The sequence below is a fragment of the Eleginops maclovinus genome, chromosome 11, assembly GCF_036324505.1.
Source record: "Eleginops maclovinus isolate JMC-PN-2008 ecotype Puerto Natales chromosome 11, JC_Emac_rtc_rv5, whole genome shotgun sequence".
Taxonomy (NCBI): domain Eukaryota; kingdom Metazoa; phylum Chordata; class Actinopteri; order Perciformes; family Eleginopidae; genus Eleginops; species Eleginops maclovinus.
In genome coordinates, this window is record NC_086359.1 from 22,980,218 (window position 1) to 23,258,636 (window position 278,419).

The 278,419-nt window shown below is 41.4% G+C and overlaps 13 protein-coding genes, 2 long non-coding RNA genes and 10 other non-coding genes across 38 annotated transcripts; 8 read left to right on the forward strand and 17 right to left on the reverse strand.

The window, feature by feature from the left end:
* Positions 1–2,122: 2,122 nt before the first annotated feature.
* Positions 2,123–13,383, reverse strand: dgat2 (diacylglycerol O-acyltransferase 2). 3 transcript variants are annotated; one of them, XM_063896235.1, is made up of 8 exons: positions 13,091–13,383; positions 11,209–11,337; positions 10,851–10,958; positions 10,296–10,366; positions 6,862–7,066; positions 5,896–6,070; positions 3,809–4,011; positions 2,123–3,594 (listed from the first exon to the last, which is right to left on the reverse strand). In XM_063896235.1, the coding sequence occupies exons 1-8, from the start codon at positions 13,203–13,205 to the stop codon at positions 3,440–3,442; spliced, it is 1,161 nt and encodes a 386-aa protein (XP_063752305.1). In that variant the 5' UTR covers positions 13,206–13,383; the 3' UTR covers positions 2,123–3,439. The 3 variants fall into 3 exon arrangements, with proteins under 3 accessions (XP_063752305.1, XP_063752304.1, XP_063752306.1); XM_063896234.1 differs by having other exon boundaries at positions 12,998–13,383; XM_063896236.1 differs by lacking the exon at positions 13,091–13,383 and adding an exon at positions 11,614–12,057.
* A 6,914-nt stretch (positions 13,384–20,297) lies between these two features.
* mogat2 (monoacylglycerol O-acyltransferase 2) lies at positions 20,298–30,145 on the reverse strand. The gene is made up of 6 exons (XM_063896149.1): positions 29,890–30,145; positions 29,237–29,415; positions 22,932–23,136; positions 22,235–22,409; positions 21,770–21,969; positions 20,298–21,452 (listed from the first exon to the last, which is right to left on the reverse strand). Exons 1-6 carry the CDS (start codon positions 29,990–29,992, stop codon positions 21,298–21,300), a joined length of 1,017 nt encoding a protein of 338 aa, XP_063752219.1. The 5' UTR covers positions 29,993–30,145; the 3' UTR covers positions 20,298–21,297.
* A 2,562-nt stretch (positions 30,146–32,707) lies between these two features.
* Positions 32,708–54,652, forward strand: map6a (microtubule-associated protein 6a). Of its 4 annotated transcripts, XM_063894464.1 has the most exons (5): positions 32,708–33,750; positions 48,210–48,429; positions 49,294–49,499; positions 52,175–52,285; positions 54,244–54,652. In XM_063894464.1, the coding sequence occupies exons 1-5, from the start codon at positions 32,996–32,998 to the stop codon at positions 54,389–54,391; spliced, it is 1,440 nt and encodes a 479-aa protein (XP_063750534.1). In that variant the 5' UTR covers positions 32,708–32,995; the 3' UTR covers positions 54,392–54,652. The 4 variants fall into 4 exon arrangements, with proteins under 4 accessions (XP_063750534.1, XP_063750535.1, XP_063750536.1 ...); XM_063894465.1 differs by lacking the exon at positions 52,175–52,285; XM_063894466.1 differs by lacking the exon at positions 52,175–52,285 and having other exon boundaries at positions 49,294–49,462.
* A 4,411-nt stretch (positions 54,653–59,063) lies between these two features.
* On the reverse strand, positions 59,064–77,294 carry umodl1 (uromodulin-like 1). 4 transcript variants are annotated; one of them, XM_063895298.1, is made up of 19 exons: positions 77,019–77,291; positions 76,752–76,925; positions 75,109–75,345; positions 74,638–74,880; positions 74,252–74,410; positions 73,486–73,613; positions 72,898–73,081; positions 71,998–72,138; positions 70,386–70,637; positions 68,064–68,318; positions 67,299–67,411; positions 66,948–67,167; positions 66,323–66,460; positions 65,179–66,224; positions 64,340–64,500; positions 63,626–63,865; positions 60,596–60,752; positions 60,419–60,503; positions 59,064–59,804 (listed from the first exon to the last, which is right to left on the reverse strand). In XM_063895298.1, the coding sequence occupies exons 3-19, from the start codon at positions 75,182–75,184 to the stop codon at positions 59,617–59,619; spliced, it is 3,786 nt and encodes a 1,261-aa protein (XP_063751368.1). In that variant the 5' UTR covers positions 75,185–75,345; positions 76,752–76,925; positions 77,019–77,291; the 3' UTR covers positions 59,064–59,616. The 4 variants fall into 4 exon arrangements, 3 of the variants coding, with proteins under 3 accessions (XP_063751368.1, XP_063751367.1, XP_063751366.1); XM_063895297.1 differs by having other exon boundaries at positions 75,109–76,925; XM_063895296.1 differs by having other exon boundaries at positions 75,109–77,291.
* Positions 76,884–84,117, forward strand: zbtb21 (zinc finger and BTB domain containing 21). The gene is made up of 2 exons (XM_063895299.1): positions 76,884–76,990; positions 79,203–84,117. Exon 2 carries the CDS (start codon positions 79,205–79,207, stop codon positions 82,259–82,261), a length of 3,057 nt encoding a protein of 1,018 aa, XP_063751369.1. The 5' UTR covers positions 76,884–76,990; positions 79,203–79,204; the 3' UTR covers positions 82,262–84,117.
* An 855-nt stretch (positions 84,118–84,972) lies between these two features.
* On the reverse strand, positions 84,973–86,543 carry atg101 (autophagy related 101). Its single transcript, XM_063895024.1, has 2 exons — positions 85,885–86,543; positions 84,973–85,793 (listed from the first exon to the last, which is right to left on the reverse strand). The coding sequence occupies exons 1-2, from the start codon at positions 86,134–86,136 to the stop codon at positions 85,389–85,391; spliced, it is 657 nt and encodes a 218-aa protein (XP_063751094.1). The 5' UTR covers positions 86,137–86,543; the 3' UTR covers positions 84,973–85,388.
* A 19-nt stretch (positions 86,544–86,562) lies between these two features.
* On the forward strand, positions 86,563–106,844 carry LOC134871977 (C2 domain-containing protein 2). The gene is made up of 13 exons (XM_063895023.1): positions 86,563–87,517; positions 87,959–88,054; positions 90,606–90,725; positions 93,812–93,913; positions 94,344–94,460; positions 96,439–96,547; positions 99,054–99,162; positions 99,275–99,339; positions 99,425–99,540; positions 99,648–99,816; positions 101,511–101,752; positions 102,831–103,098; positions 104,732–106,844. Exons 1-13 carry the CDS (start codon positions 87,236–87,238, stop codon positions 104,947–104,949), a joined length of 2,013 nt encoding a protein of 670 aa, XP_063751093.1. The 5' UTR covers positions 86,563–87,235; the 3' UTR covers positions 104,950–106,844.
* An 855-nt stretch (positions 106,845–107,699) lies between these two features.
* Positions 107,700–138,235, forward strand: prdm15 (PR domain containing 15). 2 transcript variants are annotated; one of them, XM_063896206.1, is made up of 25 exons: positions 107,700–107,798; positions 108,372–108,411; positions 108,494–108,587; positions 109,219–109,372; positions 110,632–110,784; positions 110,923–111,028; positions 112,098–112,154; positions 112,376–112,585; positions 113,733–113,891; positions 113,983–114,077; positions 114,498–114,585; positions 114,697–114,864; positions 116,459–116,553; positions 116,845–116,976; positions 118,528–118,668; positions 118,869–119,032; positions 119,634–119,713; positions 120,048–120,167; positions 120,261–120,392; positions 121,642–121,725; positions 127,584–127,759; positions 127,859–127,936; positions 131,303–131,362; positions 133,158–133,361; positions 137,269–138,235. In XM_063896206.1, the coding sequence occupies exons 1-25, from the start codon at positions 107,700–107,702 to the stop codon at positions 137,791–137,793; spliced, it is 3,414 nt and encodes a 1,137-aa protein (XP_063752276.1). In that variant the 3' UTR covers positions 137,794–138,235. The 2 variants fall into 2 exon arrangements, with proteins under 2 accessions (XP_063752276.1, XP_063752277.1); XM_063896207.1 differs by lacking the exon at positions 131,303–131,362.
* A 934-nt stretch (positions 138,236–139,169) lies between these two features.
* trnav-uac (transfer RNA valine (anticodon UAC)) lies at positions 139,170–139,242 on the reverse strand. The gene has a single exon. It is a non-coding gene; the product is annotated as a tRNA-Val (tRNA).
* Positions 139,243–139,703: 461 nt separating this feature from the next.
* Positions 139,704–139,776, reverse strand: trnal-uaa (transfer RNA leucine (anticodon UAA)). The gene has a single exon. It is a non-coding gene; the product is annotated as a tRNA-Leu (tRNA).
* Positions 139,777–140,197: 421 nt separating this feature from the next.
* trnav-uac (transfer RNA valine (anticodon UAC)) lies at positions 140,198–140,270 on the reverse strand. Its single transcript has one exon. It is a non-coding gene; the product is annotated as a tRNA-Val (tRNA).
* A 101-nt stretch (positions 140,271–140,371) lies between these two features.
* Positions 140,372–140,444, reverse strand: trnav-uac (transfer RNA valine (anticodon UAC)). The gene has a single exon. It is a non-coding gene; the product is annotated as a tRNA-Val (tRNA).
* An 8,552-nt stretch (positions 140,445–148,996) lies between these two features.
* Positions 148,997–149,069, reverse strand: trnal-uaa (transfer RNA leucine (anticodon UAA)). The gene has a single exon. It is a non-coding gene; the product is annotated as a tRNA-Leu (tRNA).
* Positions 149,070–150,024: 955 nt separating this feature from the next.
* LOC134872512 (uncharacterized) lies at positions 150,025–151,938 on the reverse strand. The gene is made up of 2 exons (XR_010166809.1): positions 151,729–151,938; positions 150,025–151,124 (listed from the first exon to the last, which is right to left on the reverse strand). It is a non-coding gene; the product is annotated as an uncharacterized LOC134872512 (long non-coding RNA).
* A 635-nt stretch (positions 151,939–152,573) lies between these two features.
* trnav-uac (transfer RNA valine (anticodon UAC)) lies at positions 152,574–152,646 on the reverse strand. The gene has a single exon. It is a non-coding gene; the product is annotated as a tRNA-Val (tRNA).
* Positions 152,647–152,747: 101 nt separating this feature from the next.
* On the reverse strand, positions 152,748–152,820 carry trnav-uac (transfer RNA valine (anticodon UAC)). The gene has a single exon. It is a non-coding gene; the product is annotated as a tRNA-Val (tRNA).
* A 462-nt stretch (positions 152,821–153,282) lies between these two features.
* trnav-uac (transfer RNA valine (anticodon UAC)) lies at positions 153,283–153,355 on the reverse strand. Its single transcript has one exon. It is a non-coding gene; the product is annotated as a tRNA-Val (tRNA).
* Positions 153,356–167,104: 13,749 nt separating this feature from the next.
* On the reverse strand, positions 167,105–167,177 carry trnav-uac (transfer RNA valine (anticodon UAC)). Its single transcript has one exon. It is a non-coding gene; the product is annotated as a tRNA-Val (tRNA).
* A 101-nt stretch (positions 167,178–167,278) lies between these two features.
* trnav-uac (transfer RNA valine (anticodon UAC)) lies at positions 167,279–167,351 on the reverse strand. The gene has a single exon. It is a non-coding gene; the product is annotated as a tRNA-Val (tRNA).
* Positions 167,352–168,322: 971 nt separating this feature from the next.
* Positions 168,323–169,924, reverse strand: LOC134872197 (golgin subfamily A member 6-like protein 22). Its single transcript, XM_063895375.1, has one exon. It carries the CDS (start codon positions 169,922–169,924, stop codon positions 168,323–168,325), a length of 1,602 nt encoding a protein of 533 aa, XP_063751445.1.
* An 8,477-nt stretch (positions 169,925–178,401) lies between these two features.
* Positions 178,402–187,634, forward strand: ripk4 (receptor-interacting serine-threonine kinase 4). Its single transcript, XM_063895925.1, has 8 exons — positions 178,402–178,680; positions 180,618–180,909; positions 182,036–182,184; positions 182,517–182,566; positions 183,751–183,909; positions 184,644–184,759; positions 185,375–185,615; positions 185,919–187,634. The coding sequence occupies exons 1-8, from the start codon at positions 178,499–178,501 to the stop codon at positions 187,166–187,168; spliced, it is 2,439 nt and encodes an 812-aa protein (XP_063751995.1). The 5' UTR covers positions 178,402–178,498; the 3' UTR covers positions 187,169–187,634.
* Positions 187,635–194,255: 6,621 nt separating this feature from the next.
* Positions 194,256–217,207, forward strand: c11h21orf91 (chromosome 11 C21orf91 homolog). Of its 2 annotated transcripts, none has more exons than XM_063895792.1 (5): positions 194,256–194,378; positions 197,620–197,753; positions 210,836–211,339; positions 212,661–212,723; positions 215,039–217,207. In XM_063895792.1, exons 2-5 carry the CDS (start codon positions 197,627–197,629, stop codon positions 215,209–215,211), a joined length of 867 nt encoding a protein of 288 aa, XP_063751862.1. In that variant the 5' UTR covers positions 194,256–194,378; positions 197,620–197,626; the 3' UTR covers positions 215,212–217,207. The 2 variants fall into 2 exon arrangements, with proteins under 2 accessions (XP_063751862.1, XP_063751863.1); XM_063895793.1 differs by having other exon boundaries at positions 194,280–194,378; positions 197,623–197,753.
* A 1,807-nt stretch (positions 217,208–219,014) lies between these two features.
* cfap58 (cilia and flagella associated protein 58) lies at positions 219,015–239,946 on the forward strand. Of its 2 annotated transcripts, XM_063895662.1 has the most exons (19): positions 219,015–219,081; positions 219,864–220,130; positions 220,648–220,796; positions 220,894–221,044; positions 221,387–221,581; positions 222,083–222,220; positions 222,371–222,530; positions 222,757–222,839; positions 223,038–223,229; positions 223,311–223,472; positions 234,641–234,787; positions 235,370–235,510; positions 235,594–235,817; positions 236,580–236,688; positions 236,869–236,973; positions 237,319–237,438; positions 237,877–238,001; positions 238,131–238,230; positions 239,442–239,631. In XM_063895662.1, the coding sequence occupies exons 1-19, from the start codon at positions 219,076–219,078 to the stop codon at positions 239,481–239,483; spliced, it is 2,616 nt and encodes an 871-aa protein (XP_063751732.1). In that variant the 5' UTR covers positions 219,015–219,075; the 3' UTR covers positions 239,484–239,631. The 2 variants fall into 2 exon arrangements, with proteins under 2 accessions (XP_063751732.1, XP_063751731.1); XM_063895661.1 differs by lacking the exons at positions 237,877–238,001; positions 238,131–238,230 and having other exon boundaries at positions 237,319–237,362; positions 239,470–239,946.
* A 6,144-nt stretch (positions 239,947–246,090) lies between these two features.
* Positions 246,091–258,925, forward strand: LOC134871531 (zinc finger protein 726-like). Of its 3 annotated transcripts, XM_063894250.1 has the most exons (4): positions 246,091–246,401; positions 246,859–246,919; positions 256,263–256,386; positions 257,188–258,925. In XM_063894250.1, exons 2-4 carry the CDS (start codon positions 246,912–246,914, stop codon positions 258,307–258,309), a joined length of 1,254 nt encoding a protein of 417 aa, XP_063750320.1. In that variant the 5' UTR covers positions 246,091–246,401; positions 246,859–246,911; the 3' UTR covers positions 258,310–258,925. The 3 variants fall into 3 exon arrangements, with proteins under 3 accessions (XP_063750320.1, XP_063750322.1, XP_063750321.1); XM_063894252.1 differs by lacking the exon at positions 246,859–246,919 and having other exon boundaries at positions 246,092–246,401; positions 256,266–256,386; positions 257,188–258,923; XM_063894251.1 differs by lacking the exon at positions 246,859–246,919 and having other exon boundaries at positions 246,092–246,401; positions 257,188–258,922.
* Positions 258,926–263,364: 4,439 nt separating this feature from the next.
* LOC134872445 (uncharacterized) lies at positions 263,365–264,405 on the reverse strand. Its single transcript, XR_010166799.1, has 3 exons — positions 264,154–264,405; positions 263,787–264,007; positions 263,365–263,608 (listed from the first exon to the last, which is right to left on the reverse strand). It is a non-coding gene; the product is annotated as an uncharacterized LOC134872445 (long non-coding RNA).
* Between the last annotated feature and the right edge of the window lie 14,014 nt (positions 264,406–278,419).

The following is a 278,419-nucleotide window of genomic DNA, read 5'->3' on the forward strand; positions in this document are numbered from 1 at the left end:
AAATAGTAATAGCTAATACCAGAGTTAACCAACGTGCACTAAAGTGCACTGAAAGTTTAACATTAGCAAAAGAGCCTCATCAGCAAATTGTACTTAAAGTATCAATACATTATCTCACTGCAAAAGGACCAATTCCACGAGGTTATACATTATTCAGTAACTGGATTGTTATAATTGGTGCATTTCGTATAAGCAGCAGTGTAAGGTAGACATAATTTGGAACTATAAATGCAATAGCTACACACTGTAGGAAAGTTAAATCTGTAAAAAAAAAAGTCATATTTTTTGTATGTAAAATGGTAAGATACCACCTAACTATATAAGATTAATGTTTCAGTGTAGTAAAACTATAGTAAAATAGTAATAATATTTTTGAAATCTAGTAGAGTGGAGGTATCAACTAGTATAATGTAAATGTACTTGAGTGTATTTTACTTTCCACTACTCCTGGATCCCCAACATCTACTACTCCATAGGCCATGTGAAGAATTTGTAAGCCTTGATCATCCTGGTTGCAAAATGTTAATCAACCATCAGGGGGCAGCATCAGACACATGGAAGAGGTCTGATTCTACAAGGTCATGGATTCACAAAAAGTGATCATCTCTGAAATAAGGAATGCTCAGTTCTGTGTATGAAAACAGACCCTGCAAGCTAGATCGGCTTTTTGGTGTACAATAAAGGCATATTAAAAAAACATCAATATTGCAACTATATTGACCTAACATTTTCTTATTAGTAGTGGCTAGCTTCAGCACTTAAAGTATGCTCCAATTCATTTTAAACATTGTAAAAGACAATGGGAAATATTGTATTTATTACTCTAACTGTAAAAATAAAATAAATAATAAAACGTGATGCATAGTTGTAAATTACACTTCCCATCAATTAATAAAGTAAAATTGACTCCAATTTGACCAACCACAAAATGATACTGCTGTTTACATGTTAATGCATCAATTATAAAAAAATACATTAGACAAAAATAGTATTAGTAATATTTTGAAATACAATAAAATAAAATATTTGTGGCACATTTCAGTTTCTGTTTTTAAATATAACTTCCAATGCAGGACTTTCACTGAGCCAGTCAATAAGAATGCTGTGCACTCAAACACTGTTTCTACAGAGGGGAGAAGTACTCAGATCTTGTGCTTGAGTAAAAGTAGAAGTACTCAGATCTTGTACTTGAGTAAAAGTAGAAGTACTCAGGTCTTGTACTTGAGTAAAAGTAGAAGTACTCAGATCTTGTACTTGAGTAAAAGTAGAAGTACTCGGGTCTTGTACTTGAGTAAAAGTAGAAGTACTCAGGTCTTGTACTTGAGTAAAAGTAGAAGTACTCAGATCTTGTACTTGAGTAAAAGTAGAAGTACTCAGATCTTGTACTTGAGTAAAGTAGAAGTACTCGGGTCTTGTACTTGAGTAAAAGTAGAAGTACTCAGGTCTTGTACTTGAGTAAAAGTAGAAGTACTCAGATCTTGTACTTGAGTAAAAGTAGAAGTACTCAGATCTTGTACTTGAGTAAAAGTAGAAGTACTCAGGTCTTGTACTTGAGTAAAGTAGAAGTACCAGAGTGTAGGAATACTCTGTCACAGTAAAAGTATTCAAAATGTTCCTCCAGTGAAAGTAGAAAGTACTCTCATCTAAATGTACTTAAAGTAGCGACAGTAAAAGTAGTCATTGTGTGATTGGTCCATTTCAGAATAATATCTCTGATATGTTTTATAATGATTGATCATTAAAGTGTTCTCAGAGCTGGTAAAGGTGCAGCTAGTTTGAATGGCTTTGTATACTGCAGGGTAGCTGCTGGATTTACTGCAGGTGAACTAAAGTCTGATTTAAGGGCTGATTATATTTACCATCATTAATCCAGATCTGTAAAGTAACTAAAGGGATTAAATACATGTAGTGGAGTAAAAGTACACCATTTACCTTTGAATTGAAAGTTGAGAGACATGTCTTAGCCTTATAGTTACTTAAGGTGGTGTGTGTAGAGTAAGGGCTTATATTGAGGTTCCACACTGGCTTAGATGGTCATAATAAAATAATGTGATAAATGATATGTAAATATACGAGTAATGGCTAAATGTTTCCAAAAACAAGACAGACAAACATACACATCTTCTTCTGAAAACATACAAAAGTTTAATTTAAATATCAGCAGACAAATGATGCCATTCATCATACAGACAGGCCTCTGTTTATTTTTTGCAATTTTTCCCAAACATGGATTACACTGCTCTTTATAAGAAGGCACAACAGTGAAACCAGAAGAGACTTCTCTTCAAATCACGTATCGCCCATCTTCCTGTACATCTTGTTGACACAAGCTTACTTTAATAATTCTTTTTTGATATTTTTTTTTCTCACATACTCTTATTTTACAAAAGTATTAGTGACACCCTCTAACATAACATAATACTTGTATTAAGACTCTTTTAATCCCTTTCTTTTCAATGATCACCCAGCCGCTGTACACTGAAATCATCCAACATCCAGGATTTTAACCAACAAACCCTTCCTTTGGATATGAGTATTTTGTTGCATAGACAAAATACATCCAGACCTGGACAAAAGTAGGACAAAAAATAGAAACCAAGCCAAGCATCACTTTGACTGTCTAGGAAAACCTCATATCAAAAGGCACAAAAACCTCAGAAGGTATTCAGCAATACAAAAAGTGCATCAGAAATATCCATTGAGGGACAAACACTAAAGTTTCTTCCCCCTATAGAATACAATTAATACTTAATGGCATTATACAATCACACATGTAATGTGCATTCACAATATAAATCCACCCTGCAGAACTCCTTCAATGGTGGCTCTCATACATGTGACGTACATTTCTGTGTGGGGACCACAGAGGTCTTTGGCTCAATTAAACTTTGGGCTTATGATCCCAATAATGAAGTGGTATCTTCCATTTGCATTGGTTGTGCATTTAGCATATAATAGGATCTGAAAGAGCAGAGGGAGAATTGTATGACTGAATGAGTGAAAGACAGCAAAAGCGTTGGCACTTCTCTCAAGTCCTGCGAGTGACTCTCCAGCTCCATCTCGTGGAACTCAGCCCCCTCTGCACTGATAAGACAGCCCAAACATGACGCCTTTATTGGGAATGGCAATAGGAATATTGGCATGCTTTTTGATGTGGGATTTGATGTCCAGCCAATATGCTTTAACCTGATAACAGCAGCAAAGAGGTGACTATCCTTTCAACCTGCCATTTCCTGAGAAGCAAGCATTCCTATGTGTGTGTGAAACCATGCACAGAGCAAAAGTTTCTTTAGCAAACGTGTAATTTGCAGTCCAGAGATATAAAAAAAACAAAAAACAACAGGCACCAAGATAGGATGGGGATGGGTTGGGGAAATGTGCAGGAGGGGATTGAAGGGTGCTGTCACAGTTCAGAACTTCAACATGGACCCCATTCCTTTCACTGGATATACAGAACGTCGCTCTCTTTCAGGCCAAAGCGGGTCTTGTACTTGTCAAACAGGCACTGGAGAGACTTGATGTACATTGTATGGTACAGATCAACCATCTCGTCAGTTGGATCCTCAATTTTTGGAACTGTGATTGGCTCCCCAACTACAACAGAAAAGGAGAGGATTGAAATTAGCTTATCAAAGTGCAGTTGAAATTCTCAGAAACATTTCTAACCAGAAACACAGCATCAAAGTCACACATAGCAAATATCGACTTTGTCCTGTCTGTTAATCTGTCAACTGCAATGTACACAAATAGCAGTTTGTTGACATTTTCAAAGATAATCTGATTCTCTCTAATTAGTAAACACACCTACCTATGGTGCTGATAGGCTTCCCATAAGGTACCATGCCCCAGGAGTCGCCAAAGAACAGGCCACATCCATGGAAGACGCACGGGGCAAAGCCTAGGATCTTCTGCAGCTTTCTTTGAAGATATCTCCAGCAGGTCCCCTCCTCAAAGATCACCTGCTTGTAGACATCGTTCTCTCCAAAGGAATACACTGGAACCAGGTCGGACCTGAGGAGACACAGAGGATGACTTAAACCGCTGTCCCTACATGTACACTCACAGAAGCGCTGTGGGGTTGTATATTGTAGACAACAACAAATAAAATATACATAACAACAGGGTAAAGTGGTAGAAACTTTGTAAACATAAAAAAAACAAAAAACAAAAAGGCTATTAAATAAATATTTCCCAAACTAAAACAATTTTTTAAAAGCGTAATGCAATTGTTTTTTTGACCCTTTAATTTTAACATTACTTGGTCACCTTCAACATTCTCTGCAACATTTAGCTAAGTGTATTTCATTTTATTTGACATGTACTGTATATAGTTTACCTCTCCTGCACATTGCTCTTGCAACATAATCTGCACTTTTTTATTCTACTCTGTTTTTTATTGCACTTTTGTTGTTGTTTTTTTAAATGTCTTTAATTGTTTTATGTTGCATTGTTGAAGGAGCCTGGGAATTAAGATCTTCTACACCTTAGCTGCTGTGCATATGACCATTAAGCATTTAAATCTTGAACATTCATATGCAAGTCCACCTGAAGTCTCACTTTAAAGCAAGGTTCCTCTGTGATAACCATCAGCTGGATGTTTTATTTTTAATACACATGTCTTTACATCACTGACAGGCCCACTTCAGTTGCCAGACAAGAAAAGATCATCCAAAAGGAAGTGTATTTGTTGTGGTTTTATCAGGTGATCATCATTCATTCAGTCAGTCCTGATAAAAAGTAAGTACAGTAGGCTGAGAGTGCTGTAGTTTGCAAAATCACAGACTTTTCTAGGTGAGTCTACTGTAAATTCAGAGTTATTATTGGTGAACAGCCAAAGTTTTGTTGGGTAAACAGGTACGATAAGGTTCATGTGAACGCTTGCTGTTGCCTTGAAAATAAATGTGCCTTGATCTGTAGCCATGCTTCAAATGCAACATTTGATCAGTTGCAAACATTTCAAAAGAAAACCTGCACCTAGAAAACTTTCGGAACTCTTAACTTAATTACTGCTCAATGTCAATATGTGTGGATGTGTTTCATGTACATCCTAAACTTGTTGTGGTATGACTTGAAACAAAAGTGAACTTATTCCTGTGAGCTGAGTGCACTTCAAAAAATAATTCCCTCACTGTTTCATTTGAATATTTCTTTCAATGCCTGAAAATATTAAACTAAATCAGAATTTTACAAAGACAAAGTCAAAAAATCCCCCAAAAAAACATCCTTTTGTTGAGCACATAATAGATTTGTAGCAACCAGAAAATGTCTTGTGCGATCTACTTCCGATAAGGTGCCTTTTGATACATTTGTGATAATAAAACCTTTCAAATGTATTTCTCATTCAGTTTTCAGTGCAATTCAGGTTAAGTCACCTTATTCAACAGGTTTAATCTCTGTTCTATAAGCATTGAAACCAAGGGACCTCAATTCACATCCGAGGCTTATTTCAGCTGGAATGCTAACCTAGCTGTTATGAAAAAAGTCGTGCACCATTGAATATCTTTTCTATTAAGTTCTAAGCTTCTTTGGACAAGGTTACCCCTGTGATAAGCCACAGCTATATAACAAGGCTTTTTTTTGGGGTTAATAGGATTAATAACACCTCCCTTTATAGAACAATTTGTTATAGTTATTAAGGCATGGTGGAGGTCCATGCTGGTTATGCAGTCTGACCCTTCTGAAAGGCCCGGACCAGCTCCAAGCTTTACGTTAGACAACACTGCACATTCATAACAGATTTGCAGATGGTCATTTAACCCTTCTGGGACTTTTAATCTTTTAAATTGTTCCTTCCACTGAGTCACTTCAGTCCATAGAATGCTGAACTGTTCATGTTCTGTTCAGGTTTGGTCCCGGCTGGGGTTAGTTTACTGCACGTGTGCTTGTTTGTCTCACCCTTTCTGCAGCGCCAGCCTCACAAAGCCTTTGCGGTTCTTCAGGGTGACTGAGTTAATGCCTGGTGCACACTGCAGAGACTCCGCTGCCCCTCCAACGACGATGACCACAGCGTTTCCTGTCCCGTTACGAGACAGCAGGTAGTCTATGGAGTTCTTGTTCACTGGACAGATCCCTGAGAGGGACAACAAGATGTGGAGAGATGATTAAAAGTGGTAAAGAGGCTAATACATTGACTTGTTTCGTATTCCTACGAGATCCGTTTTTAAAAAAAAGTATAAAAATGTTGTCTTTTTTGGACTTAAAGAATTCATATGTGGCAAAACCCACAAGTCTAGCACTATGGGTGTAAGGATATATCAGTATTGCTAATAAGTGTGAGAATTAAAACATTTAATGCTGATATCCCAGCACTTCTTAAATTATTCCTGTTGATTTTTTAGGTTCTCTCTTTGTCGTAGAGTATTTTGAGTGTAATTAATTTCCTCAACAATATAAATATAGCCAATAAAAAAAGAAATAAAGTCTTGAATGTCCATAAACATTGCAATACTGTTATTGTGATTTATTTTAACTTGATAATAGTCAGCTAAGCATGCTGAAAAAAAAGGGTTTAAAATCTGACTGATTGCAGCTGAAAATAACATTACTGTACCTCAACATGTCAAAAAAAAAATTCTATGAAGTCGATTCACCAAAGAAGCAATTGGAAACAACAATGTCCAATGTGCAATGACCTTCAGTAACCTCAGAGTGTACGTACAGTATCTATGGGTAAAGCTGCAGTGCAAACAGCCCTGCAGAACAGAACAGTTAACTCTCTATCAATCAGTAAAATCAGCAAATCCAAGTAAACAGAAGCTCTTTCAGCTGCGCTACAGGACAAAGGTCCGCTCTCTCCCAGATACAGCTATCAGTGTCAGACTTTAAGAAGAACACACTCCAGGGCTCCTCACTTCCTCTCACCTCCAGACATCAGGTAGTCTCGCAGCACAGGCATGCGGAAGTTTCCTGCCAGGGTGGCCAGGGAGGGCTTGATGCCCGGGAATTTCTTAGAGAAGCCCGTGGCCTCTGTCCCAAAATTGCAGAAAGCACCAAAGCAGAAAATCCCGTGGGGATGGTAGCCAAAGATGTAGTTCCGGCTGGGCAGCAGGTTGTGGGTTTTAATGAGCTGGAGGAGAAAAGCACAAAGAGGAGCAGTGTGAGGCTCGGTCCATCACTGCTGGACCGGGAACATCTGATCGCAGAGATGTCATGTTACCGGCCAATATGGCTGAAGGGACAGAAGCTGTGTGCCTTTCCAAACTAAATACTTATTAATACTTAGAGTTTGAATTACAGTATGTTCTCACATCATCTTTAGAGGTTTTGCCTGATTGGTGTTTTTCCTGGATATTTTTGTCTGTGTAGATCTCTTTGTATCATCGTTTTGACCATGTGCCATGCATATACATTTTTATTATTCATTTCATTATAGTTTATTTATTTTACTATAAATCAACACAACGTACCATTGTTTACCAAGATGTTGCTAAAACTAAGCATTAGTATTATCATTATGGATGAATCTGTTTATGTAATTCCTACCATCAATCGCTTGAACGTCATGCTATTTTCTGAGCCAAATGATGCTGATGTCTTCAATAAAATGGTTTTGTCTGATCAAAAATATTAAATTTACATTGTTTCAAAAACAGTAAAGAAGCATGTCTTTATATATCTATCTAAAAAGATTGCAAAAACGATGCAATAAACCTCTATTTGATGTATTTTTACAGTGCAAATGTTATTAGTATTATAATTGTTTATTTATTTTTTGTTAAAAATTTCCCTTTAAAAAAGAAGATAATAAGATTCTACAGGAACATAGACCTGATTAAAAATAGCATGTAAATATAACATATTAAATGATTCAAGCATGCTAGTTTACATATAAGCAGTACTACACCTTAGTATGTTGGATAAATAAATAATGAAATCAGCTCAGTGCTCCTGTCTGTTACTCTCCACACACACAGTATGTCTGGTGTTTTTAATATTGGAGTTATTTAAAATGTACACAGTACAGTAAATGCAATCTTTCATCCTACCTAATCAATAAATTGTCACCACCACTTTAGAAGAGGTGTGTAGGATGAGTTTGTTGCACGGCTTATGTTTTAGTAGATCAAGGACAGTGTTATCAGCCTGAACCAAGCCTGACTCTCCTCTGTGTGCGGGAACAGTCGTAAAACCCTGACCCATTATACACAGTCTACATACATATTGTATTGGCAGCAATAAAGTACAACTATACAGCTATATTTTAACCTCTTGTTTTCATGGTAAAGTTGACAAATTGCAGAATTCCTAGGAAACCAACTGATGTGCACTGTAGACTTGGATTCATCACAATGTGTACACACAGATGCCTTGGTAGCTAGTCAAACATAAAGGTTGCATCACACATTAGCAAAGAGATCTCATTAAAGATATGGGATTAGCATGTAACACTTCATACAGCGAGAGGAAGGAAAGAGATACAGGCGAGACCACATTAGCCGGGTAGCACTCACATATTACAGGAGAGACTCGGTTTCCTGTGTTCAGCCAGACAGTCATCACTGCTTTTAAGGCTGCTTTGGACTTTGACCACATGGCTTCCAGCTCGTATGCTTAGTAGTCATATGCTTATGATAGATTAGATCAATTGCCTTGCAATCAATTGATGCCCTGCAGATATACCCTGCTGTCCGTTTCAGCCACAGGCCAGGATTCATTCATATTAAATTCACTTGTTATTCTCTTTTGGGTAGGTCTAAGGCTACATGAAGCTTACATAAGACATATTATTATCATTATTATGAATTACTTTGGATCTTCCTAATTACTTTCTGAGTGATGACAAACACGTTTGAAGTAAGGTGAGGGTGATCATAGGTCAAACAAATGTATTTTTGTTGTTCATTTGGTGCAGTGCAATGACCACATTTGAACCTTTACTTCTTAAATATATATAAATAATTGTCTTTATTTAATTATTTTATTAGACATTTTATTTTAACTTCTTATGTATATGTTTTTGTTTTTTTTGCTTTTTATTGCACATCCTCACTTTAATATCTTTTCATGGTAGTAATATAATAATTATATATGTTTAATTATCTTTTATTATATTCTAAAATGTAGCAACTGTCACCCAATTTCTCGCCTGATAAATAAAGTATTCTGATTCTGATAATTGTTGTACTCTCATCACTTAATGCACATTTTAACTGGAAAAAAAAGAGGGATCTCATCAACTCATTGAGAAGAGTGACTATACAGAAAACAGTGTGCAAATCAAAGTGATGAACAAAGGTCACAGGTAAAGAGTAGGGCTTCAAATTCCTCCTACTTGGGTGAACTCTCTTTGTCTTTGACACTGTGCAGTAGATAAGCTCATCACAAGATGGAAAGGGCTTTTATTCTCTGAAACATAGTCAGTTGTTCCTAACACATTAAGTTACACAATGATGGAATCAAACAGGCTTTGTGAGAGCTAGTGACCCATTAGCATTCTGAGGCTCAAACCAGAGCTAATTCATCTACAGAGAGCAATAAATCAGGTTTGATGAGAATATCTTATTCACATGGATCAGCTCTGTTTTACGTGATAGCAATCGCATTTTTGAGATATATTTAGCTTAGTATCCATCAGTCCTGGGGCTGAAAAAATGTCTATCCCCCAGGAGACAATATCATAAAGTTTACAACATTTTATTGGAGAAGCTGGAACCGGAGAATAATTGGTACTTGATGTTAAATGTTAAATTAATAACCAAAGTGTGGTAATCCTCTAATCAATTAATCAGCTCTGTACAAAAGTGATGATTCAAGTAAAAATCCCATGACAACTGACTGAATCATGTGGCGCCTCTATAAACACACTCCACCCAGGACTTCTGGATCTTTTGCAACTGTTGAGTTATGCACAACCCGCATGGTCTATGTTTACGTGCGAGTGGCTGAAGATGCAGTGGGGAGGAACACCTTTGGGCAAAACAAGCTCAGCGCTGCTCCTTCGCCTATCAGGTGGGACAAAGTTTAAAACTCCCGACCAAAGTCAAACAGTCATCACAATCAACCAGGGACGAGGTACAGCGTGTAGCCGACAGCTGATACCCGATCGTCCCCTGATAAGCTTATCTACAATGATACACCTCTGCATGGCTGTCAATCGATGAACAGGTTAAATCCTACAGTACGGACTACCCTGAGCTTAAGTTAGAAAAACTTTTTGGGGGTGTGAGACCACAAATGTTTTGATGGTTCATTTCAGAACTGGTTGGACTTCCGACATCTCTTTGTACATACTGTTATCTTGAGTGTTTAAAATGATAAATTAGCAGTAGTACACCAAGAAACTGACAGTCACCTACCCTGATTGGGAAGTAGTCTCGGAAATATGTCCACACTGTCCAGTTCCTCACCCAAGAGGACCTCCTGCCACCTACAGAGAACACTACAGATTAGAAATCACTTCACTACATCAAAACTACAGCTAAAGTTCGGATTCATCTGTTATTTTTATTTTTATATTAATTATTTCATTAATAATTTAGTTAAAAAGTGAATAAAGTGACCATCAAGAGCCCATAATGTTCATAATGATACTTGTTTGGTCTACAAAAATAGTTTACATTATTTACAATAACATTTAGCTAAATGCTAACGTACAAAGTGTTATCAGTTAACTTAATCTGGCTTGTAAGCATTTTAGCATTTGCTAATTGGCACTAAACACAAAGTACAGTGTGTTCATTTGCCCTTTACACTATTTCTTTAAACAATAATCTATCCTTGCAATATTTTAACAATTATCCAAGATAAATTTCATCATTATCATCATCATCCACGGGCAACTTTTTTTTTCCTCCCATAAAATTCAAAAATCTGTGCAACAAAATTTTAGATTGACATCTTAAAAATCTTGCCTTGTTTTGGGGTGTTCCAGTCAACGATGAGCCAGGCGGTGTACAGGGCAGCAATCAGCCAGCAGTCAGTGCAGAACATGTAGATCAGCAGCAAAGTGCAGGCAGCACCTGGGGGGAGAGCAGAAAATGCAAACAAGTGTTTGAATACAAATGTAATGAAAGGCTTAACTTAAGGCTTACACATTCTGTGAAAGGCTGAAAGGGTAAACAGGAGTCAGACACAACAATCCTCCGTGTGCAGCTCAGATACATGACCTTCTTGACATGAGACTAATGAGCCTACAGCTAAACCTCCCATGTTCCTTTACTTTCCTCTGGCTTAAGTAAAATGAGCCCACACCCAAACACACTCGCTCACCCAAGGCTAAGAAGCTGAGGACCCACTGCAGCACCGAGATGACTTGCAGATGTTTTTCCATCTTGGATCTGCACGGCAAAAAAGCCACGGACAGGTCCTGCAGGGCAGAGAGGATGCTGGAGCCAGTGCCTGGAAACAAAATGAGGGAGAGTTAAACTAAGATAAGATTTACCTTTATTAATCCCTGTGGGGAAATTCAGGAGTTAAAATAAGAGTTGTATCAAAACGATCAAATATCCAATCGGGTGAGTATTAAAGACACAGTTACAGAAGCAGATGAGAAGGATACACTTTGTCACAACAGCCCTTGTAGTATTATTCCAAAACTGGACATCAAACTAAATAAAGACAATTCCTCCAACACAACCAAGCAGCTCTATATCCATATTCATTTCAACTACTCACCAGCTGTTTTCAGTCACCAACCCATGCTAGTGAGGCCATGAAGCTACAGCACATGTGTGCGAAGATGGAACAAAAAGTAAAAGACACACTAAGAACAGTTGAGGCTAGTCAAGCGCGCACACAGACAGCCAATAAGAGGAAGAGCTGCCCTCCTGGAAAACACTGTCATCTAATCCCATCTGTGCACACTGAAAATAACCCCACACTGGGCTGCTGCTGGTAATACCTGTGAACTATGATGCTATGATGGCTTAAAGGCTATAACAGCTTGAGTGTGTGCCAGTGGCTGATGGGGGGAGACCAGAGAATTGGCCAGGATACTGGTCACGGCTGGATTGGCCTACTTTCAGCATGTGCGAGTCCCGCTGTGTGCCAGATCAATGTGCTAACCAGACAGAGAGGTACACACACTGACATGTCCTGCAGATGAAGCAACAGGTGGAGCATGTGCTCTTCTGTCACAAACAGCATTTTCCTCATGCTTTGGAAATGTTGTTCCACTCGCTCAATATCACGGCCTTGATGATTCTGTACTGATACTCATCTACAGCAGCAGAGTCTGCTCATAGGAGAAGTACATATAAATCTGGTATGAAATAATACTGAAACACAAGCTATTTGTAGCTATAAATATTAAATTTAAAGTGATGATGGAGCAAATCTTTACCAGAAAAGTCTCTCAGGTTAAAACTTTACCCAAGAAATCCTTTATTCATATGTTGGACAATCACAAACAATTCTCACTTCAGCTTACATGATATCATATTTAACTGCAGAACAATTCAAAAATGAGTTGCACATCAAACTGTGCATGTTGAACTTTGTTGGAAGCAGTTTTACAACCACAGAGCACAAACCAACCTCAGTAACTAGGGGACAAATTCAGAGTCTTTACCAGAAAAGTCTTTCAAGTTCAAACTTCTCCCAAGAATCCCATAGTCATATTGACATTCACAAATAATTCTTCTTTAAACCTACATTTTATAATATTTTACTGCAGGGAAATGCAAAATGGGTTGCAAATACAACTCTGTGGTTTATTGGATTTAAAAGTAGTATCATTAGCGCAACAAAAATCAATTTCAAGCTAAGTAAACAGGGACAAAATCCAGTTTTAACCAGAAAACTCATTCAGATTAAAACCTCATCCAAGAAAAAAGAATAATATGTTGGACTATCACCAGCAATTCCTAAATCAGCCTTAGAATTTGAGATTTAAATATAACTGCAGAGAAAGAGCTAAATTGGGCTGCACATTAACTGTTTATTTTTTTTGTTTTTTTACTTTCTTGGAAGCAGCATTAACAACCACAGACATGCCTCACATGTTGTGATACTGAGGATTAATCCCTTTTAAAATCACCATGCAGTGTTTTGGTAGTACCTTTTGACATGCGGTGTGTCTCTGTACCGCCCAGGATTGTGTGTCTGCTCTCCGTAGCCTGTATTAAAGTTCTCCAGCCACAGAGCGTCTTACCTTTGAGGACGCCAGAGTAAGCAGCAAGGATGGTCTTCATAGCTGAGGCTTCAGGATGGAGGGGGGGACGCAGCAAGATACACTCAGATGTTTGCTTGCTGGCTTTCAAGATCATAAATCCAGCCTAAAGCTCCCCAGACCCGGCTGCGTACAACTGCGCCTGCCTGACCTGCAGTGCCGGCATTTAATCAGCGGGGGAGGAGCCGGGAGCCTGGAGCCGGAGTCTAGAGTGGATTAATAATATTAATGTAATGCGCCAAGACGTCTGGACTTGATGCGTGAACACGCAGTCGTGCAGGGGGGGAGCAGTGCTACTGCTGCCCCCCTCTGTCTGCATTTATTGGGGCAGTCACGTGGGTCAACTGGGCGCAACATGATTTGACAATTTGACCATTGACCCTGCCTCACCTCCTCACAGGTGGAGGTGGAAGGAGTGGGAGTTTCCCCCCAATTTTTTATTTTTTCTAAACATGCTATAAAAAGTTGTTTCCTGATTTGAATCAATACAAATACAAATACTCTCCTTTTCTATGATACTTCATTTTACAACATAAACTGTATACTCATGATGACATGGTCATTTATATTGCTACTGATGTAAGTGGTAAATGTACTGCATTTAAATAGCATGTTTCCAGTCTTTGGAACCGTAAAAGCCCTTTTAATTTTACATTTACAGTTAGTTAGCATTCACTCATTAATACACATTTATACAGAGGCTGAACAAGGTGCCACCTCAGGGAGAGCAACATTAACTAATATTCAGATAGGGGAGAAGTACTCAGATCTTGTACTTAAGTAAAAGTAAAAGCTGGTTAAGGTGAAGCTAGTTCAAATGGCTATGTATACTGCACGAGACATCATTTCACACATGGATGGGCCACTACAGAGTCCAGACCTGAACCCGATTGAGAATCTTTGGGATGTGCTGGAGAAGACTTGGCGCAGTGGTCCAAATCTCCCGTCATCAATACAAGATCTTGGCAAAAAAATAATGCAAGACAGAAATAAATGTTGTGACATTGCAGAAGCTTGTGGAAATGATGCCACAGAGAATGCGTGCCGTAATCTAAGCTAAAGGCGGTCCAACGGATATTAGAGAGTGTGACCTTTTTTTTGGCCAGGCAGTGTATTTCACATCATTAGTCCAAATCTGCAAAGTACCTACAGGTATTAAATACATTTAGTGGAGTAAAAGTACACCATTTACTTCTGAACTGTAGTGAGGTAGAAGTACAAAGTAACAAAAAATGGAAACAAGTAAATTACACGTACTTAAGTAAATGTACTTAGTTACTTTACACCACTGCAAACATTCACACAATGTTGGCCATCAGGAGCAATTAGGGGTTATGTATTTTGCCTGAGAATAAATCCACACGTTGACGTCAGGGGATGGGATGAAAACAACGACTTCAGATTGGTAATGTTCTCATTATCACTCTTTTTGTTGCGCTGCGTCTATATACAGTGGGGAGAAGAAGTATTTGATACACTGCTGATTTTGCAGGTTCTCCCACTTACAAAGCATGTAGAGGTCTGTCATTTTATCATAGGTACTCTTCAACTGTGAGAGACGGAATCTAAAACAAAAATCCAGAAAATCACATTGTATGATTTTTAAATAATTAATTTGCATTTTACTGCATGACATAATTATTTGATACATAAAAAAAACCACTTAATATTTGGTACAGAAACCTTTGTTTGCAAATACAGAGATCAGACGTTTCCTGTAGTTCTCGACCAGGTTGGCACACACTGCAGCAGGGATTTTGGCCCACCCCTCCAACCAGATCTTCTCCAGATCCTTCAGGTTTCGGGCTGTCACAGGGCAATACGGACTTTCAGCTACCTCCAAAGATTTTCTATTGGGTTCAGGTCTGGAGACTGGCTAAGCCACTCCAGGACCTTGAGATGCTTCTTACGGAGCCACTCCTTAGTTGCCCTGGCTGTGTGTTTTGGGTCGTTGTCATGCTGGAAGACCCAGCCACGACCCATCTTCAATGCTCTTACTGAGGGAAGGAGGTTGTTGGCCAAGATCTCGCGATACATGGCCCCATCCATCCTCCCCTCAATACGGTGCAGTCGTCCTGTCCCCTTTGCAGAAAAGCATCCCCAAAGAATGATGTGTCCACCTCCATGCTTTACGGTTGGGATGGTGTTCTTGGGGTTGTACTCATCGTTCTTCTTCTTCCAAACACGGCGAGTGGAGTTGAGACCAAAAATCTCCATTTTTTCATCAGACCACATGACCTTCTCCCATTCCTCCTCTGGATCATCCAGATGGTCATTGGCAAACTTCAGACGGGCCAGGACATGCGCTGGCTTGAGCAGGGGGACCTTGCGTGCGCTGCAGGATTTTAATCCATGCCGGCGTAGTGTGTTACTAATGGTTTTCTTTGAGACTGTGGTCCCAGCTCTCTCCAGGTCATTGACCAGGTTCTGCCGCGTAGTTCTGGGCTGATCCCTCACCTTTCTCATGATCATTGATGCCCCACAAGGTGAGATCTTGCATGGAGCCCCAGACCGAGGGAGATTGACCGCCATCTTGAACTTCTTCCATTTTCTAATAATTGCACCAACAGTTGTTGCCCTCTCACCAAGCTGCTTGCCTATTGTCCTGTAGCCCATCCCAGCCGTGTGCAGGTCTACAATTTTATCCCTGATGTCCTTACACAGCTCTCTGTCTCTGGTCTTGGCCATTTTGGAGAGGTTGGAGTCTGTTTGATTGAGTGTGTGGACAGGTCTCTTTTATACAGGTAACAAGTTCAAACAGGTGCAGTTAATACAGGTAATGAGTGGAGAACAGGAGGGCTTCTTAAAGAAACACTAACAGGTCTGTGAGAGCCGGAATTATTACTGGTTGGTAGGTGATCAAATAATTATGTCACGCAATAAAATGCAAATTATTTAAAAATCATACAATGTGATTTTCTGGATTTTAGTTTTAGATTCCGTCCCTCACAGTTGAAGAGTACCTATGATAAAAATTACAGACCTCTACATGCTTTGTAAGTGGGAAAACCTGCAAAATCAGCACTGTATCAAATACTTGTTCTCCCCACTGTATCGTTATTTCTATTTAAGAAATGGAATACTGCTAGAAGTGACCTATTGTTTTCCTATTGAACTCTTACACAACAATTTGCACAGCCTTAAATAATGTTGTAGAGATGTTGCACTTGTTGCACTTGTTGCACTGAACGTGACTTCAGCATGGGCAGCTGTGGGTTCAATTGTGAAATACTGAAAAGCCTGCCATCCGTTTAACCTACAAGGTACTGTAAGTCCTGCTGTCTGTGGCCTCTGACTGAGGCTGCCAGCTGGCATTGCACGGAAACTCACCCAACCAGGGACTGCTGAAGGTGGATAGAAAACTGATGTACAGCTGCTGTCAAACGGCTAAAGAGTAGGTCAAGAATTATAGAGTGATACAGGAATGAGTCCTAAAAACCAGAACTGAGTTAGCATTTCAGCACCTCTGGTTTCCTTCTCTCAAACGTTTCTTTTTTAACGTTTCAACTTGGTTAAAACAAGCTTTAAAGGTTTCATGTTTTGTTCTATGACATAAAATATGTCAGTAAATAGCACCCCATGGCGATTGCTAACAAGTGTCGAAATGAGATGACCAAACGTCATCACATGGAACCTCTGCGCGGAACATTAGCCGCCTTTAGATAGGCGAAATAATGCACAGCCATGCGAACGTGATGTAGTTTGTTTTTTGCCTGATGTCTTTCATTCATGCTTCGACATGTAAACTTTATAAACATGTGTTTACCAAAGTTTTCTTTTGCAATATTAAAGGTCACCTGTTATGCAAAATGCACTTTTTGCTGTCTTTTATACATAAATATGTGTCATAAATATTTTCAGACACTTTGTGAGTCGCCAAAGTGTCAGAAAATACAACCCTCTCTCTTTTCCTCCTTACCTACATCTTTAAAAACGGGAGAACAACGGAGCTGATCCAGATTTGCTGCGGACTTGACGTCATATTGTAATGTGGGCTGGCTTTGCTTTGAACTACGGAACCCTTGTGATGCTAACTCTGGGCTCAGCCTTCAGAAATACGTTATCACTGCACTCTGTTGTCAGTGATGGAAGAAGAACTGATAACTTTAACTTACATATGGTAAAACTACAAATACCATAAATCTATTTAACCAGCATTTAGCTAACTTTCTGCACGATGAATTGGTATTAGAAAATAGTTCTTACATGAAACTGCTCACAACATAGTCTGCACATTACTGTTTGTTATTGGGTCGATGATTCTATAAAGAGACATTGCTCTCGAGCTTTTCAATCATATTTTTTTGCTGCTTTAAGCATTACAAGTGCCATGTATTCCCATTATTAGATATGTCCACAACTAATATCTTAAGTATCTGGCAATTCTTATCACAACAACCTGTAAATAGCACAACAGGTAACGGAAAACATCTGTATTATAATTTTTTTTAATCAAAAGTAATTTGTGAAATATCGTGTCATTGTTTTAAGAAACCAGCGTGTATTTGTTGGATCAACTCATACTGAAATAGGAAAAACAGAAGTGATGCTGACTCAAACTGGGGTATCAATTTAAAACCACGATACATTCCCAGGTCACTGACATCGCCTGCTATCACCTTATCAAATTCAATATTAAACCCAGTGTTTGCTGGAGAAATATTTGCATTTTCTATCAAATAAAGTTCATCCCAAAAAGTTGAACTGATAGCACATGTCCAGTAGGACCTGAAATCATTCATACAGTCCTTGGCATGAGATAGCAAGTTGAGAAATTAACCATCTAACCATTTGGACTTCAGTTACATAATCATGCATTTTACAGTCCTCTGATATCCCTGATGCTTTCTTTTATGAAATGTCTGGTTATAATTGCTATATTGATTGTTCTTATAAAGACTCTAATATGGTCCGGATGTCATGAGTCAAAGAGTTCCATTCGCTATATATACTTTTAATGTAGTTTAGTCCAAGCACGAACATTTTTGTATTATGCAATACCTGAATAATTTCACCTGTTTACCATGTTTTCAGTGTTCCATGTTGTTGTATAATTCCTGCTGTGCATTGCATACTGTATCTGAAGAACAGATACCAAATTATCTATATGACTTTATTACCACGCAAGCTTCCTTCCTCATATCAACCCACAGTTGTAAATATGGTACATATGTATCCTTCTGAGGACTCAGGGCAGTCAGTGTTTTTGTTTTCCTTGAAGAAAAAGCCAAGATAAGATGTGACTATATTATTTTGTACCTTGAACACTGTCTTTGAAAAAGGTCGATAATGTTGTGAAGGTAACTTAACACACTCCCCTCTAAGAGGAGTCTGAGACCAAACAAAGATCAACTGTAGAGCAGTTTTCTCTGAGCAGAAGACCCCAATAGGACACAAGAATACTCTGCCTGTCATTATTACATAAAGCAGGCTCTATTAATCCCTGTGTTGTCTATAATTCCTTCTCATTATGTCCGCCATTATGATTTGTGTGTGAGTATTACATTGTTTGTGAATTCTTTTTAAGTATATCGATTGATTTTCCATCCATTTGATCATGTTATGATGACAGCTCTGCAGGATATATGAAACAAATGGGTTTGTTTGGATAACGACGTCTACCATAAATCAACCATGAAGTCAAAACAGCATGAATCCTGCAGGTAGATTAGCTTTCAATTAGTCAAACCATTGTAAGTGCTACTAATAATGCTACATACAGAAGTGAGAAGGTTTCTTTTTATTTGATTGATTAAGGTATAGTGAAAACTGATGGGTTTTATGGTTTAACCAGGTCCTGGATGTAGGGCCTAATCCAATCAGAGCACTGTAACCAAATACCCATTTCTTTAGCAGAAAGTGTGTTTACAGGTTGGTCAGTCTTGTCCTAAAATACCACCAAGTACTAACTGCCTCATCCTTTTACTGGTGAATGTTTTTTCTTCCTCAAAATGCCCTGAAGTTTCCAATTATTAGTCTCGATTGCATCACAGTAAGTATTTTTCTTTTTGTCAGCATTTTTATCAACTCAACACACACACACACACACACACACACACACACACACACACACACACACACACACACACACACACACACACACACACACACACACACACACACACACACACACACACACACACACACACACACACACACACACACACACACACACACACACACACACACACACACACACACACACACACACACACACACACACACACACACACACACTCACCCTAACCTCATCCAGACTGTGTTGAAAGTATCAGGGCATGGTCCAATCTGTCATTTCATTTGGAAATATCAGAACCCTGCCATCTAACATAAAAAGTAAGTGTCTGCCAAATGTCCCAGACAGTCTTATCGTTTGGGAACATGATCCAAAACGGGGCACTCAACTTTAATGTGGAATTTAGAACTATAAAACAATAAATGAGACACGTATTCTTGATCAGTGACCATGATGGATGTGATAATATCGCTGTGAACACCAGTCTAGTACATGCACAGCTCGATTTGCATCATGATTATAGGAATGCCCATCTTAGTCAGTGATAACCATAATTTCAAGAATTTTAAAATGTTTAATGAATCATGTTATAAAATAGATAAAGGAATAGCTCAACATTTTGGAAAATGTGCTTGCATAAGGTTGAGGCAGGAGATGTTTAGCCTAGCTTACCTTTATATTTTTTACCAGCTACTCTGAGGCTCTAACATTTCTTTAAAGCTATATAAACTCCCAAATATAAAACAACTAATGATGGTTTTACTGTGGGTTATTTGGACTTTTTCTTGCCTTTTCAGAATCCCTGCCGGGCAAGTTCTCTAACCGTTGTGTTTTTTTTTCTAAACTAATGCAGTTCATTTTCATGATGTTGTGTTGTTATTGCCTCTTGTTTAAGTAAGACAATGAACGCATCTACAGTAGCAACGGTACAGTTTATACAAAAGCTACCAAGAACATTTTAGGGCCTTAGGAAAATCAAACCCCCATTTAATGTGTATGTCTCAGGTTGGATGAAGGCTTCGGAGAGGTTCAGACTGGCCGACACACATAGAGCGTTAGCGCAGCACTGCACTCGCTCACATCTTCAGCAACACAAAGAGCAAGCCTGAAGTCCAAGGGTTGAAGAGATTATTGAAACTCATAAATATACACATATACACACACAGAGACATCTTAAAGCATGATTAAACTGTTTTATTTTAATTGGGCCACAAAATGTCATTGAATAAAACAATCAGTGATGTTTATCTGTGATGGAACTGTTACAACTCAAAGACACGTTCAATGTTTCAACGGACCACAGCTGTATTCAGTCCAAAGATATTTGGGATCTCAGGTTTATTATCAAATACTTTCTGATTTTAAATCTCAATCTGAAACCTACGTAGTAACTATAACTCAAATACAAATGTAGTACAGTCAAAAGTACAATATTTGCCACTTAAAAGTTGAGTAGACAAACATAAGTACACATAAATGTTTCAAGGGCAAAATATAACAAACTAAATATAATGAAATTCAGTTAAGAGGTGTATAAAAGGTTTTTGTTTTCCTTGTTTTTAGAACATGGATAGATACAAAATCCCCAAATTATTAATGACTGTTTCTTTAAATATTGTTGCAACCCAAATCCACACTATGACTTTGTTTAAGAAAGTCTTGCACAAAATCCAAAACCCAGACAGAACCCCCACTGGGAGGTGGTGAGGGAAACTTGTGTCACCCAAACCCTTTCCCACACTGGCCTTAAATCCTCTGAATGAACAGCCAGGTCTCAGTTATGGAGATATAATCATTTCTATTTCACGTTTCTAGACACTGAAGAAACTGAAACGTTGACATTAATTAAATGTATTATGTCGACAAATTTCACACAACTGTATTAGGTTAGTTGAAAGCAATAATATTAAGTTGAGCCTATTATTTAATCTATATAATTTCTTTCAACTAACCAACCAGTTCTGTGAAATCTGTTGACATAACACATTTAATTAAAGTCAATGTTTCAGTTATAAGGTTAGTGTCCTCCCTTATATTAACGAATACAGCAGTGTGTCTTCTTAGACCCAAAGCTGATTTATCTTTACTTTACAGGCCAATTGAGTGTAAAGTCATGTCTACCAAATCTTTACAAATAAATATACATTTAAATTCACTCCAATGTCAGTTAAGTTTAGACAAAATTCAGGTGTGTGTCCTTGTCCACGCCATAGTTTTCCTTGTGCTCGTCAAACAGCTTGCTGAGCTCGTCCATGTAAAGCTGGTGGACGGCATCGAGTTCTTCTGCAGTTGGCTTCTCGTTCCTCTGAACCTGAATTGCCCTTCCGACTGCAGGGAGGAGACAAAACACAGACCTTATCGAGAGAAAGGTAAGGAAAAAGGTTTCTCTTTCTCTGTCAGATCATTTCCATTATGTTGTAAATTATGTTGCTGTCCGTGGATAAGAAAGTGGTTGTAGATTGACAGCGTGCAATTCCCTGTTTTCTGGCTCCCACCTTCAGCATTCCTCCTCAAAATGTGGCAAAATAAGGTAAATATTGGAAAAACATATGAAACAATTACACAGAATCCATTGATTAATGTAATTAATGCAAAGCTAACTGGAACCTGCTGCATGTTCTGCACCAATCGCAAAGCCTACTCACCTACTGTATGGATGGGTCTCCTGTAGGGCATGAGACCAAAGGAGTACTGGAATATGCCACGCGCATGGAAGAGAGGAAGGGAGATACCCATGATGCTTTGCAGGCGCTCCTGTGTCCATCGAAGCCAGGTTCCTCTTTTGTTATCCACTTGATCAAACACTTCATTTTCTCCAAAGGAGAATACTGGCACCAGATGAGCTCTAAAACAATATTAATGATATGGTGCTCAAATAATTCAACACATTTTATTATCTTTTATTTGGGTTCCTCGTTCAATAACTGAATTGATTTCATAACAGTCTATGTGCTTTCCCAGGAAATTCCATGAGAAAAGCCTCTGTTTGAAGAGGCCACGCTGCAACAAACCTCAAAGGACTGGTCGGACCAAATCCTCTCACCATAAGACTTCATAGAATCAGCTCTATTAACAGAACACTTTCTCTGCCCAGGGCTCTCTGCTCTTACCCGTTCTCCATCGCCATTTTGATGAAGCCTTTCTTTTGAGCCAAGAGTACATTGTAGGTCCCAGGGTGGGCATCAAGGGCCTCTGGGGCCCCACCAACTGCTATTACCACAGCATTGCCGACTCCTCTTTTGCGGAGTGGGTAGCTGGCACTCTCTTTGTCAGAAGGAATCAGACCTACAGTACAATGATGTAACAGACAAGGAACACTGATCAAAATAAATCAGATCAAACCATGAAAGTAATAAAAATACTTGGTGTTAAGTTCTTATACTGTTTGAATACTGGTATCAACTGAATTTAAAGAGGACATATTGTGCTCATTTTTATATACATATACATATCAGTATGTAATGTCTCTCCTGGGACATGACTCCATGCTTTAATGTTCAGAAAGCTCTTTATTTTTCTCATACTGCCTGTGCTGCAGCATCTCTTTTCACCCTCTGTCTGAAACCAGAGCCCAGTCTGCTCTGATTGGTTAGCTGGCCAGGTCTGTTGTGATTGTGGTGTTTTTGAGTGCTAGCCAATAGAAGCGCAAATGTTACATAGTGATGTCATTATGACACGGAAGTTAACAAAGGGGGGGGGGGGGGGGGGGGGGGGCTTTGAAGACCATACCACAAAAGGCAATATAACACATTACAGGAGAAGGAACACCCCAAAAAGCATTATAGGACCCTTTAACACCCCCCTCACCAGCACACATGATGTAGTTCCTGAAGAATGGGGATCTGAACCAAAGGGGCAACATGAGCATGTAGCTGGTGAGGCCAGGAAACAGCTCTCTGAAGCCGGTGGCATAGGTGCAGAAGTTGGTAAAGGCCCCTGCCACCAGCACGCCATGAGGATGGAAGCCCAGGACGTAGTTTTCCCTCGGATCCAGATCAGCTGTCTTCACCAACTGGGCAAAGAAATGAGACAACATGTCTGCAGGTTAGCCATGTATATTATTTCTTTTGATCTGATTCTTCCAGAGTTGACAACGCAGTCAGCTCTTTAAGGAAGAATCAGATCATAGCAACACTGCGTTGAGTTGGCGCAACTCAACCCAAACATGTGTCTCCATTTCCCCAGTGTCCAGAGGTATTTAGGAACAGCCTGCTGTCAGACACACTTCCCCTCATACACATACTGTACCTTCAGGTGTGGAATTAACTTTAATTCAAGTAATGTATTTTATGTATCATTTTGAAGAACACACACTTTCTTGTGTATTTTTTATTTAAACCTAACTTTCTTCTAGATTTAAGAGGTAGAATCCAGTGATGTAAAATAACTAAGTACATTTACACAAAAATGTCCCAGTTTGGGATAAATGAAGTACTTCTGAAGTACTCTACTCAAGTACAGTTTTGAGGTACTTGTACTTTACTTGAGTATTTCAATGTTTTCGTACATTGTACTTTTACTCCACTACAATTCAGAGGTAAATGGTGTACTTTTACTCCACTACATGTATTTAACCCCTTTAGTTACTTTACAGATCTGGATGAATGATGGTAAATATAATCAGCCCTTAAATCAGACTTTAGTTCACCTGCAGTAAATCCAGCAGCTACCCTGCAGTATACAAAGCCATTCAAACTAGCTGCACCTTTACCAGCTCTGAGAACACTTTAATGATCAATCATTATAAAACATATCAGAGATATTATTCTGAAATGGACCAATCAAACAATGACTACTTTCACTGTCGCTACTTTAAGTACATTTAGATGAGAGTACTTTCTACTTTCACTGGAGGAACATTTAGAATACTTTTACTGTGACAGAGTATTCCTACACTCTGGTACTTCTACTTTTACTCAAGTACAAGACCTGAGTACTTCTACTTTTACTCAAGTACAAGGTTTGAGTACTTCTACTTTCACTCAAGTACAAGATCTGAGTACTTCTACTTTTACTCAAGTACAAGATCTGAGTACTTCTACTTTACTCAAGTACAAGATCTGAGTACTTCTACTTTTACTCAAGTACCAGATCTAAGTTTTTAGTTGATAGAATCTGCAGCAATGGATCAATACACCATTGGGTCAATTCACAGGGTGTACCGCAGAAACAAACATCACTAAATGATTTATTAAGCAGAGGACTGTGTAACTTTGACTCATCTCTGAGGTTCTGTTGTTCCTGCTCTGTTTGTGAATACTGGATAAACAGCAACATTATTTGCAATAGTCCACAAAAGTTGCACAATCATTAACAAATATTAAACTACAGTACTGATTTAGTATTGCAATACTTAGTGAGATCTCTATTGTTTTTGGTGTCAGTTAATCAGAGATATGATCTTTTTTGTTGCATGAATTACCTGGTGCCTACTTTACACACAATGGAACTCAGCAGCCGACAGACCAATGTTTGCACCTAACACAGAGGATGTTTTGAATGCTTTGGGCATGTTATCAATCCTTGAAATTGAGTAATATTTCCCTGCATTGTCAGAAATAGTTGTTATTGATCTTCAACTGTAAAAGATAAGATATCTGTGTATAAGATATAGCTGTAGAGCGGTGTTGCTGTGCCTCTACAGGTCCAGAGAGCGGATGGGGATAGTGAGGGTCACTATCAAGTGTCAAGAGGCATGAGCTGCGGGTTGTTTTGTAGCATTATGCACACTTTGTATCTCTATGTGATGCTCCACTGGTCACTGAAAAACTGAAACGTTGACTTTAATTAAATGTATTAAATCAACAGATTTCACATAACGGTATTAGGTTAGTTGAAAACAATAATACTAACTTTAAATAAAAAAGATATTCAAGGTTCAACTTAATATTATTGCTATCAACTAACTTGATACACTTATGTGGATTCTGTTGACATAATACATTTAGTTAAAGTCAAGGTTTCAGTTTGTCAGTGCACTAATAATCAGGAAGACATGCTATCTTCTCTGGCAGCATCACAAAAGTAATTTCATACACTTTGATTCCATTTTTAATCTTTTCGCCTGCATTCTTTTCTTTTCTATGCTTCAATTTAATTATTTAAAGAAAATCTAAATGAACTCCTACTGGTACGGTTGTGTCACACTTGTTGTAGCAGCAGATCCCTGGACATCTACAAGGCTGGTGTGTTGTTGTGTATGCGCTCTGTTTGGATTGTGGTACCTTCCCCCGGTGACCAATCACAGCGCAGCAACAAGGACATCATCTGTGCTGCTATACTCCCTGCCAAAGATTTTAATAAACCGCTAGTTTTTTGTAATATACACATTTTTAAATATGTATTGATGCAACATGTGGTACAATATGCACTTTTTGTGTTTCTATAAATATTTTCTCTCATTTTTAACTTTTTATTGTACATTACTTTTACTTCTGTCTGTTTAATGTCTGATTAAATATTGTTATTCTAATTTATTTTATTTTATTTAACCTTTTATCTGTATGATTTTACTTTAAAAAATCTAAATATTTGTATTCTATTTTATTTGTATTTTAATGCACATTTTTACTTAATGTATTATATTTTATTATTTAATTTGATTGTATATTATTTTTGCATTGCACATTTTTACTTTGACTTCTTATCTTTATATAAATATTATTCTTTTTTCTTTCGTTCATGTTTTATTGCAGATCTTTATTTAACTTCTTATGTTTGTATTCATATTCATATTTTATTTTATTCTAGACTTAAAACAGAACAGCCTCATTAGCTTTTGGTAGAGTGTGAGATGAGAACACTGATACTGCCCTGCTTGGAGGACATGTGTGTCCTTTAGTTATGAAGAGAAGTGAGCGCACATCAGCTGGTGAGCTCCCTGCCTGAGCTGATGATGCTGCTATTAGAGACGGTGGGTGAAGACACACCATCGAAACGAATGAAAGGACACTGCTTCTCTTCACCCTGACATTGACTCCTTGTTTCAGCCCTAATGGTGCGTATAGTCAGATGATACATGATCCACTTAGATCTTCGTTAGTCAGACTGTGGGCAAACCCTGGAATGTCATGACGTTTCATTCTTGGAAATAACTATAATTGTGTTTATGTTTACAAAGAGAAACATTTTGACCGATATACATCCACCCAAGGTCTTTTATAACTAACCTTGTTTTATTTACGGCATGGTAAATCATGTGAAATGATGTAATCCCCATTCTTTCTCGTCTGGAACTGTTAAATGGTCTGTACTACCATGTATTAGCTCCTTAATAGTTGTTTTATAAGACTCAAAATATCATATTTTCATGCTGCATCGATCAATTTAGAGATTTTGAGCTATTTTCTATGTCTTCATTCAGATTTTTTTCTGATTGCATTGCAGATTTCTTGTTAATTTACCAAAAGCAAAAACAACATTTGCATAACCAAGCATTTTCGAAAACGTGTTATCTGAAAGATTGTATTAAACTGGGGGAAGTTTCTTAGTGATATATACAAGGTACATATGTAACTGATACAAAGAGATGTCCAGAAAACAGTCTGTAAAAATCTTTGGCTCTATATAAACAATTGTTTCGACTGGTTTGTTCAGATTAATGCCACATTTATTTACACATTAAATAAGAAAATGTGTTTTTTTTAATTTGCCTTAATTTGACTAAACCATCATACTGTATTTTTATATAATTACTATTTTCAACCTTTTCTCTTATCTCATCAAACTGAATGATGATATTAATTTCACTCAATTTATGTTCCTGTTATTGTAGTATTATCACTTCTGTACCGGTCTTCTCCTGACTTTTATTATCATATAGAGCAGTGTTTATGGTGCTCACTGCCTTATCATACCTCGTCCCGGCTTTTATTATTACCCTTTTTTGTTTAATTGTTTTATGATTGTTCCTGATCTACCAATTGGCTTTATTATTATATTTTTTAAATGTATGTAAGATTAAGCAGCCTACAAAAAATATATTGTAATAGCAGTATTAGGAATGCTATTTATAATTGATTACAATCTTTATCATCTATAGATTAAAATGGTGTTTTACTAGCTCAGACATTGCTAGTCTTTTACTGAATGTTATTCTCTGCTGTAAAGTTATATAGGTATTAAACAGGATCTCATTAGCAAAGGTGCAATATGGACTTCTGTGTCATCATTTATGGCTTTACAGATTAATTCGCAAAACAAGGACATGACCCGCTTTATTATTAGTTACAAACAAGCCTGAAATCTGAAAATGTTCCTTTTAAAATTCATGAATAAGTTTATTTTCAAAAGCAAATTATGAATTTACTCACTTTCTTGTTTAAAAAAATGAATACTGTTAAACTAATGTAGTTGTTGTTGTTGCAGTCGGTCTTATCAGCACGGTCCAAAGTATAAGTCCTGTTAGAGGCACGCTGCGGTGGATGTTTTTACCTCAGATGTGTCTAATTCCACAGAGGACATGCTCTGCACTAATTATTCAACATTCAAAATGTACACACCCAACATCAAATACTATTGACGATTTTTAGATAGAAAACTGGGCTCTTGATCAAAAGCTAGTGATGAAATGAGCTTCAAAGCATATGTATGCACTTCTCATCAATGGCCACTAGAGGGCACAGTCAGTCAGGTGTGTCAGTCAGAGTGTTTGTAATGTGCCATTAAAACCATTGATCTGAAAGCATGCCAACTTAACTCTCCCTGTATAAAACATTCTAAACAGCCCTAAAAGTCAGTAAGCTTTTAACAAACCTGTGCATGATTGGTAATCAGTCATCTACTCTGAACATTTTTTGTCTGTGTAACCAGAAGCAAGACATTTCTTCTTCATAAAATCTTTATGTTTTTTCATTTTTAAGGCTGGCGTGGATGTTTTTTAGTACGGAAGAGAGTTCACAGTTTATAGACATGAACGTATGAAACTGATCATCCATGAGCAGCCTTCTGTACCGCAACTATTCTATTACCTAATACCTCTGGACTCTGACTCTAGTTTGCAGCAGCATCTGGCAAGCAGCCAGAGTAATTTCTAGAAGGACTATGTTTTGCAACAAAATTTAAGGAAAGGTTTGACATATTGGAAAATGCATTGCTTTTTCTGAATAATTCATGACATCCACTGTCATATCTGTGTGTCAAATATGAAGCAGGAACAATTACATGGCTACCTTAGTTTAGCATACAGACTGGAGACAGGGAGGAACAGCTAACCTGGCTCTGTCCAAAGGTGAGCAAAAGCACCGACCAGCCCAATCAAGCTTCCAAATTAGCACTTATTTTTGTTTAATCTGTTATAAAACTGAAGTGAAAACCACAACACAAAACGTTGTGGTTTTCCAAGGGGTTATGTGCTGCACTGTTTCATTCCCGTTGACCTATTATTATTTTTTTCACCCTTAAGTTAAAAGGCAATGCTTGATTACTGCATGGCAAAAACCCAGTCCCGCTCATAACCCCATTAAACTTTGAAAGCTTTTACAGAGCTACACCTGCTCCCAGACTTTATGCTAAACTAACCTAATCTAAACTAAACCAGATATTGGAGTGGTGTCCATCTACTTCTAACATCAATAGAGTGAATAAAGTATATGATTATATATGAGTATATATTTCTTTTGTATATGATAATAATCTCACTGAACATCATCTGACTGCGCGTCTGGTGCAGTGTGCACCACAGACCTGTCCTGCAGTACAGTATCTCAGAGTCCATTAGTCTAGAATTGACAGAGTCTCTGAGTAACACTAGTCAAATACACGTAGACATCACTGTGTTTAATCTGACAGCTATAATGTTTACCTGTTCTGGGGAGGCTATGTGTGCATATACAGTAGGCCACATGACTGCACAGAGCGCTGGGGCCTCCTACAGCATGTGCTGCCAAGGACAGAGATAAGGGGCCGCTGCTCACATGTAGGTGGAGATCAAAGATTAGATAAACTGGCAGAGTGAGATGTTCTGATGTCCTTATTCTCTGACCTGCAGAGGTGAGGCCCCCACAATTAACACCAACTAAAGGGCTGCTTAAAGGCAGGTATGTGCATATACAGTACACGTAGTGATTGAAAGGTAGGCCTTATGAAAGGAATTTCTTCAGGTTGTCTCTCACCTTGACGGGGAAGTAATCTCTCATGTAGTCCCAAATTTTAAGGCCACACAAGAAGGGCACCCTCTGGCCCCCACGTGCTGGGGTGTCATAGTCATAGAACCACCAGACGGCGTACAGCACACTGATCAGCCAGAAGCGAGTGAACAGCAGGAAGATGAAGAGGAAGATGCAGAGGGGTGCTGAGGAGACAGGACAGGCATGAGCAGCTGCAGTATCTTACAGTACTTTGAGTGCAGCATGATCAGGCATGACCAACGCAACATACTCTAAAGATGTTTAGCTGAAAAAAGCAAATGTCTGAATAGCTGGCTTCAGTAGGGTTCAGTTCTGCTTCTTTTTCGGCAATATTCTGATGTCCAATTTAAAAATCGCCAAGATTTCTTTTAAAGTAATCTTTTTGATGCACCATTCTATAGCAACTGCTTTATTACTAACTCAAACTAGCTCCCTCTTCTGGCCATCCAGCAGTTCATTCAAAGGTGACAACAGTTGTCTAACACTCACATTAACTAACACTTCACAGGCAGCTAGGGCAACATGTTTTAACACTTACTGTAAAGAAACAACATGTAGATGTTTGATTCACAGTTCCATACTATCAGTCTCTTTTACAGGTGTTCCCAGTGGACAGACATTTAAACATGCACACTCACCCAGGGCAATGAAGGAGAAGACCCACTGCGCCACTGCAGCCGTCTGCAGTCTCCTCTGCAGGGGGATTTCCAGGGGGGCAAAATCAATCTTCATGTTATTCATGAGAGAAGAGAAATAAAAACCGAAGCTACAGCCGGCGGCGAACAAGACGAAGAAGTGAAGGGGGTCCAAAGTCTGTCCTCCTCACCTCTCCACCATCAACTCCTATTGACAGCCTTATCTCACACACTTAAAATAGGGTTTGATTTGTCAATCCATATCTCAATCTGACTTTTGACCCTGCTGGAAACACGACCAATGAGCATAACTCAGAGGAAGAGGACAACCACAGCTCAGTGGAAGAGAGAAGAGTTAAAGGACTCTTTATCCTGCTCTTACTGATGATTTAACTCCCTCTACTGCATGTATGCAGTCAGCTGCTGACATGACTGTGGAATGTATCGATCTACTGTATATATGTTTGTGAAGGCAGTCCCATCCGGTTGAGCAATACTGTCCCAGCACCCATGCTAACAGATAGTGAGAAAGATAAGACATTACCGATCACTTAACGTCATTATGAATTAGTTGAAAATTGTAGATTTTGTAAAGCTCCAAAACTAGGCCTAAAAGCAATGTGTGTATGGTATGTGGGTGAGAGGTTATGCTGGGGCCTTTGACCCAAATCCATACCCGGATGCAACTGTTGCTTTCTGGCAAGTGACTATTCCTATTCTATGTGGATGAAGAGGAAAAAGCCTACAGGAGATGTGGAGGCGTTTATTGCGACAGTAAACATGAAGGTGATTTATACTAATCCATTACGATTTGCCCTTTGATTGCATTTTAATATGCATTCACATATGATCTACCTTGATAACCCCCAAACACTTGATCTCTGCAGTGTGTGATTCAAACAGTCAAGAACAACATTGGTTCTCATCTATTGAGCTTTATTGAAGCGTGAAGCCTGAAGGATATTATGAGACAACATACAGCCCAGCAGCAGCCTGCCCACCCGGCTGCTCTCTGACCAGAAACACAGAAATACTCACTGTCATATCACCGCAGGCTGATAATGAGACAACGGGTCCCTGGGCACAGACATGCAAAAGGCCCCAGCATCTGTAAGGTTTTTGGTTTCTTTTTTCTAGCTCATTCATGTCATGGTCATTTTGTGTGTCTTTGCAGCCATAAAGTGTCTCTCTGTGCTCAATTTATTTGACCCTTTTAACATTTATTATTTTGTGTATCTTAGTGTTATCTTTTTGGCTGTTTGTGTGAGTTCTGTCTCTTCACTGTCATGTTTCATCTTGTATTAAGTGTGTCTCTTCGTGGTCATTTGTGTTCCATTTTGTGTATCTCTGTGTTGTTTTCTTATTTTTGTGTCTTATTTTTTTTCTTTTTTGTGGTAAATTAGGTTATTTTTGGGGTCTCTTTGTGTGTCTATGTAGTCATGTTGTGTGTGTTTATGGTCACATAATGTCTCTGTGTCTATAGTGACTCACTTTTTTCGCTTTCTGATCATTTTTTGTCCTTTTTTGTTTTGTGTCTCTTTGTTGTCATTTTGTATCTCTTTGAGGTTGTTTTTCCCCTTTTCAAGCTATTTGGTGTCTTCTTGCAGTAGATCTGTGTCTCTCTGGAGCCATGTCGTGTCTCTTCCTGGTTTGGTACAACCTAACTGTCCCAGTTGACCTGTTCAGTAATTCATCCATACGTACCACCAGACAGCAGAGTAGCTTCTCTCTTCCGGCTGTATGACTCCTCAGCTCGTCCTCCATGTGTTTGTTATTGTGTAGCATTAAGATGATGTACCTCCTATATTTGGTGCAAACCTGTGTTGCAGAATGATAAAAACGATCAGTCAGTAAGTTAATGTTTCACCTGGCCAAAGGAACAAATGCATTAAACTTAAAGAACACTAATTGTTATTATTGTTTCTAAAAAAATCAGCTGTCAGACTTCATTACAAAGCCCTCTATAGATGATGTGCTTGTCTGTCAGATGTCGTAGAAATTGCAGTCCCATGTGAAACAGGCCCTCAGGGTGTGTAATGAGTCGGCATTATTCATGTGTTCTACTTGCTGCCCTAGTCTGCCAGCAATGTCTTTGTCACAAAGGCATGAGTCAGTAGATAACATTTAACAGTGTGGCCCTTTTAATGGCTTTTATTATCTTAATATACAAGATTTGACTACTATAGTTTATAATTCCATATAAAAAACTATACTTGATAATCATTTTAAGTTGAATTATAGTAAGACAAAGCGGCAACGTTTTCCTTATTACCTATTACAGATCTTATCTTTCTTTATTGTTGGTGTTATTTTGAATTTCTTCCTGAGCTATCTCATTTATTTATATTTAGATTACATCCTCATTTCTGACCACTAATTTTCCATTTCTAGTTTTTAAAATGTTAACAAATATCTACACGTTGAGAGAAACAGTAGAAAAGTGATGGCGAAACGCCGCTCCTCCTTTACCCATACAGTACGCAGTGAGCGGAAAAAAAACACCCAATTTACGTCAAGCTCACCATGTTCAGCGGCTGTACACCGGAAACGAATAGTCTAATTTCAAAATAAAAGCACAAGTCATGCCTTCACATGCAACGTGAAGAGAATGTGCATACAACATACTAACATATAGCCAATATATATTACTTTGCTATCTTGTTTTGTGTTTCTTATAATAATACAATTTAAAAAGAGCTTTATTACAGCATTTACTTAAAGGGTTAAACCGGATGTTCTTTCATATTCACGCTAATTTGACAACTGTTCCTCCTCGGCGGATCCTCCGGTTGTGTCTGTGGATGCTGAGCAGGAGGGCGGGGCTGTTTTTCGTTGCAGTCCCTTCCAGGGAGTGATGTTGCAGACAGAGAGGGACACCGACAGCAGCGGAGCACGTCAGTAGGCTACGGTTGTTTTTGTAGTAAAACAAATCTGTCTATTTTAAATGGAAAATGGATTTACTGATTAACCTAATCTAACGTCAAAGGTGTTGGTGGCCTCCCTGCAGCCTGACGTACGGACATCTTGTTTCTGTCAGCTCAGGAGACCTATTTTCTTCCTTTTGGCCCCTTTGCACAGTGCATTGTAGTGGAGCTCCGTACAGCCCACCATGGCGTGGCCCTGTATCAGCAGGGCGTGCTGCATGGCCCGCTTCTGGAACCAGCTGGATAAGGCTGACATTGCGGTGCCTTTGGTGTTCACCAAGTACACGGACGCGTCGGAGCTGCAGCACATCCAGCTGCAGCCGCCGCTGCACGCGCACCAGGCCCGTGTCACCATAGAAACGCAGCCGTGTCGCACAACACCCCGCACCAAGCCAGCCGCGCGCCCCCCACGTAGGTGCGTGTCTGAGGAGCGTGTTTGCAGCTCGGTGATGCGCGAGGACTTTAAGCACTGGAACGTGCGACCCGAACCGAGTTGTAAACCCAAGAACGAGTACCACGAGCCGGAAACACCGTTCAACAGTGTGACCCAGTACCAGAAGGACTACAAACCCTGGCCCATCCCGAAAAAGTCTGACCATCCTTGGATACCTAAGCCCGCCGCCGGGGAGCGCGCTCCGGACAGGCCCCGGCACTCCAAACATCAGGTGGAGGGGGACAGCGGGGTGGAGAAGAGCGCTTTAGCCGACCAGGTGCAGGAAAAGGACCTGCTAGAGACGAAGAAGAAGACCAGCAAACCAGAGGGGCAGAAGAAACCGGAGGGGCAAAAGAAACCGGAGGGGCAAAAGAAACCGGAGGGGCAGAAGAAATCGGAGGGGCAGAAGACAGTGGTCCTGAAGGGGGAGGGGGAGGGCCGGGGGAGGCCGGCAGATGCTGTGAACAGGCAGATCCGGGAGGAGATCACCGGGGACAGCTCCTACACGTGAGTCACTCTGTCCATGGAGGGTCACAAGGGTCAAATTATAATGTAAACATCCAGAGGTGGAAGAAGGACCTTCCACCTCTGGCAAAACTAAATAACAAAAAAACTCTTTTACGTCCTGCATTCAAAATGTTAGTGTAAGTACAAAAGTATTGGCGTCAAAATATACACACCTAAAAGTAATTCACTATAGTAAGTATTTCTACTAAAAAATAATACTTAGTACGTTGAATGCCATAACACTCCATCACTGTATAAATACTTTTAATTTGTTCTCCTAATCATCAGAACAGGTCATTATAATTGGTGGTTTAACAACTAAAATGCCTCTCTACAGGCATTACTACAGACCCATTCCATAATTAAGATAAAAACTGCAACACCCTCCACAATTGTTTGATTCATTAACACTATGTTATGTTTTAGTAATAAGGATTTTTAATGTTTAATGTTTAATTTAGGGTCTATTCATTTATAATTTCACCAAAACAGTCGTTCACAAACTAATGAAGGCTAACTATTTTTAAACTTGCACATAGGAAGTGACAGATCATTAGAAGGTAATTCAATTAAATGGAAAGGTCTGGGTGGATTAATGTTCAGGTCCTCGAGGTTAATCTCAACGCTGTTATGAAATGTTCAGAGGATGATGAGGACTGGTGGATGGATGAAGATCAAGTCATGCATGTCACTGAACGCGTGCTTCCTCAAGCTGTGATGGTTGCATTTGTGTTCAGAGAAGCCTGCTGGTTTGTCTGAGATGATGGCATATATGCGATCCATTTCTCACTTGGTTTTATATATTTTAGCTGTGATTTAGATTCAGTGCATTGCCTATGGGGTTTCAGAGTACTGACTCTTCATTGGTCTTTCCACAACAGAGTCATAATCTCCCTGTTTACATTTCTTTCTACGTAAACACACACTCCTACTGTCGTGTCACAGAGAGCGGATTGAGGTTGAGACAGAAACCCTAGCGAGCCTGGGGAGTCTTACAGCTGTTTGGTGCTGATGCTACCGTGCCTGTATTGTTGAGCAGACAGCAGGGTATAGCCAAAGGCGCCCCCCCCCCCCCCCCCACACACACACACACACATCGCATTAAATAGCTGCACCATGACAAGCAGAAGCCAGTCAGCTCATCTTCTTAGTGCCAGCGGACACTCAAAACAGGTCAGCTGTGGGTAAATATCGTATACTGTATATATAGTATGCACACAGACACACACACACACACACACACACACACACACACACACACACACACACACACACACACACACACACACACACACACACACACACACACCTTTAACACATGCATGACAAATACATTTGTGGCAAAGTATATTTGCCATTTTTTATTTAATCATTATTTCGCATAATCGCACAAGACCATCACTGCAGTTTAAAAAAAATAAATATATATATAATAATATTTTAACTGGACTGTGTTTCACGGTCCCACAAAACATCTGACAAAACTGTTTATTGTTGTTGTTTTTTACCAACAATTAAACACAATAAAGACAAGTTCAGTTCTTTTTGCTTCGGTGTATAACGGTTCATAAACATAAACAAAACAAGTTGAAGTTTTTAACTTATTTAAAAAAGAAAGCCTTTATATAATTGGGAAACAAAAATACATTTGTACAAGAATTATAATTTTACCAAAAGTAAGTCCTATACGAATATGGCCAAAACTTGTGTCGTACATCAACATTTCAGTGACAGAGCTTTGCAATTATAGGTAGCTCTTTAATAAATGTCTTACTTTAAATGTGTAAAACATACAATACACAATACATCTCCTCAAGATATCCGCCCTGGTTGTGTTATAAAATGTGTGTAAAACAAAACAAGACCAAGCATTGGCTGGTTGTCATTCTAAGATGGTTGTATCTTTAATATTAGTATTAGCCTCAAATATCTTCACTGATTTGGGCTGTTTGAACAGTAGTTATGTGTAGGTATAATTTCATTTAGCCAGTGTATACTGTATATAGTCTGTGTAGTAGGACGTGACTTTCATTAGGGAACCACATTTACTGCATCTCATTGTGCTGGTCTGCACCGGGCCGGTTACAGAACCCTGTTCTGCTCAGCCCTTTTGCTTTATCCACAGAGAGCACAAAGACTCTTTCTCTCAGTGAAGGAAACCCTAAAGGCAACTATAGCTCTTTTCTGCCAACTGTTGTTAACTGTTTCTTTTCTAGCCTGAATTGGTGCAGCATTCTAATCACAAAGCCCGATTGGCCTTCATCTTGCCACCAACTCACTGCTTTATGTTTAAAGGCCAGTTCCCGAGCTTCAGACAGCAGCTGAGCTCTTTGCTGCTGCTTTCTTTTTGCTACAGCACTGCTGTAAAGACAAAGGCTATTCTTCATCTTGTCAGCAGTATTTCTTGTTCCATTATGCGACGCCTCTAATAAAAGACAAAGACTAGATTACGTAAAGAAGTAGCACGAGAATTACAGAGGATGATGGATAACAGTGAGGCAAGTTATTCAGGTGCAGTCCAGGAAGAGGGAATGAGGCATGATTTTTGAAACCTAATTTGTGTAACGTATCACAGCTCAACACTACCGCAAACAGTAGATTCTCAGGAGCTAATTATTAGGATTTTATTCATGTTCTATAACCTTGGCACAATGAATCCTCCATCTTCCAGAAAAGCATGCTACTTCAACTCTAATAAGTTTATCTATTTTGCTAATTTAAAGAACCTACATAGAACTCTTGGTAGCAGACAGTCCACTGTAAAGAGGCCAATGGATTTTAATGGATTTAAAAAATGATCCTCTTAGAGAGCCAGCAAAGCCTCATGTTTCAAGTGACAAGCAGTGAATGCAGAAACCCGTTCTGAGAGTACAAACACAGCGGGTTGCTATCTCACACGTCCCAAACGGACTCACTTGCAGAGAAACTGTGCTTGGATTTTCTGCTCCCTGAAAATAAACCAGTTAACTTTAGTTGTGTGGGATGTCGCAGGAGTAAAGTGTCAGCAGTCATGTGCTGCATCAATTGAGAGCTCTGCCAGGTCAAGCTATTCCTCTTATGTAACCAATTTATCATGTCTGATTACAGTTAATTTACAGGAAATGTCTTCAGATTTGATTCTGGATATGAATGAATTATGTAAGATACTTTAACCCGGTTAAAAATGCAGTTCTTACTCTGACCAGCACAGACATCCTTTATGGTGGGACGCTGAGGACAAATCCCTTATGGCCAATTTTGTCCAACCACGGTTTAAAAATATAACTTAAAGATCTTCAGAAAAATATTGTGCACAAAGAAATACAATAAATGAGAACACTTTGAGAAAGGTTTAATTGCACACTACCAAGAGAAAATAAACAATCTCGGAACAGGTCACCCGTTCACACTTGGTATGTGAGAGGTGAAACTTGGAAATGTGACAGTTATTATCTGTAAACTTATAGAAAAAAGCCGGGCGGGCTGAACAGCTCACATGAAGTGCACTAGTAGTCAGAAAAAGTATTATAAGCTTAATATAATTCCCCCTTAGTCTAATGATTCTAAAATGAGCCTGACTTTTTTGACACAATTCCTTCTTCTTCTCTCTCTGTGAACATGACAAACAGCCACACTGATGAGTCTGGTTTGTGACATTGAAGAGCTAGGCGGTCTTCATGGTCTCTGGTTGTTGATAACAAGCTGTAGTACTATATTACTACCAAAAGAGCGGTGCAGTGAACTTTGTAAAGATGTTCATATTTTCCAGAGGATGATCCATACTCACTTTGTTGTTCCTCTAGCCAGCACCTTCATTAGGTTGACAGTTTTACAAGACACATTTGTAGACCAACCCGGGAGTAAGCATCGCAAGGACTCCCTCGACAAACAGCAATGGGAAGTACCCATTAGATTTGGGAATATTGCCCGAAAGATGCTTTGTGGCCAACACGCATCTTTGATACTCAACACGTTTTGTTCAGCACGATGACGTTTAGTATTCTCATTCAGACACTGTTTTCTAGACACGTCTTTTTTCTCAGGCTTCTTACCACAAACATTTTCAAAAAAACATTGACTGCGAGATGATGGAATAGGAAGTGGTAAAATGCTAAGTCTTGGACTTCCGGTAATGGTGGCTCGCTAGGAAGACGCAATAATTAGCGCTCCGCCAATTTCTGTCTTAAACAACTGTTTTACCCACGTTTTATGTCAACCCATCATATTTATTCCAAGGTAAAGACTGTGAAATGTCGACTGCAGCAGGAAAAGCAGCTAAAAAACGAGCAAAGTCACTTCAGTCTAAACTGGAAAGTTTTGGAGCATCCAAGCTACACGTGGAAGCTAAAGAAAGTTATGCTAGCGTTAGCATAGCGCCAACCATGACCTCTGTTGAGACGGGTGAGACCGGGCTGGGGGAAGCTGGCTCGGAGAAGATCCTGGTTGCCATAGGCCCTCTGAAGTTGGACCTTCCCACAAGACTTGATGGCCTTCTAACAGCAATAGAGGGAGTGAGAAAGGAAATCCGTGAATGCTCAGAACGAATTGAGAGAATCCCAGCTATCGAGGATGACGTGAGCTCCCTGCTAGCTAAAGTGAAAACGCTCGAGGCTACAAACACGAAGCTAGAGCATACAGCTGAAAACTTGGAGGCCAGATCCAGGTTACTCAATTTGAGACTTGTGAATTTGCCAGAAGACGCTGAAGGAGGGGATGCTTGTGCTTTCCTCAAAAACTGGATCCCAAACGTGTTGGATTTGGCACTGCCGCGTTCAAAGTTTATACTGGAGAGCGCACAGAATCGGCCAGAGGAGGGATGCAAAGGCCCCACCAAGAACTCTTATCATGAAATTCCTTAACTACAGGGACAGGATGGTTGTAATGAAGGCAGCCAGGGCTAAAAAACAGATCCTATACAAAGACCAGCAGGTAAGATTTTATCCACACTTGGCGGCAGGAGTGCACAAGCGGCAGAAGACGTTCGATAATGTACGTCAGAAGCTACGGAGCCTGGGGATCCGGCAAGGCATGCTATCTAATGCTAACCTACAAGGACAAGTCGCACATTTTTGAGAATCCGTCTGCTGTGGAGAATTTCATCGAGCGGATTACAAGAGAGGAGGGACTGGCTGAGTAACATAACCTGTGGCTGCGACCGGCTAAAGGGCTAATATGGACTAACTGTATGTGCAGGTATCGCAACTTATTTTCTTTAAGTATTTGCGGTTGGGCATCTTGGATATGTCTGGAGTATGAACTACTTGAAGCTTGGAACTGTTGACTGACAGGGACCAAATGTTTTGTTCATATGTTCTGGTGGTCACGAGTGTTTTCTAACAATTTACAACATTGGGGTCTGATACCACACATGAGACGCTAACTACGCTGGCCCTGACCTAGCTTTTATTTCTGGGTGGTTTTTATTTTATTTTTATGTTTACACCATACTTCTCAATTCTTGCCAACGTTGCATGGCGTATTTAAGTTACAAGCCTGAACTTGAATGAGGTTGAGTTAATAAGTACTATGGAGGTCAGCTCTTATGGGGATTGGTGATTTAAGTTAAGTTTGTCTCTGATAATTAGCTATTCAGCTACATTTGTGTTAAGCCCTGCAATGGTTGGTTAACAAAACGGGTAAGTGCCGTTTTATGACGAAGGTATGCGGAGCCTTCAGTTTAAAATTGAAGAATGAACGCATCTTTTTATTTTTGGTACTTTTATCATTTTTAATGTTGCGGCATAACATGTGTTGGCTCCTCCTGAGCTCACTGCTCATTAGATATGTATGGTGGATCTACTTTAGGTGGGATTTCTTATGATTACATGGCGGTTAGTAATGTAAAACAAAGGTTAGGATTAGAAGTATAGTCGAGCTGAAGCACGTGCTGTATGAGTACAGTGATTGTCAGCTCTAAGAGGTAGTGTCAACACGAGGAAGGGGGGCTGCCCAGTAGGGTGGATGTATTCGGAAAAGGGGTTCAAGGTTCACAGGGTTGGATGTGGTTTGGAGCATCCGTGATATGTTTCTTAATGTTTTTTAAATGTGTTTCTTATTCTTATGTACATGTGGGTAACCTAATCTGTGTCTAAGGTCATGTCGCAGGGTGCGGAGGTTAAATTTACTTCCTGGAATTGCAGAGGCTTGCAAAAACTTTAAAAAATCAAACAGGTTATGAATAGAATTAAAAGCCTGCAATCTAAAATGTTTTTTTTTGCAAGAGACACATTTACTGCCAAAGGATGATATTAGAATTAGGAGGAGGTGGACGGGATGTGTGTATTCAGCAAAGTTCTACTCAGGCTAGGGGTGTTATGACGCTAATTCACAAATCAGTACCATTTCAGGTAACAAATCTAATCAAGGACAAGGCCGGTAGATACTTAATTGTACAGGGTACTCTACTGACAGCAAACCTGAATCTAGTTAATATATATGCCCTCAATAATGATGACCCAAAGTTTTTCAGGGACCTGTTTTATACGCTTTCAACATTTACTGGTAACTGCATCATAGCAGGGGATTTTAATTGTGTATTGGATCCAACAAAGGATCGGTCAGGAGGCATAGATAGGCCTAAATCACACACCAAAAGCAGGGCAGTCTTACTTAATATTATGAAAGATTTAAATTTGAAGGACATCTGGAGAGAACTAGAGCCTGATGCTGTAGAGTATTCTTGCTATTCAGCTTCTTACCAATCATATTCCCGTATTGATTACTTTTTGATATCAGTGAATTTGGCTTCTAAAATTAAAGATGGCACCTATGATGGAATCCTTATTTCGGACCATGCACCAAATTCACTGCTTTATGTTGACTCAAGGCTGACGAGAGATTTCTAAATGGCGATTCCAACAAAAATGGTTGCAAGACTCAGATTTTGTCACGTATCTCGGCAGACAAATTGATTTATATTTTGAGACAAATACATCGGAAACATCAGCATCAATAAGATGGGAAGCTTTTAAAGCATTTATTAGAGGCCAAATTATTAACTACACAAGCTGTAAATCCAAAAAAAGCTCGTCAGAAAATGACAGTGTTGGAATCAAAAATAAAAACCCTGGAGAGTGAGGCCTTTCAGAAACCCTGCCCTAAAGTACAACAAGAACTGCTAGTACTGAGGTCACAGTATAATGAATTATCAGCTTCCAAAGCAATGGCAAGTCTACTAAGACTTAAACAAACATTTTACGATCAAGGAGAGAAGCCTGGAAAGATATTGGCATGCCGCATTAAACAATTACAAATGGAAAGATCAAATAAAGGCTGGAAGGCCTGCTCCCAGGGATAATTAAGGAAGATCAGAATGGGTTTATTAAGGGGCGCCATGGGTTTCATAACGTCAGAAGGGTACTGAACATTCTACATAGCTACATACTGCTCTCTTATCACTAGATGCAGAGAAGGCGTTTGATAGGGTCGAATGGCCATAACTTTCTGATGTCCTCGAACGCTTTGGATGTGGTCATTTTTTTAATAAATGGGTTAAATTGTTATACACTGACCCTGTTGCAGAAATACTTGCAAATAATACAACCTCGAACCCAATTAGTGAAAGATTCACAAGGGATGCCGTCAGGGGTGTCCTCTATCACCACTTTGTTTATAATGGCGATAGAACCGCTGGCCATAGCTATTCGGTCTCATCCAAAGATCTCTGGTATAACTATAGGTCAAACAGACCATCGTTTAGTTTTATATGCTGATGACGTTATCGTGTTTCTCAGGGACTTGGAGAGATCAATTCCAACATTATGAGAAGTGATAGAAACATTTGGTGAATTTTCCGGTTACAAAATTAATCATTCCAAATCTTCCATAATGTTATTAAATTCCAAAGAGAGAAGTAGTCCGACTGCACCAGTCTCCCAGTTTAAAGTTGCAGATAATTTTACATATCTGGGTATATAAATAGTGCCCAATATAACTGATGTAGTGAATTCTAATTACGATCATATTATGGAATCAATTACCTGCACGATTGATAGATGGAAGCCTATGCCGATTTCTTTGATAGGGAGAATTAATATATTAAAAATTAACATACTCCCCAAGTTGCTGTATCTATTCCAAAACATCCCCCTGCTCCTCCTCCGAACTTATTTTCAAGGTTAAGGAAATTATTTTTAAATTTTCTGTGTAAAAATATGAATAGTCCAAGTATTGGTAAATGGCTAAAAGAACTGTCTGCATGTGTCTCATTAGAGAAAATAACCTATTCAATTAAAGGAAAACAAGAACCATTTAAAAAAGTATGGGGCCCTTTCCTTAACTATCTGGAACATGCGGATCTAGAGAGCACTTTGGGTCAGCAATTTGGAGATGAGTAATGCTCCTCCGCTGGGAGAAGGATGGAGGCCTCTCATATCTGCCTACATGTTTGTATATTTCATACACAGTCTACCCACATGTTTGTGTAGTTAATTTGATTTATTTTATGTATGTGACTTTTGATGTACTTTTTTTTAATGTCTTGTGGATGTTTATGTACTGTCTTATGTATTGTCTATATATACTAAAAAACAATAAAGAAAGTGTTAAATAAAATAAAATGCTGAGTCTTTGCAGGTTTTAGGACTCTTTCCTGCACTACTCTACACTAGTTGTTTTTTTGACTTAAAAGTCTCCCCAACACCTTTCCAAATAAAGTCACTCCTGAGCTGACCTTTATTGATCACTCAAAACCTGCACTTTATGACAAACTGACTTTATCATCACTATAAATGCTCCAAACTAAATTGTTGTTGTTAAATATGTTTAAATAGAAACTAACATGACTGTAAAAACTGATAATAGAATGCTTGGAAACCAGGAGCGGGAGCCACCATTTGTGACCCAATGAGTGTCCACTGTAATGCCATAGTGTGCTGTTCCAACTCTCTGCCAGCTATGGAGAGGCTGTGAGTTAGAGATGAGTCCAACTGGTCCCGGAGGAAAGAGATAGTATTGACCAGAAGCCAGGCTGACACACTGAGAAAATCTGCTAGGGGGAGATGCTCCAGCACTGCGCGGGGGCACATTGATTCCCTGGAATAATGTGAGAGGAGCCGGCCAGCGCTTCCTCAGCCAGCTCTGTGAGGGATTAGAGCCAGAGTCACTCTGGTCACCAGAGCTGCAGTTTGTCTCAGCAGTTAGCGCACACATTTATGTATAACACCACTTCGAAGCCCAAGGCTAATATATACTTTATAGATAAAAACCGTTCTTACTGATTATAATAAAAACATATTTTTTGCCAAAATTTCAGAATGTCAATTTCCTTTTCTAAAGGAAATAACAAACATTACGAACAGAGTTAGGATGTTTTTTGTTTGTGGTTTGAATGGATGTATACATGTGTGTGGTGCACTTTATGTACTGTAAAGAGTATAATATCTAAATACTACTGCCTGGGTAGTGAACTTTGTACAGATGTTCATATATTCCAGAGGATGAACCATACTCGCTTGCCATGAAATGTGGGACATATACTGTATTCATGTCCGCATTAAGTTAACAACTGTTGTCATCTCTTATCTCTTCCTATAGTAAAATCATCTGGTCACAAATCTAATTTGTCGACAACTTCGGTTTATGTTAAACTCATTGAAAAGATAATTGCTGTGTCAGGTTGGATGCCCTCCTTAGTTCACTTCCCTGTCAGGCTCTATGAACTCTTGCACAGCCGGGTAGCGTTCTCTCAAATCACACACAGCTGCTGTGTCAACGCCCCTGTAAGCTAGCAGTAGCAAAGCATTACTTTCAGCTCAATTAACCCAATAAAATAATGGCTTCTTTTTACGAAAACAAAAGTAGTATGTGTATTAAATATAGAAAAAAACGCATACAAGTTTTATTTCTATAGTCCCGTCCTTTCAGTTACGTAGAGACAACATGTGGGAAAAATGTACAGCGTGCCACATTCAACTTTTTGAACATTATTGGTGCACTATCTGGGTACTATAAACCTATAGCACACACTCAAAACAGCAGATGTAAGTTAAGAAGCAAATTGAAACACAGCACAAGACATTCTCTCCTGCCTCAGCTGCATTGTGTTGGGTGCTAATTAGCAAATGTTAGCATCTTAATGGAGTAAATGAAATTGTGTTTTGTAGTTTTATGTGTCAAGATCAGCTTGTGCAGGTCACAGTTGGACCCCACAGTGAGAGATTTGGTGCCAGTGGTTTGTATTCTCCTGTTACTCTCCCTTGGTGAGCGGTCCAGATTGTGCCATGTGAGCAGCTCAGCGGGGCTGTACCCAGGCACACATCCACCCTATCAGCTGCCAGTGTATGGCTGTAGTGATGAGGCGTTTCTCTGCACATCCCCTACACCACAGGGAGTCAGCAGGGTCATCTGCTTTAGTTACACAGACCGAAATATTGGTCATTTTTAGAGGGTTCTGGGTCTCATGTAGCATTTCTATGTCTCTTTAGAGAGATATTTTCAAAATAAAGACTCCTTAAGCGAGGACTGTACTTTGGTGGTGATGATACTTCTCAAATATAACTTTTTCTAAGCCATAAAGAAGGACTTTCCTTAATTGAATACATTGTAGAAAACAGGTTTGAATCCATAAATCAAACGTCTCTGATGTGCAACACTCTGACTTGCTGCTGTGTACCATTCCCCGAGAACTTGAGGATTGCTTCTCAACGAAAGAAATTCATTAATGGATTGCATCGAGTGTTAACGATTCTTGGATTCATTTGATAAGTTAATTGGTAACTGGTTGATAATCAATTTAATAATTTAACTTCTTTTTTGTAAGAAACTATGGCTAGAATTTGTTGGTGTCATCTTTTCAAAACTAAGGATTTGCACCAGTGTAAATGTAAGATTATATCATTAAACCAATCTAATAAATCTACAGTAAAACATGCCTTATTCTTCAAATGTTTCCAGCTGCTCTGCAGGGTGTTGCTCGTCTTTCAATTAATTTACATTTAGTGATTCATGTGTTATGTTAACCAAGGAATGTTGAACCTGCTAGGAGCAAATATTGTACTGCAGAATAAATCTCAGACACCCTGATGAGGTTTTATAATAACTAAGAGAACCTATCTACAAAATCTTATATGAGACATGAGACAAACAACTTTTGAAAAAGTGAGACCGCTCTGCTGTGACTGTATACGTGTTGCAGTAGCTGTAAGATGACATCCTTTTGGAACACTCACTTTTAAATACTGTGAGTACCAAGTACACACTGACCTCAGAGACACAGGCGTTATTGTTACAGTCGTACTGTATGACCATGAATAACAGCAATGTTATAGTACAGGCCGGTCACACTGTGAACCTGAATGCCTCACAATCTGCCTCTTTCTCTCTCTCTCTCCCTCTCTCTCTCTCTCCTCTCTCTCTCTCTCTCTCTCTCTCTCTCTCTCTCTCTCACACACACACACACACACACACACACACACACACACACACACACACACACACACACACACACACACACACACACACACACACACACACACACACACACCAGTGTCATGTGAGTGCTTTAGACACTTGGCCCTGGACATTGTTGTGCAACCTGTCTTCACAATGTGCCTCTTGGCCCAGCAGAGCATTAAATGGACTTCAGTCCAGTTATGTAATCACTGTGTGATTTCCACCTCTGCTCTGCACCCAGCAGACATGTCCCTGTCACCAGCCGCTTGCTTTATATATTATGGTAAAATGACATTTTACGCCTCAGTTTCATTTAATGAATGAACAGCTTAAATGTTAGCGCCTTAAAGCGCAGAAAGTTTAGATTGATGGGAACCAATTATATAGTTACATGAAAATGAGATGATAAGGTTAAATCTTGATGGATCATCTGTTATAGTTTGTAAATGTCAGCAGTCTTTACTGACATACTGTTGAATCTGTTTTACAAAACTTAAGATGGAAAAAATAAAAAATAATATTCTTCAGGTTGGCATTTTCATTTGTCCCATACTTTGGCTTATGACCAAAAACCTGCCAAAGTGTAGTGTAATTTGCATCAACGCCAGATGTAGTTCTGTGTTAAGTGCTAATTAGCATCATGTTAGCATGCTCTTTTACAAGCTGTCTGAAAGGCAGAATAGGTATAACCTCTCAGTAGCATGGTATACACTGAATTAGTTGGGTAGTTTTTATTTTAAAAGTTATATTACCAGTGGCTCAACAGTGAATGAATACGACCAAGGACCCAAACCACACAACAAACCTCTTGTCCAACAAAAAAAATGATAAGTCTGAATCATAAAGCATCCTGTGGTTTATCCTCTCACTCCCACATGTTTCACACTGTGAGGCATAAATGAGACTTACTCCTCTTCTTAAAGTCACACATTACAAGAGGTTAAATCGATACAAATGTCCCTGAACATGCATCAAACAGGAACACACATGTTCTCTGAGGCTGTTCAGCTGCCAGGTATGGATGCGATGCCTCTATGATCCTGGTAATGAGGCTCTCGTACAGCAGCCTGGGCGCCACCGATGTTGCTGCAGGGAGAGTTCTCGTTGAACTTGGCTACAGCAGCTTGGCACTGAATTGTGCAGCGTTAGGGGAATTGATGTGTGTTTGACTGCACCCTGAGCCACAGGGGAGACCTGAGAGGTGTCACCTGACCTACCTGAAACACAGAGCGCTCTGTTTCCCTTTGTAACAGCACCCCCGCATCACACTGCAGGGGAAACAAGATGTTTGGATTTAGGGCACTACACGTCACAAGTTCACACGTGTGCAGAGATTGTGAACACTCGATATGCTTTTACATTAATTGAAATGTAATCCAAATAACATTACTCTTAGAAAAGTAATTGTTAATACACATTTTCCAATTATTTCATGTAAAACATGACATTGGGGCAAAAACAACACTATCATGAGAGCACATGTATTTGCTTTTAGTCTCTTAAAACATAAAATAAAATCAAAAATCCAAGGATCATACAAGTGTTAGCTTACAGTCAGATCCAGAGAGCCAGAACAGAAGCTCCTTTCTTTGATATTAGAGTGTGTAGATGTGTGTTCCCAGAACCATCACCTGATGACCTTTTTATAAAGTTCAACTTGCCCTACAAGCAGTAACATTTAAAGCAAGTTACAGCTTGGCCTGTTTTCCAAATGAAATGAATGATATTTCACAAAAGCTTTCTAGTGTGTTCTATGAAAAGAAATTCAGGATTTCTGTAAGCAGAATTACAGTTGTATTCTTCTTTTGCAACAATGATAAAAGCTATAACAAAGAGTCTATCGACAGACAGAAAAATGATCAGTTATTGTCCATTTTAAGGAATACTTCTCCAGAAAATAATCAGCATGTTATTTATTAATGAAAGTAATTGTGACTTAAAGCCCTGCAGATGAATGTAGTTTGTGCAGCTGTTGAAACATTTAGCCTGAATTGATTGGAAGATGTGTGAATACTGTACAATGCAGAGAAAAATTAAATAAATAAAAAGTGTTGGTAAGGAAGAGAGAATGATGCACATGTAAATAGCTTACATACACCTAGTCCTAAGTTGCTGGTGTCCTCTGAGCTCCCGGTCTCCATATGTCCGTACTTGTGTGCACAGTGATACAGAAGCTCCATATGAACAGTCTATTTATAGAAGACATGCTGCAGGCAGCAGCTCTGTGTGTTGCCATTCTGCTGACCTTCCTCAGAAGTGCTGTGTGAGGTTTACAGAATATCACAGCATCAAACGATTGGTGCACTCCCCCCCCCCCCCCACACACACACACACACCACCTCTGACATACCCTGCTACAGAAGTAATGCACCACCTCACATCTTCCCTACAGACAGGGATTACAAAATGAGTGTCTTTCTGTGCAATAAAATCTATTTTTAGAACTTTCTTTAGATGACCTCCTACATAAATAGAGCAACACACACACCTGAGGCAATGACGACACCCAAAATAATCGCTCATCTGCATAGGGATATTTATACCAGGGATATCAGTCACCAAACCAGTACAAAATACAACATGTTAATAATATATAAATATAAATATATATATATAATATAATAAACATCCGAAAAGTTGTAATGAGACAGCAAATAAGTATATTATATATATGTAAGTAGTGTAGCTAGAAAACATTGGATTATTTTTGAAAACAACAGAATAAGCTTGATTTGTGTTGTCAGAGTGCATTGTTCTACAGACCTGAACTATTCCCTCCTACATAAGAGATTGTTATTTTTTAGATATCAGTCACAAAACGAGAACAAAATATAGAACATATAAAATAAATGATTAGCCAGCATGAAAGTGATGGGAAATACTGTTGTTATGAAATGTTTCATACCAAATGTTTGGTTTTAAAATAAACAGAATAATAACAATTGGTGTTGAAGGAATCATTTTGGGCTAAAACTATTTAAATGAACAGTCTCAAACATGTTCTCTGGAGCATTTACAGAAATGTTTTATGCAGCCAGTCTAATCTGAACTTTCCTCACAATTTCACCTGACCAACCTTCTGCACACAGATCTGAGTACAAGGCTTACAGAGATGTGAAGCCGACGAAGATGATCCGGGCCCGGTCCCAGTACCTCCCCCCTGACGAGAAGTCCAGCCTGGAGACGAGCTACAGCGCCACCTACAAGGGCCAGGCTCCGCTGCGGCTCGACAACAAGGACAACAAGGCCCTGGACAGGAGGAGGATACGCAGTCTGTACAGCGAGCCCTACATGGACCCCATCAAACAGGTGAGAACACAACTCAAACGACTTCAGGAGCAGACATCTTTACATGCTGTTATGTGGACTACATTCACACTAACTCTCAAAAACAACAGGTATTCTGTATGGAACAATTTTGACACAAAAATATGCATAATAATTGTCTAAGGAGTAGGTAAATATGACCATGTAACACCCCTATTTAAGAAACTTCATCTACTAACAGGTGTTGACATTGTGAAGCTGAAGACAGCGCTGAAAACACGTCTGAATTAAAGTCAGCGAGTACCAATGGAGCAAACAAATACTTTAATACAGTTAAACATAGATAAACCTTCATCTCACAAGTTTTATTCTCATCAACAATTCAAGTTAAAGTTTAGGAATATTTTACAGAAAGGTATGTGTAGGTTAATGTTTGTTAACAAAATTAAAAAAGTGCTTTTTTTAAGCTGTGGATTCAACTTAAATACAGGCTTTGAATAAGATGGTATGGTGGATATAAGTGTAATTCTTTTTTCTTTATTTGAAATGTAGCACTTTGTTGTTTTGGCCCCTGTAGGTGACTGTAGGATTCCTTAAGACTGTTTATTGTTTTGTTTGTTTTGGAGCATGTTATCATGTTCAGATATTGGAGGTCTTTGACCAGGGGCGATGTGATTCAGGAGGGCTTTTCTCTTCATGGACTGCTTTTTGCCCTCCCACTTCACCTTACCCGGTCTTCTTATAACTCGTCTGTATAAATTGTCCATACTACTATTGAATTAGTTGTATAAAAATATTTTTTAAATGTATTTAAAATGTTCACCATGCTCATCTCATTGCATCACATGTTCAGAAATGACCAGCCATACCTTACAGCTCAGGAATCTCATTTCCGCTCATCCTTAGGTTGACAGGTATAGTGCTCTTCGCACTAAACCCAAAAGGCCTGGAGGGGGCCAGGCCAAGCCAGGGAAGAAAGCCAAAGATAAGCAGAGCGCCGCACTGAGGGGCTCCAAGAAGACCACTTCGGAGAGCCTGCCCGAGAGCCAGCCTGCTGCGGGGGACAAGGAGAAAAGTAAAGAGATGAACAACAAACTGGCTGAGGCAAAAGAGTAAAAATCCTTTAGCACTACTTCTCCTTTTATCTCTTATTTTTGGGGGAAACAAACATAGAGGCTGCAAAATTATTCATCTTTATTCTCCACTTTCCCTCTGTTTCCTTCCCTTTCTTTCTTCTTCTCTTCTTTGATCGATCTGTCACTCATTCTTCTTCTCTGTCCTCCTTCTCTACCTCTCGGCTAGTTGGTATGATAATAAGTGTCGGGGTTCAGACATGACATGCCATCTCTCCTCCCACCTCACGCTATGTTAAATCGCTATAGTAACGAGTGGGCGGGAGCATCTTCTTCCTCCTCTATTTGATGCCACCCTCCACCCCCACTCTGCTTGCCTCCATCTCCAGGCTGCCATGGCTACTGGCTGCCAGGCAAGGCAATGGATGGCTCTTGTTGCATGGGCCCGGCGACAAGCAACTCTGAAGGGTTGGCTCTGATCGGCTCAGCAGATTGCTTTGTCGAGTTTATCAAGGATTTTTGAGAAAAGATAATTGGGATTCAGTCTGCTAAATGAACAACAAATCTGAAAAAATCTTTGATAAATGTCCCGCTTGGTGAGTCATGAGTGTGTGATCCAGGCTCAGTGTGTACCTGCTCCGTCTCTCTGTTCATGGTACAGCTCAAATATCACAATGCTTTGTTCGATGTGTCTCATTCTGACCTGATGTAGGAACACTACGTTGTTTTCATCTGAAAATGCTATGCTATCTTATTCAGCTTTCGCTCTTTCATGTGCAGCCCATTCATACAGTTATATATTCACTCAAGGCTATTTTGTAAGAACCAATGTGCTGCCAACAACCATCTGCGTCATACTATACTGATTATGCATTTAACACCAGTAATTTGCCTAGATCTTATTAAACTAAATACTGTGATGCAGTCATTGTGACATTTAGTGACAGCATTTCCTCAGCATTCGAGAGGGATGAGTTCAGGGGAGCTGGAACATGTTGAGGGTTTCAGGGTGTTTCCTTTCTGCCTAGCACATAAAGCTGTCAGTCAAAAGCCATAACTCAATTACCACTCACATTGTCCTGTTTATTAACAACACTGATCCCTCTGCACAGCGTTGCAGCAGTTATGCAATGGCAGTAGCATGCACACACACACACACACACACACACTCACACACACCTGCTTATGGCGACAGCAGACAGGCTAATGGGACATTTCCATAACCTTTAAAGAGGGAGACGTATGGATGAAGCACAGATTGACGTTCTTAATAAATCACTGCCATTTGTTACATTTTTTTACAAGTATAATACGTTCTATCGCATTTTCTTTACAGTTAGTTATAATAAGTGATAGTGAGGATGAGTGTAACTGATTTCTTTTTGGACTGTACATAACTCTTTGTTTATGAATCCATGTTAATCCACTTGTTTGGTCCAGTTTTAGTTTAGTTTATTTAAAAGGAATATTGATTCAACACTGGATTTACTTTTGCTTTGTCGGGCAACATTATGGTGCTGTCTGTGTATCTCGTCGAACATACCAAAACAAACTGCAAAGCCTCCGTTTGTAAATTCTGGTTTATTCCAAATTACATTTTTTAGGATGCGTTAAAGACAAGGGGAACAGAAAGTAACTTGTTCTTTAACTAACATTGGTTAAAAATAACTATAACCTCTCTTGTGTTGAAATATATTTATATATAGACTGTATATTACAGCAGGGCTAGGTGTTGGCTGAGTGTACACAAAGCATTGAGTGCTTTCACAAAATCTTAGCATAGAGAGAAAGATGTGTGTTAGCTTTGGATTAGAAGAGCACTGTTAGTCTTATCATTATGCCCCCCCCCCCCCCCCACATCTCACTGTTTTCATTAGCTCTGCTTCTCAGCATCCTTCCCTCCATTCTGAGCAGAGGAATGCACCATCTCATCTCTTGTGGCGCTGGAGCCCATCACTACCATGTCCATCAGAGCCTTGGCCCCATCAGGGATGAGGGCCTGACTCATTAGCATTTTGCAGCCTTTGGTTGGGGGACGTTTATCATGTAACACACGGGAGGGGGCTTGTAGGGGGAGTACACGTAAAGTGTGATTATCAGGCAAATAAGGATAGAAAGTATGGTGAAGAAAGTTATGTCTGGGCAAAAGAAAAAAAAAATTGACTGTGACGTGCTTGTGTTTCTATCTGCTTGCTCGTATTTAATGAAACATTACAAATAAATGCAAAAAGCAGAAAAAGCATTGTATTCTCGCTTCTTTTTTCTTTGCAAATGGTGAAGGTTAGCGGTTGCAGGTTTCTGTCTCCCTCTGTCTTTGTCTTTGTGACAGACAACATTGAATAAATCCACATGGAAGAGAATCTTTGCTCTCACAACTTCTTTCTATGCTTATCCAAAAGTTGCGTCACATTCTGGCATGAGCTCTGACATCCTCCCCTGCCCTGCATGTGGTCCTCATGTGAGAATAAAGAATATATTATTTCTGCATCATGTCTCTAATATATTCTCATCCTATTTGTAGAGCAACATGCATGTCAACGGATGTTCAGAACCTTATTCCAGAATAAAATGTCATGTGTCTTATCCTCAATGTACAAATGATGCTCTTTTATGAGAACCCCCCCCCAAATGTGTGCTATGACATTACTGAGATCATTTTGTTCTTTCTCATACTTTGTGGTGTGCTAATGAGTGACATTCTGATTCATTTGAAGGGTTGTGCTAAAACAGTACCACTACATACAACTCTGCCAGCCAATCCGAGATATTGGCTGGGTGCAGACTCTAAAGCAACACCTGTGGGGCTGTGCACTCCCCGACCCAAGGTAATCAATCGAGACAACAACGAAAGGACGTAAACCCCGAGCCACAAATGCCACTCATTCCCATTCATACATGCTCATAGAGTTGTGATTTACTTTTGTTTTCTGTTGCAGTGGCACAGTTTTGTTTCATCTCTGGTCTACATAGCACTTGTATATTTCTCTTCCATATGGACCCCAGAATAGGGGCGGGGGGAATGGGGCTGCCGTCACATCCTACATGTAAGGTTCCTTAAGCTGCCTATTCTTAAGGAGGCCCCGGGTTTAGTCCAGACATCTTCAACCATTTTTAAACCTGTCAGCTGTGATGCATTCACAGTTCAAACAAAACGCATGAAACAGGAACTCTGAACAAACTGAAACATTGACTTTAATTAAATGTATTCTTTCAACAAGTTTCTAATCACTGTATGAGGTTAGTTGAAGGCAATAATGTTAAGTTGAGCCTAATATTTTTTTATTTAAACCTAATATTATTGCTTTCAACTAACCTAATACAATTATGTGAAATCTGTTGACATAATACATTTAATTAAAGTCAACCTTTCAGTTTCTTTAGTGCAGGAAGTCACTATTCCATTCACTAATGAGTAGGGCTGTACTGTAGTTACCAGCTTTGACATTTAAACTCCAAAATTTGAATTCATTGATATTTCTGCAACAAAAAAATGTGCTAAATTGATATTGTTTCATAATACCATTAGCAGAATAATAATTAAAATATGATGACAGAAATGAAGCTTCATTCATAAAACTTTATTAAAAGAATAACATTTTCGGTACAGCCCTATTTATGAGGCGGGTCGCCCCTGCAGTTACATGCACTCTGATGTAGCACTTTGCATTTTGCTTGTTGTTACTAGGTCAAACTTTCATACTATGTTTTGCATTAAAATGATTTTAATTTCTTTAATCTGTCTCCGAAGCATGCTGCCACTGTTTTCTGTTGGACCTGCAATCTAACGTTGTCTTTAATGATCTGAGGTGTTAGCTTGAATGTTAGATGCGGGGTAAGTATGAATGGAATGAGGGAAGCCGCTCTGCTTTGGAAACAAAGGAACTTGTAAGTGCATGTTAAAGATTTTCACTCTGACTTGTAATCTATTACAATTGAAATGTGGTTTGTACCTTTGCACAGTGTACTATCTCTAAATACTGTTTCACAGAACACCCAAGGACCCTCATTGCTCTATGGCGTCCTGTAGATCATACACTGAAAAAATTTAACATTGACTTTAGTTAAATGTATTATGTCACCAGCATCCATATAACTGTATTCGGTTAGTTGAAAGCAATAAGTTCAACCTAATACTTTTTTATTCAAACTTAATATTAATGCTTAAAACTAACCTGATACAGTTATCGGTAGTTTGTTAACATAATACATTTTAATTAGACAACGTGTCAATTTCTTTTCATGTATAACTGAAATGTTGACTTTAATGACATGTATTTTGTCAACAAATTTCGCATAACTGTATAAGCTTAGATGAAAGAAATATTATTAAGTTGAACTTAATATATTTTATTTAAGCTTAATATTATTGCTTTCAACTAACCTAAAAGAATTATGCAAAATTTGTTGACAAAATACATTTAATTAAAGTCAACGTTTCCGTTTTTTCAGAGTGGATTAAAACCAAAGGCTTGTAATGATCTAATCTGAAAGATGCATCATTAGAAATAGAACTAATATTACTTTCCATGTGAACTTCTGATAGTTAAGTTATATCATTTGAAAGTCACTGGGTTCTATGAAAATTGCCTTTGTGCATTTTTATATAACATTAGTGATATCAGACATACCCAGAGTGATGCAGAAGCCTGATATCTCCTCTGGAATGAGCAGTCACAGGGTGCTCAGCCCAATGACTTGTTGTGTTCCCCCTGAGAGAAATGCTTCATCCCGTGTCTTTCTGTCTCCTTCTTCCCTGGTGTCTTAACCATGTGCTGCCTCCTAGAGATGCTAAGGACGAGGTACTCCGACCCAGTCATCATCATTCCCAGGGTGCTGCTGGAGGAGAACTACCACCTCCGCTGGAAAGACCCGAGCCTCGAAGGAGCAGCGGAGTGGTACGCTTCGACCTAGATGTGAAGCAGAACGAGTAGATCTGCCTGTCAGGGAGGAGGCAGACACCTTTACAGACTGATGCTCTGTACTGTACATATCTAGTAAATGAAGTTGGAATAGGAAGAGTTAAAAACCCTCAAAATGATCCACACTTTTGAAACATGCATGTTTGTGTCGCTATTGCCTCTAAGATCACCGCTGTTTGACCCATGGCATTATTGCAAAGGTGCTACATCATTTTCATGCAATTTATTTTCAATGATTATGTCAATATCATTAGAAAATACCCCACCATAAAGTGCTTATACAACAACTACACATTAAACTGTGCTCTAAATGGATCAGTTTTAGTGTAAATAAATAATCACAACAGATTACCAAACTGTTCTCTAGTCTTTATTGGATGGTCTGCCATTTTCAAATGGGTGTGAGGTGATGTTAAGTTATTAAAAAGTTATGTTTAAGTGCAGAGGTGAAACCTTTGGGTTAAATGCATGAAAGAGGGATGATTAAATAATGACAAAATGTGGACTTGCAGGTAAAAAAAAATCGATTCCACTATTACCGACTATAGGATACCAAATTATGGTATATTTCCATCATACTTATTACTGTAAATGCTTTAAACATCATTTTCTGCATGAAAAAGTTTTGCTTGCTATTTGTTCACTTTAGTCTGCTACATGCATTGCCTATACACTCAGAATCTACTTTTTGGTGGAGTAGGACAGTTTATTCATTCTTTAAAGAACACTGTAAATTATTATTAAGAATATATCCTTAAATGTATCTTAATTAAAAGTGAATCAAAATCATTCTAAAAAGTCGTATAAGTTGTATAAATTCTATTGTAGCTCCAGAAGTTTGATAAAGCGCGTCGAAAACAGGTTGAGTCTAAAGACTACAAGTGTTGAAATATCTGATTATGCTTCAGTTTAAGGCTAGCTATAGCTACAAATCTGCTGCTAGTATCGGGTAGCATTGTGGGTAAAGTAGGTTTCAACAAGGAAAAACAATGCAAGAAAAAAGAAAATATTTATGATTCTGCGTGATTGATTTAGATCATTTTGGTTTCTTTAAATGTTGTTTAAACACAAGTAGCTGCACACAAACTGGAATAAATTGTCAATAATTCATGATATCTGAACAATGAATACGTACACATTACTGTGCCATCTTTAAGGAAGGGACCATTTTGGATCGTGTGTTATTCCATACCAAAAACCTAATGAAGCCTGAGACGCTAGAGCTTCTACATGGTAAAAGCACTCTGCTGGTTCCACCATATGTCTTCCTGCTGCAGAAAAGAACTTGTTGCCATGCACTCCTGTCTGCACCCCAAGTCAACAACAAAAAGGAAAGAGTGATGGATTACCTACTTCCCTCAAAAAAGCACATGCAGTATTTTTGGAAGTGAGTTGGCAAGCTTTTTGGTTGCGTTTTTGGGTACTATTATTTAATTTATGGCCTGCATTCCAGCATATAGAGGGAAACGGAGAATAAGAAACAAGACAGGAAACAAGGCCAACGAGCTGGCTTCACATTTCCTTGTCACTTTTAATGTTACTCCTCATTAGCCTATGGCTTTTTCTTCATTACTGCTGTGAGCTTCAGAGGAAATGTAAACGACAAATGATATGATTACACTAACATCCCCTCACAAGCACAGACCTAACACAATGTGCACAAACACCAGAGCTCAGTGTTTCAGCTTGCATTGGTGCTGAACATCTCTGGGATTAGTTCAGTTGTTCATGGAGTGACTGTCATCTTTAAAAGCACTGCGGGAGAGGAGGTCTCAGTGTCAGCAAGTCAGACAATTTGATGTTATAAACACAAATTGGTAGCCCAAATATGACTGTTCTAAGAGAGAGCACTGTTGTGTAACACTGGTGCAAAGAGAAAGCCCAGAGAAAGGTCTTTTCTAATTTGTGTAACATTAATGTGCTTTTACTGCAGCTTTTTTTGTTGTTGTGATGATCACCTAAATTGTCAGCAATCCTCACATATAGAACTTTGGATCTTACCATGGTGGAGCAGTCATATACTTAAGCAAGTGGGAATACCAATATTTATATGTATCTTAAAATATATTCCATTACAAGTGTAATACTCATTATGTGACTTAATCACAAACACACTGACCTAACAACATAAGACTATGGCAATTGTTATTGTTGGTGTGTTCATGTAAAAGAAGCACTTTTTTTATACCTGTACAGTGTATATTATTTGGTAACACTTTGTTTACAGCTCCGCTAACCTCTTGGAAAAGAAACAGATCCGATTATAAGGAAAATGGACACAATATAGGATTTCTACACTATTGTAACCTCACTAGTCCTCTAGTCATTAATCCAGATTTGAGAAAATCTTCTGGAAACCAACAACTCTTTATACTCCAAACAGGTGACATTTTTGCCAGAATAATATTAGATAACTGTACCATCACAATAAATATAGAAAATAGGAAAAAAACAATCAATAATGAGAGTGGAGAGGTCTTTAACAATGAATTAAGAGACCCTAAATCATTTACACAATACTATTTACATTATTTCATTTTCTTTTTTATTAAAGTTGTCATAAAAACAATACATCACAAAAGCATTATTTGAAGATAGTATAACAATTCATTACATTCTCATCAGATATGTTGTATGCCAAATGTTTGTTGAGTAACTATAACTGTCAAATTAATGTAGTGGAGTAAAACCAAACTGAAGAGGAGTGGAAGTACAACGTGGCTATAAATAGAAATACTGAAGTACCTCAGATTTGTGCTAGTGTTATAAAGTACTTATTTTATCGTTGAAATACATTCATTACTTGGTAAGTGTAGGGGCTGACTGAGATTTCATTACAGTCCATTACACTGGTGGCTGAGGAAGGCCTGAACTGCTGTTTATAACACAATGAGGGTGTTTAATTAGTAATGACCTGTGTAAGAGAAAGCCACACACACACACACACACACACACACACACACACACACACACACACACACACACACACACACACACACACACACACACACACACACACACACACACACACACACACACACACACACACAGACACACACACATACACACACACACACACACACACACACACACAGACACACACACACACACACACACACACACACACAGCAGGATGAATGAGTGTCTAAGAGCGCTCTGACCCGGATGAGACGGATGTGAGGAGAGGGAGGACAGAGGGAGACGTTGGACGCAGATCAGGTTTCAGCCATTTACCAAGGATGTGGCTCTGCTGCTTTCCGGAATAAAGACGGACAAAGTGGAAACAACATTTCCCACCCCTTGCCTCCCGGTCCCAAATACCATATCTATGGAAACGGAATCACTCCCTGTCACTTGTGTCATGTATTTAACAACAGTTTCCAGTAAATAATAGTATAATCGACTGGAGAAATCTAAACTCCGGCCTATTCACCCTAGGCAGCATGTACAGACATTTTAAATTCATATCTTTAAAACAATCCCACTCTGAAGCAGAAATCTCCACAATGGTACTTGAATATAGAATACCTTACAGTTCCATTCCTTCTCTGTATTCTCAATGTTTTTAGAGAGGTGTTGTACATGTATCAATCAAAGCCTTATTTAAAATTCCTTAAATCATGGAGGGATTTTTTTTCTATGAATGCAGATCAAAGCCCTTTTTTCTGATTCAAGGAGTGATACAAATATATATTTCAAAGTCCCTCTGTAAAAACCTTTCACTTTGTCAGCAAAATGAAACAAGAATTGGGAACTTGGCAAAGGTTCAGATTAGTTTTCCGATGAAAATACAAAACAAGTTACTGCCTTATTTGCCACATTTAAACTGAACATTTCGCCAAATGTGTGAAACATAAATGTGGTAATGATCCATAAGGGAGGCAGTGTGAACATACTTCCCCTTCGACCCGTAGTGTCTTCTCTAAAGGAGGTAGCAGAATGATGCATCATCTTCTGAATGCAGGGACTGAATTACAGGCTATCTCATTCCATGCTTTTAAACTGAAATGATTCCCCACTCTTTGATCGCTGTGGCCCCCGCTCCCTCCATCCCTTCGCTGGTCTGTTGCCATGGAGACGGGTTACCAGGTCTCAGACAGTGAAGCTGAATGGGTTAATTAGGAGGCGGGGCATCTGCAGCTCCCCAGATGGTTCAGGCCTCCTTCACCAGCAGGTCTCCAGGGACCCCTCTCAGAGAGAAAGCCTCTCCTGTTTAACATTCAGATCCTCACTGCTGATCCAGGAGCTGCCCTTCTGACCCTGGAGTCAACAATGTGGGGAAAGCTCGATCCTCCTCTTCAGATGTGTGCAACTGAGAAAAGCTTACTTAAGATTTTATTCTGAAGCCCTGATCTGATTAAGAGAGGAAAATGACACACTCCACCCCTCCCAACCTGTCAGAACAGATGATAAATGTGCTGCTTTGGCAGCAACTGTTTCATGTCATTTCAAACCTGCACCGTGTGTGCTTGTTATCTTTGTGCAGTCAGGAAGCCATCTTACCTTGTTTTTCTACAGCTAAAGAACTGTGACACAGCACCCCCTAGTGCTCGCTTTCATACAGGACATGTTTATTGTTACACCACAAGAGGAGAACAAATAATAATAAATATTTCATTCACAAAAAGTACAAACACATAGTTTAGAAAAACAGCAGCTGAAATAAATAAAGAGATAACTGTGCTTCATCAGTATTGCAGATGATATATTTTAAGCATATTTGAATTCACTTATACAAAGATTTGCAATGCCATCTACAAAGCTGACATTACAAGCGTTAATGTGAGCCATACAGTGAAAGGTGTATTTGCAATATTCAGAATTTCTGAGTTTAATCATGTCTCATGCTTCTGGAACATATTTGTCTCGACTGAATGCGAAATGCAGCTTACATCTTTAAAAAATTCACTTTTAGCAATAAAGATGTGCAACCTATTTATTCTATACTGTTAATATACATAAATATATTATAATCTCCATATATGACATTACTACACATGCAACTACTTTAAATATTTTAAATATATATAGACTGGGGGTGAAATATATATAAAACTCATTTGTGCTTAATTTATTTTTAATGTGCAAAGATTTGCAATGCTTGATGAGAACTAATGTGGTGCAACAGGGCCACCCGGTGGCCGCTGCACTCTAATGGCCTACCAAACATGTCTGCTGCTGCAGGACAGTTTATGTTTTCTAATGCGGTGGTTTCAGTGGTTGGTGCTGCTGCACGACTAAGTGTTAAAGACCAGGTAGGTGAAGTTCTCCTGCTTGGGTTTGGCGCTGAAGTTATAGTGTCCAATGCGGTTCCTCTGGTAGTAGAACAGGCAAACGAAACCAATGATGAAGAAGAGCGACACGCCAATTCCCAGACAGGCGAGCCCAACTAAATGAAGAGTGTCAGATCCCTCCTCGAGGGACCCTGGAAGAAAATGTGCAGCATTAGAAATCATTAAACATACAGTGGAAGGAAAAACAAGTTGGAAGAAAAATATCTATTTTACTATGTGACTTTTCTACAGCTCTTATAACAGCAGCATTTCACATGAAGATAACTGACAACTTCAGGGCTTTAAATGTGTGTTTTCCATCGAGCTTAAACTTAAACTTGCCAGTGCCATAACTCAGTTTTAATGGATTTTGCAGAGCTAAGAGATAGCTTTATAAAACGAGTCCACGTGTAATGAAGCCCGATGGTCTGTCAGCTGCTTGTTTCCTATAATAAACCATGAATGAACCATAGGGTTAAGGATTAGCATAGACATTGACATGAAAATAAAGATTAACAACGTTTGCATCAAACCTGCATTGCTGCGAGGGGTTAACAAGCAAAAGCGGGGTCAGGGGTCATTGAGACGCAGAGGCCACCTTTGAAACTGGTCAGCCGGGCAGTAACAGAGTACAATCTGTAGTGTCAGTTTTATTCGCTAGATGGAATTAAAACCCATTCTATCTCAAGTGTAACAGAGACATGCAGCTGAACATATTTATTTTCTAACAGAACCATCATTGTTCGTTCTGTGTTAGATCACTGACCTTCATCTAACCTCCACAGAGGCCCAGAAGAACCGAGTGATGTTCCAATTGTGTTTGAAGACCGAGCGCTTCTTTGTTGACAGTCCTGCAGGACAACAGGAGCAGCAATCACACTTTGTTATTCTAGAATCATCCACTGTGTAGAAGCTGCAAAGCTGTATCTGAGCATGAACTCACAGGCACACAAGAATTGGATTCAGCCTCCACACAGATCTGGACCTGACAGTGCAGATAGATCACATCCAGGTTGATGAAGGAGAAGATCTGCACGGACACTCTTGATGTGCTGGAGTTCCCGTTCACCAACACCGTGGTGTATGTGTTCATGGAACAGCTGCAGAAACAGAGACAAGGAACTGAAACAATCTTTTGTGTTTGTTTTATTCTGAGTCTGAAATACAATCTAAACAGATTATTAAATGACAATCCCAGACACTTTCTGACTAAGCTGCTGTGACCTGATGCGATGAGAAGACCAGGTGACTCTTTGGGACCATGTTGGCCAATTTACTGAGTCATTGTTGTCACTAAATAATACGTCTTTCAGGGTCTTTCAGAAAGATAGTGGCACACATTTCAGTGTCATTTGGGAGTTTTTGTTGTAAAGATGTGTCTGGAACCTGCGTCTTTGACTGCTGATGTTTGTTTGCTTAAGTTGTTTTGTGTAGTTTTCTTTTAAACAGAGCCGACCAGAAGTAGCACAAATGATTTCCCTGTTTTCTGTACAATGACCTTGAAGCATTCAATTACTTTTTGTATTTTTCTTTAACTGTTGCAATTTAATTCAATTTAATTTGAATTTTAGGGAAACAGATGTCTCCATCCTCATCACTGACGCAGCGTTTCTGTGAGCACAAGTTGATCTGTGGGTTCAAACTGATTGGGAATAACTACATTACAGCGGGTGTGGGGATACTCACAAGCCCCCGGTTGAGTGCCGCTTTGTTGGAGTTTACCCCAGTGGACGAGAGGGTCGCCTCCCTATGCCTGCGGGTTATGGGGGGGAAAACTCTGACTGTTGTGTGTGCTTATCCACCAAACAGCAGTTCAGAGTATTCGGCCTTCTTGGAGACCCTGAAAGAAGTCCTGTATGGGGCTCCTGAAGGGGACTCCTTAGTCTTGCTGGGAGACTTCAACGCACACGGGGGCAATGATGGAGACACTTGGAGGGGCGGGATTGGGAGGAACGGCCCCCCTGATCTGAACCGGAGTGGTGGTTTGTTACTGGACTTCTGTGCTAGTCATGGATTGGCCATAACAAACACCATGTTCGAACATAAGGATGCTCATAAGTGTACGTGGTACCAGATGACTCACACCTTCGGCGGAGCTTTTCAGGCATCCCTGTGGAGGCTGGGGACATCAGGAGGGGGAAGCAGGGAACCATCCAAGCTGTGTACAGTAAGGATGGGACGCTGTTGACCTCAACTGATAGTGTATTAGGGCGCTGGAAGGAACTCTTTGAGGAACTCCTGAACCCGACAACTCTGCCCTCGATGTTAGAGGCGGAGCTGGAGTATGAAGGGGGATCAACTCCAATCTCACGGGGGGAAGTCACTGAGGTAGTTAAACAACTCCACAGTGGCAAAGCCCTGGGGGTGGATGAGATCCGCCCAGAAATGCTGAAGGCTCTGGGTGTTGAGGGACTGTCATGGTTGACACGTCTTATTCACATTGCGTGGAAGTCGGAAACAGCACCGAAGGAGTGGCAGACCGGGGTGGTGGTTCCTCTTTTTAAAAAGGGGGATCAGAGGGTGTGCCAATTACAGAGGCATCACATTACTCAGCCTCCCCGGGAAAGTTTACTCTAAGGTGCTGGAAAGGAGGGTCCGACAGATTGTCGAACCTCAGATTGAAGAGGAACAATGCGGTTTTCGTCCTGGTCGTGGAACGACGGACCAGCTTTTTACTCTCGCAAGGATCCTGCAGGGGGCCTGGGAGTACGCTCATCCGGTCTACATGTGTTTTGGAGATTTGGAGAAGGTGTATGACCGGGTTCCCAGGGAGATACTGTGGGAGGTGCTGCGGGAGTATGGGGTGAGCGGGTCTCTGCTCAGGGCCATCCAATCTCCGTACTCCCAAAGCGAGAGCTGTGTCCGGGTCCTCGGTAGCATGGCGGACCGATTTCCGGTGAGGGTTGGCCTCCGCCAGGGCTGCGCTTTGTCACCAATCTTGTTTGTGATATTCATGGACAGGATTTCTAGGCGTAGTCGTGGGGGAGGGGGTCTGCAGTTCGGTGGGCTAAGGATTGCACCACTGTTTTGTGCAGATGATGTGGTTTTAATGGCTTCATCGGCCTGTGACCTTCAGCACTCACTGGATCGGTTCGCGGCCGAGTGTGAAGCGGCTGGGATGGGGATCAGCACCTCCAAATCTGAGGCCATGGTTCTCAGCAGGAAACCGATGGACTGTCCACTCCAGGTAAGGAATGAAGCCTTACCCAAATAAAGGAGTTCAAGTATCTCGGGGTCTTGTTCTCGAGTGAGGGAACAATGGAGCGTGAGATGGGCCGGAGAATCGGAGCAGCGGGAGCGGTACTGCAGTCACTTTACCGCACCGTTTTGACGAAAAGAGAGTCAAAGCTGGTTGATGTGGTCAGGGAAAGAGAAGTGTGGGGCTCTCTGCTGGAGCTGTTACCTCCGCGACCCTGACGGATAAGCGGGAGAAGTTGGATGGATGGATGGATGGATGGATTTCATATTTGGATTTAACTTTTAGAGTTAGTTTTAAGATTATATTTAACAATAAGATTCAGATTTGTACTTTTATATTTAACATTACGATTACATATTTAAATGTAACTGTTACACTAAAGACAACTCTGTTTAGCATTAAGATTTAGAACATTAGATTGAACTTTCAGATTCAGAGATAATATTTTGATTTAACAATTGAATGCTTCTATAGAAAATTAGCTAAATGGGAAGAGAGTTAACTAAATTTCAAAACATAATTGGTAACCCTGTAGTTTTGGCTTAAACAATTATGTCTTTTTAATCAAACATTAATAAATAAAGATTAGAAATCTGTCAGCTTCCTGTATGCTCATAATCTGACCCCATGTGAGAGCTGCCCCCAAGAGTTGTGACACTCTGAAGTAGTGGTAAAATGATGTATTATAGTCAATAAAGTGAGAAAAGAGGAGGGTACATGTAGCTATCTGAACTACAGATAGAAAAAGAATAGGATAGTGCCGTAGGAGCAGACCTGTTCTCCAGGAAGATGTGGCTGGAGATGTCAACAGGGTTTGGGGTGGGGGTAGCCCAGCATTTGTTGATGACCACTTTAATCTGCTCTGAGGAGGTGTTGAGGCTGACCTCCACCACCACCGCCTCCTCAGAGGACAGGGTGTAGTTATGGGGTAGAGGCATTGTACCATTCATCAGCTGCACCGTCACCTGGAACTCCCCCGAGCCGGTGATGATCAGATCTTTGATCATGTCATACCTGGAGATCGGTGAGAGATAAAAAATATAGGTCTTTTTTTGTGAAACTGCATTGAAAAAAACTGAAACTTTGAATTAAATCTATTATGTCAACACATTTTACAAAACTGTTTTAGGTTAGGCCTAGTTGAAAGCAATTATATAACGTTTAGATAACTACCCTAAAACAGTTATGTGAAATTTGTTGACATAATTAAAGTCAACATTTCAGTTTATTCAGTGTGACTACCACAACCTCTGAAGGTCGTAACTGACATGTTTTTTTGTTCTTTCAATTTGACAAAAGCTTTTATCCTCTGTTCCCAGTCTGTATGCTAAGCTAAGCTAACCATCTACTGGCTCCAATTACATCATACTCTCAGTACCCAAATCAACACGGCTATTAATCTTCTCATCCAACTCTCAGGTATTCACAAATAGTGAAAAAGAAAAATCCAAAATGCTAAAGTATGTTAAGTATGACAGTGAATCCTACCCCATGGAGCCGAAGTTAGCAGAGATGAGCATGCTCTTAATGAAGGAACACACGATGGGAACCTCCAGCCGCACCCTTGGAACCTCCAGTGTCCCACTGGGTGATGTGTACATATCCATGGTGTTGAACAGGGTTACAGATGCCGTGTAGTAGGTTTCATTCTGAAAATCAGATGTTGCAAGCAGTGTGGGTTAAATTCATAGTCAGTCTCTTCAGTTGCAAAAGAGATTGGAAAATGCAAAAACTTCTTAAATGCAGAAGTGAATGATGTACTCAGATCATGTACTTAGGTAAAATAGAACTACAGCACAGTAGCAATTTAGAAGTAAAAGTCCTCAAAGGTTTACTCTTTGAGGACTTTTACTCTTTTAAAGTTACTCAAGGTAGAAAGTATTCTCATCTAAATGTACTTAAAGTAGCGACAGTAAAAGTAGTCATTGTTTGATTGGTCCATTTCAGAATAATATCTCTGATATGTTTTATAATGATTGATCATTAAAGTGTTCTCAGAGCTGGTAAAGGTGCAGCTAGTTTGAATGGCTTTGTATACTGCAGGGTAGCTGCTGGATTTACTGCAGGTGAACTAAAGTCTGATTTAAGGGCTGATTATATTTACCATCATTCATCCAGATCTGTAAAGTAACTAAAGGGGTTAAATACATGTAGTGGAGTAAAAGTACACCATTTACCTCTGAACTGTAATTGAGTAGAAGTACAAAGAAGCATAAAATGTAAAAACTCAAAAGTCTCTCAAAAGTGTACTTAAGCGCTGTACTTGAGTAAATCCACTTAGTTACCTTATACCACTGCTTAAATGCAACACTTATTCAAAAACTCACATGCATAAGGTTGGTGCTACACTCATTCCAAGCCACGGTCAGCTGGGCGTGGAGGGCATTGCCTCCGTTGACGCCGCATTCAGGCAGGCCCAGGTAGAGGTTTTCCTCCCTGATCTTGTTGCTCAGGAGAAAATCCCTGGAAACGCTCACTGTGATGGCAGCGATCCTGCACTGGACGGAGATTGCCCCCAGTGTAGAGGCATGGGAAGCAGTTCTCAGGGTCGTAGCAGTGGATGGAGGAGCTCTAATCTTGGTAGTGGGGTTGGTAACACGGGTTGAAGGGGTAGATGTGGATATCATTGCAGAAGTGGTGATTACAGGGGCAGTGCTGATGGTTGTTAGGGCATTAGGGGTGGTTGTAGCAGCAGTAGTGGTTGTAGTCAGGGAAGTAATGGTGATTACAGGGGCAGAAAGTGTTGTTGTACGGGCAGTTGTTGGGGCAGATGTGGTAGTAATTACAGGGGCAGTAGTAGGGGTTGTTATGGTTATGGTTGTTGGTGCAGTGGTGGTGGTTGCAGGAGAAGACATGGTGGATATTGGGACCATATTGGTGATAGCAGCGGCGGTTATGGTGGTTGTTGGAGCAGCAGTGATGATTATATGAGCAGTAGTAGTGGTTGTTAGGGCAGTGGTGGTGGTTGGAGAGGTGGTAGTGGTTGTTGGATGGGCGGTTGTTGTGGTTGTTGTGGTTGTTGGTGCAATCGGAATGATTATGGGAGCAGCAATGGTGGTTGGAGGGGTGGTAGTTGTGGTGGTTGGTGCAGTAGTGGTTGTTGGAGGGATGGTTGTTGTAGTTGTTGGTGCAATCGGAATGGTTGTGGGAGCAGCAATGGTGGTTGGGGGGGTGGTAGTTGTGGTGGTTGGTGCAGTAGTGGTTGTAAGGGCAGTGGTGGTGGTTGGAGGGATGGTAGTTGTGGTTGTTGATGCAATAGTGGTTATTAGGGCAGCAGTGGTGGGTGTTGGAGGAGTAATGGTTGTTGAAGTGGTGGTAGCAGTGGTTGTTGTTGCAGTAGGCGTGGTAATAGGGGCAGTAGTGGCTGTGATTGCTGTACAAGAAAAACAAAATGCAAAGATATTCTGTTGTTGCTAAATATATATAATCTTTGGAAAATGTGTCTTTCCCATGACCACTTTGGGAACATACCTTGACAGGATCGTCCAGGCCTCTCTGGGTTGTTGTCTATAAATCCATCAGAGCAGACACATGTGTAGGAGGCCCAGGTGTTTGTACATGTAGCCCACAGGGAACAGTCATTTTCTCCCAATGCGCACTCATTAAAATCTATAAAAAAAGACATGCATTACAATTCATTTGTAATTGTACTTTACTTAAGTATTTCCATGTAATGCTACTTCATCATTCTACTTCATTACATTTAAAGGGAAATAATGTAACTTTACTCTATAATATTTATTAAACAGCTTCAGCTACTTTTAACAAAATACATCTTTAAAAATGTAACTAGTGGACTAATTTTAGATCCCAAAAAAGTCAAATTATTTACATATTTTACAAACAGTCTATCGGAACTTAAGTGCAATTTTGAATGCAGTACTTGGTATTTTTAGTCAAGTGAAGCACCTGAATACTTCTTCCATCTCTGTTGCTAATTGATACAACATAGCTTGTCTATAAAGCACTGGTATGGGTCAGGATTCAAAAGTGCTTAATCCTACACTCCCACAATAGAACTCCATATTTTGGTATGTCCAAGCAAATGCCTTTGTCTTTCAGAAAGAGTTAATAGGGGATTATAAAGAGTACATACCATTTGTGCTTGTGTTGTTTCTATCCACAGTATATTTGGTGCTATTCATCAGGGAGTTTTGCAGAGCTGTGGACACATTACTGATGTCTTGGCTTTGACTGGGGGCGAGGGTGATTGTAAAGTGGACAAACACACTCCCCTGGGAAAAGCTTCTGATCTCGATTCTCATCTGGCCTGAATCCACCATGGCCTTTACCTCCGGAGACAGAGACTGGTAGATCTGTAGGTGATAAAGCATCAGCCCCGCAGAGTAAAGAGGATGAAAAAATATGGCAATTAATTGAAATGTTCATGTTTCCAGTGTATTAAAGATTACAAGCTGGCCCTGGATAGTACTTGTAACACACCTACCTCCTGTGTAATACTCTCAGTGAGGTTTTGGTAGGCCTGGCTGCTGCTGTTCTGCAAGTCAGCAGTGAACTCTATGTTGGTAAGTCGTGTTGTGGCGTCCAGTTTCTGAGCATCTACAAAGAAAATACTTACACGGTCAACACATTTTACACACTTTAATGTCAGCAGTCTAACCAGTACTAGGTCTTATGCTTCAAAACGTCTTCTCCTTTGTTATCCACACATTAGTCATTAGGCAATTTTATCCTGTTAGAACTGTAACTTTGACTTGATTTTGGTTGTTGTATTATCTGTGTGCTGTTTTATTGCAACCAGTCTTGTTTCACTTCCTGTTTTTGTGATTAGTTTCTGTGTGTATATACGCCTGTCTATCTCAGTGTCTTAGGGTCTGTTGTCGATGTTTCATGTTGTGTTGTTTTGCCTGGGTTCCACGGGCCCTCCGGTTTGTTCCTTGTAATTGTTTTTGTTGCTTTTTATATTGCATTGCCTGCTCTGTTAGTTTTGTGTTTAACCGTTGTTTGCATCAACTTTACTTTTAGATTTCAGATCGTCTTTAGTTATTAAAACCTGCTTCCTTTTCTGTTTCTACATTTAAGTCCACCTGCTTGCCGTACCCTTTGACAGTATGACGCCTGGGTAGTAATCAGTGGTTGCATCTAAGTTGTGAACCAAACAGCTATTCTATGCCCTGCAGCTTCATGACAGTAATGTATATGATTTCTTTTAAAAGATCAGAAAGTCAAAGCTACTGGAACTGGTTCTTACCAGTCTTGACTGATATAACTGAGGCGATTCCTTGTTGGCAGGATCGAGGTGTGACAGTTACTGTGTAGAGCACCCCAGGTTGCAGATCCCTCACCTCCATCATGGTCTGATTGGTGAATCCTGAATGAATGACCTCTGATCTTTTGCTAAGGACAACCTGGTACGTCTGGTTTGTCTGAAACTGGATGGACCAGTAGACACGGAAGGAGGTTCCAGTGACATTAGCTGCCCATACACTGTTGATGTTGGAAGGATCTGGAAGGGGGAGATGGTGGGGGAGGGATACAGTGGGGCAAAAAAGTATTTAGTCAGCCACCAATTGTGCATGTTCTCCCATTTAAAAAGATGAGAGAGGCCTGTAATTTTTTATCATAGGTAAACCTCAACTATGAGAGACAGAATGAGAAAAAAAATCCAGGAAATCACATTGTAGGATTTTTAATGAATTAATTGGTAAATTCCTCGGTAAAATAAGTATTTGGTCACCTACAAACAAGCAAGATTTCTGGCTCTCACAGACCTGTAACTTCTTCTTTAAGAGGCTCCTCTGTCCTCCACTCGTTACCTGTATAAATGGCACCTTTTTGAACTCGTTATCAGTATAAAAGACACCTGTCCACAACCTCAAACAGTCATACTCCAAACTCCACTATGGCCAAGACCAAAGAGCTGTCAAAGGAGACCTGAGACAAAATTGTAGACCTGCATCAGGCTGGGAAAACTGAATCTGCAATAGGTAAGCAGCTTGGTGTGAAGAAATCAACTGTGGGAGTAATTATTAGAAAATGGAAGACATACAAGACCACTGCTAATCTCCCTCCATCTGGGGCTCCACACAAGATCTCACCCCGTGGGGTCAAAATGATCACAAGAACGGTGAGCAAAAATCCCAGAACCACACGGGGGACCTAGTGAATGACCTGCAGAGAGCTGGGACCAAAGTAACAGAGGCTACCATCAGTAACACACTACGCCGCCAGGGACTTGAATCCTGCAGTTCAAGACGTGTCCCCCTGCTTAAGCCAGTACATGTCCAGGCCCGTCTGAAGTTTGCTAGAGGGCATTTGGATGATCCAGAAGAGGATTGGGAGAATGTCATATGGTCAGATGAAACCAAAATAGAACTTTTTGGTAAAAACTCAACTCGTCGTGTTTGGAGGAGAAAGAATGCAGAGTTGCATCCAAAGAACACCATACCTACTGTGAAGCATGGGGGTGGAAACATCATGCTTTGGGACTGTTTTTCTGCAAAGGGACCAGGACGACTGATCCGTGTAAAGGAAAGAATGAATGGGGCCATGTATCGTGAGATTTTGAGTGAAAACCTCCTTCCATCAGCAAGGGCACTGAAGATGAAGCGTGGCTGGGTCTTTCAGCATGACAATGATCCCAAACACACCGCCAGGGCAACGAAGGAGTGGCTTCGTAAGAAGCATTTCAAGGTCCTGGAGTGGCCTAGCCAGTCTCCAGATCTCAACCCCATAGAAAATCTTTGGAGGTAGTTGAAAGTCCGTGTTGCCCAGCGACAGCCCCAAAACATCACTGCTTTAGAGGAGATCTGCATGGAGGAATGGGCCAAAATACCAGCAACAGTGTGTGAAAACCTTGTGAAGACTTACAGAAAATGTTTGACCTCTGTCATTGCCAACAAAGGGTATATAAGAAAGTATTGAGGTGAACTTTTGTTATTGACCAAATACTTATTTTCCACAATCATTTGAAAATAAATTCTTTAAAAATCCTACAATGTGATTTTCTGGATTTTTTTTCTCATTCTGTCTCTCATAGTTGAGGTATACCTATGATAAAAATTACAGGCCTCTCTCATCTTTTTAAATGGGAGAACTTGCTCAATTTGTGGCTGACTAAATACTTTTTTGCCCCACTGTATCTGTCGTTACATTCACTTATTGTGGTTAAAGGAATAATTTGACATTTATTGTGAAATACACTTTCTCTTGGCCGAGAGTTAGTTATGTAACTTATCATTTTGCTGTGAGAAGAAAGCAAATAAGCATGTTCTCCAAAATATCAAATTAAATGTTTCCTAAAATAATAATAATAATAATAATATATTTAATTTGTAATGCACTCTTCATTCCAAGGGAATCTCAGACAGCTAGAGGATCAATTTGATCAAAAGATGTAAGTAATGACATACAACACATACAACTGGATGTCTCATCAATGCATTTGAAGTGAAATGCTTTTGACTAAATCCAGTAAATCCTCTCAAAAGTGCAGATTTGTTATGTCAACACGACTTCCTCTACTTTGGCTTGTAAATCAAGACAAGGGAGATTTTAGGCAGCCATTTCTTACAGCATGTGGTTGTTGGTAGCGGGCTGCTATAAGGTGCAGAACTTGTCCACTGTGGGGCGTGTGATGAATTATAAGCGACGGTGCTTGTATTACTCGGAGCTGTAGGCCTGCTGGTCCCTGTGAAGCTGAAGGAACCCTCAGTGTTGTTCCTCACTGGCTCCTGCGAGCTGTTGGAAGCTGAGATTGTGGTTGTGTTCATGGGAGGAAGATAGGTAGGACAGGGCTCTGTAGTGGTCGCCATCCTGACGTCAGCTGAGGAGGAAACAGACAAGTTGATCTGAGCTTCTGAATGCATCAGTGGTGATGACAGAATGTTCCCACATTAAATCAAACCTGAATTCCCTTATTCAGCAGTTTCCAGTGGCTGGAGGAAGTACTTTGTCACATGTTGTGTCCTCCTATTGTGTATATACCACATATAAAAATGACCTGCATGTTATGATTCTACCCTACCACAGGATTTGTCGGTTTGATGAAAGATTTCTTGTCAGTGTTGCTTTTCCTGGATGTGCCTTCTTTCCTGTGTCACACCTTTCAGCAAGAGAAAGGGCATTTCCACATGATGTGACCCTGATCAGAATATAAAGGTAGAACCCAGAAAACATAAATGAATTGTACTCAAAATGGCAAGATAAACGCAGCCCTATAGCTAATAATGAATGATCAAATTCTTATCAAATGTCCTTAGCCATGGCACAGGCACAGAATACATATCTAACTCAATTAGCTAATGAATAAATTAGCAAAGGATATGGAAAATAATCACACTGTAAATCTCACTGGGGATGGGGAGGTGTTTCCAGCTTCACAAGCAGCTGTTTTTAGACGGGGTTTTTTACCCAGATCTCCCAGGCCACACAAGTTCACTCACCCTCTTGGTGGGTGTTGTTGGAGTTGTTTCTCTAACTCCTTTGCATTTTAGGTAAAACATAATAATTAAGCTGACTTTATTTACAGATTATCCCTAAGACACTGACCAATGATCAAAGAGTAAAACAAATTGCTTGTTCCAGTAAAGACGGAAATAAAGAACTTTTCTTTTTACTTTAATTTAGACTTGGAAATGTCTGAATGTTTTATGTATCCTAACATAATAAGATCATTTATAGCATTAATCAAGAGTATCAGCATTAGCGCATTATAATGCAGCAGTTTATGTGGCTTTTAACATCATATTGAATGCATGATACACAATTTGAGCGTAATACATTAATTATTTACCATCATGTTTCTTTTAGGATTCAATATTTTTTGGGGATTTATCTCTATATATTATCTGTACCAACATATATTTTGAATTTTACTTCACAAAGAATTACTATAAATTAGGAATACAACATAGAACTGAAAAAAAGATAATAATATACCAACATCTGTATTTGTAATATATAAGATGTTTTGCATTATTCCTGGCTTTGGAGGTAAAATCACTTTATATAACATTTGCTTGCTATCAAAGTGATGGGAGATACTGTATATGATATAATGGGAGGGTTTTGTGAGAGGAAAAAAGTAAAAATGGGAGGCTTTTCGGGTTGTTAGGAATCTTATCAATGGCTTGCTTCAGATAAGTAGATGTATGTTTATTTTATGCAAACACACACAGTCTAACCTGTGCAATTGGCTCCATGGTTACTGGGGTCCACATCTACATATCCTTGGTTGCAGGAACAGAGGTAGGAGCCTACTGTGTTGTTACAGTATGAGTGGGGGGAGCAACGCCACAGAGCAGACAGTGCACACTCATCCACATCTGCAATGACAAACACACACAAACATGTTACACTGGATTACATTTTTAAAAAGAGTCTTCTCTAAATAATCTATTACCATGAAATTAGAGGAAGGCATATTTCAATTGTGCAATATGAACACATATAGTATATTGTTTCAGACAGATCTAGTGTAAAGGTTTCATTTAAGAATACTTTTTGAACAGTTTTAAACCTGAAAACACTGAAAGACTTGACTTTAGTTTAATGCATTCTGTCAACAAATTTCACATTCATAACTGCATTAGGTTAGGTAAAGCAATAATATTACATTTAAACAAATGTTTTTTATTCAAACTTATACAGCTATGGGAAATCTTCACATAATACATTTAATTAAAGTCAAGTCTTTCAGTGTACTTCAAAATGTAAAAAGGGAATTGATTCCCTTGTCCTCTCAAATGTTTGATGTGTGTGTTATGACAAGCTTATTGCTGTTTCTTTTGTGCAAATGTATCAAGCATGAAAAGTATGTGTGGGTGTGTGTGTGTGTGTGTGTGTGTGTGTGCGTGTGCACTCGCTCTAGTGTTATTTTCCGCTATTGCAGGAAAGATGACTGTCACTCAAATGGAAGTGGTGGGAGAAGGAAACTGTGGTGCGACTGAGTCATTCTTTCCTGAACACCGTGTTCTCTGCAACATGAATCACTCGTACAACTCAACAAGAATGTTATTTGGCTGAAGCGAAGGGAAAAAAGCCCAGAGTATCTTCACTGAGATTAGCTGCTACTGCGCCCTCACCTTCCACGGTTACAGATGACACTTCCTGTATGTGTTTGAGGAGAAGATGCAGCTCTGACGTGACATTGTGCAGGGAAAGGGTGAAGTTGCAGTCAATCAGTACAGAGGTGGCTGTTCTGAAGGGATGCACAGGCTGTGAGCCGAGGTAATAAACTGTAACGTCAGACTGCAGAGCTCCAGTCACCTATTAGTGATACAGATACAATATACAATCAGGTTCAAAGGATTTATTTAGTAAAGGAAAATGATTCGAAACACACAGGTACACTGAAAAAACTGAAACGTTGACTAATTAAGTGTATTAAGTGAACAAATTTCACCAAAATGTGTTAGGTTAGTTTAAAGCAATAATATTAAGTTGAACCTAATATGTCTTTATTCAAACTTAATATTATTGCTTTCAACTAACCTAACACATTAATGCAAAATCTGTGAACATAATACATTTAATTAAAGTCAACGTTTCAGTTTTCCAGTGTAGACGCCTTGGTAGATCCTGTTCTAATAATCAGAATTGGTAGTACAAGTATTAGTAGCTGGCTAGCGTTGTTGGCAGCATATAAACAGTAGCAGTTAAAGCAGTATTACCATCGCCTGGAGCAATCGTGTGTGATCCAGAAGTCCTCTGTCAGCGGACATCAGAGGCTGGTAATCCATCTTCACTGTCACTGTTGCATTAAACCGATAGCCTCCATTATCATAATAATATGTTGAGTCTGAAAGTTAAGTTTGAACGGGTCAGTTCACTCAAATCATTAAGAAAACATATTTGCTCAAGTAGAATCTAGTGGCATGAAGAGTTTTAATGAATGGAATATTATATCAAAGGTTTTATTGGTCATATGCACAGCAGATACAGCGTATCTGTTGGCAATGAAAATCTTATATCCCAGCCTCCTCCAACAACTCAACATGCATAGTGCAAATAAGATAAATAAAATAATGCAAATGTATCACATTTTTAAAAAGCAATGACTTCCACAGCTTTGTTATAAAACTCAATTGACTGAAGAAAAGCCACACCCTGTCACCCGAACAAAGAAGAGTGCATCCCATTTTCTACATCTTTCAGTGACTAAAAGATCCAAGTGCAGGCAGCAGCTGGATGAGAAATAAAAGACTATGCTCTGCAAATAATATCATACTTCTTTTTTTTTCAGCAAAACATCTTGTAACGTCTGTATATGGAGTAATGTTTGAATGAATCTGCCCTGGTTTTTAGATAAAACTAGCTAAAGAGACTTGTTTTATGAAGCGATACTGTTTCTCATAAAAAGTCAAACTCAAATCTGTGAGCAATAAAACAACCCCCAATGCATACTTGAAAAACAAATCATGAAAAAGATCAACTAACTTGCAGGATCACTGCAGACGTAACGACTGGATCTCTGACAGCATTTTTGGCAGCCCGGGCAGTCAATGTCCCACTCACAGTCCTCAGATCTGTTGTACACTCCATCTGCAGTTGGACAGGATCCTGGCTTGGCAGTGAACTCATCACTCCTGTTTACAGCTTCATTCAGAGGAAATAACATGTTACATGCCATATATTAGCAGCCAGATATTTGGAGAACTGCAATTTCTGTGCCTCCATCTGGCGTCTTGCACACAGCACCACGCGCTGAAAGGTCATTACTTGTCTGTCTACAGAGTGTGATGCTGTATTATCACATTTTATTAAACGAAGATATACATTTAAGAGGGTTTTTGCTGTTCTGTAATCTGATGTACAGTACTCACGCAGGGCACAGTAACGACCCACTTGTACGTAGCCGGTGCAGCATCGGGTCACCTGCTGCATCACTGTCCTGTACTCAGTCTGATGGGTCATCCTGTAAAGTGTGACTGTACATGTCTTCCAGTGAAGCCAGCCCCCACAAGGCTTCGTCACAGTATAGGGGACCGCATGCATCACCAGTAGACTCACATTCCTTGATTCATTATAAATACAAAGACGATAGCCAGATGCAGACAGGCTGTTTCCTAGAATAAAAGAAACATTTAACATTTTACTGCTGAGTTTCCTTGTAAGTCTGCATTATAACATCAGATTTTGCATCTTTAATTGCTTACTCCTGAAGTATAACAAAAGCCTATAATCTATGACACTATTAAAAAGAAGTGAAAGCACGCAAAACCATAAGCATTAATTTCCCTTAAATGCTATGTTCTGTACAGTAAATTCATGTTAGACTGCGTATAGAGGCCTACCTTCATGCACAGTGTTTTGTCCCCTACAGAGAGCCAGCAGGGCCGTCGCCACGCAGATGGAGAGCATCCAACTCATTTTTCACAGATTAAAATCTCGACCATGTATTTAAGGACCACATTGTACGTGCATGTTTCTCTTTGAGATGATGCTAACTCACTGCTCAGGGCGTTCTCCAACACTCAATCCTCTGTAGCTGTGTTTCTCCTCCCCTCGGTGCACCATCAGTCCCTAATGGACTACAGAATCATGACAGCCAGCAGGTAAGTATTACATGTGGAGTATCATTCATCAGTGCAGTTAAATTACAATATTCTTTGCAAGAAATATCATAATGGTCAAATAATTCGACCATTCATTGTTACGACATATGTCATGAATGAGCCAGTATATTACAATGACAAAAGCCTTTGGTTCACATGGGGTTCACACATTTTCACAAAGGAAGCTCAGGCCTCACTTTTGGTTATGTAGAATAAATAAGTTGTTTTTTTTAAGGTGGTGACAGTAAACATGTTTATGATGGCAGGGACAGAGACATGGGATGGGAGGAGACAAAGTCCCTAATGTATTGGTTTCCACAGGGGTCGCCATGGCAGCTCTACTGCTGCCAACAGCCGGTACCAGCCATTAACGTGAGAACTTCCTTGTCATTTTCTCTCAAGTCTTCTTTATCATTATATGAAGGAGCAGCAGAGTGCTTTGACTGCCAAATGTTCTTAAAAAAGACTATATAGGATTCTGTCACGACTTTCACTTTGTATGAATATACATTGGCATCTGATGAAATACTACAGTCCTCAAAATATTTTCATGCATCATTTTGCAAATGAATTCCTTAATGTTATGCTGATCCTTCTATAGTAATGAGGTGTGAAAATGTGCTTGATTAAACCTCCTTCAGTCATAGGTGATAATGAATGGGTAGCCTACATGTTGACGCATGTAGGGAGGATGAGGGCTACAAGCGGAGTCAACAAATGTGTCCACACATTAAGTATAATTACACCACACAATAATCTTCAGCTCATAAGAACATTTTATGTCGATTTCCTGCTTTTCTTCAGCAATGCCCCACCTGTTTGGGTGTAGCTGACAATGCCTTTCAGGAACAAACCTGTCGGACATAAACATAGCAACAGGTCCCTCTTGGATGCCAGTAATGACACACATCTACTGCTACGCTATGATGACTTCCATTTAATCACAGGCCTAATTGGTTTCATTGGGGTTAGGAGAGAATGCATTTGCACATATTATATCTGCATGTTGTTGGATACAGAAAAATAGGTAACCCAAAAAAAATAAAATGTGTATATTTAGATTTCCGGTAAAAATCAAATCAGTTGGACTTTGGTTAATTGAAATGCGTAACAGAGTAAAATATGTGCTTTTAACACATTAAATCAAATTTTAAAAAGTCCCCACTAGCTCCTCCCTTGCCCTGTTTACTGTAAAACATGTGACTTCAAACTTCCTATACTTAGTTTCAACTATATTTAAAAATAATAATTACAACACTCTAGTAACACAGTGCCAATTACAATATGCAACATCAGTTAGCAAACTTTGCTCATGACAAAACAAAACAGAACAAAACATAGAAAGAAACACAGACGATGACAGCTAATGTGAAAAATATCACCTATCTCTTTAAATTAGCTTCAGTGACAAGTCTTCCGTTGTTCCCGCCTCCTGGTCCTTTACCATCCAATGCGAGCGCAGTGCACGTGACGAGCGTTCATTGCGATGACCTCATCCCTGGTGTGGGATGACGTCAAATTCAAGATGGATGGAATCACGACCAGCGCGCAGAAATCTACACAACAACACTGAATAAAGTCCCGGCTGTGTGGAGGAAAGACCTCATTGACGACGGGCAGGGTAAGTGTAGATAGACTACATAACTTACCGTTGTGCGGAATTAGCAGGCATGTTATAGCGTAGTTGGTAGAGTGCTGTTAAGGAGAAGCATTTTCCTTTTCCTCCCTGACGTAATTCGAAAGGGGGCTTGTGCTGCTGTAATACCTGAACACATATTCTGCAGCCAACAACCACGCCGTGTCACGCAGGGTTGAAGCGTTAAAAATAAAAAGCACCACTTCCACCGGGGCTTGAATACACTCCCCCCACACTCAACAGTTTTTCTGTCTGCACCGACTGTGTTTTCATTCCGGGATTACCGCGGAGGAGTCCATTGAAACGTGTTCAACTCCCCCCCCCCCCCCCACCTGATGAGATAGATCCGCGGAACCGTTTTATGGTCATTCACCCACACACACTGAGAAACTCGTGACTGTTTGCTGAACTGAAAGTGGGATTTCGGTTGAAGAAGTTATGTGTCATGAGAAATAGAGCCACGTCTCATGTATGCTATCATTATGAAAGCCTCATTCCTTGACTTCCTCATAAAATACTGACAAGTGAATATTTGCTGTTCTTATAACGTATAAGTGTTGCTGAATAGACAGTCGAGTGTGTGCTAGTTTTGATGAATGAATGAAGCTTCTGCCCAAACCCTATTTTTAGTAAGTGTCAACATAAGTAGCGCGCTTTCCGGTCACCACTTTCAAAATAAACGTCTTAAGAAGCGTCGTTTTTTAGATAAATAGCACAAGATGCTCCTGGTAGAGGCCCTGTACACAATGCCTTGAAATATTTGGTAATGCTCGACAATTTAGTCGTTATTTGTGTCTTATTACAGGATAATGAAACACTTTCAGTTGCCAATTTATAGGTTATGGGCACCTACCTTTTTCCAACTAGTCTCTAACAACAGCCCTCTTCCAGTGTGATTGTTTTTTTCAGATACTTAAGTGGAAGTACGAATACATGAATGTTAAAATACTCCATTACAATTACGAGTCCTATAGTCAAAATCTCCCTGAAGTAAAAGTACTATCAGCAAAATGTACTCTATATATTAGGGATGCACCTATGTCAAATTTCTTAGACGATGCAGACGTTTAGAGTTACAATTTTGCAGATAACGATGTTTTGCTGTTTGTTTTTGTTACTTATTCCCCTTGTGTGCCAGGAAAGCAAATAAAAGATGCATATTAAATAATATGAACTTTTTAGCCCTTCAAAACACTATCTTTGAGTGTGAAAACAATCCTAGAAATAGATTTACAATGACACAAGTTTTCCAAGTTTACTCATTGAGGAAATCTAAGTTCCAACAGTCAGTGGTTGCGTTTGATTCTCTTTTTCCATCAAAATACATTATTACCCACCATTTTTGATGATAATAAATACATGTTTAATCATTTCAGTTTTTGCTTTGATAAATGCATGGAGGATTACGATGAACAGAGACTGCTCGCTCACTTTTCATGTTGCCACACAGAGCAGATGGGATTATTCTCCTCCTGCAGTGATTAGCGGAGGAGAACAACAACAACAACAACAACAACAACAACAACAAAAGCCTAAATAATCAAATATGATTAATTAAATGTAATCTGAATGTTGAATTGGATCGATTTACTGATCCTGAAAACATACAGTTGCAAGGGACGTAAATCCTGCAGCATTCAGGTGAACTAGCTCACCTTTTAAAGCCTTTATTTTAAGGGCAAACGTTTTATATTTGTCTGTGTCCCTGATAGTGACCTGACAGCAGCGTTTTCATACCTTCCGACTGCTACAGATTCATGATATGCCTATAAACTATGTACAGTATAGCCAAAGTGACCATCATCAAGTACAAACCAAAATGTACAAACCAACCTTCAACTTACAGAAAAACAATATACAGTCGCTTGTTGGACTACAGTCAGAGCCAAACAATGTAATAGCCAAATGTCAAATCACACATTGCAAAAATGTAATAATAATAATAATTTAAAATAAAAAGCTAAAAATCATACACTTGAAGAATATGATATAAATAAAGATCGACAGTGAGGGTGTTGTGCCATGACAAAATACAAGACCAACAGACACAGGCGTACATTAATCAGAGGGGCCAGGTGCCCTATCTGAAGGTGGTTATTATTGTATGTGCGTGCATGTGCCTGTCTCTATACTAAATGATCCCCTTTTGTGTTGACATTCCTGCGTTTAAAGCTAATCTTCTTGTCTTGTCTTTCAGCCATGGAGAGCCTCGTGCATTACAGCAATCCCTCCCATGCCCTCTCAGTGTTAGGGGTCCTGAATGAGCAGCGTCTGCGGGGCCAGATGTGTGACGTAGTCCTGGTTGTGGCAGACCAGAGGTACCAGGCACATAAGAGTGTTCTGGCTGCCACCAGTGAGTATTTCCAGTCCCTGTTCACACGGATGGACGCAGCTTCGCTGAAAGTTGTAAACCTGGACTTCTGTGAGCCTGACGCCTTCGAGATAGTTCTGAATTACATTTACTCCTCCTCACTTTTTGTGGACAAAGGCAGCTTGGCAGCTATTCAAGAGCTGGGCTACAGTCTTGGAATCCCTTTCCTCACCAACATTGTGTCAACAAGGCCACATGCATCCTACTGTGTGTCTAGAAAAAGGCTTTCCTTCACAGAAGGGGATGAAAATGATGTCCAGACAAGGAGTGTCATTGTGCGTCGGGTCCGAAATGACACAATCAATCCCTCTCGCTCAAATAATGAGAGAAATACAGCCGAGAGATCATCTTCTACTCGAGAGTCAGCCCATCCCCCATCAGTACACAACTTGTTTGAATCAGTCAGAAAATCAGAATCCATCAGCGGGAAACATGAACAGAGTGAAGCTGCTGAAAGGAAGTCAACGTACCCATACACCTCCATTTTAAAAGGGAATCCATCACACGTCACATCTATTCGCCCACAGCTGACATCATCAGTGTCCTTCAGTGATGCTGAAGTGCAGCACATCAGGCTGCAGTCGGTCACTGACCAGGACACTAAAGAGGAGAATGAGGAGCTGGAACCCCACTATCACACCAAAGTGCCCTTTCAGGGTCAGCCCTCTGAGCCAAGCCAGACCATAGACAGGAGCGGGCCGCTGATAAAAAGCCTGCTCCGTCGATCATTATCCATGGACAGCCCTGTTCCAGTCTTCTCACCAACACTGGAGCTCAAAGAGCTGCAGAATTGTGAACAATCAGTTGTTAAAATGGCATCAAAAGCTTCTGGGCCAGAGACATCTGCTTACAATGGCAATTCAAAACGAACATCTCCCCTGGTTCTCAGGTCAAAATTCCCCAGCAGGTATGAAGAAAAATCTCAGGTAGAAAGAGACGTCTGTGTGAAAGCTGAGCCCAGCAGCCCCCTCCCTGACCCCATGGACATTGTCCGAATCACAGTTGGTGACGCTTTGCAAGGTGATCTCAAAGACTTGCAAACAAATTACGATCAAAACGCCCGGCCAGACCTCAATCCTTTTGGGAAAAGAAAGGACAGGCCAGACAACCGAAGGTACCCATTCAAGAAGAGCAAAATATTTAAAGAACATACCCTTTCACTGGCTGAGAACATGTCAGAAACAGTACCTCAGAGTGCCAGCGGCGACTCTAATGAAAACCTTGGAGAGCCCCCTGAGAACAAGATTTTCAAATGCTGGAATTGTTTAAAGGTTTTCAGGTCGAGTGCTGGACTACATCGTCATGTTAACATGTATCACAACCCCGAAAAGCCGTATGCTTGCGAAATCTGCCACAAACGCTTCCATACCAACTTCAAAGTGTGGACTCACTGCCAAACTCAGCATGGTATAGTTCAAAACCCGGCCTCGTCCTCCAGCTCCTCTGTGCTAGATGAAAAATTTCAAAAGAAGTTGATAGATATAGTGCGAGAAAGGGAAATAAAGAAAGCCTTGCTTTGGAAGTTAAAGAGGAATAAGCAGGGTTTGCAATCCTCTGCACTCTCCAAAAAGAGATCAAGAGCCAACTTCATATGTCCTTACTGCGGGAAAGTATTCGTGTTCCAGTCTCAGTACAGACAGCATTTAAGGACACATCCTGCTGAAAAAGCTGACCAGGAAACAGCCAACGAGAGCATCCTTTACCAGGAACAGGAGGAGAACATTGAGCAGCAGGACACAGATGCTGGCGTTTACTCCTGTAGACTCTGTAATATGAAGCTGTCTTCTCTCTTTGAACAGGGCGACCATGAGAGGGGCTGCCGACATGCAACTGTCTGCCCCTACTGCGGCCTCCGATTCTCAAGTCCAACGGTCAAGAAGGACCACGAGGCACATTGCAAGTACAAGAAACTAACGTGCCTGGAATGCATGCGGACATTCAAGTCCTCCTTTAGCATATGGCGGCACCAGGTGGAGGTTCACAACCACAACATGATGACTGTCAAAGAGCAGCTTCAGCTGAAGCAGCTAGGGAACAATGAAGGGGCGTCTGAAATGCACAGAGAGGAGCACTACAGTGACGAACCTTTAGCACCCGGGAGCTCCAGAGAGATCATCACTTACAGCGACTCCTCAGGTCCACCCATGTACGATTCAGATTCCTCCTCCTATGTGCCTGAGGACCTGAGCATGGGCCATCATGGCAAGCTGGTGGTGAAAGAAGAGCCCTTAGAGGAGGCTGTGAGTGAGTTGGAAAACTCTGAATCTGCCAAAGGTGGCCTGGAGGAACCCGGTGTATGGCCATGCGAGAAATGCGGAAGTCTGTTTAGCTCTCGCAAAGACCTGGAACGCCACCAGGAGCTGCTATGCCACATCAAACCGTTCATCTGTCACATCTGCAACAAAGCCTTCAGGACCAACTTCCGCCTTTGGAGCCACTTCCAGTCCCACATGTCGACTTCTAACGAACCCGGAGCCAAAGAGATGGACAGAGACCCCTCACCTCTGTCTCCATCCCCTCCCACCACCCCTCAGAACTCTGAACACCCCTCCCCACAGGCCTCCGTGCTCACATCCACCCAGACGGCGCCAGTGGCTGCAGTAATGGCCGAGGAGTCCAGCAGCCCGGAGCCCTGTAGCTCGTCGGTAAGCAAGACGAAGAGGCCTGAACTCGAGCGGCAAGCCAGCAGCCACAGCCCCACTCTGTCCAGGTCCAACAGCATGGAGAATCCGAGTGGCCCTCAGGAATCAGACACACTCTTTTACCATGCTCCATCTCTCTCCGCCCTGACGTTTAAAAGGCAGTACATGTGTAAACTCTGTCACAGGACCTTCAAGACAGCCTTCAGTCTCTGGAGCCACGAGCAGAGTCATAGCCACGTGTAAGCATCACGCAGGTTACAGCAGTGCATTTCTCTAGAGACACAATACTTCAAATTTTAACACACCTCAGCCTTCAAAAGGAAGACTTCGAATGTATAGCGTATTTGCTTGCCTCCTATATCATATATATTACAGTGGCCATGTTCATTAGAGGTGTAAACGTGAATGTGCAATCAAGTGCTAGATTCTTCTTTGAGACGAGATTATTCACTTGTTTATTCCCCTTTTCAAAATGATCTATTTCAAACCTGTTTTAGTTGTATTTATCTATATAGGTGTTTTGAGGAAACAAGGTACAGCGTTGCACCCCCCACATTACTTGTACCACTTTTGACTCAAAGGTACAGTGGCAACTAAATACATTGTTTTCTCAGAGTGTTGAAAAAGTGCTTTAAAGTTTTGGAGGCTGCAGTGGTTTAAATAGTAATGCTTATTGCTTTGTATCAGATCTATCTTTTGGTGTGAGTGATACCCCTTAAGATAATATTGGTGGCCTCAATAATGTTTTTAATATGCACTTTCCTACAGTTTGATTCTGTAAAAGGGGGATGTAGTCCAAAATGTTTGCTTGGGTCGTTTCACTGACGGAGGTTCAAGGCTGCAAACGTATAAATGATAGGTCCAATAACTCTCTTCTGTTTTGTTTTCATACTTAGCATTATTTGCATTAGTTCTCTCATATTTCAGTTTTTCTGTATTTGCGTCATTTAGTTTAATGGGCAGATTGAATAGGAAACAAAAAGTTATATTACAAACGATATATCAAACACACCTCTGAAAGCTGCTGTCATTACCCAGATACATTTAATTTATTCTAGTTTTCATGCAGTACTTTAATTTATCCTACTAGCCTGGTGAATTATATTTATATTATACAATTAAATTAGAGATTGCAATCATTAGCCACAAAGATTTTAGAAAGTGGTTTTAACAGGTAAATGACTGTTCCTTAAAGACTAGAAATCAATCTTAAATATTTATAGCACGCACACTTTTAAAACAAAGGCACACTGCATTATAGTAATGCAAATAATGCTGAACTCAAATAATTAGGAAAACTATGTTAATTTGTTATTTATTAGACATCCACCGCCAGTCCATCACCACCGTGCACCACCAGTGTGATAATTAACAAGCTTTACAATGCTTTGATGGCCTTATGCAACTTGAGAAATATGTGTTCCATATTATTTACATGAAAGCACAATAGAGTTTCAAATGATTTATGACTCAGGCTTTTCAAAATGAGGGAAGCATGAGAAAGCAAATATTTTATTCTACGAATGGTGACAGTGTTCCTGCTTCATATAGATTATTATTAAAGGTTATGTTGATTGTATTCTTGTACAAGTATATAGTTCTGCTTTGGCTTGATGGATTAGACCTTTGTCATAAATTATTACGATTGCTACATTTTGGGAGATGTTGCATTCAAAGAGTGCCCGACACACACTGGGAGTTAGTTTCCCTCTAAATGAGCAACACCAGCTGCATTGTGATGTTGAGTTCTTTGGAAAAGTTCTGTATTGATCATAGTGCTCTTATTTTCTTGTGATAAAAACTTTCTGAAAGTTTCACAGAAATGATTAGAATTGTGTACATGGAAGTGTTTATATTCTCGATTTTGTACCAATTTTGTTAGTAAACTAAAGTTGTATCTTTTTAGTATTCCTGTGCTCTCACTGCAATAATGAATATTTGTATCAGCATTGGTTGCATTATTGTTGCTTTTGAAAACATGCAGCTGTTTTGTGTTTAGGTTTTTCTACAGTTTTTGTGCTTTAATTATGTAATAAAGAGTAACAATGGAGTGTATATATATATATATATATATACAACCATTTGTGGTATTTAAATAATTCAGTAAACAACACTGTGACTCACTCATTTAAAGCTCTATCGAACATGCACAGGACTCTACATAACCATGAATGAGCTTCTTTCCTGCCACTTAACTCTGTCCTATTTGAAATTGACACATCTGGATTTACTGCATCATATTAGTACTTCAAAGCAAGTACAACAGGGCTCCTTGTGCAGAATTGAGATGATGATTAACTTAGTGATATACACAAATACAGTGTTTTTAATATATTCCTACATTTATAAAAAAAAAACTTCTATAATTGTTTTATTAAATATATTTGAACATATATATATATATATATATATATATATATATATATATATATATATATATATATATATATATATATATATATATATATACATATTTAACAGTCTGTTCTCAGTTTCTTCAATGTGATTTTGAGGGGAAAACCCCTTGCTTTATCCACTTGTGAAGAAGTACTATTAAAACGGACACACGTGGTATCCTGTTGGCAGGAGACCCTGAGCTATGGGATGTTTTTTAAGCTGAGGGCCACAGTGACAACTTGTGTCTGGAAACTCGGGAGTGAACTGAGGAGGTGATTGCTTTTATTTGGAAAAATGGCAAACTGGAAATCCTGTCCTATCCATGTCAGGTCACAATCTCCATGAAACTGTGCAGACAGGAAGTTTTCATGCAGATGAGGAAATCTGCTCAAAGTCAGCCATACCTTCTAGAGAAAGTTTTTAAAAAGTCTGATTTGATCTTATCTCATCTTGTGACTTTATCTTTACCAGCTGTTTTTTATCTCACAGGTTGGGATATAGGGTTACATCATTATTCATTTTGAACGAGTTATGATTGTTGACCATAATAACCATCATTTACAATGAACAACATTTATTATTAAAGATTAAGCAAAATGTACAGATTAGCATCAACAACACAACTTTAAAAAAGAAGAATACAACTGATATTTATTGTAATTTGCTACTGCGTTAAAGTTGCTTTTCTAGATGTTGTAAGGTACTTTGGAAAGAAATAGCTTGCAAAAATCCAAATATGTTTTCAATTGACATTACATAATCAAAATTCCTAAACAGTACAAGCGACACTGAAACCACAGCAGATACTTCAGAAGGTGAATGATTAGCAGGTTACGCTGACACTACTTTATTGTAGCAGCAGTAGAGCTTTGAAATTGTGTTTTTGGTCATAAAAAGAGTTGTCAGGCATATCTATATATACAGTTCTGGATAGAAGCATCCATATGTTTCTTCTCTGTGTCTTGGATCCTCCTCACAGGGACAGGGTGTCTTTGAGAAGCCTTCTCACCGTAGTGCTGACCGAGGTGCCCAGACAGTCTGTGATCTGGTATGTGATTTTATAAAGATACGGCTGGACATCTTTGAGACTGGTGTCGAAAACATTGTCCACTTCAGACTGGGTGGGCATCTTTGGCAGGTATTCGTGTCGGTTTATGACCTCGACTACATTTATCACCTTCTCCCCAAGCTTCTCTCCCACTTTCTCCCTGCAGATCTGCCTCTCCTGCTCATTGGCTAGGTTGACAACGTTGACCTTGATGCTCCACACTTCCCAGGGAATACATTCGTCAGAAAAAGGCCAGCGAGACTTCTTCTTCTGGTAAAACTCCAGAGAGATTTGCCCCATGCCATCGCTGCCAGTGTTGCTCAAAGCATCCTGTAACCAAAGCACGTGATACAATCGTCAAAAAATAACAGGCCTGGTCAAGCATTACAGTCAACAATCAGACATTTGAACCACCAATTACCTTAAACTCAGACACAGCTTTACTGATCACTCTGTCTAGCTCTTCGGAGGACACTCTGACGAAGGTGAAATCGATGAAGTCGCAGTCGATGTCAAGTGTGCCCACGGTACCAATGGAGTAGGTGCCCTCCTTTTTGTAGTGAAACTTCCCGGAGCTGCGATGCAGTAAAATGGTGTGCAGCAACGCCAGCATAGCTTCTTCCACCTGCCTCGCCTCCACTGTTACTTCAAGAACCTCTGAGCGGCAGTTCATAGCGAATTAATAAGTGTTTCCATTTACTGACGAAGGCTGATGATGGTTGCTGTGTCCGAGCTTGATTGTGCTCGGTGACTGACGAAGATTGTTTACCTCTGCGGATGGGCGGCGCCTATCCCATACGGTGAATTACACTGCATTAACACACCAAATATTATTTTACACAACCGCTTGCCTAACTACAAATAAAACGTGTGCCAACTGACGACTGGAAAATTGTAATAAATGCTAGCTAGTTGTTTGCTAACAAATGGGACAGGAAGATGTGGTAATGATGACAGTGGGATAATCTACGGCAAATCGCGAGGTTCAGAATACTGTTTCAGAGTTGTTTCTTAACGGCCTATTTTAGGTGAGATTTATTGTATTTGATATAGATCAAAGAGGCGTTTTAATTGAAATACATGTTGTAGATATCACGAAGTGTCCGCAGTTGGAAAATACTTATTTTCGCTCAACGACCGGACAACAACAAACTCTTGCAAACTGTCGCAGTGCATTCTGGGACTTACAGTTTGTGCCACATATCCGTTTAGAAACGGCAACTTTGTACAGTCACACCGAGCCGCAAAGCAAGTCCAGCAGCAACTACTGCACTCCTCCGCTTTCAGGATGTTTACCTTGGACTCTGGTTCAATATCTGGATATCGCCCGGTGGAGTTTAACTTCAGACTTCGGAAATAGTTTTCTGTTTAGAAAACTTTGGCGGCTCCATAGCTAATGAAGAATAGCTAGTCAAACGAAGCGTAGGGAAGATTAGCTAACTAAGCTAACAACCACATTGAATGAGAGGAGGGTGCTTTTCTCTACGCTTATTTTGAACCGAAACTATGGTTTAGGCATCGGACAATGATCTAAATCTTTATACCACCGTGACCAGATTTGGGATATCTATACGGCTTTTTAGAGCTACTATGGGGCACTGCAACATGAATGACTATATGCATAATTCGTTGTGGGGGCTGAGATCCGTGGTGGTATCAGCTGTGGGAGATTTCTTTCACTGATTCCCCGACCGAAACCATACTATGAGGTTGCCAGGATATTTCTCTGAGGAGGTGTGTTAAACTGCGATCATCGCTTTTATTTGCAAAGAATGTCCGACTCCGAAAGTTCCGGTTCATTTTTCGGTTTGGAGGATCTGCAGTGGTTATGCATGGTCACACTTTTCTTCGCATCCCTCGTTACTTTGATACTGTATTTCGTACAGTATTACCAACAGCGGGGTGTAGGGAAAAGGCAGACGGCAGTAGGGGACAATGCGGCTAAGGAGGAAGCCGGGGCTCTGCTGGGATGGGCGCTGTCACAGAGGAGCTGGAAGAGTCAGTGGAGAGGAGCTTGGTGCAGGGAATTGAATGACCAATCGAGGAAGAGTGGGGTAAGTCTCATGATCTCCCAGCCACCACTCACTCTGTGGCAGGCAGGTGACTCGAATAAAGAAGGTGCAGTGTGCATAGGATGTGACTGTGATCCCATGGATATTTGAGGACCCAGCAATATAATCTCACCTCACCTCGTGCTTTGCCATTAAGATTCAAGATTCAAAGATGTATTGTAATCACATATACACAACTACTAGTGGTCGATGTTTGACATCTGTTTCAAAGTTGACGTCATCAATCTCACTTTATCCTGGCTTCTTTTGAAATGACAGCATTGTAACATTTGCACCTTCACCTTGCACCTTGCTCTTTTCCTGTTCCTAGGTATTATCAAGTCAGAACATATGCATTGCCAGTGTGATGCATCACAGCCAAAATCATTGCTCAATTGTTTGACCGTGCTGTTGTTTTAATGGTTCTGTCCTCTTCCTCACCAGGGTCCTGTTCTGTTAACATTTGAAGAGGATGATCTTGAGGCATCAGAACTAATGGTCAGCCAAGTGTCCAGCTTTCAGAAGTCTGCAGGAAAAAAGGTACACTGACCCTAAAGTGTTTTGGTAGTAAATACGGGCTTTTTCTGGGAGATTACTGGATTAATTATTGTAGTGTTGAGTCTTGTGTCCCCTTCCTCCAAACCACTGAACACAATGGATTCAGTTTCTGATGTCAGCAGCCACTTATATTTTTTTTATTTCCTTGTTTGTATACTTAATAGAAACAACTCTCTTCAAGTCAATCTCCCCATATCAAATTTAGTGGAAAAGTACCACCAGTGCTGCATTTTAGCTTACATAGAAAAGCATCCGCTCATGACCTTGGTTTATTTTTCTACAAACAATTCTCTCATTCATTTGCTAATTAATCTGTGTTAAAGCAGTGTCCACATGCTCACTCCAAAAATCCAGCGACACTATAAATGAAGACCCCTGCTTAAAGAAAATGTTAAACACTTGTATGACGCTTATTATACCAGTCATTCAGATGATGTAGGCTGCAGACTGTTTGCGAAACAAACTGCCAGTGGTGGGCTTTTATTTTTTGAGGGTTCATATTGGGACTTGCTGTGTTGCTGGCCTGATTGACTTTGCAGGACTCCCAAAGCAAACTCATCCATTTCTTTCTTTGTGACCATGTTATGGAGTGAAATACCAGTTGCTCTGTTGGGGAATGCAGGGAGTTTAATGAGCAGAGTCTTATTTTTACCCACATGGTGTGTGTGTGCGTGTGCGTGTGTGCTTGTGTGTGCTTGTGCTTGTGCTCTAAGAAGCTTACATAGCTGTCCGGCTCAGAAGTGAGGAGGAGCAGCAGACCGGAATGCAGCAGCCCCGTTGTTTATGCATAGGTTTCCCCTCACAGTGATCTAATGCCCGACTGTACACAAACACACACATCTTCCACTGAAATCTGAATGAATGCAATGAGTGCTTTAAATACTTAGAGGATACTTTAACGTTGTTTGCTTATTAACTCTATTACAGACACATTCCTTTGCAGTGAAAGTGATTTATTGAATGTTCTGATCATGCCGTTGAAAGCAAGTACAGATGTTCTTCCTATTCCACAGTTCTGTGTGAACTCCATCTAAGGCAGATGTTTTGCTTCTGCTCCAGTTTAGCAGAAGTGCTATGTGTTTCTTGCATATTACTATATACACACAGAACACATGTATTATAGGGCTGTACCCAGTGTCCTTCTGTAAAAATATGTAAAGCTTTTATTGTTTCATTTTAAATGTAGCTGTTATCATATGTTATAACAGCACCCCCTTGTTGTTTGAATGTAATTTATGGTGCTGTAATAGTGCTCATGGACTGACCCGTTAATACAGATGCCCCCCTCCCTTACTGCGGCGAGATGGAGAGAAGGCAGTTTAATTATTGTGGTTGTAGGAGCCAAAATGTGAGGTAGCCTGTGTTTATAGTAGTATTATCTTCATTATTTGTTAACACCACACACACTTGTAATTGGTAGTCACAATGGTGTGGTTAATGGTATTTAGGGCACCTGCTGTGTGTGGAGCTTTCGTAGTAGGACAATGGGATCTTAACTCTGATATCTTTTGTTGACAATTGTGGCGGCTATATTCCCTTTGAATACGGCGGCTCGGAGGCTGATACTGTTTGTTTATTCTTTTGGTTTACAATATTAAATATCCTTAAAACATTCACTGAAGTACACACATTATCATTTATACGCATCACGGTTTAGCGGCTGTATTCAGAGGGAATATAGCAGTAGTGGTGAACATGTTGTTTTTAATAGGCTAAAATATATGGATTGAAGCAGAGTATTGTCTTGGATAAAACATATTGCACATTTTGAAAATGATTACATATGATTACAAAACAATATTAAAGCTTGGATCAAAGGAGCCAGAAACAAGCTTACGCTGCCACCACTGGAATATTATTGCACTTTATTATAATATATATATTATATTAGTGTAGCCTAATATTTATCCAACTATGTAGAATAAATCTGGTTTTAACTGCCTCCTGACCTCATCGCACTCGGCCCAGCTGCAATAGTACAGTATTTACAGTCATAATGATCATCTTCGTGCAGTGGCTTTAGAGGCTTCAGGAGACAAACTGTCAGGCAAGCTCACTTTGAGACCTACGCACTGGATCTAGCAATCTTGGAGGTAATGCTGCTAGCTACTGTCATTTGAAAGAGATGGGCTGAGTTTTTTTCTGTTTATTGAGAAAAGAAATATATATATTTAATCCAACCTTCCCAAGCTAACCTACTCAACAGAATGAATATACATTCAAATAAATAAATAGACTGTGCAGCCATTAAGTTTTACTTAACTTGGAACTTCAATACCATCGGAAACAGCTTGTAACTTCTCTACAGCGCTTATTATAAATAAATCCTTTTAGTTCCTTTTAAATGTGGATAGGAAAACAGCACCTAAAAATCAATCAGTACAAATTTTGTTTACCTCCCTGTTGCAGGTGCTTCTTGTTACATGGTGCAACTACTGTACATGCGAGTCTCAGGCGGACGTGTCCCTGCTTTAGCTCCAGCATTCTCACTATATTTATCTTACACTAATGCCTCACTTTGTCTTCCCAACAGGCCGCTCGCTGCAGTGTGATCGGGGAAGAGCTTCAGTTCTCCGTCAGTGCAGCTTACACAGCCATGCCTTCAGCAGAGCCGCGTAAATACACAGTGTGTATCGCTCCACTGGAGCTGCAGGTAAATACTCTTTAGTTTCTTCTGAGGCCTCTTTTTAACCTTCATGAAAGTAAACAATACTTGTTTGTATTTGTACTAAATATCCCTTTAGCTTTGAGGCATTTGAATGCAGAAATCCTTTGGATTTCAACTTGGTTTCGTTTAATGGGAGATCTTATTGAACATGATGTGCTGCCCAGTGCTGGCTCAATGCAGTCCTGGCAGGGGTCTTAGATTAAATGGTGTGGTTTCTGTGTTTGGCAAATTTCAAGAAGACCTCATAAAATCACTGTCAGACCCACCTCCAAAGCTTTGTCTACATTGATATTCATCAAGGGCTTGTAGAGAATCATCGAAACACTGAAGTTATGACACAATGACTAGTGATGACCTTGTCTTTATCAGGAAATCACAGCAATTTATTTTATTTATCATCCCCAAAGGTGAATCACAGTCTTTCCAAAGCCTCTTAATGCGTCGGACTCAGATACAGTCATTAACTGGAGTGAGTGAAAGGTGATGTGATGGGATATGTAACAGCTTGTGCGCATTAAGCTGTGGTAAGCTTTCCTCCTGTTCTTACTTTCAGTGTTAGATCTGCACCAAAGTATGGATTCAAGTGGCTATACCAGCTAACCCAATTGTGTTAAGGCTATTTTTAAACTAATAAGGTGCTTGTCGTCACCCACCCTGATCTCATTGTGCCATAAATACGACTTGAGTGAGAGACTTTGGAGTTAAAGTCAGGATTAGAGCCAGGGTGCTTTTGTTTTGGTTGGGGATCAGTTGTTGCGGCGGGAACATAAAGGAAGCCTCTTGTCTCTTTTTCACTATAATTGTTTCAGCTTAGTCAGAGAGGCCTTTCAAATGTCTCCATCCATCCACGGGAACATTTGTTAGCTTTTCTCTCTGATCCGTGCTAGAATGGTCCTGGCCCGTCGTTAGGAGTGCTGGGATATGTGAACCAGAAGCCCCGGGGCATTCACAGTACAGGCACACAGCAACGCACCCGCTGAACTGTGGCGGGCCGCTCAGTGTACTTTGTCTTTTAACACACTGCTGCGTCACATGGTCTGTTGCATGTGATGAGGGACACACATGGGACATGCATCATCCCAAAGGAGTTACACCACATTAAAGGAATACTCTACCATTAAATAACCATTTATATATCAATTACTCACCGCGCTTGGATTCTAGAGGAAAGTTTTTCTGTCACATAGCTCCAGGGTAAAAGAAGAGTCAAAACACAGAGGCTGATGATTTTAAATAAATGAGGATTAAATAAGTAAAATCTTATCATCTACAACACTTTGAACATGCAGGGCTGAGCAGGCAGCAGCGTTTCTGTTGAGACTGGAAAATGTCCATGTCCTGGACAAATTGGAAACATTCAACGTACATGGGGGTTAGTGCGTCTCACGGCTGTTAACTGGCACACGCAAACATGAGCACATTTCCCCCATTTTAGCTTCACTTTGGTCTGGAGGTTTAAAGTGCTTTATAAATAAAGTTGGATTGAATTCCGGTCAAATATTATGTGTTTATTATTGAGTTTGAAACGAGTTAGATAGGGAATGACATCATCAAGGCATGTATATGTATATTTCATATTATTTCAAATAAAACAATTCCCCTCGGTAGATGAACACATGTAGGCCTTCTGGCTCATCACCTTTTAATCAAGGCGTGCTTCTGTGAATTAAAAATAAAGCGCTATTTTAAAACTGTTCCGTTCCCCAGACATTATGACAGGAGAGATTATAATTTCGTCAGGCATCAACAGATTACGGATACACGGTAAGCGTTATTCTGACGTTAGGATTTAAAAAATGTATCCTTTTATTTTCCCAGGGAAATGTACATTCTTAGATCAGCAGATACAGTGCAGATTAAAGGAAAAAGACAACACTTGTATATTAAATTGAAGGCTATCGCATGTTTTTGAGAAACATATACACAAATAAGTACAAGATGGTAGAAAAATGAGTTGCTGGATTTAAGAAATAAATTGAATATATGAAGTATTGAGGGAGCTGGTAATTCTAACATATATAAATTGGAAAGTAAGCAAGTTTATGAAACTGGGTCAGGTTTAACACTGCCCTCATTTCCTTTGATTCACCCAATCCTTTCTCTTCTCACTCTGTGATGCTGGAGATTTATCGTAGCCTTCCACATAGTTTGTATAGAGTGGTCCGGGTGGGATCAAAGCAGCCTGTGATATTGTTCTTCTGGATCCATCCAAGCATTCTCCTGCTCTCTGATGAAGCTTTGTTTGGCAGCACAGAGGCCGTTGTTCAGCCTCACGCTGGAATCCAGGCATGCTGGGACATGAAGGCCCAGGCGGGTTTCTGTCTCTCTTTCCATTATTGTTCTTTCACTTTCTCTCTCAAATATGAGGAAGTATCCCTCGCTGACCTTTCCTAATTAGCGTGTCTGTTTGTCAGTCTAAAGTTTGCGTACGGTTATTGTAGAGTCTACAGTGCTAACCAGAGCCAGTTTTATCTTAGATGAAATCTGGAGATATGTCATGGTTTTATTAAACTGATTTAGAATGCAGGGCATGCTTTAAGGAGAAACACAATTCAGAAAATGTTCCTGTTCTAATGGTATGCAAGATTCAATTCAAACAATCAACATAATGTAATCTAAAGAATATTTACATTTTGTCCCATCAAAGTGCACACATGACTCCCATCCACAGGTTGGAAGAAATGAGAGAGTAATGTACTGAGAACATGTTTTGTTCAGCCTAACATTGAGTGTTGCTTTTTAGGTTAGTCATCAATGAATGTATGATGTTTACTGTTATGAAAACTGTTGCTGTGGTGACAATTTAAGGCTTGCTTAATGGTTTGATATTTGAACATTTGAGTCATTAAACAATACAACTACACTGATTTATTCTCAAGTGAGTGGCCAAAATCCCACAGGAACATAGTTATTAAATCCATTACGTTCCACTTGATAGGTAGAGTGCCAGTATTGATAATATAAATGCCAGTTGTATGTAATGGCCATTTAAATATTATATAGATTTAAGTAAATCTGATGAGGGCTGAACGCTTTCTGATCATCTTGGTTTCCTCTCCTCTGTCCCTCAGCTGGACCTTCAGATGCAGGAAGCTAAAGACGAGGTTAAGGTGATCTGGGGGCTGACTCACCTGGAGACGGGAGAGCTGCAGGTGACCCCCACCCTCACCCAGGTAACTTGAAGGCCTCGGAAGATGTAGAATTGTTGAAAGTGTACATTATGTTGTATAGTTTTTAACCTGCATAGAGTTATCTTTTGGTTAAACACAGTCAATGCTAGGGCTGCACAACTTGGAAAAATAACTAATTGCAATAATTTAAATGATATTGAAGTTGTAATATGACACCTAATATTAGAAGGAATGGTTTAAAAAAAAAATGTTAAAGTCCATACCAAACAAAATGTTAAATGTCGTTCCGCAATACTTCATTCAGATTGATATTTTAAATATTAAGCCTTTAATTAATATTGCTCTTTCTGTGATTTGGATATTGCTCAAGTCCATATTGCAATTTCAAAAACATTTCCATTAATTGTGCAGTCTTAGTCGCTATGCTGCAGCATTGTGGGATTTGTCTGATCCCATGACCTCTCTCTGTCAGGTAAACGCCTCCTCTTCCCGTGCAGCCGCCCTAAAGGAGCAGCTGAGGCGGCTGCTGTGTGCGACGCGTCCCTCAGTGCTGCTCAGCTGCAGGCCTGCTCAGGTCTCACAGCTCACGGTGAGTTCAGGATGCATGACATCTGAACAGCTGCCACACAACAACGCAATGCAGACAGGTGTGTGCACGTCTGTCATCCCAGGTCTTTGATTGCAGTGTTGTAGGGTTATAAATACTAAAGTAGAATAGGCGAAAAGAATCCAAGAAGCTTCTCGTCAACTTTAACAGCATTTATTAATACAATGATACGATAAGTCTTCAAAGGACACTCGAAGGTCTTCTCCTATAACACTGGTGCACAGTCCACTTTCAAGTGGTTAACTGTCTACAGCGGCGTAGGAAAAGGAACGTTCTCTAACTTTACATGTTGTTTTCTACTCTATGGTCCTTCCGATCTCGTCATCTCTCATTGGTTAGTGGCGGCGGGGCGGGTCCTCAGCGCATTCTGCTTCGCCATCCTCTTATGACGTAACCATAACACGTCTTTCATAATATCTTTGTTACACAATTCATCTGATATTCGTTGGGAATATTACATAATTAAACACGTAATGATAGTTGATATCGTAGCGTCGATGTGTGGGAGTTGGAGGCGGTATGTTTAGTATGGAACTCCACACGTCATTCTCCCTATCCTCACAAACACAATATCCTAGTAGCTACATGCTACTGTGAAGCTAAAAACAATAACAACCGAAAACCGGAACTCCAAGTGTCGCCCACCATCCGGTCCAGTGAATTATGTCCTTTAATGTTCCGTCACTATATATTGATTTATTCTTACAGTATCCTTTCATTTGACAGAAAGACTTAGGATCTACAATCCATATTTTTGTCCTATTAATGTTTAAAATTACAATGTGACGATATTGTTGAACCTAAAGAAAAGGATCAGCTGAAACTGCACCAGCCCCTGGTTTTACAGAAGATTTTATAATGAGATGACCTACATATAGTTTCACTTTGAGGTGCGTTTTAACACCCATATCTTCACTGTTTTGGTTTCACTGTTCTCATTGTGTTGTTTTCTGCCATCAGAGGCAACAATTTTCCATGACAAAAAAAGTAAGTTTAGAATGAAAGAAAACTCAAAATGCTACTACACACTTCCTGTGCTAGCAGTTAGAGAGCAGCTGGTAAACAAATATATATTGTCAGTTGTTTTCACAAATGGCCCAAAAAGGAAAGTTACTCACTTTCCTGTTGATGCAACACAGATACTGGAGGGCTGCTGCAGTTATTTCCTATCGACTAAGCTACTGTGTGTCGACTAAAACGTAAACTATTCGTAGTTGGAGCATGTGATCTCGTTCTGGACTTGCCCTATTAAAGCATGCACTAAATGTTTAGAGTGTATTATGCTAACATACAACTACAAAAAGGTTTCGTTGATGTGCTCTTTGCATGACCATCACATCAGTGTCATGTCATGCTGATTTGATCAAGCCCTGCAATTAACTTTTTTTCAAATGTTAGGATTTTCCCTGATGTGAAAAGGAGAAAAACAGCCAAGTTTTGAGAAAAAGTAACCAGGACATGTTGAGAAATATATCAGATACACTCATGTTCTTGGTTTTATAAAGTCTGTGTTAAAAAATCAGAATGAGAGTTTGGCTAAAAGGCTAAACCACAGACTAATACTGATGCAAAGTCCCCATGGTCATGAAGAAAATCCTATGCAAATCATTGGTCTAGGTGCAGTGTGTCAGCACGTGTGTTTACACTCAGTATTCCTGTCTATATTGTCTTTCTCTAACAGAATGTACACAAACATAGCACTTGACGATGCCTGGGAAGCTAAGACAAGCTAGTAGAAGTTTAGTTTTTATCATTCCAACAGCGTCTAAGATGAATGATGCAATTTGACCGACTGAAAGGTTTTTTTGTTCAGAGTTAGTCTTCAAAGCCCTTCGATTTATGTGTTGCTTATATTTGAAAAAGCTTGGAAAATGCTACTTTACTTTCATTGTTGCTAATAAAATGTCTCCCTGTAGATCAACATTCATGAGTTATTTACTTTATTATTATTTCTCAATAGGGTGCACGCAACAATGTGGTTTCACCCCCAAAACCCCCCCGCGCCCACGACTGGAAGCTCCTGGTGAAGAACATCCGGGTGACTCTGAATCAGGAAGAGGAAGCTGCAGGTGGGACTCCTGTCTTCATTCTGTCCTGTGCTCATTAACTGACCTCGAGGTCACTCAGCTCAAATCTGCATCACACTCATAACTCTCGTTTATTGTAAACAGTGGTAAAGTAACTAAGTAAATTTACTCAAGTACTTTACTTAATTACAATTTCGAGGTACTTGTACTTTACTTGAGTATTTCCATTTTATGCTACTTTGTACTTCTACTCCACTACAGTTCAGAGGTAAATGGTGTACTTTTACTCCACTACATGTATTTAATCCCTTTAGTTACTTTACAGATCTGGATTAATGATGGTAAATATGATCAGCCCTTAAATCAGACTGTAGTTCACCTGCAGTAAATTCAGCAGCTACCCTGCAGTATACAAAGCCATTCAAACTAGCTGCACCTTTACCAGCTCTGAGAACACTTTAATGATCAATAATTATAAAACATATCAGAGATATTATTCTGAAATGGACCAATCAAACAACGACTACTTTTACTGTCGCTACTTTAAGTACATTTAGATGAGAGTACTTCTACTTTCACTGGAGGAACATTTAGAATACTTTTACTGTGACAGAGTATTCCTACACTCTGGTACTTCTACTTTACTCAAGTACAAGATCTGAGTACTTCTACTTTTACTCAAGTACAAGATCTGAGTACTTCTACTTTTACTCAAGTACAAGATCTGAGTACTTCTACTTTTACTCAAGTACAAGATCTGAGTACTTTATCGACCTCTTACTGTTAACAATCACTAGAAATCCGAAACCGTAGATATGTGTCCTTCAGCATAGAGTGGTGCGTGGATTAGTCCTTAAACCCACAAATGAGTTAGCAATTTACCACCTTTTGTTCATAACAGAAAAAATGACAGTAAACAGCCCACTCATGCACGTCTGTAAGCCTCTGTGTCAAAAAGTCAGTGGTTGATAACGAGGGATTTAATGAGAGAACGAAACGGCACTGAACATTAGCCACCTTTAGCCATGTGACTGTGATGTAGTTTGTTTGTTGCCTACCATTTAGCTTTTTACTTCTTGTGATTGCATTTACTCTTAAATTATCATAAAGCTTGGGTCAATATGCATCTTTGATACAGAGCTTATCTCTGCTATATTCGAAAATCCAAAGGAAAAAATCCCATTGCTTTTAGTTCAGGGAGCCCTTGCGATGCTAACGTCCGGGGCTGCCGTTTCCAAAACACGTCATCACTGTACTTTGACAAGCTTCCACAATAGGACCAGCTGGTGTAATCTGTTTTTGCTGATATAATGCAGCTGATAAACAATAATCTGCATGAGTTGTCTGTGTACCGGCCACATTGACTCCATCCGTCAGCCTTCTTCAACAAATCATATTTACCTTACGCAAGGTCCATTGGTCTTTACAAATAAAGACATTCCTATTGTCAACATAGCATTTTTAAAATCATTCATGTAACCACTTCCATTTTCTCTTGCTTATAATACTAATATATATATTATAAGTCTCACCACGAGGCTATAGGCAGCCAGGGAAGACTCTGAGAAGTTTAAGTTCAAAGAGTGAAAACAAAGCTGATGTTGGACCTAGAGGACAGGATGTTCTGAGAGGCTGTGAGACCCTGGTCCGGTGTAAGACCTGAACATCACCCACAACGCATTTGTTTTGGACGTGTCTGTGTTGAGTCATTCACCAGTTGTGAGTCAGCGGTTTTCAGTTCTAGAGACATCCTATTAAGTACTCAAGCCAACACTTGATGTTGTGCAGCAGAGACATGACACAGTGTTTGACACTTCATTATCTGTTTTCCGCCCTCTAAGTGAAGAGAGGTTATACTTAGCTTAGCTTCACTCATGAGGCTGCCTGTGGGCCAGGAGCCAGATCCAGGGCTGCTGCAGTGGGTGTGTTTAAGGATCTTGCTGATGCTGTTTTCCTTAGGAAACAGAGCTTTCACAGCATGTGAGCCTTTGGCTTTTGGCTGATAAAAACAAGTGTAAGGGCTCCATGTAATAGAATTCATCATGTGCTGAGGAGGAGCTCTCAGTGTTGAGTCTCCTCCAACCTTTGCATAATTAATCTTTACGAAACACGCTGACCTCTCGTGTGAAATAGTGGAAGGCAAAATTCAATCTTGCATTTTATGTGATAAGCTGTCAAAAGAGAGAGATCTTGGAACCTACATTGTAGTTCTATGCCGTTAATGCTGAGGCAGCATTATGTTAATGTTTTGTCCATTTCGTTCTCCTCAAACATGATATCTGTGGAAAGCCTCCAGGGAAGCTCTTCAAATTTGATGTCCATTTGTATTCAAAATGAGCTTTTTGAGATTCAAGGTCATAACTCAAAAATGTATATGCTAGGGTTAGAATTGTTCACAAAAATGTCTTAGTTGAATAAAATGATGAGATGATGACATTTTGAACACGTGGATATAAACTGCATCTCGACTGGTTGGCAGGGGCATACAACGCGGGGGGATAAATGCAGTTTTTCCTGTGATGCTTACTGTTTCCTGCTGTGTCTGCAGGCAGCATGAGTCCCCTGTGTGTGATGCGGTTAGACGATCCTCCACAGAGGTTTAACACCTCTGTGCTGAAGAGCACAGCCAGTCCATCCTGGGACCAGCCCTTTATCTTGTAAGTTAAGCACTTCAAAATCACTGCTTTTAAACATAATGTTTTATTTGTATACATCCATGATTATCTATACTGCATTTCCAACCTTGTCCTTTATTTTGTTTCTTTGCAGTGAATTGAATGGACGATCAAAAGAGCTCATCATTCAGTTAATGGATGATGGTCAACCTCAAGAGAGTAAGGACCTCACTGCCTTTATGTCCCTGTTGTTTTCAGTGTGATTAAGAGTTATTTCATTCATGTGTGTTTTCCTTCTTGTTAGATTCATTACTTGGTCAGGTGTCGGTGCCTTTTGATCTTGTAAAGAAGCAGCCAAAAGGACAGCAAACATTTGCACTTATGACCAAAGACGTAGTGACTGGATCACTTACTACTGATGTAAGACCAGCATCTCCACTATAACAAATATATTTTAATGATCTTCTTCTTTCTGAGGCTTTCATTTGTTCAATGGAACATTAACTGGTGATTTATTATCCCTTCAGTTTACCTACCTGGAGCCCAGTGAGGTGAGGTCCTGGCAGCCTCCAACCCCCGCCTCCAGTAAGAGGGTAGAGATGGACCGTACTGTAATGCCCTGTGGCACGGTGGTCACCACCATCACCGCGGTGAAGAGCAAGCCGGGGCGACCACTCCCACTTGGACTCAACACAGGTACAGCATTACAAACTGTTCACCAGCAAAGCTCTGACCATAATAACATCATTATGGAAGCCATGGGAGGCAAGTGAAAAACCTCTGGCGATCTGTTTTAAGTCTGAACTTAAAGTGTATAGATGTGAGCAACCAATGGGGAAAATATTTGCTGTCATTTGAATGGCGGTAAACACAGATTCTGAGGTTTTCGGTAATCACATCAAAAAAACAAGATAACAGCTTTTTTTTTATCAACAAGAAGCCCAATTATGATGGTCAGACAGGCATCTATTAAAAAATGTCAATGGAGATCAATGATCTGCAGCACTTTATAATTTAATTTAGATATAGGGAAATGATGTCCGGTGGGTCTGCTGGTGGACGAGTGGCAGGCAGCAGGCTGACACTGAAACTGAGATTTCTGAATTACATCTTTCTTTTACTCTCCTTTTTTCTGTAGAGGAAGTAAAGAAACTGTGTTTTGGAATATATTTGTTGTTTGAGGTGCAATATATGACTCAGCAGCTCTAAGACGTGAAGACACATTATTTTCCGCTTTGCTCTAATGCAGGACTTTCACCACAAAGTGGGCGGGGCCAACATTTTGCCAGGAAGTGTCATGTGTTTCTCATAGTTCCCTTTTGACTTAAATTAAACTATAAATTGACACAGATCATCGATCTCCCTTGACATGTTTTAATAGTTTGGCTGTCTAAACATCATAATTGGGCTTGTTGTTGACAAAAAAGCGCTGTTATCTTAATTTTTTGAATTGATTGCCAAAAATTCAGAATCTGTATTTACTGCCATTCAAATGACAGCAAATATTTTCCCTCAAAAGTGGGCGAGCCCGTTAATTCGCCAGGAGGTGACGAGGTGTTACTCTCATCTACAGTATAGTGAAACTTATTTGTACTTTCAGGAAAACCTACATTCTTTAGTTACTTATTTTAAATGTGGGGTAATGGTGCACTATCCCTACAACAGCTACAAACTATTTAAATACAATTCTGACAACAAAACGTCACCTGCCAAAAGTGTTTTCCTATCTGTTTTTACAAGAAGGTCCCTGTAAACTTTTCTTGTTCACCTAGCAAAAATCTTTGTTCAAACTATTAACAAATGCAAAACAAAACATGAAAGGAACTTAGTAAGATGATTGTGGCAAAACCTCTTGCATCAGCTGCTTGTGAGTGAATTACAATCAGCAATCTGAGAAAGATCTGCTCGGACTTATTATGCTAGCAACATGGCTCTGTGGATGTGGAAATGATACCTGATTATCATGGCCTGTTGACACCAACATCAGGTCAGCATGCTGATGGTAGCATTTAGCCTAGCACAACCTGAACTCATTTTTCTTATCCTAATGTCACGGAATCCCCCCAAATGAAATAAGAGTAATAAAAGGTTTATGTTAGATATATGTAAAACTTTATTATATTTAATAAATAATTGAATTAGAGGTATAGATGAAAACAATTTGATTTAAACATGCAAAGCAAAGATTGACCCCCATTATGTTTTGTGTGTCAATAACCTTAATAACAATCCGACAATTTTATGGACATCTACACAACAATAGGTGCATCAATTAGTAAGTGTGATGAAGGAAGGTCCATGTTCAGTTCATAAACAACAGTAATGGCCTTTTGGTTACCACACATTGTTATGCCTCAGTAGGTGATGAAGCTAACTGTGTGCTCCCTCAGATCCTGCTCAGAGACCGGTGACCATCAAGCCCAAGCTGTCGGAGCGTCGTGTGTCCGAGCAGGCGTCCATGCTGGGGGGCCCCGTCAGCAAGGCCCTGTCCTCCTCTGACACGGAGCTGCTCATGCTCAATGGCACGGACCCCGTGGCTGAGGCCGCCATCAGACAGCTGCACCAGTCTGCTAAGCAGAAGCTCAAGTCGCCGGTGAAGAAGAGCACCATCATCATCTCTGGCATCGCCAAAGTAAGGAGTAGTTCCAGCAGCTGAGGAACTCTCTGGTTCTGTTTATTCTTTCACATCAGTAGAACAGGTCCACTAATTAAACATGTATCATAATCAGAATACTTTAGTTATTAACGGGAAAGTTGGATTTGAGTTTTAGTTGAAATTAGGTGAGAGTTATTTGAGAATGAAATGAATGAATTAGGATGGCAGACAACTCTCTGCTCCATAGCCTCTCTTGTTAACTGGAACATAACACTTTACACTTTACATTTATATTGTATTTAATATTCCATTCTTTGCACTATTATGTATATAATATCCTGCTTTATATTTAGTTAATTTCAATAGTGTTTACTTTTCTGACAGTTTATAGATGATTTATCTTCATAGTCAACTGTATATATATCTTTTCTCTAATGCCAGTTTATTTTTATTTATATTTACATTTCTTTTTTGCGATGTCTAAACTTTAGAATTGTTTATTTCTTCATTTTATTTCAAATAGTTTTCAATGACTTGTATTGTTTTATGCTGCTGCAACACAAAAACGTCCCAGTGTGGGATTAATAAAGTAATTCTTATCTTATCTTATGAGATCGACAATATAAATATATATATATATATATATAATAACAATGAATATTCTTGTTTAATTTATAAACATAAGAAGTGAAGGTAAAATGTCCTATAAAATAGAATAAAGATGACATACACATAATAAGAAGAAGAATATATGGTAATATACAGTCAGGGCTGGCCAGTCTCTAGTGTTTAGGTCAACTCTTCTGTAGCTGTTTCCTAACATCATGACAGAGGAAAGGAACTGGTTTTAAATGAAACAATGTGAGCTGTCTCTGGAGCAGAAAAGGTCTCTTCATGTTCCCCTTATGCAATAATGACTGAAACTGGGCTTTACGTGGAAAACTGCTTGGCTTCTGTCCCCCTGCAGCCATAATGACATTAAATTGAGGTCTTTATATCTGCTGATGCAAATAGTTGGCTCATTCATGATGCCAGAGGAAGTATTTGCTTCAAAATAAACAAAGGAAATCTTTCTAAACTGATTTTGATAATGGGGTTGTGCTTTATTACCCAGACGCCCTTGTCTCAGGATGATGAGCTGGCTCTGATGGCGGGCTACGCTGCAGCGATGGACGCCTCCATGTCAGAGGCCAGCTCCACTCAGGATGTGACCGCTGCGATTGCATCAGGACCCAGCAGCCCTCCAGATACATCCGAGCCCCAGGAGGGCCCCAGTGGGATGGGCCGGCCCCCGGAGGACTGGGAGAGCCAAACAGGAGAGGAGCTGGAACACACCTCACTGTCCATGTGTGTGTCTGAGGCCAGCTGCAAGAAGAGACGAGGTGAGAGCTCACAGAGGACGCACTGCTATCCAGAGAGTACTAAGAGGATGCTTATCAGAAATATAATAAGTAACTTTAAAATGGCGCTAAAATATCCTGGAATCACTTAACCTAACACTTTGTCAAGAAACAGTTCTTATTGCATCAAAGAAGAACACACATCTCTTTCCAGCTCTCGTTCTTTTTAGAAAGGAAAACTGACTTAAATTAGTTAAATCATAAAGTAAGTAAAGAGTTTTCCTGTTTTTAAGATACTTATTTTCATTCACTCATAAGGATTGTATTATATTCTAATTATATAATGATGATAATTCACCATGATCAACATGGTGCGTGTGCTTTTTATCACAATTGATGAAAATCAGTTCATCCCTACCTCTGAAGACCTGAGGCCAGTAGTGACTGTGTACACGGTGACATGTCTTTATAGCAGATTATTCTATAAATGATTATAAGTTAACATCTCCAGAATCATATCCCTTGCTTGTCGGTGATGCAGTTTGTTTTTGTGTTCTTTTCTCTCTTCCCTCCTTACTGTTTGAACCTTTCCTTTTTAAACTGCCCTCTCAGAGGAGAGCAGTGCTAAGCTCACATTTTGTCCTGATGAGTAAGTGTCATCACAAGTTTCTTGTAGTATCCTTTGTACTCTAGTATCTGTAGTAGATGAAGTAGTTATTCTAGAATGTCAAGATTATTTTAAGTTTGTGTGAAGTACTTTAGATAATACTAGATCATGTAGTCAATACATTTAAGAATAGCTGTTGTGGGGCTGCACAGTATTAACACTAACAATATGATTTATTTTATTAAAGGTAAGGTATCGGACCTACACTCTCACGATGTTAGTCTCTTGTATCAGATTAAGTGGTTATATCAAACATTTTCTCATAGCCTTACTAATAGTATTCAGCCTGCTCCTATATGGAGTATAATGATGTAACATGTCATTGATTGGTTCTCTATGTAATTATCAGAGCCGTACCAAATAGTTTGAAGCTTCAAAGCTTTATTCATAATCTTGCCAGCTTTCATATCTTTTCCTTCTGGGAAAACTTAGTATATAAGTATTGGAGTGCAGTTGCAGATGATTAGCATTATAGTATTTTTACAGTTAGATTCTAGTGGTGGCTGCGTAAGATTGTTTCCAACAAAAAATGACTCTACATAACTCCAATATTTAATTAATTACATTTTCAATAAACAACATTTTTACTGCAGTAGACTGCAGTAAAAATGTTGGGGGGAGTCTGTACTGGATAGCTGTCAGGCAGCAGTCCAGCAGCACCATGAGTCCCATTTACATTCCAATTTAAGTAACAAAAAATATATTTCTTTAGACAACAGCCATTTAAAGCTGTATTCCAAAACGGAAATAAAATGTTTAATGAAAAGCAAAAATTACAGTCGGTACAACCCTATTATTTTTGCTGGAATAATAACAATAATAATAATAATAATAATAATAATAATAATAATAATAATGCTGCTTTAGCGGTTCAAAATGTGTGCGTTCCTCAGACTGACTATATTTCATGCCCAAAGCTTGATTCAGCCTTGAGTAGTGTCATGTTGACACAGTCCTTGTCTCCTGATATTACATTGTGTATTTCCTGTCCTTTATCCTCCTCTACAGGCAGCTTCCTACAGAAGAGTGCCAAGCTGTTCTTCCGCCGCCGTCACCAGCGCAAGGACCCGGGGATGAGCCAGTCCCACAATGACCTGGTGTACCTGGAGTCTCCGGCTGCAGTGGAGCGGGCCAGCCACACCGCCACACTCAGCCGCATGCTCAACCGCAAGAGCAGGAAGAGCAAAGCGAACGGCTCTACCTCTACGGGGGAACCACATGCGTGACCGGCCTCCTGCTCTCCTCAGTCCCTCCTACAACAACTACCATCACCTCCACCTCAAACTTGCACTGGCTAACTTCCTGGCTAACTTACCCCCCCTAATGCATACTGGGGCTCCTGCATTGTGAATGGGAAAGCTGTGCAAATGGAAAACTGTTTTGACTGCCGTTTCCTGCTTCCTATAAGAGGCAGATATTCCACCAATAGCAAGTGTGTGCATGTGTGAATGAAGGTCTCCTATCCTGGATTAATGGTATTTCAGAGGATTTAGCATGTTTCCTTTATCTGATTTTATGCAACATTTTAAAGTCTTTTTAGTGCTTTTTGTGGCCTTGTTACTGACAGAAGGGACTGGCTGTCACTCTTTACCTCACGGACACTGAGGGGGAAGAGTAAATTCTCCCTGCTGCAATCCGTACATTTCCTACGGAGGACCAACAGGACCAAAGATGAACTAAAGAGTGCTATTTGTATGATTTGCACAGTTTTAGAATCTTTATTTAAAGTGCAATGACAGGAGCCGCTCTTGTGACAGAGATTCATTTAAAAAACATTAATGAAGGGAGACCATCTTTTAAATGTGGGAGATAGTAATACGACTACTTTGTGACACTAAAACTAGGAAGTATGGTATTTAAATCAGTTCATTTAAAAATCCTTGTAAGTGTATTCCACATAAATCAAGATCAGGACTACAGCTATATATGTGACGTGCTTATAAAAGCTGTAAAACAAAGCTAAACGCATAAATGCCGCCTTATGTCTAACAAAGAAGTATAAGTGATGGATGATTGGCATGCACAGGAAATGTGTTATCATGCAACATAAGTTATTACCCTTCAGTAGGAAAAAAAGAAGCAGAACAATGTGGCTAACATGAAACTCGGCTACATGTGTTTTCTTTTATGATATGCAAGTTTGTCCTTTGTCTTCCGAAAAGATTCTTCCTGTTCACTACTGTTATCATCAGGGTTGTTATGTGTCAAAAGGGAATGAATGAACCTCTATGCAGGGCCTGTGCAGACACTCGGCCATAACCATTGCATTGGAACACAGTCTACGCTCACTTCATCCAGATGGAACCCTTTATCGGATGATTATTGTTTTTATAAGATGTAGCTATGAACACATGAGTCTCAACAGATTTTTTTTTTAAATCCAGCTAATGATTGTATTTTCTTTTTGTGAGCAGCTTTTTGAAAACGTTTCTGTCCAACATGTTAACTACTGTTTCTTCAATAAGCGAGTGTACTCAGAGTGATGCAGCACTAACGGATTGCCTTACAGTTTTCTCTGAGGATGATGTCATGGTTGGACTTGATGACTTTTGATTCTTGAGGCTTCCTCTAACACCACATCAGAGAACGGAAGGACTGTAGCAAACTGTTGAAATAAGACAAGGGTACAGCCATGTTCCTGCAACATCAGCAGCGTCTATAATCTAGAAGCCTATGCACATAACATATCTGTTAAGTGTTGATATAGTTAGACTATCTGAGAATTAAAAACGCTCACTCGCTGTTTATGATACTGTCCTGCAGATGCAGTCTGGGTTGTCTTTGTCTTTCACCATCGTTGACTAATGTCTGTTTTAAAGCATTTAAAGGCCCAGGTTGGGGCTGAAGAAAACTCGAGTACCTTTTACACTCTGAGGAAGAGATGAGGAAAAGAGTTGTTCTAATCATGTTCAGCTTCAGAGCCTTTGCTTATGGCAGCCTGCAGGCATTAGCTACTGTTGTACATTCAGTGAGCAGTAGTGCTGTGTGTTTCCTGATGTTTTTTTATTGGCATATGCTTTGTGCACAGCAACAGACTGATTTAGCTGTTGTTCCTGCAGGGATTGTGACTAATATAAACATTGAGGTAATTCCTTTTCAGCAATAAATATTGATCAAATAACTGAGTATGTGTTAGTGAGTTTTCCCCAGCGATCCATTGTCTTGTACATGTTGATTTGCTGATCCACCTCTGGTACTTAACAGTAGATAAGGGTATCGTTTTTGTATCTATTAATTAATTATTTTCATACAAAACTTACCAAGGTAAAGCACATGATGCTCTTTTCAGTGAAAACAAATTCCACTCTTACTGTATCAATGCATTAAGTCTGAAATACCTTTTTTGGAGGTATATTTTCTAAAAAAGAAACAATATTTCACCCTGTGTTCAATGCAAATATATATTTGTTTATATAACTGTAGTACTGCAATATGCATCATATTTTCTCGTGTCATAGACACTAATTTTGCTCTCAAAATTATATATTTAAATGAAAATCGGTCATCAGACATTTTCAATTCATGAAAAACATGTATTTTAGGAGTCTTATTACAGAGCGAGTTAACCTATGACAAACTTTTTTTATAATCAGCTGTGCCAGCAACAACAATAAAAGCATCAGTGATAATATATATACAAAAATATATATTATATATATATATATATATATATAATTACAAGGTTCAGTTCAGCATAAGGACTATTTTAACTGTTGTTACATGAAGCAAATTTTACTTTAAGACTCATGTAATTTTACTTATAATGCAGTACTTTTCTATGTAGTAAACAAGTGCAAGTGGTATTTGTAGCTTAAAAAAATGAAAAGGTTTTGTGGAACTTAATACATCACAAAATTAAGAGATGTTTGTTATGTTTTTTTAAATATATGTTTTGCGAAGTAAACTTCAATACAACGTCTAATTCCCTAGTCAATGCTTAATTGAGTACCATTCGGACGCGCCTACATTCCCCACAATGCACTCTGCTAACTTCATTTCCGGTCCTGCGCCGTTTCTGGAGCGGATTGGAACCCGGAGTCAGGATTCGCTAAATGAAGAGTCTTCTGCAGGAAAGGTAACGTGTTTCTCTATAAATGTATATCAGTATTTCACAAAATGGCGCCGCAGTGTTGTAGTCCAGGTGCAGCCGCGGTGTCCGGGTCGCTCGGAGCTCTTTCCCGCCTCTCCCTCTGCTCTCTGCCGGCCGCTGAACAGCAGAGACTCCGGTTTGCTGGTTTGCGTCTCCGGTCCATCCGCCATGCCGACTGTTCTTTGTTACATTCAGTGAAGGAAGCCGCTCAGATCGGAGTTAAAACCCGGCTACGGTTTGGGAGCGACTCAAATCCTGGATCCATGTCCTGCCCTGGACTGCAGAAGCTAACATGCATCCTCCAGCTGTAGCTATAATAAAAAAACAGCTCATGTTTTCATGATGCTGTTAGCCTGGAGGTCTGAGTTAGTCAGTGCAGCTCCGTGTCCCGGGTTATGTATATGCAGGGAGGGGGGAGTTCTACAGCATTCTGACACTCTTAAAGTAGTTCCTTAACATAAAGACACATATTTCAGAGACGACCTGGAGGAAATGGTTGCTGGTCATCAGACCCTAATAATGACATGATATTTGATTATGATTTACTTCCTCTTGTAGGTGGGCATAATGGCTGAGCAGACGCCAGATGAGTTCATCTGTGAGTATTAATCCAGCTGCTCCATTCACTGACAGTGGGCTGTGGTGACTGATGTGTGTGTGTGTGTGTGTGTGTGTTTCAGGGTGTGAAGACTGTGGCCAGTACCATGACTCTGAGTGTCCTGAGCTGGGACCCCTGGTCACTGTCCAGGACTCCTATGTCCTCAGCAGGGCCCGGTGAGTGACAGCTTCACTGACTGCACTGATTCCATCCATTCCCCTTCACAGTGTTAAATAGTAAATAAAATAAATAAAAGTGTGATTCCTGCAAGCTCCAGACATCTAAACTGCTCATAGTGAGGGGGCTCTGTATGTGTGTGTCATTTATGATATTTCAGACCTTGAGGTAGGTGTGTGTGTGTGTGTGTGTGTGTGTGTGTGTGTGGTGTGTGTGTGTGTGTGTGTGTGTGTGTGTGTGTGTGTGTGTGTGTGTGTGTGTGTGTGTGTGTGTGTGTGTGTGTGTATGTAAAGTGTTAACTTTCTGGCATTCCATCCCACACAGGAAAAGCCACATTTCATTGTTGCCTAAATGCCTTAAAATATAATCAACTAATTGTTTATTTTAAAACATTAGTTGAAATACTAAAGAAATATAATCAAACTGACTTTGGTATATTTAGGTTTCTTCCTTATATTTATTTTTATTTAAAATCGTTTAGATAGTAGTTGCCCTCCATTTAAAAATAAAACAATTATTTTATTTACTGTGTAAGCTATGCATCGCTTTACACCAAAGCAAATTCCTGATACCTGATTCTGAGTTTTGTGATGCCATTTTAACAAGTATACTCTTCTTGTCCTGGATTAGGTCGTCTTTACCAAGCAGCCTGGAGATCAGACAGGGGCCCGACGGGCAGGAGGGGGTGTTTGTCCTGCGTCGCCTCGTCAAAAGGACCCGCTTTGGGCCCTTTGAGGCTAAGAGGGTCCCCCATCTGCAGCAAGAAGGAGCGTTCCCTCTGAAGGTGCAGTCTTAAAACCCTGAAGAGTTTTTATTTTTATTTAACAGAAATCTCTTGACCTGGGTCAGGTTGAGTCTTGTCCTGTAAAGACATGTCAGTTTGTTGTATGGCTGGGCGGTGGGACCAGAAACTCATGTCACAGTATTTTTCCAAATTACAACTGTCATGGTATTTATTTATCCTTCAATGATTGGAAATGTATTTACATTTATACGTTTTTCCTACCATAGGCAGTCCCTGGAACAAATGCACCTTCAAGTGATGCTTTACTCAACTTTACTTTAGACAATTCACCAGCCTTGCTGGTGTTTTCCTACATTCTTCGTACTCCAATAAGTGCTTTCTGTTGAGGCGGTGGGGTACATTACTTGTGACCTCCCCGGGCAACAATTTTAGTTCGACAACATTTACAATAAATTTTGTCTGGTCCATGTCAGAGTTTTTTAAAATCTCAAAAACCTCTGAACAACAGTATATCATACTGTATAGAGTTCACGGTATTGGTTATAAGACGCTATGCCACCCAGCACTACTTTGTTGTAGGATTCATCTACAGGCTGTCTTGGTCAATGCCAATTATTTTTCACAATGTCCTTTTTTTCTGCCTCAAATGTATAAATGTTTATAAAATTCAACATTTTCCATTAAATGGTTTCGACCAGGGATGTCCAAATGTTTTTCACTGAGGGCCAAATACAGAAAAAACATACATAGGGCTGGGCCCCTCACTAGGGGTGAGGTACATTGCCTCATAAGTTAAGTTATAAGTTAGAAAAATCAATCAGATGTGAATTATGCGTGATTCTTGAATATACTTTCAGTAAAAACCGCCTCCATCACAGCGTCACATTAACAGGGTGTCATTTATGTTGTTACAAAAAGTATTGGCAGCTCATCCCTTTAAAACAGAAGCCTCATATTGCTTATAATAATGGGAAATATGAAGGGTGTATTTTAAGCTTGTTATGTAAATACGTTTTGGGATTTTTTAAATCACTTTTAGATTTGTTAGAAAATGTTTTCAATTTATATTGACTGAATTTATTATAAAAAGTGGGCTTATTAACACTGAATACTGTGTTATATATGTTTACATATATATTCAAAAGTAATAGTAAGTGCATTCTAAATCCAATTTCCTGATTTAATTATTTTTTATTTGTTTAATTGTTTTAAGTTGCACAGTCCTTTTTAAGTTAGTAAGACACTTGCGGCTCTGCTCTGCTCTGATTGGTGTTTAACCCTCCCCCTCCAACGCTCAGATCTTCCAGAAGGACTCTGTGGTGGTGTGTTTTGACTCCAGCAGTGAAGAAGACTGCAACTGGATGATGCTGGTGCGCCCGGCCTCTGAGCACACACACCAGAACCTGACGGCCTACCAGCTGGACGGTGACGTGTACTTCAACACCTCGCAGGTGTGTGTGTTTGTCCGTCCTGAACCTGAGCCTTTCAGAACCGCTGCTGTGGGTCCAGATTCAGGGATTCATCGACTCATTACTTTCTCACACAGGTTTGGTGTGTTGTAACTTTTGCCCCAACTGTTTGATTCCCAGGATGTGCTGCCAGGAGCAGAGCTGAGGGTGTGGTACGGAGCTTTCTACGCCAAGAAGATGGAGAAGCCTGTGCTTAAGCCTCCACTCCAACCAGCACCTCCACCAGGTAGGTGACATCACAGCACTGCATGGGGGGGAGGAGTGCTCAGATCTTGTACTTGAGTAAAAGTAGAAGTACTCAGATCTGGTACTTGAGTAAAGTAGAAGTACTCAGGTCTTGTAGTTGAGTAAAGTAGAAGTAGTCAGATCTTGTACTTGAGTAAAAGTAGAAGTACTCAGGTCTTGTACTTGAGTAAAGTAGAAGTACTCAGATCTTGTACTTGAGTAAAGTAGAAGTACTCAGATCTTGTACTTGAGTAAAGTAGAAGTACTCAGGTCTTGTACTTGAGTAAAGTAGAAGTACTCAGATCTTGTACTTGAGTAAAGTAGAAGTACTCAGATCTTGTACTTGAGTAAAGTAGAAGTACTCAGATCTTGTACTTGAGTAAAAGTAGAAGTACTCAGGTCTTGTACTTGAGTAAAAGTAGAAGTACTCAGGTCTTGTACTTGAGTAAACGTAGAAGTACTCAGATCTTGTACTTGAGTAAAGTAGAAGTACTCAGATCTTGTACTTGAGTAAAGTAGAAGTACCAGAGTGTAGGAATACTCTGTCACAGTAAAAGTATTCAAAATGTTCCTCCAGTGAAAGTAGAAGTACTCTCATCTAAATGTACTTAAAGTAGCGACAGTAAAAGTAGTGATTGTTTGATTGGTCCATTTCAGAATAATATCTCTGATATGTTTTATAATTATTGATCATTAAAGTGTTCTCAGAGCTGGTAAAGGTGCAGCTAGTTTGAATGGCTTTGTATACTGCAGGGTAGCTGCTGAATTTACTGCAGGTGAACTAAAGTCTGATTTAAGGGCTGATTATATTTACCATCATTAATCCAGATCTGTAAAGTAACTAAAGGGATTAAATACATGTAGTGGAGTAAAAGTACACCATTTTCCTCTGAAATGTAGTGGAGTAGAAGTACAAATCAGCATTAAATGGAAATACTCAAGTAAAGCACAAGTACCTCAGTACAGTATTTATGTGAGTGTACTTAGTTACTTTACACCACTGCAGACCTGATGCGTGTCATGGCCACAGTGCGAGTAGCGTTTTATGGTTGTTCTCTTTTTTAATTCAGAAGTGACTGAGACCTCTAAGAAAACTGTGCCCCCAGTGGCTGAAAGAAACAATGCAGGTGAGTTGATTAAAAACATCCAGCTGCTCCATCAGTCCATATTAGAAATGTCACAGAGAAGCTCAGATAAAGGTCATAAGCTTCACCTTGCATTACAGGTAGTTTCCATATGGCTCTATGCACATTAAATCCAGCATGGTTCTGACTGTTCAAAACATCTTTAGGCTGAGGAAGTGCTGCGTCATGGTTACACGCTCTGATTCCCCTACTGTTTGTCACAGGCAACATGCTGAGTCATCTTGATGAGCTGAAGACGGCAACGGTGCTTCCTATCGACCCGCTTCTGCCCCAAGAGGAGAGCCTAGTGGGCCCCGATGAGCAGGAGTGCGGCCCCCCTGCAGCTCAGCCGGGCCCCAAGAGAGCGCAGGGCAGGGGGAGGAGAGCTAAGGGACGCCGGCCCGGAGCCGCAGCTACTGCAGGCAAACACAGAGGTGAGGACATACAGTCAGGCAGGAGCAGGGACATGGGACAGTATGAAGATTTATTACACTGATATGCTGGGTAAAATAATCACTATTGACTTCATTATCATTATAATCATGTAACTCTAAACTCTAAACACAGCAATTCAAAATCCTTAAATCACTTTACATTTTGTTGAGCCCCAACATTTTCAAACCTCTTATAAAAGGTAATCTTATATGATAGGGTATAAAGAAGGAAAAATAGATAAGTAAGCCCAACAGCTTTTCATATACTCATGAGGATATCCACGACAATCAATACATTCACCATAGTTAATAAATAGTTTGTATACTGTAACAATAAATATATATATTTATTTATTGTTACATCCCTCCTCTATTGTTGCATTCCAAGTGACAGAAAGTGGTTCTTTGAGATGTACTTTTGAGCATTTGTGGACCTAAGTGAGAAATCGCTTGTTAAGATGAACACTTGTAAAGGATTTAAAACTACTCAGGATCTGTTCCGACATTCATCATGAACACAGTTAGAAATCCATCTCAGAAGAAGAAAGACGGTGTTTCCTCTGTGGTTACTATCACTGTCACTCTGTCTCCTGACATGTTGAACATCACTCTGAGAGGAACGCGTTGCAGCAGGTTCAGATGCATCCTGCACAGGCTGTCAGATTGCATTCTGGGAAAACGTTGCCAATATCTAGCTGAGGTTGTATGAGACGGAGCAGCAGCAGCAGGAAAGGGAATGAGGCTATTCCCATAGAGGTTTTCATCTTAGCAGGAAGATTATTTGGGCTAATATTCCAATTGCGATAAGATCTTTGATTTTGCAGGGTGATCATTTAAAAAATAATGATGATTTTCATCTAAAACATTTTCCTTTTGTTGGTGTGTGTGTGTGTGTGTGTGTGTGTGTGTGTGTGTGTGTGTGTGTGTGTGTGTGTGTGTGTGTGTGTGTGTGTGTGTGTGTGTGTGTGTGTGTGTGTGTGTGTGTGTGTGTGTGTGTGTGTGTGTGTGTGTGTGTGTGTGTGTGTGTGTGTGTGTGTGTGTGTGTGTGTGTGTGTGTGTGTGTGTGTGTGTGTGTGTGTGTGTGTGTGTGTGTGTGTGTGTGTGTGTGTGTGTGTGTGTGTGTGTGTGTGTGTGTGTGTGTGTGCAGATGTGAAACCCTCAGTGCTGCGCTCTGGGCCGTCAGAGGCCGCAGACGGCATCCTGAAGAGACACAAAGCCCGAGAGCACAAGAGGGTGTACCGCTGCTCCCTCTGCAGCAAGGTCTTCCAGAACAGCAGCAACCTCAACAGACATGTGCGCTCTCACGGTGGGTGCAGGGGGGGTGTTCTGAGGGTTATGTCACTGATTCATGTGTGGAGATAACATTCTGAGGATTCCCTTCCCGTTTGTTCTCACAGGTGATAAGCTGTTCAAATGTGATGAGTGCGACAAGTTGTTCAGCCGCAAGGAGAGTCTGAAGCAGCACATCTCCTACAAGCACAGCAAGAACATGGTGAGGTCACTGCAGGCACTCAGGGCTTACAGGCCCTGTTCTGCTGTTTGGGGTTCTCCCTCCCCTGCAGTGTGTTCTATAGATTTTAGTGCATGTAAATGTTCTGTAAAAGCTAAAATCCCTGTGCTCCCTCCCTCCCGTGGAGTGACATCACTATATAACACTTGCACTTCTATCGGCTCGGGTTCCAATCACATTGTTTCTGATAAGCTAAGGGGCTAACCAATCAGAGCAGACTGGGCTCTGGTTTCAGACAGAGGGTGAAAAGAGGTGATGCAGCACAGGCAGTATGAGAAACATAAAGAGCTTTTTGAACATTAAAGCACAGAGACATGTCCCAGGAGAGACACTACATACTTATGACCCCTTTAAAAAGTCCTCTCCTAGGTCATGTGACCTCTTTCTGTGTTCTCCCAACAGCCTGACCAGGATTACAAATACAAATGCAACACGTGTGAGAAATCCTTTCGCCTGGAAAATGCCTTAAAGTTCCACAACTGTCGGACAGGTCAGACAGGTTTTCATCTTTGTTTAATTTAAAGCTATCTTGTTTGGTTTCTTTTTGCAAATTGTGATCACATCCCTGCCAGGCCTTATCTCCTCCTCCTCCTCTCTGCAGACGACAAGACGTTCCAGTGCGATATCTGCTCGCGCTTCTTCTCCACCAACAGTAACCTTTCCAAGCACAAGAAGAAGCACGGCGAAAAGCTCTACTCCTGTGAGATCTGCAACAAGATGTTCTACCGCAAAGACGTGATGCAGGAGCACCACAGGAGGCACGGTGTGGGTGAGTCCCGAGGGAGAGAGCGAGGATCCATTCAGTTCTGTTCAGAATGCTCATGCTATGTTTTCAGAATGGGCAACTTAGGACATAACGGAGTGTGGAATATAAAGTTTGAGTTTAGACAGAAGCTAAGATGACAGACGGACAGACTACTTTTTCTAAGCACTGCATGTTTTGCACAGCCACTTCGAGCTTAAACTATTTCAACTTTTCAGAAAATTGCTGGTGATGTCACTGTAGAAATTTGAGAAGAAGCTTGTTTTTCCAGAGACTGTCATACAAACACAGAAAAGCCTATATTTGTGTCTGTGATCAGAGAGAAAAAGCCCTAATTAAAGAGGCAGATGTACTTATCCTATTAATATTTGTACATGATCTATGTAGAGCTGGGTCAAGCCAATAGTTGAATTCCCCCCCAGGTATGATAGAGTAATTGTTGAGGTCTGGTAACCGTGAGAACAACCGTTCGTAGAAGGCTATGATCGAGCTTAAACTTTTTAAGCTTTTCAGAAAAGCTTTGCTGATGTCACTGTAGAGTTTGAGTTTTTCAGACGCAAACTGATATACAGACAAAAAAAGCCTATTTGTTTTGGAGTAGATTGGCAGGGCGCACACTCGATGCCAAGTTTATCTTTTTCTTTTTCTCTTCGGCTGTCAGAGCCGTAAAACTCATTCATACAACGTTTGAGAGCAAGCATCTTCCGGGGCTCATGGTGCAAAAACAATGTCAAACAGATATACAATATCCCAAATAGATGGATAAAAGTCAAGGGGGTATTTTCCACATACCAGGCAAGGCAATTTTATTTACACAGCACCTTTCAAAAGGCAATTCAAAGTGCTTTACAAAAATGAAAGGAATTAAGAGCATTTAAAAAACAGTCATTAAAAAGCAAAGAGAATAAAATAAAGATACCAGGTATAATATAAATTAATAAAAGTTACAGCAGTGTGAGATCTGAATCTCTACTATAATTCCCAAATGTCCACTTCATCTTCTCAGTTTGCAGAGGTGATGTCAGAGCTGACTTCTGTCCTCTCCAGATAAAACAAGATGTTCTGTTTTACTGCTGTGTTTTTGCTCCAACCTGATCCCTTGGTACTTTTAAGTGTCCCTGAAGCTGTTCCTCTTTCACGTTAGTTAAGTTTACCTTGTCTTTCTAGGACTTTTTAGGATTCCTCCGCGAACCAAGGTCTTGAAACCAAAGTGTATTACTGGTACCTTTAAGTTTCTCTGAAACTGTAACATAAAACATGAATAACACAGGTATCAAATACATGAATAAAATGTTCAGTGCAATCTTAGATAGGAATAGTTCAATTAAAAGCAGCGGCAAAAATAAACATTAAAAGAATGGCTGGAGTGCATTTAGGATTCAACTCTGCTGGGGTGCTGGGTAGAGGCTCTCCCCAGCACCCCTCTCTCAAAAGGTGATGCAATTTGGACACAGGGCTAACAGTGAATTGTCTTGATGAAAAAATCTCATTTCTAAATTATAGAACTGCAGAGAGCTCAAGCTATATCTTTAGTCACCCTATTCTTCCTGTCGGGCCTTAAAGCTCTATGCTTTACTAAAACCATGATGCATCTGGACAGGGCCAAAGCACATGAAGAGAGAGGAGCTGGAGGCCAACGGAGAGGAAGGGACCAGGTACAGGAAGGAGCCGTCCCCCTGTCCCATCTGCGGCAAGGTGAGCGCCGCACACCGCACAGGAATCCTGGGGGAATACAAAAGAACTTCCTCCGTGACGTGTGTGTGTGTGTGTGTGTGTGTGTGTGTGTGTGTGTGTGTGTGTGTGTGTGTGTGTGTGTGTGTGTGTGTGTGTGTGTGTGTGTGTGTGTGTGTGTGTGTGTGTGTGTGTGTGTGTGTGTGTGTGTGTGTGTGTGTGTGTGTGTGTGTGTGTGTGTGTGTGTGTGTGTGTGTGTGTGTGTGTGTGTGTGTGTGTGTGTGTGTGTGTGTGTGTGTGTGTGTGTGTGTGAAGGTGTTTTCCTGCAGAAGCAACATGAACAAGCATCTGTTGACTCACGGAGATAAGAAGTACACCTGTGAGATCTGCGCACGCAAGTTCTTCCGCGTGGACGTGCTGCGAGATCACATCCACGTTCACTTCAAGGTGAGGCAGAGGGACTCTACGCACACACACACACACACACACACTTGTCTATCTTTCCCGTTACACAGCTGTAGATTCTGGTCTTGCTGACGTAGCTTAGTTATCATCAAGCGATAAGGCACAGGAATGAAATCATACAGAGTTCTACTTATACTTGAGCGGCTGTGAATCCATGCTTCTCCAAAACACAAATCCTGACCCCTTTTTTTTATTTGAAATTGAGCCGGAGCACACAAAATCTATCGACTAGAAAACAATTTGTGTATTGTACTCAGGTGTGTGTTACATTTTCAGATATTTCACTCTACAACTCAGGGAAATCATTTGCTTTTACTGCACAATTTTTATTTAATTTGCTTTAATGTCTTTGTTGATTCAGATTAAAACTACAAAATAAAAATCTACAAATAAATATACATGTGTTATTGATAAAATAAAACTGTATGGATCCTGGGGGAAATTCAAAAGCCACCATTAGAGAAGATCAAGTTATTAAAATGAACTCCTTTAGCAGCTGCAACATTAACGTGATGCATTCATCGATGCAGCCATATTTATAATCCAAATAAAAAATGTATATTATTTGAAAATTGGCTATGCGGTATAATGAGTACCTCTTTTTAAAAATGTGTGTTGTAAGTATAGTTTGATGCTAATGCTTTTGTACTTTTACTTTAGTAAACATTTGAATGCAGGACTTTAACTTGTAGATAATTGAGTATTGCATTTCCATGCATTGATACTCAGAGCTGACTCCTAAATAAGGCTATTTAAAATAAAGGTAATTCTCGAACTAAAAATAAGTTTCCCACATCTTCCTTGGAGCATGTAGCCTTTACTGACAGCAGAGTTTCCTCGCTTCCAATTATTAAATGCAGCAGGGTATTCCAGTCTGGTTTTAACAGAATAGTATAAATTCCTCCAGAAAAAAGATGTCCAACTACTAATTTGCATATAAAACTTTCCTCTTAGATAAAACTTTAAAAAGTACTTCTTCTAATGCACAGATATGTGAAAGCCTGGGTCTGCGTAGGCTCTGGAATAAAGGCCCTCCACTGGTCCATCCACTCACTGTCCGGGAGTTCTGCTTAGTCATCAGTGCTGGGTAGAGGCTCTCCCCAGCAACCCTCTCTCAAAAGACGTTAGATAAGAACAATTCAATTCAAAGCAGCGGCAAAACTAAATGTTTTCAGCCTGGATTTAAAAGTAGTAAGAGTAGCAGCGGACCTGCAGGGTTCTGGTAGTTTGTTCCAGCTATTTGGAGCATAATAACTGAACGCTGCTTCTCCATGTTTAGTTCTGACTCCGACAGAAAGCTGACCCGTCCCAGAAGACCTGACAGTTCTGGAGGGTTCATAATGACAGCAGTAGATTGGGCCTAAACCATTCAATGCTTTATAAACCAGCAGCAGTACTTTGAAATCAATTCCTACCATTGCTATGGATTTTAAAGAGCGTTTTGGATCAAACATTTGCAGTAAACCTGGTTTGGCCCCCTCTCTGGATGTTGTGTGTGAGCTGAATCATTTCAAAAAGTTGTGTTTGTTGCAGGATATAGCTTTGATGGATGAGCAGGAGAGGGAATGTTTCATCAAGAAGATCGGCATCTCGGCGGGCGACAGCGACGACTCGGACGATGACGAGGAGGAGGACGACCCAGAGCACCACAAGTACAACTGCAAGAAATGCCAAGTAAGCCTGCTGATTTCAACACGCAATATATGTTCTTTATCTTAAAACACCAAGCTGATTCAGACGGTAGAAGCATGCTTTTGAGTATAAAATGTTTGGTCTGTCCTCTAATCTAGAGCAGAGTTTTCATCAACATGCGCAAGGCTGTCTGATTAAACAGTCAGGAGGGATTAATAGAGAAATGTCTTCCGTGTCTCCAGCTGTCGTTCGCAAAGGGCAGAGAGTACCTGAAGCACATCCTGGAACAGCACAAGGAGCGGGGCTACGGCTGCGGTATCTGTAACCGCCGCTTCGCGCTGAAGGCCACCTACAACGCTCACCTGGTCATCCACAGAGAGCAGCTGCCAGACCCCGCCGTGCAGAAGTAAACACAAACATACAACTCTCAGTTTGGTTGTTGTCTATATGTTTGTATAGCCTTGTCCAGTCAAGCTGAGTTTTTGGACGACAGAGGTCTGAGGTCAGCTGATGATATGATGAAAATGTTACAAATGTTACTATTATCAACATTATTTTTTTAGTTTTTATTAGTTACGGATGACGAATCCATATGAAAACCATTTTTATGTCCTCAAATATCAAGAGAAGCAGACATGCAACCATATACAGCCGCGGACTTCAGCATTATCAGTTTCTCTGGTTTCTTATTTATAGATATGTCTTTGAGTTGAATGATTTTTTTATTGTTTTTATTGTATTCTATAAACTACTGACAACATTTTTCTGTGTTAGAATTCAACAGACACTGGAATGGCTGCCATACATGTAGAGATAAAGATTTAAGAAAAATGTGGAGTGGTCTCTTAATTTTTTCCGGGGCTGTATTTAACTAATATGTGGCTCAATGTAAACTCTGTTAGCACTATTTAGAAGGTGGAATATGGAAAAAATACTAAACTTTAAAATGAGAAATCTGCAGTATAACGTTTCTGCAATAATTTGTAATCCGCTCCTGTGTCCTAAAGGTACATCCACCCGTGTGAAATTTGTGGCCGAATCTTCAACAGCATCGGTAACCTGGAAAGGCACAAGATCATCCACACTGGTGAGTGACAGACAGCCCGGGATCACATGATCTGTAGGATTTCCCAATCTGTGGGACCAATCCAGGACCATTTAAAGAGACCCTATTCTGCTTTTTGGGGTTCTGCCTCTCCTGTAGTGTGTTCTATAGGTTTAAGTGCATGTAGGTGGTCTGTAAAGGCTAAAATCTCTGTGTTGTGTGTTTTGCTTCCACTGGGGGATGTAAGCATGAAGCATAATGTTGCCACTAAAATGGACATTAATAAAATAGTTAATAGGGATGCCTCTAACATCTGTGGATGCATTGCAGATGGAAATGGGCGCAGTGATACATGTCTGCCATTTTTTTCCTCCAGGAGTGAAGAGCCACGGCTGTGATAAATGTGGCAAATCATTCGCAAGGAAGGACATGCTGAAGGAGCACCTCAGGGTGCACGACGACATCCGGGACTTCCTGTGCGCAGAGTGCGGGAAAGGTGAGCTCCATAACACACCGAGTTACCTTTCTCTGCCGGTGCAGAAACCCAGTAATGTTTGGATCATCATAAAGAGGATTTGTTCTTGCGCAGGAATGAAGACCAAGCACGCTCTGAGGCACCACATGAAGCTCCACAAGGGCATCAAGGAGTACGAGTGTAAGGAGTGCAACCGCAAGTTCGCCCAGAAGGTCAACATGCTCAAACACTACAAGAGACACACCGGTGAGTCCAAGTGTGTGTTACTGGTTCACAAAGAACATACAAAACGCAGCGCATTTAATACTCATAGTACCTACCCTATAAGTACATTTTTATCTCATAAAGTACAATATGAACATAATTCACAACCAAAAACGGCTCATTTATATCAGAATTGGGAATTAGGTTTGACAAAAAACCTTTTTAAAATTCAGCCTATGAAGTTTACCTATTTTACAGTTTGTCGTTATAACATTTCAGACAGATGAATACATTTTATGTTTTTTAAATGTATTCATAAACTTTCCCGACATTTAAAACAAGACATGGGCTTTAAATTAAATTGAAAATATTAAATAATTAAATGAATTAGTGCAGTGCCGTCTGAAGGCTTGGCCTGTGTCGCAGCTTTCTCCTGGAACCGTCGCTAACTGCCTGGGCCCCAAACAGCTGGATTATTAGGGATATATAGATGTGAAAATATTGAATTATGTTACGAGTCAAACTAAACGTTCCCCTGAAGTAACTAACGAGAAGCTCCAGAAGCACTTAAAATCTGCATTTCAAATGTACAATAACCAACAGTTTTTTTTGTGACACATTTTTTATTATTTTCTTATACATGAATACAAATTCTAAAGACAATAATACAAAAAGAAAAACAAGAAACAAAAAAAAAGATGGGGAGTCCCTATCCCACGCAGTATATATATCATGGAAGGATGATATTCATTGCTTACGAAATAAAGTAAAGTGGAGGTTTTGATCATATTACAATAATCTAATCTGTTATTTTTCTTGAATTATCCAGTCTGACTTAATTTCTAAAATGACTATGTTGAACTGCATTCAATTTCCAAATATCACTAAATTCAACACCACATGCCTTCTGGTTCCCAGCAGTTCAACAATTTCACTCAAGATATGCAATGACAAAGACACAGAGGGCCAGACAGATCTTTTTCTATCGCTTTGCTGTCCTAAATAATAAAGGGAAAGAGCCCCAAAAATAATCTTATTGTATTAATAATAATAATCTTTTAATAATAAAGGATATTTTGTTCATGCTACTGTGAACGATTAAACAGCCTCAGCAGTCAAAGACGCACACCTGCACCTTTCACTCACACATACTCACAAACAAACACTTTTCTTCAGCAGTTCAGCATTTTAAAGCGTCATGTCATAGAAATGGGGTTGCTGTACGTGCCATCTACAGTGCAGACTTCCCAGAAAGCTGATCACGTGACTGTTTGTGACATTCTGCCTGCAGGTATTAAGGACTTCATGTGTGAGCTGTGTGGAAAGACGTTCAGTGAGAGGACGACTCTGGAGACGCACAAACTCATCCACACAGGCAAGTCCTCACAGTCAGTCCACTTTATTGTCAAAGTTTCCACATGTGTTATACGTACAGAAAATTGAAATACCGTTTCTGGCAGTCCCACAGTACAAATATAAAAGAACATATAACATAAAAAGATAAGAGCCTAGAAAGAAAAAGGGGGGGTAAAAAGGGCTATACAAAAAAAACTAAGTAATTTATACATATGTTCGACACAATCAACACAGTTTGACGGTAGTGCAGGTAGTTCAAGTAGTTCTTTAGTGTGAGTGAAATAATTTAACTATCTAAATAGAGTTGAACTTGAAAAGTTTACCAACTTTTTCTTTGTTGAAACAGTGTCACAGCTCTCTGTCAATCAGGTGTATTTGTCTTTTTAATATAAACTTATGTATTCAGAGGTTTTTTCAAGAATATTTTTGCAAGTTAGGGGAATAGGTCTCAAGGTGTGTGTGTGTGTGTGTGTGTGTGTGTGTGTGTGTGTGTGTGTGTGTGTGTGTGTGTGTGTGTGTGTGTGTGTGTGTGTGTGTGTGTGTGTGTGTGTGTGTGTGTGTGTGTGTGTGTGTGTGTGTGTGTGTGTGTGTGTGTGTGTGTGTGTGTGTGTGTGTGTGTGTGTGTGTGTGTGTGTGTGTGTGTATTATAGGTCTCAGACATATACCTGTCTCTGATTGACTGAAACACCAAACAGATCATTGCAGCATCCCATAAACCCCTCTGTTTCAGCCCTGTTCCAAAAGCGCTGATTCTGTCTGTAGCTTTAAATGCTAATGAGCTGCTGCTGGCCACGCCCCTCTGATAGATGATTAGTTAAAAAATCACACGGGCGCTCCAGGAGGAGATCCAGGTGATAAGGTGGGCGGGGATTACCTCGGTTGGTTATTGGCTAATGGTTGTACAACCCAAAAAAACATTGTGACATTATAAGGGGCCAACATCTGAACAGCTGATTTTCATAAAGATGGATCAGGACAAAAAGAGAGGGGGTCTTTATTCCTGACACTTTCCGAGTCTCTGAACACAGCGGACACATGTTTATGTATAAAAGACATAAAGAAGGGTCTTCCGGTGAGCCTTTGAAGATGGAGGCATAGATAGAAAACTCTCCCAGTCAATTTGAGTTTAAAACCCCTTAAAAACACGATATATTTGAATACAAGATGCCAAAAATATGAGTGGGGTTAAAGGCAAGAAATCACTTAGGAAAACAAAACTCTACGACGAGGGAAAAGACAAGAAAACCACAGACACGGATGCGGGTAGTGAGGAGGAAGACATTTCCACGGCTGAGGCTATCCAAAACTTGGGCAGGGATATAAGAGACTTTAAAACTGCGCTAAAACAGGAACTAACAGACTTTAAGAAGCAACGGGTGGAAGGACCCGAGGCGGTGGCCACGGCCCTGAGAAACGCTCTGCTCTTTTCTCTTAAACAACAGAAGCTGCTTCAAGCAAAGGTAACGGACCTAGAGGGAAGATCCCGCCACAGCAACATACGCATATACGGTATAAAGGACGGGACATAAGGAAGCTCTATGCTTACGTATATTGACACATCTCTCAAGACGCAGCTGGCCCTCGACAGCAACTCCGATCTACACATTGAGCGGGCTCATCGGTCACTCAGCCCTAAACCTCAAGACGAAACCGTCTCAAGATCAATCCTGGTTCATTTCCAAAGTTATGACACTAAAGACAAGATACTCAAAGCAGCCTGGTCTAAGAATATTTTTTTGTAAGGGAAAACTTGTTGCGTTTGCACACAACCTTCCTACCAAAATAAATAATAAAGTTAAGCAATATAAAAACATAAAGAAGATTCTTAAAGAGAAACAAATACGGTTCCAGTCACCATATCCAGCGAAAATCGGGATCCAATGGGAAAACGGACCCTGCCTCTACAGTACTGCAACAGAAGCAACGGAGGATATGAGGAAGAGAGGCTTCTCCGTGGACCTGCCGCGGCCGACCCAGACTGGGAGCAGAAACTCGCTCCAAGAGACCATTAGAGGGACCGCACCGAACGGCTGAGGGAGAAACATAAACATTTCCACCGACAGAAGGACTGAACACTGTTAATGCGCAAATCTCAAGGTATACGTTAGTATGTCCCCCACGGAGTTTCTTCTCCACCCCGACTTGGTTAAAAATGTTTTATTGTGGTCAGACACGGAAACTTCCCTTCTCCCCTACTCTTTCCCCGACAAAGAGGTCTAAGTGTTTTAACTCTATTTCCCTTCTTATATAGTATTTAATTGTCCCATCATTGCCCCCAGCAATACACAATAAATCAAACTTGACTGGGAAGAGGAGACAACAGGTGTCTGTTGGGCTCAAGAAAAAAAAGAGATTTTGCAAAGAGGGTGCTCCTACTTGAAGTAGGACTTATTCTCCACCTGCAGTTAGAGGGGTTTGTGTTAAAGGAAGGACTATCTAAAAGCCTGAAGTTGGAAGTCACCATTCTAAATGTTTTTGTTAATGTTATTTGGTATTGTTGCAGTTCATTTGTTGATGTGGCCGGCACATGCATAATTTGTTTTTACTTTGGGATACAGTAACTTTAGAGTGGCTTCCCGGAATGTAAAAGGCTTGACTAGTCCAGTTAGGAGGAGCAGGGTATTGACAAAAATGAGAAGAGAAAACAATCAAATCATATTTCTACAGGAGACCCACCTAGCCCAAAGTGAACATGAAAAATAAAAAAGATATGGGTATACCAACACGTTTTGTAGCAGCTTTAAAACAGGACACAAAAGAGGAGTCACAATATTGATACACAATGCGGTTCATTTCAAATGTATTAAGGAGATCAGGGACAGTGAGGGCAGATATATTCTACTACAAGGAAAAATAGAAAATAAATTAACCACCCTTCTCTGTGTATATCTCCCCCCTCAAAGTGATAACAGTTTAATGAAAAAAGTTCTCGAACTGATTGCCTCAGAATCAGAAGGCACACTTTTACTTTTTCAAAGTTCACTTTCACACAGCAGATATACACTATACTTTTTATTCCGCTCCTCTGCAGTCTACTCAAGAATTGACAACTTTTTTATGTTTCAAAATGATCGTTACAGGATTTTGGACTGTGATATTGGAACTAAAAGCATCTCAATCAACGCACCAATCTATTTGACATTACATTTGGATAGCAGACCAAAGAATACAATCTGGAGACTCAATACAAGACCCAAAGATTCTTTGGGACACTTTAAAGGTGGTCGTCAGGGGTAAGCTGATATCTGTTAGTACAGCAATCAAAAAAACGAGAGAGAACAAACTTAACCAACCAAAGACAGCACAGCCAAAATCAGAACCCTGAAATGATGATTAAAATTAGAAATCAGATAATGGACATTCATAAAGAACAACTGGATCAAAAATACAAATTTATAAAACAATCATATTATGAAGCAGGCCCTAAAGCTACGAAACTGTTGGCCAGGAAAGTACGGAAAAAACTGATTTCACAATCTATATATAAATGATCAGATCCTCCAACAGGGAAAATTCACAGCAGCTTAGATGAAATTGAAACAGCCTTCCAGAAAGTACCTACTACAAGACCCTACAAGAAAGTAACGAAAACATAAAAACATTTCTAAACTCCCTAGACCTACCCTCAATTGGGGAACATTAAAATAAATGTTTAACATCACAAATCACCTCAAAACAATTTGAGATTGCACTTTCTAAACTTAAAAATAATAAGACACCAGGAAGCGATGGTCTACCAGCTGAATGGTACAAAGTGTTCAGGGAAGATTTGACTCCAGTACTCCTAAACTCCTTTAACTGGTCCCTTGAAAATAATTCAGTTCCACCTTCGTGGAATGAAGCGGCCATCCCTCTCATTCCAAAAGAAGGCAAAAATAAAATGTTATGTACCTCTTAGACCTATTTCCATTTTGAACCAGGATTACAAACTATATGCTTCAATCTTATCAAGCAGACTGGATTCTTTTATCCCTGAACAAATTCACAGTGACCAAACCGGTTTTGTCTGGGGCCGTCAAACACAAGACAATATTAGACACTCCCTTCACATTTTACATAGCATTAGGAAAACAAATTCAAACTCTATATTGATAGGTCTGGATGCGGAGAAAGCTTTTGATCGTGTCAGTTGGGAATATTTGTTTCTGGTTCAGGAGCGCTTTGGTTTTACCGAAAAATCTGTTAATAGTATTAAAGCCTTGTATTCGGCCCCCACAGCGAGAATCAGAATAAATGGCCGTCTCACTGACCGTATAGAATTGGAAAGGTCTACTCGTCAGGGATGCCCCCTTTCACCAACACTCTTTGCAATCTACATAGAACCTCTATTACAGGCAATAAGAGAAGACTGTAACATACAGGGAATTACTATTAAAGACAGAACATTGCATTGTATGCAGATAACATTGCTACATGATCGTAACTCTGACGTCTGCCTTACTGCCTTTCTTGATTTCCTTGAACTGTTTGGCACATATTCAGGCTATAAGCTAAATATAACAAAAAGTCAAATATTATCATTTAACGGTCATCCCTCCTCGGAACCTAAAGACTTCCCATGAGTGGTCTCAAAAAGGAATATAATACCAGGGTGTTTGGTTTTTTATGTTTCTCGTGCTCACGGGAAAGTTTCTCATACTGATAAATCCAGAAAATGATTGATGCGTAAACCCATATGGATTTTGTGTAACTCAGGAAGACCAGGGCTACACAAACATAAGCAGTCCTCTGAACAGTATAACTGTATAGTGTAAGCTTGTGTTTCGTAACTTGCTTTGCGTGATCACGAGAAAGCATTTTCTCAGGGTGTTGCAACAAAATATCGCATGAGATAGGACCTGCATTTCGGATTGTTTCTTTATGTATGACAGTTCAAGAATTAGTTAAGCTGTATTTTGACCTGGGACTCCATCATAAAGACATAGTTACTTTACTTGCAATTGAATGTGAAAATAACCACTGAATCATGGGAAAACATGTGCGAAATGAGCTTCTCTACTACCTGCTCTACTCAATGGCTTAAATTCTGATGGAAAAATCTGGTGCGTTTTTTTTATCACTCCAAAGCTGAAAAGATATTTTACACCAAACGATTCTTCGTGTTGGAGAGATTGTGGGGATAGTGGAGCTGATCACCACTACATTTTTTGGTCCTACCCAAAGATAAAAGTATTTTGGGAATATGTTTGGCGATGTGTGCAGCATATCCTTGGGCTGCAAATACCATTAACATACATGTCCCTTTATCTGGGCGATCTACCTGAAGGACTTACAAGAAATGACGGATATCTCTTAAAAATCCTTACTGTGGCAGCAAAAGAAGCCATTACACGTAAATGGTTACAGATAAGTATACCTAGAGATGGAAAGATTGACCTTCCTACTAAGATTGGAAAAAGATTTGTACTTAGCCATATGGAAAAAGTGGTTGGTGTATCTGCTGGGATAGGACCGGAGGTCGTTGATGTGACCTCCCATCCTCATAATTTGACCTCCATATGAGGAGCGGTTTACTCTGACGACATAAATTCAAATGTTTGTGTGCAAAACGAGAACCCACTCTTATTTTTTCTTTTACTGTAATGGATTCTATATCCCTGAACACATTGTACGTTTTTTGTGTCGAACTGATGTAAGTGCCTGGCTTTGTTTTGTAAAGAAGAAAGTCTTAAATAAAAACCAAGACATGAAGAAGAGGATTTTGCATCATAGGAGACCTTTATGCAAATGTAATCGTCCCATTACAAAATGAAATGAATGCATCACATTAAACCAGTGTGAAGGTCATTCTAAGGTCATAACCGTAACCAGATATTTTTCTATCAGAGTGTTCACCATGCCAGACTGACCCCCCCCCCCCCCCTTCTCTCTCTGCAGTGGGTAAGACGTGGACGTGTGTGACGTGTGATAAGAAGTACCTGACGGAGTACATGCTGCAGAAGCACGTGCACCTCACCCATGAGAAGGTGGAAGCCCAGTCGTGTCACCTCTGTGGGACCAAGGTCTCCACCCGCGCCTCCATGAACCGACACCTGCGGCGCAAACACCCCGAGGTGAGTCACGGCGGGAAAACCGTACACTTCAACCCCCGGGTCATCTGCGGGTATTCCTACCTGAATGTGCTTGTTCTCTCTCCCTCCCGTTGCCTGCAGGTGGTGTCTGTGAGGATGGATGAGTTTGATGATCTTCAGGAACCCTCCACCATCACCAACTCCATCAGCATCGTGCAGGTCAGATACACAGTAATAATACTTAAGTGATCATTTGTTTGATTTAAAGCTTCTTCTTTTTTTATCTGTACCTCACACAAATCTTCCATATTGACATACTGTTCTGTCTTCTGCTGCACCAATAATGAAACACTTCTAGAACGTGTACACATCTTACAAAACCAATACAGAAACAATTGACAACATCAAAACAATACAGCAGACATGAAGAAAAATGAGAAAAATAAAAACAAAACCCTGCATAGTCAAATATAATATCCTTTAAAGGTCTCCATTTATGCTCTTTTATGGCATATATTATAGGTCTCAAATATATATAAAAAAAACATGTCTCTGACATGTTTTGCTCAAAATACCAAACAAATCATCGATTTGAATCAGCCCTGTTCCTGAAGTGCTGATTCTGTGACTGTAGCTTTAAATGAACTAGCTACTGCTGACCACGCCCCTTTGGGGCTGCTGCTGACCACGCCCCTTTGGAGCTGCTGCTGGCCACGCCCTTTTGGAGCGTCATGATCTCTCCTCTGAAGAGAGTTTTCTACCAGGAGAAACTCAGCTAAACGCTGCTGTGATTAAACGCTGTAAGAAATGTTCGTTTATTCGAAGCCCAGGGGTTTAAAAGAAAGAAAGCAAACCTCCCTTAAAAGTTATAAAAGGAGTGTTTAATAAAAGGATGCAGTAGTAGGTTTTACAAAAGTTTCACAGCTGTGGCTCAATAGCCCGGGACACGCGTCCACAGGCCACTGACTGAGTGGAGCTCATCAGTAGTTACTGTCTGGCGGTCCGGAACAAAAGAGAGCTCGGTTCTACAATACAAACATGTTTTATAGAACCACCCCTTTCCGACCATACAATAAACAACTTCAAAATAAGACGCGCTCCGCTCTCGTGCTCTCATTGGTTGGCGGGACTAAGCCCTTGGGGTCATTGAACGCGTGCCATACGGCGAGCCGGTGGCGTGGTGCCATCGTATGGTAGTCACTCGGAAGCACAACGGTTCCCCCCGCAGGACCGTGGACCTCTCCCCCCTCAACAAGTTCTGCCAACGTGAGACCTTCGCCACTGAGTCCCCGTTCCACCTCGCACGCCGCGTCCCGAAGGGCACCTGGAAGACCGTCACGGACGCCTGGAACGGCTACCACAGTGTCCCCCTGCGTGAGTCGGATCGCCACCTCACCACCTTCATCACGCCCTTCGGCCGCTGGCGCTACACCAGGGCACCACAGGGTTTCCTGTCGTCAGGGGATGGCTACAACCGTCGGTTTGACGCCGTCCTCTCGGACTATGAACGCAAGGAACGTTGTGTGGATGACACCATCCACTATGACACCGACCTGGAGCAACACTGGTGGAGGACCATCGACTTCCTGACGCGTGTCGGCCGGTCGGGCATCGTGTTGAATCCGGACAAGCTTCAGTTCGCGGAGAGGTGCGTCGACTTCGCTGGCTTCAGGGTGTCGGAATCTACCATCGAACCGCTCCCGAAATACTTGGACGCCATCCGGGACTTCCCCACCCCAGGCTCCACGACGGACATCAGGAGTTGGTTCGGCCTTGTCAACCAGGTGGCTAACTATGCCCAGTTGCGTGACACGATGGCTCCATTTAAGCCGTTCCTCAGCCCACGCTGTGTGTTCCTATGGTCCCCCGTTCTGGAGGAGGCCTTCCAGACGTCCAAACAGGCCATAATGGAGGCCATCCGCGAGGGCGTGGAGATCTACGACATGCAGAAGCGTACCTGCCTCCGCCCTGACTGGTCCATGCGTGGCATTGGTTACTTCCTGCTCCAGCAACATTGTCACTGTGCCTCAGGCATGCCGGACTGCTGTCCAGGAGGGTGGAGGATCACCCTCGCGGGTTCGCGTTTCCTGTCCCCTGCGGAGCAGCGCTATGCGGCCGTCGAGGGAGAGGCCCTAGCTGTGGCCTGGGGCCTGGAACAGACGCGGTACTTCACGCAGGGGTCCGACAACCTCGTCGTGGTCACCGACCATAAGCCGTTGGTGAAAATCTTTGGCGACCGTACGCTGGATGAGATCACAAACTCGCGTCTGTTTAGACTCAAGCAGCGCACCCTCCCATGGCGCTTCGACATTGTGCATCTGCCTGGCAAGAGCAACTATGCCGCTGATGCCACGTCGAGGCATCCTTCCCCCTCGGGTTCAGCGAACGGCCTCTCATTGGGGCTGCCGAGCGGACCTGACGCCGTGGAGTCAGCACTCATGGCCTCCATCCGCGACGACGCACGGGAGCTCGGAGCCGTCTCTTGGCCCCTCCTCGCCCGGGAAACAGCGGCGGATGGATGCCTCGGCCACCTCCTCCAACTCATCGAGCAGGAGGGTGGGATTGACGTTAACGACCCTGCCCTGGCGAGTCTGTCATCGGTCTGTGAGTCCGTCTACGCCCAGGACGGCGTCCTGCTCTATCGGGACCGCGTCGTGGTTCCCCCGTCCCTCCGTGAGAGGGTCCTTCGGCATCTCCATGCCGCTCACCAGGGGACCTCAGCTATGGGGCAGCATGCCCGAGCCATAGTTTACTGGCCCGGGATGTCCGGGGACATTCAGGCCACCAGGGACGGGTGTGCAGACTGCAACCGCAATGCTCCGTCACAGGCGGCTACACCCCCCCGGCCGTCCTCACCCCCATCCACGCCATTCGAGGCGGTGTTTGCTGACTTCTTCGACTATGGGGGCCGTCACTACCTAGTTGTCGGGGATCGGCTCTCGGGCTGGGTAGAGGTCCTGAGCTCTACAGCGGGTACTGCCCTGGCGGGCTCAGCTGGCCTGGTCCAACACCTCCGGTCGTTCTTCGCCACCTTCGGCGTACCGGAGGAGCTCTCGAGCGACGGTGGTCCGGAATTCAAGGCGAGCCACACTGAGGACTTCCTCCGCTTATGGCACGTCAAACACCGCGTGTCTTCCGTTAGCTTTCCGCAGTCGCCGCCGACGCTGACGCTGCCGACGCTACCCCAGCCGATTCGGCCGGGCCGCGTGAGGAGGCCACCTGCACGTTACGAGCCCGAGTCTGGCAGATGGATACGGGGTCTAGACCGTTAACCTATTCCGGCCCATAGCTTTCCGGTCTGGGGGGGGATGAAGAGTTTATCGCCGGCCACTAGAGGGCAGTGTCACTGCTGTCGCTGCCCGGTTATGCCGCACTCTGACCCGGTAGTGCCGAGCGGCCATGTTAGTTTCAACATTGTTCATTCACTCAGCCTCGAGTTGAGACGTTCGTTCATTCATTCATGTAAGACTGTTTCCACTATTATATTATACTACTATACTCTGTTTCGTGGTATATATTTGTGTTGAGTAACTTGCATGGATGTAATACTGTGTCAGCTTATCTTGCTGCATTACTCTGTTTCAGGGTGTCGTCATCTGTGTCAATAAATTACCGAAACTGACATTGAGGAGTGTGTTTCTTCAGGTAGCGGGGGGCTGGATCCTGTTGGCCGCTTGTCACATGGGGTTCTCCGGACACTTCTATAGGCTGACGTCGTCGGGGGCGGGTCCTCTTGTGACGTCACCGTCGCCATCTTGTTAGCGAAGTCCTGAAGCTCTCAACTACAATATTCTATTATGCAATTCTTCTGAGGTTTATCAGTTATTAAACAGGCAACTGTATCATTGCAGCATCAATGAGTGAGAGGTAGAGGTGGTGTGTTTAGTATGTAACTCCACTGGTCCTTCTCCCTCTACTCATATATACAATACAATATTAGCTATATGCTATCTGAGGCTAAAAACAACATACGGTAATACTACCGGAAGTGGACAAATGTGATCCTTCCAGAAACAGTGAATTATCTTTTAAAGTTCCGCTCCAATATATTGATTATTTCTAACAACGCCATATTATGTTCAATCATTATTTCTGAAACACCAGCACAACAGAGACAGTATGTATTATATATACAACAACTCTAAGTCCCTCCTGCAGACATCCTGCTGAACACACACACACAGCTGGGGGGGGGGGGGGGAATTCAGCTAACTGTATATGGGGGACGACGTGTCACGTGGGCGGGACAGTTGCCAGGAGTTGAATGTAAAGCCAGCCCACATTTTTGTCATCAAGTCTTATCAGCAGCAAATCTGGATCAGCTTGTTTGTACCCCGTTTTCAGAGATGTGGGTAAGGAGTAAAAGAGAGAGGGTTGTATTTTCTCCTTACACACCGCGGACACATATTTATGTATAAAAGACAGCAAAAAGTGTATGTTGCATAATAGGGGCCTTTTAAGGATAGAGAACATTTTGAAATAATTTAATCATTTAAAGCTTTTTTACATAGTTGACCTATCTGAATCTGATGCTAACATGATGTTGATGTCTTGCTTACTGTCCGTAGCTGGTTTCCAACCAAGGGTATAACCAAGCTATGAAGTAGCTCCAGGATGTCTGTTAGGAAAAGTGATTGAACAGTTGGTTTTAGAGTTTCAGTTGTTTTCTTAATTAAAGCCTCTCTTTACAAGGGCACTGTAAGGACCCAAACATAAATGTCTATAGTCACAGAAGTTAAGCAATGAAAATAGTATAAAATATCCCAAAAATATGTCACTTAGTCAGGGCTCGTCACTATAAGCAACGATAGAATAAAGGCTCTCTTGTTTCTTTAAGCTTAAACACCCAGGGCAGCACCAAACAGTTTGTGCGATCTACACAACTCAAATAACTCCAGAGCGTTCCAATAAGTCTAAATGTATTTAGAAATATAGATGCAATTAATACAGAAATTTGAAACAACAGGTTTTATATAATCAAATGTTTCAGTCCAAGTGGGTGTCAATTTAACCTGAATCAATGGTCTGCTCTCCCTGATGGTTCACACACTGGAGACAGAATGCTGATTTAATACAAACTTGCTAAATCCTATGAATCAATACATTCAAATTTAAGAATTTGGTTCAAGGGATGATGTTATAAAATATGATGCCATACATCCTGATCTCCTTTTAAGGTCAATTACAGTTTTGAATGTAGAAAAACATATACCGGTCTCTGCACAGCTTTAACTCTTGGTGGCGCAATGAACTATTGTTTCATTGGTCAGTAAACACGTAACCATTAGAGTGGGAATATAAAGAGCTCCTGTTTATTCGCAGTAGGTCAGTGTTGCTATGACTACCTCGGCAAATGGTGTGACAGGTCTGCAGGAAGACACTGTCTGTATATAATAATACATCTAGAATATGTTCTCATGATGTTTCCCTTCCTCCTCAGCCCTCAGACGGCATGCCTCAGGAGAGGACCGGTCGACTCCTCCGACATCCCAGGAGGAGGCAGAGAGTTCCCGCTGAGCCGGAGCTCTCCGAGTCTGATGAGTACGTGGACTTCAATGAAGCAAGGCACGAGCCCATCGAGTTCAACGCCGTCATCGTGGGAGACGAGACAGAGACCAGCTCTGCTGTGCAGAGCATCCAGCAGGTACAGACGGAGATACTGACTGTTTGTTTTATTGTCACAATGGCGTGTTATTTACGTTTGTTTCAAAGACCGCAACAAATGAGCATTTGCCAAATGCCCAGCTGCTCACTTCCTGTTTACAGCAGCGATGATAATTGCTGTATTACTGCCAGCTTCCCTTTCTATTCGTTGTTTTTTCGATTGTGGTAAGAAAGGTGCAAAATTTGATTTCATATCTACCTTCTAATAAAATGACCCTTAATAATTAAATAAAACTCACACTACCTTATTAACCTTATATATACAATTAAAGATGTATCAGGATAAGATGACACGTTTGCAGCAACAAAACATAAAAAATGTATAAATATAATAAAACTGCTGAAGGAAATAAGTCCTACTAAACTGATTTGCATTGCATGTTGGAATATCTAGATAGAGCAATGTCATTTTGCTGTTTTTAAATAAATTAATACTGTGATGTCACTAAGACAGATGTAACATTACAGTCAAAGTCCACTTTATTGTCAAAGTTTCCACATGTGTTATACATACAGAAAGTTTGCTCGCTTGAGCTTCCTGAGGAAGTAGAGGCGTTGCTGGGCCTTCTTTGCCAGTGCAGTGGCGTTGTTGTTCCAGGTGAGGTCATCTGTGATGGTCACACCCAGGAATTTGGTGCTGCTCACCTGCTCCACAGCAGCACCATTGATGGTCAGAGGGAGGGGGGGTTGGGAGTGGGTTCTCCTGAAGTCAACAACAGTCTCCTTTGTTTTCCCCACATTGAGGAAGAGATTGTTATTTTGGCACCAACGGGCCAGCTGGTTCACTTCCTTCCTGTAGTTGGTCTCATCGTTGTGGCTGATGAGACCCACCACGGTAGTGTCGTCAGCGAACTTCACGATGTGGTTGGAGCTGTAGCTGGGTTTGCAGTCATGGGTCAGCAGGGTGAAGAGAAGGGGGCTGAGCACACAGCCTTGGGGGGCCCCCGTGCTCAGTGTTAGTGTGTTTCGATGTGTTGTTGTTGACCCGGACAGCTTGTGGTCTCTCTGTGAGGAAGTCCATCAACCAGTTGCAGAGAGAGGGGCTGAGGCCCAGGTCTGTAAGTTTACCCACAAGCTGCTGGGGAATGATGGTGTTGAATGCTGAGCTGAAGTCTATGAATAGCATTCTGACGTAGGAGTTCTTAGTGTCCAGGTGTGTGAGGGCTGGGTGTAGAGCGGAGGTGATTGCATCCTCTGTGGACCATTTAGCTTGGTAGGCAAACTGAAACAGGTCCAGGGAGGGAGGAAGAGTGGATTTGATCTGCTTCATGACCAGTCTTTTAAAGCACTTCATGATGGTCGAGGTCAGTGCGACGGGGCGGTAGTCGTTGAAGCAGGCTGGAGATGACTTCTTCAGCACAGGAATGATGGTGGTTTCCTTGAAGCATGTGGGAACAACAGCCTGGCTCAGGGAGGTGTTAAAGATGTCTGTGAGGACATCCGTGAGCTCCTCTGCGCAGTCCCTCAGCACTCGACCAGGAATGTTGTCAGGTCCCGCAGTCTTGCGGGTATTAATCCTCAGCAGTGTGCTCTTCACACTGGCTGGGGACAGACACAGAGCCTGGTCGTCGTGTTGGGGGGGGGTGGTTTTCTGCGCAGCTGTGTTGTTCTGTGCAAAGAAGCGTGCAAAGAAGCCGTTGAGGTTGTTGAGCAGGGAGGTGTGACTGTCACAGGTCTGCGGTGGTAGTTTGTAGTCCGTTATGGTCCTAATACCCTGCCACAGGCTCCGTGAGTCCCTGCTGTCTTTGAAATGTCCTGTGATTTTCCTGGTGTACAGACATTTAGCTTTCCTGATGCCACGGCACAGGTCAGCCCTGACTGCTCTCAGCCCAGCTGGGTCTCCAGCTCTGAAGGCGGTGTCGCGGGCCTTGAGCAGCGTGCAGACCTCCCCTGTCAGCCATGGCTTCTGGTTGGCTCGGATGGTGATGGTTCTGGTGGTGGTTACATCATCAATGCACTTGATGATGTAGCCTGTGACTGTCTCTGTGTATTCTTGTATGTTAATGTGATGGTTGTAAGTTGCTGCCTGCTTGAACATGTCCCAGTCTGTGTATCAAAGCAGTCTTGAAGTGCAGCAGCACTGTCCTCTGTCCACACCCGTACCTGTTTTGAAACCGGTTTGGCAACCTTTACCCTTGCTCTGTAGGCCGGTTTCAGCAGGACAGTGAGGTGGTCAGAAAGGCCGATGTGGGGGAGGGGGGACGCCTTGTATGCTCCCTTGATGGTCGCGTAGACTAGGTCTAATGTGTTGTTTTCCCTGGTTGGAAAATCAACATGCTGGTATATTTTAGGCAGAACAGTTTTTAAGTTAGCGTGGTTGAAGTCTCCAGCTGCGATGAGAAGGCCGTCTGGGTGTGCTGTCTGTTGCTCACTGATGTCTTTGTAAAGTTCACTGAGTGCCTCCTCTCTGTCCTTGTTGTTGGGGCTCGGAGGGATATAAACTGCCACCAGTAGAATGGCGGAAAACTCGCTCGGCAGGTAAAAAGGACGCCACCTTAGAACCATAAACCCCACCAGCGGCGAACAGTGTTGGTTAACAACAATAGCATCTCGACACCAAGCATCACTGATGTAAACACACACACCGCCGCCGCGGGTCTTCCCCCCGCTAACTATGTTTCTGTCTGCTCGGTAGCATGTTAGCTTGTCTAGTTGAATAGCGGAGTCCGGGATGTTGTTGTGGAGCCATGTTTCCGTGAACACGTAAGCACAGCAGTCCCTTACCTCACGCCGGGTTGTTTTAAGGCTTTAGGCCGGACAGTCTGGTTGCTTTTCAATGCCCTGTCCGGCGTCCGGCGCAGCATCAAGTCGGACTTGACGAAGGAGGACAAATACGCTTCCGGCTTGATGCTGCGCCGGACGCCGGCCAGGGCATTGAAAAGCCGGACTGTCCGGCCTAAAGCCTAAAGCCGGACAGTCCGAATTGCCGGATTGTGTGGGCTAGCCTCGCCCGGATACCTCCACGCTTCCCCCTTTTCTGTTTCCTCTCACACCGCTTGCGGCGTCTCCTTTCCGGGTTGGGGTCGGCACAATAGGGGGGGCAGAGTAGTCCCAGGCTGCTGAGTTCCACAGAGAGTTTGGCTTCCAAATTGAAGAAAGTTGTACTTTTTCCAAGAACAAACTCACGGCTGTATTGTTGTACTTTCCGATATAAATCCGTCAGACATGACGAACACAGCGACAAACTAGATGAAAACGACGAAAACACGCTCGCGCCGGCATCCAAGCATCCATGGCTAGCGTTACATGGCTTATTTGAATACTTGATGCTGATTGGTCAATTCAGAACATGTGACATGGGTTATTAATACAGTAGTACAGACCGCTGTTGAGGAGTATAAGGACCGTTGCTAAGGAGGATCAAGAGAGAGAAAAGGAAACGAGGTTAAAAGACGGAGCGCTGGACTTCAGATAAATATTCAGAAGACAGACAGGAAGTAAACACTAACAGGAAGTAAACACTAACAGGAACACGGTCTGGGCTCTCCATGGTTTAAGGACTTGTTAGTAGATCAGAAACTGTGAACAGACTTGAAAAGTTACAGAAAAAAACGCAATCTTTGCCGCGGTAAAGTTGTTGTCGCAGTTGTAGTCATTGGTGCGCCGTGGAACAGAGTTTTTCTTTTGTTAGCGGAAGAGAGCGGATATGATAACTTTAAATCAATAACATAATTTCAATTAATATTGGGAGTCGAGTCGTTAGTTGTTTAGTATCTGGCCGAGTGAGAATGTGCAACGAGTTGATCCAGGCTGGTCAAGATGCCTCTGCTTTACATTTAATAAGAATATACATTAATGAATTAGTCTTTTGGATGAATTCAACATAGGCCTACTGCTTACAAACCTTTCCATTCAGACTGAAGTTAAATGTCTGACTGCTGTTTCAGGTGGTGGTCCTGGCCGACCCCGGCGCTCCGTCAGTGTCCTCCCCCAGCAGCTCGTTGGGGCTGACCAACATCACGATGACCCCCATCACCAGCCACGCCCCCGCCCAGTTCACCAGCCTGCAGCCGGTTGCCGTGGGTCACCTGACGGCTGGTGACCGGTCCCTCAGCCTGGACAACTCCATCCTCACAGTCACCTTCGACACGGTCAGCGGCTCTGCCATGCTCCACAACCGGCCCGCCGAGCTGGTCCCAGAGACGGTGGGGCCCGGGGGGGGCTCGGCACCGCAGTCAGTCGCCCACTTCATCAACGTCACCACTCTGGTCAACCCCATGGGCCACCAGCTGGAGGCCCCCACCCTGGCCTGGAGGCCGGTACCTGCAGCTGAAGGACAGGTCTCCCACATGGGGGAGGGGACTCAGGGGGAGAGTCAGGACGCCCAGAGTCAGGGAGAGGCAGGCCGTCCCGTGCAGAGCCAGCCGCCCCCCCCTCAGCAAAGCGGCTCCACACAGATGTTCAGCTACTAACAGTGCAGGTGCGGGTCGCCTCACTGGGACGGAGCAGATTTTATCAGACTGCACAGAGATCCCCTCACCCTGATGCCTCTCCACGGACCTGAATGAAACAGGATTTCCTTTTTATACTGACAGTGGCTGATAATAATTAACCTTATTATGAAAAACAGAAATTTGACATTTAGCCAAAATCACTGACTCAGATTTACATTTCAAACCAAAGCAACATGTGGAACATTTAAATGCCTTACCAGCTTTTTTTAAACGTGCATGTTTCAACATAAATTTGCTGCTGGAAAAATGAAATGTGAAAATGTACCAACACTTATTCCTAAAGTGTCCCGTCTAAATGTTATTTTTGAATGATGTCAACTATAATTATTGTGGAACTGTCTGGAAAGAATATTGGAGTTTTTGTACTGTTATTTTTTGAACAAAATTCCTCTTTACTGTTTCTTTTCTTTTGTCTTCCTTTCAGTTTACATTGTGTGGAACAGTGGTAACCACAGGGTCTGAATCCTGACTCTGTGCTAATGAAACAGATGCATCAGAAGTGGAGAATTAACAAACAGCTGGATCTCCCAACGGTTTTCACTAAGAGTGTGTTTATGAAGACATATCCTCCAGATATATTAAATCAGAACGGATCACAGCATCCACACAAGAATTAAAACTTGCATTCCAATCCATACGTAAACATGAGGGTTTCTTTTTTTTATAGCAGGAAAAACTAGAAAATACAGAGACATTTTGACTGACTGAAACGTGGGTTTGCATCCCGATGCTAACATTACCCCGCTGAGTAAGTATTAATAGCATTAGTTGTACACACATTTCCCTACATTATGATCACCAAATGATGTATGTCGAGTGAAAATTGTGGCCAGCCAAGCAATAGTTTGAACAAAACCTCAGGAGATTTTACAGCTCCTCTCTCCTCTAGCCGTGATGTCCCCCACTCTAAGTCTTAACGAGCTCTCCCATTCACACCCATTATAACATGTGAAACAGTGTGACACTTTCACAAAACATAAGCTTCGACTACGTGAGAACCGTACTAGCTATCAGAAAATATCCAACAAGTCTAATAAAGTCCATAGTCTCGAGAACCGTTTAAAGTTGTAATGATTGTTCTACGTTAAAGTAATCTGTATGGGGTCAAAGTGGGCTGGTTTTTTTTTTTAGCTCTGTTCAAATGGATTTCCCTTTCATGCCTTTGGGGAAAATGAACTCAGAACATTCTGCGTGTGAAGCTTGACATTACCACTTCTACATTAATGAAACTTTTAGGTCATTCTACACAGTTGGAGCGTACCTATTTTCATTATTGCCAGGATTTATATTTATAACATCCCACATGTTTAGACCATGATAACAACAGAAAGATCTGGTTCCACTGGGGATTGAACCTAGGACCTTCTGCGTGTAAAGCAGACGTGATGACTACTACACTATGGAACCACTGTGTAGCACCTTCTTGCTAAACCATAATGAATATTCAATCCCTTTCTTATAGCCTAAAGTAATTTGAGGAATCCACAGATGTAGCTTTGTAACAGCAGGAAATGTTCATAAGTTCAAATAAAGCCCAGAGCCACTCTGATATGTATTTTTCAGAAATAATTACATAAATTATAGTTCTGTTAAGACAATCTTACATTTGGTGGTTTCACAGATGTTGTAAGCAGGCGCTAAGGCGCTAGAGTTTTGGTGCAAGCGGGTTCTTAGAGGGTTTCATGGTTGAACCAAAGCTCAGTGAACCAAAACCAGAACTAGGTTGAGGTTGAAATGGGTGAATCAGACATAACCAACGCAATATAGATTAATGTCCTCACTATCAAAGTAATACATTTGATTTAGCTACAGTACGATGTGGTTGATTTCATAAATGAAGATATCCAGGTGGTCATAAGAGAGCATTCTGGTTCCACTGGGGATTGAACCAAGGACCTTCTGCGTTTAAAGCAGTCGTGATGACTACTACACTATGGAACCTTTATAACACTGATGTTTTTAACTGAAAGTGTCATACAGTGATTCATTTATCCAGTAGATGTTTACACAGTGAGTCGAACACATGTACAAAGATGTAATTGAATTTGTATTTTATTTTAAATCAAGTCTATCTAATCCAAATTGTAATCCACATTTTTAGCTCTGTTCAAATGGTTTTCCCTTTCATTCCTATGGGGAAAATGATGGCAGTTTTCTGCGAATTGTGTGGAAACGGCTAGGCGAATAAGTAGTACACATATTTCTGGGGATTGAACCCAGAACATTCTGCGTGTGTGAAGCTTGACATTAATGCAACTTTTAGGTCATTCTACACAGTTGGAGCGTACCTATTTTCATTTATTGCCAGGATTTATATTTATAACATCCCACATGTTTAGACCATGATAACAACATAAAGCTCTGGTTCCACTGGGGATTGAACCCAGGACCTTCTGCGTGTAAAGCAGACGTGATGACCACTACACTATGGAACCTCTGTATTGTTGCATTTTCTATTCAAACCTGCTAGTGATGGTAGAATGTATAAGAATACTTCAAAATACTACTCGTGAGGGCAGCCAACAGAATAAAGCTCTGGTTCCACTGGGGATTGAACCCAGGACCTTCTGCGTGTAAAGCAGACGTGATGACTACTACACTATGGAACCACTGTAGCACCTTCTTGCTAAACCATAATGAATATTCAATCCCTTTCTTATAGCCTAAAGTAATTTGAGGAATCCACAGATGTAGCTTTGTAACAGCGGGAAATGTTCATGATAAGTTCAAATAAAGCCCAGAGCCACTCTGATATGTATTTTTCAGATATAATTACATAAATTATAGTTCTGTTAAGACAATCTTACAGTTGGTGGTTTCACAGATGTTGTAAGCAGGCGCTAAGACGCTAGAGTTTTGGTGCAAGCGGGTTCTTAGAGGGTTTCATGGTTGAACCAAAGTTCAGTGAACCAAAACCAGAACTAGGTTGAGGTTGAAATGGGTGAATCAGATATAACCAACGCAATATAGATTAATGTCCTCACTATCAAACTAATACATTTGATTTAGCTACAGTCCGATGTGGTTGATTTCATAAATGAAGATATCCAGGTGGTCATAAGAGAGCATTCTGGTTCCACTGGGGATTGAACACAGGACCTTCTGCGTGTAAAGCAGTCGTGATGACTACTACACTATGGAACCTTTATAACACTGATGTTTTTAACTGAAAGTGTCATACAGTGATTCATTTATCCAGTAGATGTTTACACAGTGAGGCGAACACATTTAAAAAGATGTATTTGAATTTGTATTTTATTTTAAATCAAGTCTATCTAATCCAAATTGTAATCCAAATTGTAATCCTAATTGTAATCCTAATTGTAATCCTAATTGTATTAGGAAAATGGGGCTTGGGCGAACCGGATTTTCAGGAGAAAACCCTCAAGGGGAAAAGTGTGTGTGGGGGGGTAATGTATGATCGAGTTTGCGTTGAAGTGAGGGGGAATGGAGGAGGTGAGGGTAATTGGGGATGGGTTTTGGGGTGGAGGGGAGGGGAGGAATGCGGTGAGGTAAATGGAGGAGGGACTTAGTATTATGGTTTTTTTTACATAATTGTGGGGGGGTTGGAACGAGGGATTACTGTTGTCCAGCCGGAGCTGAATCACCAGAAGCGTCCTCCGTCTTCACCGTCTCCTCTGAGGTGTTACTCGCCTCAGCTCCCCCCCAACTTGATTCCTTCTTCATCTCCTTCTCTTGCATCTTGCTTAGCATTTTCTGCAAGGTGACGTCTCTGTCCTCCGTGTCCCTCCTGCGGGAGAACAAACCTCTCCTCTTGTTCTTCATGTGAAGAGAGAGGTCTTCCAGAAGTTTCTTCTCCTCCTCCATCTTCTTCTCCTTCGTCTCCCAGCTTTGCTGTTTCTGGGCCATGTCTTTGGAGAACTTTCCCTTCTGCTCCTTCATCTGCTCCTCAAACTGTTTGACTTTTGTCTCCATCAGTTTGACTTCCCTCTCCCAGCTCTGGTTCTTCTTATCTTCGACCGTTTTGAATTCGGCCTGAACCTCTTTCAGTTCAGTCTCCCGGTTCTGGTGTTGCTGGGCCAGGTCGTCCTTCTCCTGAGTCACCTCTTTTAATTTGGTCTCCACCAAATTAACCTTGGTTTCCCAGCTGTCTTGGTTCTGGGCCAGATCTTTGGAGAACATCTTCTTCTGCTCTTCCAATTGGTTCTTCAGCTGCTTGACATGCCTCTCATTCCGTTTGACAAACAGCTCCCAGGTATGGTGTTTCTCAGCCAGGTCTCTGGTTAACTTTTCCTTCTGTTCCTCCAAATCGTTCTCCAACTGCTTGACTTTCCTGTCCTTCAGTTTCACTTCCTTCTCCAGGCTCAGGTTTTTCTTGTCTGATTCCTTTTTCTCATCCTCGACCATTTGTAGTTCAGCCTGAACCTCTTTCAGTTCCTTCTCGCTGCTCTGGTGTTGCTGTGCCAGGTCGTCCTTCTCCTGAGTCACCTCTTTTAATTTGGTGTCCACCAAAGTAACCTTGGTTTCCCAGGTCTCTGAGTTCTGGGCCAGATCTTTGGAGAACATTTCCTTCTGCTCTTTCAGCTGTTTGACATCCGTCTCCCAGCTTTTGTTTTTCTTGGCAAGGTGATTTTTCTGCTTCTCCACCTTTTTTAGATTAGTCTCCACCTGTTTAAACTCAGTCTCCCAGCTCAAGTTTTCCTTGGCCAGGTCGTTCTTCTCCTGAGACACCTCTTTAAATTTTGTCTCCATCTGTTGTTTCTCGCTCTCCCAGGTTTGGTGTTTCTCGGCCAGGTTCTTGGTGAACTTTTCCTCGCACTGAAGGAGTTCTTTCTCTCTTCTGTGCAGCAGGTTTAATGTCTCCAGGTTGGCCTGGTTGCTCTGGTCTGAGAGCTCCTGCTGGTGTGCCACCATGGTGTCCATCTGCTGCTTGTGTTGATGCTCTGCAGCTTCCATCTTCTCCTTCAGAGCACTGTTTTTACCCAACAAGACTTTCACGAACTGAATGAGTTCTTCCTCTTTGCTCATCAGCAGGTTTATGGTCTCCCTCCCCTGGTTCTTCTGGTCTGAGAGCTTTCCTGTCTGTGCCTCATACCATGCCACTTTCTGGTCCAGCTGCTGCTTGTGTTGCCGCTCTGCAGCTTCCATCGTCTCCTCCAAAGCGCTGTATCTTTGCTCCCAGACCGTCACACACTCTAGGAGTTCATCCCCTTTCCTCATCAGCAGTTTTGTGGTCACTCCATCCAACTGCAGAGGACCATCGCTGACATGGCTGTCGGATGTTCCCTGGTTGCTCTGGTCTGAGAGTAGTCCTTTCTCTACTTCATGTCTTGCTAGAATAATGTCCACCTGCTGATTGTGTTGACACTCTGCAGCTTCCATATTCTTCTTTAGACGTGAGATTTCTGCCTCACAGTTCTTGATGGTGTCAAATTGCCTTTTCAGCTGTTGGTCATTCCCTGAGTCGATGTGACTCAGTAACTCCTCAAGACGTTTGACCTTGTCTTTTTCTTTGTGTATACTGTGAATAAAGCTCACCCTCTCCTGCTCAAATGCGCTGCGAAACTCACGCAGGCCGTTTATCCGGCCATTTCTGCAGAGGATCTCTCTGTAAGTTCGGTCAGTTAATGCTACATGGTCAAATGGCCTGGGGTTTCCCCTGTTGTTCTGGGGGTTTCTTCTATCCATGGCACTGTCTTTAGATTTGTGTTGTGCTTAGGAACAATTATCTGTTGGTCTTGATAAGACGAGTTCTGTCTAGAAGACTGTAAAGGTTGTCTGAATGCGTCTGACCACTCTCGCTCTGGAGGGAAGACTGAATGCAGATCAGAGAATCTGCTATCTGTATTCCCTTTAGTGCATGCAGTGACATCATCATGACATCACAAGTTGGCTTTCATGTTGGTTTTGATCTGCTATTCCGGAACTCTGGGATGTAATGATGATGTCATTGTCTAGAATGTTAGGATGTCATTCCAGAGATGTCATACTGTATGTGATGACACACACACACACACACACACACACACACACACACACACACACACACACACACACACACACACACACACACACACACACACACGCTTTCCTCTGATTCACTGTTGCCCCCTTGCCACCAACTTAAACCTAGTTCTGGATCTGGGATGGTGTTCTTTGCTGAACTGTTTTATCTCCTGAACAACATCTTATATTAGAAATACATCAGACACAGAGGGTCCATAGTGTAGTAGTCATCACGTCAGCTTTACACACAGAAGGTCCTGGGTTCAATCCCCAGTGGAACCAAAGCTGAGTCTTACTACCATAGTCTACAAACATAATGGTCATTCACTCACACACACGCCATGTTGTTTTTTTTCTTAGCAAAGAAATACGATCATTTTTAGTCAATAACATCATTTCATAATATTGGGAGTCGAGTTGTTAGTTGTTTAGTATCTGGCCGAGTAATAAGAGGGAGAATGTGCAGCGAGTTGATCCAGGCTGGTCAAGATTCAAGGTTTCAAGGTTTCAAGGTTTTATTGGTCATATGCACAGCATATACAACGTATATGTTGGCAATGAAAATCTTATGTCCCATGCTCCTCCAACACCTCAATATACATGGTGCAAACAAGACAAACAAAACAGTGCAAAAAGAGAGAAGAATATTTACAATAACAACAATAAAGATTTGAGGATGTGAAATATATACATATGTGGAATACATTGAAAGTATTTAAATACTTTACACTGTTGAATGAGGAGGTATGGACAGATGCATATATTATGTATAACAGATGTATATGGCAGATATGTATAATATATAGATATGTGTACTATAAACAGATATGTATGGCAGATGTGTATAATATATATATATATATATATATATATGTATGTGTGTACTATAAACAGATGTGAGTAGACATTCTCAGAGCTCAGGAGTTCAGCAGTCTTATAGCCTGTGGTATAAAACTGTCTCTGAGTCTGGTGGTCTTGGTCCGGATGCTGCGGTACCGTCTGCCAGACGGCAGCAGACAGAACAGATTGTTGCTGGGGTGATGGAGGTCCTTTAATATCCTACCAACCTTCTTCCTACACCGCTGGGTGTAGAGGTCCTCCATGGATGGCAGCTCCGTCCTGGTGATGTGCTGAGCAGTTTTCCCCACCCTCTGTAGAGTCTTACGGTTGAGGGCGGTGCAACTGCCATACCAGGCGGTGATGCAGCCAGTCAGGATACTCTCAATGGTGCACCTATAGAAGTTGCAGAGTATCCTGGAGTCCATGTTGAACTTCCGCAGCCTGCGGAGGAAGAAGAGCCGCTGTCGAGCCGTCTTGGATATGACCCTGGTGTGATGTGTCCATGTCAGGTCCTCACTGATGTTTACCCCGAGGAACCTGAAGCTGCTGACTCTCTCCACAGGAGTCCCGTCGATGGTGATGGGTGTGTGTGCCTCTCTCTGCCTCTTCCTGTAGTCCACAATCGGCTCCTTTGTTTTGCTGACGTTGAGATGGAAGTTGTTGTCCTGGCACCAAGATGTCAGGGGTCTGACCTCCTCTCTGTATGCCGTCTCGTCGCCGTCTGTGATCAGGCCGATGACGGTTGTGTCGTCAGCAAACTTGATGATGGTGTTGGAAATGTGTGTGGCCACGCAGTCGTGCGTGAACAGGGAGTAGAGGAGAGGGCTGAGCACACAACCCTGAGGGGCTCCGGTGTTGAGGGTCAAGGTGGAGGATGTGATGTTCCCCATCCTCACTGCCTGGGATCTGCCCGTTAGGAAGCTCATGATCCAGTCACCGAGGGCGCTGTTGAGCCCAAGGTCCCTGAGCTTAATGATGAGCTTGGAGGGCACAATGGTGTTGAATGCTGAACTGTAGTCAATGAACAACATTCTCACATAAGTGTTCCTCTGGTCCAGGTGGGAGAGGGCAGTGTGGAGGGTGAGGGAGATGGCATCATCCGTGGACCTGTTTGCTCTGTAGGCAAATTGCAGGGGGTCCAGTGAGTCAGGGAGGGAGGAGGTGATAAAAGTTTTGACTAACCGCTCAAAGCACTTCATGATGATGGAGGTGAGTGCAACTGGGCGGTAGTCATTGAGGCAGATGGGTTTGTCTTTTTGGGGACAGGGACAATGATGGACTCTTTAAAACATGTGGGGACTACAGACTGGAGCAGTGACCTATTGAAAATGTCTGTAAACACATCTGCCAGCTGAACTGCACACACCTTGAGGGCACGGCCAGGGATGCCATCAGGTCCAGGAGCCCTGTGTGTGTTGATCCTTTCCAGAGATCTACACACATCTGCACTGGTTAAAACCAGTGAGCAGGGATCCTGGGCCTTCTGTGCCTCCACAGCCGGGGGCCTCTCAAAGCGTGCATAAAATGTGTTCAGTTCATCTGGGAGAGATGCAGACACTTCCTCAGCACCACTCGTTGTCCTTTTGTAGTCTGTTATTGTTCTTATTTCTGGCGTTGGAGCCCTTGTAGTTCAGCTTTGCATCAGGCTCCCTGATCAGCCTGTCCGGGGTTCTTTTCCCCATAATGACTTGATTGACAGTTGAAGTAATGTGTGATGTTGCAATTCCTGATATTTATCTGATTCCTGTAATTTGTTGATCCATCACACCATCTAAAATATATAATAATCACTGTAACCAAATTTGGTATTAATGCTCTTAGTAGTCTTTAGAAAAAGGACTTTAGAATTGCTTAAATATGACACATTTAATAAGAATATACATTAATGAATTAGTCTTTTGGATGAATTCAACATACTGCTTACAAACCTTTCCATTCAGACTGAAGGGAAATGTCTGACTGCTGTTTCAGGTGGTGGTCCTGTCCGACCCCGGCGCTCCGTCAGCGTCCTCCCCAGTAGCTCGGTGGGGCTGACCAACATCACGATGACCCCCATCACCAGCCACGCCCCCGCCCAGTTCACCAGCCTGCAGCCTGTTTGCCGTGGGTCACCTGACGGCCGTCGATCGGTCCCTCGGCCTGGACAACTCCATCCTCACAGTCAACTTCGACACGGTCAGCGGCTCCGCCATGCTCCACAACCGGCCCGCCGAGCTGGTCCCAGAGACGGTGGGGCCCAGGGGGGGCTCGGCACCGCAGTCAGTCGCCCACTTCATCAACGTCACCACTCTGGCCAACCCCATGGGCCACCAGCTGGAGGTCCCCACCCTGGCCTGGAGGCCGGTACCTGCAGCTGAAGGACAGGTCTCCCACATGGGGGAGAGGACTCAGGGGGAGAGTCAGGAGGCCCAGAGTCAGGGAGAGGCAGGCCGTCCCGTGCAGAGCCAGCCGCCCCCCCCTCAGCAAAGCGGCTCCACACAGATGTTCAGCTACTAACAGTGCAGGTGCGGGTTGCCTCACTGGGACGGAGCAGATTTTATCAGACTGCACAGAGATCCCCTCACCCTGATGCCTCTCCACGGACCTGAATGAAACAGGATTTCCTTTTTATACTGACAGTGGCTGATAATAATTAACCTTATTATAAAAAACTGAAATTTGACATTTAGCCAAAATCACTGACTCAGATTTACATTTCAAACCAAAGCAACATGTGGAACATTTAAATGCCTTACCAGCTTTTTTTAAACGTGCATGTTTCAACATAAATTTGCTGCTGGAAAAATGAAATGTGAAAATGTACCAACACTTATTCCTAAAGTGTCCCGTCTAAATGTTATTTTTGAATGCTGTCAACTATAATTATTGTGGAACTGTCTGGAAAGAATATTGGAGTTTTTGTACTGTTATTTTTTGAACAAAATTCCTCTTTACTGTTTCTTTTCTTTTGTCTTCCTTTCAGTTTACATTGTGTGGAACAGTGGTAACCACAGGGTCTGAATCCTGACTCTGTGCTAATGAAACAGATGCATCAGAAGTGGAGAATTAACAAACAGCTGGATCTCCCAACGGTTTTCACTAAGAGTGTGTTTATGAAGACATATCCTCCAGATATATTAAATCAGAACGGATCACAGCATCCACACAAGAATTAAAACTTGCATTCCAATCCATACGTAAACATGAGGGTTTCTTTTTTTTATAGCAGGAAAAACTAGAAAATACAGAGACATTTTGACTGACTGAAACGTGGGTTTGCATCCCGATGCTAACATTACCCCGCTGAGTAAGTATTAATAGCATTAGTTGTACACACATTTCCCTACATTATGATCACCAAATGATGTATGTCGAGTGAAAATTGTGGCCAGCCAAGCAATAGTTTGAACAAAACCTCAGGAGATTTTACAGCTCCTCTCTCCTCTAGCCGTGATGTCCCCCACTCTAAGTCTTAACGAGCTCTCCCATTCACACCCATTATAACATGTGAAACAGTGTGACACTTTCACAAAACATAAGCTTCGACTACGTGAGAACCGTACTAGCTATCAGAAAATATCCAACAAGTCTAATAAAGTCCATAGTCTCGAGAACCTGTTTAAAGTTGTAATGATTGTTCTACGTTAAAGTAATCTGTATGGGGTCAAAGTGGGCTGTTTTTTTTTTAGCTCTGTTCAAATGGATTTCCCTTTCATTCCTATGGGGAAAATGAACCCAGAACATTCTGCGTGTGAAGCTTGACATTACGACTACTACATTAATGAAACTTTTAGGTCATTCTACACAGTTGGAGCGTACCTATTTTCATTTATTGCCAGGATTTATATTTATAACATTGAACCCAGGACCTTCTGCGTGTAAAGCAGACGTGATGACTACTACACTATGGAACCACTGTGTAGCACCTTCTTGCTAAACCATAATGAATATTCAATCCCTTTCTTATAGCCTAAAGTAATTTGAGGAATCCACAGATGTAGCTTTGTAACAGCAGGAAATGTTCATAAGTTCAAATAAAGCCCAGAGCCACTCTGATATGTATTTTTCAGATATAATTACATAAATTATAGTTCTGTTAAGACAATCTTACATTTGGTGGTTTCACAGATGTTGTAAGCAGGCGCTAAGGCGCTAGAGTTTTTGTGCAAGCGGGTTCTTAGAGGGTTTCATGGTTGAACCAAAGCTCAGTGAACCAAAACCAGAACTAGGTTGAGGTTGAAATGGGTGAATCAGACATAACCAACGCAATATAGATTAATGTCCTCACTATCAAAGTAATACATTTGATTTAGCTACAGTCCGATGTGGTTGATTTCATAAATGAAGATATCCAGGTGGTCATAAGAGAGCATTCTGGTTCCACTGGGGATTGAACCAAGGACCTTCTGCGTTTAAAGCAGTCGTGATGACTACTACACTATGGAACCTTTATAACACTGATGTTTTTAACTGAAAGTGTCATACAGTGATTCATTTATCCAGTAGATGTTTGGGTCATTCCACGAAATCAGTACATTTTCAACTTTGAGATTTTTAAATATAAAATCATTTGTGTCACCATTTTTTAAATATTTATGGAAAGAAGATATCTTAAAGTGACAATAAATGATATGGTGCCATCTCAGGCTATTTATTTAATTTATTTTATGACACGTTATCTACTTCATGAAGCAATTTATATGTCAACCCTGTTACGGACAAAATGGTTATCATATTAAGTATTTGGAATTCGAATTGTGTAAAAGTCTACACATGTTTGAGCAGTATTTCAGTCCCTCTTTTCACTGGGATTATTTCAGATTATGAATATGTTTTTAAACATTACATTTTATCATTCAGATGACCAAGAAAATCTAAATTTTAAAAGGAGACCACATATAAATTAAGATATATATGTATTTTTATAAGAGAGGTATTGAGTAAAAGGTATTTTCCAAAGCATTTTACAGTCTTAATTGGAATGGTTATACCTGGATGGCCCTTTTAATTGTCATTTTTACATTTTTATCAAATGAATGACAGCAACAGGACTGACATATGAAGTAACAGGATTGACAAGAGTAACAGGGATGATGAGACGCATTCTTCAGCACACATATTTTTATCTTTTACTGCATTTATTATTATTGTTGTTATTACTATACCTTATAAATATAAGTCTTTTAAATTGCAGTGTCATGGAATTTACGTATTTATATTAGTGAAGCACGTTGAATTCTAAGAAATTGTATGTTTTGAGGGGTTTGTAGTCGGGATCATGAATCCCAGACAAAGTTCTTTTTGCGGGTGTTTGGTTTCTTTAACATTACAAGGTGAGGTTCTGTTGTCACCTTACGGCTCTTGTGTCATTGAATCTAGAACATACACATCATAAACAAGAGATTTAGAAGAATGTTACTTTAATTTAAACTGATCCTCAGTACACTGGTCAGAGAAATCAACTGGCAACATTAAAACCAGACCATGAAGACCTATCTTACATCACAAGTCTCTCTGAAGTAGGTATCAAAATTCACATTTAGATAGATTAGGTAGATGGTAAAATTTCATATTGAGATAGATTAGGTAGAAGGTAAAAAAACGTTAACACTTATCACACATTACATAACTCATTGAAGATAGAGAACAGCCATACAAATCATGACATATGAAAGTGTATCATCTTCACATTAAAACTGGAAACATACCTTACCCTTAGGCAAGGATAAAAGTAAATGCATACACATCTGAGAACTTTTGGCAAGTGTATAACCTTTGTGTAACAGAGACAAACAGCTGTACAAACATATTAGAAATTAAAAGGAGGTAGTGCCATAGGAAAATAACTGCACAAATGAATCCATCCCTTGAATGTGCATATCACATTAAATGGAGAAATATATAATTTTACTTCTTTGTAAGATCCAACCATGTATCGCTCTGGATCGCAACATGGCGACCAGTGATTGGTAGTGGGGCTGGGATGAAGCAAAGTACATCGTCATGGAGGTACCAGATAACATCCTCATGACTGGGCCAGTAGAATTTATTTGGCCCTCCACAGTGCATACATTTGACCTGGATTGCCGTGTCATCTGTTGCAGTGACTATCCCAGGGTAAATGTCACCATCATATCTGACCATACACCACTTTCCAATGGTGTCTGTCCTGGTCCAATCAACTGCGGGTAGGCTCGGTGTTTGGTCGGGCAGAAAGGTGAAGGCTGGGCTCACTGGAGGTGTAGATAAGCTGCTGAGTGCAACAGTAGCTGCCTTTTTTGATGCCCTGCTTTTTGCCTGGGCTTGCCTCCATTTTCTCCGCTGTAACCTCTGCTCTCTCTCTCTGCACTCCTGTATTGGTTTCTTCCTCCCCTGCTCTATGTCCTTCCTCCATTTCTTCTTTTCCCATTCAAGGTACTTTTCCCTTCTTACTGGATCTTGGTCTCGGCGAGCGCGATAACGCCTTTGTTTCTCTGCTGAACTTAATGGCATACTAATAACATCTGTAAAAGTGTATTAAAGTATAAATATAAACAATATATTCAAAACATTATTATTACATTATCTTTAGCTAGCAAATAAGGCAGCAACCTGAGTAGTATCACCTTTATTCATTAAATATTAGATGCATATACTAACAAATGTTACTAAGACTGTAATAAATGCTCATATGCCACCCACACAGCATAATATGGGTATCAGCTCAATGATACAGACAAGGTTACTTTTAGAAATGTTAGCAATTTATCTAAATAAACTTTTTAAACTACTGTATGTGACATTCAGTACGTGTGAAACCTCATCAATGTCACTCCTGTTACTTAGATGTCAAACCTGTTACTCTGGAAAAGTAACAGGACTGACAGTAACAGGGTTGATGGTTTTAAGCTAATTTGCCCCTAGCTAGCTACTGTTGAAGGTCACAAGAGCAGATTTCATACAGTTTGAAAGGATATTCCTTGTACATATGGTAAATATCAAGTTATACAAATAATAATTTTAATTAATATGTAAAAAATTGGTAACAGTATTGACGCTGTATGATGTCCCCACCCCAACAATCTTATAAAACAACAAAATTGTACATTAAAGAAGAGAGAAACTTACTTGTGTTTTAACTCTTGAAAATCCTCTTCCTGTTAATGATGTAACTTCCTGTAAATGATGTCACTTCTGGAATGTGCCATTATTTTACAGGGGTTTTTCGGTGTCAGTAACAGGGTTGACTTGAAATCAGGGGACACTGATAAAATCATTTAAATTTGATAAAGATCACATGTGTTCATGCTGAAATCATTGCTTAACAATGAGATCACTTTTAGATCAATATACAAATGTGTATTTTGTATCATTTTTCCAACAATTTACAATTTAAAAGACCTGCTGAAAAATAACTTTCATAGTGAGGGACAGGCCAAAATCCCTGCCTTATGATATAAATGCAAATTTAATTATGGAAAATGATATTCAATGTACTTAAATTTAAGGTAGTGTTGGTGATAGAAGACATACTACTGTTGTGTTTTAAAAAGTATGCCTGTATTTGGTATAATAGTGATTTTATGAATGTACCGATTTCACGGAATGACCCGTTTACACAGTGAGTCGAACACATGTACAAAGATGTAATTGAATTTGTATTTTATTTTAAATCAAGTCTATCTAATCCAAATTGTAATCCACATTTTTAGCTCTGTTCAAATGGTTTTCCCTTTCATTCCTATGGGGAAAATGATGGCAGTTTTCTGCGAATTGTGTGGAAACGGCTAGGCGAATAAGTAGTACACATATTTCTGGGGATTGAACCCAGAACATTCTGCGTGTGTGAAGCTTGACATTAATGCAACTTTTAGGTCAATCTACACAGTTGGAGCGTACCTATTTTCATTTATTGCCAGGATTTATATTTATAACATCCCACATGTTTAGACCATGATAACAACATAAAGATCTGGTTCCACTGGGGATTGAACCCAGGACCTTCTGCGTGTAAAGCAGACGTGATGACCACTACACTATGGAACCTCTGTATTGTTGCATTTTCTATTCAAACCTGCTAGTGATGGTAGAATGTATAAGAACACTTCAAAATACTACTCGTGAGGGCAGCCAACAGAATAAAGCTCTGGTTCCACTGGGGATTGAACCCAGGACCTTCTGCATGTAAAGCAGACATGATGACTACTACACTATGGAACCACTGTAGCACCTTCTTGCTAAACCATAATGAATATTCAATCCCTTTCTTATAGCCTAAAGTAATTTGAGGAATCCACAGATGTAGCTTTGTAACAGCGGGAAATGTTCATGATAAGTTCAAATAAAGCCCAGAGCCACTCTGATATGTATTTTTCAGAAATAATTACATAAATTATAGTTCTGTTAAGACAATCTTACAGTTGGTGGTTTCACAGATGTTGTAAGCAGGCGCTAAGACGCTAGAGTTTTGGTGCAAGCGGGTTCTTAGAGGGTTTCATGGTTGAACCAAAGTTCAGTGAACCAAAACCAGAACTAGGTTGAGGTTGAAATGGGTGAATCAGATATAACCAATGCAATATAGATTAATGTCCTCACTATCAAACTAATACATTTGATTTAGCTACAGTCCGATGTGGTTGATTTCATAAATGAAGATATCCAGGTGGTCATAAGAGAGCATTCTGGTTCCACTGGGGATTGAACACAGGACCTTCTGCGTGTAAAGCAGACGTGATGACTACTAAACTATGGAACCTTTATAACACAGATGTTTTTAACTGAAAGTGTCATACAGTGATTCATTTATCCAGTAGATGTTTACACAGTGAGGCGAACACATTTAAAAAGATGTATTTGAATTTGTATTTTATTTTAAATCAAGTCTATCTAATCCAAATTGTAATCCAAATTGTAATCCTAATTGTAATCCTAATTGTAATCCTAATTGTAATCCTAATTGTATTAGGAAAAATGGGGCTTGGGCGAACCGGATTTTCAGGAGAAAACCCTAAGGGGAAAAGTGTGTGTGGGGGGGTAATGTATGATCGAGTTTGCGTTGAAGTGAGGGGGAATGGAGGAGGTGAGGGTAATTGGGGATGGGTTTTGGGGTGGAGTGGGAGGGGAGGAATGCGGTGAGGTAAATGGAGGAGGGACTTAGTATTGTGGGTTTTTTACATAATTGTGGGGGGGTTGGAACGAGGGATTACTGTTGTCCAGCCGGAGCTGAATCACCAGAAGCGTCCTCCGTCTTCACCGTCTCCTCTGAGGTGTTACTCGCCTCAGCTCCCCCCCAACTTGATTCCTTCTTCATCTCCTTCTCTTGCATCTTGCTTAGCATTTTCTGCAAGGTGACGTCTCTGTCCTCCATGTCCCTCCTGCGGGAGAACAAACCTCTCCTCTTGTTCTTCATGTGAAGAGAGAGGTCTTCCAGAAGTTTCTTCTCCTCCTCCATCTTCTTTTCCTTCGTCTCCCAGCTTTGCTGTTTCTGGGCCATGTCTTTGGAGAACTTTCCCTTCTGCTCCTTCATCTGCTCCTCAAACTGTTTGACTTTTGTCTCCATCAGTTTGACTTCCCTCTCCCAGCTCTGGTTCTTCTTATCTTCGACCGTTTTGAATTCGGCCTGAACCTCTTTCAGTTCAGTCTCCCGGTTCTGGTGTTGCTGGGCCAGGTCGTCCTTCTCCTGAGTCACCTCTTTTAATTTGGTCTCCACCAAATTAACCTTGGTTTCCCAGCTGTCTTGGTTCTGGGCCAGATCTTTGGAGAACATCTCCTTCTGCTCTTCCAATTGGTTCTTCAGCTGCTTGACATGCCTCTCATTCCGTTTGACAAACAGCTCCCAGGTATGGTGTTTCTCAGCCAGGTCTCTGGTTAACTTTTCCTTCTGTTCCTCCAAATCGTTCTCCAACTGCTTGACTTTCCTGTCCTTCAGTTTCACTTCCTTCTCCAGGCTCAGGTTTTTCTTGTCTGATTCCTTTTTCTCATCCTCGGACCATTTGTAGTTCAGCCTGAACCCTTTTCAGTTCCTTCTCGCTGCTCTGGTGTTGCTGTGCCAGGTCGTCCTTCTCCTGAGTCACCTCTTTTAATTTGGTGTCCACCAAAGTAACCTTGGTTTCCCAGGTCTCTGAGTTCTGGGCCAGATCTTTGGAGAACATTTCCTTCTGCTCTTTCAGCTGTTTGACATCCGTCTCCCAGCTTTTGTTTTTCTTGGCAAGGTGATTTTTCTGCTTCTCCACCTTTTTTAGATTAGTCTCCACCTGTTTAAACTCAGTCTCCCAGCTCAAGTTTTCCTTGGCCAGGTCGTTCTTCTCCTGAGACACCTCTTTAAATTTTGTCTCCATCTGTTGTTTCTCGCTCTCCCAGGTTTGGTGTTTCTCGGCCAGGTTCTTGGTGAACTTTTCCTCGCACTGAAGGAGTTCTTTCTCTCTTCTGTGCAGCAGGTTTAATGTCTCCAGGTTGGCCTGGTTGCTCTGGTCTGAGAGCTCCTGCTGGTGTGCCACCATGGTGTCCATCTGCTGCTTGTGTTGATGCTCTGCAGCTTCCATCTTCTCCTTCAGAGCACTGTTTTTACCCAACAAGACTTTCACGAACTGAATGAGTTCTTCCTCTTTGCTCATCAGCAGGTTTATGGTCTCCCTCTCCTGGTTCTTCTGGTCTGAGAGCTTTCCTGTCTGTGCCTCATACCATGCCACTTTCTCGTCCAGCTGCTGCTTGTGTTGCCGCTCTGCAGCTTCCATCGTCTCCTCCAAAGCGCTGTATCTTTGCTCCCAGACCGTCACACACTCTAGGAGTTCATCCCCTTTCCTCATCAGCAGTTTTGTGGTCACTCCATCCAACTGCAGAGGACCATCGCTGACATGGCTGTCGGATGTTCCCTGGTTGCTCTGGTCTGAGAGTAGTCCTTTCTCTACTTCATGTCTTGCTAGAATAATGTCCACCTGCTGATTGTGTTGACACTCTGCAGCTTCCATATTCTTCTTTAGACGTGAGATTTCTGCCTCACAGTTCTTGATGGTGTCAAATTGCCTTTTCAGCTGTTGGTCATTCCCTGAGTCGATGTGACTCAGTAACTCCTCAAGACGTTTGACCTTGTCTTTTTCTTTGTGTATACTGTGAATAAAGCTCACCCTCTCCTGCTCAAATGCGCTGCGAAACTCACGCAGGCCGTTTATCCGGCCATTTCTGCAGAGGATCTCTCTGTAAGTTCGGTCAGTTAATGCTACATGGTCAAATGGCCTGGGGTTTCCCCTGTTGTTCTGGGGGTTTCTTCTATCCATGGCACTGTCTTTAGATTTGTGTTGTGCTTAGGAACAATTATCTGTTGGTCTTGATAAGACGAGTTCTGTCTAGAAGACTGTAAAGGTTGTCTGAATGCGTCTGACCACTCTCGCTCTGGAGGGAAGACTGAATGCAGATCAGAGAATCTGCTATCTGCATTCCCTTTAGTGCATGCAGTGACATCATCATGACATCACAAGTTGGCTTTCATGTTGGTTTTGATCTGCTATTCCGGAACTCTGGGATGTAATGATGATGTCATTGTCTAGAATGTTAGGATGTCATTCCAGAGATGTCATACTGTATGTGATGACACACACACACACACACACACACACACACACACACACACACACACACACACACACACACACACACACACACACACACACACACACACACACACACTTTCCTCTGATTCACTGTTGCCCCCTTGCCACCAACTTAAACCTAGTTCTGGATCTGGGATGGTGTTCTTTGCTGAACTGTTTTATCTCCTGAACAACATCTTATATTAGAAATACATCAGACACAGAGGGTCCATAGTGTAGTAGTCATCACGTCAGCTTTACACACAGAAGGTCCTGGGTTCAATCCCCAGTGGAACCAAAGCTGAGTCTTACTACATAGTCTACAAACTAATGGTCATTCACTCACACACACGCCATGTTGTTTTTTTTCTTAGCAAAGAAATACGATCATTTTTAGTCAATAACATCATTTCATAATATTGGGAGTCGAGTTGTTAGTTGTTTAGTATCTGGCCGAGTAATAAGAGGGAGAATGTGCAGCGAGTTGATCCAGGCTGGTCAGATTCAAGGTTTCAAGGTTTCAAGGTTTTATTGGTCATATGCACAGCATATACAACGTATATGTTGGCAATGAAAATCTTATGTCCCATGCTCCTCCAACACCTCAATATACATGGTGCAAACAAGACAAACAAAACAGTGCAAAAAGAGAGAAGAATATTTACAATAACAACAATAAAGATTTGAGGAGTGAAATATATACATTTTTGGAATACATTGAAAGTATTTAAATACTTTACACTGTTGAATGAGGAGGTATGGGCAGATCTTTTTGTAAAAAATGATATGGCAATATTATAATTTAGATATGTTTATGAACGTTGTTGGAAAAGGTGTAAAATATAATATAATAATGTTGTGGGTACTATAAACAGTGTGGGGAGACTTTCTCAACTCAAAGGGGAATGTTGACTCTGTTTCAGGGGGTCGCTGGCCGCCCCGGCGCCCGTCAGCGTCCTCCCAGTAGCTCGGTGGGGCTGCCCAACATACGTGACCCCCTTCCCACCCGCCCCCCCCATTTCCCCAAAACTGCACCTGTTTGCCGGGGCCCACTGAGGGCCCTCGATCGGTCCCTCGGGGCAACTCCATCTCACAGTCAATTTGAACGTCAGCGGCCCGCCATGCCCCAAAACCCGGGCCCCCCGGGAATGGTCCCAGGCGGTGGGGCCCAGGGGGGGCTCGGCACCGCAGCAGTGCCCATTCCAATCCCCACTCTGGCCAACCCCATGGGCCACCATGGAGGCCCCCACCGGCCGGGGGCCGGTCCTGCAGCTAAAGGGAAAGGGTTCCCCCCACGGGGGGGAGAGGACTCAGGGGGAGGTCGGGAGGCCAGAGTCAGGGAGGGAGGCCGCCCCTGCAGGCAGCCGCCCCCCCCTAGCAAAGGGGCCCAAACACAGATGTTAGATAACAGGCGGTGGGGTTTCCCCTCACTGGGCGGAGCGTTTTATCAGATGCAAGAGACCCTCACTGATCCCTTCACGGACCTGAATGAACGGTTTTTCCTTTTTTATACTGCAGTGGCTGAAATAAAAAACCTTATTAAAAAAAACGGGAAATTTTGAAATTTAGAAAAAAACACTGACTGTTTTAATTTAAAACCCAAAGCAACATGTGGAACATTTAAAATGCCTACCGCTTTTTTAAACGTGCATGTTTTAACAAAATTTGCTGCTGGAAAAGAAATGTGAAAATGTAAAAAACACTTATTCCTAAAGGTCCCTCTAATTTTTTTTTTGAACTGTCAACTATAATTTTTGTGGAACTTCTGGGAAAAAATATTGGAGTTTTTGCTGTTATTTTTGAACAAAAAACCCTTTTCTGTTTCTTTCTTTTGCTTCCTTTCGTTTCATTTTGTGGAAAGTGGTAACCCCGGGTTCTGAATCGACCCCTTTTTGCTAATGAAACAGAGCATAGAAGTGGAGAATTAACAAACAGCTGGATCCCCAACGGTTTTCATAAAAGGTGTTTTTTGAAGAAATCCTCCAGATATATTAAATCAAACGGATCACAACCCCCACAAGAATTAAAACTTGCTTCCAAATCCAACGTAAACATGAGGGTTTTTTTTTTTTATAGCAGGAAAAACAGAAAAAAAGAACATTTTGACTACGAAACGTGGGTTTGCATCCCCATGTAACTTACCCGCTGAGTAGTATTAATGCATTAGTTTACAACATTTCCCTACATTTTGTCACCAAATGTGTATGTCGAGTGAAAATTTTGGGGCCCCCAACAAAGTTTAACAAAAACCCAAGATTTTTCAGCTCCTTTCCCCCTTTCCCCTATTCCCCCCCCTCTAATTTTTAACACTCCATTCACACCCATATAACATGTTTAAAAAGTTACACTTTCAAAAAACTAATTCGACTGTAAACCTACTTTCGAAAATTCCAACACTAAAAAACCCATATTAAAAAACCTTTAAATTTAATTTTTTTACTTAAAAAAACTGAAAAAATTCAAAACTTTTTTTTTTTTTTCAAATTTTTTTCCCGGGGGGAAATGAACCCAGACATTCTGCGTTAAGCTTTAAAATTTCGACTATACATTAATGAATTTTTGGTCATTTACCGTTTTGGGCGTACCTATTTTCATTTATTGCCCCGGATTTTATTTTAAAATTGAAAACCCGGATCTTTGCGTGTTTTAAACGGGGGATTACACTATTGAACCACTGTGTAGCACCTTCTTGCTAAACCTTAATGAATATTCAATCACTTTCTTATAGCCTAAAGTAATTTGAGGAATCCACAGATGTAGCTTTGTAACAGCAGGAAATGTTCATAAGTTCAAATAAAGCCCAGAGCCACTCTGATATGTATTTTTCAGAAATAATTACATAAATTATAGTTCTGTTAAGACAATCTTACAGTTGGTGGTTTCACAGATGTTGTAAGCAGGCGCTAAGGCGCTAGAGTTTTTGTGCAAGCGGGTCTTAGAGGGTTTCATGGTTGAACCAAAGCTCAGTGAACCAAAACCAGAACTAGGTTGAGGTTGAAATGGGTGAATCAGACATAACCAACGCAATATAGATTAATGTCCTCACTATCAAACTAATACATTTGATTTTGCTACAGTCCGATGTGGTTGATTTCATAAATGAAGATATCCAGGTGGTCATAAGAGAGCATTCTGGTTCCACTGGGGATTGAACACAGGACCTTCTGCGTGTAAAGCAGTCGTGATGACTACTACACTATGGAACCTTTATAACACAGATGTTTTTAACTGAAAGTGTCATACAGTGATTCATTTATCCAGTAGATGTTTACACAGTGAGGCGAACACATTTAAAAAGATGTATTTGAATTTGTATTTTATTTTAAATCAATTCTATCTAATCCAAATTGTAATCCAAATTGTAATCCTAATTGTAATCCTAATTGTAATCCTAATTGTAATCCTAATTGTATTAGGAAAATGGGGCTTGGGCGAACCGGATTTTCAGGAGAAAACCCTAAAGGGGAAAAGTGTGTGTGGGGGGGTAATGTATGATCGAGTTTGCGTTGAAGTGAGGGGGAATGGAGGAGGTGAGGGTAATTGGGGATGGGTTTTGGGGTGGAGTGGGAGGGGAGGAATGCGGTGAGGTAAATGGAGGAGGGACTTAGTATTGTGGGTTTTTTACATAATTGTGGGGGGGTTGGAACGAGGGATTACTGTTGTCCAGCCGGAGCTGAATCACCAGAAGCGTCCTCCGTCTTCACCGTCTCCTCTGAGGTGTTACTCGCCTCAGCTCCCCCCCAACTTGATTCCTTCTTCATCTCCTTCTCTTGCATCTTGCTTAGCATTTTCTGCAAGGTGACGTCTCTGTCCTCCATGTCCCTCCTGCGGGAGAACAAACCTCTCCTCTTGTTCTTCATGTGAAGAGAGAGGTCTTCCAGAAGTTTCTTCTCCTCCTCCATCTTCTTCTCCTTCGTCTCCCAGCTTTGCTGTTTCTGGGCCATGTCTTTGGAGAACTTTCCCTTCTGCTCCTTCATCTGCTCCTCAAACTGTTTGACTTTTGTCTCCATCAGTTTGACTTCCCTCTCCCAGCTCTGGTTCTTCTTATCTTCGACCGTTTTGAATTCGGCCTGAACCTCTTTCAGTTCAGTCTCCCGGTTCTGGTGTTGCTGGGCCAGGTCGTCCTTCTCCTGAGTCACCTCTTTTAATTTGGTCTCCACCAAATTAACCTTGGTTTCCCAGCTGTCTTGGTTCTGGGCCAGATCTTTGGAGAACATCTCCTTCTGCTCTTCCAATTGGTTCTTCAGCTGCTTGACATGCCTCTCATTCCGTTTGACAAACAGCTCCCAGGTATGGTGTTTCTCAGCCAGGTCTCTGGTTAACTTTTCCTTCTGTTCCTCCAAATCGTTCTCCAACTGCTTGACTTTCCTGTCCTTCAGTTTCACTTTCTTCTCCAGGCTCAGGTTTTTCTTGTCTGATTCCTTTTTCTCATCCTCGACCATTTGTAGTTCAGCCTGAACCCTTTTCAGTTCCTTCTCGCTGCTCTGGTGTTGCTGTGCCAGGTCGTCCTTCTCCTGAGTCACCTCTTTTAATTTGGTGTCCACCAAAGTAACCTTGGTTTCCCAGGTCTCTGAGTTCTGGGCCAGATCTTTGGAGAACATTTCCTTCTGCTCTTTCAGCTGTTTGACATCCGTCTCCCAGCTTTTGTTTTTCTTGGCAAGGTGATTTTTCTGCTTCTCCACCTTTTTTAGATTAGTCTCCACCTGTTTAAACTCAGTCTCCCAGCTCAAGTTTTCCTTGGCCAGGTCGTTCTTCTCCTGAGACACCTCTTTAAATTTTGTCTCCATCTGTTGTTTCTCGCTCTCCCAGGTTTGGTGTTTCTCGGCCAGGTTCTTGGTGAACTTTTCCTCGCACTGAAGGAGTTCTTTCTCTCTTCTGTGCAGCAGGTTTAATGTCTCCAGGTTGGCCTGGTTGCTCTGGTCTGAGAGCTCCTGCTGGTGTGCCACCATGGTGTCCATCTGCTGCTTGTGTTGATGCTCTGCAGCTTCCATCTTCTCCTTCAGAGCACTGTTTTTACCCAACAAGACTTTCACGAACTGAATGAGTTCTTCCTCTTTGCTCATCAGCAGGTTTATGGTCTCCCTCTCCTTGTTCTTCTGGTCTGAGAGCTTTCCTGTCTGTGCCTCATACCATGCCACTTTCTCGTCCAGCTGCTGCTTGTGTTGCCGCTCTGCAGCTTCCATCGTCTCCTCCAAAGCGCTGTATCTTTGCTCCCAGACCGTCACACACTCTAGGAGTTCATCCCCTTTCCTCATCAGCAGTTTTGTGGTCACTCCATCCAACTGCAGAGGACCATCGCTGACATGGCTGTCGGATGTTCCCTGGTTGCTGTGGTCTGAGAGTAGTCCTTTCTCTACTTCATGTCTTGCTAGAATAATGTCCACCTGCTGATTGTGTTGACACTCTGCAGCTTCCATATTCTTCTTTAGACGTGAGATTTCTGCCTCACAGTTCTTGATGGTGTCAAATTGCCTTTTCAGCTGTTGGTCATTCCCTGAGTCGATGTGACTCAGTAACTCCTCAAGACGTTTGACCTTGTCTTTTTCTTTGTGTATACTGTGAATAAAGCTCACCCTCTCCTGCTCAAATGCGCTGCGAAACTCACGCAGGCCGTTTATCCGGCCATTTCTGCAGAGGATCTCTCTGTAAGTTCGGTCAGTTAATGCTACATGGTCAAATGGCCTGGGGTTTCCCCTGTTGTTCTGGGGGTTTCTTCTATCCATGGCACTGTCTTTAGATTTGTGTTGTGCTTGGGAGCAATTATCTGTTGGTCTTGATAAGACGAGTTCTGTCTAGAAGACTGTAAAGGTTGTCTGAATGCGTCTGACCACTCTCGCTCTGGAGTGAAGACTGAATGCAGATCAGAGAATCTGCTATCTGCATTCCCTTTAGTGCATGCAGTGACATCATCATGACATCACAAGTTGGCTTTCATGTTGGTTTTGATCTGCTATTCCGGAACTCTGGGATGTAATGATGATGTCATTGTCTAGAATGTTAGGATGTCATTCCAGAGATGTCATACTGTATGTGATGACACACACACACACACACACACACACACACACACACACACACACACACACACACACACACACACACACACACACACACACACACACACACACACACACACACACACACACACACACACACTTTCCTCTGATTCACTGTTGCCCCCTTGCCACCAACTTAAACCTAGTTCTGGATCTGGGATGGTGTTCTTTGCTGAACTGTTTTATCTCCTGAACAACATCTTATATTAGAAATACATCAGACACAGAGGGTCCATAGTGTAGTAGTCATCACGTCAGCTTTACACACAGAAGGTCCTGGGTTCAATCCCCAGTGGAACCAAAGCTGAGTCTTACTACCATAGTCTACAAACATAATGGTCATTCACTCACACACACGCCATGTTGTTTTTTTTCTTAGCAAAGAAATACGATCATTTTTAGTCAATAACATCATTTCATAATATTGGGAGTCGAGTTGTTAGTTGTTTAGTATCTGGCCGAGTAATAAGAGGGAGAATGTGCAGCGAGTTGATCCAGGCTGGTCAAGATTCAAGGTTTCAAGGTTTCAAGGTTTTATTGGTCATATGCACAGCATATACAACGTATATGTTGGCAATGAAAATCTTATGTCCCATGCTCCTCCAACACCTCAATATACATGGTGCAAACAAGACAAACAAAACAGTGCAAAAAGAGAGAAGAATATTTACAATAACAACAATAAAGATTTGAGGATGTGAAATATATACATATGTGGAATACATTGAAAGTATATAAATACTTTACACTGTTGAATGAGGAGGTATGGGCAGATGCATATATTATGTATAACAGATGTATATGGCAGATATGTATAATATATAGATATGTGTACTATAAACAGATATGTATGGCAGATGTGTATAATATATATATATATATATATGTATGTGTGTATACTATAAACAGATGTGAGTAGACATTCACAGAGCTCAGGAGTTCAGCAGTCTTATAGCCTGTGGTATAAAACTGTCTCTGAGTCTGGTGGTCTTGGTCCGGATGCTGCGGTACCGTCTGCCAGACGGCAGCAGACAGAACAGATTGTTGCTGGGGTGATGGAGGTCCTTTAATATCCTACCAACCTTCTTCCTACACCGCTGGGTGTAGAGGTCCTCCATGGATGGCAGCTCCGTCCTGGTGATGTGCTGAGCAGTTTTCCCCACCCTCTGTAGAGTCTTATGGTTGAGGGCGGTGCAACTGCCATACCAGGCAGTGATGCAGCCAGTCAGGATACTCTCAATGGTGCACCTATAGAAGTTGCAGAGTATCCTGGAGTCCATGTTGAACTTCCGCAGCCTGCGGAGGAAGAAGAGCCGCTGTCGAGCCGTCTTGGATATGACCCTGGTGTGATGTGTCCATGTCAGGTCCTCACTGATGTTTACCCCGAGGAACCTGAAGCTGCTGACTCTCTCCACAGGAGTCCCGTCGATGGTGATGGGTGTGTGTGCCTCTCTCTGCCTCTTCCTGTAGTCCACAATCGGCTCCTTTGTTTTGCTGACGTTGAGATGGAAGTTGTTGTCCTGGCACCAAGATGTCAGGGGCCTGACCTCCTCTCTGTATGCCGTCTCGTCGCCGTCTGTGATCAGGCCACTCGTTGTCCTTTTGTAGTCTGTTATTGTTCTTATTTCTGGCGTTGGAGCCCTTGTAGTTCAGCTTTGCATCAGGCTCCCTGATCAGCCTGTCCGGGGTTCTTTTCCCCATAATGACTTGATTGACAGTTGAAGTAATGTGTGATGTTGCAATTCCTGATATTTATCTGATTCCTGTAATTTGTTGATCCATCACACCATCTAAAATATATAATAATCACTGTAACCAAATTTGGTATTAATGCTCTTAGTAGTCTTTAGAAAAAGGACTTTAGAATTGCTTAAATATGACACATTTAATAAGAATATACATTAATGAATTAGTCTTTTGGATGAATTCAACATACTGCTTACAAACCTTTCCATTCAGACTGAAGGGAAATGTCTGACTGCTGTTTCAGGTGGTGGTCCTGTCCGACCCCGGCGCTCCGTCAGCGTCCTCCCCAGTAGCTCGGTGGGGCTGACCAACATCACGATGACCCCCATCACCAGCCACGCCCCCGCCCAGTTCACCAGCCTGCAGCCTGTTTGCCGTGGGTCACCTGACGGCCGTCGATCGGTCCCTCGGCCTGGACAACTCCATCCTCACAGTCAACTTCGACACGGTCAGCGGCTCCGCCATGCTCCACAACCGGCCTGCCGAGCTGGTCCCAGAGACGGTGGGGCCCAGGGGGGGCTCGGCACCGCAGTCAGTCGCCCACTTCATCAACGTCACCACTCTGGCCAACCCCATGGGCCACCAGCTGGAGGTCCCCACCCTGGCCTGGAGGCCGGTACCTGCAGCTGAAGGACAGGTCTCCCACATGGGGGAGAGGACTCAGGGGGAGAGTCAGGAGGCCCAGAGTCAGGGAGAGGCAGGCCGTCCCGTGCAGAGCCAGCCGCCCCCCCCTCAGCAAAGCGGCTCCACACAGATGTTCAGCTACTAACAGTGCAGGTGCGGGTTGCCTCACTGGGACGGAGCAGATTTTATCAGACTGCACAGAGATCCCCTCACCCTGATGCCTCTCCACGGACCTGAATGAAACAGGATTTCCTTTTTATACTGACAGTGGCTGATAATAATTAACCTTATTATAAAAAACTGAAATTTGACATTTAGCCAAAATCACTGACTCAGATTTACATTTCAAACCAAAGCAACATGTGGAACATTTAAATGCCTTACCAGCTTTTTTTAAACGTGCATGTTTCAACATAAATTTGCTGCTGGAAAAATGAAATGTGAAAATGTACCAACACTTATTCCTAAAGTGTCCCGTCTAAATGTTATTTTTGAATGCTGTCAACTATAATTATTGTGGAACTGTCTGGAAAGAATATTGGAGTTTTTGTACTGTTATTTTTTGAACAAAATTCCTCTTTACTGTTTCTTTTCTTTTGTCTTCCTTTCAGTTTACATTGTGTGGAACAGTGGTAACCACAGGGTCTGAATCCTGACTCTGTGCTAATGAAACAGATGCATCAGAAGTGGAGAATTAACAAACAGCTGGATCTCCCAACGGTTTTCACTAAGAGTGTGTTTATGAAGACATATCCTCCAGATATATTAAATCAGAACGGATCACAGCATCCACACAAGAATTAAAACTTGCATTCCAATCCATACGTAAACATGAGGGTTTCTTTTTTTTATAGCAGGAAAAACTAGAAAATACAGAGACATTTTGACTGACTGAAACGTGGGTTTGCATCCCGATGCTAACATTACCCCGCTGAGTAAGTATTAATAGCATTAGTTGTACACACATTTCCCTACATTATGATCACCAAATGATGTATGTCGAGTGAAAATTGTGGCCAGCCAAGCAATAGTTTGAACAAAACCTCAGGAGATTTTACAGCTCCTCTCTCCTCTAGCCGTGATGTCCCCCACTCTAAGTCTTAACGAGCTCTCCCATTCACACCCATTATAACATGTGAAACAGTGTGACACTTTCACAAAACATAAGCTTCGACTACGTGAGAACCGTACTAGCTATCAGAAAATATCCAACAAGTCTAATAAAGTCCATAGTCTCGAGAACCGTTTAAAGTTGTAATGATTGTTCTACGTTAAAGTAATCTGTATGGGGTCAAAGTGGGCTGTTTTTTTTTAGCTCTGTTCAAATGGATTTCCCTTTCATTCCTATGGGGAAAATGAACCCAGAACCTTCTGCGTGTGAAGCTTGACATTACGACTTCTACATTAATGCAACTTTTAGGTCATTCTACACAGTTGGAGCGTACCTATTTTCATTTATTGCCAGGATTTATATTTATAACATTGAACCCAGGACCTTCTGCGTGTAAAGCAGACGTGATGACTACTACACTATGGAACCACTGTAGCACCTTCTTGCTAAACCATAATGAATATTCAATCACTTTCTTATAGCCTAAAGTAATTTGAGGAATCCACAGATGTAGCTTTGTAACAGCAGGAAATGTTCATAAGTTCAAATAAAGCCCAGAGCCACTCTGATATGTATTTTTCAGAAATAATTACATAAATTATAGTTCTGTTAAGACAATCTTACATTTGGTGGTTTCACAGATGTTGTAAGCAGGCGCTAAGGCGCTAGAGTTTTTGTGCAAGCGGGTTCTTAGAGGGTTTCATGGTTGAACCAAAGCTCAGTGAACCAAAACCAGAACTAGGTTGAGGTTGAAATGGGTGAATCAGACATAACCAACGCAATATAGATTAATGTCCTCACTATCAAAGTAATACATTTGATTTAGCTACAGTCCGATGTGGTTGATTTCATAAATGAAGATATCCAGGTGGTCATAAGAGAGCATTCTGGTTCCACTGGGGATTGAACCAAGGACCTTCTGTGTGTAAAGCAGTCGTGATGACTACTACACTATGGAACCTTTATAACACTGATGTTTTTAACTGAAAGTGTCATACAGTGATTCATTTATCCAGTAGATGTTTACACAGTGAGTCGAACACATGTACAAAGATGTAATTGAATTTGTATTTTATTTTAAATCAAGTCTATCTAATCCAAATTGTAATCCACATTTTTAGCTCTGTTCAAATGGTTTTCCCTTTCATTCCTATGGGGAAAATGATGGCAGTTTTCTGCGAATTGTGTGGAAACGGCTAGGCGAATAAGTAGTACACATATTTCTGGGGATTGAACCCAGAACATTCTGCGTGTGTGAAGCTTGACATTAATGCAACTTTTAGGTCATTCTACACAGTTGGAGCGTACCTATTTTCATTTATTGCCAGGATTTATATTTATAACATCCCACATGTTTAGACCATGATAACAACATAAAGCTCTGGTTCCACTGGGGATTGAACCCAGGACCTTCTGCGTGTAAAGCAGACGTGATGACCACTACACTATGGAACCTCTGTATTGTTGCATTTTCTATTCAAACCTGCTAGTGATGGTAGAATGTATAAGAATACTTCAAAATACTACTCGTGAGGGCAGCCAACAGAATAAAGCTCTGGTTCCACTGGGGATTGAACCCAGGACCTTCTGCGTGTAAAGCAGACGTGATGACTACTACACTATGGAACCACTGTAGCACCTTCTTGCTAAACCATAATGAATATTCAATCCCTTTCTTATAGCCTAAAGTAATTTGAGGAATCCACAGATGTAGCTTTGTAACAGCGGGAAATGTTCATGATAAGTTCAAATAAAGCCCAGAGCCACTCTGATATGTATTTTTCAGAAATAATTACATAAATTATAGTTCTGTTAAGACAATCTTACAGTTGGTGGTTTCACAGATGTTGTAAGCAGGCGCTAAGACGCTAGAGTTTTGGTGCAAGCGGGTTCTTAGAGGGTTTCATGGTTGAACCAAAGTTCAGTGAACCAAAACCAGAACTAGGTTGAGGTTGAAATGGGTGAATCAGATATAACCAACGCAATATAGATTAATGTCCTCACTATCAAACTAATACATTTGATTTAGCTACAGTCCGATGTGGTTGATTTCATAAATGAAGATATCCAGGTGGTCATAAGAGAGCATTCTGGTTCCACTGGGGATTGAACACAGGACCTTCTGCGTGTAAAGCAGTCGTGATGACTACTACACTATGGAACCTTTATAACACAGATGTTTTTAACTGAAAGTGTCATACAGTGATTCATTTATCCAGTAGATGTTTACACAGTGAGGCGAACACATTTAAAAAGATGTATTTGAATTTGTATTTTATTTTAAATCAAGTCTATCTAATCCAAATTGTAATCCAAATTGTAATCCTAATTGTAATCCTAATTGTAATCCTAATTGTATTAGGAAAATGGGGCTTGGGCGAACCGGATTTTCAGGAGAAAACCCTAAAGGGGAAAAGTGTGTGTGGGGGGGTAATGTATGATCGAGATTGCGTTGAAGTGAGGGGGAATGGAGGAGGTGAGGGTAATTGGGGATGGGTTTTGGGGTGGAGTGGGAGGGGAGGAATGCGGTGAGGTAAATGGAGGAGGGACTTAGTATTGTGGTTTTTTTTACATAATTGTGGGGGGGTTGGAGGGAGGGATTACTGTTGTCCAGCCGGAGCTGAATCACCAGAAGCGTCCTCCGTCTTCACCGTCTCCTCTGAGGTGTTACTCGCCTCAGCTCCCCCCCAACTTGATTCCTTCTTCATCTCCTTCTCTTGCATCTTGCTTAGCATTTTCTGCAAGGTGACGTCTCTGTCCTCCATGTCCCTCCTGCGGGAGAACAAACCTCTCCTCTTGTTCTTCATGTGAAGAGAGAGGTCTTCCAGAAGTTTCTTCTCCTCCTCCATCTTCTTCTCCTTCGTCTCCCAGCTTTGCTGTTTCTGGGCCATGTCTTTGGAGAACTTTCCCTTCTGCTCCTTCATCTGCTCCTCAAACTGTTTGACTTTTGTCTCCATCAGTTTGACTTCCCTCTCCCAGCTCTGGTTCTTCTTATCTTCGACCGTTTTGAATTCGGCCTGAACCTCTTTCAGTTCAGTCTCCCGGTTCTGGTGTTGCTGGGCCAGGTCGTCCTTCTCCTGAGTCACCTCTTTTAATTTGGTCTCCACCAAATTAACCTTGGTTTCCCAGCTGTCTTGGTTCTGGGCCAGATCTTTGGAGAACATCTCCTTCTGCTCTTCCAATTGGTTCTTCAGCTGCTTGACATGCCTCTCATTCCGTTTGACAAACAGCTCCCAGGTATGGTGTTTCTCAGCCAGGTCTCTGGTTAACTTTTCCTTCTGTTCCTCCAAATCGTTCTCCAACTGCTTGACTTTCCTGTCCTTCAGTTTCACTTCCTTCTCCAGGCTCAGGTTTTTCTTGTCTGATTCCTTTTTCTCATCCTCGACCATTTGTAGTTCAGCCTGAACCTTTTTCAGTTCCTTCTCGCTGCTCTGGTGTTGCTGTGCCAGGTCGTCCTTCTCCTGAGTCACCTCTTTTAATTTGGTGTCCACCAAAGTAACCTTGGTTTCCCAGGTCTCTGAGTTCTGGGCCAGATCTTTGGAGAACATTTCTTTCTGCTCTTTCAGCTGTTTGACATCCGTCTCCCAGCTTTTGTTTTTCTTGGCAAGGTGATTTTTCTGCTTCTCCACCTTTTTTAGATTAATCTCCACCTGTTTAAACTCAGTCTCCCAGCTCAAGTTTTCCTTGGCCAGGTCGTTCTTCTCCTGAGACACCTCTTTAAATTTTGTCTCCATCTGTTGTTTCTCGCTCTCCCAGGTTTGGTGTTTCTCGGCCAGGTTCTTGGTGAACTTTTCCTCGCACTGAAGGAGTTCTTTCTCTCTTCTGTGCAGCAGGTTTAATGTCTCCAGGTTGGCCTGGTTGCTCTGGTCTGAGAGCTCCTGCTGGTGTGCCACCATGGTGTCCATCTGCTGCTTGTGTTGATGCTCTGCAGCTTCCATCTTCTCCTTCAGAGCACTGTTTTTACCCAACAAGACTTTCACGAACTGAATGAGTTCTTCCTCTTTGCTCATCAGCAGGTTTATGGTCTCCCTCTCCTGGTTCTTCTGGTCTGAGAGCTTTCCTGTCTGTGCCTCATACCATGCCACTTTCTCGTCCAGCTGCTGCTTGTGTTGCCGCTCTGCAGCTTCCATCGTCTCCTCCAAAGCGCTGTATCTTTGCTCCCAGACCGTCACACACTCTAGGAGTTCATCCCCTTTCCTCATCAGCAGTTTTGTGGTCACTCCATCCAACTGCAGAGGACCATCGCTGACATGGCTGTCGGATGTTCCCTGGTTGCTCTGGTCTGAGAGTAGTCCTTTCTCTACTTCATGTCTTGCTAGAATAATGTCCACCTGCTGATTGTGTTGACACTCTGCAGCTTCCATATTCTTCTTTAGATGTGAGATTTCTGCCTCACAGTTCTTGATGGTGTCAAATTGCCTTTTCAGCTGTTGGTCATTCCCTGAGTCGATGTGACTCAGTAACTCCTCAAGACGTTTGACCTTGTCAAATATACAAAGATATAGTAAGTAGTACTGTTAAAATCAGATTAAATGATGCTAATTGTAAATATTTTAAAATCTATTACATTTCCAGACTTTTAAGAAAAAGTTAGAAACTTAAATACATCATTACATGATACCGTTCCAATTTTCCCAATCTGTACTCTCAGAATGTTTCAGGGCTTTGAAGAGTCATTTCATGAACTCTGTCAAATTGTCCCAATGTGTTTACTACAGCAGAAAAGAACACGAGAGTCATGGTATGCTCAACAAGCATTTAGTTGTGGGATGAAAGTGGAATTTACACGCGCCAAAGAACCCTGTCCCCCCCAGCTGGGGTACACTTAGTAGTAGCAGCAGCAGCAGGAGTGAAGGACTTCATTTGAGGTGTGAAAGTTAGTCGCGTCTCCCCATGGATAAGCCTTAGGGGAGAGCTGTGTTGCTATGGCATGTTGGAAGCATTATTTATGCTCACTTTTAGCTGACTATTTTAACTGCATCTTGTAGCACATTCCTGCATGCTTTCTGAACATCTTTAGATTACCACTGGATTTAGTTAACGACCGACAGGTGTGTTCAAAGATCAAAGCCTTTCCACGGCAACGCCCTGCCGGTGAAGAGAGACAGCCTGTCATAGGATGAATTGATAATATTGTGCTGCATTATTGCTTCTGAGTAAAAAACTGTAACTCCAATCAGCTAAATATCCTACCCAAAGTAGTTAGGATACCAGAGGAACACCCGAGGACTCTCTTGTTTGCTGAGATTTTACAGCTCCTCTCCCCTCTAGCCGTGATGTCCCCCACTCTAAGTCTTAACGAGCTCTCCCATTCACACCCATTATAACATGTGAAACAGTGTGACACTTTCACAAAACATAAGCTTCAACTACGTGAGAACCGTACTAGCTATCCAAAAATATCCAATAAGTCGAATAAAGTCCATGGTTTCAAGAACTGTTAAAACTAGTCATTTTTGTTCTGTCAACCCTCTTGGGTCGGTCCTGGCACCGAGCCAGAAAAAAACTTTTCTGCACTCTTGTGGGAATATCTTTGCAATGGAGCGAGTTTAAGTTTCACGATATTGCCCAGCGCCACACCTTCATCATACATTTTGTCGCTTGTGTGTACCATTTTCAGGCTTTTTGTAATCTATTCTAGAAAAACGATGGATGTCTTTTATGAACATTTATCCACGTTGGAAGTAGATTTAGATGTTCAAGGAGTTGGAAAGATATCATAGATCTAATTATGCATCCAATGAAGCATTGCATGAAGTCTGGTGACAAATCAGAAGCTGTTGTTGGGGCTGCATAAAAAAATTTCTTTTTTGTACAGAGACCCGCTAGTGTCCCCTCTGGAGGTGTAGAAAGTGTACTGTGGCCCTCTGGCTTGTTTCTGACAGAAACTGCTTTTAGGAATGGCACAACTATCCTTCTTGACAACAAAAAAAAGCTGAATATTTGAATAGCTGAATGGTGACTGTAGCTATATATACAGCCAAATGTATATCCTCAAAGTCCTGAAATAGCTGAATACTTTAATAGTTGAATGGTTTCTGTAGTTGAAAGTAGGCTGAAGGAGTTAAATATTAAATGTAAGTAGTAGAATACTGTAAGTACAAGTAGTAGCTGTTGTAGTAGTAGTAATAGAAGTTGTATACGTAATTGTAGTAGTTGTAGTGGTAGAAGTAATAGTAGTAGTAGTGGTAATAGTAGTTGTAGTACGAGTAGTTGTAGTATATTCTAGGGTTTTATTTTGAAAAAGCATCGCTATTCCTGTGCTTCCTGCTTCTGTCTGCCTGCCTGTCTGTCTATCAGTCAATCAGTCGGTCTGTTAACATATGTCATCCATTGTTTGTGTGTGCATGGATCAGTTGTGTGTTGGGGTGTCTTCTCTGATTGGATGATGTCACTCAGCTGTGTCTGCTCCAATCTGCCCAGTAACTTGGTTCACAATAAGAGTTATGTTTAGTTTTGTATCCTGTATCCTCTAATGTTGTGTTCTTCACCATCTCTTATTTCTTTTTTGAAGAGGAAATGGTCAAAAACTCTGTATTGGGCTGTCATATGTTGTTCTTTTCAACTCTATTGGTTTTCTTCTCTATTGGATTCTTGTCACATGCATCATGATGATCAGAAACTGGAAGCAGGACCGTTTTATTTCTAAATATTCAGCATGGATGACCTGGGTGTATCCTAGTTTACAACAGAGGGCTGCTGTTCTGTGAAGCAGAGAGCAAATTTACGTATGAAGCGTGAAGATGTAAAGGTTTTCTTTTACAGTATCATCATGAGATCAGATGATGCCACAGGAAGTCGAACAGACACATAAAGCAGTGGAAGTAAAGAGATAGTGTTGAGGTGAGATCCAGAGACAAACATGTTGTCTGTGCAGTAAACACATCTAATATAAAACCAAAGTGGTGTAACTTTTGGTATGTTCCCATTTAGAACTGTGAATTCTTTTTTAAAACTTAACCATAAGTACTCCACATTCAGTGCCTTCATACAATACTTTTGATATATAATGTTTAAACAGCTGCTTTAAGAGCAGGGAGAAATGTTTAACCTAGTATTAACAAAACTAGGGGGAAACAATTAAAATGTGTAATATTACATGACAAATTGGCTGTATTTAACATATAAATACAGTATATATATTTGCAGATTCCGCACTCAGAACAATCAGTCTGATCACAGAAATAAACATTTCCAGTAGATGGCACTAAAGATATTTCAGAGGGGAAAATGTAACAATAATATTGGTTTTAAATATTCACCATTACTTACATACAATGTTTCCAATACAACTCTTACGCAGTGAAGAATCAATCACAACATTAAATTAAGATTCAGAAAATAAATTGCATTAATCTAGAAATCATTACACACATTTTTCAGCACATTATCACTGAATCAGCCGCCCAGAAGTGAATTAAATGAATGGTAACACTTTACAATAAGACTACTTTTATAAAAGGATTCATAAAGGGTGTATAATTAGGTTTGAAACACTTTATTAATCATTAAGAACCATTTATAAAACCAGTTCTAACATAGTTTTCATACATCAACACAGGCTCACTATTTGGCAAGATGACTAAGCCTTATATTGGCTACCTAGCTTACCTCGTCTTCTTCATCAGCCAGCATCCTTGGTATCTGTTGTTCACTAAGTTGATTCTCCCCACCGGTCACAGTTGCCCTGTTTATCTCTTGTCTTATAAAAGCTAAATGAATTACAAACTATTCATAACCCTTTATAAGGGTAGTCTTATTGTAAAGTGGTACCAAATTAATAAATTAATATTATTAAACAGCCATCATTTAATCCTTGCCTTGGCGACTGCTCAAAGGAACCTTGAACAAACAAAGTAAATATTGCGATAAATCAAATACTTTGGAAATGCTGAACTACAGAGGAGATGCCAGCACATACCTGAGCTGCATGCTGCCACAAGCTCAGGTTGTGTGACCACAAACACTGCTGAGGTCGCTTTATCTGACAGTCCTGACAGGGAGAGAGGGAGTACTCAAATCATTTACTTAAGTAAAAGTACAAAACAATACTGCAGTATAAAAATACTTTTCACAAGGTCATGTTTTGCATGAAAATGTCACTTAAATAAAGTATAAGGATTTTCTTAAAGGATTAAAAGTAAAAGTATTGCAGATACAGTCACCGTTCTGCATACTATTATATAACAGCAGCATCACCATTAGATGTAAGAAGCTCTTTTGTCATTGGGCCAATGGGAGCTGATTTTAACCCCTTTATATACTTTTAGTGGATTAATCTCTAAGAATGGATCACAATTTATAAACTGACCATTGGGTGTAACAAAAGTTCTCAAATAGATATCGGGAAGTAAAAAGTACAATATGTTCTCTGAGATGCATCATATCAGAATGATGTAATCAGGATACAAAAAAGCTAACTGTATTCCCTTACAGTTACATAAAAAGGATGTAATCAGATAACTGTTAAAAAAATCTTTAAGCGAGGATTACTAGCAGGATTTAAACTGTACTATGTGCTCAAGTGTTTCAGTGTTGGTGTATATACTACCGCCTGAATATGTTTCATGAAAGGCAGGCTTTCCTATCACTTCTGATCCTAAATATCCTGGTTATAAAGGTCACATTGTTCTGTTTTACATAATACATGAATAAACATCTTGTTTTTATTTCTTTTTCTCATTGCATTCGGTGTTGAGGTAATCCAAAAGTAACAGAATCAGGTTACATGTCACGGTTCTGTCAAGGTTCGTTAACAGGACCCAAGTGCAGCAGGGTAAGCAGAACAGGAAAGGGCGGGGTTCCAACAAAAGGCGAGCGTTATTAAAAGCTGTACATACAAAACAGGGAACACTGCAAGGGCAGGCCAGAGAACAAAAGCAACAAATAAATGAACAAACCAGGTCAAGGGAGGCAGACGGGCGGAACAGACTTGGGATCACAGGACTGGAACAAACAGGAATGACGACCACATATTGAAGACGACACAGCAAGGAACACAAAGGGAAGACAGGACTAAATACACCAGGGTAATCACAGGACAAGACACAGCTGGGAAGGGGGAGGTGAAACACAGGGGGTATGGCACAGGGGCAACAGGTGAGCACAATCAGACAAACAGATAGGAGGGAAACTAAAGACAGGAAAGAACTAGACTAGACAGGAAGTGACAAAACAAGATACATTTCAAAATAAAACTTGAAAACTATAAATACAACCAGTGAAATCCTAACATTACATTACTTTTATATTTTGATATTTGAATTTTTTTTACAGGTAACTAAAAATAGTAACAGAATGCACTCTTAAAGTAAGCCCCTCTAATGCCGCAGGTACAGTACTAGACTAAATGCACACTCCACCGTTGCCAATTTTACATCTCATGATCCATCATCGACTCTATGAGAATATCTAGTAATCATTTAACCCTAGATCTGTCTGAAGACCTTTGAAGTTCCAATAGAAGGAGCCAGAGGTGAGGAGTGGACCGTCCTGATTTATCCTGCTCTGATAAAAGCTCCATTCTCATGGTAATGATAAGCAGATGTGATGCTGCCCCTCAGAACATCTACACTTCACATGGGGGGGGGGGGGGGGTACTTTCACCTGTTATCTACTCTTCATGGTAATGTATTTGTGTCTGCAGACTGTGTGTGCAGAGCCTCAGGGCACACTGATCTGAGTGCGGTGACAAGATCCAGCAGCCTGTTCCTCACCGTCCAATCAGATCTGCTTATTCAACTCAACTGATGACTTACTGTAATAGCTCGTCCTTCCAGTTTCCTATTTAAATCGCTGATCACCTCAAAGTCAACAATACAGAATAAATCTGTGTGTGTGTGTGTTTGTGCGTGCGTGTGTGTGTGTGTGTGTGTGTGTGTGTGTGTGTGTGTGTGTGTGTGTGTGTGTGTGTGTTTGTGCGTGCGTGCGTGCGTATAGAGGCATTAACATGTTTTGTACCCTCTCTTATGGTTTACACCAGCAATGGAATGTAACAAAGTAAATTTACTCAAGTTTTGTACTTGCACATTTAAAGTACTTATAATTTACTTGAGTATTTTCTTTTCATGACACTTTATACTTCAGCTCCACTACAATTCAAAGGGAATATACTATATAATACCTTTGTACCTTACTACATTCAGTTTACAGCTTTAGTTACTATCACTTTCGGGATTAAAATTGTTGAAATTTGTATTTTTTAATTTAATTTTCATATTTCCACATTAAATACTTTGACTACATTTTCGAATTTTACTTGCTGACTTTTATTATAGAAATATTTCACATGCAGGACTTTTCTTTCTAACAGAGTATTTTTACAGTGCAGTGTTTTAACTTTGGCGCTTTAGAGCACAGAGGGACCCCAAAACCCATCATCTACATGTTAATTGTGGACGGCCATCTTGACATATCCTTGATTGTATGTACGTATACCCAAATTGCTCCGAAAGGCACGGTTAACCAAGAGAATATGTGTGGCAGTTACTTTCCCCTGAACCCTCCTCTCTGTCTGAATGCTGACTCGCTGACTTGCATGTGTAAGAGCACTTCTAGGGGCCACAAAGACTGGATAAGCACTGAATAACGGTCCTTTCACCATGAAAAAAAATTGACATGCACCTCAATCCCAGGCCTAGAAACAAACAGTGGAAACATCTGAAAAGGTCTTCACATAACTGAGCAATCCAAAGAAAAGCTCAAGAAAATACTGCATTATGAAGCGGGTGTCAGAGAGGGTCTGAAGTTTATTAAGTAGAGCAAAAGAGTATTTATTCTCTTTTTCTGACCACAAGTCTCACAAGTCAAACATCTGATCCTATATCAGGCTTTAACATCATTAAAGTCATATTTTATGAAGAGGGGTCAGGGGGTCCTCCTCACTCATTCTGTGTCTTTAATTGCCTAGAATGTTTACCATTGTGTACCATTTAATTTTTTTATATACACATTTTATTTTCTAATATGTGGACTGTTGATTTTGTAAATATATTATCTTCTTAAATACCCAAAACATCCACTGCACATCCTTGGAGAGGCAGTGGCAGCTCTAGACTCATTTAAATGGGGGTGCTATGATGGGGCCAATCATTTAATGAGAGGAGCACATTTAATGCAGGAAGGAGATTTTAACATTTCTGTTTAATATAAAGTCAGAGTGCATTAGAAAAACATAAAATACCATTATTGGTGTTTGATTTAGTAACAGAGTTTGTGTCAGTGACTTTAATATTTATATATATATTTTTTTTTTATTTTGGCCAAAAGATACAGACCATTAAAACACATTTGGGATGATAAATACATTATTTATGCAGCCAAACTCTGCTTTTATTTTATTTCCTAATATTTGTATTGTATATGTTGTCATTTTTAGTCACACACTTGTTTCCTTAGTTTCAATGTATTCATTTACATTACTGAAAGAAACAAAATCCATGTTAACTTTGGCTCAGGTCACAGCACAGTAACTTAGTATTTTACATGAATCGCATTATCATAGATTTATTCTTTTGGAGGGGGGCCACAGGGGGGTCCAAGTTCCATGTTACAGGGGCAATGACCCCAGTTGTCCCCCCCACCCCCCTAGAATCGCCAATGCAGAGAGAGAACCTCCTCTGTCACCCTCCCCGAGGTTTATTCAGTTTTCCCCCATTAACTGTGGAGTCACTTTGGGGATTTACCTTGTATTATGCGAGGGTCTCAGGATAGAGGATGTTATACAAAGCCCTGTAGGACAATTTGTGATGTTGGGCTAAATGAATAAACTCTGATTGATTAATGCATTATTTTAGGGGTTGGGTTATGCACTCTGAGGGGAGGATCAAAAAATAAATGAAGACCCAGGGTCTGGTGTTTGTTTTAATGAAATAAAAGGTCATCGACCTCCCTGCCAAAACAACTGTTGCAAAGCCCATTGGTTTAAAGTTGAATTCAGTTATGATAAAGAAGGTGTTCCATACAGATATTAGGGCCTAAAGACATCCAATGTCTCACAATCAAGATGATTAGTTTGTGTTTGACTTGCTTCCTTAATTTTACGTAATCTTATCCAACAGTTCAATCTAAGATAAGGCAGCTTTAACCTCCATTACACTCTTGTTTTAAGATAAGTGAAAAATTAATCATTTACTTTCTCCATCCCACCAGATGACGCAGCTCCATGGCTGCTCTCCATTATTTGACATTCATCTGAAATTATATGAAATGTAATACCACTGTAAAATTCCCTGTCATGGCGATCCTCAGCTGTGAAAGAGGGTTCTCTGCTGAGAGGATGTCTCCACACATTCTCAAACCATGTGGTCAATATCACATAACCCACCTATTGTTCAGATTTACTCCCTGCTCCTACCTCAGGGGGCTTTAGTCGGGTAATGGTGAGCAGTGAGACAAATGAAATGACACATTCCTGGGTTCATGGACTCCGGCTCAATGCAGAGATGGTTATCTTCTTTTCATGGCAGAAATCTGAGCGAGCTTGGGACTTTAGGGCATCTGAAAACAACCTTTTGGCAGCCAGCATGATTCCTTGTCTTGGTAAAGCTTTAAAACTTTTCTGTGTTTGAAAACCAGGAAGTGGTGTCAGGAAACAGCACTATGCAGGCCCAACCCATTTTTTCACCTGAGAAGAGGGAGGGGCCACACTGAGGGAAAAACAAGGAAGAGCTCACAAGCAGGCAGCAGTTCAGTGTTCAGTGTTCACTTGCCCAGACTGTGCCTTGGAGACGTATAAAAGAGGAGTTTTCCTGGCTGGTGGGTCTCTCGACACGGATATGGACGCCCAGGATTCTCCACATGGGAATATGGGGCTGTTAAAGACCTTTGACTCCACTATGTTTGACAGCTGGGAGAAAATAGGCTCAGGTGGATTTGGACAAGTATACAAAGTCCGGCACGTACAGTGGAAAACATGGCTGGCTATCAAGTGCCCTCCCTGCCTTCATATGGATGAAAAGTGAGTTATGGCTGCTGAGCCACATGGATTCTCTTTAAACTGATGAACCACATCTTCAAACTGTCTTCTCCCGGCTCTGTTCTGTTAGTTTTCTTCATGAGGGGCCAAACAGGAGGCAGACAGAGGCTTAGCTTGTGACTGTGTTGGTGAAAAGTGATTCACTGAGTGCCTGTGAGTCCTTGAAAGGTGATCACCAGGGAATGTGTGACTCACCTGCTGCTAGTCTGGGCACACAGTGCTTCTGTACAGGGGCCAAAACCGAAAGCAGTTGCCATGTTTAGTTGTTTAGGCACAGTGAGGTTGTGTTTGAGGCACCACTGACATGTTGATTTCTTCCCAAGGCAAAAGTAAGCCCACATTGCTCTGGGCCATAGCTGTTTACTTATTCCAACTCAAGTCCCAAAGATGAAAGGTTCAATGCTGGTTCCCCAATCAACAGACAGTGTTTCTGTATGGAACTCAGGGAGGTGATTTAAATTAATGTAAATGTCAAAAAGTGGTCTATTCCCCAAGGCAATGTTAGGGTTGCTCAATCCTCTTGGGATTGGTAATCTTTTGCATAACCATGACTCATGATTTTGCTCTGCACAGATCCCTATTAAAAAAGGTGATTTATAATAATATAATCTGGAAGTGTTTGTGTGAGATAAAAGTGTTGAAATCTATGGAAGTTCCCATTCTTCTTGGCTGTGTGTGCTTCACATCTATTATCAATATTACTCACGTAAACCGTCCCTGTTTAATTCTCTCAGAACCTGTAGCGCAACTTAAATCAGCCGCTGAACCTGAACCACAGATGTTATCATCCCCAAACATCTGCAAAGTACATAAACAGTGGTTTGACTGAAACCTTCATTGATCCGTGCATATAACCAGCAGCAGAGACTCAAAGCCACCTTTGTCTCCTGCTGCAGGCTGCTGCTGTGTGGCACACATGATAAAAGAAGCCGTAAAACCGGTCTTACCGGGCCTCTCTGTTAAAGCACGGACATTGTTTGGTTCTGAGGGTGCTGCTGAGGAGCACTTTGGATTAGATGAAGAATTTAGCAAATAAGCGCTTGCCCATTCTCCCATGTCATGTTTGATTATTCCTGCCTAGCAGACCTGGGGGATGTGCCTCCTTCACTTGTACTGCGTATAAAGGAAAATTATAGGCATGCTCCCTTCCATAGAAGTTAGTAACCTGATGCACGTGACCACTAATAGACCAGGCATCTAATTTCATTTTACTCATGGTAGACAAATAGAGCTCTCACCCGGCTCACCTTATTTTGCTTGTGAGGCTCATTCCTATAGTACAACCAGGAGTGATATATCTTCCTCTCATGTACTTTATTAAGGGTTTGCATTTTTAAAGCAACCTTTGCTGGAGGTTTGTGCGCTGAGGTCATGGATGACCTGCACGGTTGTGTTGGAGGTATGCCGGCAGGGCCAGTGCACTGATAAAGAGAGCTGTGCAAAGGTTGAGCAACAGAAAACAAGAGCTCTTTAGGCAGGCCAGCTGCCTGATGCATTCCAGGCCGGCCAGCATGTCCACGAGGCCTCAGAAGAGCCAAAAGCACAATCCACAAACTTGATCTGAGCAGTGGTAAATCAATAACAGACGTCTGTGGGGTCGCACTCACACTGAAGGGAATGCCAGTAAACATTCTGCTGTGAGCTCAGCAGGCATTACATGGTGTGCTGGAATTTGTGTTAGGACAAAAGCATTGCCAAATATTACAGCTCAATGAGCAGGATGACCTCACAATTACTAGGTTAATGTTTTATGAGAAGGTTAATAAATACCTGCAGGACGATTGATGTGGTTAAAAACAAGCTAACCTGCATACCTTAAAAACAATGTTTTATTTTGTTTTTAAAATGACAAAGTCCCTCCAGCAGAACAGCTGATTCAATGAAGCCACTAATACCTTGTGATTTCTTTTAAACCCCAGGGACCGTTCAGAACTGCTGGAGGAGGCTAAGAAGATGGAGGCAGCAAAGTTCCGCTACATCCTGCCTGTGTACGGGATCTGTGAGGACCCCCAGGGCCTGGTCATGGAGTACATGGAGACGGGCTCCCTGGAGACCCTGCTGGCCACCGAGCCGCTGCCCTGGGAGCTGCGCTTCCGCATCATCCACGAGACGGCGGTGGGGATGAACTTCCTGCACTGCATGAACCCCCCACTGCTCCACCTAGACCTGAAGCCAGCCAACATCCTGCTGGATGCTCACTACCATGTGAAGGTACGGAGATTATCACTGAGGGGGGTCTGTAGGGCCTCTGAGGGCTTTCCTTTGCCTGAATTGAGTTCATTATAAAAAGGTTATTATCATATTCTGCTGGTACTGTGAACATATATTAAATATGTGTAAAGTACGGTGTTAATGATTTTGTTATAATGACAATGTTACGTTTTTTTTGTTTTGCACACAGCAAGCAATAAATGAAAATATTATAAATGTTCTCTACAACAAAGAATAGACAAAAAAACATTTTTATCACACAAAAAGAGCAAAAACAATCTAATAAAACAGAGGAATTGATGCTAAACAATGTAAGGAAAAACAAGAAGAGGAAAAAAAAAATATATATATATATATATATATATAAACATAAATAAATATATATATGTGAAGAAATAGTGTATTCTAAGTAAATAAACAAAGCTCTCGATAACCTGTACTGTGACATTATTTTGACTGTTTGAAAAATGACTTTTTCTATGATAGCAACAATGCGTAAAATTATAAACCATTTAAAGAAATTACCATTAGTAATTTTATCAAAATCATGAATTATTAGAATTCTTTTAAGGTTTTGAATCAAAGTTTAAAGATTTCATGGTTTGGTTTGCTTAAAAGCAGGATTGCCATGAAGTTATGTCTCAGTCGTCTTTGATATAAAGCTGAGTTTTTAAAGGGAATTTCAGCCTTGAGGAGGTTTGTTATCCCCTTTTTATTGTTTCAGTATATGACAGCCCAGCACACGCTCTGGGCAGATAGGTGTCTCTCAGCCTCTGTCCAACCTCCGAGCAGCTCAACTCTTCTGAGAGCGATGGGTGGGAACTGTCATCGCTGGAGTTTAATATGTGGATGTAAACACCTCACCGGGCTTGTCCCGACAGGATTAATGCAGCTCCTATTAAAGCTCCCTCTGTGAGTGTGTGCCTGAAAGAGTGTGGGCGTGCACTCTCAAATGTGAAGGGCCTCTCCTCTCTACAGGCTGGGACATGGCTACCCTCATCATACCACTGAGTGCACATAATAGGAGCTCAGTGGGTAAACTTAGTCATCAGTGTCACGCTGCTTCTCAGAAAAAAGCAGCTAGGTGCTCTGTTTGAGGGTCTTATCAGATCTCTTTCTGTCTCAGATATCTGACTTTGGCCTGGCCCGCTGGAACGGCCTATCTAGGGCTGATGACATCAGCAGAGATGGTTTCTGCGGCACTATTGCCTACCTGCCGCCTGAGAGCATCATCGAGAAGGACAGAGTGTCGGACACGAAGCATGATGTATACAGGTTTGTTTTTCAGCTGTCTGTTTGTGTCGATGCAGGTTTTTCCTGTATGCCTCTTCCCTTTAATGAATCACTGTTATTAATTACATCAAGGAGATGGATGTCGTGACAAATTACTTTTACCAAGTTTTTGTTAAAGACAGATACTTTCTTACAAAGTTTCAGTTAAACGTATATTTATAACCACACTTGGATCAAACTATTTGGACATGCTGACAAAAGTGGTTTAAATATGGAGCATTAACTATATTTTTTCAGCTCAAAATTGACAATGCATTATGTCTGAGCTTTTCTTTGTACTGACATATCTCAATTTTGTTTTGCCTCTATTCCAGTTTCTCCATCGTCATCTGGGGGATTCTAACACAGAAGAAACCCTACCAAGGTGAGACTCGCAGTGCAATGAAAACAATGAAGATTTCCCTTAGAGGCCAACAAAAACAATAAAACAAGTTAACTGAACATTTTGATAGACTTCTTGATAATTCCGTTAGGTCTGGTTTATGGCAACAAGTAATTAACAAGGCAAAAGTCTACAGTGATAGTAGCCGCTTTGGAGCTGTAGGGAGCTGCTCCAAAGATGAATGCTAACACTAGCATGCTAACATGATCACAATGACCATGCTGAAAAGAGCAGGTATGATGTTTACCACAGTAACCATCTTAGATTACAGTGTGGTAAGGATGATAGGAATGTTATTAGTTTTGTTTGGTGTAGAAATGTTTCACTCAAAACCTTAAATATCCACCTCATGGTTATGCTAGACCTTGACTACATCAAGTCAGAGGATCACCACAGTCAGCAGATTCATTTTCTGGGGAACATGACTGTCTGTACACAATATCACACAAACCAAAGACAATTCAGTCTATATCGACAGCTATACTGCTGCCACAGATAACACTTCCATAATGAGTCACATTGTAGGGACTTCCAGGTGGCTGTAAATCATTACAGTCACCTTTAAAGGTAAACACTTGTGTACAGGTGCATTTCTTATGTGTTTACTCTTTGAATTCCAACGCAGGCAGTTGGGCAGGGTATATTTTCTCTCAGGCGTATCAGGTAGCAGTTCACTAGAAGGAATTTGGCTCCTTTTTAAAGCCCAGCAAAGGATTCCAGGTTGGCACTGGCACCGCCTATGTTGATCCAGACATAATTAAAAAGTAAGGAAAAAATGGTCTGGTTACCATCCAAGTCCTTCTTCCTCCTCCACCTGCGAAGGGTATTATGGTTACAAAAGGAGGTGAAGTACCTGTGATTAAGGCCTCTACCTGTTTGTTCTGAATCATTGACATGGCTGATCCCAGTCAGATAGAAAAAGGCCAGGGCAGGAACTCTTGAGAGCTCTTAACGTGGGAAACAACAGTGGTCACACACTGCCTTATCTGAGCATGTGGGAGGGAGGGGGGATCAAGGTTACTTTATCTATCTTTATCTGATCTATATCGGCACCGGCTCCTACCAGCACCTTATTATGTTGTCATAATTACATCATGTTACATTTCTTTTTATATAACCTGATTTATAAATGATGAAACTGATGTATCTGATTTATTTTTTCCTAGGTGAGAATAATATCCTTCAGATCATGGTAAAAGTGGTGAAGGGGGTGCGTCCGGACCTGGCTGCTGTGCCGCGCTGCCGACCCTCGGCCTGTACCGGGTTCCTGAGCCTCATGCAGCGCTGCTGGACCACAAACCCTGACGCCAGACCCAGCTTCCAGGGTAAGTTGTGCCTCTTTAGTCACAATAAACTGTGCGTGTTATTGTCTTCCTTTTACATTTGTTACAATGGTCTTTAAAATAGTTTTTGTAATAGTAATATATTTTTTTGCTCTTTTTATTAAAAGAAAATCCTTCTTTCGGTGTCTTAGTATGCACCATTCACACCAGAACAACTTGCTCATGTGTGAACTTAATTAGTAATAAAAACAATTCTGATTCTGAAGAAAGTGTTGAAAGTGTTGGCTTTAACAAAAATGAAACATGTATATGCCATTAATGATACACAGTTGATTGTACGGTCTATATCTTAAATAATTCAGTTATTATTCCTACATTTTCTATAATGACTTCAGATGGCATTAAATTGCCAAAATATGCACAGTGAACAAGTTAAAGAGGAAGTGCCTGATAGCATTTGTTTCTGGGTTGTTCAATATATATTAATATATTAATAGAATAATATAGGTGTCAGACATATTTTGGCTACAATAATTAGGACATTAAAATCGCATATTGTTTCAGCCTCTAACAAATGAAGAACATCAATCTCAAACAGAGGTCATCCTGTTCCTTTAGCTGGACACTGAAGATATCACAAACCTAGAATATAAAAACACAGGCCAGTTTAATATATTATATATTTTCTCTTACCCTTTAAGCTTTCCACTCCTTTTGTATAGCCTTATATATCCCTGCTATACCTGAAACATGACACAGAGCTGTTGTCCTTACAGAAATCACATCTGAAGCTGAGGATCTCTGCTCCAAACCTCAAGAGGAGACCAGGACACCAACCCCATCGACGTCAGAGCCGGAGCCCACATCTCCAGGCCCGCTCACCAGCGACCAGGTAACACACGACCAGAGCCCCCTATGATGGAAGACGTAGTGTGTGTTATAGTCAGTCTATTTGGGATCATTTTTAAGCATAGTAAATCATGTAAAGCTCCGTTTCCAATGGGGATACACAACTGAAGTGATTATCCACTTCATATTTAGTTGAGTTACTTCTCTCTTGTTCTTCCTAAAGCGTTTAGACGGACTGTTTGCTTTTTCCTTTAATGAGTTACTTCACACTCAGACATATTGCTCCAGACATGACTATGACTTTTTGCGTCACATGTGTAAATGTTTGATCCTAAACAGCAGTTGCTTCACAAATCAGGAATGTTGACAGATGGCATTGTTTGGCCTGCTTGCTGCTTTTTCATTTCCTTTGAGCTCGCTGTGTACAAGATGATAAGTTAACTTCCTGTAAAGGACGGGCAACAGCTGTTTATGAATAATATCCGACTTCAAGGACAGAACAGAGGCTGTTGTGAATTTCCGTTTGTGTTGACTTTAAGTGACTTTATGAATACCAAGTTCAACAAAATATCTCAATGTCAACATTCAAACAGCTACATACCTGGGAATAAACGTAATGGTACCACCAAATATGCTTATCTGCCTTTTTGCTTTACAGGTTAAAGACAGCAAGATGGTGCGTCCAAAGTCAGCCATGTTGCCGGAAAAAGATTACAGCCTGTCCGAGCTGTTGAGCCAGGTGGATTCTGGGATCTCGAGGAGCTTTGATCGACTAAAGGAGGACGGTTGCCACAGCAAGGAGAACACATGCAAGAGGCTGTCTGGCATCTCGTCAGCTGATTCAGCTTTCTCCTCCCAAGACTCCATCACATTGTCTTTTGAGAAAGAAAACACATATGGTAAGAGCTATTCAAAAACCATTAAATTGAACTTTTAGGGCTAGTCTTTCATGCGCGAATGCAAAGTCCATGGCCTGCCAATGCAAAATTATTGCTAAATGTGGGCATGGCCAAATTTGGTCGCAGAAGACTTTGCTATTGGTTCGTCGTCAATCAAACATCGTTACAATCAAATAAAATTGAAGTGAGGAATAATCGCCAACGTGGCCCATGTTTGACTGTGCCATTACTCATGTACCTCAAAAATCAGAAACAATATTACTAGATTTTTTTGGTCTCACTTATTTCCTTCTTACCACCCAGATTCCACTGAGGTCCAGAGGCGTAAACTGTGTGAGGCCATCAGGACCAAAGACACTGCCAAGCTGATGAAAATCCTCCAGCCTCAGGATGTGGATCTTACCCTAGAGGGAGGAGGCAGTCTGCTCCACCATGCCGTCACTCTGGGCAATGAGGAGGCCGTCAAGTTCCTCCTCCTCAACAATGCCAATCCTAATTTTGCAAATGCCCGTGGCTCCACCCCGCTGCACCTGGCCACAGAGAAGCACCTGAAGCCCCTGGCAGAACTTCTTCTTGGTCGGCGCAGTACCAACATCAATGCCAAGGACGAGGACCAGTACACAGCGCTGCACTGGGCTGCCCAGATAGGGGATGAGGCCATCACGCGGCTGCTGCTGGACCGGGGAGCGGCCATCAACGAGACCGATGGCCAGGGACGCACACCAGCTCATGTAGCATGCCAGCACGGCCAGGAGAACGTCATCCGGGTACTGCTGAGCAGGGGTGTTGATGTACGAATCCGGGGTAAGGACAACTGGACTGCGCTCCACTTTGCTTCCTGGCAAGGACATCTTGGCATCGTCAAGCTGCTGGTGAAGCAGGCCGGCGCCGACGTGAATGGGCAGACGACAGACGGCCGCACTCCGCTGCATCTGGCTTCCTACAGGGGGCAGTACCGGGTAGCACGGATCCTTATTGAACTAGGAGCGGACATCCACATGACGGCCGCTGGGTTGAATGCTCCCCTACACGTGGCAGCAGAGACGGGTCACACCAGCACCTCCCGCCTCTTGATCAAACACAAGGCGGATATTCACGCACAGAACGCCCATGGACTCACTCCTCTCCACCTTGCCTCCCAGCGAGGCCATCTGGCCACAGTCAAGATGTTGATAGAGGAGGGGGCGGACCCCGAGAGTTCCAACCAGGCCCTACGCACCTCCTGCCACCTGGCAGCTGATAACGGACACTGTGAAGTCCTGAAAGAGCTGCTCCTCCACTGTCCAGATGGTGGCGTTGTGTTGGACGAGCAGGGGCTCAGTCCGTTACACCTGGCAGTGCAGGGGGGATACTCAAACATCATCACGATGCTGCTGCCCCAAGACAGCCAGGAAAGTAGCATAGTTGCCGAGAGCTCAGTGCAGGCAGCAGCTAATCAGCCTGCACAGCTGGAGGTGAAGCTGCCTCAGAGGAAAGTCGTCATCCTCAAACTGACGGAGCACAAAGACTGCCCACAGCCGGGCAGCTCACAATGTGCCTCCGCCCCCTGCTAACAAGAGCAAAGGCACTGCCAAGCCAGTACAGAACTCTCTTCAATGTCATTTTTATACTTTTTAAGAAAGTTTTTGGGACTTTAAAGCCTTTTCAGCACTGTAGGTTATCCTCATGATCAGAAAAGCTTGAATGTAAATATGTACACTGTGAATAGAAAGGATAAAAAACATTGTTTGTTTGGATTTGAACTTTTTTTACTTAACAAGCACATTTTTTTACTTAACCAGCATCAGATTCAGAGTTATGATTAGGAAGCCCATGACCTTGATAGAAGGTTTCACTGAACAGCACTGCAGCTGGTATGCCTGTAAGTTTTATTTAAGAGATCACAAACATCGCTCACAAGCTTTATGAGGGGTCTGCTTTAGATCATCAGAGCCAATGCATTAATGAAAACATTAAGTCAGTGTTCCTAACCTGTTACATATCAGTGCTGGATCATCCATTAAAACATTTGAAACCTTACATTTGTTTGGCCTTTTTTCATATTGGTAACCTTCAGGGATCTACAAATGTTCTGTTTTCAAGGTACATTTGTCTCGGTTTAAGAACCACAATAATGAAATGCTATTTAAGGCGCAAACATATGTGCAATAATACGGATGTTTTTACGATTTTCCAAAACCTAATTATATTCAGAAAAGATGACAAACAATAGAAACAGCTTATTCCTTGCACTTTTGTTTTCTTGAGGATTTTTATATGTTGCTTTTTCAAATGTTGAGAAATGGTTTTATTTAGTCTTAACTAGAGGCAAACAGTTTTAATTCCAATCCAATTTGGTGTCCGAAAATGGGGGCAAACATTTTGATACAATCAAGATTTACCAATGATAAGGAGTCACAAAATAACACACTCTATTTGTTATGACTTTTAAAGTCATACTGGTTCATTGAATAAGTAAAAGTATATATTGAGCACCGTTTCTTAACACGTCCTGTCCGTGCAGGCTTTTGGAGACAGATCTGATTTCAGAATCTGTCAATGAGTCTCAGAGTTTGTTCTAGCCACTGCTCCACCTGCATGAGAGCTGGAATTATCCGCCTTCATGTCAGGCGGAGTTGGCATGTCTGCATCTGCAGCCTTACCTGTATTATTATTATGTCTCCAGACCCCACAGAGCACGCTCAGGTTGGCACAGAGCATGGGAACTGCCCCTGAGGGGGATCACAGGCTGCAGGATGATGGATGAGTGATAAGGGGCGCTGCTGTTCTACCTGCAACTCCAGCCTGTTGGCTAATTCTTTAGACCACTTCAGCTTTTCATCACTCACTAAAACCAACATGAAGCCTCAAGGGCTGGTTTTTGTAATCTGAGAAATTCAGTACTGGTGCTTTAATTGTCTTGTTTTTATAAGTCGTGTTTGCGGAGTGCTAGAAAAAAGCCGGTGAGATGTGTATAATCTGAGGGAGCCTGTGTTGTGTACACAGCAGTGTGTCCTGCCTGTTGCCTGGTGACCTGCTGAAGAGCCAGCTATGGGGAAGACAATAACCATGCTGTTTACTAATCTCAGCTTCCATCTCCTGTCAAGAATGTTGTCTTTAATGGACTGGAAGGTTAGGTTTGTGTCATAAAGTAATTTACAGGGTTTTTTTCCTTACTGCAATGAACTAGGTGAAAGGTCATTTAAAACACCAGTTTTCAACTACCATAAAATGTCAAATGTAACACTAACAGATCATTGGTAACTCTGATAGTATTAAGAAATAACCTGATGACAGCACCAATAAATAAATATCATAAATGTTTAGTTGATTACATGTTTTCAAGTTTTATAGTTTCGATAGGGATAGAAATTGAAATCTATTTAGATTTTTTTTAAATGACATAACAATTACGCCAAACAAGAAACTACAGTAATTCAATTTAGCAGAAGTTAATATCCACCGACTTTGTAGGCATCAAGAGGGATTATTGTCATTAGATATATTCCCATAATTTGACTAAATGTATCTTCAGAATCAAACAAGGTTTATTGTCAAATTTGCCTTGATGCTTAGTGCATATACAACAAAGATATTAAAAGAACAGAAAAATAAATGTACAAAGTCAGGAGCTTTGAAATACAATAGAAAATATAGAATAAAAAGTGCAGGAGTTCACAGCAGAGAACATGTGCAATAGAGTTGACCTTTTACATACATGGGTAATTTCCTCTTCTTTCTGTTCATTTCCCTTCAGTTCAGAGTTCAGTGTGCTCATCACACTCTGGTGAATGATGGATGAAGTCAGTCCCTACCATCTTATCACTCATGAAGGATGAAGGAACCGGCCCGGGGCCCAATCTCCATTATGCTGAGGAGAGCCCAACAGGTGCCTCATTCAGCCTCAGAAATAAAGCTCTGGGTTTTTAGTTTTGTATTCATAGGATGTGACGTAATCCAGACAGTTTGTCAAGTCTGCCAGGTCCTGCTGTGTTCATCAGGCCTGCGGACAGTCTGCTGCCATTGTGGTGTGGAAGTCGAGCAAGAGTTATTTTGTTAATTAACAGTAACATAAATCAGCGGAAAGAATGTGACAAGTGACAGAGTGCTGCATCATTAAATAAGATGAATACTTTCCCTGTGAAATCATAAGCACTATAGACATTAGGGTCTGGTTTTTTTTTTCTTTCTTTTTTAAGTTGATTTGTCTCTGAGATCAAACGTTTTTTGATTTGACTAAATCAAGAAATGATTGTCGTAAACATTTCAGAAAAATGATAGTTTTTACTTCAATTTTTGGTTTGGCAATTCTGGTTAATATTTACTTTTTGTACACAATATGCAGGCTGTATACAAGAAAATATATCACCATCTTAGTAAATATGACTTTTGTACTTTTTTGTAGAATTTTGACTCCAACTTGTAACAGAGAACATTTAAAGGGGCTCTATTATGATTGGGGGGGATTTCCTTTAATGTGTTATATAGGTTTTTGTGCATGTAAATGGTCTGCAAAGGCTAAAATTCCCCTTCCCCCAGCCCCCCTTCCTAACATAGGGACATCACTATGTAACACTTGGGCTTGTATTGACTAAAACCCAACGTATTGTTAGGCTAAGGGGCGGGATATCTCTAAGCAATTGAACAATCACAACAGAACACAACTGGTTTCAGACAGAGGGGAAAAAGAGGTGCTGCAGCACAGCTTTTTGAACATTAAAGCATGGAGACATGTCCCAGTAGAGACATTACATACTGATATGAACCTGAACATGAGCAGAATATGACCCCTTTAAACATTGTGGTAACACTCTACTTGAATCACTTTATTAAGCATTAAAACCAATATATAATTATGAACTGAATGTTGTGGTTAAATAAAAGCATTCATTAATATATTAAACAGAAAACTAGTTCCTTCTGTGAAGGCTGGTGCACAAACAGATGATAAATGATATGGTAAAACTCCTATGGTAACCCTTTAAACTTCCTAAAGTGAAGTGTTACCAGGAGTTCAGTACTTTTCCGTCTCTGTCTACATAATTATTTAATGTAATGGCTGAGCAGTCATGATGGATGAATGAATGAGATAATCTGTATCTGAAATGATAACAGGAATTCGTGTTGCACAGTTTACATTTATTGTTATGGGTGCAGTTTTCTTGAAAGGCGAGGTTTTTGTGATCAGTGAGCATCTCTGAAGATTGCAAGACTTACTTCTTGTCAGACAAGGTGTCTGGTTGCTCCCTCTTTTGTTTAACTATGATAGAGATTGAGTCACGCCTTATGGCTCTGGCAGACCAATAACAAAGCCATGAACAAGCAGAGGTGACGCAAGGCCTTATCCAGATATAGTAAATAACAGATGTCTCTGTAAAGGGAGTAAAACCTTTAGAAAAGTAGTAATTTATTATTTTCTCCCCACCACCCCACACCCCTTTACTGCAATTTCAGTTCAATTTGATCTGAAAATAAACAACATATCTTCTGCACACGGGGATAATAGAGCTCATCCAGAGTGCTTTGGGCTGTTTTTCTCCACACTCTTTCTTTTTTACCTCTCCCCTTACTTAACCTCACACAACTTGTTGAACCAGATCTGAGGCTGAGTCTCTTAGACTGCCAGGCAAGCTACGACATGTGGATGCAGCGTCTGGGAGAAAACATGGATGTGGGCGCACTCAGCATCGATGAATTATAGGATTTATGGCTAACTAAGAAAATGGTGACTCTACCATTAAAATATCAAGGAAAGTGAATCATTAATGACATATCATTCATTTAAGTTGATTAAGAAGAAGAAACATATTGATATATAATTGATGTTATGTAGGTATAAACTAATTGAGTTTAACCAAACCGTTACCAGTAATTGTTGCTGAACAATCACTCAACTGTTTCATTTGGCTTCTTATTACAGGGTGCACTTAACTCATTGTCCAATGACATTACATCAGGAGGGGAATGTAGTTCCAGTAAAGTTTTACAACATAATCACTAAATGTAGTGAGGTCAAAGTCCACATTTGGGACTTGGGACGGACATCAGCATGCAGTTACAGGTTATACTACTACTGTGTCAATATGTGTCCCTCCTGTTAGTTATTGTGCAGCTCTGGGACGTGTCCTGATCTGTCCACATGACATAAGTCTTGGCACACTTGATCCTGGCTTTGAAACAAGTTGCGTGTTCATAAATGGAAATACATCTGTAATGTAGAAGTAGTATTACGTCATATGATCTTATCTGCTTATTTGGATGGCAGTTGGACTTGTACAGTGTTAACTTTATAAGGAGGCTGCCATATAGGCAACACAAACTTGACCCTGACTAAACCGACACAGCACATAGTGAACATGGAGCCTCCCTATTTGCTGTATCTGCCCTGAAGTCCAGGACATAGGAGCCAAGCTTGGTTTTTAACAACTTAGTTTGTTTTAGTTCTAGGATAATTGTAAGGCGTTACCTGTCATGCATCTTCAACACCAGTTGTACTGCTGCTGCTTGGCCAGGAGATGGCACACACTCTTTGAAAGAGTGATGCTAATCACTGAGTCACATCCCAGAACACACCAGAGCATTATAATGACCCTGTTCAATGCACTTTTTCCTATGATCATTTTTTTTGTTTTTTTTTCGTTTTTGTTAATCATCAACAACAGTTTACCATGAGCAGTTGTCATGGTGAAAATGATTATTTAATGAGGGTAAAATTATTCAAAGAAGCTTTTGTGTGCCAAAGGAGCGGTGATGATTGCATAATGCATGCAATCTAGCATACATTGAGATGCAGATTGGCCTTATTTGACATTGCCATCTGCTAGATCCCGCTAAAATATGACAACATAACACACAGGATGAACTGAGCCGACAATCTGCAATCTGAATGAAATATACATGCATAATGTAGCCTTCATGCCGTTACAGAGGCCATGGCTGAACAATGCAAATGACAGTTCCTCTGGGCTATGCAAAATTTCACATTATTTAAAAGAAATGTCTCTTCCGTAAATACTGACTGATATACCCTAAATGGAGTATATCTGATATTAGCACAGTCCATGACTAATTTACAGGCCATTCCTTTCAAATTGTATTCACAACCTAAAAAGATTGCTCCCTCTCTCAATAAAAGAAAAAAGGTAGTTTTGTCAAAATGAATAGCGAGTTGAAAACAATTGGATAATAAAAATTCAGAGAGTTGTTTCTTAAGTGGTGTCATGCAGCAAAAGTCAGGACAAATGATCAGCGGATGGAGCACAACATCTGCAAATTGAAGTCTTACTGTCATTTACTCATTGTGAAATTCATATTTTCAATAAAATCAAGGGATAATCCAAATATTCAGCAAACACATGCTTTTATTCAAGATAAACATGTTATAGGTAACCATGTAAGTCATGCAAATGGGTCTTTATTTTTTTTATAATTAAAGTCCTATAAAAATGTATGCAGATGCAGCAGTTGAAAGCCTTTAATATTCAGAGTTGTTTATACTAATATGATTTGCATGCCACTAGTAAATCAAATAATTACAATGAGTTTCACCTTTACCAGCTTTGATAAGCACATGAATGCATCAATAATTATAATCAAAAATTTGGCCAATCTACAAGAACTTCTACTCTTGGTACTTGAAATATATTTAGATGCCAATACTTCTTTCCCTTCCCTTTTACCCTTACATTTTGAATAAAGTACTTTTACCTTTAAAAAATATTCGTACACTTTGGTATTTCTACTTTTACTTTCTGTAAGTAACAGTTCTGAGTACTTCTTCCACCAAGGGTCCCCACCTCAACAAATAGCACTCCGCCTCTACTAAAAGTAAGTGGAATATAGGCCTACAGTTAGTCAATCAACTGTTTGATATGCTGCTAGGAATAAGGTTTTGATTGCAGCGGATTAATGAGGAATCCTGGTGACATCATATTGCAGGGATTCTATTGATTGTTCTTATTTCACATTATTATTGTGACCTCTGGTGTTCCGTGAACGAGTGTGAGCTGCTGTTGTGTTCGTTTTGTTTGATGTTTACTGTTTATTAGCCTGTTTCTCACCTGTGGAATCAATAATGTATCCATAGTGCAAAGCCTATTCAAAACATTACACATATATAAGTGTATTGTCCCACAAAAATAAAATAATGTTTGTTAAAGCAGTTATTCCCAGTAGCACAACACCTACAGCTATTTGGTGTTCCTTTCGCGGGAAAACCACACATGTGACATCATGTGAAGGAGAATTGAAACCCAACAATTGAAAAGTCTTCCGAAGCACATAACTGTAGCTTCATACACTATGTTCAACTAGAGGGAAATACTTTACTTATACAATTATTTGAAATGTATTAAGTTCTGTCTACACCGTAAACACCGAATTGTTTCATTTGATATGGAAACGTTTTAATGACGCGTGGAAGATTAACCTTGATTCAACTGTAGGGGAGTTTTTAAGGCTACTGATTTGAAAGGGGGCATGTCGAGTTAAACGTACCTTTTAAAATGAATTTATTATACATATATATATACACACACACAGAATTACGACTTAATATGTTTTGTTTGGGTTGTAACTATAGCTAGGGTTGTCAATAATAAACGCAAGCATGATTGACCCACCCCTAAATAAACTAGTGGTTCGTTCCGCTGAGAGGGGGCAGAGAGGTTCCTGTATCTTCTCTGGATTTGCCGTGACGCTCTGATGTTTGTGTGCTCTGTGGCGAAGAACAGTGGGGTCCACACAAAAGGAATAGCTACCCGCAACAACTCTTCAAAAATAAAGGTGAGTTTCACAAAAGTACTGTCCATAAATACTGCTGACACCTCCATTTTGTTAGATAACTCGCTGTTTAACAATGCCAAATAACGGTCACGAATCAGCCAGAGCAGAGTAACGCTACTCCAGTGGGCTGCTAGCTTCACTTGTTGTTAGCAAGCATTTGTTTTTAACGGTATAAACAGACACTAGGGTTACTGTACACTGCTTTCAGTCAAACTATCATTCCATAGTTATTAAGGCATTTAAACTGCTGAAAGATGAGCAAATACAGTATGGCGAAGGTTAACTCTATGTGAATGCAACAAAAGGAAAAGTTCAAAAGAGCCCTTTATTACCGAGCCTGGCTGTTCACTTTGCTAGCTTGGTCTGGGCAGAATTATGGCGTCTTCACTTTCATTTCTAAGATTTGGTGGACTGAAAGGCTGTGTATACTCATAATATCACTCTCAGTAGAGTTAAAAACTCAAATGCTGTTGCTATGCTTTGCTAGTGTTTGATGTTATCAGCATGCAGCAGAGCTCTCGATATGCCTCAGAACCGTTAGAACTTGCGACCTGTAGCATCTGTCATTTTCTTATCTGTGGTATGTTGCTTTTCATTTTGTGACGAAGCTTTTTCCTAGAGTTGTCACAGTGAAATTAATTTCCCCAAAAGGGATCCGCAACCTTGAAGAACCTTATCTTTTAACATGTCTTTTTATGTAATTGGTAAAGTAGGACAAGTAGAATTATCAAGGGAAACATTAGAATGGCTACAGTCCTCTCAAATTCAATTTAGAACATTTCAGAAACAATGCACTGATGTATATTCAGATTGGTGCTTGTACAAAGGATCGACACAGATGCCTCTATATCAGGGGTATTCAACTAAAATTCAACGAGGTCCAATTAGAGAAAATGTACTCAAGCAAAGGTCCAGAAGTTCAAAATTGGCATTATGAATGAGTGTGATATACATCAGCTGTGACCTAGTAGCTGTATCAACGTCTGCATGTAATAAACAACTGACTGTCTCATCAAACAAACAAAGTACAATTCAAAAACAACAATATTTATTGTCCCTTGAACTACACAGATATACAGAATAATACTGTAGATATCTAAGATATTTTTAATGTTCCACTCGGGCTGCATTTAAAATAAAATAGCTTTTGAAAATGTGTGCATCTTAAAAGAACTTAATTTTAGAAAGATTAAATAAAGTGCAGCAGCTGGAGTTTCCCTTTCTCTTCGTTAACGTTTCACATCTTAACAGTTTCAGCCAATTATAGAACATATCAGTCCGAACACATCATAACAATGGAACAGTTTTAAGGTTTGTCTTTCTGTCCCTCTTCTATTCACTGACCCTGAGAGGACTGTGCTCCAGCCTGTCCGGCCAGGATTTTAAATCGGGGCTGAAATGGTGCTCCACTCACCGCCTCCTCTCTCTCTCTATCTCTCTCTCCCTCTCTCCCGCTACCTCGTCTCTCCCCTCACTCTTCTCTCCATCTACTCTCTCCCGCTAACTCGTCTCTCCCGTCACTCTTCTCTCCATCTTCTCTCTCTGTCTCCCGCTAACTCGTCTCTCCACTCACTCTTCTCTCCATCTTCTCTCTCTGTCTCCCGCTAACTCGTCTCTCCCCTCACTCTTCTCTCCGTCTTCTCTATATAGCGCTAACTCGTCTCTCCCCTCACGCTTCTCTTCGCCTTCTCTCTCTGTCTCCCACTAACTCGTCTCTCCACTAACTCTTCTCTCCGCCTTCTCTCTCTGTCTCCCGCTAACTTGTCTCTTCTTCTTTTGTTTATATCCCTGTATCACTCACTCGTATCTATCAGCCCCTGTTGGCGCCGATTAAAATGGAGTTGTCCTGTCAAAATGCAAATCCTTTATTAATGTATTTATTATAGGTCCGGGTCCGTATAGGTCGGTGTCAGGGTCCGGACCACGGTCCGCCTGTTAGTGAACTTTACTCTATATCAGGGGTGTCCAAACTACGGCCCGGGGGCCAAATGCGGCCCATTGTCCATTTTGAATCGGCCCTCAGCTAATTTAAAAAGTATAACGGAATATGGCCCACACATGAAACTTGTGCTTTTACTTATATTGTATATAAATACATATGTAAACATATATTACACAGCAGTATCCATGAGTAATAAGCCAACTTTTTAAATAAAATCAGTCAATTAAATTTGAAAACCTTTTTCTAACAAATCTTGGTCGATAAAAAAAGCCCAATAACTTATTTGTAAAACACATGTGAAATGTACCCTTCATATTTCCCCTTATTATAAGCAATCTGAGGCTTGTGTTTTAAGTAATGAGCCGCCAACACTTGTAACAAAATAAATTAAACCCTATGTAAACCTTTGATTTCTGATACCTGCATTTGATTGATTATGATAACTTATCAATTAACTTACGAACAATATACCTCACCTCTACTGAGTGGCCCAGCCCTTCTCATGTGGCCCTCGGTGGAACAAGTTTGGACACCCCTGCTCTATATGGTGTCTTGTGGTGTGATATTGCCACACTCATATGATTTAATGTTTTGTGGGTAAATCTACACAGAAGCTGATGTTTATTCATCTTTATTTCCCTCTGCATTCTGACTGTTCACACTTTTTTGCATTATTTTATGGATATTACACAACTGACCAAATGTGGTTTCCCACAGGTAGTTTTGAATACTGTATGTCAGTTTTTCCTTCTAGAGATGGACACAACAGTACTACTGTCAATCGTTTGAAGTTAATACCTTTTTATTTGTACTTTGTGGCTGTAAGTAAACCAAAGTCATCAGAAATACAAGTCTTGAATGTAATCTTTTTTTCCCTAAAGATTACTTTTGTTTTAAGATATGACTGCAATTGTTTGAATTGTTGTCTCTGTGTGGAGAGGACATCAGTTTGAGTTTAACACCAGGAGATCTAACAGCATGTTGGCACAGTGACAAGGGAGAGACTGTCCCATCTAATCTGCTGTGTCAGCAATGAGCTTTACCATTTTATCAGCGTGCTTCTTGATTATCAACGACATCACTGACCAAAAACACTGTTAAAACAGACTGCCACTTTAACTCACTCTACCCTGCACCAACAAAATGTGAACCAAACATATTCATCCCACCAACACTACCAAAATGCATTTTTCACAAGTTTATTTATGTGACCTAATTAGAAAAAGAACACTTGGTGGTTGTGCAGGCTCCTGGTTTGAAGCCATGTGCTCTAATTCACTGGTTGTTGTTTTTTCCCAGAAGCACAATGGATGAAGAGGAGCAGTTTGTGAACATTGATTTAAATGACGACAATATCTGCAGTGTCTGCAAGCTAGAGACGGATACAGGGACCACGTCTTTCTGCCATGTGTGCTTTGAACTCAGCATTGAAGGTAAGGAACAGAGGACGACTATTGCTTATTTGCTCACTGACTAAAGGGCAAACAAAGTGATGTGGAGGGCCTCTTTACATACAGCTGATATATTAGTACTAGTAGACATTTCAAAGAAACCTCCAGGTAACGGTATGCAGGGTAGATCCTTCAAGATACTTTTTTAGACCACAGCTTGACCTCTTCATTCTTTTTAACTCCTTAACACATACAAACAAACACTCAGGAATGTCTGTCTGATAGGATTCAGCTTTAATATTCATTTTTATCGCAGTTAGATCATTACCGGTCTGAGCTGTAAGGGGTTTCTAGAATTTGAATCACAAAATAAATCTTTTGCAGTGAAATTTTTTTTTCTCATCAGTTCCCATCATGCCAAATATACCATGAGCTGTAATACAGCCTCAGAACATTTCCAATTTGTTGATGTCTCGTATGATTTCCCTCCACAAACACTTCTTTTATCCTCTCCAGGAACAACAGATAGTATATGTGTGCAGGGTAAAAGGCCTGTAGGCCGTAGCCCCCTCCAAAGCAGGCCACTGTGATTCTCCCGTTTGATGTGCCACTCTAACTCAAGAGCATGCGTTTGAAGTGTTTTCATCTCTTAATTAATGAGTGGGCTATTTGAAGAAGAATGAGGATTAGATATGCCTCTCATTTGGCACTCGTCTCATAGATCCACAAAGGCTCTTTTTTCCTGCAAGAAGTGTGTGTGTGCTTATATCTACACAGCACAATTGTGTACACCTCTTAAAAACAGCACAATAAAGCTGACTAAGACCTCCCAGAATGGTATATCATTCTGTTGACAGCGGGAGAAAATGCATATCCATGAAAACGGTGTTGTTATTGTATAAGGAAGCTGAGTGTGGCAGTATTGATTCATCACTCTGCTCTTTGTGTGCTGTAAAATATTCATCAGCCACACTCTCTTTCATGCATTGTCATAGAAAAATTAAAGTTGTGTTAGTGCTTGCAACTGAGCTCCAAGAGAGCCGGGTATAATAGCGGCACTGTAACGCTAACACATGCCAGACTATATGATACTAACAACCTAAACACACAATTTACACTTTGTGGTTTCTGATACATTAGAATGACTTTAAAACAATTATGTTTAAAATAAAGAATCAACTGAAATACACAGAGCTCCTATAGCTCAGAAGTCTAGAGAGCAAGTACCCAGTTGAGTAGTCCTTCATTATGGCCCATCTGTGTACACACTGCCCAAAGAATGTGAGCCGGTCCCCCTCTGAACGTTGTCTCAGTGATCAGATCGTGTTTAATGTTTGTGCATTCACACCTGTGCTTAGAGCTGTCCACTGGTGATCGGATCACCCAGTACACTTGTTAATACCAGGTCTAAACAGAGCCTTTCACTTTCTATTTCTTGAAAACAAACAGCCATAGTAGATTATGGATCTGTGTTATAGTGTATTAGGAGCTGGACAATGTTAAAACATATTGACTTTTTAATATGTTCCTTTATAGCTCACTATTATCCTATTGGAATGTATCAAGCACTGACTTTTTTTTAAAGGAATGACCTCCTTAGATTGAGAAATATAGTTATTTATTATGACATAATAAGCGGGGTCTCGATTTATTCAATGTTCCTGCAAAGTTTCTCTGTTCAGGTAGACAAATTCAGCTGGAGGAGCATTTTAAAAAGTACTTAGCTTTCTGTTGTTTGGGATAAACTCCGGTCCTCTACGTATTCCTGGTTCTGTCAGACAAGACTTTCACACTGTATCAATACCATTGTGTGCTTTTCGGGGTTCAGGTTTAGTAGCCTTTGACGTGTGTGGCTATGAAGTGGTCGTTATGTAACCACTAGTTCTGGGGGAGAAGAATCTGCACGTGTTTCTGATGCAGCTGAGTGTTTCATTGTTGGGAGGGGAGCTTGCAGGCTGCATGTGGCTCCTTCAGGCCTAGCTGATTGTGAACAAAGGCCAGGCCGTGTGCCCGCTGACTGCTCATGCAGACTTAATAGCTACAGTACTCACTCACCCTGTGCCATTTTTCGTTAAAGGAGAAGCGTGTAAAAAAAAATACTACGGGGCGAGGTTGGTCTTCGTCTCTCGTTGCACACACAATCACACCCTCCCAGTGCCTTTCTGTTCCAAACCCTATCATGCGATCTCAAGGGTTATCTGCTGAATATTCTTCAGATTCTGAATATATGCTGGTTTTGAATATTTACTAGAAGCAATAGAACCATTTTTTAAAAGGATATGCTATATCAGGAGTATATTGCGATGTACACAAAAAACGATATCCTCCTCTGTATTTACTGCTTTTTAACAAAATGATCAGATCGATGTTTTATAATTGTTTTGGAAATGTCATCTCCCTAAAGAATATCTACAATTTAGTAAATGTATACAGTATGCTTTTACACCAGGTCGTTCTGTGTGGAGAAGCCGTCAAGTGATTTTCCTAAAGGTGTGTGCAATTAGGGTTGGGTATCGTTTGAAATTTATCGATTCCGATTCTGCTTATCAATTCCGGTTCTTATCGATTCCCCGTTTCGATTCCAAAATGGTAAAAAAAGAGGTCAAATGTTTAGATAACAAAAATATCTTTATTCTTTTAAGCGGGAACTGAAAATTTCACAAACTAAATAGTATTCACTAAATGCATATAATACAAATGTAGTACGCAGTACCTGTGCAGGAGGGACAACTTGTAGTAGACAAGCAACATAACAAAAGGAAACCCACACAACTCCTCTCGGAGCCTTATCAGACAAGCTCAATGTCTTTAACTACGTAAATTAGTAGTACCTGAGATAGAGGCAATGTTGAAACTTGTCATGAAAATACTGGTGTTCAAATTACCCAAATAAAACATAGTCGTATTTGTGTTCTAACTCTCCCTGTAAACTCATGTGACATCAATAATAGTCAACTTTAAGAACTGTAATGAATACTAATCGCTCATATTCCAGGACAACACAATGGAAAGCAGTAGCGGTTGAACCATTTATGGATAATAACGTTTTGAGCTGCATGTTGTGTGTTAATAGGAAACCTACTGACATAAATCATACAAGTCACATTCGAGAAAAATAAAAGTCCGTCCGAGCAGCAATAGGGGCCACATGCTAGAACTAAAGTGCATTCAGTGCACAGCACCTAGCTGCCTGCAACCAAATAAACAAAGTCAATAAAACAGAGGGTATGTTAGAGATGTATGCAACTCAAGAGTTCTTGTTAAGAAAAATCAGCATATCAGCCGGTAGTTCTGGTAGTATGCGTGATCTTTCTGGGCAAACTGTGTCTCCAGCAGTGGAGAAAACCCCTTTCGCTAGGGTTTGAGGAAGCCTGCACGCACAAATACGGAAAGGCCACCTCTGATAGCAAAGGATATGTGGTTCTTTTGTTCCACCACCAGGCAGCAGGGTCATCAGATGTCATGGTTGGTGGCATCTCTTGGTACATCTTCAGCTCTCTGTCAGTCTGGTGCTGGATGGACATGGTGCTGTTTGATAAGATTTTCATCTTCAGGCTGTCTTCAGCGGCAAAAAGCTCCTCTCACTCACTCTCCTCTCCTTCTTCCTCATCATTCTCTCTTTGTTGTCTTTTCTCCCCCTCTGACTGCATTGTTACACCATCTTCACCACGGCCCTGTTCTGTTGGCTGTTCAGACTCAGTCAGCTTTCCTGCCATCATTTTCTCCTTGACCCGGTCCCAGACAGTGCTGTCCTCCACATGGTGTTTGAAACGAGGGTCTAATACAGTGGCCTCTTCAAAAAAGTTTCTGAAGCCATCAGTCTGGTACCGCTTGGAAAGGTTTACCCAGACAGCCTGCATAAGGTTGGACGCAAACACTGTGTCTCCCTCATCAACAGTGAAATGCTTCTCAAGGTTTTGGAGAATTGGAAGGCTCTGACCGCAAGTGAGGCTCTTTTCGGAAGAAACACAGAGTGTGGATGTGTATAACACTCTCATCAGATGGATGCCTTTCTGATATCGTCATCTGTCACTCGAGTAAGTCGGTCCCTCTCCATTGGCTTTATGAGACGCTGATCCAAGCTGGCTGCTTGAATGGCAGGATATTGCTCAAGGAATCGTTCCAACATCAAGTACAGGGAATTCCAACGAGTTCTCACATCAATAATTAGGGAGTGTTGAGGCAGATCTATAACGCAAACAAGATTTAGAAATTAGATTATTTTTAACAGTTTTAGTCCTATTCTACGTGTGTGTGTGTGTGTGTGTGTGTGTGTGTGTGTGTGTGTGTGTGTGTGTGTGTGTGTGTGTGTGTGTGTGTGTGTGTGTGTGTGTGTGTGTGTGTGTGTGTGTGTGTGGGTGTTTAAATGCATTTTAAATGTGCATTCTTTGTTTTTGAGCCTTGTCAAATATATATTATATATATTTATATTGGTTTGTAGACAATAAAGTTATCTTGTCTTATCTATATCAGAAGATCCAGTTTCTATATGGTGTAGTTACATAAGACATACTAACATTTATGTTATGTCACTTGCGTTGTGTTAACTAATCAAGATTTTCAAAATGTACATAATGCACTAATGAGCTGTCTTATAAAAGGGTCAAATGAAGTAAACTGAGGGATGCTTACTTAGGACTTGTTGCTTCTCCCGGAGCACAGTCTGTCCCATGGATGAACGCTTCATCCAGACAACAACATCCCTGATCTTAGCTGTCCATTTTGCCACTGATGCCAGAGAATAGACACTTTGTGCCCCGAGATTGAGTGTGTGTGCAAAACAGCCTAGCTTTATGAAATGTAGCCTTTTTATGGCCTTATCCATGTTCGCTGCGTTATCAACAGTGACCGCCACTATTTTATTGATTATGCCAAATTCCTGCAGAATTTCACCAATTTCTTCAGCCACCACTTGTCCTGTTTGTGCTTTGTAGGCTGCTTTTGTTTTGAGAACTGTTTGTCTCATCTATCCCTCAATTATATAGTGTGTGGTCACTGTTAGGTAATGGTCTTGCAAAATGCTTGTCCAACCGTCGCTGGTTAAAGCAACTTTGCTTACACCACTTGGCTCAGATACAATGTTTGATTTTTCCACCTCATATCAGGTAGGAATCAACTCATTGGTTAAGCTATCTCTGGAGGGAGGCGTGTACTTCGGATTTAGGGCCTTGGTCATTTCCCTGCAAAAAAAGATTCAACATAACAGTATCTGTTATTGTACAAGTACCCTACAATCCCACACATTTTTTGTTAACCTTGCATACCTAGATGACGGAGATTCGACCACAGAGAAGGGATGAAGCCCTTTTACTACAAATGCCGTTACCGCTCTGTGACACTCCTCCGTTTTTTCTTTGGTCGGCTTTCCTTTTAATGCTAAAGAGAACGGTGTGTCGCGGTCAGCTCTACCTGTCTCTACTGGACATAGCGGGGTGCTACTAATGCTAGCTGTTGATAGCATACTCGGGCTCGGAGACCGCAAGACATCAAAGACGGTACATTCTTTTCCTTGATGGCATAAACTTTGCTTCCTTCAAAGTCACAATAGACACTATACATATTTTGTACCGGTTTAGCTGTTCTCATGATGCATAAAACCAGTGTGGAGCGCCACTTTTGTGAAGTATAACATTGTATTTTAAACACATTGCTGTGGATGCTGTTATGATGCTGTAATATTCACCAACAACTGGTTACTGCAACAGTGTGTGACGAAATTCTTGGAGCAATGAACTGAAATACACAAAGATGATGCTGGAGACTTGAAACTGAAGGTTAACTGAAGCTTGATTAAGGAGGATTGACAATAACGAAACAACCAGAACACAGAGATGAGTCCATGCTTTCACCACCCTCCTTTCTGAAGCCCAGCTATTCACTTCACATATTTACCAGCAGTAAGCCTCTTTTTCTAAAGATGAGTCATTTTGATGGAATTAGTTTTTTCAAGACCGACTTAGTATGGCGTGTTATTATCACTGTCTATGACTTTCTATCTCTGTGGCCTTGGCAAGGCGCAGTGAGTCTTATCAGCTACGGGCCGACAGTCCTTCATGTCTGTGTTATGTGACTATATAGTATACTATATTTTAGAGGGATAAATGTTTATGGTTTTAAATATATATGGAGGAAATAGTTAAAAATACTTAACACAGTGTAGCTTTGTCCGAGCAAAGCAGGCCCATTTTGATGCTCAAACATGTATTTTCACCAACAACATCCCTAAGATATGCTTGAGGCCTGAATCACACGGGGGTGTTCAGACTTGTCTGTTTAAACATAAGCTGCAGACACGCACAGTTAGGCAGCACTGTACATCAAAGTGAACAAGAACAAGATCCATTAATAATAAACACATTTGTCATCTTCAGATTCTCATACATGTAGCAAAGAGCTCCTGTTGACAGCATGGCACATAGTTGTTTATCCCACCTTATCTCCAGGTGCAGAAGTTTATGTGAAGCTATTTGGGGTTAAAGCGTAGAGCACAGTTCACCCAAGATGAATGTGCAGGAAGTGCAGCTTTTGTTGTAGCTTCAAGTGGTTATTTCCTCAGGAAACTGCTTTAGACTCTGTGCCAGTTCCATCAAAAATTCAGAATTAAAATTGTGTGTATTTATATATGGGGCACCCTCTGCCTTATTGGGCATTTATTACTTTCAGAACTTTCTTTTCTTTTTGCATACCACGCCACGTGTGCTGTGTACTACACATGGTTACACAGCCTTGGGCGTCAACACTGTACAGCAGAGAAACAGAAATCTGCTGCAGTTGGCACAACAAGACCCAGTTCAGCCAGTCTCCAGCCTCTGGTACTCTTCTGTGGAAGTCACTGTTCTTAACTAAAGCTATTCTGTGTATTTTGATTGCTTTGAGTAAACAGGCGTCAAACCCAAATCCCTGAAATGCCTGAGATACCAAAGATTATTAGATAGTGACAGCAGGAAGTGAGACATTTCAAATCGGAAAGAAAAGCCCTGCAATATTATTGTATTGATTGACATATAAATCATTCACAAATCAATTGTTATTATCAGCAATTTATTTTTGATCAATAACTTATATGATAATAGACTGTGTCTGACAACCAAATCAGGGCTGCACAATCTAGAAAAAATGAGTCATTGCGTGATTTTTTTGTAATGGTATTGCAATTGTTATATGATTTACGATAGTAGAGAGAATGTTGATTTTGGAAACATTATTTATATTATCATAAAAGAACATGTTCAAAATGATCATTGTGTGATTCATATATTGCCCTTACTGCGATTTGGATCTTTAGAGTTTCAGTTAATTGTGCAGCCCTACCCAGATTTCACTAAACCTATTATCTTCAGTCCAAACCCCTACAAAGCTTGTATGTTCCGAAAAAATAGCTGATACACAGTTAACTCTTTCTTATGATTCTTCAAACCCCCAAAATTAGCCATGTATAGTAGCAACGGTATACATATTAATCAGACCTTACTGTTTTGATCTAATTGCGCAGTGCAGCATATTTCAGACCGAACAGGGCATTTGAACCGGCCTTATTGGATGGGACAAGCTGTGCTATGTTTAACAACTGAGAGATCTGACGCCAGTGTAAGTAAGTACACCGTCTTTTGGTCTTCTCTGGCTCCTCGTCAGACATGATGTCTGCTGATCTGCCAGGTTCAGCTAAAGCCCATCAACTTTAATCCATTCCCCCGAGTATCTTCTTACATAATGCAGACAGATTTTTTTGCTGAGGCATGGTAGCATTTCCAGCTAGGTTTGGAGTGAGGAAAAAAAACGAACATTCACACAGCGAGGGGCTACAATGGTACCGTTGGTGAAGATTCTGGTTGTTGCTTTACGGGGACTATTGTAGCTCCTATAAACAGCCCATGCATTGAGCGTGTGGGTGAACTCTTCACCCTGGGATGTAGAGAGAGGTCTAATTATGTTGCAGCCTGTGGTAACTGTATGTTTGAACACAGTCGGGGTCCAGAGACTCGCTGAACCTACTGCATGCCCCCGCTTTCTTAGCCCTATGATTTAGTGCTAATGCTTCATGTTTAATGGCCTGGTTTCCATTTAACACTCTCTTTTGGTTTGAATGAAAGTTTATTCTCTTCATTAGCCCAGCATGTATGGAAAAATGGTCTCATGGGGTTTACTTTTCATTTTGTAAAACTCTGAAATAATTGTCTGTTTCACCTCAGGTGCAGCTCTAAGCTTACTTATTCACAAACTGTAAATCACTGAAAGTAAAACACGTGAGCTGCTCCTTTTGTTAACACAGTTATCTTCGCCAACTTTGTAGTGGTGCATTGAGAATGTAAATGTCAGACAGCAGCTACAGCACAGATAGCCATGTGTATCTGATACACTATCACTTTACCAAGTGTCTCATGGTTTCTGCCTGCAGGAGGACAGGATAGCTTCAAAGAATACGTTCTTGAAGGCTTGATGTTACTGACTGACATCTCTTTTAACTGGCTTACCAACAGTAGACACACACAGTTTTTGCAGTCGATTGTAATTCTCCGATATTTGTAGACTTTTTTCCTTAATAACAGATCCTTTTCATAATTTTACCTCCTAGAACTCTTATACAAGGCCTACTCCAGGTCTACTGATTGTAGAAGAAACTGTTGTGTATGTTATTACAGGGGTCACAGGATTAGTTATTCTATTAGATTTATTATCACAATATAATGCATGACTTTCGTTGTCACTTTTTACTAATATGGATAATGTTCGTGGTGCAAAATAAGACAGTGGGAAATGAGAGAATGTAAACAGAGAGCTCTATCCCTGCAGGGTTTATATGCTTACGGTTAACAGGTGGTTTGAGTTCATGGCAGTCATGTGAGCTCTGCGTTAGTGACTAATACGTTCTTCTTAGCTGTGCCATGCAGCTGTTTTTGACACCTTAGCGCAGATGACCTCTGTCCCACTTGTCCCAATACCAACTGTAAACTATTCAACTATTATTATTTGTTAAGTATTGATTGTCCTTGTTTGGCACATAGACATACTGATCACAACAACACGTCTATGAAGTCTGCAAAAGGCTGCTCCGGCGGACAAAACGTGCATTTCTTGTGATTGCATTTATGAAACAGAACAGTCTAAAAAGACAGTTGCATGCATGTGGAAGTCTGAGATAAATTTGAGCAAACCGGCAGCTCTTAAGATAAGAAGTGATGGATCAAATAAAAGATCAGCCTGATGGTTTTTATGCTGCGTATCAAGAATGATCTAATGTAACAGGAATCATTCTTCCTCCGAGCTGTGTTGCCTCTGCACCAGTTTCAAAACTTCTCCTCCAAATGATTGTTTTTGATTTTAGTATAAAATATATATAACCCTTAATACTTCATATAAATAGAAAAATAGTCTGAAAATCACAATGAAGAGATCGCACTGCCTTATGTGTACAGATAAAGATTTAAGATGAATGCGGAGTGGTCTCTTCATTTTTCCGGAGCTGTATATGGTTTTTTCACATCAAGAGCAATATTTTCTTTAAATAACCTGGACCACAGCATTTCTGATTTGATTCTAGTGCATAAAGATGTATATTTGCTTTCTTGAACAACTACAGAGCAAACTATTTATAAAACCTTATGTTGATATTAGTGTTGCACGGTATACCGGTACTAATGGAAGTATTTTGGCTTGAAGTCAGATGAGGAAGGCAAACCAACAAATGTAGATGCACCGGTTTGCAAAAGGTGTTTTAAAACATGCCAAGCGAAGGGCGGCAACACGTCCAACCTAACGAAACACTTACAGGACAAGCCCCCAGACCTGTATACAGAGCTCAGGGGACAACAGGTAGGCTAACTCACAAACTAAGGTTTTCCCCCTTAAAATGACAGGGAGCCAAACTATTTTTGAAGTGAGCAAGTCATGTCAGGGCAAAAAAAAAGTTGCACCTTACGTGTAGGCTAGATAACGCATTCAATAGCGGAGAATGCGGCACGTTCGCTTTTCAAATGGAATAGCTCAGTAGCCTAGTTAATATTTGGAAGGGCACACAGAGACCAACCACATTTCACGTTTTTAAAGTTTGTTTCAGTCCGTAGGCTACCATCCTCGCAGAAATACGACCAGTAGCCAAGAACTAGTCTTTCACAAAACAAATTCAGTGATGTGTCAGAGAGCCGGTTCTCTGACGTGACAACGGCTCCATTGCAGGCTACTGTTAGGAGCTCCGAGCCCGTATACTCTCTCTCTTCTCTCTCTCTCTCTCTCTCTCTCTCTCCCCTCTCTCTTCGGCCCCTCTCTCTCTCTCTCTCGCTGCTGCACGGAGACAAATGTTTCCCCCCCCCCCGCCTCATCACGTCACACTCATGCAATATAATAGTAATAATAAAGAAAATAAAACGCATTAGGTGCAAGTTGTGACAGCGTTTTCTGACATAGGCATATCGTCTGCATAATAGTCTTAATGCCGTCACTATCTTTCGATCTGAAGCGACGTTTCGGCAATCTTGCAGAAAAGTACCGAAAACTATCGAAATACATGTTAGTATCGGTACCGGTACCAAAATATTGGTATCGTGACAACACTAGTTGATATTTGACATCAGATCTAAGCACGTGTCTGAGGTTGATTCTCTGAGTGATGAACTAACCTTGACTCATTCCTTACAAAGGAGCAGGGAAAAACAGACCTATTGATTGTGAGTGTTGTCATGCTTAATGTCTCTCGCTGTCACAGCTGAACAATGTGGATTCACTTCCAGTGAATAGTCTGTGTGTGAGCCTGAGCTTGTGTGTGTGCAGCCATGAAAGACAGTGGTGCTAAGCTGCTTAGCTGCAGTGAGGTCTTTGGCTGGTGCTGCACTGGCCTGGTTGTGGGCCAATGAATTTTCTGCTAGGCAAGTGGTCGTCAGTGTGTTTTTGTTGTAGTCTACAGACTGAGACTGATCGGATTAAAACATGGCTGTGTGATAGGCAGAACGATCCTGCGGCTATTAGTAACGCATCTAGAGATTCATTGGCCATTCAGTAAGCAATATTCTCACACACGGCTCACATACTGTAACATACAGTGTACTGCACTTCCTGCACAAAACTCATCTACTGTGAAGACTCGGGTCACTGCACACAGATCTGCAGAAGCTTACAACAGTATTCTGCGTACTGAGTTATGAAATGGTGTAAGGCTTTCCTATGTACTTCTGTATACACCAATCTTTCAACAGACAAAGAGATTGCATTCGACAAAAACAAGACAAGACAATTTCCCCTAGAAAAAATGGGGCTTAAAACTATCCATATGCTTTCAGTCAACATATTGTTTTTAAAAGATCATCACACCTGAAAAAGTGACACTTCACCCTTCAAGTATCACTCTAGCAGACTTACTAGTTGTAGGCTGGGTATTTTAAAGCAGTTATTTGCGTTTCTGTTCAGTTTTCTTACCAACTAAAAGACATGTTTCCTTTTTCCATTGCCGGCCTTACCTAAGTAAAACAAGTTTTTCTGAATCATGTCTAATCTTGATTGCAAACAGGTTCTCTTTTTCTTTATTTCTCGTCAAACTACATCTATATCATCAGGGAATCTTTGAGACTGCGACAAATAAACTCAGTAACTGACACTATTGGATTTGGCTGCCACAATTCTGCGTTAAGGGGAACTGAAACCCCAGTTTGAGTACAGGGTTGGGCAATCGCTTCGAATTTCATATGATCTGATCAATATACTCAAGATCCTCAGTAAGAGATCCAATCGCAAAAGGGATGGCGTTTCACTGCTAGCTGAGAGAAACATGTAAGCTAAACCTAACCGAGTGAGCTCTAGAATCTATGGACGAAAGTGTCTCATCTCCTCATCTCAGGTTCTTACATGTACGTCTGTCTGCTGAGAAACGCAGGCTGTGAAAGGAAGGCCATCAACTCGCTCAATTTAACCCCATGTGCAGAAACACACACACACACACACACACACACACACACACACACACACACACACACACACACACACACACACACACACACACACACACACACACACACACATCCTTCTTTCACTTTCCCTTTGTGTATTTAGATCTGGCCATCTTTACTCAGTCGTTGTTTTCACTTTGTTCTCCTTGCTTTGTGCTAATGTGTTCTTTGTGTGCTAAATTTGTGTGCACTGTTTTGACTTGGATCCAGGAAGCATTACCTTTTTCCCCATAGAGGAACTTCCAAGGGATGTTGTTTAATTGTAGAATGTCAGCCCCCCGAGCCAAAGTTGTTTTTCCTCTTCTTCCGATTCCATTGTTTTGTTTCTTGGACAAAGTTCATCTGCTCTTGAAAGTGGCTCATAAGGATACTACAGTTTTGTGAAGACCTGCAAAGAATATCCAATATCCTAATTCATTTTTTTATCAACAGAAAAATAATAGGCAACTATTTTAATAATCCATTTGTTCTTTAAGTCATCATGTCTCTTAAATAAGGAGACTGTATGCTTCTCTCTATTATAGATCAAACCGTGAATATCTTTGTTTTTTTATATTTAAACACATCCCCTTGGACTTTAAGACACTGGAAACATGGGATATATTTTGTTTTGTGATATTTTATTCCAAGTGATCTGTCGATTTATCTAAAACATAATCGACTGAAAGAAAGAACTGTTGCTACTGCTAGTTTTTTGTAAAAACAAAAACACACCGTGAAGCCTTTAAAAAGTGTTTTTGCATCTTGTTTTTTTAATTACTACAGGAAGTGCAGTGAATAAACAAAACGAGAATTATAAAATAATAATACATGTAGAATATTTTTGGTACATTGAGAAAGACACAGCCCTCCCCTCTCTTTCCCAGTAAAAATGATTTAAATATGCTCTGTGTCTGCACTCTATGATCCCTGCTATCTCCACGCTCTCCTGGCTAATCCACCGCACACTAAGCAGCTTTCACAGAGAGAAGCGATAGGTCAGGCTGCCAGTTTTAGCATGCTATATCATACTGGTTTACTACCTGCTGTGTCGAATTCAATAGGTCACCAACTGCTTAATCTATATTCAGTTATTTTAAAGGTTTTTTTTATCTTTAGGAGCCCTGCTTTTTGTCATTCATGTGTTTTTGGGTGAAGCCATGAGTAGTTGTGTACCTACTGACTGACTGCTTTATGTCTGTGTGACTGCAGGTGTCTCCTCTACTACCTTGTTGCACTCAAAGTCCCTACGCGGCCACAGAGACTGCTTTGAGAAATGCCACCTCATCGCCAACCAGAAGCTGTCACGTTCCAAGGTCTCCAGAAGTGCTTACGAGGGCATGAAACTTGCCTTCAGCCAGAAACTGAACCGCATCATCCAGTATGCCCAGAACAAAGACTCTGTCTCCTCTAACGGCCCGGGCAGACGAGGGTCCAAGCTCCTCTGTTACAGCCAGCAGAGCGACCGCAAGATGCTGCCCCAGTCGGATGCCCATGTGCCCCGCTACACGCCCTGCTGGGATACAGGCAAGGCCACAGAGAGGCCGGACTACACCATGGGGGTGTTGGAGTGCCACACAGTGGAGAAGCTGGGGCTGCTGCAGGAGGCTCACTCTGACGTCTGGTCCGGTGACGGAAGGAAAGGTCTACACAGCCGGAACCAATTATCAGGAGGACAGGCACAGCGCAGACACCAGGGCCACAGCACTGATGAATGTGAGCTCATTTCACTCCTCTAACTTTACTTTTATTCCTTTGAGATTGAAGCAGCAGGGGAAGGTTTGATTTATTTTTCTTCAAAATGTAAACAGAAATGCATTTCTGCCTCTCTTCTCTGTGTTTTAGTTTCAGCAATAAGTGTCATCTCTGCAATTTCTGAATCCTCCCAGCACTTGTTAGCTCAAGGGCAGCCATTAACACAGGAACACGGCAACAGAAGATACACTCTTGCTTGGTCCATCCTTCATCTCCCCATTGAAACTTTACTTCCCTCTAACCTCGGTGCATTGTGTCCTTGGCTGTCTCATCACTGCGAAAGCCTTGTGTGACTACAGACTGCAGGAATGTGAGGGAGCCTTCTATAGGTCCCTGATTAAAATGCTGTGCCCGTAAATGAAAGATGACAGGCGCTTCACAGGTTTACTGTTTGCATAAGGACACACTACACACCTGTGGTGGCAGGGCTGGCATACAGTGTGACAAACAGCTCATCATTTATTCTAATGCTCATTCACACACACTAATACACAGATGGCACTTCAACATCCGAACCTTAAAACTGCATTTCTTCTTGGGGTGTGAACATGTGAACACTGCAGTTTTTCTTTAGATTTGTTATTAGCTTGTTAGGTGTGTGAGTTGCACTTATGGCACTTTGTTCCAGCCGTAGACAACTCATCACTGCAGCACCTCAACGGAGTTCCAAATCCCCTCTGATACTGCTAAGTATTCCTGTATACAGTTAGAAAAAGTGACCATATATAGGATTTAGTCATCAAGAACTATGCAGACATTAGTTTCTAGCACGTATACCTTGGCACAGCACCCAGTTTGGGAAATGAACACGTTTTATTTTCAGCTTGATTCAATATGTTGCATGTCTTTCCCCCACATTAGTTTTGTCCGATGTAGCTTGCGTCTCTGAAGTGTGAGGTTCACTTGTGCGTGTTTCATAAATGCCTTTTCCATTTTTTTAGATTATGCTTTTGAATTATTCCAGACTTCTCCTACTTACGTAAACAGCAACAAAGTTGTATTTACAGTTACAGAAATAGAGAGAAAACTAAGGAAAAGGGGAGGGAGGTAACCTTTTGACCTCTGTTCAGTCTCCTCCTGCCCTCATGATCAACCACACTGTGTTGAAATGCAGACTAATAAATTGACATTTAAATGAAAGACACAAAGCCTTCTTTAAACTATATTATAAATGTATCTGCTGAAGAACAGATGGTTCAGTGTCTGAGTCAGAGCTCAGTCACATGCTGTGACATTCTGTGCCTCTCCCTCTCTAATGCAAACGGTTTGTGTTTTCTTTCAGTGAGTAAAATGAGTGTGGACCAACTCCATCAGCTGAACAGCCAGCTGCTGATGCAGATTCAGAGTAAGTGTGGGTAACTGACCTTCAGTGTTAAGTTTCTCATTCAGCTTATTGATCAAAACCATTGACATAAAGTTCAACCTTTTGCATAATCAATACTTTAAACTGAATATTTGTATATCTTCTTTAAACTGTTACTCATATACCCTCAAGAAAAATTGTCTCAGTGTTTTAAGTGACAAATTACCCAGACAGTATTTTTACTCAAATCTCCCTTGGAAGTGTTTGGCACACACAGTAAAAGCTAAGCTACGCACTTTACCACCATGCCTCATTTTACCCTGGTGTAAATTACTATACCCTGGGAAGGCTGATCATAATTGGGAGAGTTTTTGCACACTCTCTTTTAATTGATACCCCAATCATCTTGAACCTTTTTAGGTTTCAGGCTTCAATTATGACTATAAAATTACGAGATAAGAGTGCAGGTATCAGTCCTAAAACCCGGAAATGAGTGAGCATTTCACCACATCCAGTCCCTTAAAATCAATGTTTTTATAAAACTTTTGGTTTGGATAGATAAAATGATATCAGTAACTTCCCTGTTGGTGAATGTCTGAAGCCTCAATGTGTATTAAAAAAGGTGGTTGCCAACAAGTGGCTAAATGGGACTGAAAGTCATCACGCCAAACATTAGCCGCCTTTAGCTTAGCGTGGTCCTGTGCAATTTTGCTAGTATACAGCATTATGTTAGCTTTTTACTGCTGGGTATTGCATTTACGCTTAACAAATGACGAGTGGTGTTATTATGTGGAGATCATCCTGCTGATGTTAGTATCATAAATGTTAGTTTGACACAGAGATTGTTTCAGCAATACACCAAAACCCATTTTGCTTTTAGCTCTTACAATAGGTAGGCATCCCTGCACCACTCCACACTCCATAGCACATACTGTAGCATTGAGAGTTTAGGCACAGTCTTTTTTTAGTTGACACCCTCATTATCATTGAAAAGTCTTTGATATGTATATCTTCAATCTTCTGCTGTGACATTAAAGGAGCATAGTGTCCCTCTCTCAAGAGGGAAATAACATGATCAGCTAATGTGGGATCACTCTGAGGAAGGGAAGTCCAGTTCCACGTATACAAATCCAATATTTCATGCATTCCTTTTTAGTTTTATTTTACTATTTCTATTTTTTTATCATATGTCCTTTTATAATATGTTGCACTGTTGGAGGAGCTCGGGACCTAAGATTTTCAATGCCATAACTACTCTATAGTGGGTTTGCACATGATAATACAAACCCCCTAAACCTTGAAACCCTATTTGTTATTCGAGGTACAATGACCATGATTTTTATAATCTGCTGTAAGGTTTTATGTCCATAAACGTGTTGGTACTGGTGCTCCTCTGCTGCATAGCACCCTATACTGAAAATGTTAGTTAGATGGGTTTTTTGTTGATGTGTATTCTTATCTTAAGTCGATGCATTTTCTTATACGTTGTCTTTGCTCTCTGCTCCCTCAGGATTCAATATTATCGATTTGCTTTATCTCACTTGTTTTGAGTATAAGAATTCACTGATTTGTCCGCAATGTCATATCGTGCAATACCTTCCCTAGTTATCTGAATCAACTGAATGTGTTACAAAAGAGTCATACATTCCACATCTCGGTCCTCGAACTCTGCTCCCACTGACCCTCTGATTCACAGCTTCATCCTCCTGGAGCTCACTGAAGGCAATCTTTTTCACGATGCTTATCCCAACTCATTTACCCTGGCATACATTTCATAAAAGGAATAAAGTGCAAATTTAAATGAAGCAGCTTCACTTTGATCTGCAGAGTTCCTCAAGTATGGAATGAGATTATAGATGAGACTATAAATGTCTTTATCTTTTTGTCAGTTTTTAAAAGCAAATCTGTCAGAGATTGAATACGCTGAAAGACTGAGGACTTCTACCCCTCTGAAATGCATTTATATATGTATTTCATTTAGACATATATTTGATTTATACATTTGCCATAAAATGTGTCTGTGTTTATTATCTTAAACAATGAATTGACTGATGAATACAATATTTTCGACCATTAATTAGTTACTGATTAAAGTAGTCTAGATTTGAGGGTTTTTGGTTGGTGTGGGTTATGTTTTTGGCTTGTAATGTTTCTGAATAATACATGAACCCTCAATTCTATATTTATTAATGATATAAAAACTTGATGTTTTATTGTCTGGGCCCCTGTTCTCAAGCGTCCTATAGCTTATTGGGGTGCCCCATCTACATGTCTCCATTGTGTCTTATGATTGTGTATTTCATTTTTTTTTAACTTGTGAATAAATGATGATGATATCTGCGTTTTCCTTTCCACAGAGGTGTTTGAGGAGCTGACTGATGCCGTGCAGGAGAAAGACTCGTTGGCGTCAGAGCTGCAAGTGCGTCACATCGCCATCGAGCAGCTCTTTAAGAACTGTGCCAAGCTGCCCTGGCTGAACATCAGCAGGGCGGGGGTCAAGGCCAGCAGCAGCAGTGACCCTGTGGAGTGAGGAGCACTAACGCTGAAACGCCTTTATGTATAGAGAGTGACTTTTACGACACAGCGCTAGGGGCCGCGTGGATGCGACCTCTGCTCTGGTGGTAGCGGTGATGATGCAGTTTAATCAAATACCTGGTCTGTGAACTGAACTGCCCATGTCATGTAGCAAGGATGCATGTAAATACCGGGGGGGTCCGGATCAGCTTCCTGGCGCTGATAGATGACAACGTGTCTTATTGGACATGCTCCTTTAAAAAACATATTTTAAGATCTCCCTCAAAACATAGTGAAAACGTTTTAATCTTACACAGCTGACTGGTTTGTTTTATTTTATCTTGCTAAGCTTGCTGTTTCACTTTCTTATGGTTTTCATCTCTGTGGATACATTTTAACGTTTTCTCATTATATCAGACGTGGATATTTAAATCTGGGTCTTAGCTTTGCATAACACTCCTACATATTATCTGATGGTTGTGTGTAGAAAGGGATGAGCTGCCGTATGTTATAACATGGTGCAGAATACATAAAGCAGATGAGCTGGATGATATGTATCATATTCCCAGATGCTGGCAGCAGTATTGTTGGATAACTGCTCATAAGTGAAGCATGGACCAGGGTTCAGCCTTTTCTTCCAGCAGCAAAGTGACAATATAACACTCATTTTCAACTTGCCTTCGAACTGCCCTCATTTGAGTTGATATGAGAGCTGTGGTAAGCAAATAGTAAAAAAAAAAATCAAGTCCAATGTGGTAAAAGGCATGGGCAATACAACACCATAAAGCACTGCTGCAGTAAAGCCAAATCAAAAAGTGTGACGGTAAAGGGCTGTACCGGCTCTGCAGGCTTGGGTTTGAGGGAGATGACTACTTTGGGAGTGTCTGTGAATAATACTGAAAACATAAAATCATGGGCAAACAGCAAGTGGAAATATCAGTTATTATACCTGTGGCTTAAAGTCAGGTATTTTGATTTGAATTCAGCTTTTGTTTTTATAGTATTTTAATTGCTGGTGAGATTTACTTGATATTTAGCTGTCAAGCACAAGCCGTATGTATGGCTATACACTGAACGAGGGCTATTGCAACAAGAGAGGTTAAACTTATAAAAAGAAATCTAGCTGCCAAACCAAAGTCTGTATTTGTTCTGTTTCCCATTAGCAGAGGAAGATGCAATACCAAACTGATTAAAAGTGTATTTGATTTACTTCTTGCTTCAGTGTTTATAATAATGAACTATAGATTTTTACTCTACAGATGGGGACATGACGTGTTCTCAAGTACACACGGTGTATGTTTTATGATTTATTCCTTAAAGGTTGTCTTTCATGTGCAGTGGTAACTAGTGTTACTTTCTCATGTGCTCTATGTGTGAGAGCTGCTTTGATGTCACAGCAATACAAACTGAATATTTTGCTCTACTGTGTACTGTGAGACAAAAAGGACGTAGGGACTATTCTAACAATGTGGTTCGTTTGTGATTCAGGCACCTATGCAAAAAAAGTATAAAAAAAACAGAAACCTTATTGAATATAAATATCTAAAAGAATATTAGTCCTCTGGGTTTCTGTCAGAAGAGGTCTCAGCTACCTGAGTATCAAAAGAAAGGTTATGTTTGGAAAGACTCGCATTTTCTCTTCTGCTCTCTCTTTGTAAGAGATTAAATGTATTTGACCCCTTTAGGGTTTAAGATTTTAGCATTATTTTAAATGAAATGGTTCAGTGTGCTTGAGCTTTTTTCAGATTAATGGTCCTTAATGCAAGTCCTCCAATCTTCAGTTTTTATGTGTTTTAAATATGAATGCTGTGTGAACATGCCTGGCTGCCTGGCTCTGTTTTCCTGGAGATGTTACACCTCCTGATGTTAGACTTGACTCTTGTTGAACGAAGCTACATTTGTGTTGTGTGGTGAATATTTATTGTGTTCCTGGACCTTCACATGCTGTGTTTTTGTGCTTAAGTGACTGTTTGTATTTTTTGTAAAATATTTCAATAAAACTATTTTTACTACTTTTTTTAAAGTCTGTTATTATTATTATTATTATTATTATTATTTGTACTACTCACTGTGATATGGTGAAATGTTCCCCATGGTGGCTGCTGCTGCATGAGCTATATTATAAAGGGATGAAACATCCACTTAATCATTACATCTACACATGCGAGATTGACAAACATTGGAAACTGAAAAATACAATTAAAAGTGAACAGCAGCAAATGATTCACTTCAAAAATACTTAATTGCGAAAAAGCAGAACTTAGAACATTTCAGTATGTCTTTGTCAAGAGATTTAAAGGTCACCTATTATGCAAAATCCACTTTTTGATGTCTTTTAAATATAAGTATGGGTCCCCTTTGTGATTAAAGAAGTTGCCAGCAGCAGCTCATTCGCATTTAAAGCTACAGACACAGAGTCAGAGCTTTTGAAACGGGTTTATGGCATGCTACAATGATCTGTTTGGTGTTTCAGCCAATCAGAGACAGATTCTGTATACATCTGAGACCTCTAATATACTGTTGAAAAACAGTATATTAGACCTTAAATACTGAAGACGCCTATTCTTCAGTTTATCAATCAATCAATCAACTTTATTTATGAAGCACTTTAAAAACAGCCACAGCTGAAACAAAGTGCTGCACATGGATAAAAACACGTAGCACAAAACTCAAAAACAATATCAAAACAACAATAAACAATAACAATATCAAAACAACAAGAACAATGAAACAAATACAGAAACATAGTCGCATGCTGGGTTAAAAGCCAAGGAATAGAAATGGGTTTTAAGACCAGTTTTAAAAATGGGCAATGAAGGGGCTTGTCTAATGTGCAATGGGAGGTCATTCCACAGATTAGGACCGGCAGCGGAAAAGTTTATTAATGATGGGTTCAAATCATGTTTTTTTACTTTCTTTGTTAACTATATAAAGTAAGATAGATAGATACTCATTTATACTGAATAGTTTTAGCATTTGCTCATCCCCTGCTTCAACTTTTTTGCAAAACGTGGCCCATTTTCTCATAACATTTAACACAATTAACAAAACCACACACCCAAAGACCAAAACTATAGACACTTACCAAAACCAAACTTTTGCACCATATGGCACACACTTTATCAGATTGTTTTGTCCACACGACTACACCCCGTTGTGCTCAATCAAAAGCAAAAGCTTAGTTCTACATGTGGAATGTGTTTATGTGTGTAAGCAGTTGGAAAAAACTAACGCTCAATTTACAGACGCTCCGCTACTGCCCCCTGCTGGCACGGACTGGAAAGACACTCGTTATGCAGAATTTGAATATTTTTTAAATGATTTTATTAAAATGATTGGCGCATTCATGTGGTCATCACTTTAATGTTGTACTTGGGGCAAGGTGGGATTTATTGAGATTAAACAAGCTTAGCTCAACCTATAATAATATATGATGTATTTGTTGATGAAAATTTAGTATTAACCTAAATCTGCAAGTAACTAGTAACTAAATATCTGAAAAATATAGTAGAGTAAAAAGTACATCATTTGCCAAGAAAATGCAGCGAGTAAAAGTATAAAGTGGCATAATGTGAAATTACTCAAGAAAAGTACAAGTATCTCAATGTAAGTACAGTACTTGAGTAAATGTACTTACACCACTAATAGTATGTGGGCTAATGAGAGAATGAGGTGTGGCCCTCACCGTGAGGGAATCAGCGGATTGCACGAGCCTTGAGGGAGCCTTGAATTACACAGTGCATGGTGTAATGTCACAAAGTCCCGCAGATCAGCCACTCCTTGTCGCGAGAGCTACGGTTGCTTAGCAACCGTCAACACTTCTCGTGATAACGCCACCCTGTATGGATTCACATATTATATTGACTTTTCATTTGATGTAATGGAGGTAAGAGCTCTTCTTCAGGGTTTGATTTGGAAATATTTACAAAACAACTCCATATTGACGCAAGATACATTTAGCATTTGGTGAAAGTTAGCGCTAACCTGACGTCATTAGACTGCTTGGATAGTAAACTTAGCATCGTTGCTAACATTAATTGCACTAAACTGTCTGTATTACTCTCTGCTCTTTAGTTACACGGTCAAATAACAGTCCAAACTGTATTATTATTAAGAATAACGTAACTTTAGCCATGGAATATGTATCTAATTTCTTTAGTTAAGTAAAAGTACCAATACATTAATGTCAAGAAATACTCTCTCACTCTGTTACAAGTACATGTCCCACATTGAAAAACTCACTTAAATAAAGTATTATTAGCAAAAAGTATCAAAAGTAAGCTAAAAGTTATCTGCATTCTACATTATTTGATTGTCAAGTCACATTTCTCTGTTCTGATAGACACATTATTCATGTTAAGGACTTTCTTTCCTAATTGTATTATTATAAATTGGATCATTTACACTTTTCGACCCAAACGGTTATTCAAATGGTTTAATCTTTAGAGATGCAAAATGTTAAACATGTATCACATTGTTTTTAACGCTTAATCTCAATAAGTAAAGTAAAATTACATTATTTGTTTTTTAAATGCAGTTGAGAAGAAATACTCAAGTAAAATAGAATTGTTTAAAACAAAATATGTATGTACTTCCTTACTATTACTCAATGTTCGACCTTGTTAAACTCCCTCACTCCACTCGTCTGTGGGTTTTCTGTTTTCCCAGGAGGCAGGAGCAGCAGAGGACATGTTTGAGTCCTTGGAGGAGTTCCACATAGTCCTCAACGAGCTGGTGGGGGATGAGAGTATGGACAAGGTCCGAGTGGAGTACGAGAAGCTCATCCATGCTCTGAGGAAGTCTCGTGAGAATGAGAAGAGGCTGATGTCCAAATGCAGGGAGCTGAATGCAGAAGTGGTGTCCACATCCACTAAAGTGGCAGCCGCTCTGAAACTGTCCCAGGAAGATGAGACCACGATCACTTCACTGAAGAGGGTAAATGGAGGCCAGGGCATGAGCTGCTACAGTATGGTTGTGTCCACTGATCTGATATTGAGTTATTTTGTGTTTGGTATAGAAGAATTGGCAGTTCTAGACCGATTTTACTTGGGGCACATTAAATGCGGCACAAAAGAGACCAAGATAGTGTTTTAACATTTTCAGTTTTTTATAAAGTCATAGTGGATAGAAAAAACATAAAATACCATGACTTGCTTTTTTTTTGTAACAGAATTTGTTTCGGTAGTTAAAATTGTAATCAATTACATTTTGAAAAACAAAATGTAACCCAGTTTACTTCGGCTAGTTACAGCAAATCACAACCTTTGGAGGAGGGCCACGGGGGGGGTCAAAGCTCATTGTTACAGGGGCACTGGCCCCCGTTGCCACCCCATAGAACTGCCCGTGTATGGAATCTTTTTTTTACCATGTGGGTGAAGTTTTATCATTTGTTCAATCTGGAATCCTCAGATTAACTCAATCCTTTACTGATATTGTCCTTCTTACACTGTAGGAGCTGGACAAAGCTTGGAAAATGGTCGATGCTGCTCATGCTAAAGAGAGTAGGGACAAAGAGACCATCAGGACTTTAAAAGAAGAAGTTGCTAACCTAATGCACGCAGCTGAACAACAAACTAACATCTCTTTGGACCAAGAGCAGAGGTGAGACATTTGACCCAATTTCCCTTAGTCCAAACTAACTACTGTTGAGATACTGTAGGTAAAGTGCATGGAGACCACTGTAATCTGTGTTTTACAGCCATCTTCTGAAGATAAACGAGGAGTTGACTGTGGAGAGGGATGAACTGCTGACCACTGTGAAGGCTCTGAGAGGAACACTTCACAAAGCCATCACAGCGGAGCAGGAGATGGAGGCCCAACGAGAACAAGCCTCAGAGAATATCGCTCAGGTAATTGAGATGCAAACTACTCTCTACAGCAGTCTGACCTTTAATGTACTTCATGTTAGATTTTAGAGACACATGAAGAGATGACCAAAGGTGTAAATGATCTTTTGAGGCTTTTATTCATGGTAAGATCGCCCTGAGTAAACAGATTTTGAAGAGAAGAAGAGATGGTTAATCAGATTATATATTATATTTAAATGACTCACGTTTTGCTACATTTTAGATTCTATATCAATCAGTCTGTAGATGACCATATGTACTGTAAGAGCAAAAAAAACCCAGGGGTGATTACAAATGAAATAACATTTAATATAGCTGTAACTTGTTGTTTGTGTTTAAATCCAGCTTCAGCAGGAGCTCCAGGTACAGCAGAATGAAATATCACGGGAGATGAGGCTGAAGGAAAAGCTGGATAAGGAGGTGAAACAGCTGCAGGTGGATATGGAGGCCAAGGTGGGGGAAATGAAGGCTCTGAATGTGCAGGGCCAAAGAGCCAAAGAGGAGCAGCAGAGACTGGAGCAGCAACTCAGAGAGCTGAAGGTGAGCAGGAGAGGGACGCATAATCAAGATCACCTTTTTTAATCAAAATTCAGTTCTTCACTCTGGTATTTTACAACGACACACATAGGCCCGTAATACACACACACACACATACACACACACACACACACACACACACACACACACACACAGTGAAATTCAGTCTCTGCATTTAACCTGTACTAGTATCAGGAGTGGGCAGCTTTTATGTAAAGCATTATAGGAACAGTGTGGGGGTCCAGTGCCTTGCTCATGGGCACATTGGCACCTCTCAAAGAACCAGTCCAACCTCCATATTTGATCCATTATAAGGAATAAAACAGGGGACCCTCCAAGTCCCTAGAAACTTAGCTACTGCCGCCCCCAAAACCATACAAATCCTACGTACATGTAATTGTGTGGTATAAAACATAATGTTATACATATGTACGCATGCAGACACGCATGCACACACATCATTTTATACACACAGTTGCCCCCCTCCCTCATTGACTGTGGCAGATGTTGAATGAGCGGTACACTAAGGATCTGGAGCAGATGCAGCTGAAGAACAACAAGCTGCTGCAGGACAGTGAGCAGCTCTCTGCAGCCAAACAGCACCTCTCCCTGGAAAATCAGCGGAACGCCAACGAGCTCAAGGTACATGTTGATCCACACACACAGACACACAGACACACACAAAGCATTTGTTGACAAAATCTGAGTAAATGTGGGGCTGTACCGTAGTAGTGGGGAATATCTTCATGTAATGGGCATGTCAATGAGGTAAAACACAACTTCTGTGTTCAGATAAGAGAAGACGAGGTGAATCAGATGCGTCAGGAGATGGCCAAACAAACAAAGATGAGAGAAACCATTCAGAAGAAGTTCCACCAGATGGAGGATCAGAAGGCTGATGTGGAGGTGCAGAGGGAGACGCTGAGAGCTCAGATAGCTGCTCTGGAGAAAGGTACGGGAGCAAGACATTCTTTATTGTTTCTCCTTTACAATTCCTGTTCAGTACAATAAACTGGACTTCAATCAATTTCATTCAGACATAAAAGTCTAATTGTTTGCCCTGCGATATTTTATTCAGACTTCTTCTTCTCTAATTTACTCAAGAGAATAAGTTATGATGAAAGTGTCCTAAACTGGTGACTTGGAGCATCAATGCCCCCGTCTACCTCCTTCCACAGATCTTGAATCCTCCCAGAAGCAGGTTGAAAGTGACAGAAAAGCCATAGATGAGCTTGTTCGAGAGAGAGACATCTTAAATAAGGTAGAGTACCTTACAGGAGGAGGATGTTCATATACTGTATATGCGGTCATGTTATGTATGTATAAATAAATGTGATTGATTGATAGATGTATTTTTAAATATTGATCTTGGTCAGAAACTGGTGTAAAAGTGACTCCCAGACTATTTATGCATCTATAGTTTTCCTCATCTGTATTCCTGTATGATCCCATTCAACAGAACATGATCAAGGCTGCACTCTCCACTGAGAAGCAACAGAGCCTGGTGAAGCTGCTGGAGCAGGACAAGAAGACGCTGGAACACGAGATCATTGGATTCCGCCAGGAGGCCCAGAAGCAGCGCAAGATCATCCAACAGCTGGAGAAGGAGCGCGACCGCAACATCAACGAGACCAGCAGCCTCATGCAGAAGGTCGCATTCACTATTATAGTGCAGTGATTTAAAGAGCTTTATTGCTGGGAAACCTGACTTCATCTTTTCTCCATTCCACAGGTGCAACAAAAAGTGAATGACGTGGAGGTGAGAGAGTTGGAGATATTTGATTGGCGGAAGAAGGTCACTGAAGTGGAGTGCAAGCTGAAACAGCAAGAGAACCTGCTGGAGTCTGTCGTGTCTGAAAGGAACCTATACAGCAAAAACCTCATCGAGGCTCAGGTACAAACGCTCCGCTGATCAGATGTAGAGCAAGGGGTCAGCTGATCACAGGGTGTAGAGCAGGGGGTCCGCTGATCACAGGGTGTAGAGCAGGGGGTCCGCTGATCACAGGGTGTAGAGCAGGGGGTACGCTGATCACAGGGTGTAGAGCAGGGGGTCCGCTGATCACAGGGTGTAGAGCAGGGGGTAAGCTGATCACAGGGTGTAGAGCAGGGGGTACGCTGATCACAGGGTGTAGAGCAGGGGGTCCGCTGATCACAGGGTGTAGAGCAGGGTGTTCTGCCCTCACTAAAGAGTTCCCCTTCTTCAATTAGACAGACAGATGACTCCCATCACACACCGGTCAGATTTGGTAGATTTATTCAAACTGACAGCATGTAAAAGGTGTAAAACTAAAATGAAGAAAGAAAGAAAATACACAATCAGCATAAAATATGTAATAACTAAGATATCAGATACACATCCCCAAAGATAAGGCCTACAACAAGCCTAGAAAGTTACTACAGTGACTAGCTGGATATATGAAATCGCATGTCAAACATTAATTGCTCTTACTTCGCTGAAATTACAAAAATATGCAGAAATAAACACATCAAGTAATTACACTAACAATATCCTGCAAAGATACTCACAGACGATGCTCCTATAAAGTGAATTCAAAAGAGGATGGAATAAGATGTAGCTGCTGCTCACACTACCATGCCAAAACTGGTCTGATAAACAAAGCATTCCAGGTGACTTCCTGTAAGTGTCACATGACTATCATGAATTTCAATATGACTGCCCAAATGTTAAACCCAACCCCAAAGCAAAGACACCACCTAGTGGCAGGAGTAGGAAATGCACATTAATTACTTGTAAAATAAACCCAGTCCAGCACACTCCCCGCCTGGTATCTAAAAAGATGCCACCTTTAACAAGGGGAGCTAAGAACGGTAACTCTAATCAGTCTCTGGGGAGAGGAGTAGGACGACCTCTGAGACAGGTCGCAGAAAGGTCTTGCTTGACCCATCCCTCGCAGTCTTGATCTCCACCTTTCTTACCCTCCCGTCGGTGCCGGGGAAGGTCTTGACGATGACGCCCATGGGCCAGTCGTTTCTCTGCAACTGGTCGTTTTTCAGGAGGATGACGTCACCTTCTTTCAGATTGCGTTTCTCTTTTTCCCACTTCCTGCGTTTCTGCAGGGTGGGGAGGTACTCTGTCCTCCATCGATGCCAAAAGGTGTTGGCGAGGCTTTGGACCTGCCTCCACTGCTTGCCGTAGAGGTCCTTCTCGTCAAACTCACCCTTGGGAGGAGGAAGGGCACTGACCTTCTGTGTGAGAAGTGTCGCTGGTGTCAGAATGAATGGGGAGTCAGGGTCTGTGGACACAGGAACCAGTGGACGGGCGTTCAGGATCGCTGAGACCTCTGCCATGAATGTTGTCAGGACCTCATGCGTGAGCTTTGCTGGGCCGGCCTTCAACAGCATCGAGTCCAGGATACGCCTTGCCAGTCCAATTAGCCGCTCCCAACTGCCCCCCATGTGGGAAGAGTGTGGTGGGTTGAAGATCCACTTACACCCATTGTCACTGAGATATCGTTGCACCTCCTTGTCACTAGTCACAGAGTCCATCTGCAACTCCTTACAGGCCCCAACGAAGTTGGTGCCACAATCGCTTCTGATCTGTTTCGCTGGCCCCCTGACTGAGAAGAACCGCCGTAGAGCGTTGATGAAGCTTGAAGAGTCCATTGACTCCAGTACTTCTACATGTATGGCCCTGGTGCTCATACATGTAAAAAGCACAGCCCATCTTTTGCTGCTAGCAAGTCCTCCTCTGGTCCGCCGTGCCGTGACCATCCATGGTCCGAAGACGTCCACACCCACGAATGAGAAGGGAGGATCTGCGCTGAGGCGGTCCGCAGGTAAGTCAGCCATCTTTTGAGTCTCCATCTTCCTGCGTAGTCTTCTGCATGTGACGCAGTGATGAAGGATGCTGCTGATACGCCGTTTCCCACTGATAATCCACAGGCCTGCCGCTCTCACAGCACCCTCGGTGAGGTGCCGCCCTTGGTGCTGGACCTGCTCATGATAATGTCGGATGAGCAAGGTTGTGACGTGGCTCTGCCCAGGTAAGATTACAGGACTAACCTCTTTTCCATCCAGGTTTGCCTTGGACAGGCGTCCTCCAATCCTGAGAATGCCAGCACTGTCAAGGTAAGGACACAGGCTGAGGAGTGGGCTTTGCTTAGGAATGGCTATTCCTCCCCGGATGCAATCCAAAGTCTCCGCGAAGGCATCTTGTTGGACGGCCCGTATTATGATGTTTCTTGCTTCCTCCAAGTCTTCTGTGGGACAGAGCTCTTCATGGATGTGCCAACCCTTGCATCTGCTCCCCTGGTTGAAGGAGTGGGCAACATGCACAAGCCTAGCAACTGCTCGATTGAGTGACCGCCATCTGGAGAACCTCTCAAAACGCATAGGGTCAAGTTTGCCACTGGTAACCCTGTTGAGATGACAAGTGATCTGTGGGCGGACATCAGAGTCAGAGCTGGGGTCAACCAAGTTGAAGGAATTAGGTGCAGGTTCAGCTTCAGCTGATGTCAACAGGAATGGTGGTCCGCACAGCCATGAGGTGTGAGTTAGGCTGCCTACTGGGACTGATCGTGAGCCGTGGTCTGCAGGGTTTTGGCTGGAGGGCACGTGCTTCCATTGTTTAGGGCTTGTTGACCTCCTGATGCGCTGCACCCTGTTGCTCACGTAGACGTAGAATCGTCTTGACTCATTGTGAATGTAGCCTAGGACCACCTTGCTGTCTGAGTAGAAGGTCACAGCGTCAAAGATGGTGTCCATCTCATCCACAATCACGTCTGCAATCTCTACAGCCAGGACCGCAGCGCACAGCTCGAGCCTTGGAATTGTCGTTTCTGGACGTGGAGCAAGCTTTGCCTTGCCAAACATGAAGCCAACCTCAACATTACTGCTTGCATCGGTTGTTCTCACGTAGGCGACAGCAGCTATAGCAATGGTGGAAGCGTCACAGAATACACACAGCTCCTTACTGCATGCTTGACGGAGAGAGATGGAGGTGTATTGGCGCGGAATCTTGAGCTGTTCAAGCTCCTTCAGAGAGTCCCTCCACAGCTTCCATTCTCTGTACTTTTCCTCAGGGAGAGGGGCGTCCCAGTCGCATGACTCTGTGGTGAGCTCCCTCAGTATGGACCTTCCTTGAACGCTTACAGGGGCAGCGAAACCTAGTGGGTCGAACAGACTGTTAACAGTTGACAGGACCCCACGTCTTGTGTAAGGCTTCTCTGCATCAGCAACTTGGAAGGTGAATACGTCTTCCGAAACATCCCAGCTCACCCCTAAACTTCTCTGCATGGGAATGGGGTCTGTGCTGAGATCCAGATCTTTCATCCCCTTAGCCAGATCTTCAGGAGGGAAGGCTCTCATCACAGCCACCCTGTTCGACAAGATCTTGTGAAGCCGGAGGTTGGAGAGGGCCAGCATACCTTGAGTGTTGTGAAGAAGAGTGATGGCTTCCTGTTCTGAAGGGACAGACAGAAGGCCATCGTCAACATAGAAGTTTCTCTCAACGAACAGCCTCGCCTCTACGCCGTACTCCCTCTCTCCCTCTGCAGCAGCTCTTCGGAGCCCGTATGTGGCTACGGACGGTGACGGGCTATTTCCGAAGACATGTACGCACATCCTGTACTCAATGACGTCGTCATCCAGGTCATTATTGCGATGCCAGAGGAAGCGCAGAAAGTTCCGATGGTCCTCACGTACGACAAAGCAATGGAACATCTGCTGGATGTCAGTCGTCACGGCCACTGGCTCCCTTCTGAAGCGCAGCAGTACCCCGAGCAAACTGTTGTTCATGTTTGGGCCTGTGAGGAGGACATCATTGAGGGACACCCCTTGGTGTTGTGCACTGGAGTCGAATACCACCCTCACCTGTCCAGGCTTCTGAGGGTGGTATACCCCAAAGAACGGTAGATACCAGCTCTCCTCATCTGGTGGTAAGGGTGGTGCCACTTCAGCATGTCCATTCTCGAAGAGCTTGCTCATGAACTCAGTGAAATGCTCTCTCCTCTCAGGGTGTTTCCTGAGTGTCTTGGTGACCATAGCGAGACGGGTCCTAGCCTGCTCACGGTTGTTTGGCAGACGCTGGCGTGGGCTTCGGAAGGGGAGTGGAGCCTGCCAGCTGTTGTCTTCACCCTGTTTCAGTTCCTTGTCCATAATCCTCAGGAAGGCAAGATCCTCCATAGAAGGTGCTGTCTTGTCGTCGTCCTTTGTGTGGCAGAAGATGGACTCCCCCATGAGTCGCGTTTTGTCACTTGGTAAGGACTGCCGCTCTGAGGCTGAAGGACTTTGGAACTGACAAGTGTGGTTGAGCTTTTCTTTGATTTCAATTTTGTTGAGGCAGGGACACAGAACGCTGGGACGCCCATTCTCATGAATGTAGGTTCTGTATGTGTTCACAGGTGAGGGTACGTGTGCACCGTTAATACACACATCCCCTACGATCACCCAGCCGAGGGCTAGCCGCTGGGCGAAAGGAGCGTGTGGGGGGCCATTGCGCTGTTCAAGGACCTTGTGGACCTGAATAATGTCTCTCCCTAAAAGAAGTAAGATCTCGGCCCTCGGGTCAAGGGGAGGTATCTTGGAGGTTAGGGATTTCAGGTGTGGATGGTACTTCACAGCAGCTGGCGTAGGAATCTCTGCCCTGTTATCAGGCAGTTGATCACACTCGATGAGTGTAGGCAGAGCTAGACTGGTCTTTTCATCAGCTGACTCCACTATGAACCCCCTTGCCCTGCGGCCTGCAGCCTCTGACACACCCGCACAGGTTTTGAGTGTGTAGGGAGAAGTGTTGTCAGCTATGCTGAACAGCTCAAAGAATGATGACCTGGCTAGTGACCTATTGCTCTGGTCATCTAGGATGGCGTATGCTCTTGTCTTCCTCTCGGGTTGGTTTTTAGGATACACATAGACGAGACAGATTTTGGCACAGGATTTGGTTGCCGCGCTGTCGCCACAGACCTCAGTGCAGATTGAGGTAGTGACTGAAGCCGGAGTAGATTCCTCTCCCTCCCCGCCATGCTCTTCAGAGGGGCCGCTAGCTGGCTTTGTTGTCCATGGTGCAGGGCCGGCATGAAGGGCTGCAATGTGCCTATCGCTGTTGCACTCAGAGCACTGGATGATAGCCTTGCAGTCCTTAGCTTGGTGGGAGGTTGAGGAACAACAACGGAAGCATATGCCATTCTCCTTAAGCAAGGCCTTACGTTCGTCCAGCAGTTTGGCTCGAAAGGCTCTACACTTAGGTAGGGGGTGGGGCTTTTTGTGTATGGGACACTCTTTCTTCGGGTTGTCTGAACCCTTGGTCTCATCACCCTTGGCAGGATTGTCAACCTCTGTTTTATGCACAGCTATAGGGGTTTTAGCTGATTTTGTTGGGAATTTCTCCCACTTAGGTGGCGTGTTGCTGGGCGTGTTGCTGGGCGCTGCAGCAGCGAAGCTTGGATCATTTCTCATCTTTGCTTCTGCACGAATGAAGTCGGCGAACACTGAGAAGGGTGGGAAGATGGTGTGGTGTCTTTCTTTATACCTTGTACCTTGCACCATCCACTTCTCCTGCAGGTTGAATGGCAATTTCTCCAGGATCGGATGAATGCCTCGCGCCGTGTCCAGATAAGCCAAACCAGGCAGGAACCCATCCTCCTTGCCTGCCTGTATCTCCAGGAGAAGATCACCTAGTTCACGTAGCCGCTTGGGTTCTTTATTGGAGAACTTGGGGAACCGTTCGAGCTTGTTAAAGAGTGCTGTCTCCATGGCCTCTGGCGATCCATAAACCTCCTCTAGTCTTCTCCAGACCATGCTGAGGGCCTCACCAGGGTAGTTGATTCGAACCGACCTCACTCTCCTTGCATGCTCTGCAGATTCCGGTCCAAGCCACTTAATCAGCAGGTCAAGTTCCTCACTAGGCTTCAGACCCAGATCTTCAGTAGCGTTAGAGAAGGCGGACCTCCAGGCCCAGTAGTTTTCGGGTTTGTCATTGAACTTCGTGAGTCCAGCTGTGAGTAGCTCACGGTGAGCTAAGAACCTTGCTAGCACTGATACATTAGAAGTGGATTCTCCTCCCCGTGGATAGCTGTAATCTGCTGTATCGTGTCTGGGTGTCCATTGGTTCCTTGGTTCAGATGCTGGTTGTGGTGCAATAAATTCACTTTCTCTTTTTGGTGTGAATTGCACTGGCGGCCGTTTTGAATGAGCAGCTGTTGCAGTTGGCATTGTGGCTGTCACAGATAAACGTTGCCTCTCACTTTGCCTAGGTAGCTCATGATGTCTCTGAGAATCATCATTAGAGTTGAGGTTAACAGCTGCTGAGGGAGTAAAATCAACCTTTTTATCCTGCTCTGGATCGTCTGTGCGCTCATTAGATTTCACATAGGCATACTGTTCTTGAACATATTTCTCTGTTCTCTCAACTGAATGATAGGATGAGCCTTGGTATTTATCATAAACAGTGAGCTCCCCTAAAGCTGCCAGATCCACTGCCGATTCCAATACATTAGCTTCAGCAAAAGCGGCGTCGGCATCCTTCTCTTGCTGTATGGCTTCCAATGTGGCATCAAGACGTGTCTCCTCCACTTTCAGCTGAGCCTTTTTTACTTTAACATCAATCTCCCTTTGTGCATGTAACGTTCTCGCCCGTGCACCTTCTGCCTTTGCGCGTGCTTCCAATGCAGCCTGCAAGCTAGCTGAAGATCTCACAGAGCGCTTTGATAATTTTGATGTGCGTGAGCACTCTGACCTTGTTTCATAGTTCTTTTCTTCTCTTAATGACATCTTGATACTGGTAGATGCAGAACAGGCTGGATATCTTACTCACTGCGGTAGAAATCACTGTTGAGTCCGTCTTTTTACTGTTCTGCCCTCACTAAAGAGTTCCCCTTCTTCAATTAGACAGACAGATGACTCCCATCACACACCGGTCAGATTTGGTAGATTTATTCAAACTGACAGCATGTAAAAGGTGTAAAACTAAAATGAAGAAAGAAAGAAAATACACAATCAGCATAAAATATGTAATAACTAAGATATCAGATACACATCCCCAAAGATAAGGCCTACAACAAGCCTAGAAAGTTACTACAGTGACTAGCTGGATATATGAAATCGCATGTCAAACATTAATTGCTCTTACTTCGCTGAAATTACAAAAATATGCAGAAATAAACACATCAAGTAATTACACTAACAATATCCTGCAAAGATACTCACAGACGATGCTCCTATAAAGTGAATTCAAAAGAGGATGGAATAAGATGTAGCTGCTGCTCACACTACCATGCCAAAACTGGTCTGATAAACAAAGCATTCCAGGTGACTTCCTGTAAGTGTCACATGACTATCATGAATTTCAATATGACTGCCCAAATGTTAAACCCAACCCCAAAGCAAAGACACCACCTAGTGGCAGGAGTAGGAAATGCACATTAATTACTTGTAAAATAAACCCAGTCCAGCACACAGGGGGTCTGCTGATCACAGGGTGTAGAGCAGGGGGTACGCTGATCACAGGGTGTAGAGCAGGGGGTCCGCTGATCACAGGGTGTAGGGCAGGGGGTAAGCTGATCACAGGGTGTAGAGCAGGGGGTACGCTGATCACAAGGTGTAGAGCAGGGGGTCCGCTGATCACAGGGTGTAGAGCAGGGGGTAAGCTGATCACAGGGTGTAGAGCAGGGGGTAAGCTGATCACAGGGTGTAGAGCAGGGGGTAAGCTGATCACAGGGTGGGGCTTTTATTGCTTTCACTGTCCATATGAGAAAGTGTCCAAGACATCAACCCCAAGGTTCCCAGAAAGGGCGGGCCAAACTCTTGCATCTCTGCCTGAGAGTGTGTGTGAATGAGACGACAATTAAAAAGTTTGAAAAAAACGTCCATTGACTATCTTCAATGTGTTTTTTCTTATAAGGTGTAGCCAGTGCATCATCTGCACACACCAATATTTACTAGGAAATGGAAGAAGTAATAACCTAGACATCCTTTTATGAGTTTAAAGTATATAAGACTTAGACAACAACATCCTGGACTCCGCTATTCAACTAGACAAGCTAACATGCTACCGAGCAGACAGAAACATAGTTAGCGGGGGGAAGACCCGCGGCGGCGGTGTGTGTGTTTACATCAGTGATGCTTGGTGTCGAGATGCTATTGTTGTTAACCAACACTGTTCGCCGCTGGTGGAGTTTATGGTTCTAAGGTGGCGTCCTTTTTACATGCCGAGCGAGTTTTCCGCCATTCTACTGGTGGCAGTTTATATCCCTCTGAGCCCCAACAACAAGGACAGAGAGAAGGCACTCAGTGAACTTTACAAAGCCATCAGTGAGCAACAGACAGCACACCCAGGCGGCCTTCTCATCGCAGCTGGAGACTTCAACCACGCTAACTTAAAAACTGTTCTGCCTAAAATATACCAGCATGTTGATTTTCCAACCAGGGAAAACAACACATTAGACCTAGTCTACACGACCATCAAGGGAGCATACAAGGCGTCCCCCCTCCCCCACATCGGCCTCTCTGACCACCTCACTGTCCTGCTGAAACCGGCCTACAGAGCAAGGGTAAAGGTTACCAAACCGGTCAAAACAGGTACGGGTGTGGACAGAGGACAGTGCTGCTGCACTTCAACACTGCTTTGATACACAGACTGGGACATGTTCAAGCAGGCAGCAACTTACAACCATCACATTAACATACAAGAATACACAGAGACAGTCACAGGCTACATCATCAAGTGCATTGATGATGTAACCACCACCAGAACCATCACCATCCGAGCCAACCAGAAGCCATGGCTGACAGGGGAGGTCCGCACGCTGCTCAAGGCCCGCGACACCGCCTTCAGAGCTGGAGACCCAGCTGGGCTGAGAGCAGTCAGGGCTGACCTGTGCCGTGGCATCAGGAAAGCTAGACGTCTGTACACCAGGAAAATCACAGGACATTTCAAAGACAGCAGGGACTCACGGAGCCTGTGGCAGGGTATTAGGACCATAACGGACTACAAACTGCCACCGCAGACCTGTGACAGTCACACCTCCCTGCTCAACAACCTCAACGGCTTCTTTGCACGCTTCTTTGCACAGAACAACTCAGCTGCGCAGAAAACCACCCCCCCCCCCACGACGACCAGGCTCTGTGTCTGTCCCCAGCCAGTGTGAAGAGCACACTGCTGAGGATTAATACCCGCAAGGCTGCGGGACCTGACAACATTCCTGGTCGAGTGCTGAGGGACTGCGCAGAGGAGCTCACGGATGTCCTCACAGACATCTTTAACACCTCCCTGAGCCAGGCTGTTGTTCCCACATGCTTCAAGGAAACCACCATCATTCCTGTGCTGAAGAAGTCATCTCCAGCCTGCTTCAACGACTACCGCCCCGTCGCACTGACCTCGACCATCATGAAGTGCTTCAAAAGACTGGTCATGAAGCAGATCAAATCCACTCTTCCTCCCTCCCTGGACCTGTTTCAGTTTGCCTACCGAGCTAAACGGTCCACAGAGGATGCAATCACCTCCGCTCTACACCCAGCCCTCACACACCTGGACACTAAGAAGACTTACAGACCTGGGCCTCAGCCCCTCTCTCTGCAACTGGTTGCTGGACTTCCTCACAGAGAGACCACAAGCTGTCCGGGTCAACAACAACACATCGAAACACACTAACACTGAGCACGGGGGCCCCCCAAGGCTGTGTGCTCAGCCCCCTTCTCTTCACCCTGCTGACCCATGACTGCAAACCCAGCTACAGCTCCAACCACATCGTGAAGTTCGCTGACGACACTACCGTGGTGGGTCTCATCAGCCACAACGATGAGACTAACTACAGGAAGGAAGTGAACCAGCTGGCCAGTTTGTGCCAAAATAACAATCTCTTCCTCAATGTGGGGAAAACAAAGGAGACTGTTGTTGACTTCAGGAGAACCCACTCCCAACCCCCCATCCCTCTGACCATCAATGGTGCTGCTGTGGAGCAGGTGACCTCACCTGGAACAACAACGCCACTGCACTGGCAAAGAAGGCCCAGCAACGCCTCTACTTCCTCAGGAAGCTCAAGCGAGCAGGAGCCCCCCCCCCCCACTTCATGCTCTCATTCTACTGAGGCGCCAATGAGAGCATCTTCAGCAGCTGCATCACGCTGTGGTTTGGAAGCTGCACCGCCTCCAACCGCAAGAGCCTGCAGCGCATCGTGAACTCTGCCCAGAGGATCATCGGGGTCTCACTCCCTACACTACATGACATCTACAGCACCCGACTCACCCGCAAAGCACTCGGCATTGCGAGGGAACCCACACACCCCTCCAACAGCTTCTTCAGCCTCCTGCCTTCAGGGAGAAGTTTCCGCAGCCTCCGCTCGAGCTCCACCAGGCTGAGGAACAGCTTCTTCTACCAGGCGGTCAGGATGCTGAACTCTCTCCCTCCCTCCCTCCCTCCCTCTCTCCTCTCACTCTCTCCTCTCGCTTCCCCTCTCTCCGTCCCTCCCTCTCTCTCCCCCTCTCTCATCTCCCTCTAACCCCGCTCCCATCTCTCCCCTGACCTCTCCGCCCTCCGTCCCACCCACCTTTCCCCACAGCCTCAATGGAAATGTACCAGGACATTAATCCCCCTCCCTCACACACCTCTCCCTCATCCAGCACCAGTCACTTTCTATTCTCCGCTGCTACTGAAAATGTACTTTGCACCAAGTATGTTTTTGCACTAAAGAACTACTTGAACTACCTGCACTACCCTCAAACTGTGTTGATTGTGTCGAACATAAGTATATTACTTAGTTTTTTTTGTATAGCCCTTTTTACCCCCCCTTTTTCTTTCTAGGCTCTTATCTTTTTATGTTATATGTTCTTTTATATTTGTACTGTGGGACTGCCAGAAACGGTATTTCAATTTTCTTTATGTATAACACATGTGGAAACTTTGACAATAAAGTTGACTTTGACTTGACTTTGAGATTACACATACAGTTTAACTCACATCTGTAGTTCCTCTGGCTATATTCTGTATCTTCTACTATGCAGATGGCCAAACTTCCTCACAACTACTTTTACACCACAGGTATATCTGATATCTGATTTCCCATTGTTTCCTTCCTTCATTGACCTCCCTTCTTTGTGTCTGGGCCTCAGGAGGAGATAGCAGAGACGAAGAAGAAGATGAAGACCATGGATAACCAGGTCACCCGATTGAGAGACGAGATTGGTGGGAAGGAACTCGCCCTTGCAAAGGATCAGCAAGAACATAAGCGTTTAGAGAAGGATAACGAGACCCTGAAGGTACTGCATCCTGCCTCACTGGTCCATAGTGAGGGGGGCTTTTGAGTTCCTCACCCTCATTGAAAGTTGATGACCAAAAGCCTCTGCCAAATGAACACATGTTAATGTTACATGTAATTTATGAGAGTTGCCCTGTCCAGTAGCACGAGGAACTATTGAATTACTCATTAACTCAAGTCAGACAAACATACAGACATCTTCAGTGAAAGTGCAGCGCTTGTTGTTCGCTGCTCTGATCCTCTGTTCCATAACATTCAAAGAGTGTAATACACACACATACATCATATTTTTTATAGCCAGTGATATAATGGCACAGACAGTTGCACTGTGTAAAAGAAAACAGACAGAGACGTCCCACAGTTAGCTTGTGCATGCTGCTGTGAGCATTTTCATGTGTGTCTACAGAGCAGTCGCTAACCAAAGAACCTAAGAACTTCACTGCTCTCCCTCGGGTTCTCAGCAATACACACATGCCAAACCTGAGATGAGTTCAAGGCTTGAGAAGAACATCTTAACTCAGACACACACACAAACACTCACACACTCTGTATTTGAGTTTGCATCTCTCTGGGTCTGCTACAGGGGGAGCTACAGCTCATGAAGCTCCAGCTGGAAGAAACAAAGCAGTGTGTGGACGGTCAGAAAGCAGAGCAGCTCAAACTCCAGAAAATTATATCCGACGCTGATGCTGAGCAGATCCAGCAGAAGAAACAACTGGAACAGGTAGAACAGTGAGAAGAACAAGAAGAAGTAAAGAATGGTAAAAGAGACACACATATCTGATTATTTGTTGACCTTCACTCAAGGTGATCAGAGAGCGAGACAACCTGGTCAAACAGCTGCTACACCGCAACGATGAGCGCGCGCTGCTGTATGAGAAGATCAGGATCCAACAATCCATCCTGAGCAAAGGGGACTTCCACTACAACCAGCGGATGGATGACATACATCTGCTGAAAGTGGAGATTAAAAGGCTCCGGCGCAAGAAGAGCATCCTGGACCAGACTTTACCCAACAGAGAGGACCTGAGGTAAAACAGAGAAGACCTGGGGTAGAACAGAGAGAACCTGAGGTAAAACAGAGAGGACCTGAGGTAAAACAGAGAAGACCTGGGGTAGAACAGAGAGAACCTGAGGTAAAACAGAGAGGACCTGAGGTAGAACAGAGAGGACCTGAGGTAAAACAGAGAGGACCTGAGGTAAAACAGAGAGGACCTGAGGTAAAACAGAGAGGACCTGAGGTAGAACAGAGAGGACCTGGGGTAAAACAGAGAGGACCTGAGGTAGAACAGAGAGGACCTGGGGTAAAACAGAGAGGACCTGAGGTAAAACAGAGAGGACCTGAGGTAGAACAGAGAGAACCTGAGGTAGAACAGAGAGACCTGAGGTAAAAAAGAGAGGACCTGAGGTAAAACAGAGAGGACCTGAGGTAAAACAGAGAGGACATTTGGTAAAACAGAGAGGAGGGCTGGAGCAGTGGAGGAGATTAACCAAGACAGTCAGCGATGCGTTACTCTGAGAGAAACATTTGTAATAGGAGGACAGGATGAAGAAAGATGAGTTGGCCATCAAAGCACAGTGTTTCGAGTAGAACATCAGGAAGATAAGGCGAGAGAGACCCAGAGTCAGAGGTAGGAAGACTTATTTTGTACTTCTAGCTTCCAAAACCATAGTATTCATTCAGCATTTCCTGTCAATCAACCTCTTCAAAAAGGCCATTTCCAGTGCATTAAATGTCAATATAATAGCATAAGGGGAACCGTGTGAAGTACCAGTGGGCCGTTGTGTTGCAGGCGAGAGCTGTTCCACCTGCAGAGGGAGCTGCTGAGAGAGAGGATGAGGAACAGCGTCCTGGAGGACCAGCTCAAACCCATAAACATTCACCGATGGAGGCGACTAGAGGTGAAGTCTCATCGTCCAACTTTAATCTAGATCCCTTTAGCACCGACTGTACCTGACAGGAACATTTAAGTTATTCGTTTATCTGACAGAGCATGCACACACTTTAAGCAGAGTGAATATCAATGGTCGAAGAGCAAATCCTCAGGCCACTAACATCCTGCAAATGCCTCTCCCATGCAGGGCAGCGACCCCGGCAAATACGAACTCCTCCAGAAGATTCAGTCTTTACAGAAACGACTGATCGCCAAGACCCAAGAACTAGAGGAACATGAACTTCTACTACAGGTGTGTAATTGTCGGGGAACTTTAATATAAAGTACTGTGTGTGTGTTCATGGTAATGCAATACATGAGATTTGTTTACAATAACAAAATACATTACCCAAGTTTAATTCTGTCAAAAAAGCTAAATATATTTCATTAAAAATGTGCTGCTTGGATATTGCGAACGGTTTGCTGTATTATATTCTGTGTTTTAAAGCAACGATGTGTCGGACTATAACATATCTAACTCTGTCTGATTTGGTGTTTGTATCAAGAAAGAACACTGACAGGAAATTAGGCTCGCTTGCTCATTAACCGTCCTTCTCTCTAATCAGATTGATTTCCTCCCCTGTGTTTCCCTGTGAAGGAAAAGGAGAAGTTGTATGTGGAGCTGAAGCACATCCTGGCCCGGCAGCCCGGTCCGGAGGCAGCAGAGCAGTTGCAGCAGTGCCAGTGGATCCTCCGAGAGAGAACCAAGAAGCTAAAGGTCCTCCCAAACGTTATTTTCCTGCTAGTCAAACATAGAGCGCTTCGTATTTAATGGTTTATTTCATGGTTTTATATCTTTGTATATGATTCCATCAGGTTTTGCAAGTCAACCAACAATCTCTTCCTTTGTTCCTCATAATCACATGTTCATTGGAACTTGAATATGTTCACTGCCAACCAAAAAACATTCCAACTTTTTTTTAACAAAGGCCTCTTCAGAATGTAAGCCTCAATATGATCCTTTTGGTGTCCCGTGTCAAATGATATTTATTTCTGTTCTCACTACGCTAACTGTCCATGTTAATGTAAACATGTGTATTTATAAATAACATTCGTATACAGTTTATCAGAAAAGGTGCAGCTCCTTATCTCCAGTGAAACATGGTTCTTGTTTGCTTCACTATAACTGTGACCGGATGATTCTCTGACTCCACAGGCATTGATAGCAGAGCTGAGGATGGTCGACTCGAAGATGAATGAGTACAAAAGTGAGAATCAAAGATTAGCCAATGAGATGGCAAACATCAAGAAGAAGTACCTCAGTCATAAAATGCTCCACAGGTGAGGGTTTATTTCTTAGCAATCTAAGCCAGACATATTGTTCCTGATTTTTTTAAATGCACAATTTATTTTATGCAAGAACATGTTGCATTTGTGACTCTGATGTGCTGGAGCCCTGTGTGTCCTCAGTGAGCAGAGGGGCCGGTCTAAGGTGGAGCAGCTGGAGCCCCTGCCCCAGCTCAGCACCAAGGCTCACTTCACAGGAGGAGGCTTCAGGATCGACATCCCTGTGAGAAGATAAGGACTTCAAAGAGCCGTCAGACATCTTTAAACTGAAAGGCATCTACACAGATTCCTCAACAAAAGCCAATGGCATTTTTCCACTGGATGTAGGAGAATTGCACAAAATAAGATGTGTGACGAACACACATTGTGATACAGGTTTTGTTTAGCAGGATAGGCCACATGACTTCATGTCAACACGGCTAAGCTAACGGCGGCTAATGTTCGATATTATTAGTCTCATTTAGACACCTTTTAACATGAAAATCTATGAAGCTTGTGGTAACCAGGAATCTTATATCAGGCATTTATCCAAAAACATGTTAAAATCATTGACTTTAAGACAAGGGAACTCAAAGTGCTAAAATGCTAACTTATTTCCGGGTTAAGGACTCATTCCTGCTCCACGGTATAATCATAATAAAGAATTATCAAGTTAAAACCAACCTATATCTTTCCTTTATTTATCTGCTTTGAATATTACTTTTAACAATGTTAATGGTATTGAATCATGCTGTTATACTGATCCTTTAATAGTAACAAAGTAATGCAGCCTTTGTTTTAAACCAAATCATATTCTGGGAGATATTTGTGATCATTTATAAAACTAAGCTCATCAATTCCCTATTATGGTGTTATTCTTCCTGCATAAAAAAATAATCTGAATTAGAAATGGATGTTTTCACTAATGTTTTCCTTTGATTATTTATGCATGTCTTTATCTCGAGTATCTATACCATGGCTGCCCAATTTGGGGCACACGGTCCAAGCTTGGCCCGCGACAAATTATATTTCGCCCGCGCCTTGCCCACTGTCCTATTTTACCCGCCGTCAGCGCTCGGAATCTCTCGTAGAGTATTATTTATTGATTCAAGCAAATGCTCCAGTTGCTTAGCAGACATCTCTCAAAAGGTGAGATCTAACTTTAATATTTTATTGAACATAAAACAATGTATTAGGCTTGTTATCACAACCATGTTATTATATCTGTGTGATGCATGTATACTTTGTGTTGGTGGAAAATAGATGTTGTTTTTAAATCTAGGCATTAAATCTACTAACAGTAGCAGTATTTGTTTTTCATAGCCTACTGCAGCCATAAACAAAACAAGAGAAGTTGTTTTTTTCTCATTTGATTGATGATTGGTATTTCATTTCATTTCATGAACAACCTTGCATCTTACATTGCTGCTTTTGTCTTTGTGTCTGTACATTCAGGAAATTTGGCACATTTCCCCAGCCTCAGAGAAGTTGGGTTGATGGAGGAAGACACACCAAAATACCTCGACATTCTCAGCAATCTTGTGGTGGAGTTCGACCATCGCTTTGAAGATTTTAGAGAAAATACAACAGCATTTGAGCTGTTTGCTCAACCTTTTTCTGTGAATGTGGATACAGTCAGTGAGGAGCTTCAAAAGGAACTTTTGAAACTTCAGTCTGATTCAGACCTCCATAGCAGGTTCAGAGAGCTTTCCTTACAGGACTTTTACAGATGTGTTCCCGCACACAGATATGGCAAGATCTGCAGACATGCCCAGGTTATGTTATCCCTCTTTGGAAGTACCTATGTCTGTGAGCAGGCTTTCAGCCTGATGAATCTTAACAAGTCCAAACTGAGGAATGCTTTATCTGACTCTCACCTACATGACATTCTCACTTTGTCAGTTAGTCAGCTTGAACCTGATATTGAGTGACTTTTAAAAACCAAGAACAGGCTTCATGTCTCCCACTGATAGGCCTACTACAGGCAGAATGTGTAGGCCTCCAATGTGTCACCTTGGAGTATGTTAGGCCCTAGGCCTAGTAATGTTCCATGTCTGTCTTCAAATATTTCATAGTGCTTCAATTATGTTTCAGATAGATTGATGTTCAGTAATTTTATGAACATAAATGTGAAGCACAATAAACATTGTCATTCATTTTTCAAAATTACTTTGTGATAGTGTTGATTTTGCACACCTATGCTTAACTTAATGTACTGCACACATATATTTAACTTAATGTACTGCACACATATATGTACTGCACACATATATTTAACTTAATGTACTGCACACATATATTTAACTTAATGTACTGCACACATATATTTAACTTAATGTACTGCACACATATATTTAACTTAATGTACTGCACACATATATGTACTGCACACATATATTTAACTTAATGTACTGCACACATATATTTACTGCACACATATATTTACTGCACACATATATTTAACTTAATGTACTGCACACATATATTTACTGCACACATATATTTAACTTAATGTACTGCAAAATTAACCTTTTGGCCCATGACCCTCCCCCCACATTCAATTTTGGCCCTCCACTGGGAAGTATTTGGGCACCCCTGATCTATACAGAACACTTCACGAGAGAGTTACACAAATAAGGAAGCTGTAAACCATGTTTGTCTTCAGTCATGGTCCAAAAAGAATGTATAAAAAGCAGTCTTAAGCCTATGATTGGAGGAAGGGTTGCTGTTCATTGATCCTTTTATGAATAGTGCTAACATTTACGACCTCCGTTGATGTGGTTCAACTGGGTTTTGTTGGGAGGGTTTTAAAAAAAAAAGCACAATGGAAGGACATCATTGAGCTCATGGTGTTGTTTTTATCAAGCCACATGAAATACAACCGAAAGCTTTCCTCTTGCAAATGCAACATGACTTTCAATAGACAGGGTCATATTACTTTAAATTTATAGGAGTGATCATACGGAGCAAATGTACAGTATACTGCATGTACCTTAATATGCCCATTATGTTTACCTATCTAGTCCAATGCAGCAGGAAGTGCTGCACTTCACTCTTACCACTGATGGATGTGATCTACTGTATGCTTAATTGACCCCTTCTCCAGCTGTCATATAGGCCTAAATGTCAGTTCATTCGTTTTTCACACCATACTGTTTGGACCTCTCTGACCACGGCATCCTAACCTTTCCTCCTTGGTGGTTACTTGGTATGACAGGTTTGTTCCATATGTGTTTTTGGTTGTCCAAGTCTATAAAGTTTGTCATTTTCACTGTTTTGATTGACTTGTAAAGCACCTAATAAGTTTGCACCATCCATCCATCCATCCATCCATCCATCTTCTCCCGCTTTTCCGTCAGGGTCGCGGAGGTAACAGCTCCAGCAGAGAGCCCCAAACTTCTCGTTCCCTGGCCACATCAACCAGCTCTGACTGGGGGATTCCAAGACGCTCCCAGGCCAGCGAAGAGATATAATCCCTCCACCTGGTCCTAGGTCTACCCCTCGGTCTCTTCCCAGCTGGACGTAACTGGAACACCTCCCTAGGGAGGGGCCCAGGTGGCATCCTCAGCCCGAACCACCTCAACTGGGTCCTTTCAACGCGAAGGAGCAGCGGTTCTACTCCGAGTCCTTCCCGGATGACTGAACTTCTCACCTTATCCCTAAGGGAGATGCCAGCCACCCTGCGGAGAAATCCCATTTCGGCCGCTTGTATCCGCGATCTCGTTCTGTCGGTCATGACCCATCCTTCATGACCATAGTTGAGGGTAGGAACGAAGATGGCCCGGTAGACAGAGAGCTTTGCCTTCTGGCTCAGCTCCCTTTTCGTCACAACAGTGCGGTAAAGCGACTGCAGTACCGCTCCCGCTGCTCCAATTCTCCGGCCCATCTCGCGCTCCATTGTTCCCTCACTCGAGAACAAGACCCCGATATACTTGAACTCCTTCACTTGGGGTAAGGCTTCATTCCCTACCTGGAGTGGACAGTCCATCAGTTTCCTGCTGAGAACCATGGCCTCAGATTTGGAGGTACTGATCCTCATCCCAGCCGCTTCACACTCGGCCGCGAACCGATCCAGTGAGTGCTGCAAGGTCACAGACCGATGAAGCCATTAGAACCACATCATCTGCAAAAAGCAGCGGTGCAATCCTTAGCCCACCGAACTGCAGACTCCCTCCCCCACGACTACACCTAGAAATCCTGTCCATGAATATCACAAACAGGATTGGTGACAAAGCGCAGCCCTGGCGGAGGCCAACCCTCACCGGAAATCGGTCCGACGTGCTACCGAGAACCCGGACACAGCTCTCGCTTTGGGAGTACAGAGATTGGATGGCCCTGAGTAGAGACCCCCTCACCCCATACTCCCGCAGCACCTCCCACAGTATCTCCCTGGGAACCCGGTCATACGCCAAATCCACAAAGCACATGTAGACCGGATGAGCTACTCCCAGGCCCCCTGCAGGATCCTTGCGAGAGTGAAAAGCTGGTCCGTCGTTCCACCACCAGGACGAAAACCGCATTGTTCCTCTTCAATCTGAGGTTCGACAATCGGCCGGACCCTCCTTTCCAGCACCTTAGAGTAAACTTTCCCGGGGAGGCTGAGTAATGTGATGCCTCTGTAATTGACACACACCCTCTGATCCCCCTTTTTAAAGAGAGGAACCACCACCCCGGTCTGCCACTCCTTCGGTACTGTTTCCGACTTCTACGCAATGTTGATGAGATGTGTCAACCATGACAGTCCCTCAACACCCAGAGCCTTCAGCATTTCTGGGCGGATCTCATCCACCCCCAGGGCTTTGCCACTGTGGAGCTGTTTAACTACCTCAGTGACTTCCCCCCGTGAGATTGGAGTTGATCCCCCTTCATACTCCAGCTCCGCCTCTAACATAGAGGGCGGAGTGGTCGGATTCAGGAGTTCCTCAAAGTGCTCCTTCCACCGCCCTAACACACAATCAGTTGAGGTCCCATCCTTACTTTACACAGCTTGGATGGTACCCTGCTTCCCCCTCCTGAGGTGTCGGATGGTTTTCCAGAACAACTTTGGTGCCGACCGAAAGTCCTTCTCCATGGCTTCTCCGAACTTCTCCCACACCCACTGCTTTGCCTCGGCCAGGGCTGACTGTCACTTGACCTAACTCACCACCAGATGGTGATCAGTTGACAACTCCGCCCCTCTCTTCACCCGAGTGTCCAAAACATGCAGCCTCAGACCCGATGATACGATAACAAAATCGATCATGCACCTTCTGCCGAGGGTCATCTGGTACCACGTACACTTATGAGCATCCTTATGTTCGAACATGGTGTTTGTTATGGCCAATCCATGACTAGCACAGAAGTCCAGTAACAAACCACCACTACGGTTCAGATCAGGGGGGCCAATCCTCCCAATCACGCCTCTCGAAGTGTCTCCACCATTGCCCACGTGTGCGTTGAAGTCTCCCAGCAAGACTAAGGTGTCCCCCTTCAGGAGCCCCATACAGGACGCTTTTCAGGGTCTCCAAGAAGGCTGAATACTCTGAACTGCTGTTTGGTGCATAAGCACACACAACAGTCAGAGTTTTCCCCCCCATAACCCGCAGGCGTAGGGAGGCGACCCTCTCGTCCACTGGGATAAACTCCATCAAAGCGGCACTCAACCGGGGGCTTGTGAGTATCCCCACACCCGCTCGGCGCCTCACACCTTGGGCAACTCCGGAGAAGAATCGAGTCCAACCCCTATCAAGAAGTAAGGTTCCAGAGCCGACGCTGTGCGTAGAGGTGAGCCCCACCAGATCCAACTGGTAATGCTCAACCTCCCGCACAAGCTCCGGCTCCTTCCCCCCCAGAGAGGTGACGTTCCACGTCCCCAAAGCCAGCTTCTGTCGCCTGAGTCTGGTCTGTCGAGACCCTCTGCTTTCACTGCCACCCTTCTGGCAGCGCACCCGACCCCATCGCTGTTTCCCGTAGGTGGTGGGCCCACGGGACGGGGAAGTGGAGGTGTTGCCCACGTTGCTTTTTCGGGTTGTGCCCGGCCGGACTCCGTGGCAAGCCCGGCCACCAGACGCTCGCCGACGAGTCCTCCTTCTGGGCCTGGCTCCAGAAGGGGACCCCGGGCTTCCTCCAGGCCGGGTATCCTCGTTTTCATGTGTGTTTTTTATGAGGTGTTTTGAACCAATCTTAGTCTGGCCCCTTACCTGAGACCAGTTTGCCATGGGAGACCCTACCAGGAACACGATAAGGTGCTGGTTCTCGGAAAGGCGGGGACACTTTTTTTAATGTATTTTTTTGACTTTTTTGAGATAAAAACCATCTACCGTGGAGCACTTTGGACAGCAAATACTGTATAAAAAGTGCTATGCTATTATTGTTATTATTATTTATTATTATTATTTGAAAGTGGTCACATATTACATCTACTGTACCGTACCGTACACATACTGTGTTTCTGCTAAGCTGCTGTTGAATTGTTTTTGTGATGTTGTCAGCACAGCTTACTGCTGAGGGGGAGGCAGAAATCTCACAGACGTATGACTTAAAGCTTGAGAAGATTAATCTAAATATACAGTAATATCTTCAGTATGATGAATATTTCTACTCTTTTCATTTCTAATTATGTGCAATGCCTTGTTTTGTAATGCTACTGCAATGTAAAAATGTCCCAGTTTGGGAACAATAACGTACCTCTTATCTTATCTTACTGAAGAATACAAATGTAAAAATTATCAACATAATAAAAAGTTAAAAACAAAAAACGTAACTGCAAAAGTACTAAGAAATTTAAAATGTGTGTGTCACAAGGTCACTCATCGTCTTCTCAGACAACATATCACTGCCTTCAGTGGTTGAGTGTAGTAAAGTACATTTACTCAAGTACTGTACCTGGGTATCATTTTGAGGTCCTTGTACTTTATCTGAGTATTGCCATTTTATGCTACTTTACACTTCTACTCCACTACATTTTAGAAACCAATATTGTACTTTCTAATCCACCACATTTATTTAACCACTATTTCCAGCATTTAAAGGAAAACATTTTTTATAATTCATTAATCTGCAGAGTAGATCTCTTATATAATAATCTGTTATCGTTCCTGTTAAGTAAGCAGTCTGTTCTGGTCTTAAAGAAGATCAATGAAAAGTGTATCTAGAGAATATTTACGATGTTTTCAGTTTTACTCTGTTGTTTTTATGTTATCAGACTGTACTAGAAGATAGAAGGCCCTAAAAACAGACTGACATTCCATATTGTTTCTGTTTTAAAGCAGATTATGAACATTCAAATAAATTGCTTATAGAAAAACTATAAAAATATAGAAAAACTTTAGCACTTTTTTTCCCCCTACCTTTCAGATGTTGTTGTAGGAAGCCTCTGGTGCAGAAACAAAAGAGTTTTCATATTTTTTAAGTCTTTGTAAGTTTTTAGGGAAAATGTTGTAATATTGCGATGTAAAATTAAATTAAAATAAATCAGAATAAAATGTGATGAATCTATTCCACAATAACTAAATACAATTGCTGTATACTGCACGACACTACTTAAAATATTTGTTTTTGAAAATATGATTTATGTTGTTGCATAAAAATAAAAGAGGGGGAATATTTCCCTCGGAGAGGTAGTTTAGTTGATAATAATTAACTAGCAGAAACCAGAAATACTCAAGACGTTAATCACACAAAAATATTCTGGGTTCAACGAGAAAAACATCCTTTAAATCCCGAGACACCGCGAGAAAACGGAATCTCCGCAAGAACCCATGCATTGATTGGACTCTGGCTCTAGAAACAGTTCAGTGTGTTACAATAACATAAAAACACGTATTATTACTATTCACAATACCACATTTTCCCCTACGATAAATAACGTTTTTTCATTTATTTACTTTATAGATTTTTTTTATTCATCACTGGGCCTCCAAAAAACTAAATAAACTACCCAGCATGAAGACATGTATAGCCTTTATTTAAATCATTAGGTTTTAAACGTTGTAAAATGCTCTAAAAACTGTATCAAGATGTATTCTCTCTCAGTTCATCTGACTGACACAAAGCGGATGGTGGTAGACGAGGCTTAAGGGAAAACTCAACTGCGCATGCTTTGTGGGCCCACATCCGGGTACTTCCGCTCTCGACCATGCTCTCAGGCAGTATCCAGTTCTTTTAAAGCACCCAGCAGTCTGTTGTCATAATGAGTCCTCTATCATCTCTCATTAATATATGACAATAATATATTAGATTATACCCCGAGGCGTTTCTCACAGATCCAGGAAGAGACGATAGGAGCTGTTTTTTGGACACTTTGACCTCAACCAGTGTCTCTGCAGCCGCTTCTTCACCCGTGTATTTGTCTGCTTTGCGCTGGTTGATGCTAGGTGGCTAATGCTAGTCGGTAAACATCAATAAACTGCAAACAACGAGGAGCAGAAAAACCGGGTAATACTGAGTACTTTTACTACTGATACTTTAACACGAGGCGTTACTTTTACTGTTGTTACAATAGGAGTAACTGATAAAATTGTGAATATGTATGATTTTGTTTTAGAAAGAAAATGCAACCAATCAGATATTTGTCTGGGCGTGAGAGCGTACCTTGGGATTGACAATTAGATCAGTTGTGATAGACACGGTTCGCCACTGGAATAATAATACACAGTCCGAGGTATTAACAGCAGAACAGAGGAGGGCAGGGCCGGACTGGGACAATAAGTCTGGCAAGAAATTATACACCCAGCCAGGCCACTACCAGTTTTTTTTTTTTTTGGGGGGGGGGCGCGTTTTGCTGGTTGTATTGCCAATATACAGCGTTGCTGCCCATAGTAGACCTATAGTTTGAATCTCACTGACATCAATAACATGTCCTCCTGTGGACTTTATGCCCTGTTTCTGCCAGGTCTTCTATGCTGCTGGTTCTACTACCAAAAAGAAACATGGACATAGGCAGTGATGGGCAAGTTAGTTCCAAAATGTATAATGTATGACTTATTACTGTCTTTTTAAAGTAATACGTTACATTACATTATTACTGTCTCTGAACTGTAATGTGTTACACTACTTTGGCGTTACTTTGAGTTACTTTCACCAAAAATAACCTCTAAAGTATGGCTCTAAATGCTAAAATGTAGTTTATTGCAGCTCATTAATTAAAACTATCTATGGCAGTATGCTGAAATTAAACTCATGCTCCGTTTAAGTGGGCTGAATAATATGTGATACCGGTAACATCACGTCTCTGTGTGTTATTAATAACATGTTAGTGGAGCCTCTGAACGGCCCTGTGACCTGCTGTATATGAACGAGTCTCCATGGCAACGTTAGCTCACCTTGTCATTGGTGTGTTAACGGGGATTTGACTGACAAGCTTTCTAAAAGCCGGCGATTCCACAGAGGACAGAGGCTGCAGATCTTCAACACTCTGCCACGAGTCTCTGAACTTCTCGGGGTTCAAGCAGCCATAGCAGACCCAGAGAGAAAGTGACCTTCTGTTGCTTCGGCCTGCGAGGACTCCTGTGTTTCTCTTTTCTTTTCTCCGAGCCTGCAGCTCTGCATTGTGAGCCTGCAGCTCTGCATTGTGAGCCTGCAGCTCTCCATCGTGAGTCTGCAGCTCTGCATTGTGAATCTGTTTCTGCAGCCCTCTTAACCAATAGTAAACAGGCTTACTGAGTTACTATTCTACCTGCACAATTGTTTCTCTGGTGTCGGAATGTCTCGCGATGTTTGTGAATTCTTAAAAACAAAACACCACATCATTTGGGGTTAAAATGTGTTGTAACTGCGTTACTCAGAATTGTAACGTGTATTATATTACCCAAATTTCATAAATAATGCATTATATTACTGCGTTACAGCAAAAAGTAATACATTACTGTAACTCCATTACTTTTGTAACACGTTACACCCAACACTGGACCCAGGAGGATTTAAAAAAAAGTTGTGGAGTTAAATGCATCAATCTGGTGCACTTTGGGGGCAAATTAAAGAGATTAGATCTATGGAAACACCCGTATGAAACAAAACTGTATACATTTCAATAATCGTAGAATCATAAGGATATGGTCATAACCAATAACATTCCATATCCAATAGCAAAACATTCAAACGTATTTATTTTTATATTTTTTGGTTCATTTAGTTGAGTGTGAATGAATCAGCCTCTCCTGTCTCCCTCCTCTCCCCCTGCTCCTCCGTGATGCAGCAGTAGAGACTAGTTTTAGCTCTCGACAAGTTTTTAAAGTGTATCTTAAATCTTATTTCACCTAGTTAAAATGTTTTCTTTTCATTCATGCATATTTAACTAAGCACTCCCCTCTCAAACTGTATTTTAGTTTTACTGTCCTATAGTATTCATTGGAATGATCTCATACCTGTTTTTATTTATTCTGTAATATTGTATAAATATAATAATATTATAAAGTTGTGTTTTGGAAATATTGATTTTACTTTAATGGTGACCAAACCGTTTGAGATCCACTGAGATACTTTAGACCAGGGATTCCCAAAGTGTGGTGCGCGCTAGCTGCCACCAGGGGGTGCGCGAGATGAAACATGTAATGGTGGTCTGGTGTAAAAATATTACACAGTGTTGTTTTTTAAGTGGGATTTTTCCATAGGCTACAATAAAAAAACAGGAACAATAAACATTTCCTTTGTAATCCCTTTTATTTTAAATAAAAAAACTATAATTTATTAGTTTTTGATAGAAACGTAGAAGAAGACAGCCGCTGTCTTCTACGTTTCACTGTAGCCTAGGATATATGCGCGCCAACTCGTTTCATTAATTCTTTCAAATATGATTAACTGGCTAAAATCAGGGAAACTGTCAAGTGGAACGTCTCATGACAAAGTTATTTATATGGCGATAAAACAAAGCTTTGTTGCGCTTGGGGTTAACGCAACCAATCACATTAATCTCCCGCCCCGGACACACATACACGCGGTTTGATTGGCTAACACTTGTTCTGGCATATTTGCATACACAGGATTTGATTGGCTGGCGCTTCCGTCGACGCTTGAAAAGTTGAAATTTTCACAACTTTCACTGCGAGCAACACAGCCAAAGCGCAGTAATCAAACCAGGCGTATGTGTGTCCGGGGCGGGAGATTCATGTGATTGGTTGTTGGTTGCGTTAACCCCAAGCGCCAGACACGCTCACCAGCAAGCGTCAACGCAACGGAACCGTGTGGACGGGCCGTCACTGAGCTGTAGTGAAGTATATCTTGTAGCGATGTTTGTGAAGATGATGAAGAAGTCTCCGGAGACACCAGCTTGTATATAATAAGGTTTATTACAACAGCATAGTATCAGACACCAACACGGGCGATACGGGGTTCCCAGAGCCAATTGTGGAAGTCCCCCGAACAGTCTTTGTGCATACACTTTATAGGAGAAATGTGGGTGTGTGTGTCTGTGTGTCAAACTGGATGTTCTATGAGGATGTGTACCCACATAAGGTGCGCTATACGTTCGTACACCATGTCTTGCGGGTACCCAGTGCCGCTGCTAGCCATTTTGGTGCCCTAAGCATAATTCCTTCATGATGCCCTCCCCCCCCCCCCCCCCCAATAAAAAAACATTCGCGGAAAAGTTTAACTTTTTTATTACCAAACATATAAAACAATAGCAGCAGCAAACACACAGCAAAACAACAAACTTTTGACATTTGAAAGTGCTCAATGCACCTCTTCTTGGCCTCGTGCTCCCGCTTGAACGTATTTCAGCATTGACCCTGCATTAATTTAGAAATACGAAGAAAAAAGATCAGTATAGAAAGAGACAAAATATTCAAATAAAGAATCTTATCGGCACCATCGGTACCTTTGAGTAGTATGCCTAAAAAGTGCCTCATATTTCTATAGTCTACTGAAATAATTTCGGCCTTATAATTATTATGACGATTTTTCATTAGGCTATTTTTGGTGGTGCCCCCTCGACACTTGGTGCCCTACGCACAGCGCGTAATGCGCGTTATGGGAGCGGCGGCACTGCGGGTACCCATATAAGGTGGGATATACGTTGGCCTTCGTCTTGCTCATCTTCTGACGTAGTCCAGATGTTGTTTTTCACTCTTCTTCCACCCAACCTTCCTCTGACCTCAGGGAGTATCTGCCCTGCTATATCTCCAGATTTAATACACCACAGTAGTTATGAGCCTCTCAGTCTGACAGGAGAGACCTCTCCTCAGGCCCGTTTCTAGGATTTTGGGGGGCCCTAGGCAAAGAAGTTGTTGGGGGCCTTTAAAAAAAAAATTTCCGCAATTCTGTGCGTTTTAATCACAAAAGAGGTCAAACATACACTGAAAAGTAGCCTTTATTATTTTTTTTATTTCCTACTGAAACTGCTGCTTGCGGCCCTTGGCCTCAGCAAATGCAGACACAATCCCCTCCAAGTCCAAAGACCTGCGGACGTCACTCTCAATTGACATGAGTGCCAGTCCAGAGAGCCTCTCTTGGCTCATAGTTGACCTCATGTAATTCTTTATGCGCTTCAGAGATGAAAAGCTCCTCTCTCCGGAGGCAACCGAGACAGGAAGGGTCAGAAGTAGGCGCAGTGCAATGCTTAAATTGCTGTACAGGTCCAACAGCTTCTCACTGTATATGTAGTCCAGCATTTTAAATGGGCACCTGGATACTTCATCTGGAAAGGTGTGGACAGCAGAGTTGATCTCCAATGCCAAGTCGTCTGCATCAATATCATGGAGGGTTTGTTCCACTTTCCTGCATCTCTCATGCAATTTCCCAGTCTTGATTGTGGCCCTCATGATATCAATGCTGAACAGGAAGTCGTACAGGGCATACACCCCCTCCAGTCTGGAAAATCTGTCTTTTAGGCTGGTGATGGCAGTGTCAACCAAAGGCAGGAAGAAGTCCCTTCTGAAGGCCTCTTCTGGGGTCGATTGGGTTTCATCTGTACTCTCGTAAAGGAACTGCCTTTTCTTTTTACGTTGCCTTTTCTCAGGCAATTTCCTCTCAATTTCCAGATCTTCTGCAATCTCCATTGCATCCGTTTGGCTTGATGCGAGTCCATTTTCCCTGAAATCTTCTAGGTACTCTGTCACTCCCTCGGTTTCTTTTTTCAGTGTTTGCATTGAAACATCCGGGCTCTGGAGGAGCTTGCTCATATGGTTAACCTGATACAAAACGTTGTACCAGGTTATTGTGCACAGAAGAAAGGACCATGTTTTAAGCTCACCATGTAAGCTTTTTGCTGAGGACATGGTCTCTGAGTCCCCCTTCTCTGTAGCATATGTCTCCAGTGCTGACAGTCCGTCTAGTATTTCAGGTAGATGGTACCGCACTACCTTCACACTGTCAATTCGGGCCTCCCATCTCGTCCCTGAAAGTGGCTTAAGGGTGAGCTGCTTCACATGCTGCTTCAAAATTGCCCAGCGGTGCACAGAGGAACTGAAAAGGTTGTACAGTCGTTGCAGCATACCAAAAAAAGACATGGACAACACTGAAGACTTGGCAGCATCTGACACAACCAGATTTAGTGTGTGACTGCTGCATGGGATGCATAGCGCCTTGTTGTTCAGCTCTAAAATTCTTGCCTGCACACCCTGTTTGTGGCCCATCATATTGCTGCCATTGTCGTATGACTGCCCACGGCAATCTGAAATGCTGAGGTTGTGCTTCTCCAGCTGGTCAAGCAGGATTTCACTGAGCCCTTTACCAGTTGTGTCTTCAACATGTACAAATCCCAAAAAATGCTCAGCAATAGAAACAGGTGTTTCACAGTTGACAATCCTGAGAACAACAGAAAGTTGTTCCTTGTGGCTGATGTCAGGAGTGCAATCCATGATCACGGAGAAGTATTTTGCTTTGTGCACTCTTCTTGCAATCTCCTGTAGGATTTTGTCTCCGACCAGCTGAATGATTTCGTTCTGAATGACTCCACTCAGGTAATGCACCTTTGTCTCTTTGCATTGTATTCGTCTGATGTGTTCATTCATTACCGGATCAAACTGTGCTAGGAGTTCCACTTGAGCCAGAAAATTCCCATTGTGGCGATCATACACGGTACTGGTAGTTCCTCTCAAAGCCTGGTTGCGTTCTGCCAGATGGGAAACTATGGCAATCACTCTCCGAATCACGCCTTTCCAGTGTTCAACTTCAAGTTGCATCAACTCCATCTGTCTTTGATCAATCAGTGTACTGGTTTGCAGTCTCCTCTGAAGGTCGTGCCACTTTTTCACATTGTCACAGTGCACCTTTGTGCACTCGTGTTTTTTTAGGCGATAGGAAAGGTTCTTCCATCCACCGTAGCCACAGGTCGTTAAGGCATTGTCACGTTCACGCTTCCCGAAAACAGTACAAGGGAAACAGAACACTCCATCTGTGTGGATGGAATACACCAGCCACGATCGATGTATATTCTCACCATTTTTCATGGTTCTTTTGTAACTGTCCTTGGTGAATCTTCGAGGAGGATTGTCTAAGTTTTGCGGGAATTCAATGTCCATGATTTGCACAGGTCCTTTTTTGACTATTTCACAGCGCATACTGCTTGTTAGGACACTGGGCCAACATCCTGGGTCATCACTTAATGTGGTGCTTGCAATACCTACAGGTACCCCAGTTCTGGATGGTGGGGTGGTCTCTGCCATGTCAATGTCATCTTCCTCTTTGTCCTCCTCATGAAGTGGAGATGGAGTTGATGGCACTGTTGAAAACATATAGTTGCAAATTAATTTATAGCACAATTGCCATGTGGTAAGTACAGCAACTAGGGAATGGTGATCTACTTGTATAATGCTTTAAAAAGAAAGGGTCATTTTAATACACTTTCATAGCACATGGGTGTTAGGTGATAAGTTGAAATTGTGCGGCTTAATGCACCTTCTGTTGAACCACTGCTGGGAAGTGGTGTGGATGCTTCCACTTGCTCCTCCTCAAGTCGTGATGGAGTTGATGGCACTGCTGAAAAATATGTAATTACAAATTAATTCATGGCACAGTTTCATGTGTGAAGTACGACAACTAAATGCTTAAGGTATGGTGATCTACTTGTGTAACGCTTTATAGCAAATGGTCATTTTAATACACTTTCACAGCACATGCTGCTATAACTTTGGGTCACTATGATAGGTGATAAGTTGAAATTGTGCGGCTTAATGCACCTTCTGTTGAACCACTGCTGGGAAGTGGTGTGGACGCCGCAATGTTGTCTTCCACTTGCTCCTCCTCATAAACATGTGACGAAGACGATGTTGATGGCCCTGGTGCAAAAATAAATAAATACATAAATAATATTCTTTTTATTTATATTGCACATTTTGCATGCATTGATCTCAACAACTCAGTTATTCATTAACATTAGTGAATGTCCCACATATTTGAAATGTCCAGAAGACTCTGTGGGCAAGTGGAATGAATACACACAACTATGACTTGAATTAGAAAAATGTAAAGTCATTTTGATAACATCAAGTGTGTTGATAGAAGGCACTAATAATAGGTAGAAAAGAACGTTACCTTCAGTAGCACCAGAGACAACACTTGGTAGAGCGGGATGAAGAAATTTCAGCAATGCCCCTTGGAGAAAGAATAAGTACTGTATGATTAGCTTGGTTATTTTTCAAATGCTTTTGAAATCCTATCATTTTACAGTCTGATAATTGTGGTGAAATAGATATTAAAAGCATTACACACAGTTCCTACTAGGCGGTTTAGTGGCGGTTTCTATACGACTACAGGTGAAGCACTGCTTCACCAAAAAAAAGTAAAAAAAATAATAATAATAAAATCTTACAATAATCCCGTTTTCACTGGTTTGAAAACAGAAATACAGTCACTAAGACGAGCTGTTTTCCTGAAATCAATTCTGTGAGTGGCAACAGCGCCATCCCCGCACCCGTGGTGTGTCTGTGTGTGTCTGTGTACTGTCTGTGTCCCATAGAAAAAGCTCAAAGCTATCGGTACAGTTTTTAACGGTGGTCCAGTGGTATTTACAGCTATCATGGAGACCAACAACAACAAACAGCAGAATAGGTTTAGAAAAGGATTAATTGACACTAAAGTGGCTGTTTTCTTCATGTGGCTGATCTGCGCCGGGATGTTAACCGTTAAAATGTAAATAAAGTAAGTAAATCAACCCAATGGTATTCTAGCAAAATTATTGTAAACTCCCATGTTAATCTCCTATTAAATAGCTAGCTACTACAGGAATAACTATTTCACTGGTTGTCTCAAGGCTCTAACGACTGAAAACATATGTGAAGTTTATTTAGGATATTAAGAGGAATTAATCGTTGATCAATTTGGCCAGCTGATAACGTTATGAACTTATAGTGAAGTCAAAGGTAGCAGTTTAAGTTTGGTTAGCATGCTAGCATGCCAAACCACTGGTTCCTAGCTAGTCGTCGTTACAACCTCGCTACTCTAGCAAAATATGGTATACCCTGCCTGGCACAATTTTCATGTTGATTGTGTATATTCTACTTACCGGTGTCTTGTTTTCTTTTCTGCTCCTCTTCCCTTTTCTTCTTCTTTTTTTGATTGCCGGAGAGATAATTTCGCTTCATTTTAATTTTTCACTTTTCACTTGCACTTGACGCTGTCGCGCTAATGCATGGGAAAGGGGGGCCCCCTCGAGCTGGGGTATTTCGACTACAATGTGTCGTTGCGCTTTTCGGACATCGCATGCTCTAGGGAGGCGCTGTTGCTGCCCTCGCAGTCGCAGCAGAGCCCTTCATATACAGATGACTGCTTATTATTATGAAGCTATTTAAAATCGTCATTGCTGTTGAATACATGACCTGTCTTATTGGTATGCATGTTGTTTGATTCATGTTTGTATTTGTACATTTGTATCAGACTTTTCTTTGAATTTTGAAAAAAAAAAAAAAAAAAAAAAAAAAAAATCTTAACCTGTCGTCTTTGGGGGGCCTCCTCCTACTCGGGGGCCCTAGGCAATTGCCTACCATGCCTACCTGAACGCGACGGGCCTGCCTCTCCTCCACCTTGTTGTAGAAACAGCTCCTTTTATCCATTAGCTCCGAGCTAGCACCAAATGCTAACAACAATCCCAGGTACCAGTTCCGAAGTCTCTCTCGCTCGCTCACTGACTCGCGCCACAAAAACACACCCTGCCGAGCTTGAATGACACACAGAGACCCATCGAGGGCTTTCATTTATGATCGGTATGACAGTGGCCATGTCGGCAGGCAACACAATGTAGACAGCCAGTCACCCTGTGTGAGGCACACCCGTATTTGCGCAGCGTTGCGTTCACAATACGTCAGCAAAAATAAATCCTCTGGCCACCGGGAAACCTCCCAGTGCTCCCGATGGCCAGTCCGGGCCTAGAGCAGGGTATTATTTCTAAACTATTTCACAGAAAGTGAAAATAACGTTGTCTGAGGCCTACAAGTTTTAAACAAGCGCTGTAACGCATGTCCTGCATTGGGTTTGAGTAAATTTCCCTGTACGCTCTTCACTGTGAATTTGAGACACAGTAAGTTAGTTTTAGGTTGGATATTCGCTGAACTTAGTTTTTCGTTGGAAATTCGATTGTTAGTTTTAGGTTGGATATTTGCTGAAGTTAGTTTTAGGTTGGATATTCGCTGAAGTTAGTTTTTCGTTGGAAATTCGATTAAGTTAGTTTTAGGTTGGATATTCGCTGAAGTTAGTTTTAGGTTGGAAATTCGACAGGCGGCCTATCCAGCAGCGTAAGTTTCTCCTGCAATTGGCTGTATTACGATGGGGAGCTCTTCTCCACAATACAAGGCTTTCACTTTTAGGGACCATCAACAAATTACCTTTTCAATGACACAAGAACAATGTGACAGCTTCCCGGTCATGTGGATGTGAAAATAATCCACCCTAGGGCAACATGTGTTGGACACACCTCTTTGTATTTGATATTTCAATACTTATAATAGTATTTTATATTGATATTCTATGGAAAATGTGCATATTTCTTCAATAACTTCCAGGTGATGTGACCCAAAGACTCCAAATCAGAGCTGGATCAAATCACTACACTGGCTGCATAGGACCGACCTCTTGTTATTGCATTGAAATACTTCCAGTATTGACAAACTTGACATCTTAATACCTTGCGCTGTCCATTGACAGACACCGGGCATGGAGCCCTCTCCCACATACATCACACTGCATCTATTGATGTAAAACTAAAAAAGTGATTAATATTTGTAATTAATCAGATGACATTAAATACTCATTTCTTAGTGGTCTTTGCCTCAGCCATACTCAAGGGTGCTTAACATGTGTACAGCACAATCTACACTTGAACAGCTGCTTCACAAAAACTAACCATGTCTGTAATGGCATGTCCAGCAGGAGAAGGAGCACTGAGAGCAGCATGGAGGGGGACAAAGAGACCCCCGTAACACAGAGACACGGACGAAAAAAGAGCACTGAGAGCAGCAAGGAGGAGAACAAAGAGATCCCCATAACTCAGGTGAGTGAGCACTTCATCACAATATATTCCTAACACTGTTATCCCTTTTACGGGGGTACATTTGTGTTGTTTTTAAGGACTTGTATTGGAACACAAAGATATATATATTTATTTTATCCAATATTATAGGGTATTAAATTATATGAAGCATTTTAATCTAGTTTGTCATATCTTTAAATATTTTTCGTAATAATAATACATTTTCTTTAAGGTGCCTTTCATAACACCCAAGAACACCGTACAATTTGTTAAATATTGTAAGATGTCTAAACAGGAAATCAGGAGATATTGTGTTGAATGTTACTTAAGTACGTGTTTATATTATATTTCCTATGTAATGATATGTAAAAATGAACTGTGAGTAAAAAAACATTAAAAGTATAACATAGCTGAATATGGTAGTACTCAAACAAAAGCCAAGTATGTCAAAATGCTACTTCAGAAAGTGTCCCGCTGTTACAGTCCTCTCGTAGACAAATATGCAAATGAAAATATGCAAATATGCAAAAATGTTATTATTGAAGGCTAGTTAACCTGTGAGCCTTAGTGCACAGATCAGATTTTCCTTTGCCATTTTTTTCCTGCCAAAACTAAATTCAAGTGTAAATTAGTCATTGGCCCACATGTGCAAAAAAAAAAAACACGTCAGACGTCGCTTTAGAGGAGTGGATTTTTTCAAGTATCCCTTTTTGTCTTGATCGGACGTTAGCATCAATCTAGGAATTTGCATGCAGCTGTTCGATTTGAGAGTAGTATTTATGTCATATCACAGACTCTTTGCATTTATGTGCTTTGTTTTAGAAACCAAAGGGAAGAGCGGGACTAAAAAGTCACAGCTGTGACCAATGTGAGACATCCTTCACAAGATCTGATCATTTAAAGCGCCACCTGCGTATTCACACTGGAGAGAAACCATACAGCTGTGAACATTGTGAGAAAACCTTTTCTCAAAGTAGTCAACACAAAGCCCACCAGCGCATACACACAGGAGAGAAACCATACAGCTGTGAAGAATGTGGGAAAACTTTCAGTAGATCAGATACACTGAACATTCACCAACGTGTTCACACTGGAGAGAAACCATACTGTTGTGAAGAATGTGGAGCAACTTTCATTACATCAGGTGATCTCAAACGACATCATCGCGTTCACGGGGGAGATAAACCATACAGCTGTGAAGAATGTGGGACAACTTTCATTACATCAGGTGATCTCAAAATTCACCAACGTGTTCACACGGGAGAGATACCATACTGGTGTGATGAGTGTGGGAAAGTTTTCTCTTCATCAGGTAATCTCAAAAGACATCATCGTATTCACATGGGAGCTAAACCATACAGCTGTGAAGAATGTGGGAAAACGTTCACTACATCAGGCGATCTCAAAATTCACCAACGTGTTCACATGGAAGAGAAACCGTACCGATGTGAAGAGTGTGGGAAAACTTTCACTTCATCAAGCAATCTCAAACGACATCATCGTATTCACACGGGAGAAAAACCATACAGCTGTGAAGAATGTGGGTCAAATTTTATTACATCAGGTGATCTCAAAATTCACCAACGAGTTCACACGGGAGAGAAACCATACTGGTGTGAAGAGTGTGGGAAAACTTTCACTTCATCAGGTAATCTCAAAACACATCAACGTGTTCACACCGGAGAGAAACCATACTGGTGTGAAGAGTGTGGGAAAACTTTCACTAGATTAGCAGCACTGAAAATTCATCGTCGTATTCACACTGGAGAGAAACCTTACCGGTGTGAACTGTGTGGGACCGCTTTCACTAAGTCAGGTGAACTCACAAATCACCAACGTATTCACACGGGAGAGAAACGATACTGTTGTGAACTGTGTGGGAAAACATTTTCTAAAGGAAGTAGCCGTAAAGTCCACATGCGCATTCACACTGAATCATCTTGAACAACTTTGCGAGCAAAGCTAGCTGTTTCCTCCTCCTAATGTCCTGATAGCTGTATTTTTATAGTTTAACATTCTTTCTAAATTGAATCCTGAACAACAGTTATTTATGTTCTAACCAGCGTTCACGCTATGCCAACACGAGGCCACAGAGATGCCTCAGAGCCAGAGATGATGTTTCTTCTGATGTTTGTAATGGTTCCTGATCTATAAGGGAATGTTCTACTATGATGTGTTTGAAACATGGTTTTCTTATAGCCTCGTTATGATTCAGTTTAAAAGATACTGTTATTCCTTTTATGAAATGTTCCGTGTCCAGTGTTAAACTGCTAGTTTCATTAAGCTGCATTAAAGGTCTCCTATTACGCTATATTTGAACAATATATGTGAAGTGTTTTGCTCAAAATACCGAACAGATCCCCCATTGTAGCATGCTTCATCCCCCTCTATTTCAGCCCTGTTCCTTAAGTGCTGATTCTGTGACTGTAGCTTTAAATGAACTAGCTGCTGCTGGCCACGCCCCTTTGGAGCTGCTGCTGGCCACGCCCCTTTAGAGCGTCATGATCTCTCCTCTGAAGAGAGTTTTCTACCGAGGAGACTCAGCTAAACGCTGCCGTGATTAAACGCCATATTATGTTCCAAACGACATCCAGCATTATTTCTGAAACACTTCTCAGTGTTTACCACTAGAACAGAGACATAATATGAATTATATATACAACATTTCTAAGTCCCTCCTGCAGGGGGGGTTGGGGTGGGGGGGGCAGAGTAGGGGAGACCAGGTATGGTTGTAACACGTTTTCCTTCAGCACCTAAAACTACCATTTGTTTTAAAGCTACGGTTCTGGAACTTTTAGGCAAAGTACCCACATTTGTCTACTACAAGTGGCAACCATTTAAATCTCAACTACCGTAATTTCCGGACTATAAGCCGCTACTTTTTTCCCACGCTTTGAACCTCGTGGCTTATACAATGACGCGGCTAATTTATGGATTTTTCCCGCTTTCACAAGCCGCCAAAATGGGGTTTTGAAAAAAAAAAGACAAAAAACTGAGCACCGTCACATAATGTGACGTAAATCGAGCGTGCTCAAACTTCCCATCATTCTGATTATGGTAGTCATTTTGTCACCCTCATCATGGCAAAGACACGGAGAAATGCGAACAACCGGGAGGATTCTTTCACAAGAACAAGGCTTTGCTCGTGTTGGACAGCATGAGGGCCCACATAACAGATTCTGTGAAAGAAGCCATCAAGAGGACAAACTCAATTCCAGCTGTGATTCCTGGGGGCACAACAAAGTATTTGCAGCCACTCGACATCAGTATTAATCGTGCATTTAAGGTGGCGCTCCGTGTTCAGTGGGAGGCTTGGATGACAAGTGGGGAGAAATCCTTCACTAAAACGGGCCGCATGCGAAGAGCAACTTATGGTCAAGTCTGCCAGTGGGTCCTGACAGCGTGGAGCATTATCAAAAAATCCACTATCATCAACGGGTTTCGAAAGGCTGGACTGCTGCGTGTTGAAGAGGGCAGCATGAGCTCAGCGGGGAATTTGCCTCCGGATGAAAGTGACGAGAGCGACAATGAAGACGATCCAACATCGGATGAAGCAATTCTGAGGCTATTCAACTCCGACACCGAAGGAGATGACTTCAGTGGTTTCAGTGCACAGGAGGAGGAAGATAGTGACCAATGACTTTCTTGGTAGGCTACTGTTTACTGCTATTTCTTTTATTTTTGTTACAAGCCGTGTTTCGTTAAAGCCCATTTATTTTTGTTACAAGCCGTGTAGAAAAGAAAAGAAAAAGAACAACGAAATTGGGGAGCATATTCATTTTAACTGCATTGACCGTCCCTGCCAGGGACATAAATACAAATACAGGTTTAAAGTTCAATTCAAACAAGTCTTGGATAGATCTACTCGTGACCACATCCAAGTATCAAAAGGATTTGTCAACCATCTTAAATGGGAATTGAGAGTATGATATACCTTGTTTCGTTTAAAGGGCCTATTTATTTTTGTTCCAAGCCGTGTTTCGTTAAAGCCTGTGTAAAGTTCATTTGTTTCAATGTACCGGTAGGCACCTGTGGCTTATAGACATGTGCGGCTTATTTATGTACAAAATACATATTTTTTAAAATTCAGTGGGTGCGGCTTATATTCAGGTGCGCTTAATAGTCCGGAAATTACGGTATATCACAGAATTTGTGAGATTATGACAAATACAGTGTGTACCTTTGTTACAACCTACCCCACTATTCGGGTAGGTTGTAACACCTATTGGAGTAGGTTGTAACCAGTGTTGGGCAAGTTACTTCCAAAATGTAATATAGTACATATTACTTATTACTGTCTTTTTAAAGTAATAAGTTACATTACATTATTACTGTCTCTGAAATGTAATAAGTCACACTACTTTTGTGTTACTTTGAGTTACTTTCACCAAAATAACCACAAAAGTATGGCTAGGCAATTTAAATGCTAAAATGTAGTTTATTGCAGCTGATTATACCTCCAGTGAAGGCGATGTGGTATAGCATAGGCCCTTAAGGCTACTAACAACTTAAAATAGGTGCAGTGAAGGCTCATGGCCAATCCAATATATCAATCACCGTCAGAATCACAAAAGCAGACAAAGGATCAAAGTCAAAAATTATAATAGAGATAGGCCTACTATAAATATTTATACGTCTAGGCCTATTAAACACAATAGAGCTAGAGCTCACCATAATGAAACCTATAACATGAAATGACAAGGTATATATTTTTCTTTTGTTTCTATTCCTTTATTTAATTCAAGTTCTCAGCACAACAAGTTAGAATGTATTTAGTGGACTCAGAAGAAGTGTTATCAAAAATAACTAAAGTGCTCTTAGAGGATTAGGCCTCAAGGAATAGCCTTCGGCTCAGTCATTTTCAGTCCAACAAAGTTAACATGTAGGCTTAACATTGCTTAAGATTGCTACTAAATTAAACATAGGCTAAAAAGAGGAGCCCTGCTATTTGCCAAACAACGCCTAGAACATAGGGTACCAAAGAAAGCCTGTCGAAATGTAAATCAGTTTTAGCGACACCTATAGCTAATGGGTCTGAGGGACACTGTTTTTATAGGGTGTACATAAGTGCTTGGGCCTATTAGGCCTCAAAGGAAATATAGCTCAGTCATTTCAGTCCAACTTCACATAGAAAACGTAAGCTCCACTATGTTTAACACACACACTGGAATATTGAAAAGGACAAAATAAACAGGCAACCCGTTACTGCCAAATATACAACAGAGGTAGAATGCAGCCAAACAAAGGCTTGCAGGTATGAAAGCCCTTAAAGCCTTGACCTATAACCTACTTATGGTTCTATGGTGGTGGGCTGGCCTATTCCACTACCCACTTGACTGAAATATCTGTTGAAGTGCATCAGGAGAAGGCGTTGAAAGCGTCCATTACCAAGACGGTTGCGTTTTGGGGTGAACTGAAAAGTCTTTCTACTGGTGCACTGGATGGTGTTGGGGCATTACAGCGGAGTGCATTTTTTTGGATTCTTGGAAACTGGTGCAGGCTTTCCATTGTAAGGGCAGAATTGAAATTACCTCTGTTTCCACCGATATGGGCATATCAGCTGTGGTAGTGGGTTGTAAGTCAAAGGCAAAGAAACCGTCCTCGCTGGAGGCAACAGCAGCAGGTTGAGGGACTTCGGGCTTGAAGGCTGCAGGCTCTTGTGTTGTTAGGGAACGACACTCTGACATGAGGAGGAACTTGATATGGTCTCTTCTGGCTGCTTCTTTTACCCAACGCAGCTTAAACTTGGGCAGTGAGACAGCGGCAAGCAGTGCTTCCTGGGAGTCAATTATTAAGACAAATCGAGTTTTGATTGCCCCCACAATAAATTCAGGCTGCCCAGTGGTTATTGGCAGTGTATGAAATTCGGCCAAAATAGGAGCTAGACCACAGGGCTAGTAACTTTCAAAAGTTACTAGCCCTGGTGTAAAGTTACTAGACCAAGCAAATCAATGTATGTCGTAGGCACGCGCATCACGTTTTCACATCATACACCACAATTTTCATAATAATAATAATAAAAAAAGCGATTTGGCGGACTTTCAGCTCAGAAAAGATAAAATTGGACATTATTGTTATTTTGTATTTGTGTTTTCAGCTATTTTTGGCATGATTGTATTATCAGTATACTTTAGGCTGGGATAAGTGACAGCGCTTTACATTTTCTTCAAAGAAAAAACACAGCAGATTACAAACAATAATTTATTAAAGTAGAACAACAGACTGAGAACAAGGGACATGAACAATATTAGCAGTGGATCAAACGATCAACATCAGTTCATTTAGGTAAAATGGTAATACAAACCGTAATACTTGCTGTAATAGCAGTAGTAATTGGTCTACAACAGACTACCACAATCATTCCTCATCCTCACCAACAAGACCTCTATCTTCCATCTCACCATCGTCAGAATCTACATTATCCTCCATGTCTGTAAACCAGTCTGAGTCATCAGAGTTTATCTCATCTTCAGCTTCAACTACTGCACCCCCAGCAGCTTCAGCAACCATTTGAGCACCATCCACTCCGTCAACTCCATCAATCTCTTCCTGCACTTGTTTGGCTCCCTCCAAAGCTGCCATTCTGCCTTTCTTTCTTCCCTCCATGAAGTTGGGTCTGCGATTGTGGTTTTGATTCCACTGGTGAATGGCAGATGATGGATCAAAATCCTTTGTAGGTTCTGAGTGCAGCTGAATTGTCATGAGCATTGTCATGGTGGTAGCCTTCAGTCTATTCCTGTACTGGGACTTGGTAATCTTCATTTGAGAGAATCCTCTCTCACACTCAGAGGTGGCGGCAGGGAGTGATAAGACCAGATCAATTACATGCAGGATATTTGGAAACGTGCTCTTGTAAAGCTCAAACACAGATGGCCAGGACATGGAGTGAATCTTGTTCCCCTGGTTTTCGTACAATGCTTGTTTGAGGGAGGTCCACTCTGCTTCGATTGCACTTACATCTACTCCAACATTGTCGAAGTGCTCCCTGTAGTAGTCGATAATCACTCCAATGAAGTCATCCCCAAAATCATCTTCATGCTCCTGAGGCCATGACTGCATGTCCGCTATTTTTGTAGCTTTGAGGACTTCACCTCCCATGTCACTGAATCTCCGGGCTAGTGAACCAACCAATGCCTCAACGACCTTCTCAATCTGGCCTGAAGAGTGGTCTACCCCTGTTAGGGTCTGACCTTCAAAGGAGTTACAGTCTCCCTGCTGGAGTTTCCGCTGCTCAGGTCCTGCCCTGAAATAGTGAAACCAGCACCAAAACCATCACCACCAAAAATAAAGGCATAAAACAGTTGTGATTTACAAAAGAACCAGCAATAGCAAAGAGCATTTACGTAAATAAGCAAGTGGTTAAACAACTAATTAGAGCAGGAAATGACTTCATGATTTAATGAGCAATGTATCTATATTACCGGTCCTTGAATTTGTTGATGCTGGTCATTGTGGCCTTCAGTGCTTCATGTACATGATAGGTACAAACTTCTCTCTGCTGCAGCGTCTTCGACAGTTTGGAGAGAACGGCCAGAATGTCACTTAGGAAGTGGGCAAAAGTCATGGCATCTTTGGAGCGCAGCGTTTTCAGGAGACCTTTTGCCTTTGCTTGCATACCACTAGCTGTCCTGGTGGTGGCAACCTGCAATTCATTTAATATTTTTTTTAATTTCAATTTACAAAAATGTATTTCAATATGTTGCCACAGTGGATATCAGATGATATCATTCATGCAACAGAAAATTCATCGGGCTGTTAATAACATGTTATTATTATCAAATGTCTTACTTGACTGAGATGAAGAACAATTGCACGGTAACCACGCAACATGTTTTGCAGTGCTGTGTGGGTATGGCTAACCCAGCGCGTTCCTCCAACTCGGACAGGCCAGATCTTGGAGATGTTGGTGGTACTGAAAGCTGCCTTCAAACCAGCGGCCTGTTTAGGGATCCTGTAAAGCTTGTACAGAGCATCCAGGAGGACATAGACTTTGATGAACAAAGAGGCTTGTTTCATGGCTTCTTTGAAGGCAAATTCCACCCTATGGGCCATGCACTGCACCATCAGTATGTCTCCACTGATTCTTTCCCGCATGAGAGCGATCACCCCAGCCTTTTTCCCGGTGTTGACAGCCGCCCCATCGCCAGCAAATCCCACCATCTTCTTCATCATTTCTTCCTTTGGGATCCCCGGGAGCTTTACAGCTTGCATTATAGCATCATAGATGCCATTGGCATCTGGTTTGTCACACTGTACAAGTCCAAGGAAATTGCAGTGAGTCTTGCCATCCACTGCAAAGTGCAAGTAAACAATCTCTTGTTCAGTGGCAGAGACATCTGTTGATCCGTCGGACATTATTGTGATAAACTTAGCACTCTTTACCTTGTCTTCAATTGCTAGACGGGTGATTTCGGCTATAGCAACCAAAAACTCCTTACAGCTCTTTTCATTTCTGTAGGTGCTGCCGAGATCCAGGCCCTTCTTCTCATCCATCTCACACATCCATTTGAAATCAGAAACTGGTCTGCAGTGCATGGCAAGGGCGTGGGCATTTATGAAGAGTATCTTGAGCTTCTGAAATACTTTAGTATTCAAAGTCTCAATGGTCTTCTCGGCTATGCTCTCACCTTTCTTCTTATTCCTGGCCTCATACTTCTCCTGGGCTTCCTTGTGGCCGTCAGATCGTTGGTGACAGACTAAAGTGTCATGCTTCAGGTTTTGACACCCTTTGACAAAGGAACCTTGACTTCGCTTTCTGAAGATATCCCTCTGTTGTCGGGTTTCAGCATGGGGGCCGTATACAGTTTGACATGGCAGGCAGAATAAAGTTTCACTTTCGTCCACAATCAACCAAGGAAATTCTGCTTTCCATGCAGGCACTACACTTCGTTTCCTTTTAGTGGCATCGTATGCCTTATTCACTTCCTTTAAATCCATTTTCTTTTTCTTTTCAGGTGGTTGGTTAGGCGTGAGACCACACCACTGACGGAGCATGATTTTGCTTTGTTATTGTCAACCTCTCTTGCACAGCATCTATAAGATTGATTGTGAACATGTATTTATTCATTCTTTATACAGTACATTTAATGCTAGTTCTGATTATATTACTACTATTACTCACAGACTTGCAGTCAGGGGAGGCAGAGGAGGCAGAGCTAAATGTGGTATAGGGCCAAGCCCTTGGACTACTAAACTTGTTGACTTGTTATAGTCATTTTTTTTTCTATAGGCCTATTATTATTATTATGGTGGGTGTATGGAGTTTGGAGTTTTTTTGTATAATAATCTGCGAAATCCCTAAGACAAACCTTAAATAAAATCAAAAGTGAATAGGGCCATTACTAGATCAACTGCAGTGAAAACGCAGAAGGGAGGCAAACACAGTAGCTAGCTCTGCCTCAATGAGGGGGACGTGCGAGAGCGCACCAGTCGGGGTTATGCTTGTTCTGCCGTTGATCTGAGCTACGTTATGAGGCTACGTTATGTCTTTGACGTTTATGACCTTGTTCGTCAAAATGGCAGATTTTATAGTGATTAAGATAGGCCTACTCGTAAATCTGACTGAAAGTGGAAGTGTCTGCCTCGCCAGCCACGAACTCACCGTATGTCACTGCTAGATCTAACGTCTCCTCATTGACATCTCCATCCATTTTTTATGTTTTACAAATGATTTAAAAGTGCTAGTTATACAAATCACCCAACATTTAATAGTGTACACGATTAGCATTCAGGCAAACTCATTACAAATATACTCCTGTGTGACCTTAACTTCTAAAACCAAGATTATGTTCACCGTAAAATGACGTGGCTTACCTATAAGATTGAACGCTAACTTTATTACATGTTATCGTGGGCAACACACAGCATGAACCCTACGGGTTATCAGAAGGGACAAAAACATTTGAATAAACAAATTATTAAGACACGAATGCAGCGTGTGCGAAATAAGACCAATCTTATGTTGTGCAAGAGAGGTTTACAATAGCAAAAATAGGTTCGCGATGACGGCCGTAATGCTTGTAATAGACGCTCCGTGCAAAGGGGCTGTAAAATTGCCAGACACACGGGCAGGCAAGTGCATAGAGTTACTAGCCCGGTAAGAGAGTTACTAGACCCGGGCTTGCGGGCGTGTCGTTATTTCGAACCCTGTTATTGGTGATAGGCCATTTTTCATTGCTAAGATTGTGCCCATGAGAAATTCTAATGTTGGTTGAAGGCTTCCATAAAAACAGGTGTCCTCACCCTGTAAGATGTCCAGTGCAACTGTGAAAGGCTTCATAATGGAACAGTATTCCTTGAGAAACTGGTATTCCCTGTCGTCCATACATTTCATTTGAAGCTGTGTGCAGAGATTATTGATGTCAGTGAGGGGCATTTCTTTGATCCGAGAATAGACGTCAAAGTATGAGTTCCACCTTGTTACTGTGGGGACAATCAACTTTCTACCACTGACCTTTTCCAGGCACTCTGCTGCGACTGTGGAGCAGCTGGCCTTCGTCCACAACACTGAACATTTGACTGTAGCACTTCGATACACAGCCCTAGATTCTACGTTAGATGAAAGCCATTTATCAACCTCCTTGTTCGCAACTAAATTAAGTGTATGGGCTGCGCATCTATGGTGGGGAGGCAGTACATATAGCCAGTGCTTATCACCTTTGGCGGTGGTAAGCACACTGAAGGTCTGTAAAGTCTGCCTCACCATCAACCTCCTCCTCCTCCTGGTAAGTCCATATTGAGAGAAAATGTCCTCCAGCTCTGTTGCAACTGTGTCATACGTGTACCGACCTCTGAATCTTCTACAAGTGATCGCAGCCTTCTTTTGTTTCAGGGTATCTGCATCGATCCAATGCACACTCCCAAGAAACTTTTGTTGTTAGCAGTATATGTCTGCCTTTGTTGACACATAATCCTGGGCTTCGATAGTTTGCCTCAGCTCCTTTTCCATGACAGCATAATCTTTATCCAATTCTTTGGCAAAGGTCTTTCTATCTGGCAGTACATGCTGAAAATTAAGAAAAGATGGCTAGATATTAAAGTCAAGCTAGATATTAAAGTCATGCTGTTTAACTGGGCTAAATAACATTTGGATACCAGTAACATTATTGTAAGTATAGGTGTTTATGTATAGGCTACAATGCATCTGTTACCACCAGGGGTGTATTGCTATTTTTACAAGTACCACAGTACCATAACAGAAGCAAATGTATATAGTATCCGTTTCATGTGAACACGTTTTAAGTGGGGGGTGGATCTTACTTCGTCTAGACATAACTTAGACTAAAGTTAATCAATAATAAATAACCCTCCACCTTATTGTTGAAACAGCTGCTTATATCCTTTAGCGCAGCTAGCTTACCAGATGCTAAAAACGACAATCCCGGTACCAGTGCATGCTCTTGCTCTCTATAGCTCACTCGGGCACTCACACAAAATGTGACTACGACACACACACACACACACACACACAATGCTACGGCCCCACTACACCCCTGGATACCACTAGGCAGCATAATATCAGCTAGCTATGTAATATACAAGGAGAGTGGAATAAGATGTGAGTCAGTATTGCATGTGTGGATGTAAATAAAGTGGCTAGAATAAAGATTCAACACAGTCTCTTATTTAAAACAAATAACATTACAATTACGTCGCTGTTTGTTATAAGGAACATGGAAGTACATCACTGGCACGGCCCAGTAACCTGCTGTATATGAACGAGTCTCTATGGCAACGTTAGCTCACCTTGTCATTGGTGGTGTTAACAGGAATCTTGCTGACAAGCTTTCTGAAAGCCAGTGATTCCACAGTTGATAGGGGCTGCATGTCTTCCACAACATACTCTGCCACAAGTCTCTTTACTTCTTGGGGTTCAAGCTTCATAAAAACACGGAGAGAAAGTTAGCTGTTGTTGCTTAGGCTTGCCCGTGCTCGTGTCTGTTTCCTTTGCTCAGAGCCTGTAGCTCTCACTAACTTCGCTTCTTTAGGCTGCTAGTGCTATTTGTTGATGTAGGCAACTCTTTTGCTGTCGAACATAGATTGCACTTCACAATGTGTTTATGTTTTTCTCGAATTAACTGAAAATAATGTGAGAATCCCCGTCGCGCAAAAGTAGAACCTGCCATCTTAACCAATAGTAAATAACAGGCTTACTATTTTACCCGCACAATTATTTTTTTCTGGTGTCTAATGTCACGCGATGCTGGTTAACACTGGAGACAGTCAGGCCAGTTCCTACCAGTGAAGGGAGATCAGTACAACATCTTATATGTGGTATTCTTGACAGCTACATAAGTAATTTCTGCAAATTGGAAACCAATTGTAAAAGATGAACAGAACACAAGCCAGTGACGCTGGAAGTCATTCAGAGTTGCCAACTACATTTCTTAAAATAGCCTGATAACAAATGAGACGGGAAACTACTAAAAATATCACGATTATGTAAAAGTAGAAAATTAATGTTTTTATTTTGAAAAGTAAAAAGTTGAAAATAAAAATTATTAATTTAATACGTCAATGTTGCAATAGTCCTTCACCAGGGGGTGCTGCAGCCGCCTCAGCACCCCTACTTCCAGCGTCCCTGAAACAAACCTATTACTTTTTGCCTATTTCTTTAAATTGGTCTAAAATATAAAATGTATGACCTGACAGCTGGTCAGAAAAAATGTCTATTGGGACAGAAAGCACATATTGTGTATTATTATGTATTGTTAAATCCTGCCTTCTGAGTCATATTTGTAATGTATCTCCTAGTGTCCATTTTGGGTATTACATGAGAGAGGGTAGTATGGTCACACATTTTCTTTGAGTAATTACCCCAACACTACTAATCAGACATTTTAATACACCTTGTACTATGTTTACATTAAGATTTCAGCTCTCAGAATTAAATGAAAATATTGATGAAATGTCCAATGCAACAGTTTTATTTACAAACAGTAGGTAGGTATACTTTATTGAACCCGAGGGAAATTCAAGGTCTCCAGTTGCTTATAGACAACACACATACAACATAAAACAATTATAAATGTATGTGGCTTTAGTAGGAGCAGTCAGAGGCAGTGCCGTTTACAGACTGTCTCAGCAGAGCAGAACACATTTGACATCAGATACATTCAGTTTAAAGCAAACATGCTCACTGTGGAGAAGAGTTAGACTGACGAGATTACATTTCTGTCTCTGGCAGTGGTGACTTGAGGAATTGAAGCACAATGGCTGCAGTGTTTAACGTTGCAGAGACAGCTGAGGGCATCTCATCACGTTCAACCACCACAAGTCCACCACCTGTCTTTCTTCTCTTTCTCCTTTCTTTCCTGCTCCTCCTCCTCCTCTCTTTTGCACTCCTGATCCTGTCTGTCTGTCTATTTCCTCTCCTTCTTTCTGTCCATCTCCTCCATATCCTATGCCCATCTGTTCTCCTTTTGTATCTTCTCCCTCTTCTGGCTTTCTCTCTCCCTCCACTCCATCCTCTGCCTTCTTTCTCCTTCTTGTTCTTGTAATGTTCTATCACATATTCTGTCCCCTCCTGTCTGTTTTTCTCTTTCCCTCAGTCTTTCCATCTCCATTACCCGCCTCTTGCGTTTTTTATTCTCCTCTTTTTCTCTATCCTTCTTCTCCTGTCTTTCTCTCTCCTTTTCGGCCAGCCTCTCCTTTTTCTCTCCTCCCATTTATTCTCCCAAGTCTTCTCCAACTTCCCTATGTGTTTCTCCATCCATTCCTTCTTCGCTCTCTCCATTACCTCTTCTATCTGCTCTTTTCTGTCTTTCTCCTCATTCTGAACAGAGGAAGGTTTTGTCTTACGCTGATGGGATTTCTCAACCATTAGAAGGTCAATCACTTCTGCGGAAGGAGACCTCTTGAGTGCCAGGTCAAAGGACCAAAGGCTTGTGGAGGGCTTATCAGAGGAAGAGGTGTCATCAGTTGTACCGCACATGTGGCTGGTGGTGGTAGGCTCATCGTCCTCATCAATAGTGCCGTACATGCGACTGACGCTGGAGGGCTTGTTTCCAGAACATTAAGGCCTCTGACCCGTTTGGCTGAATATGCTGCCGGTAGAACTTTTTTTGTCTTCATAGGAAGAAGGACTGTCACCCCTCTGTCTTTCCTTCCTCCAGATGGAGAAAAACTTGAAGTTTTCAGGACATAAAGGTCTCACACCCCTTTGTGTGGAAACATACATATCCCCTGTCTTGCAAACAAGTTTCGTCCAAAGATGGATCCAAACATGTTCTCAGTGCTTTGTTTGTATTTCATAAACCGTTGTTGTAAATCTGCCGACACAAACACAACCATCTGTTATTTCACTGATATATTCATTTTTATCCAAGCAGCAACTTCAACAGTGTATCCTAACCAAACGTCATGACTGAACTGAAATGAAAAGTTGTGTTTTCTTTGATTAGCTCAAGAGAAGCCTTTTCTGTAACATGGTAAATAAGTGTGTTTTAGATCAACAATTGACCACCACTTTATTAAAGGGATTAAGGTATTCTGTTGTGTAAAATATCTCTGCAATAATCTTTGATTTACGTGTTATCTGTGGGAAAAATGCAAAAGGTCACAACTGCAAGCACTTCCAACTTCTCAGTCTACATAAAGTTGGCTCTGGTGCAAACACACACACACTCGAAAAACGAATACTATGCCCTACTCAATTTTATTGGTAAAACATTTTTAAACTTAAAAATATTGAGAACATTTTAAAGCTGTGAAATCATTTAAATTTACCTTATGAATTGAGTAAATTTCAGTTGAAAAAATCAAGTAGCTGGAAATAACTACATTTAGTACCATATTATATAACATTGAGTAAATATAATTAAACTCCTAAGTTAATGCAATAGTAACCCTAAGTCAAAACCACAAAAAAAAAACGTGTAGATATAATTTAAATGATAGGTAGATGTAACTGAAAAGGAGACTATTATTTAACAAAACAAATGTGTTAAATTTACTCAATGTTTTTAACTACATTTAATCAAAACTGGACTATTCATTATAAAATATATGCTTTACCTTTTCATTTTGTTTAACGGTATTTACCCATTACTCCAGCAATGTTTACCTGAGGTCCATAAATCTAATAAAACCAAACGATAAACATAAAGCAATTGTACACATTGACATTTACACACACACACACACACACACACACACATATATATATATATATAATACACATCTGCCATACATATCTGTACACATATCTATATCTTATACATATCTCAACAGTGTAAAGTATTTAAATACTCTCAATGTATTCCACATATGTATATATTTCACATCCTTAAATCTTTATTGTTGTTATTGTAAATATTCTTCTCTCTTTTTGCACTATTTTATTTATCTTATTTGCACCATGTATGTTGAGTTGTTGGAGGAGCATGGGATATAAGCTTTTCATTGCCAACATATTCGTTGTATATGCTGTGCGTATGACCAATAAAACCTTGAAACCTTATATGGAAGAAAGAAAATAAGACAGAAACAATACAAATCTACATTTCTATTGTTTAAATTGCATACAATAATATTATCTGTCAAAACTAAACCCATTTAGTGCATTTAAGTGCCATTTTACATTCTGGGTTTTAAAGAGCCCATTTTCTGAAATTCAAAACTAATAATTATTATTGTTTTTTTTTAAATTACTTTAGGTATATGTCTTATGGGCTACTCTAATAAGGGTACTATAATTGTAAGTGATCAATTATAAAATAAAGTAATCTTGCTCCTTGTGCACTCTCACTGCACATCTGTATCGGCCTCTGTCTCACGCTGTCTATCTGTCTTACTCTGTCAGCCTGTCTGTCTATGCCACGCTTTCTGTCTCTCCGTTTGCTCGACTGAGTGCAGTGTTCATCGCCAGGATTTTCCATTCCAGTAGGCAATGCAGAAGTAAATACTTACTATCCATGACCCAATGTTTCAGGGATATAATTAGTTACAGTTTGTATTATCAAGTCCCAGATATTTGTATATAGTCACTGTTTATGTTTCTAATAAATGCTTCCTGGCCTTTGCAATCAAACATGGTCAAAATCAAGGTGCAACGTCATTTTTCTTTAAACTAATATTTGGGCACGGTTATTTCAGTGTTTAATAAAAGAATAACATTTACAGTGGGGCAAAAAAGTATTTAGTCAGCCACCAATTGTGCTAGTTCTCCCATTTAAAAAGATGAGAGAGGCCTGTAATTTTCATCATAGGTATACCTCAACTATGAGAGACAAAAGGAGAAAAAAAATCCAGAAAGTCACATTGTAGGATTTTTAATGAATTAATTTCACATTATTGTGGAAAATAAGTATTTGGTCAATAACAAAAGTTCATCTCAATACTTTGTTATATACCCTTTGTTGGCAATGACAGAGTTCAAACGTTTTCTCTACGTCTTCACAAGGTTTTCACACACTGTTGCTGGTATTTTGGCCCATTCCTCCATGCAGATCTCCTTTAAAGCAGTGATGTTATGGGGCTGTCGCTGGGCAACACGGACTTTCAACTCCCTCCAAAGATTTTCTATGGGGTTGAGATCTGGAGACTGGCTAGGCCACTCCAGGACCTTGAAATGCTTCTTACGAAGCCACTCCTTCGTTGCCCTGGCGTTGTGTTTGGGATCATTGTCATGCTGAAAGACCCAGCCACGCTTCATCTTCAGTGCCCTTGCTGATGGAAGGAGGTTTTCACTCAAAATCTCACGATACATGGCCCCATTCATTCTTTCCTTTACACGGATCAGTCGTCCTGGTCCCTTTGCAGAAAAACAGCCCCAAAGCATGATGTTTCCACCCCCATGCTTCACAGTAGGTATGGTGTTCTTTGGATGCAACTCTGCATTCTTTCTCCTCCAAACACGACGAGTTGAGTTTTTACCAAAAAGTTCTATTTTGGTTTCATCTGACCATATGACATTCTCCCAATCCTCTTCTGGATCATTCAAATGCCCTCTAGCAAACTTCAGACGGGCCTGGACATGTACTGGCTTAAGCAGGGGGACACGTCTGGAACTGCAGGATTTAAGTCCCTGGCGGCGTAGTGTGTTACTGATGGTAGCCTCTGTTACTTTGGTCCCAGCTCTCTGCAGGTCATTCACTAGGTCCCCCCGTGTGGTTCTGGGATTTTTGCTCACCGTTCTTGTGATCATTTTGACCCCACGGGGTGAGATCTTGCGTGGAGCCCCAGATCGAGAGAGATTAGCAGTGGTCTTGTATGTCTTCCATTTTCTAATAATTGCTCCCACAGTTGATTTCTTCACACCAAGCTGCTTACCTATTGCAGATTCAGTTTTCCCAGCCTGGTGCAGGTCTACAATTTTGTCTCTGGTCTCCTTTGGCAGCTCTTTGGTCTTGGCCATAGTGGAGTTTGGAGTATGACTGTTTGAGGTTGTGGACAGGTGTCTTTTATACTGATAACGAGTTCAAAAAGGTGCCATTAATACAGGTAACGAGTGGAGGACAGAGGAGCCTCTTAAAGAAGAAGTTACAGGTCTGTGAGAGCCAGAAATCTTGCTTGTTTGTAGGTGACCAAATACTTATTTTACAGAGGAATTTACCAATTAATTCATTAAAAATCCTACAATGTGATTTCCTGGATTTTCTTTTCTCATTTTGTCTCTCATAGTTGAGGTATACCTAAGATAAAAATTACAGGCCTCTCTCATCTTTTTAAATGGGAGAACTTGCGCAATTGGTGGCTGACTAAATACTTTTTTGCCCCACTGTACCTGCTCTATTTTGTTATCTTCGTTCAACTTCTCTGCTAGCGTAGTCGGTCCTGTGAAACAGATACTGAAAATATTTAACATGCGATCAAAATCATCATTCAAAAGAGAACAAAATCATCATCAAGCGTTCCCCTATAAATATCACAAAACATAAGTTGGGCAAGTAGGCCACTCCTGTTAAGAAAAAGCAATGCTTTATTAGAATAATGGTGAAAAAGTTTCATAAGGATAGGCAAGTCTAGTAACAGCTGCTGGACAGCGGTTACAGTAGGCAGACGTTATCTGACATCACTCACACAATACAGTAATCACCCAAATAAACTATCAGCCACCTGACACAAACAAGGTGCATTTATCTTTATATTATCCATACTTTTATCTGCCCGGTTCATTATCAACACTCTTAACCGGTTCTTATTAATAACTGAAAAATGGTTGTTTTTTAAATTATGATTAAAAAAAATAATAAATTCAGCACAGGATTATAATCTATTTATATTTTAAATATAACTAAATATTGTTTCTAGAGCAGCAACATTAACGTTCGCAACCGCAAAGTCACTATATAAACTCAATACATCTCACTGGAAACAGATCTAAAATGTAAGTTACATAAATAATATTCCTGCCATCAAAATACTGAATGAAGTTCATGGCGTCTGTCCTCCCCCCTCTACTGCTGCGGGTACCATTACCGCTTGTAGAGAGGCTGGAATGTATGGGCGCTTTCGTCTCAACTAAAAGCTCATATTTACTGAATTTTAAGATTCGTGGTGTTGCAGGCCTGGTCTGCTCCTTTAAGGAAAGCAGCCACAAGTGGTTGTGGGACTTCAAGTTTTGTGAGTGGATAAAAAATGATGGCCAAGGCGAAGTTTGGGGGGTACAAGAAGAGGTAGAAAAGTATAAAGGAAGGCACGAATGTAGAAAAGTAGTTAGCAAAAGAACAGCGTTTGTGTAAGGTTCGCCTCCAACAGCTTCTGTATTAGTGTTATTGTGAAGAACAGCAATAAACGGAGGTGTTCCAACAGATTCTTAGCATCCCGTTCTACTTTCCCCCAGAGTTATAAAGTGTCTGGACAGCTGGTTACCGGCTGACAACGAGCCTTATCAGAGTTTTAGCAGTGAGCATCCAAGCGTAAGAAAAAATAATCAATATTATGTGTAACTACAACACTGTCTTATTGTGAAAACCGTTTTACTTTTAATGTGTTTATTTTGTAACCAGATGTTGTTTTTAGCCTCAGATAGCATATAGCTAATATTGTATTGTATATATGAGTAGAGGGAGACGGACGCGTGGAGTTGCATACTAAACACACCGCCTCTACCTCTCACTCATTGATGCTGCAGTAATACTATTGCGTGTTTAATAACTGATAAACCTCAGAAGGATTGCATAATAGAATATTGTAGGTGAGAGCTTCAAGACTACGCTAACAAGACGGCGACGGTGACGTCATAGGAGGACCCGCCCCGACGACGTCAGCCAATAGAAGAGTCCGGAAAACCCAATGTGACGACAAGGGGCCAACAGGATCCAGCGCCCTGCTACCAACCAATGAGAGGACGAGACTGGAGCTCGTCTTATTTTGAAATTGTTTATTTTTATGACCGGAAAGGGATGGTAGCACAAAAGATGTTTGTATTGTAAAATCGATCTCTTTTGTTCCCGACTGCCAGACAGATAACCGCTAAGAGTTCCTTGTTGTAAGTGGCCTGTGGAAGCGTGTTCCAAACTATTGAGCCACAGCTGTGAAACTTTTGTAAAACCTACTGCCGCATCCTTTTATTAAATACTTCCTGTAAAACCTTTATGAGGAGCTTCACTTGGTTTTCTTTTAAATCTACTCCTGGACTTCGAATAAAAGAACATTTCTTACACAAGCTACGGCTTTGGAGCCTAGATACCGGCAGTAGGAAGGTAACAACCATAAAAAGCCCCCCTCACAGCCTGTTCATGGCGGGACATGCAGACACATAGACGCCGACGCTGTTGCGTTAGGGCCCTTTCATAGTCTACGCAAGCTACGCGGACGCAGTTGTAAACGCAAGGTTCACGCGCGTATTTTTAGTAGATACAGAACACGTTTCAGTTGCTGCGCTGTGCTGTGCCTTGTCAGACGCGATACACCGCTCATCCAACAGGGGGTAGCAGAGTCCGGTGACTTGTCTGTCTGGTAGAAAAAAGGAAAATAGCTACAGAAGAGGAGTGCCTCATTTTGCTTCTGCTGAATCGCCGGCAGCTTGATGTACTCAGCAAGCCAACCCAGACGAGAAAGTACTGAGGGGTAGCCGAAACTCAGCTGCCCCACGCCACTTTTTGCTGCCTGCTTCCATTTTTTTCTGGGCTCGCACGAACCGGTCCCTCACCTGCTTCCACTTTTTTTTTTATGTTATCAACATCGATATCTAGGTCCAGCGCTATTTCTCGCCATGCATTTTCAACTAACTTTCTGTCTGAATGTGAAGCGCTCGCAGTGTCATAAACAGTGCCGCAGTGTCATAAACAGTGCCGGCGCTAAGGGGGGGCATTCGAGGGCCGTGCCCCCCCTAGCGGTCATTGATGCCCCTCCTACCAGCTGTGAAGCACATTCTCGATCTGTCACAATCGACTATAATTGACGCTGAGTTCGAAGTTGCTAAAGAGTTGTTAATGTGTGTTCCCGGCTGTTCTGTGTGTGTAGAAGCGGACGCAGAGGAGAGAACAGAGAAACTAGCTAGACCTATGACAGCATGGCTGCAAGTGTGACAGTATTCAGATAATTACACCCTGTAAAGTTCTTTATCCATGAAAACAGGGTCAATATTGAATTCACTTTTTCTAGCTGGCTGCTTACCAGGATTTGCAGGGCGTTTTCGTGGTGGTTCTCGTCGTGGTGTTTCCTTGTTTGTTGCGGTTTCCACATGTGGCGCAGATAGAAAGGTAGATTTCCCATGAGGCAATGCATTTGCGCGCGAGTGTTAACGGGGTCCACTCATGACGTTAAGTGTAATTTACTCAATCTTTGAAGTTGTTGTTAAAGATGAGGAATATTGATTTGGAATGAGTAATAACTGAAGTTCCTGAAACTGATCAGTATAATTAGCCAATTCTCAAATATTTTGATTGAAATTTACCAAAAATATTAAGGATATCTTAAAAATATAATTTGTTGGTCAAATACTCATTTCTTTTCATGAAATCAACTTAAATAATAGTAATGATTTAAGACAAAATTAACTGTTGGCTTTTTAGGCATTTCTTTTGGTATGTGCAACTCAAACAATTACTTTGGTGATATTTAGAGATTTTATTAAGGTAGTATAGCTGTTTATTGTTGTGATATTCACAAAGCCACTGAATTGTTTTTTAGAGTGCAACATTTAAATGCAATCTATTTTGTGCACATACAGTTTAGGCAACCGGTTGTGCAATATTTACAAGTTAAAATTGTTTTATGTGAGACAAAACATGCATTTGCTTGTCCTGATAACAGGAGATCCTACTGTACTGATATTTGAAATGTAACTAAAGAAAAAAAGTATTTTACTCGAGTGTGAAATGTGGGAAACGGTCATGAACCTTTCCTCAAACAATACAGTTCTCCTAAACAGAAAAAGTCAAATAAAAAAGTAGTTTTCTGCTCTGATGAAGTGTGTCTTACCTGTTCAGTGCATTTTATCAACTGAGCTGGAACTCTTTCCTCTTCTAGACTATTATTATTATTATTATTATTATTATTATTATTATTATTATTATTATTATACCCTTGTGTAACAGAACAGAACACGAGTGTTCCAATTCTACTGACAGTTCCGCCAATAGAATCTACTGACAGAATGATTGGGTTTTGTTAGTGTATCACTGCACACATTAAGATGTTTGCACTAACCCTAACCCGAAACAATTTGTTAATTAGCTAATTGATGGAACACTATCTTCACCACAAATGGCTCTTGTGGGGATTGCCCACAGTATTGATTGATCAAATCGCTTTCGATAAAAGCGCCTAACAAGTGACATGTAATGTAAAAAACATCTCACGTTTCGAGCTTATTACATGTTTCCTTTTATGTATATTTACTTAATTTCTGTTCTCAGATAAAATTATAGGTACTAGTTGCATATGTTCATATGTTGGTCTAGGAAACACCACCTTTATCTGACTGCTGTAGTTTAAGGTTTGACATCCTGCTCTCGCTAAATGTGATGCATTTTCAAAGGAATGAATGTGCCCAAGTAGATAAATGTTTCAATGAAATAATGGGATGCATTTCAATGATTTTATATGGTATACATACGGGGTATATACTGTATATATACAGCTCTGGAAAAAATGAAGAGACCAC

Excerpts from the sequence above, each read along its gene's own strand:
- ripk4 (XM_063895925.1), top strand. The coding sequence starts at position 178,499 with ATGGACGCCCAGGATTCTCCACATGGGAATATGGGGCTGTTAAAGACC. Across the intron at positions 180,910-182,035 it reads ATGCTCACTACCATGTGAAG|ATATCTGACTTTGGCCTGGC; the intron begins GTACGGAGATTA and ends TTTCTGTCTCAG. Across the intron at positions 185,616-185,918 it reads TGAGAAAGAAAACACATATG|ATTCCACTGAGGTCCAGAGG; the intron begins GTAAGAGCTATT and ends CTTACCACCCAG.
- map6a (XM_063894464.1), top strand. The coding sequence starts at position 32,996 with ATGGCGTGGCCCTGTATCAGCAGGGCGTGCTGCATGGCCCGCTTCTGG. Across the intron at positions 48,430-49,293 it reads ACATGGACCCCATCAAACAG|GTTGACAGGTATAGTGCTCT; the intron begins GTGAGAACACAA and ends GCTCATCCTTAG. Across the intron at positions 49,500-52,174 it reads AAACTGGCTGAGGCAAAAGA|GGTTGTGCTAAAACAGTACC; the intron begins GTAAAAATCCTT and ends ATTCATTTGAAG.
- mogat2 (XM_063896149.1), bottom strand. The coding sequence starts at position 29,992 with ATGAATAACATGAAGATTGATTTTGCCCCCCTGGAAATCCCCCTGCAG. Across the intron at positions 23,137-29,236 it reads GAGATTACTTCCCCGTCAAG|TTGGTGAAGACAGCTGATCT; the intron begins GTGAGAGACAAC and ends TTCTTTGCCCAG. Across the intron at positions 22,410-22,931 it reads GAACTACATCATGTGTGCTG|GTCTGATTCCTTCTGACAAA; the intron begins GTGAGGGGGGTG and ends ATTGTACTGTAG.
- c11h21orf91 (XM_063895792.1), top strand. The coding sequence starts at position 197,627 with ATGGATGAAGAGGAGCAGTTTGTGAACATTGATTTAAATGACGACAAT. Across the intron at positions 197,754-210,835 it reads CTTTGAACTCAGCATTGAAG|GTGTCTCCTCTACTACCTTG; the intron begins GTAAGGAACAGA and ends GTGTGACTGCAG. Across the intron at positions 211,340-212,660 it reads GGGCCACAGCACTGATGAAT|TGAGTAAAATGAGTGTGGAC; the intron begins GTGAGCTCATTT and ends GTTTTCTTTCAG.
- umodl1 (XM_063895298.1), bottom strand. The coding sequence starts at position 75,184 with ATGAGTTGGATGCTCTCCATCTGCGTGGCGACGGCCCTGCTGGCTCTC. Across the intron at positions 72,139-72,897 it reads GTCATCTGTAACCGTGGAAG|ATGTGGATGAGTGTGCACTG; the intron begins GTGAGGGCGCAG and ends TTGTCATTGCAG. Across the intron at positions 64,501-65,178 it reads GTAGCACCAACCTTATGCAT|AATGAAACCTACTACACGGC; the intron begins GTGAGTTTTTGA and ends TCTGATTTTCAG.
- LOC134871977 (XM_063895023.1), top strand. The coding sequence starts at position 87,236 with ATGTCCGACTCCGAAAGTTCCGGTTCATTTTTCGGTTTGGAGGATCTG. Across the intron at positions 87,518-87,958 it reads ACCAATCGAGGAAGAGTGGG|GGTCCTGTTCTGTTAACATT; the intron begins GTAAGTCTCATG and ends CTTCCTCACCAG. Across the intron at positions 90,726-93,811 it reads TCGCTCCACTGGAGCTGCAG|CTGGACCTTCAGATGCAGGA; the intron begins GTAAATACTCTT and ends TCTGTCCCTCAG.
- LOC134871531 (XM_063894250.1), top strand. Across the intron at positions 256,387-257,187 it reads AAGAGATCCCCATAACTCAG|AAACCAAAGGGAAGAGCGGG; the intron begins GTGAGTGAGCAC and ends GCTTTGTTTTAG.
- atg101 (XM_063895024.1), bottom strand. The coding sequence starts at position 86,136 with ATGAACTGCCGCTCAGAGGTTCTTGAAGTAACAGTGGAGGCGAGGCAG. Across the intron at positions 85,794-85,884 it reads AAGCTGTGTCTGAGTTTAAG|GATGCTTTGAGCAACACTGG; the intron begins GTAATTGGTGGT and ends CTTTGGTTACAG.
- zbtb21 (XM_063895299.1), top strand. The coding sequence starts at position 79,205 with ATGGAGAGCCTCGTGCATTACAGCAATCCCTCCCATGCCCTCTCAGTG.
- dgat2 (XM_063896234.1), bottom strand. The coding sequence starts at position 13,205 with ATGATCTTGAAAGCCAGCAAGCAAACATCTGAGTGTATCTTGCTGCGT. Across the intron at positions 10,367-10,850 it reads CTGGAACACCCCAAAACAAG|GTGGCAGGAGGTCCTCTTGG; the intron begins GCAAGATTTTTA and ends TGTTCTCTGTAG. Across the intron at positions 7,067-10,295 it reads GAGACTACTTCCCAATCAGG|CTCATTAAAACCCACAACCT; the intron begins GTAGGTGACTGT and ends TTTCTCCTCCAG.
- LOC134872197 (XM_063895375.1), bottom strand. The coding sequence starts at position 169,924 with ATGAGGAAAGGGGATGAACTCCTAGAGTGTGTGACGGTCTGGGAGCAA.
- cfap58 (XM_063895661.1), top strand. Across the intron at positions 222,221-222,370 it reads GGAACGCCAACGAGCTCAAG|ATAAGAGAAGACGAGGTGAA; the intron begins GTACATGTTGAT and ends TTCTGTGTTCAG. Across the intron at positions 237,363-239,469 it reads CTGAAGCACATCCTGGCCCG|AGAAGTTGGGTTGATGGAGG; the intron begins GCAGCCCGGTCC and ends CCCCAGCCTCAG.
- prdm15 (XM_063896206.1), top strand. The coding sequence starts at position 107,700 with ATGCACTCTGCTAACTTCATTTCCGGTCCTGCGCCGTTTCTGGAGCGG. Across the intron at positions 109,373-110,631 it reads AAGGAGCGTTCCCTCTGAAG|ATCTTCCAGAAGGACTCTGT; the intron begins GTGCAGTCTTAA and ends TCCAACGCTCAG. Across the intron at positions 118,669-118,868 it reads ACAACTGCAAGAAATGCCAA|CTGTCGTTCGCAAAGGGCAG; the intron begins GTAAGCCTGCTG and ends CCGTGTCTCCAG.